Genomic DNA, 288,358 nt, shown 5'->3' on the forward strand with positions numbered 1-288,358 from the left:
CCCTGGTTGGTGATATAATAAGCGGATCCAAGATAAAAACAGTGGTGGGAACCCCATCCGGAGCATTATCCCAAAGATGTAGTTCCATTCGATGGAGTCGAACGCCTTGGTGGCGTCTAAGAAGACTGCTGCTAAGGGCAATTCAGGGGAGACGTTGTTCAAAATAGTAAAGAGAGTTCTCAAGTTATGGGAAGGGAAGTGGCCCTTCCCGGGACAAATCCGGACTGATCCAGGAGCATCAAGTTCTCTAACAACAGACTCAGTCGGGCAGCAATGAGCTTTGCCAAAATGTTGGCATCACAATTGAGAAGAGAGAGCGGTCGATAAGATCCACACAGGTGAGCTGGCTTGTCAGGTTTTAAGAGTGAAATAATGAGGACCTCTCTCATAGATGGGGGAAGGGAACCAACCTCAAAAGATTCCTCATATACCTTGCGCAGTATTGGGGCCATCAGATCTACATAGGTCTTGTAAAATTCTATCGGTATTCCATCCAGTCCAGTGGCTTTCCCAGACTGCATACCCATTATGGCATCGCAAACTTCATCTAGTTCAAACGGCGCACACAGGAATTTACGGTGCACGTCACTCAGCCAGCTTAAAGTAACATCACCAAGGTAAGCGTCCAGGTCTAATTCTTGCCCCCTAGCTGTGGTATATAGTGTAATGTTCAGTAAAATCCTCAAGTATGTTTGCTGTGTCCCAGCAGCATGCGGATATATGACGTTACAACGGGTCCTTTTACAACGCATACCATGACCACGGATCTATTACAACGCAGGTCATGTTACAACGGATCCCTTTACAACGCTATTCACTACAACGCAGGTACTATTACAACGCAATACCATTACATCGTAAGTATAATTACAGGTAAGTAAATAAAATTAATATTTAATGTAAATAATTATTAATGTATTATTAATTTAAATTATTTATTATTAAAAAAATAAAACATATATTAATACAATTAATTTTAATTTTTTAAATTGTAAATATATATTAAAAATAACCCTGTATCCCAAAACCCAAACCCAGCCCTAAAACCTAAAAATACCCCTGTACCCCAAAACCCAAACCCAGCCCTAAAACCTAATATTACCCCTGTACCCCAAAACCCAAACCCAGCCCTAAAACCTAATATTACCCCTGTACCCCAAAACCCAAAACCAGCCCTTAAACCTAAAAATACCCCTGTACCCCAAAACCCAAACCCAGCCCTAAAACCTAAAAATACCCCTGTACCCCAAAACCCAAACCCAGCCCTAAAACCTAAAAATACCCCTGTACCCCAAAACCCAAACCCAGCCCTAAAACCTAAAAATACCCCTGTACCCCAAAACCCAAACCCAGCCCTAAAACCTAAAAATACCCCTGTACCCCAAAACCCAAACCCAGCCCTAAAACCTAAAAATACCCCTGTACCCCAAAACCCATACCCAGCCCTAAAACCTAAAAATAACCCTGTACCCCAAAACCCAAACCCAGCCCTAAAACCTAAAAGTACCCCTGTACCCCAAAACCCAAACCCAGCCCTAAAACCTAAAAATACCCCTGTACCCTAAAACCTAAAAATACCCCTGTACCCCAAAACCCAAACCCAGCCCTAAAACCTAAAAATACCCCTGTACCCCAAAACCCAAACCCAGCCCTAAAACCTAAAAATACCCCTGTACCCCAAAACCCAAACCCAGCCCTAAAACCTAAAAATGCCCCTGTACCCCAAAACCCATACCCAGCCCTAAAACCTAAAAATAACCCTGTACCCCAAAACCCAAACCCAGCCCTAAAACCTAAAAGTACCCCTGTACCCCAAAACCCAAACCCAGCCCTAAAACCTAAAAATACCCCTGTACCCCAAAACCCAAACCCAGCCCTAAAACCTAAAAATACCCCTGTACCCCAAAACCCCCAAAAAGATAAACTTACCTATAATTATACTTACGATGTAATGGTATTGCGTTGTAATAGTACCTGCGTTGTAGTGAATAGCGTTGTAAAAGGATTCGTTGTAACATGACCTGCGTTGTAAAAAATCCGTGGTCATGGAATCCGTTGTAAAAAATCCGTGGTAACAGTTGTACACCTGTACCATCCGGCCTTTCCAATTCTACCACATAGTTAGAAAAACATGGTTTCCTTATTGTGTCTGCTAAAGTCTTGCCTGGTCGCTCCCCTTCCCCATACCGGCGGGCCTTCCAATGTTTGCCCCTAAATCGCATCTCTCTCTGCGCTTCCTCAGTGTATTCTGTAAGTTTGATCCTAAATTCCCGCTGTGTGTCACTGTCTGGCGTGAGCGTCAACCTGGCCTCCAGTGTCTTGAGCTCCCGCTCCAATCTGCAAAGTGTATTGACGATATCCCTGAGCACGCCCATCCCTTTGGATATGCAAAAACCCCTCAGCGTAACCTTTAATGCCTCCCAAATGATTTCAACACTCTGTACCGTTCCTTTGTTTCGTGCAAAAAAATCCAGAATCTCTTTGCGCAGTTCTTCGTGAAAAACTGTGTCTAGGAGCATACGTGTGTTGAGCCGCCAAGCACTATGCGGGGATTAAAATCTGCTGAGGAGAGCGTGAGTTTAACTGGCGCGTGATCTGAGTATGTTCTAGCTAAGTGCTGTACTGTACAAACCGCAGGCCCCAGTCCCCGGGATATAATCTAATAGTCAAGCCGCGCCCAGGAGGCGGCATGAGCTGTAAAATTTGTACCCTCCCGCGTCTGCGGGTGAGTATGTCTCCATGCATCCAGCAAGTGGTTTTCTTGAATGATTTCTTTGAGAGCAGCTCTCGCTTTTGTACAATGATGTGGAGCAGGGTGTGACCTATCCAGACTCGGAGCGTAAGTGACATTAAAGTCTCCGCCCCATATGATGGGATTCAAGCCTATTGCACCAATCGCGCCCCACAAGGAGGTGAAAAAATCTGGAGCGTCCACATTTGGCCCGTAGCAACATACCAATGTGACTGACTCTACTCCGAGACGCCCCCAAACCAAGCAATACCTCCCCTGGTCATCGGTGGATGACCCAGCCAAGTGGAAGGGCACCTGTCTCTTTACCAATATAGCAGTACCTCTGGTATAACTTGAATATGAGGAAAACATTCTGTGTGCAGCCCATCTGGATGCAAATGCAGCGGTCCTCTAAGGCGTAAGATGCGTTTCTTGCAACATTGCTATGTGTACTTGGTGTCTGTCTAGATAAGCAAATACTTGTCGCTTCTTTCTCGGTTCTCCTAGCCCCCTGACATTCCATGTGATAACATTCAAGTGTGTTTCTACTCTACCCGCCATCTGCCTACATACATAATGGCCAATCCCTGATCTGTAGCGCTACTGCACCAAGTTCCTGCGTGTACGTTTTGTATACCCTGCGCTCCATGTTTGCATCCTAATCTCACCCACAAAACCAACTTCCATTGGGTCCCTTTGCCTTCCCCTCCCTCCTACCCAGGCAATCCAAACAGGCCAACATTGTGTGCGGCGTGCTGCTTTTCGTGAGGTCAACATGATGTAAAGATCGTCCATACCAATTCGTACGGACCTTGCCATGTTCCCTGATGTGTACAGTTAATGTTGAACATTGCAAACCTACAACTCCCCGGTCCCAGCACCCCCCACCCACCACCCACTGTAGCAACCCAATCTTGCCAGTATCCCTCGCCCTCCCCTCCTACCCCCTCCCCAACAACATGTCCAACAATGTTTCTAAGGACACAGCCACTTGTGCGCCGTGTACCAGTCCAGGGGTGCACCCTCCGTGTGACAATTCTAGAGGGCTACACAAAGCCATCTCCACCTCTAGGCCCTCCTGGATGTAATTCGACAGAGCCTCTTCTCAGGGTGGAGTGGGGGCCTGGATTAATATTGCTTCTCACAACTGGTGCTTCTACGAGCAACATACCCAGTCATTTCAAACACCAGCACATATACTTGCCAAGCTCAATATAGTGTTCCTTTCATATCCACAATTCGGTCACTGCGGCTCATCTTCATCTCTTTCAGGGAAGGGTCTTTGGGAGTTATCCCGTCGTCCTCCCCCTTTGCGGCCACGTTTAACAGTACGTAGGAACTCCTCCACCTGGTTAGGTTTAGTGAAGAATCTTTGTTTGCCTTGATGTGTAACACGAAGCTTCGCTGGGTAGAGGAGAGCGTAGTCTATTTGTGCCGCACGTAGATTTTTCTTTACGTCAATGAATTTCCTTCGCTCTTCCTGCACTGTTGGTGTAAAATCGGGAAAAATGGAGAACGTGTTCCCATCAAAATTCAGGGACTGCTGGTGCCTGGCCGCCCGCAGGGCCACATCCCTATCTCGATAATTTAGTAGACGGGCAATTATGGGCCTAGGTGGAGCGCCAGGTGCCGGCCTAGGCCAGAGAGATCTATGTGCGCGTTCGACAATGAATTGCGGGGAGAACGCCTCTGCACCTATCATTGTCATCAACAGTTTCTCCGCATACTCCTCCATTTTACCCGTGTTGGTTGTCTCTGAAATTCCTACCACGCGTATGTTATTCCTGCGGCTGCGGGCTTCCAAATCTTCATTCTTTGCCGCAATCGCTCTCCGTATTTTATCCTTGCGCGCCAGCTGCGTTGAGTGGCTCACTGTGGTGTCATCTTTGTGGGATATGCGCCGCTCCGTTTCTCTGATACGCTACTCGTGTGCGTCAAGTCTATGAGCTATGGTGTCCATCCTAGATGACATGCGATCAACTTTGTCTATCACAGTCACAAATCCCTGTCTCATTTCCTGCAATATGTTACGAAAGCCTAAAAGGTGAAACGCGTTTGTAAAGGGGGCAGGGGGGTCTGCCAAATAAACCATCTTTGGTAGAAACGCTGACTTGGAGTGCCGTCTATTTTGTACATCCGAGTATCTTGGAAGTGTGTGGCGACAATATGTTAAGTATGTCTGAATTGTGTGACGTGGTGCCGCCATCCCCGCTTTCCTCCTCCACCAGCTCCTGGTCATGCTGCTTATGTTTAGTCGTACTTTTGGCTAAGTCAAAGCTTATTTTCGGCTGCCTGGTGTCAGGTTTCCCCATTGTAACTTTAAGTACCTGCTGCCCTGGGGGCCTGCAAAGGTTTCGCGTCCCAGCTGTGCTTCACCTCTTATTGTCAAGCCTGTCGTGGCACTAACGTATCTTATTGAGCTTTGTCTCCGAGTTCGGTTGGCCTTGTCATATCCCAATCTCGCCTGTACTTATTCCCACTGGACCATAGGGTTTCCAGTATTGCGACATACTACAGGCAGCTCCGCAATCCAATTAAACTTATTCTTACGTCGTGCCTGTCATCAGCGTCGCAACTGCCCTGCGCACCAGCTCAGTCACCTCTGTGATCTGTTCTCAGTTCTGCTTGCCTATGAGAGCAAGGAAGGGCGGGAGAGGGCAGCGCTCCTCTTGTCGCCTCCAAAGTAGTCGTGCAATATCTTCCGGACCATGCACCTCTGCCAGAGCAGCAGCACTTGTTGCTTTCACTTCAGCAGCAATGTCTATAGCTTATTCACTGTGCCATCCTGCAATGTATCAATCCTCTCGGGTTCATTGCTACCCATTGCTTGCATAAATGTACCTCTGCCATGCGCCAGCAGTCTCACACGCAGCTCACCTGATCCAGTGTATTTTTCTGTGCTTTACTCGCGTCCTCAGTGGAGCGAGGGGGGAGGGGCGCCTCAGGGGCCTTGAATAATAATGTCTCCTCCTCGTGGTGCAGTATCTCGCCGTTCCCAGTTGCTATCGCCAAAGCGCAAACACCTGGCTCTCAACTATCACTGCATGCTTCATGCGTTCAGCAGAGCGTCTCTGTGCCAGCGCGATGTTTCACTCATTTGCCCGCAGCATCCGCCATCTTGGGCACATCTCCGATCGCTCCGTAGTGGATCCCCGGGTGACCTTACTTGTTGTTAGGGGCAGCTCGTCCAGTGCGCCACACCTCCGCTGTTCTCCTCGTCGACACCACCACCCACGAAGGTAGGAAAGCGGTGTTGCGCCCCCAAGCTGCTTGCCCGTCTCTTCCGCCTTTTGCTGAATGCTGCGTACTACGGCCTGCTGCAGCTCAGCAATCCCCGACCTGGCCTGCCGCGTCTCGCTGCTTCGCCTCTCCACCGCGTTGTGGGCCAGGACTCAGGCAAATCTTTCAACAGCTGGTGTCGTCTTTCACTTCTTCCGTTTTGCCCCAAACTTTCACCGAGTGTGCAGTGTGGTCCGGGCTTCTACTCTGCGAAGTTCCTGACACTCAGCACTGCAGTTATGAAGGATAATTATAGGATATAAAATCCAGACAGCAGGAGCCTCACATTAGTGCGGCCATACTGCGTGTGCGCCCTCTAGCTCCCCCCTTTACAAATTTGTTTCACAAATATATTTTTGTAATATATTTTAATTTGATTAAACATTGTTATGTTTTTTGCACATTTATAATCGTCTTCTTGTAATTTTATATGCTGAAGGTGAGTACATCAACAAAATACACATTCTAATATATAATAAATATTATATTTTTAGTTTTGTGATAATATAACATTTAATGTATATTTAAAAATGTTTGTACATTTTTTCTGTATTTATTTTTCAATAGATAAAAATATATATTACATTTTTTGAGATTTTTAAAATAATTTCTCCATTGTTGTCTATGGGGAGGTAGCCTTTTTTCATTTTTATTACCCAGCCATTTTTTCTCTCAATTTGTTCACTTTTGTGTCTATCTGTTAAGTTTTTAGGTCATTTTGGAAGACGGAACCTCGCGGTTGTGAGCTGTGTTTCGTCAGATAAGGTAAGTTTGATTTAATTTACTTTTAAGGTAGTTTTAGGGTGGGGAGAGGTAGCAGTGTAGTTATACTTGTTAAGGTGTTAAATGTTAGTTTTATGTGTAGTTTGGTGTTGTTTTGGTAGTTTAGTGTTTGCTGTTTTAAAAAATATATATTTTTAGGAATTTTCATATTTTAATATATAGTTACTTATTCAAAATGTGCTAATTGTCTACGTCTTTGTTATTATACATACGTTATCATAATTTGCTTATTTATGTAAGTTGTAACCTAGTGCACAATGTAAGGAATGAATCATATTATATTATAATAAGGCTCCCTTTTTTCCATATTTACTGTTGTTTAGAGATATAGACGGAAAACAATATGTTACCTGTCTGTATTTTTTTTTAAAGGAAAAATACAGAAAATTGTGCTTCTTGTGAGTGACTCTTCATTCTGTCCTTCATGAATTTCAGCCCAATAGCTGAGTAGATAGACGGCATAGTGAAGCAATCATTTGCAATGCACTAGGTCTCGCATTTGTGAGAGTTTGAGCTATTGACACTGTAAATCATAATCCCTTTATCTATGCGCCCCCGAAACCTGCAAGCAGCCATTGCCCACAAGAAGCAAGGCCGGCAACAACTATGCCTCTTTTACTTCTAGCCGTGCTTCTCGCAAGCAAAGACTACAAGTACGAAGTGCGTGTTTACGCACCGCTTGCATGTTTTCAAAACACACAAAGGGCATTATCATTTACTTTTTTTTAAAATTTGTTTATTAAACAGCTTGTATAATACCCAATTGGGGACCAGGGCAGATATCCAGAAGCACAGATGGTACAAGCATTTTCCATAAAAGAAGAACAACTTCCCTCAGAAAGTACCCAATTCCCTCCTCCCCCTTCCCCCCACAGCACTGTAGACAACACTGTGACCCCAAGGCAGCATAACATCACATGAGGGCATTTCATAACAGTTGATCAGTCCCAGGATTAAATACAGCAAGAGCATCAAGTTACAACATCTATTGCAAATCAGGGTTGCCCAGGATATACACAGAAAGCGGAGCCCAGAAATCTTTAGGTCGTGAAGTCTGAGGCAGTTCCTCGACGTATATCCCAAGTTGTTCTCTACATTAGAGTAAATCCCAGAACAATTTTTTCAATGTTGGGGTAGTTTTAGAACCCAGCATTGTGGCACCACCCTCTTGGCCAGTAAGGTCGAGACAGCCACCAGTTGGCGGTTGCAGGGTATAAGACCCTTTACCCACCCCAAGAGGCAGAAATCAGGAGCACACTGCACAGGTTCAGCGACCACTTTCGTAAGCATATTCATGACCTTAATCCAGAAGTTGTATATTCCCGCACAATTCCATGCGAGATGCATAAAATCAGCATCCCCCTGCCTACAGCGAACACAGCAAGCACTCTCTTGCAGACCATAACGTGCAGTTGAATCGAGGTATAGTATAACTGATGCAAGTATTTAAAATGGATGATGCAGAGGTTAGAATTTGTGGTTAATCGGCATGTCAGGATACAGCAGAACCTCCACACATCCAGCGACAACGAGTTCCCTAGTATCTTCACCCATTTGTTGTAGGAAGGGAGTCGAGCTGTTCTCTTTCCCTAAGGGTCACATTCTACAATCTTGTGATCAGGCCCTTGCGTTCGTTCCTGCTAACACCGCCTGCAAGTGTTTGCTGTTTTTTACGTAGTTTTGAAGAGTTGTAGTGTGTTCTATAGTGTTAGTTATGTGATGTTTAATTATGTTGCATTTAATGTTGTAATTAATGTGTTTGGGTTTGTGTATGTTATTGTGGGAGGGTTTTTTTTATTTTTTTTTGCAGGTTTCCCGTTTCTTTAAGGGATGGTGCTGAAGATGCGTTTTTTTCTGTTGAGGAAAATGTATTTTGGTTCTTTGAAATAAATTACTTTTTTACATTTCCTTTTATTTTTCAAAGTTTGTTGGAGCGTTTTTTTAAAAGCAAATGTCTGTGTTTTTGAGGATTTCATTATTGAGAGGATTGCGTCACAGGAGCCTTTTTCACAGTTGTATTTTTGCATTTTATTTTGGGCTTTCCTTTTCAGTGGATTCGTGTTTCGATTTATCTACTATGGATTTGTTCGTTTTTGAGAACCATCTACTGCAACACAACTGTAAGTAATTTTTTGTTATTATGGGTGGGAAATTACTTTGGTAACATTTGGTTTGCTTGTTTCTTTTAAAAATGATATTGTCATATATTTTTATGTACGTTTAACATTTTTAAATGACAATTATAATTATTAATTTAAAAAAAGAGTAGAAATATGTTGTTTAAATGTTTTGTAATTTTTAAATGCTGCGTGGTGTTTGCTATTGTTTTTTTAATTTAAGGTATAGATTTGGCTATTGTCTCTAGGTATTCCAGTCCTTTGGTGTTTGGGCAGAGTTGAGTTTTGTGTTGTAGGTATTCGTACATTGTTTTGTTTGCTTACTAAGTTTAGGACCTATTTTAGTGAGGGATTGTTCTAACCTTAGTTCTTGATAATTCAATTTTTTATGGCTTCTATTAGTTTGGGTAAAGTTGGTTGTCCTCTGTCTATTGTGGCTTGGAAGGCATTATGCCATCATTCCAATGCATTATTTGTTGTAGCCTTTTGTGCAAGGGTGGGATCATAGACGTTACACCGGGGGATTTGGAACTTTGGTTGTCTTCGTGCCCTGACCTATGTAGTCTTCCTAACCAGGTGTCTTCAAAGTAGTCAATGAAGGGTGTTAGTTAGGTTTGTTAGCTTGGTAGAAAGGACTTTCAATAAGTATATTATAGTGGTTGGCTATTTCTGTTGTTGGTACATAGGTCAGGACTATTAGTTTTTTATTTTTAAAGGCAAAGTTGCTGTTTGTGGCATAATCCATATTCAGGGTAGATTTTTTGCAGATGTCTCCAGATTCTTTGGTTGAAATGATAATAGCAACCTTGTACTGTAGTATAAGGATATATTTTTAAAATTGACTGAATCTTTGCTTGTTTGAAATCTCTTATTATTTGTTATGGGGAGTAGTTTTATATCTGTTGTTTTATCATTGTAAGGTGTTCTATGTAGGTAGTATTTTGTTTATTGGGTAGTAGTGTATATTTAAAGGGGATATTGGTTTCTTCATATTCTCCATGGATGGTACAGAGTTGGTGAAAGGGCTTAGGGCAAACTTTGAATGTCCCATCCATCATACATGTTTCACATTGTTTTAACTTCTGAATGTTGACGGCAAAGATGATAATTCTTTTTTCATGACTGTTATTGTCATAAAGAATTAATTTTTCATCTTTGTGCGTAACTGTGTATTCTTGTAAAATTTCAAATTCTGCAAAAGTTTGGGGGGTGGGTGGTGTTTGAGCAGTTGATCTTTTAGTTCCAGCTATTAGGTGTTTTAGAGTGGGGATGCATGGTTTTTGTCCTATTACATGTTCAGGAACTCTAGTTAATATCCTTTTTAATATTTGGGTACTGGTTTATTGGGAGTTGGTGCTTGCTTCTTTGATAGTTTCTAAAGCATCTCTACCCTCAATTTCTGTGACATTTTCCCTGACATTAATAACATTTGTTTCTACTGCTGTTGCTCTCCCATAGCAAGAATTGGAGTAGTATTTACTACATTTCCAATGGATTTTATTTCCTTTTATTTTCTCTTGTGTGTAAGTATAGCCTTTTGTGAGGAGATTAACTTTTCCCCTTCCGTCATTTTCTTTGTATATCTGTGAATATATTTATATATATGTATTTATTAATTATTAAGTATTGAAGAGTAAACATGTTTATATAATTATTTCATTTCAAAATATACTTACAGATATGTTGTTTTGCTTTTCTTGTTGGATACTTTTTCGATGTTCGTGGTTTATTTACTGGTTTCTTTTTTTCTGTTTGTTAAAAAAGAAAATGTTATTTTTATTGAAGTGTTACATTTAGTTTGTTTATTTCATTTATTTAGTCTCTATTTTTATTTAGTTGTAAAAAAAATACTGACTATTTTTAGTTGATGTAGTTTATTTTATTGATGTTGTTTTGTTGAAGTTTGTAGAAGCTGTTAAAATAAAAATATTTGTTAGTTCTGTTTTGCTTTTTTAATTCATATTTTAGTTTTCATCATTTAGTCATAGTCAAGAATCTTTATTCGGTGATTAAAAAACACCATAAAAGCACACATACATATACATAAATAAAAAAGCATTAAATATTAGTCAAGATCCTTGTACATAGATGATACAGTAAAAATACCAACATACAGGGCCATAAATTAAAACAGAGAGTCCCAAGTCTTTCATTCCTCTCTCCTCGTCATCCTTAGTCGAACCGCAACCTTGATAAAATTCATAACACAACATAAGGTTAGCGGGTCAGAGGCTTTCTGCAAATAGACTAAGGCATCCCTGGCATGTTCCAATTGGGCTTTTTTTAAGATGTTTACTAGGAATCTACGCCTGGGCATGGAAAAATAGGGGCAAAGCAAGATAAAATGAAGGGAATCCTGCGGAGACCGGTTGTCGCAGCCGCAGGGTCCCTTCTGCTCAATTGACGTGGTGAAACCTGCTGGAGAAGCCAACATGAAAGGAAGTAAATTCAGTCTAAAACGACACATAAGAAATCTGTCCTGTGTGTTATGCACAAGATACAGATAGGGCTCCATGCCCTCCACACTCTTCACCAAATTATGAGCCCTCACAGACTTTTTCTCTCCTTCAGCCTCAGCACGGCATAGGGTTTTCCGCTCTAGGAAAATTTCCCCTACTTGTTTCTTGTGCTGTGCTGAGATGGTTGTGGGGTTCCTGAAGAGGTTTCCGAACCCTAGATCCTCAAGAGTGTTTCTCACATATTTAAGCCAGGGGATGAGCACGCAGTGAGTCCTACCCAAGCAGTCCAATAAAATTTCTCTACTTAAGTGCGCATCTGGGTTTACCCAGATTTTTAGCCACGCCACAATTGGCCTGAGTTTTAACAAGTCAACCAGGTATGGCCTCCCTAGCTCCCTATGAACTATGTATCCAGCAGTACTGGGTGGTGCCCTCAGGATAGATTTCAAGTGTCTGTTTTCTTCCTGTTCAATTCTAGCAGTGTTCACAAAGCCCCAAACTTCAGCCCCGTAGCTTACTTTAGAGCATGTTATGGAGCCGTACAGGTTCATCACCTGTTCCGGACTCAATCTGCCCAGCCTCCTGCCATAACCGGCTATTGCCCCATTAGAGGCAATCATTTTATTACAGCGTTCTGCCACCAAGGAGTTAAATTGCAGAGCACCATCAAAGGTTACTCCAAGATAGGAGAACGTTTTAACCTCCTCTAAACAATGGGTGCCTATTGTGTAAGAGAATTTAGAGGAAGGTTTTTTGCCTGCCAGGAGCACGTATGACTTGCCTAAGTTGACAGATAGGTCCAAGTCACTCATGAACTTGACGAACCCATCTATCAGAATTTGTAGGCTTCGGGGTGTGCGCGCAAGCAAGACCGCGTCGTCTGCATAAAGCAGGACAGGGATATGCCGCGTCCCGACCCTTGGGGAATCTGCTTTTAAGCCCAAAAGAAACTGCTCCAAATTATTAATGTAGAGGGAGAACAAAAAAGGGGCAAGAATACAACCTTGTCTGACTCCACTTTTACACGGAAATGAGTCGGACAATCCACCCTCCCTGTTAAATCTCACTTTAGCCGTGGTATCGCTATGCAGCTCTCTTAATATGGTGATTAAACCACTCTCGATCCCCAAGCCTTCCATCATGTCCCACAACTTCCCCCTGTTGACGTGGTCGAATGCTGCTGCCAGGTCCATGAATCCCATATAAATGGGTTCATCGCTGGCCAGAGTGTATTTGGCAGTCAGCATATATAGGTTCAGGCATTGATCGCTAGTGGACCTCCCTGACCTGAACCCATATTGAGTGTCCGAGAAGATGTTATTCTCTTCGGTCCACTCGGACAATCTGTTCAGAATTGCCCTTCCCAGAAGTTTAGCCGAGACGTCAATCAGGGAAATAGGCCGATAACACCTAGGGTCGTCCTTGTTGCCCTTTTTAAAGATTGGCACAATGATCGCTTTGGACCATGATGGAGGGAGACCGCAGGAGGTAGCAGTATTTAAGACCCTAGTCATCAGGGGGGCCCATAGATCTATATTACTAAGAAAAAGGTCAGGGGGAATTCCATCCGGACCCGGGGCTTTGTTCTTAGTTAGACTCTCCATCCCTGCCACGATCTCCTTAAGAGTAAATACTACCGGGGGAGCCTGACTTGGGGTTGCTGATGACTCTACAAGGATGCCCGGTTCGTGATTATACAAACTCCTAAAGTGGGTAACCCACTGCTCCGGTAGGATATTAGCCCCTATTTCCGGAGAATCATTTTCTAGAAAGGTCGATTTGTTAATGATTCTCCAGAACCCCGCTAGGTCCCTTCTTTCCCCTGCCTCTCTCAGATCTGCCCAAGCTTCTGCCTGCAGGGTGAGTTTCCTCCTTTTGGTCTCTTTTTTATATTTCTCTCTGCATGCCCTAATTTTTTGTGGATCCCGTGGTTTTGACTTAAGAGAGCATTTCAGTTCCCTCAGTGCCTTAGAGCAATCTTTATCAAACCACCGGGGATTGACCAGATTACGTGTGGGCACATTGGACCTTAGTAGTCCGTCTATCAGATTTGCAATATGGTCGAACGCTTCTAGTAATCTTGGGCCCTGGACTTCCAGATCCAAACAGTCATTTATGGCCTGCAAACCCTTATTGCTCAAGTTTTTATAAAACTTTACCCCATCTATTCTAGACCATTTCAGTCTCCTGCCTTGATCGGTGACCTTCTCCCCAATTAAACGATGGACATTGGATCCAAAACCCGCCCTATATACAAGCATTAAGACAAGCGGGTTATGGTCACTGAAGCTGTTCCAGTCTATCCCTACACTAATTACTTTGTTAACCAGGGATCTCGAGACCAGAATATAATCTATAATAGATGAGCAGCCCCTGCCCTTAAAAGTTGGTGGGAGTGTGCCGTCCGACTGTGGGTCTATCATGTTGATGGTATGCTCTAGGTCGTACTTAAGCCGAAGCAACCCAAGAGCCGACCCAGTAGGCGAGTGAGAAAAATGAGGCCCCCTTCTCAATTGGGCATTGCGCCCAATCTGTATTTGCTTTAATCAGTGCCGGGCAGAGGTGACAATTAAAGTCCCCCACCACAAGCAGCCCGTGACATGGGCCCTTGTTCTGGGATATGATTTCTTGTCCTAGCCTTTGATCAAGTTCAGTTAAAACCGGGGTATGATTATTTGCTATCTCGGTGTTATACAGGTTAAAAACAGAGAATCGTAACCCCTTTCCATGGAACCGAACTGCCTGGATCCCGTGTGAGGACCAGTCTGGGAAGGACCAGGTGCCTGGGAGGTCTAAATCTACATAGAGGGACAAACTGCCCATTGCTCTCCCAGAACTGGATTTTCGGGCGGGAACAAAAAAGCACTTGTACCCCTGCAGATGGTAATTATTCTCCACAGCCCATGTCTCCTGTACACATATGATATTAAATTTTCTAATGTAGTCAACCCATTCCTTATTGTTAAATTTGCCCGCTATGCCAGCTACGTTCCATGAGATAAATCTCACACCCTCTCCACTCCATTCAGCGCCTCCCTGGGCCCTTGGTCTTATTTCCTGCATTGACCTTTGCATTGCCTGCCCATGTCCCCCTCCTATACTATTTTTAGCTATTACCTTAGGTTCAACACACATTAGATCCCCCACACTAATCGCCGAGGTATGCTGCGCCTTAAAACTTTGCTCCTCCAATGTTTCTACCAGAGCGCCCTTTTCTGTACAACCCTGGGGGGCATTATCTGTTTGTCAATCGACCCCCTCTAGGCCATTCAGGCAATTGAACCGGTTGTAGGTATAAAAGGGTTGTTCAGGTCGGCCGGATATCGGTCTGGGGTATAAGGCCTGGTGTCTCCCCCTCCTGCCAACCCTCTCCCAGCTGTCATGAGTTTGGGGCTGCTGAAATGGGACTGGGGTAATGGGAAAAAAGAACGACACATGGAGGGTTTGGATGGTGGATTCCCTAGATCTATTTTTCCCCTGACATATATAGGACACCGTACCTGTATCCCTGAAACTCACCAGTATACAGTCCCCTTTAATGGATTTTTGTGTTCCCCCCACCCATGGTACCCTTCTTACCATTATAATTTCATTATTGAGATGTGTCGGGAGGGGTCTGTTTATGTTTAACCACTTGATTACCCTACTTTTCAGGGCACAAAAATCCTCCGTTTCACCTTCCTCAAGTGGGGGGACACCCGCCATGACTACAGTAAAAGCGTTAGTCTCTGGGGGTAAATTAGGTCTACGTGGTCTTAGGGTGAGCTTCATTAAAGGGGTCGGGATGGTATTGTCTACCGGCTGTGCCGGAGGTACAGGTCCTGGCGGAGGGTTGGGCATATTGGCATTAAGGGTTATGGATGTTGCAGGCTTCGGCCTTAAGGGTTATTGTGAGGGTGCCACATTCCCGGCTTGTGGAGGGACTGGATTGACAACACTATTTGCCGTCTGTTGAGGGACTGCGGCAGGTAGAGTAGAATCTGGTTGCCTTCCCTGTCGACCAGCTGGAGTTTTCAGACTACCTAGTGTGGCCCCCAGGATGGTTAGTCTGATCTCAATCTTTTTAATACTCTCGCTGATCGGTAATAACAGAGACCGTAGCAAAAATTCTAAGTTTCCAAGCGGGACAACAGACAAGGGGATATTGGCAGTACCAGCTCCTGTATCTTTTATCGTAACAGGAGATGAATCCTTATGAGCAATGGGTTTAGGATGTAAATCATCCAATGGTTTTTCTACTACCGTGGGGGTTTTTAGGGACTTCCCAAACTCCGAATGGGGAACCTTGGGTTTACTCCTTCCTTGAACTCCCTTAGATTTCCTCCTGCGTTTATTGGGAGGGGGTCCAAAAGCTACTTGAGTGTTAATTGGCTTAGATTTAGCTTTCCTAGTTTTGGGGGCTGGGGGGGGGTTGGGACACTAAATCAATGGTCACCCTAGTGGGGCTAGGACTAATGGCTGGAGCTATACTCGTGACTGCACCTGATGAAATATTAGTGCAATCCCTCAGCAGAAGTGGGACATCATCAATTCGGGACAACTCCTCCCTGGGTGTAATAAGTTGGTCTCCGAGGGGGGTATTTTTCATGTTGTCTATTGAGCGTCTCCGTTCTGCCCTTAACCTGGACAGGTTACACTCTTTATCCCCCTCCCCTACTGCCCGGGAGAAATAATTCTCTAGGGTCCTATTTTTAACTCCACCCGGCTTTAATGGGGTACTCTCCCTTGCTGGGGACGGCATGGTGTTCGTAATGGGTTATACTAAGCAGGGGGTTCTTAACAAATAGTTGAGACCAGAGGTCGAATGCACAAACCAAGAGGGTAGGCCCAGCCCGGCCTCCCTCGGCCCCTGACGGCCACAGACGGTCCCACCCTTGTCCCGGGCTTCTCCTGGCGCCCTCCCGCGCGGCGGAAGAGGCTGCACCTGATATGGGGGGAGGGTGTTTAGGGGGCGTGGCCAGCAGGGAGAGCGTCCAGGTGCAGGAAATGATGGCAGCACAGGGACTCCTGGGCAATGGAGTCCCTGATCCTCACCTGGCGCTCGCAGCCCTGCTCCCCGAGATTCAGGCAGCTCCCCTGTCAGCAAGCAGCAACGGTGCGCCCAAGCACACGGGCGAAGCGGGACCCGCGGAGCGGGTACCGCGAGGTATAGCAGCAGAACAAACAATCCAACAGAAAGGACCTCGCAGGACAGAGCTCGCGCTCACAGGTCAGTCAATGTCTCCCAAAGAGCTAGGGGCGAGCAGGCTCTTTTCAGCGGTGTTTAGGGGGCGTGGCCAGCAGGGAGAGCGTCCAGGTGCAGGAAATGATGGCAGCACAGGGACTCCTGGGCAATGGAGTCCCTGATCCTCACCTGGCGCTCGCAGCCCTGCTCCCCGAGATTCAGGCAGCTCCCCTGTCAGCAAGCAGCAACGGTGCGCCCAAGCACACGGGCGAAGCGGGACCCGCGGAGCGGGTACCGCGAGGTATAGCAGCAGAACAAACAATCCAACAGAAAGGACCTCGCAGGACAGAGCTCGCGCTCACAGGTCAGTCAATGTTTTCATCATTTAACTCTGGTTGTTGGGATATATACTTTGGTTTATATTTTTCGTTAATGTTGATTTTGTAGTTGTTTTGGAAGTAAATTGTTGTTTTGAATTTTGTAGGTGGAGTTTTAGTGAAGTTTAGTCTGTGTAGTTAATTTGTTTATATAGTTTTTTATTTTAAGCTAATATAATTTATTTTAAAAGTGTTATTCTTACCTTTAATGAGAGTTTTTCTGATTAGTTGTTTGTGCAGATCTTTTTTGATCTGCTTTCTGTCTCGCAAACTTTTGTGGTTCTGTGTTGTCAGTTTCACTGTAAATTTTGTGTTAATTAATTAATTGCTTTTATAGTGTTATTAAAAAATTTTGACAGCTATAATTTAATTTGTTTAATGTTAATTATGTTTATTTAATGTTTATTTTTATTTTGTTTAGTAATATAATTAAAACGTATGTGTTAAAAAAATTTTATATATTTTTATATATGTAATATATCTGTTTGCTTATTATTGATTGTGCTTTTTATGTTGGGTTTATTTATAGTATAATTCTTTATTGATTGGTTAAAAAACCATTTACAATTTACGACATGGCAAAGATTAATAAAAATTACTGTGATAAAAGCTTTAAAACAATTAATTTGAAATAGTTTAAAATTCGAGGACCAATAAGATCTGATAATGTTCTGATACAGTACATAAATTCAGGTTTCTTATGGTTTCTGTTTTGGAGGTTGTAACTCTTTAACTCGACCGCTCTGCTATGCTGGGAAGACATTTAGGTTGGAGAGTGGCTTCGAGGAGTTTTAACGCTTTATGGACAAATTTCGCAAACCCAATGTTTAACTTGGTGTGGTCGGGGTCAAGAGCGGCCATTATTGCTTGACGGCAAGATCGAACTCCCAACATAATACATTGGCCTCGCAGCAGTGACTGTCTGGCTGTGAGCAGTGCAGGGCATGCGCAGACAATATGTTCCATATATTCTGAATGGTAGCCACACAATCTGCATTCCGTGCTACTACACGCCCGCCGCCATTCCGGGAGGTTCCTCCAAGAGGGCCATTCTCCCATCCTCAGGGCTAGAAACGTACGTTTCCAATAAAGTGCACATGTACTTGACAAGTAGAGCGGCTGAACACCCATTTTGAAATTGCCAATTACAGCCCAGGCGTGCCTCCTTTTTGAGAATATCGCCCTGTCCGAGTGAAAGGACCACAATCTAACGGATTTGTTGATGGTGGACTTAAGCACCGAAAAAGATGGGTTAATGTCCCAGAGGTCTTTTGCGCCTAATAACTGTAGGCTGTAACCCAGGAGTTGCCGATGCTTGTGGCTTGTCTGTTAATGCTGAATTTCCTGTTTATTTATTTGTTTTAGATTTTTAAGTGTATTTGTTTGTTTGTTTGTTTTATAAATGTTGTGATTTTTTAATGTTTGTTTTTTTGTTTGATATATGTTATTTGCTTATATTATTGAAAATAGTTAATTTTTATGTTTGAATGTTATTTTTGGTATAGTTTATATGTATTTTATCGATGTTGTCAATATTATGCATATCAATGTTTTTATTGTGTTATGTTATTTCAATTTTATCGATATTTTTGTGTTTTTTGTTGTCAATATTTTTGTCATCTAATTTTTTTTAAACAATAGTTTGTTATCAGTTTTCGTGTCATTTTAGTTTTGTGTATTGGTTGTCGAAATTATTGTATACGATATTAGTGACAATTTTGTAGCTCGATATTAAAGGAGTCGATGTTGTGTCAGTGATCTGTCAGTCATATTACATAACCGCTGGAGTCAAGCTATCATGGCTGAAGATGGCATCCATCAACTGTTGTTTTTGCATTTGTCATATTTCATGGGCCATAGAATTCATTCACAGCTGCAGTGAGCCACTAATGGGAATTGGAATTGTACAGCAAGCCACAATATATGCTTGAAGGAGTCCACCCAGGAGTGACTGAGGAGCAGCCCTAGGATTCAAAAGACAACACACATACATGGGTCTCTAGGCACCAACATGAGTAGTGCTAGCAGACGCCTTTGATGTGGGTGTTGGTAAGAAACCGAGAGAAAAGGCAACAATCAGTGTTTCTGTTGACAGAATTCATTTAGGTTACAGAACAAAATATTAAGTATAGCACAGAGAAATTTGAAGCATTTAGTGAATAGGCCAGGAATTCAGGTAATAGTCATTCACTGGCACTAGATGTCACAAACAAAGAAGACACTTAACTTTTTTTCCATTTTCCCGGACGCCCTTGGAGGAGAGTTTATAGCATGAAGGGGATAAAATGGAAGGATCATGAGTCACTAGAATCAGCCTGAAGAGAGAGGGGCAGGAAAGAGAGGAAGGAACAAAGACAATGCAAGTGGGCAAATGGGGAACACAATGAAAAGCTATAAAATGTTATTTAAATAGGCTAACAAACTTTTTCAGCTATACACTGAACATAGCCCACCGCTAAATGGAAAAAATGCAGCAGAGAATTAAATAGTGCAGATGGAGTTGCAAACATTTGTTAAGTCAAACAGCTGCAAAGTGAAGGGAGATTTCTGAGCACAAATTACTGGAGGCAGGTGCTTTAGAGTAGGACAAATGCTGTCAGGATCACAAGATCACATCCCTACAAGTTGACCTTGAGGCACTGGGCGACAGGTTAGGGTCACCAGATATCCCAGATTTTCCTGGACCGTTCCACTTTTATACTGCCTGACCTGGTAACCCAATTTGTTTGCCAGCAAAATACATATGACTGGTTTTGGGGGGAGATTCAGCTGACTGCGAGCACTAGTAGTACAATAATTATCTTTATTGTATATAGCTTAAAAATGTTGTCCATTACTAACTACAACTGTATATAAAAGCCTAAATGCCAATATTCTATTGTTAAAAATCTAAGCTAAATACATTATTAAAGAGTAAAAACATAGAAACAAGGATTTCCAAAGCCTCAGATGTCAAGGTCAGCCAGATAAATTTAAAATACTACATAATATAGCCTACAGGTCCATTATTTTCCAAGCTTCCCAGTTATACAAAGGTACTGCTCAATAGATCAGTTGAAGGTCAGTTCTATAGCACAAGGGTAAGGCCAATTTATTCTAGGCAATATTAAAAGACCTGAAAAAGGTAGCAGCCATCTTTTGCAAAAAGGAAGGGTTTTGAGGCAGAAAGTCCTAAAATGTAATATGATATCTTTGCTGTCTGGGCCACAATCACAAAGCCCAGTGTGGTATTTGGTTGGTTAACATTTAGACAGGTATTCCTAAGTAGATAAAGTGGTAAGATTACATTTTACTTAAAGTGCCTGATTTCTTGTTGAATATGATCCAGATACGATTCACAACTTATCTGTGTTTTGTAGGACAATTCATTTGATGGCAAACATCTTCGATTCATGGGTGCTAAAATATGCTTGTGTTTTAGGTCCATTACAATTTTAATTGTAGCTACAGAGTACAGATGTGCTGATGTGGGATCCTTCTAAAACTCCTCAGACCATCTCCTTTAAATTATTTTTAACGTGCTGAAAACCAAGGCAAATTACAGGCCCCCAGGAAGGACACTTTACAATGACTTACTGAAGGTTCCGGCATGAGTGTTTTTATGTAGTCACAGCCAATACAATGACGGAGAGAGGGTACATGAATATTATTATACAGGCATATTCATCATACAAACCCCGTCCCTGGTCGTATGGATCTTTGTTAGTAGACAAGAAGAGAAACTTAGGAGCTAGCATTTAAATGGGTAACAATAAACATCTGTTATTCAGCACCAAAATGCCTCTGGGTGAACGTGTGCATTTCAAATACATATGTTATGTTAAATACATTTAAATATACTGTGATAACATTAGGCTCCGAAAGGAATTACATGGAAAATTTAAAAAAATCCAAAAAGGATTTATTAACTAGATTTGATTAAAGCAATAACAGTAATTCATTAATAATTCTAAGACAAGCCATCTTTAGTTACATATTTAAATAGTCCAAGTGTCCATATTTCAGGGCAAGGAGGAATAGAACATCAGTGAGTGTTACATAAAGAATACAACAAATCCAAAAAGCATGTTCCATAAAGGAAATCCCTAATCTAAATTAGCTAGTATGGTTTGAGAAAAAGGACATTTGGATTAGGAAAATAAGGTAAGGTGTCAGCTTCAAAAGACCAGACAGATGTTTCTGAACGAGAGACTAAGAATGCATAGGCATAAAGCCTTTGCACTCAGGCTGTGAAGATCAGCAGAGGTGAAAAGGATATTCTCAGTTTGAAATCAGCAAGCATCTCACCTAACAAGTCCTAGCAACATACACAATTATAATTTGACAAAACGTTATTTGCAATATTTCAGTTTGTTCGCACTTTCATGAACCAATCAGTTCTCCAGACTCTCGGAGAAGGTAGACTCCCCGCTTTCTGATGTCTAAACAATAACCCATGCATGGCTATGTTTTTGAATTGTTACACCTGGCAGACTGTAGGTTGCAGTCAGCTCTTCCCATGAATCATTCTCCCACACTGGCATCTTCTTCTCTTTGATGAGACCTTTACTTTCTGTTGTAAAATACATCAAAAATCACTATTCACTTGCTAGCGTAATGAAATCTGAAAAACTCACCATCTGCAGTGGGAAGGAAAAAAAACATAACATGCAAAACAAAGGAATGTAAAAATGTGCAGGCCTTTCAGCCTTTCACCTGTAAATTCTACACTCAAGATTACCCTGCTGAATCCTTCAGCTTATCTCTTTACTTTTGTCAGGTATGTATGTACAGCAATCCTGTACTTTCAACATCTTACGGATCAACATCAAAAGCTAGTCGATCTTGCAACACCATAGACCTAAGAGCCACTAATTCCGTATCTAACAAAGCACCAGATGGGCTAGTTTATCCACTACTGTAAAAAGCATACGAATCTCATCATTCAGGGCTTATTCTACTGAAGGAATAAAGGCACTAAAAATATCTCCCACAAAATGTGAGTCATCATTAGTACTACTCTTAGATTTATGAGGTGTTTTTTTCTCTCAAAAGCCTCTAAACTATTTATATGATACATTTTCGGGAACAATATGTAGTGTAGTTCCTATTTTCCCAATAGGCCCTGCGCATTGGAATAACATAAACAGTAGTATGGACGTAGAAGTGCGGATCTTCCAGGTCTCCACTGACTATGCTAAACTTAATTGGGTTTGTTACCAACTAGCTCAGAGGTCACTGGAATCTTTCTTGACTGAATAGGAAGTGATCAGCTTCCCTGGTACAGACAAGAAGGGATTCAGTTTTCCAACAACCACATAAACATGACAACTTTGCTCCTTAGAATAAGAGTCAATCTCTAGAGTCGTGTGAAACAATAGACAGTTATTTTACTCAGTCAGTTTTGTGCAGATTACTTTCACCAAAGTGCAGAGAATAGAGAGACGGGCGTTTTCAATAAAAAGGTATTATTTATTGAACAGTCTTTCTTCTCATACAAGAGAAATGAATTGCCACAATTGCAAGACTAGTTATTATAAAAAGTGCGTACAGTAAAATGAGGATTGCAAAATAATACTGTAAAAGCATTGATATGGTTTCTTAGCCATACAATGGTTTAAAATGAATAAAACATATATACATTCATATATACATTAGGCTAACATACTCAACTGGTGCTTCTAACTACGCCTACCCCAGTGTACCTGACCTAAGCCTAATACTTGGGAGGGAGTAAGTAAGTAGCTTTAGTTAAGTTGGTTTTGCCAAGGTTTGCTTCAAGAATTCTCTCTCAGGGTTTAGTCCACACCATACCTCTGGAATAGAATGTTGGAGGTCTTGTATCTCCTTCAAGAACTCGATATCCCAGTCACTCGCAAGAGTAGGCTGGAAACGCCAATGCTGTATTTTCTCGGCAAGAGAAAAGACAGCGTCTCTCTCAGCGCATCGAGGAAGAGGAGGAGGGGCAGCGTCCGTGGGCAGCTTGTATGTGCTGGGCTCTGCAGGGGACAGCTGTTCTGCTCCTATGTTCACCACACCATCGCTATCATCGATGTCGTTGAGGCAGCGATAGCATCAGCTTCAGCTTAAGGCAACGTTGGTAATATTTATACCTGAAAGGTGCCTTGTTTGACGTAAGTTTTTGGACATAAGATGTCAATAAAGATGTCACTAGGAAGTGATCGTCTCTCAGTGCTCATTAGAGTTCTATTACTAATCAAAACATAGCAAGCGGGGCTTTCCCTGGTTGCTGAGTTTTTATCTTGTTGAAGAACTCGGAGTGTAATCTAGGAATCTTAGATAGTGGCTTCTGCTGTGTCATTTGCTCTAATGAGCTGCAGAGGAAGCGATTCTGAAATGTGGCTCTGATCGTGTGAGGCCAGAGACGAGTTTCTGAAATATCACACTTGAACGTTTATGCCATTATAGGGGAATAAATGGATTATAGCCGTATAGGGGCATAAGGTCACAGTATTGATCGGGGTCCTAGATTAGAACGCGACACCCACTCCACAAATTTATGTCCATCAAATTACTAAAAACTATAGCAAAAGATGCATGTGTAACATTACCCACCCCAAAATACATATATGCATTTGAAATGGCGTATTTGAAATACGTGGTAATTTTGGTACTGTACGTCTTTAAGCATAGAAATCATTCAAAATTATAGCATATGTAATCAGTGAACGATTTTGCGAAAAATTACACATGAAATATCTCTTAATACAGAAAAGAAGGGCGAGATAATTTCATCACATATAAATGCATTTGCTGTAACATGTGTTAGAGGCTGATGAAGAGTTATTATGTCTCTAGAAGTACCTAAAAATAGAAGCTTCTGTTCTTTATGAATAGGTCTACTTTAAGCAAAGAATTTCGTGCCAGAAAAAGGTAAATATTTTTTTTAAGTGTTCAATTAAAAAAAAAAATTCTTGTTGAACGGGGGAATAGAGTTCCAACGCTTTTCAGCAGTTTTTGTTGATCAAAACTGAAGGCCGAATTCAGAGTTCATGGGAACGCTGTGTGTCGGAATGCTTTTCTAAAATTATTGTTTCTGTTCAGGGGAGAACATCATATCAGACAGGCTCTCAAAAAATTGGTCTACAAAATCAGGTGACAGTTCAACCAAGTTCGATAACGCTGTAACTTGGCAGGTGTGAGAATGATTGCTATCATCAAAGTCTGGATCAGCAATGCTCACAGAAGGTCGTACCTGGGTGATGTTGCTTTTATTTTTCGCTCCACTGTCACCACCTAGTCGTAGCACAGGAGTCTCAACGAATGCCGTCATCAGGATTGGTAGCCGCTGGGGACAATACAATGCGTGAGCCGTTATAGGACTTAGCAAAGTATCGATATCCATTGGTACTGCTGATGGAAGTGCAAGACAGATGTCCAACACGCACTCATCTCTGCATAGCATACATTGAAGCACAGGTAAGATACAGGTCTGCCATATAGGTCTGAATGAAAGAAACCAGGTCATGTTCAGATCTCTCAGCCTGGCCAATCCAAGGACTCTAGTTATTCTGTCCTGGTAGCGCACTGCTAGGATTGTTTCTTCCATCCTTGTTGGAGTCATGTCTGAGTTTTGGCTTGCCATATCGGAGCAGGAGGGTCAAAAATAAAATGCCTGCTACGAGTCCCAAAATCAGGGGTATGCCGCCAAAGACTGAATGGACAAAATTAGCAATGATTCCCAGAATTGCTTGAAATGGTGTTAGCAGTCCCGTAAAAATTGTCTTAAATATGCCTGGGATGCCTGTTGCACTAAACATGTTAAGGAGTTGGCTAAGCATTTCTGTGAAATGCACGGGGCAATTTGTTGATAAAAGGTCATGTATCTCCGTAGTCGTCCTTGCAACTAGGAGATCGTATGTCTCTTTTGATGACGTGATGGGCACTGTTTTCTGTAAAAGCACAGACTTCATTCTGCTTAAAGTATCAATTTGTATAGAAGAGAAATTCAAACGAGGCCATATGGGAGTCTCAGTGTCTCCAGGGCCGTTTGGAAACAACGCTTGCATACAGCATTTGACCATGGAAGTAACGCTTACGAGATATGCTTTCCCTGGCAAAAGGCCACAACAGCTGCGATCCGTTCTTAGTATGTAACTCCCATTCGAGAGCTGCTTAAAGAAAGGCTCTAGCTGTGTTGCAGGTGTGACATTCTTGTGGCATGAAAGGTTGTTTGAGTTACCTTCACAGGCTCCGTGTAAATTAATACCCTGGCACAAAAGTATACCGCTTAGTGAATATTAGCAGTTTTCACCACTAAGAAATACATTTTTGTTGCTGTCACTGTAGCATGTGTGTGTGTATGGTAATTTCCATGCTGACTTAACGTATCCTTTACCCAATCGTTCATACTGGCCAGTAGGTATGTATTCAAGGCAATTTTTAAATCGGAAAGTTGTTATCGGAATTGTGATAATCCCGTGTATTATCCATTCAATGACAGGACTTTCTGACATTGTCAAAGGTAATCTCTCAAGTTTTTCGATGCTCAGGATTGTATAGTGTGCTCCTTTCTGTGCCAAGCTGATTTGTTTATCAGTAAGGTTAAAGATGGAAAACAATGACGTTGTATTGATTAAACGCCAAGGCACATAGCCTGAACGAAGATTTTGCAGCGTCCAGCCTAACTGTACAATAGAACGCAATTGTGACTGGCCATGCTGTAACATTAGCAAGTCCTTGTCTATTATATCTATTGCAGATGATACAATATTGTCCAACGAATATATTCTGGAGGACAGAGTCATTAACCCATTGTCCACTACAGAAAGTGATATTTCCAAATTAATACGATCAATTTCTCGTATTTTTTCAGCTGTTTTAATTTGTGTGACTTTCCAAGCCTCGTTGTATGCCGCATAGATGCTGGCCGCTATGAAACGCTTTTGACGCTGTTTGCATGGTCCCAGAATGAAATCGCGCAAATCAGCACCATCTTTAAGTAAAGATAAGTGTTGCTTAATTTCAGTCAGTGTGAATGATTCTAGCCATTCAAGGCACAGCTTCCTATACTGTATGTTGTTACTATCCCTGGATGTTGTCTCTGGGAGTATCTAGGGTCTTGTCTGGTCATTGTTAACCCCTGTGTTTTATTCAGGAATCTATCTTGACAGTTATTTGTGTCAGTAGGCCAGATTAACCAATTTTTCCAATCAGGATGTGTTCTGTTTAAATGTAAAATTTTAGATACATCTATCTCAATATCTGTTGTTGCATTATCAGGTATTGGCTTTGGAATAGACGGTTTGTTAAGTTCTTTAATCTCAGCTAGGCCAAGACAGGATGTTTTTTGAATTGTTTCATTTAAGAACATTATTTGCTCTGGGATCATGCAGGCTCGAAATAATGCTTCTAGGCCTTGTACCTGCCAATCTTTTGTACCCCAGATTGTTTTTGTTTCAATGTTATTTTTCCAATAATCAAAACCAAATGTCATCATTTTTCCATAAAATGCTTCTGAATATATCAATTTAGTATTTGTCAGCATAGTTTTCAATCCTGTTTATAATAAAACGTTTCTGCATCACTGGTGTTAAACCCTGAGAAGTTCTTGAATTTCTCATAGAATGTTTTAGAACTGCTTTTAGGTGGTGTAGCACAATGTTCCCATTGGTTATACTTAAAAACATTTCTAGGCTGTGCAGATTTATGCAAGTAATGATCACCATAGTGTGTGTAGCAGAACATCTGTTCATAACTAGACGAACCTTGTAAATAATCATGTTCTGTGAATCTTGCTGACATTACTAAATCAGAAATCAAATTATTAATACTTTCAAAGTCCCAATCATCAGAGAATGTACTAGGTTTTACAAAGTCACTTAATGAAACCTTGAATTGATGAGGATATTTCAGGATTTCGACCGGATCATATATTTCATAGTCAGTTTTGTCCCATACTACCCCGCCGGGTATTGGAATGGCTGTGACATTTACTGTTGACAGTTCTCTTTTCTTCACTTGGGATGATCTGTGTGGTTTGAGGACTAAGTTGATGTTCTGACTTGCTGTGTCCATTGAACTGTATTTTCCCTCAATGAATGGAAAGGGGCGACCATTCGGTCCCCCCGAACGTATGGCTGAGTACCACGAGCCCCCCGGGAAGCCATTTTTGGGCGGGAGGCGAGCCTCGGCTGGTATGCCCGAAGCGGCGTAGCCGGGGCGCGTTTTTTCCCGCCCTAGAGTGGGCTGGCCTAGACACTGACGCGGCCGGCCACGCCCTAGGGGCAGGCAGGGGCGGGTTTACGCCCGCCCTGAAGACGGATAAAAGGAGCAACAAGCCAAGAACGCATCCTCTTGTTCCTGTGCTCTGAAGCTGCACCCCCTCGCTGCACGTGAGCTCGAGACGGAACGAAGAGCCAATTTTGAGTGTGGTAATCTTTCTTGTTTGTCTTACAGATACTCTGTTGGGGAATGCCTAAGAAAGTTGGAAAGCGAATGACTACCGACCAGATGCTGCGTGTTCTTATGAAGGAGGTGACCGACCTAAAGAAGCGAATGGCGGAGAAAGACGGGGAAGAGGGACCGAAACGTCCGTTGGCTGGAGCAGCTCCGGGAGGAAAAGGCAAGAGGCCCAGAAGGGGAGCAGCTGGAGGGGACATCCCGGTTCCCTGTACCCCACTCGAAGAGCCAACTCCGGTGCCGGCGGAGGGGAATCCGATTCCCGTGGTGGTCACCCCCGTGTCCGGGGAGGATATGCCGCCCGAGCTGGCAGCACAATTAGCAGCGTGGTTGGGTAAAAATAACGAGGGCGCCACGGCTGACGACGCACGGGTTTTGATGAGGCAACTGCGTGAAACAAGGGAGGCGGCGAAGGCAGCATCGCCAGTTATCACGCCGGCTGCGGCAGGAGGAAAGCCACCTGGGATAGGCTCAGCCGCGGATACAGCTTCCGGTTCAGGTAAGCGGCCATTGCCGATTGCGAGGGATGAGTCTGCCCCGTCACGAAGGGAAAAGTTGGGTCAACATGTCCCTCTAGCTATTAAGGAGAAGATATGGGCAGATGAGTATGTAAACATCTTCTCGTTGCTTACCGATCATTATGAGATGGAGCATGTTAAGAGCCAAAAGGAGCTCATGCATCCGAGTGTTTGGCGCGCAAAGATGGCCGCCTTCAAGGTAAATGAAAACATTGGCAATTGGGGCAAGGCGTGGGGGAATTTTACATCCATCCTGGGCGAACGTAGGCCCGAATTGCTGTCTGAATTGCCGATTTATCAGTCACGGATCATGGGGTATTCTGTGTCATATGGGGGCAATCAGTGGTTCTGTTACGATAATATTTTCAGAAAAGCGAAAGAACATGATAAAAACTTAACTTGGGATTGTTACGATTCTGTGTCATGGTCGAAAATGGAGGATACTGGTATGTTGAATTTGCCATTGGTAGGGAGCAGTGTGGGGGAGTCCTCCCGCCAATATGCTGGGACGCCCTTTCGATCAGGTGCGAGTAACGACTACCATTCCAGGCCGAACGGCACCACAGGTAAAAGGGGGATTTGTTGGAACTTTAACAGGGGTAAATGTACGAGGCCCCAGGGGTCATGCAAATTTAGGCACGAATGTAGTGGGTGTGGGCAAGCGTCCCATCCTGAGTCCATGTGCAGAGCCAAAACGGGTGATAACGGGGGTAGAGGAGGCGCCAAACAGGTCTGAAATAGTCCGAGGGGCGCCTTTACCTACTCCGATTGATACCATGGCAATGATTCCTTGGCTCAGCGAATACCCGGATCACGCTTCCGCTGGGGTGTTGCGGAACGGGTTTTCATATGGTTTCCGCATCCCAGTGGGGGAGTTTCAGGGTTTAGCGAAATGTAAAAACCAAATATCAGTCTTGCAGCACACGACCGTGGTACAAGAGAAGATTGGGAAAGAGGTGGCTCGAGGTCGAGTCGCCGGTCCGTTTAACGTGCCACCGGTTGCTAACTTTGTTTGTTCCCCTTTAGGGGTGGTCCCCAAGAAGGACCCGGGTGAGTTTCGGCTGATACATAATTTGTCAGCCCCACGTGGTCTTTCCGTAAACGATGCGATAGACCCGGAAGTGTGTTCAGTGCGGTATGCATCTTTCGATGAGGCCGTAGCCATATTGAATCGCCTAGGGCCCGGTGCGCTGATGGCGAAATCTGATATCGAGTCAGCGTTCCGGTTGCTCCCGGTACATCCAGACGATCAGCGTCTTCTTGGTTTCATGTTTCAGGGACACTATTACATGGATAGATGTATGCCAATGGGGTGCTCTATATCTTGTACCTATTTTGAGCAGTTCAGTTGTTTCCTGCAATGGGTCTTCACAAGGAAGACGGGGTTTCAACAGGTTATGCATTATCTCGATGACTTTTTGTTTCTAGGGGCAGCCGGGGATCCGGAATGTGGTCAGGCTTTGAATGAATTTTGTGTCTTAATGAATCATTTTGGTGTGCCATTGGCACCAGGTAAGACTGTGGGTCCTTCGACTTGCCTCGAGTTTCTGGGGATCGAGCTCGACTCGGAGGAGGGTTGTTTTCGTTTACCAAGAGAAAAAGTGCTAAGGTTCAGGGCATCCCTGGAAACGTGTATTAGTCAGTCTAAGGTTAAGCTGCAGCAATTACAACAATTGGTGGGACAGCTGAATTTTGCCCTGAGAGTAATACCGATGGCCCGCCCCTTTTCCCGCTCGATCGCTCAGGCCATGGTCGGCCTGAAGGAGGGTCACCATCGCACGAGGCTCTCGGCCGAGGTTCGCCAGGACATGCGCATTTGGTTGGCATTTCTGGCGGATTTCAATGGTCGAGTTGTCTGGAACAAACCGGCGGTGTCCTCCGAGGAGCTGGGGCTGTGGACAGATTCGGCAGGGAGCATTGGTTTTGGTGCCATATTTGGCACACAATGGTCGGCTCAAAAATGGCCGTCATGGTGGCATGAGGGTGGGCTGACGAGTAACATTGCTTTTCTTGAACTGTTCCCCATTCTGGTGGCCCTGAAAACTTGGCCTGAGGGGTTTAGAGATCACTCTGTGGTATTCTGGTCTGATAACATGACCGTGGTTGAGTGTATCAATAGCCAGGCGGCACAATGCAAATGGATCTTGAGGCTACTCAAAGAAATTGTCTTGTTGTGTATGCAATTGAATGTCCTATTTAAGGCAAGACATGTGCCGGGGGTGATGAACCAAGCGGCTGATGCGCTTTCTCGTTTCCGTATGCAGGCCTTCTGGGGTTTTCTGCCCACAGCGGACCCGGTGGCGGCACCCTTTCCCGAAGCTCTCTGGTCTCTCGGTGCCCCGAACTACGAAACCTCGTGGGAGAGAGTTTAGCACCCAGGACAAGGAAGGCATATGAAGGGGCGTTCCGTTCCTATTTGGCCTTTTTGGGGACTGCTGGAGGGGAGCTTTGGGGCCAGGAGGAGTGGGTAGTAAATTTCCTGCTGTCTTTACATCAGGCAGGCAAATCTGTGGCTACGGCCCAGAGGCATCGGGCAGCCATTTCCTTTGTGGCGAGGGCTTATGGGATCCAGGACCCGACAGCGTCTTTCGTTGTACAAAAAGCGCTACGTGGGTGGCAACGCCTTGAGGGTCGCAGAGTAGATGAAAGGCGCCCGATAGGTCTGGATAGGCTGGCCCTGTTATTATCTGTACTCCCTTCAACGTGTTCATCCCAGTATGAAACAGTGTTATTCCGAGCCGCTTTTGCGCTGGCATTCCATGGGGCTATGCGGGTAAGCGAACTAGTGGCGAGGAACAAGCGGGATGGGGCGGGGGGACTGTGCCGAGAGCACGTTCAGGTCAGAGGGGAGACAATGTCCATCTCCTTTGTCAGGTCCAAGACCGACCAGGGTGCGATGGGGGACTGCATACTCATACAAAGGATTCCCGGGTCCTCCATGTGCCCGGTAAGTTGCGTAGAGGAATATTTAGCGCAAAGGGTGGCATCATGGGGGGGGGACCTTGTTGAGACACGCTGACACCACCCCACTGACGAGGTTTCAGTTTCAGCGGGTGCTTGCGATGTCAATTTCCGCTGCGGGCTTGAACCCCGGCGAGTTTGGGACCCATTCCTTTCGGATAGGGGCTGCTACAGAGGCTACAGCCAGGGGTCTGAATGTCGAACAAGTTAAACGTGTGGGGCGTTGGTCCTCGAACTGTTATAAAAGGTATGTGCGGTTGCACATGTTGTGAAGCTGTAATGATGTACTCACGCTTCTTGTTTTTGTTTGGTTTTCAGTTGCGCAAGCCTACGAGGCGGGGCGGACTGTGCGGTCGACCCAACACCGGGTCAGCGGTCAGACATCACCGGCTGTGAAAAAGGAGGTGTGGGTCGTGGGCCACTCATACGTGAGGCGGGCCGCGGACGTATTCAAAGCAGGTTACATGATTCACGTGGCTGGGGAATACGGGTACAGTGTGTCCTTCTACGGAAAGGGCGGGCTCTGTATTGACCAGTTTCAATCATTTTTTGAGGGTTTATTAGGGCGGACGAGGTCACCGCCGGCTATAGTCATAGTACATCTTGGGGGCAACGATTTGGTGTCCACTGGTAGACGACTACTTCTTGAGGCTATGCTTTCCACTGTAAGTTGGTTAGCGAGAAGAGTTCCAGGGTGCACAATCGCATGGTCCCATATGATCCCGCGAAAAGTGTGGCGGGGGGCTCTTTCAGTTTCTGCTCTGAATCATTCAGTAAGGAAGATTAATAATAAAGTGAGTCGATTGTTCCGTTCAAGTACACTGCATTCTATTTCGCATGGTTGTATTAAAGGGGACAGTATGTATTTGGGTGATGGTGTTCATTTGTCCCGGGTGGGGAACGAGTTACTCATAGGAGACCTGATAGCTTGGCTGGGGACTTTAAGACATGACCTTTAGGTAGGAGTGTGTGGGGGGTCCGGATAGCCGGTCAACTATCCGGCCTGTGGCGGTAAGGTCATGATCGGTGAGCACTAATTGGAAGATCCCTATGAGTGGGCGTCACCCATTACGGATGGGAGCGCTCGAGGGAGGTGGCCATTGGCCCCTCAACGGGTAGGCGGTCCCTTCTAAGGATGGGACGCCGAAAGGAAAGGAAAGGCGGTCAAGGCCCCTTCCTGGGTAGGAGGGGCTACAGCCCCCTCCTGGGGAATTTCCCGGGGCCAGGATATCTGCGACGGCAGATGTGGTAAGTTGTGTGGGGTTTGGGAGGGGGTCTACGCTACCTTCTAGATACCTCACACGAGTCCTCGGACGACTTTTAAGTGGCGTCGAGTTTATTGGGGCCCCCGTCAAGTCAAGGGAAATTGGTAGTTGCACTTGAGGTACACCTCTGTGCGGTCGCCCCTCACAAGTGAGGGGGATATTTCTGGTTTAGGGATCTTGACACCGGTTACGACCTTGCCGTTGGCCCTTAAACGTTAGGATGTACAATTTCAAAATTTCAAGTTAATGTTTTGTAGGATGTTAGTTCGGCTAGGAGAACCTTTGTATTAGAGAATATGTTAAGGTTAGCCAAACATCGCAATGTGGTAATGAAATTGTACATAATATGAAACTGTTATTTTAATGTTTTAATTTTGTTTCATATTTTAATAAATACGGCCGGGAGGGTCACTCCCTCCCGTCTTCCAAAAGTTCAGAACTGTTTCCGGTTTCCCATCCCTGGGGAGTGTGTTGAGAGGGGGTGGCGGGTATCTCGGCCATATGGAAAGGGGTGACCATTCGGTCCCCCCGAACGTATGGCTGAGTACCACGAGCCCCCCGGGAAGCCATTTTTGGGCGGGAGGCGAGCCTCGGCTGGTATGCCCGAAGCGGCGTAGCCGGGGCGCGTTTTTTCCCGCCCTAGAGTGGGCTGGCCTAGACACTGACGCGGCCGGCCACGCCCTAGGGGCAGGCAGGGGCGGGTTTACGCCCGCCCTGAAGACGGATAAAAGGAGCAACAAGCCAAGAACGCATCCTCTTGTTCCTGTGCTCTGAAGCTGCACCCCCTCGCTGCACGTGAGCTCGAGACGGAACGAAGAGCCAATTTTGACCCACCCACCATCCCCAAAGGACAGCCAGTTGTTTTGAATAAAGTTTTGATGTGGTAATTCTATTTCTTGCAGGTTGTGGTGATTGTCGTGTTATTTTGAGTATGCAATAAAGAATGGTCAGCTACAGTATGTTTTTCAAATAAAGTAATTCTGCACTAGTATTGATCAGTAATCATACGTGAAATGGTTTATGGTTGTTTTGTAATTGAGTGATTTTAGTTAAATTGTCGTATTTTTTGGTCGGGCGGTAAGGTCATGATCGGTGAGCACTAATTGGTAGATCCCTATGAGTGGGCGTCACCCATTACGGATGGGAGCGCTCGAGGGAGGTGGCCATTGGCCCCTCAACGGGTAGGCGGTCCCTTCTAAGGATGGGACGCCGAAAGGAAAGGAAAGGCGGTCAAGGCCCCTTCCTGGGTAGGAGGGGCTACAGCCCCCTCCTGGGGAATTTCCCGGGGCCAGGATATCTGCGACGGCAGATGTGGTAAGTTGTGTGGGGTTTGGGAGGGGGTCTACGCTACCTTCTAGATACCTCACACGAGTCCTCGGACGACCTTTAAGTGGCGTCGAGTTTATTGGGGCCCCCGTCAAGTCAAGGGAAATTGGTAGTTGCACTTGAGGTACACCTCTGTGCGGTCGCCCCTCACAAGTGAGGGGGATATTTCTGGTTTAGGGATCTTGACACCGGTTACGACCTTGCCGTTGGCCCTTAAACGTTAGGATGTACAATTTCAAAATTTCAAGTTAATGTTTTGTAGGATGTTAGTTCGGCTAGGAGAACCTTTGTATTAGAGAATATGTTAAGGTTAGCCAAACATCGCAATGTGGTAATGAAATTGTACATAATATGAAACTGTTATTTTAATGTTTTAATTTTGTTTCATATTTTAATAAATACGGCCGGGAGGGTCACTCCCTCCCGTCTTCCAAAAGTTCAGAACTGTTTCCGGTTTCCCATCCTTGGGGAGTGTGTTGAGAGGGGGTGGCGGGTATCTCGGCCATATTTTCCCAAACAAAGTACCATGATGAGCCAAAGCAAGAGGAAAAATATACCTAGACCAAACCAAAACTCTAACCATGGAGAAATAAGGTAAATTTCCTTGAGTTGATGAAAGAGTTCTGTTGCTTTTTCTTTAAAAGTCTTTTTTATTTCTGGCATCACTTCGGAGTTGCTTTGATCCTCAGAAAAGTTATCGAAGTTGATGAAGTAGCCAGAGGCAGTTCTGTAAATTGTTGGGATTGTTCTTTCAATTTGTCTTTCGGTAGCACATTCTGATGCCACATCATTGTAGACTGGTGTTTCTTGATGAACTGTTTCAATCTGTGTTTCAAGAGGCACGAGTTCCATGGCATTATTGCGTAGTCCCTCTCTGTGCACTGCAGGCTGATCGAATGTGATTAGTCTTTCAGTTTGAACCTCTTGGATTGTTGCAAGTTTGGGTATTCTGTTGTTTCTTGGGAGTCCACTGGGCCTACTGTTGATTATAGGCCACATGCTTGTGGTTTTACCAGGTCGATTGATACAACTCTGTTCTCCTTTTTACCAGCAAGGGGCGGTAGTACTACTGATCTTGTTCCTTTGATTGCTAAGACAGGTACTGCTTTTCTGTAAGAAGGCCCAAATTCCTTCTTCACCGCTATTTTTTCTCTGACTAGATCCCCAATCTTTGGAATCCAGACAGGCCTTGCTGGGGCTGGTGGTGCCTCGTCAGTGGTAGCTGGCTGTTGCTTTAACTTTATGTTGCTTAAGGATTTTCTTGTTTCATTCAAGTCCTGTAAAACAGCCAAACGATCTTTGATGTCAAAGTCTGTTTTCTTTACTTCTACCACTGATACCTGACTATCTAAGTCCTGAATTCGTATTCTAGTTCCGAACAATAGTTCGCATGGGCTGAAACCTTTTAGAGAATTTCTTGGCAAGTTGTTTAGGCTTAACTGGACACTTATTAAATGTTTGACCCACCCAGCACCTGAACCTAATACCTTCGCTGTTATAGATTGCTTTATGTCCGGGTTTTTTCTTTCTACCACACTGTTCCCTTCGGGGTGTGACGGACAAGAATACCGCAAGCCAACGCCCATGCTGGCCATGGCCTCCTTATAAGCTCGAGAGCTGAAAGCAGGACCCTGGTCAGAATGGAACATGGCAATTGCGTATGTGCCGATAAAGACTCGCAGATCTGTGTAGCCCAGTTCAAGAAAAATCTCAAAACCCATCTGTTTAGGAGTGTGACATAAGTTGATTCTTGTTTGTTCTCCTTTGCTCTTTCCCATCGCGCCAGGATACTCCCAAGTTACAAAAAGATTTATACATACATACATCTTTTATAACCGTTCTGGCGTCAGCCGAGCGCTAGGGCCACATCCATATGAATCTCGTACAGGAGTCCACTGCGACCATGATATATTTATAGTTGCCGTCCCTCTGTAGGGGACCACAGTGGTCCAGGTAAACACATGCAAATGGTTTATCTGAGATGAGAAGGGATGTCTGCGCTGGTCGTTTTACTGTTGATACTTTCATTCTTTGGCATATTTTGCATTCTAATACATACTTCTTAGTTTGTATTCTTATGCGAGGCCACCAGTATCTCTGTTTTAATAGTGATATTGTTGCGGAAACGCCAGCGTGTGCAGAAGCAAGCCCTTCGTGTGCCGCTTTGATTAGTCCTAACCTGTGTTCCATGTTTGGAATTACTCTATCCCCCACTCCAGGGATTCGAGCAAAAGGAACATTATTCGTAGCTGTTAAATATAAGTACTTTTCTGGAAAGCCTTTTGGGAGTGTTTTCTTATCATCTTTTACTGACGCACTGACAGCTTGTAAAATGTTGCTGTCTATTTTTGTTTGTGACCGAGTAATCGCAGCTACGGAAGCCGTTTGCACAGCTGCCTTCGTGGCTTCATCAGCCAATGAATTCGCTGCAACATGAACGCCATCACGTTGATGACTCAGAGTGTGTATCACGTGAGTCTTTTGTGGTTCTTTCTGTAAAAGAACTACTTGTTCCCAAAGCATTTTATGCTTGATTGTGCCACCTTTCGCATCTTTGTAACCATTTTCCACCCAATTCTGCAAGTATTCATTATAAGATTGTATGCAATAATAAGAATCGCACACTATTAGTGTGGGGAATTCGCGATCGGTATTTTCTAGCGCCATCTTAAATGCTACTAATTCAGCTCGTTGAGCTGAGCAATCTCCTAGAGATTGTGTTTTAGTGACCATTGGTCTAAATTTTCCTTTGTGCCAACGACCTTTAACAATCGCGCACGCAGCACTGTAAGCTTGTTTGCCCCCAACTGCGGGTTGTGCTGATCCGTCAGTATATATAATACTTCCGTACTCTTCTAGAGGCAGTATTTCAATTGGCAGAGGACATTCATATTCATATTGTAAAAATTCCTGTGTCTTTAAGTTAGGATCAAATTCGTAAACTACAACTGTTGCAGCAAGAGAATTAACCCACTGGATCCATCTCGGATGCAAAGCCTTAGCATTAGGAATGCTTACTTTAGTTACTGCTTCTAAAGCAGGTATAGGTGTAACGATTATTATTCGTTTACCTTGTGCTAGGGCCCTTTCTTTTGCTACAGCAGTCTGAATCGCAGTTAGAATTTTCTCAGTTGAACTGAATTTTATTTCAGCCTTTGTGTACAAATGTGATTTGTAAGCTATTGGTACCTTTTCTCCCTCATTAGAAGTCAGGTACATGAATCCGCATCTTCCTGGGATGACTCGGATTACAAGATGGAGTGTGTTGTCATGTGTGTCTAATTTTGTTTTTGCTAACATGTCTGTTTGCAGTGATCTCAAAATTTCTGTGTGTTTTTGAGACCAATTGATTGGTTTAAAATCAGGTTTAATTAATTTGTAGAGAAGTTTGACCCTCTCAGCATAATTTAGAATGTAAGTTCTACCGAAATTCCGTAAGCCTAGAATCGATTGTAAGTTCTTCAGCGTTTTTGGTGCTTGGAGTACAGCGCACTTCTCTAAGAAGTTGTCCGCTAGGCTTTTTCCTTCACTTGACAATTCGTATCCTAAAAATAATACTGTCAGATGGGCAACTTTAGACTTTTTAAAGTTGAATTTGTAACCCTCTGCTGCGAACCCAAGTATAATGGTGTTCACTCTTTTCAAGTGAGTCTCCAAGTCGTCGTCTGTGAGATAGATATCATCTACGTAAGATAATGCCTCATCATCATATATTTGTAGTAACTCTGTTACTCTGGCTGAGAATAGTCCTGGGCTGTTCTTGAATCCCTGTGGGAGCCTACAGAAATTTTCTGAGACCCCATTACTGAGAAAGCGGTCAAGTATCTGCTTTCTGATGCAATATTTTGACAAAAGAAACCATTAGATATGTCTAATGTTGTTTTATATTTTTTCCTAACTATGTTATTCATTACTGCAGCACTATGCAAATTTTGTAATGCAAAAGTTTTGCAACATGCGTTAAGGTGTCTGCAGTCCAAAACTAGATGATATGAATTGTCTGGTTTAGAGACAGGAAACAAAGGATTGTTCATTTGAGAGGTGCATGTTTCAATCACCCCCTGGTATTCAAGTTGATCTAAAATCTCCCTGACTTGTTTTTTAGCTTCTTGCTTAATGGGATACTGCCTTTGTGCAGTTGGTTGACTTTTTAACTGGATTTTGTGAGGAGGAGAGTCCTCATCCCATCCTACATGATTTTTATATAATGCTGGTGCCTGGGCTACTGCCCATTTCCTTGCAGAAGTATATTTTTTGTGAATCGGAATGTGATTCGAGAAGGCAGGCATAATCATTTCTTCGCCACGAGGGCACTCCCTGACAAACTCTGGGGGCCAATCTTTTTCAGCTAACAGAATGTCATAGCCTTTTGAGAGTTTATCCCAAAATAGACCCCTTATTTTCCTAGTCTTATCACCCTCTATACGCAGTGTTATTTCGTATATCTTATGGGGCTCGCTAACTCTGGTGTCGGCAGTTTCTACTTGAATGTATTCATTCGTGTCCACTGTCTCCAGATGACTCATCAGGATCTTGCGAGCTATGCTGATTTCTGCTGCACTGTCTAGCATTGTCTGTGCCCACTCCCCGTTTTTCAACTGTGTCCTCAGTATTCTCGGCATGTTTGATTACTCTAATACTGGCTACCTTCTTTTTTGGAAATTGAGATTTTTTACTTTGAGCAGGTTCCTTGTCTTTGGACTTGGTGTGCTCTCCTGGGTCTGACCGTCCTCTTCTTTCCAATTTCTGCGAAAAAGATCGAGAGGGACGTGTATCAATACTTTGATATCTATCAGGCTTCTTCAAATTATCCCTATTTCTAAGGATGTATCTTTTCTCAGAGGGCTCCCTCTGGGGAGACTGGTGTTCTCGAGTCGGAGTTCTTTCCCTCCGTCGAGGAGACCTTCCTCTGGACTGGAAAACTTTTTCTTTGGGAGTGGATTGTTTATTTCCATCGCAGTTCTTTTTAGGAGTGTTTGAATTATTTTTAGTAAATAATTTTACTAACTCTCTATATGCCTTTGTTAATTCTCTTATTCTAACTAAGAGTTCTTCACTTGACATTTTATCAATGTCAGGATGTGGTGTGTAGCTGGCTAGAACCGGCCACGTTGCTCCTGGTGTACCTAGTGGACCGAGCCTGGTAATATGATCATTGTGTTTTAGGGCGCCTTTAAACCAGAGCAGGTGCTCTTGGAATTTTAATGGAATTTCAATCTCCTCGAAAGGAGCGTACTCTTCCGGTGGATCCCCTATTTTGTAATAGTGGGACTCGTGTGTTGCAGCGTTTGCCGCTGGAAATTTTATCCATGAATAGAATACCTCTGTCTGCCGATATTCGTGTGCCTCTATCACGAAGACGACTGTGCCACCTTGTGTGGTCAGTCCATTTTCTATAAGTTTTGACGTTATAGATTTTCTTAAATGTGCCGGGATGATTATTGCACCCGGTTCAGTAGTCCCGTCGGGACCCTGCTGAGTCGCATCTACTGCGGCTGCAGCGGTTCCGTTTTCTCCTGGCATTGTATAAATGCAAGGTTTGCAGAGCCGGTCTCCAAGGAGACAAAGATTAGGTGCACAATATTTTGGAACACTGTATCCTTCAACGTTGAATAAACCAGAGCTTTAAATAGGAATCTCTTCCTACTAAGTTCGGGGGATTTTAACCTTTCACCCACTCCAGACGTCTATTGGAGTATTTACGGGAGAAAGGGGTCTGTGTGAAAAATGCACGACTGAGTTACTCTAACGTCTTGCGTTAGTTTTATCGCCTTACCAAACATTGGGCACCATGTAGTGTAGTTCCTATTTTCCCAATAGGCCCTGCGCATTGGAATAACATAAACAGTAGTATGGGCGTAGAAGTGCGGATCTTCCAGGTCTCCACTGACTATGCTAAACTTAATTGGGTTTGTTACCAACTAGCTCAGAGGTCACTGGAAACTTTCTTGACTGAATAGGAAGTGATCAGCTTCCCTGGTACAGACAAGAAGGGATTCAGTTTTCCAACAACCGCATAAACATGACAACTTTGCTCCTTTAGAATAAGAGTCAATCTCTAGAGTCGTGTGAAACAATAGACAGTTATTTTACTCAGTCAGTTTTGTGCAGATTACTTTCACCAAAGTGCAGAGAATAGAGGGACGGGCGTTTTCAATAAAAAGGTATTATTTATTGAACAGTCTTTCTTCTCATACAAGAGAAATGAATTGCCACAATTGCAAGACTAGTTATTATAAAAAGTGCGTTCAGTAAAATGAGGATTGCGAAATAATACTGTAAAAGCATTGATATGGTTTCTTAGCCATACAATGGTTTAAAATGAATAAAACATATATACATTCATTTATACATTAGGCTAACGTACTCAACTGGTGCTTCTAACTACGCCTACCCCAGTGTACCTGACCTAAGCCTAATACTTGGGAGGGAGTAAGTAAGTAGCTTTAGTTCAGTTGGTTTTGCCAAGGTTTGCTTCAAGAATTTTCTCTAAGGGTTTAGTCAACACCATACCTCTGGAATAGAATGTTGAAGGTCCTGTATCTCCTTCCAGGACTCGATATCCCAGTCACTCGCAAGAGTAGGCTGGAAACGCCGGAGCTGGATTTTCTTGGCAAGAGAAAAGACAGCGTCTCTCTCAGCGCGTCGAGCAAGAGGAGGAGGGGCAGCGTCCGTGGGCAGCTTGTATCTGCTGGGCTCTGCAGGGGACAGCTGTTCTGCTCCTATGTTCACCACACCATCGCTATCATCAATGTCATTGAGGCAGCGATAGCATCAGCTTCAGCTTAAGGCAACGTTGATAATATTTATACCTGAAAGGTGCCTTGTTTGACGTAAGTTTTGGGACATAAGACCTCAATAAAGATGTCACTAGGAAGTGATCGTCTCTCAGTGCTCATTAGAGTTCTATTACTAATCAAAACATAGCAAGCGGGGCTTTCCCAGGTTGCTGAGTTTTTATCTTGTTGAAGAACTCGGAGTGTAATCTAGGAATCTTAGATAGTGGCTTCTGCTGTGTCATTTGCTCTAATGAGCTGCAGAGGAAGCGATTCTGAAATGTGGCTCTGATCGTGTGAGGCCAGAGACGAGTTTCTGAAATATCACACTTGAACGTTTATGCCATAATAGGGGAATAAATGGATTATAGCTGTATAGGGGCATAAGGTCACAGTATTGATCGGGGTCCTAGTTTCGAACGCGACAAATAAAGCAAGACAACAGGTAACCACCTAGTCAGCCGGCAGTTGAAAATATGCATCCTCTCTGCATACAAAATATACTCCAGGAATAACATGTTGTTCTTCACTAAGAATTTTAACTGGCCCTCTAAATATTTCAAATGTGTACTCACATCCACTTAATCCCGTGTGCCAAGTTCTAGAGTATGTTCTTTTGTAAATGCACAACTTTCCTTCCAATCATCTGTTTAATTTCAATTGAGGATACACTCTCTTTTCTATGAATTCATCTTCCTCCTTTTTCCGCACATTCTTTAAAACATCTTCCCTTTCTGTTGTTCTATAAAACACGTGAGATCTTCTTTCTTCTAAAGTCAAAATGAATTTCTTTGCTACTAGATTCAGGGAACATGTCAAATTGTTTTAATATGCCCTAACAGTGTCAATGCTAGTAGAGGACCTAAAGAAATTCCAGGCTGTCTCCATCTCCTGAGCTTGTGGGTGGGAGTTCATTCTCCTATGAAGATGAACTTCAGAAAGGATAAGCCAAAGACTTTTCCATATTTACTCTGTCAATCTCGCACAATCTCTCTACAGATTCCTGCTGAGAAATATTCCATACCTCATTGTTTATTCCATAGAAGAAGATCTTTTGAGGTTTCTGGGACCCAGTAAAAAAATCCCTGAGATCAAGGTCATCAGAAAGAAGGTTCAAGTGTTGTTTCACTTTAGAAAGTGTTGAGGTCTTTAGCCAATCTAGGCATAACTTCCCAACACTATATGATGTCACCACCCCTGGGTGCTCTGTTTGTATATAATGTAGGTCAGGCCTGTTGATCTTAAACCCTCCTGAGTTACCTAGGAATCTAGACTTACATTCATTTGTGTCTAGCGCCCAAACCAACCAAGCCTGCTGATCGGACTCTGATGTATTGTGGAGCATGACATCAAATTTATCTTCACTGTACTTTGTGTATTGTTGCCAATGTTCAAAGCGTGCAAATGTGGGAATGCAAGGTATGTTCAAATCTTTTGTCTTAGCTAAACCAAGACATGAAGTCTGTTGCACTATTGTATTTAGAAACATACTTTGATGTGGTATGAGTCATGCTCTAAATAAGGCCTCTTGTCCCTGAATCTGCCAATCTCTTGTTCCCCAGACGGATTTTGTGTCTATTGTGTTTTTCCAAAAGTCAAAACCTTGTATAGACAGTTGGGAAATAAAGGAAGCAGAGTAAATCAGCTTGGTGTTTGTGAGCATATTCTTTTTTGTAGGTGTATGTGCAAGCCTATAGTATAATAATAAGAGGCCAGGTCTGATGTGTCAAAACCCATTGATGTCAAATGGAGTTTCAGCTGCCACTGTGCTGACACTATCAAGTTCTGGTACCCACATTCTCACCCCAAACAGGAGCTCATAGGGTGTATGAATCCCCAGGGATTTCCTTGCCATGTTATTAAGTGCCCTCTGGAACCCGTATAGGTGATTGACCCAACTGCCACCCGAGCCTAGTACCCTAGCTGTTAAGGATTGCTTTAAGTCCCGGTTTTTCCTCTCAGTGACCGAATTTCCCTTGGGATAGTAGGGGGGAGGAGTACCGCATGGCCACACCCAAACGTCCCATGGCTTCTTTATAAGCTCGAGAGCTAAATGCAGGGCCCTGGTTTGGATGTAGTGTGCCAATTACATATGTTCCTCTTAAAGACTCACAAATCCTTTATAACAGTTTGGGTGTCAGCCGAGCGCAGGGGCAAACCCATAGGAATCTAGAGCAGGAATCCACTGCCACCAAAATGAACTTGAAAGCCCTATCAGAGTGTAAGGAGCAGCAGTGATTCAAATAGATATATGCAAGAGGTTTGTCTGAGATCAATAAAGGTGTATGCGGTGGATGTGCTACGGTGGACCCTTTCATCTGCTGACAGATGTCGCATTTGAAGACAAAGTCCTTGATCTGTTTAGTGAGACCTGGCCACCAGTAGCACTGCTTTAGTAATGAAACTGCAGCAGTGATCCCTGCACGAGCTGAACCCAGATCCTCATGTACAGCTAATATCAATCCCAATCTGTGATCAGTGTTTGGTATTACTCTATCCCCCATTCCTGGTATCTGAGCATTCAGAATATTTTGTGCATCTAACTTGTAGGAGTACTTGAGTGGAAAGCCTTTCGGCTGTGCTGAGCTGTTGCGCGTTAATTCAAACAACAGTGGTCCCGTACGTATTCAAATGTAGAACCAATAAATATAGACGGAATCAATTCTATATTTTAGAATGACATGTCCAGCCGGACAGAGGTAATTCGAGTTTTACTCAATACACAATTTTTCTGAATACCATAAAGATACCTTCCACAAAAGCACCGTGTGGTACACAAGCCTGTGCCCAACACTTAGCGGGGTGTTTACAGTTGGTGGAAAGTTAGACAGGTTTTTAAGGCAAAACAAGCGTTGTTCTGTTCAAATACTGATTATACAGAAAATGACAAACAGCACCATTACAACAGTTTAGTAATCAAAATTGTGTATAGGGTGCTTAAGCAAGTCGACGGCGTTTCGGTCCCCCTAAACAATAACGGGGACCATCATCAGGACAAAACATATATTGCCTTTTATCGCTATAACCTCAAAATGCCTGAAAGGAAAAGAAGGAAAAATACATACTTTAAAAACAGAGCACTAATTATTTAGCAAAAGTGACTCTCTGTGCAGTGCGCATTCAGACGTTACCGTGGTGGAGGTGTTTGCAAGGTTTCCACGAGAGGCCAGTGAAGAGGTGGAATTAACTCGGTTGAGTAAGGATTCAATTACACGAAGCCGGAGAGAGCCAAGGCTAGTGGGCGTTCTGAGTTTTGACAACGGGTGTGATGAAGTTTTCGGTACACGAGCTAATACTCGAAGTGGGTTTGGTGATAGCTAGTGCCTAATGCGACGGTTCACATTCAAGGTGGCGATAGGTGGGATGGATTGAATATCGTGCCTATATCGCGAATGGTCGTGGAGTTCGTGAACTCAGTAAGCTTACCGAGGTGACATAAGAATAGTATCTAGTCGTCTTGGAGAGCGAGGTTGCCCGGACCAGCAATTCTATATTGAAAAGTAATTTAAAAGTTACCAGGAGGTTAACATATAAGTGCTACCTAAGCTGCCAGACCCATGGCAGTGTGTGATTCTTACCTAATTAGAATATGGGTTGCCGCGTTACTCAATCGTAACCGGGCGACGCCAGAGTAAGCCTGTGGAAATAAGGACGGATTTAGGAACCTTGGGATTCGGTGTTCCGATAAGGAAAACACCTAATACTTCTAGCTTACTCACCGATATGGACGATCTTGGAATTCTTCACTGGCGTGCTAGTGCAATCAACCCAGGAAGTTTAAAAAGGGGCAGGTGTGCAGTGATTGGCCAAGACAAGTGAGGCTTGAGACATAGAAATAAACGAGGGGTGCATTTTGTGGCGGCCATTTTGAGTGAGTCATATTTACAGTGAAGTTGCATGCAAAGTGACAATTTACCACAGCATTCAACATTGCATTTCACGTAGTATGATTTAAAAAACAGTACAATTCCAAGGGTATTTTTAGAATGAAAGTGGATGCTTGGCTTTTTTCAGAGTCTCTCATACATCACTTTGGTGGAATCAGGTTAGTGCAGTCCATTCATCCTGCAAATTCAAACCAGAGTTCAAACTGTCTGTTTTCAGAATCCATTTTAATTCTTCTCTGTTAAGCATACGAGTCAGGTCGCCTCCTCTGGGTGGTATGATGATTTGTGTAATCACTGTCCATCGGATTTCATTTTCAGTATGCCCTTTCTCCAAAAAATGTTCCACCAAAGGAGAGTTCAATGTTTTGCACCTAATGCGGCTGCAATGTTGGGATATTCGCAGCTTGATTTTTTGTTTTGTCTGGCCAACAGATATAAGATTGCAGGGACAAAAGATTGCATAGATGAGGTTGCAACTATTACAATTGGTAAAGGTGCGCAATTCGTTTTTTACATTTTTAAATACAAATTCTTTTCCATCAATTGAAAAGTCACACACCACACATGAACCACATTTGCTGGTCCGGGCAACCTCGCTCTCCAAGACGACTAGATACTATTCTTATGTCACCTCGGTAAGCTTACTGAGTTCACGAACTCCACGACCATTTGTGATATAGGCACGGTATTCAATCCATCCCACCTATCGCCGCCTTGAATGTGCACCATCGCATTAGGCACTAGCTATCACCAAACCCACTTCGAGTATTAGCTCGTGTACCGAAAACTTCATCACACCCGTTGTCAAAACTCAGAACGCCCACTAGCCTTGGCTCACTCCGGTTTCGTGTAATTGAATCCTTACTCAACCAAGTTAATTCCACCTCTTCACTGGCCTCTCGTGGAAACCTTGCAAACACCTCCACCACGGTAACGTCTGAATGCGCACTGCACAGAGAGTCACTTTTGCTAAATAATTAGTGCTCTGTTTTTAAAGTATGTATTTTTCCTTCTTTTCCTCTCAGGCATTTTGAGGTTTTAGCGATAAAAGGCAATATATGTTTTGTCCTGATGATGGTCCCCGTTATTGTTTAGGGGGACCGAAACGCCGTCGACTTGCTTAAGCACCCTATACACAATTTTGATTACTAAACTGTTGTAATGGTGCTGTTTGTCATTTTCTGTATAATCAGTATTTGAACAGAACAACGCTTGTTTTGCCTTAAAAACCTGTCTAACTTTCCACCAACTGTAAACACCCCGCTAAGTGTTGGGCACAGGCTTGTGTACCACACGGTGCTTTTGTGGAAGGTATCTTTATGGTATTCAGAAAAATTGTTTAGTGAGTAAAACTCGAATGACCTCTGTCCGGCTGGACATGTCATTCTAAAATATAGAATTGATTGCGTCTATATTTATTGGTTCTACATTTGAATACGTACGGGACCACTGTTGTTTGAATGAATATGTTCCCCGAGGTCCCCTGCTGACTAAATTGGGGCCCCTTGTTGTTTTCAATATGTTGCGCGTGGCATTGACAGCTATTATAGTTGTTCCATCTATCCTCGTACTAGAACAAGTGATTGCAGCAACGGCAACAGTACCAACTGTTGCCTTGGCGGCTTCCCCTGCACTTGAATTCCCTTCAACTTGAATGCCAAAACGCTGAAGACTCAATGTATGAATAACACAACCTCGTGGCAGGCCTTCTTTCAGCTTCACCACTTGTTACCTAAGCATCTTGTGCTTGATTGTACAATCTTTGGAATATCAGAACTTATTTTGGCCCCAATAGTGAAGGTATTAATTGTAAGACTGGACACAGTAAAATGAATCACACACAATAAGTGTGGGGAATTTTCGATCCATATGTTGTAGTGCCAGTATCAGAGTTTTTTGTTCTGCCAGCTGTGCTGTACAGTCCCCTAGGGACTGTGTGTGTGTTTTTTCAGGTAGAAACGTTTCATCCTGTATGCGCCCTTTTAAAATTATGCATGCTGCAGAATATTGCTGTTTAGATCCTACAACAGGTTGAGCAGATCCATCGGTATAAATAATACATTCATACAGATCCGGAGGTTATTCTTGTTCGTAGTGCAGGAATGCTAGTGTTTGTAATGTAGCTTCAAATCTGTAATCTACATCTGTAGCAGTGAGCGAATTAGTCAAGTGAATCCATCTTTGAGGTATAACCTTAGCATTCAGGATGCTTTCTTTAGTAATGGCCTCTAGGGTTGGTACTGAGGTAACGGAAATTATGCGTTTTCCCTGAGACAGGGATCTCTCTCTCTTTACAGCTGTCTATACAGCTATGAGAATTTTCTCAGTGGGTTCAAAACACATTTCAGCATTTGTGTATAGATGTGATATGTATGCTATAGGTATCATATCACCTTCAATGAAAGTTATATAGGTGTACGTGGTTAGTACAGCGACTACACAGATCACTGGGTTAGTTGTATTGGCATGTGTGTGTAAATGCTTGGAGCAATGCACATTTTTCTAAAAAATGTGTCACCAGTCGTTTGCCTTCACTTGATAACTCGTATCCCAGAAACAGGACACTGAGGTGGGCTAGTTTTGATTTCTTGAAATTGAATGTGTAGCCCGATAAAGAAAACCCAACTATTATGTTTTGCACTCTAGCCAAATGTTCCGTTAATCAGTTGTTCGTCAGATGAATATCTTCTACATAGGACACTGCCTCCTCAGCAATACTTTGAAGTAACTCTGTTATTCTGGCTGAGAATAGCCCAGGGCTAGTGCTATACCCTTGTGGCAGGCAACAAAATTGCCCTTGAGACCCTAGCACTGAAAATGCGGTCATCTACTTCCAGACGCTAAATTCTGGCAAAAAATAACATTCGAGATGTCTGGTGTTGTTTTGTATTTCTTACGTACAATGTTATTCATCAGTGCTGCACTGTGTGCATTCCGTACTGCAAATATATGTGGAGATGCATTTAAATGTCTGTAATTTAAGACTAAACAATATGAATTGTAGGGTTTCATTATGGGAAACAAAGGATTATTTATAGATGAGGTGCAATTTTCTATTACATCCTGGTATACTCAAGGTGATCTAAGATCTCTCTGACTTGTTTATCTGCTTCATGTTTAATTGGGTACTGTCTCTGCGGTTGAGGAATCGTTTATAATGGGATCTAGTGATGAGGAGACTCATCATCCCACCCGACACGATTGTAGTATAAAGCAGGCGCTAAAGCTGACACCCACTCCTGCTGTATACATTTTTAACTGATTCTGCTATGAGGTCGGAGAAAACAGGTTAAATTACTTCTTCCCCCATTGGGAAATCTATTATGAACTCAGGTGGCCAATCCTTTTTAGCCAAAAGAATGTTGTAACCATGTGTCAGATCCTCCCAAAAGAGACCCTTCCCTTGTCTTTGTATGTCCCCTTTTATCCTACGTATTATTTTGTGTAAACAATGTGGGACACTTACTCTCCCATCAGGTGTTTTCACCGTAATATACTCACTTAGCGCTACTACTTCAAGAAAATCCGTCAGGTTCTGGAGAGCTATTGTGCTTTTGTTGCGCTGTTCAGCATCATCACTGCCCATTCCCCGTTCAGAAGCAATGTCCTCAGCAGCCTGGGCATTTCTGATCTTAATCCGTGCTACTTTTTTATTTTTTAATTGAGGTTTCGTTGATTTTTGTTTATCTTCTTGTTTGATGATGTAGTCTGAAGTGCGATGTAACTTACTTTTGGGCTTGATTCGCTCTTCTGGTCTTTGGTCTGACTGTCCTCTTTCCGAGCGTTTCTCAGATTGATCCTGAAAGGAACGAGAAGAACGTGTATCAGTATCCTGATATCTGTCAGGATGTCTAATGTTATCACGGTTTCTGAAATTGGATTTCTTTTCAGTGCGCTCATGTTGAGGAGACCAACTCTGTGATTGTTGTTTATTTTGTTTATTATTATTTTGTTTATTATCCAATTTCTTTTTGGAAGAATCAGGTGCCTTCAGTCCATCGTTGAATTGACGAACGCCGTGACCTGTACCTGGAGCCCGGGATTCTGATTGCTTCTACCAGCCATTCTTACCTGCTATTCACTCCGGGGACCCGTGGACTCTCTTCACCTTCTTTGCCCGGCCGGGCCCTACCATAGGAGCGTGACCTGATTCTCGTGAGATTCTATGAACGTATACATTCTGACCTGAGGCCTCACACTCGATTCTGAACTGAAGTCTCTTATCCTGACTCGAACAGGAAGCTGCTGTGTTCGCTTCTGTTTTGGACCTTGAGTTCTTACATATTTTTTCAGCTATTTGAATTAGTTTCTCTGTTTCCTCCTGGATGAAGCTGTTTTACTTGAGCTACTGGCCCTCTATCCTGCCTGGATAGTTGCACAGCCATACATGCAGCTCGCTATTCCTGGGGCTCGCTTTAGGTGTCTGCCTTCTCCGATTAACACTTTGATGGAACAGCTATAAACAGAATATATTTGATTTGGGATCCGTGCCACCAACGGAATATTTGTGTATATAATTTGTTGCTGCTTTGCCTTGTTTCTCCCACGTTTGTTGCTGAGTAACAGAGATTTATATTTTTTGTGCCCTGAGGAAGGTGATGGCTACTAGTTGGCCCAGCACCGAAACGTGCATCGGTACCGTGCAAGACAGAGATCATTGGGCAAGAATTTCCTGTTAATACTTATGCACTATTGCCCACTCTACTATTCATTTGTTGGTCTCTGCCTTTCTCCTTTTGTATTGGGTGGTACATATTTATGGTGTCACTGTTGTATGTGAGTAGGTTTGAATGTGTGTAACTAGATGGATGAGAGCATTTGTGTATGTGGTTGGAGCCTGTTTTAAATACGGATACCTCTGTTTGTGAGGATGTAATATTTTCATTGTTTGTAATCGTGGCATTGGCTCTTAAATGGCCTAAAAAGAATTATAACATTCCTTTGGTCTACTGAAAAGTTTTGCAGCACATAATATATTGGTTTTGTGCATGTCTATTTTTGTTTTGTTGATGCATCCTTCAACAAATTAAATTGATTATATTTATTGTACTTCTAATAAAATAAACTTTTCTGTATCATATATTTTTGTGTATCCATATTTTTGTCACATTCTCCCTGTATTTGCACCTAGTTTGGTTCTTGCTATCATTTGTGAGACGTGTTTATGTCCCAACATTATCATTTGGCGGGCGACACCCTTCTCCCTCGCCTGCGAGGGTGGATTCTCTATTTTGCTTGCTTAGAGTTATCCTTTTCAGAATTTCCCTTAACCACTGGTTTCCCAGGTCTGGCTCCCAAATTATGTCTTCCCAGAGAAGCATATGTTTCTGTAATAATCTTAGATAACTCACTCTCCTGTTGTATAGGAGTGAATTCCCTCAGGTGCTGGCATATAGCCATCGCAGCTGCCTCCCCTTTTATGTTACTTAACATAAATGCAGAAACTTGGGCAAAATTGCTTATTAGTTTCATTCCTAAGTCCAGGGCAGGTTCTTCCCCGTACTCATTCTGTATTTGTTTCAGTACATCTGGTATTACAGCTATTGAAGGGTTACCGTGAGTTCTTGTGTAAATGTCAGCAAAGACTGTGCCCCAAGTGGCACAAACTTCTATCGGGGGAGCCATCCCCATTGGCAAGCTAATTGTTGGAATTCTGTGTTTTTCCTATAGGCCAGTATGGGGAAAACCCGCTTCAAGCTGTGCTGTCTTTTGTGTTATCCAGAACAGTACTTGTGTCATGTCTTGTATTTTGATAAAGCAAGAGGGATTGGGTTTGTTTTTCTCCCTTCTTACCTTTCTGCATCTTTGGCATTCTGCCATTTGTTTTCGTTTTTTTTTATTTGGCCTTGAGAGCATTTGGTCACGCTGTGGTGGATTCAGAGAGCGGTCGGTATTTAATCACCGCCCACCTTCCACTCTTCACTTGGGTTCTTTTTCGGTGTTTCCCCCCCTGAAGGACTACGCCTACCGTACTTCCTGGATTTCACGCTGTTCCCTGTTGCTTCGGCCCTTCGTGGGACACGCTTGGTGGAGCCCTTAGATCACACTCCTACTTCGTGGGAAGTAGTTATTTTGTTCTGGTTGGAATCTCTTCTGCATTACATTGGACTTGTTGGCCATATCCTTCATTGGAAGGTAACGGAGCTTGGGATTTCCTGTCTCTCGTTTTCTGGAGTTCCGGGACATGTTGTGTCCTAGTTTCTTTGTTGTGCAGTATTTGGTGCTTTTCACGAAGCATTGTTATGATATCTTTTTTGTAAGGGATCCCTTTTTCTTAGGTTAGGAGGTGAGGGTTTTTTGCCAGTTTTGGTTTTTTCCCCCCTCTAAGGAGCCTCGTAGGAGTGGGTAAAAAAAGGAGGTGGACTTAAAGAAGACCAGTCTAGGATCTACACTATTGGAAATGATTTTGTGGTGTTTTCTTTTGTCTGCTGTCTTTGGACCGTTTTCTGCCTATAACGGGTAAGCCTCATGAACAACACTGCTATTGTGCCTACCTGTTTGATGCTGTGAAAAGTTCTTCAATTTTCATTATTTATGTTAATGGTTCCATTATTTTCTCTTTCCCTTAGCCTCCAGTGCCTACCATGGGTCCCAGCATTATCTAGTGAGGGAAACACAGAATCAGTCATCCACATCTCCTTTCTCTTTTCCCTTGTTCACCCACCTTCTCCCCCTGCACTCTTCTACTTGTGCCTCCTCAATTATTGGACATGAGTGGATAGTGTACTGGGAGAGGAACAGGACATTTTTCGTTCCTGCATTACCTGTTTCACAGGTGAGTGGTGGCGGAACAACTTGCTACCGACTGGTGGGAACCTTTTCCATGATGGCATTCAGTGTTTGAGGGCTAATACCTGTAGTAGCCAATTGAGGTTGTACAGCCTGCACAGGCCTCACAGGTTTAACTAGAAGTGTTCGCTTTATGAATTGTGAAAGATTTCTGTAAATTTGTACTAAACCTTTGTATAGGTTGCACATTTCTGCTGCTTGTAACCTGTGAATGTCGGGGTGAGGTGTATACGAAGCTAAAAGTGGCAAGGTCACTCTTTCTTTACTGAGCGGACCGAGTCTCACGTTTTCTATGGTGTGGGGGAGGGTGCCTTTAAGCCAATTTATATGCTCTTGGAAAGTTAACTGGTCTTCTATGTCCATGTATGGAAAGTATTCATCCAGAGTCTCATCTTCAATGTAAGTGTGAAATAATTTTGTGCGTACATCGGCAGCTGGGAATGTAACCCAAGAATAAAATACCTCTGTCCTGAATGCTTTATGTGCCTCAACTACGAAGCATTTGTTGCCGGGAGGCTATGTTGTAATAATTTCATAGAAACTGCCTGTTTGCAATTTTCTGAAATATTTAGAGTAGCTGCTTGTATCTCAACGTTCTATCCATGTTCAGACATTGTAAAAATTGTGAACGTTTTTTTATGAAAATAAATTTATTTAGTTTGTTTGTACAATATGGGAAAATTCCTTAATCCTTCAAGCTTGATAAAACCTACAGCAAATACATCGGACATACCTACTCAGCTGAGACTGCTCCCTTTTCCCACTACAGATGTCTCGAGTTGGACACCCTTCCTGGAATGTCAGACTGGTGCGTAGAGATTCCTCTGCAGCGGAAGTGCCTTCTCTATCAAACTATCGGAATACCTATTATTTATAATAAAAAGTAGCCTTTGTGATGTGCAGGGTAGATTAGGGATGTTATGAATATTTAGATAGCGCTGTCACCTCATGGATGAAGATAGGACAACTTTTGTACCTAGTGTGTAGAGAGGCCTAGTACATGATGTTCAAGGCATTGTGATTAAGCATGGGCAAATTTTGCGAATCTGGCGTTCGCGAATTTGCGTATTTGCGAACTCGCAATCCGCAAAATCCACGAATTCTCGCGAATTTGCGGATTTTTTTTGTGTTCACAAGGGTTTCTGCTAGTTCGCGAGGGTTTTGTACCAATTCGCAATTGCGAACTTACTTGTCGGCTCGCAACGGTCGCAACTTTGTTGTTTCTACGTCTGGTTCATCATCACAGGTTCACAGCACCCTCTGTTTCACCACTGCCACCCTCTGTTACACCACTGCCACCCTCTGGTACATCACTGCCACCCTCTGAATTATCACTGTAGATTATGGGGGGGAAAAGCAAGCACACTTGCCATGCTTCAACTGACATGAATTAATTTGGGGTTGATTAATGTGTCACTGAATTTAAACTTCCTGTCTGGCACCTGCTTCCTTATCTGTAATTTGCTTTCTGTTGCAGTGTAATTTTTTTCCCCAGGACCTTTGTGGCCTATTTGTAGCTATTCTATGAGCCTGCTGTGAGGGTCAGAGCAGGGTCATAGAATAGTTGCAAGTAGGCAACTGAACTCTGGAGGGGCCCCTCAGGAAGCACTACAGGGAATGGTTACTAATGATGAGTTTGAACTTTTGCACCTGCTGAGTGCTTTCAGTTTTGCAAAACTCGTTTTTCTGCAGAACAGCAACTGTAATGCCCCAAACAAACGTAGGCAACTGAACTCTGGAGGGGCCCCTCAAGAAGCACTACAGGGAATGGTTACTAATGATGAGTGAACTTTTGCACCTGCTGAGTGCTTTCAGTTTTGCAAAACTCATTTTTCTGCAGAACAGCTAGTGTAATGCCCCAAACAAACTTACTTGTGAAAGTTGATTTCTAATCCAAAAGTGATCCAAAGAAAGTCAAAAAGGCCTCAACTCCAAAAAAGTGCAGGCAAATGTCAACCTGAGGAGTTATTCTGATAAAAATCATCCTTTTCAGAAGGTTTATGCTGCTTGCTGGTGGATTTCTTGTGCAGAATTGCAAATTTTGTATTTTCGCGAGTGCGAGATTGTTGCTGCCCGCCGCATCTACATGTTCGCAATTGTGAACTCTCGCGATGCGTTGCCAAACTCCCGCGGGATCCCGCAGCAAGATCCAAAATGGCGCAGCACTCGCAAAATATCGAGAAAAACAACTCGGCAAATGCTGAATGACGGTAAGTGAACGCCGCACGCCGCAATATTGTATCACCAAGCAAAAAAATCCGCTGCGTGCGAATTTGCGGATTTTCGGTAAATTTGCGAGAGTTCGCGGATTGCGAATTTACCGAAAATCCACAAAATCCGCGAGCGGAACGGATTTTCCACCCATGCTTAATTGTGATAATGTTGTGCGAAGCTGGATGTGTAAACAAAGTAGTTACAGAGAAACTAATCCAACATTGTCCGGGATGCAAGTGTGCAAAAGTTCATTGCTAAAATTGTATTTTCTAGACCAATGTAAGGAATGAGTTGCTTCGCTACATGGGTTTAACCCGGGAATATAACAGCCCAAAGCATATCAAGCTCTGGTATGACCAAAAGGCAGTGATGTCATGATAGATGTAATATGTGAGGTCATAAGCAATGCATTGCCGGGGTGCGAGTCATAGTTAGCTCAGGTAACTATAGCTGCTGAATTTCTCTGGTTTTGTATGAGTGAAATGTCAGCATAACTATAATGTCCCTGTAACCTTTATTTTTTGCGTGAATTTCTAAGGTTTTTTAAATTATATTTACTAACTGTAACCCATAACCTTTGCTTTTTTCAGTGAATTTCTAAGGTTTAAAAATTATTTTTTTTCATAACTGTAAACTGTAACCCTTGATAGTGGGTTTTTGAGCACCTGTGTGGGTCTGTGGGTCAGAATAGGTATTTGAAAGGGTGCATGAGCCTCTGAGTGGGTATGTGAGTGGGTATGTGAGTGGGAATGTGAGTTTCTTAGTGGGTGCATGAGTCTGTGAGTGGGTGCATGGCTATGGGAGTGGGTGTGTGAGTGGGTGCATGACTCTGTTTGAGTGGCCCTGTGAGTGGATGTGTCAGGCTTTTCCCCTATTTCACCAATTTCTTTTTTTCTGCCTCGTGTGTTTGATCTGCCATGCCAGTGTGTTTTAAGGCTTTTCCTGATTCCATCAGTTTTCCTCTTCAAAAGTTATGAAGCTTTCTGCAGTCTGCCATCTCCAAATTCCTCTGTAAATAATCTGAAGCCACAAGTGGAAGGTGAAGGCTGCAGACCTTATCGCTGAGTCAGGAAAATTAACTATTTGTCGCCTGCGAAACCAGCTATTGATAGATGCTTCATTGATCATACAATCACGGGTCGTCCATTATGAAAAGCCCTCTTGCTGGACAGGCAGCTGTGGAGCAATGGTGTTGGGAATGTCCATCTCAGCACCATTGCACTCTACACCACTTTATTCTATGCTAATGCACTCTATACCGCACTACTCTACTGTGCATCACTGCACTCTTTGCCACTGCACTCTACACCACTCTGTGCCACTCCATTCTTTGCCACTCTACTCTGCAACACCGCTTTCTATGCCACTACACTCTACTCCAATGCATTATATTCTGTACCACTCCACTCTACTCTGAAACAATCTACTCTACGCCACTGCACTTGGCGCCATTGCACTCAGCACCACTCCACTCCATGCCACTCCACTCTAATTTACTGCACTACATGCCAATGCACTTTACACCACTTTACTCAAAACCAATACATTCTACGCTACTATAGTCTACTCCTCTTTACGCCACTGCATTCTATACCATTGTACCCTACACCACTGCACTCTACACCACTCTACGCCTCTCTATGCCACCAAACTTCATGCCAATGCACTCTACGCCACTCTACTATACACCAGTGCACCCTGACAGACCCTGAACTCTCTGCCACTGAGCTCTATGCCACTACACTCTATCCCACTGTATTCAATTCTGCTCCACTGTACTCTATGCCGCTCTACTGTAAACCACTGCACTCCAAACCAATGCACTAAACACCACTTTACTCAAAACCAATGTACTCTATGCCAATTACTCTGCACCGCTGCACTCTATGCCACTATACTCTGCTCTGCAACACACCACACTATGCCACTGCATGCTAAGCCACTGCACAGTAAGCCACTCTTTTCTACTCTGTACCCCTGTACTCTACACCATTGCTCTATACACCACTCTACTCTGCGCCACACTACTCTGCAAGACTTTACTCTCTGCCACTGAACACACCTCCCTGTAACACTGCTCTCTACGCCACTGCACACTACACCACTCTACACGATTGCACTCTGTCACTGCACTCAACACCACTCTATTCTACTCTGCACCGCTGTACTCAACACCACTGCTCTCTGCACCACTCTACTCTGTGCCACTCTACTCTATTCCACTGCACTCCATGCCTCTGTACTCTACAACAATCTACTCTGCAAGACTGCACTCTCTGCCACAAAAATTAGTGCCACTCTACTCTGCACCACTGCACTTTACACTAAGTAGTCTGCACCTCTGCACTCTACACCACTCTACTCTACTCTACAACACTGTACACCACTGCCCGCTGCACCACTCTATCCTACTCTGCACCACTGTACTCTACGCCACTGCTCTCTGAACCACTCTACTCTGCGGCACACTACTTTGTGCCACTCTACTCTATGCCACTCTACACCACCTTACCCCGCTAGATTGCACTCTTCATCACTGAACACAACACTCTTCACTTCTGCTACACTGCACTTTAAGCCACTGCATGCTACACCACTGCATGCTATGCCACTTTATACCATTGAGATCAGTCACTGCACTCTACACCACTTTATTCTACTTTGTTCAACTGTACTCTATGCCAGTACTCTCTGCGCCACTCTACTCTGTGCCACTCCACTCTATGTGTCACATAATTTTATGCCAATGCACTGTACAACACTCTCCTCTGCAAGACTGTACTTTCTGCCACTGAACACGCCACTCTACTCTGCACCACTGCACTCTGTGCCACTCTATACCACTGCGCCCTGCAGAACTGCACTATACACCACTTTATTCTACTCTGCACCACTGTACTCTGTACCCCTCTATTCTCTACAACTGCACTCTATGTCACTGCACTCTAATCTGCACAGTAAACTCTATGCCACTCTACTTCACTCTACACCAATGCACTATACACCACTACCCTCTGCATCACTCCACACAATTCTGCTGCAATCCACTGCACTCTAAACCACTCTACTCTATACCAATTCACTCTACCCCACAGTACTCTACTATGCACCACTGCACTCTTTGCTGCTGCACGCTACACCACGCCACTCCATTCTTTGCGCATTTACTCTGCAACACTGCACTCTATGCTGCTGCACTCCATTCGGTACCACTCCACACCTGTGCACTCTAAGCCATTCTACTCTGTCACTCTAATCTACTCTACGCCACTCTACTCTACACCACTGAACTCTACCGTGCACCACTCCACTCTACTTTGAAACAATCTACTCTATGCAACTGCATTCTATGCCACAGAACTGTACTCTTCCCCACTCAATGCCTCTCTACTCTGCACCACTGCACTCTGCATCACTGCAAGCTACGCCACTCTACACCATTGCTCTCTACATCACTGCACACCACTGCTCTCTGCACCATTCTACGCTATGCTCTTGGACTCTACACCTCTGCACTCTACCCTACACCACTGCTCCCTGAACCATGGCACTTTACGCCACTTCACTTTACTTTGAAACAATCTCTCTACCCCCCTACACTCTACTCTACACCACTCTACTCTATGCCACTCTACACCACTTTACTCAAAAACAATGCACACACTCTATGCCACTGCACTCTACGCCAATCTAATCTGCACCACTGTACTTTATGCCACTTCACTCTAGGCCACACTACGACAATACACTCTACAATACTCCACTCTATTGCAATCTTCTCCATTAAACTCTACTCCACTCTATGCCACTCTTCAACACTACTACACTCAGCAACACTTTACGCAACTCGCTCTATGCCACTCCATGCCACTTTACTCCACACTATTCTACAACACTACTCCACTCCACTGTATGCCATTCCACACCATGAAACCCTATGCTACTCCACTCTACTCTACAACACTCTATTTCACTCTGTGCAATTCCACTCTCCTACATTACTCTACTCTATGACAATCTATTCTGCTCCACACCACTCTACTCTATGCAACACCCTCTATGCCACTCCACTCTGCTCTACACCACTCCATAATACTCCGTGCCACTCCAATCTATGACACTCTTCACCACTCAACTCTACTCCACTCTACAGTCTCAATTCCATTCCACAACACTCCTTGATACACCACTCAATGCCACTCAACTCTACGCCAGGAAACACCACTCCATAACACTCCACTCTACTCCACTTTACGCCACTCTCTTTTACACCACTAACTTTTAGCCATGCTGAACAGCAGTCACACTGGTGTACAATATGACTAAAACATATTGGCAAAGCCATATTCTCTTGCATTGGCAAAACCTATTGGCTTTGTTAATGCTTGTTGTAGAATGCCATTCAGTTTGGTCTCCAGATCTGCTGCATGCCAGTGCATAACGCAGCATATTTTGAAGGGCCTTCCAAATGTCCCAGGTGTTCAAGATGATGTTCTAGCATATGGCAAATCAGCTCCAAAAACTAGCACCATGCCATAACAGGTGTTAGAATGGCGAACCTAGGAGAAATACTTTTATTTCTCCTCGTTTTTGCTTTTTCCATGTGTGTTGCATTCTACTGCACATATAGAAAGAGCAAAACGCCATTAATGATTGTTTAGGTGCAGGAAGGTGTCCCTTCCTGCATATAAACAATCATTAAATAATAACAATTTGCTACTTCTATGTGTGCTGCATTCTGAGGTATTCGGTTTTGAATGAACAATTCAGTTGAGCCAGAGCGGGGATGCGCCATTTAATGAGCTGAGGAGTCGACGACGTTTCAATCCTTGTGATTTAGGATCATCTTCAGGACGGGGTTGCGTGAGGAGACCGTGCTGTACAGGGAAGGAAAGAGGGGGGTCTAGAGGGGGAGGAACGGAAAGGGGATTGAGGCGGCATGGCAGGGAATAGTGCGTGGGGCAAGCGCAAGTAGGAGGGACGGCGGTGGGGCGGTGGCCAGCGGGAGCGTATGGCAGGGCTGTGGAGGGGATCCTAAGGCTCCACTGTCTTGGTGCCAGAGGACCAAGAACCTGCCGGAGAATCAAGGAAGGCGGTGGAGTGGATCACAGGGCTGTGTTGACCTGATACCCATGTACCCCAAGGGTGACAGAGCGAACGTCCGGATTGAAAGGGGCGAGTCTGGTGCGTGGGGGCACAGCTGGTGAGGGGGGTCAGGGACAAGGACGCAGCACTACACTCAAAGGGAGCTAAGCCAAGGACTCGAGGAGGCGCAAGGCTATGTTAACATACTGCTGGTAGAACAGTGATATGTAGTACAACATGGCACGGGAGCAGCTTGGAATGGGCGGCTCTGCTGTGCAGGAGCCAGGCTGGTGAAGGAGGTCGGGGACAAGGGGCACAATGCTGTATAGGAAGGGGGCCACACAAATGAACCAGGGCGGTGGAGGGTAAAGAGCGAGGGCACGCAGTGGGGCCAAATATAGTGTGAGGGGTAGTGGGGGGAGGGAAACTAAGGTGGTAGCGCGGAGGAGCAGCCGAGCGAGAGTACAGCATGGGAGCTGCGATACATAGTGCAAAATACATGAAGTGGAGAGCGCAACACTGGGGACAAGGAGTCCAGAGGTCCCGTGGTGGAGGCGGCGGAGGGCGGAGCCTCAGATCCGGTGAATTCTGCGTGGAGGGGGAAAAGGTGGCATCGGTCAACTAACCAGGGTGAGGGGCGCTGGCGAAAGGTGCGTGGCTCAGAGGACCATTACCTGGGGAGAACGTTAGAAGTTTACAACCAATGAAGGAGAGTCCGGGCCGGAGGAGTAGTCCCAGAGGGGGTCTAAGTCACGATTGAATCGGCCCTGGCGGAAGAAATAAAGAGCAGGTTGCAGCGGTGAAGATTATGGTATCCCGGGGGACGTGGAAAGCGTGGTGAGGTGAAACTCCTACCTGCGGCTGAGTGAAGCAGCCGGGGTTGGCTAGTCTTCGTCACCAGCGTGTGCGGGAAGCCGTTCGAGAATGAAGCCGGGGGATGGAGCAGCGCATAGGAGATATGGGCGTGGGGAGGGCCGCTGGGGGCATGGCGGGTGTGACGTATCGGGGCGGGCGGAGAGAGGGGCCCGGAGGCAGCGTCAGGAGGCAAAACCCACGCATGTGTGTGAGAGTGACCATGGAAACCATGAAGCTACCGACATCCTGATTGCTGTGGAGCTAAACAGTAGCTTAATGAGAACGTCAATACATACATGAAAAACATGAAAAAACGGGCAATTGAAAGGAAGTCTGGTGAATGAAAAATTACAATAAAAAACATTTTGGAAAACAGATTCGATAAGTCCCCAGAGCAATTAGAAACACTCAAACACAGAGCAATTAGACATTATGACAACATGCTGATTAGGACAATCTGAAGATGTAAACAGGCATGTAATAGAAGGGGTACAATGAGAGGGCCAATAGATGGCTCGAAGGGTGGCACAGTTTAGGGGTTAGGAGCAGAAAAGGCATGTAGTATCGACAGATATCAATTGCCATCTAATAGAGAGGGCTATCATGTTGTGGAGGGTGGAACGGCCTGCAACGACCCATGAATGGAGAAATGGGAGCACAGTCAGAAAACAGAAGCCATGTATGTAGGGGTGTTAGACCGATATGGTGCTGTTCCACTCATCGATGGTGTTGAGGCCCTGGTTCACCGAATTACATAGAGTCATCCATTTACACTCAGCCCAGTTGAGCAGGGTTTTCATGTCTCCTCCTCTGACAGGAAGTGTGGGTTTATCTATCACTTGCCAAGTGATGTCCGTGTCGCTGTGATTCCGTTCCAGGAAATGGCTAACCTATGGAGCAGTGAGGACTTTGCAGTTGATGCGAATTTTGAGTTGGATAATACATTGCTTGACCATTTGAGTAGTCTGTCCAACGTAGATCATATCACAGGGGCAACGGATGACATAGATCACATTTGGAGACCTGCAATTGGTGTGGCTCTTTAGTTTATAGGTTCTGTTGTTGCATTTGAAGTCCTTGGCACAACTCGCCACAACCTGCTCCCATCATTGGATGGTCTTGGGCATCGACACAGCTATAGAACACAGTCGCAAGGAACTCGAGGAAATAGCTGAACTGGAGAAATTAATTCTTGCTGACTCCTCTATCACGGATGCCAAAAGTCTCTTGGATAAAATTGCCACAACAATCTCAACATTTAACACCTTTGAATTAAACAAGAAGATCACGAAAATCCAGAAGGATATTAAATACTACAAGGTAGAACAGACGTACCCCTACCTTAGCGAAGACTTCTATAATACCCCATACATTCCACCAAGAGCACGAAATTGAGGACATTACCGTAACAACCAAAGAATCACGTTTTCAGACTCCTCCAACACCTCGGTTGAAGACTCGGATAAAGGTGAGGGTTCCAGCACATCAGTTGGCACTAACAGACCCCAACCATTGTTACCACCCGTTTTTTCAGGCCCAGGCCGCGGATGCAGCCATCCTCAGACAAGACCAACAAGAAATCGACAATACCAACCTCAATTTGCAGGCGAACGTCAGACCCGCAACCGCTTCTACCAGTGGGGCCCACCACAATGAACACCACGGAGAACCTACCAACCCCACCCACATCCCAAAACACCCTGGATGCTGAAGACCAGGCCATACCCATATTCAATCTCTCTGATCATATACTCACTCATGATGAAACCGCACTTCTCGTCCGTGGATTACGTTTTGTTCCTACTGAACGCACCAACTTCCTAGAACTTCAATCAAATCTGCTTAGGTTTTTTAGACGAATAAGACTCAAACAATTCTTCTCTGACAAACCGGAACCCAGCGAGCCGATGCTACTCTGGTTCCATCGGCCTTCTACATTCAATCCCTCGTCTTGCTCCATGCCTCCTGAAATCTTAGCCTTCGAACGGCTAGTGCTGCGAGACGTCGCAGACCTTAAATCAGAATTTCAATACATACCCTACAATCTACCCCTTGTAGAAAAACAAGCATTACTCACCTTAAAAAAATAACCAGGAAATCATTATCAAACCCCCGGACAAAGGCGGTGGAATTGTAGTCATGGGCTTCCACAAATATGACCAGGAAATCAAACAACAACTCTTGAACCCCACTCATTATCGCCCACTCTCCAAAGAATTAAAATACAACACGTCACCACTGAAGCAAGATTTCTGAATATCATCTCCCAAAAAGAGCACGACTTCCTGAACAATCAGCACCCCAGAACGCCAGTCCTGTACAAACTCCCGAAAATCCATAAAGACAACACCAATCCACCTGGCCACCCAATTGTATCTGGCTGTGGCTCCATCCTAGAGCCCCTGGGCAAATACATCGACGCAGTCATCAAAGAATTCCTCCCCATCACCGATACCTTCATCCGCGATACCATGGATTTAATCAACACCATTGAAGACAGACCATTCAATATAGATACCAACCTGATGGCTGGTTTGGAAATAGAATCAGTGTACACCAATGTCCCGCATGACGAAGACCTCGCAGTTATCAAAACACTTCTGGAAACAGACCGCAACCTACCCCGGGTTCCAACAGAATTCATAATGAACCTCCTGCGAATCATCCTCGAGAACAATTACTTCTTGTATCGCGATACCTTCTACCTACAGGTCAAGGGAGTCTCCATGGGGGCTTGCTTTGCCCCAAATTTTGCGATTCTATTTGTTCATCATATGGAGAAATCACATACTCTCACCACAATCAATCCCTTTTTCAATAATATCATTCTTTTGCGTCGTTATATCGACGAGCTTCTCCCCCTCTGGAATGGCACGATTGACACTCTGAACGCCTTCATGGACTGGCTCAACAACTCACAAAATGAAATGAAATTAAATGAAGGGGTTTTGTAGAGAGCGGCTGCTGCCCGAGGGCGTCCAAGCGCTAAGTAGAGGTAAAAGAACTCTGAGGGACGGGGGGAGAGATCCAGGTGGGGAGCTAATTTCTGAAGAGGAATGTTTTTAGCTCTTTATGGAAGGACGAGAGAATAGGGTTGGACCTTAGTTAGAAGGGAAGGGAGTTCCATAATTTAGCAGCGTTGAGCATGAAGGTCCTGCCTCCTGCTCTGGACCTTTTGACTCTGGGAACTGCAGCAAGGAATGCATTCGTAGATCGAAGTGATTTACCGGGGCAATAGGGGGTAAGAGGTGTGGGGTTAATCTCAGGGCTAGCTCTATGGAAGGCTTGATGCGATATGCACATAGTTTTGAATTTTATTCTATCCCTGACAGGGAGCCAGTGGAGTGACCTAATCCCTGATTTAGCTGATTCTCTGCGAGGGATCTGGAGTAGCGTGCGAGCTGCACAGTTCTGCGTGCGCTGGAGTTTCTGCAGCACGTATTCAGGGGCTCCCAAGTAGAGAGCGTTGTTAAAGTCGAGTCAGGCCTGGATGAGGCCCTGAATAACAACCTGCTTAGCTTCCAAGGGCAGAATCGGCAGGATCTTTCTCAGCATTCGGATAATCCCGAAGCAGGTTGCTGCTGTTTTAGTTGCCTGAGTATTAAAGGTAAGGGTTTTGTCCAGCCAGACTCCCAGACTTTTATTGTCCTCCTTCGGGGATGGAGGTGGGCCCAAACTGGAGGGCCATAGCTGGTCGATGGGGGTGGGAGTAGTGGGGCCGAGGAGCATTATCTCGGTCTTGTCGCCGTTTAGTTTTAATGAGGAAGCTGTCATCCATCTTCTAACATCCTCCATGCAGGCTGCCAGGTTGGATTGGGGGAGCCCGCTGTTCTTCTGTGCCAGAGAGACCACCAGCTGCGTGTCGTCCGCATACGAGATGATCTTGATACCGTATTGTCGGACGACCTCAGCCAGCGGCCTCATGTACACATTGAACAGCGTGGGGCTCAGGGAGGAACCTTGGGGTACCCCGTAGTTTAGAGGTCTGCTAGTGGAGCAGGAGTCACCATCGAAGACCTGAAAGGTCCTTCCGCTCAGAAAGGAACCCAACCAGTCAAGAGCGTCTTCTGAGACTCCCAGATCGACTAGTCGAGACAGCAGGGTTTTATGGCACACCGTATCGAACGCGGCGCTTAGATCGAGGAGGACTACTGCCACTGACCCCCCTCGATCCAAGATCCTCCTGGATTCTTCCGTCACGGCTAGAAGAGCCGTTTCTGTGCCGTGTTTAGGACGGAATCCTGTTTGGGTGGAGTCCAGTAGAAGATTCTCCTCAAGGAAATTAGTGAGGTGGAGATTAATGTGCTTCTCCAGAATGTTGCTTGCCCAAGGCAACAGGGAGATTGGACGGTAGTTGTTAGGGTCCGTGGGATTGAGATTGGGTTTCTTAAGTAATGCTCTCACCATTGCCTGTTTCCAGGAGGGGGGAACCACTCCTGTTTGCATGGAGCTATTGAGTAGGTCCATGAGGGTGGGGAGGATGACTTGGTTGGCCATGTTTATCATCTGAGGGGGCGCTGGGTCGAGGGGAGAGCCTGATTTTACCTGATGTGCAAGGGATTTGAGTGGTTCCAGGTCTAGTGGTGGGAATTCATTCAAGGAAACTCGCGGAGGGTGTTCTCTAGCGCTTGGAGGTGGTGGTATGACAGTGATAGTCTCTGGGCTGGGGGCTGCGAAGGATAAATATATTTTATTGATTTTTTGAAAGAAAAATTCAGCCAGCTCGTTGCATCGAGCTATAGGATTGTTGGTTGGGGCTGTGGGAGGGGAGATTTTAGAAAGGCTTTTGACTACTTGGTATATTTCTCTTGGCTTAGATCGAGCTGCCATAATTTTCTCTCTGTAGTAATTAGTTTGAGCTAAGTTTATTTCAAGTTTGTATGCCCTAATAGCTTCCCTATACCTGTTTTTTTCGGTGATGGCGTATCCTAGGCGCCGCTTCCTTTCCAGCTTTCTACATTGTCATTTTAGCTCCCTGAGCTTCTCCTAGTACCAGGGGGCAGTTTCTCGTGATCTTTTAGCCTGGTTTTCCTGGAGGGGAGGATGGAGTCGATGGTGTCCTCGATCCATTTATTAAATGTCCTGCTATCGGGTACAGGGCTCTTGGAAAGAGCGGGTTTGGAAGTGGAAAGGAGGCTCGACCACTGCTCTATCGGGAGTCTCAACCAGTTCCTCATCTTTTGTGAAGTGGGGGAGGGGGGAATGACTTTGCAGGTGGACCAGTTAAGGGGAACCAGAAAGTGATCAGTACATGGGAGGTAAGTAATAGTGCCAACCGTGAGGTTGGGGCAATTGCTAAAAACTGGGTCGAGCAGGTGACCTTTGTTATGAGTGGGGGACCTGATTAATTGTTCTAGTCGAATCGCGGCTAAGTTAGAAACTAGATCGTTAGCGGTGCTGTCAGTGCTGTTGTCAAAGTGAATATTAAAGTCACCCAGCAGCGTGAAGTTGGAAGAAGACATAGCAGATTCGGCCGCTAGCGAGGGTAGTGAGGAGTGGAAGTGATTCAGTGGGCCTGGGGGGCGGTATACAAGTGCCCCTGTTAGACTGTCGTTAGGAGTGAGTTTGAGGCAGAAAGACATGCTTTCGCAGTCTGGGATTGGATCCAGGGTACAATGGCACTGGTATATAGATTTATGGATAATGGCAAGGCCTCCTCCTTTTCCACGTGCGCGGTCCCTACGAGCAATTTGGTAGCCCGGTGGCAGGGCTTGAATCACATCTGGGTCACAGTCTGGGGTTAACCAAGTTTCGGTTAGGAAGATGGCGTCAGGAGACCGCTCATCTAAAAGCAGGAAGATTTCTGCGCTATGTTTTGGCAGAGACCTGCAATTTAGGAGCAGTAGGGTGTAGTTTTGCTGGGCCGGTCTGAGCCGGGCGGTTTGGAGGTTGGTGTTGCAGTGTTGACAATAGGTGGGGAGGTTCAGGGGATGGTGTTGGTGAAGGCAGCTGTCTTCCGTGGGGGTTTAAGCGTAAGGAGGGCAGCATCACTATATTGAGTCCTAAGAGGGGGGCCAGGGGGAGTGGCCCCTGTCCCCGGCCGGACGCGGACGGGCGCAGACGGGCTTGCCTTTGACATGCCTTCGGCGCGCTGGCGGCGCGCCCGCTGCGCGTCCGGGGTAAGCACATTGTTTTAAATGAGGGGAAGGGGGCGTGGCCTGTGGGATTGACGAAAATGGCGGCACAACAACTCCGACCCGCGGCAGCGTTTACATCGGCTGCGCGGGGAATACAGGTACAGGTGGGGGGGAGTGCTCAGGGGGGAATTGCCAGCATATAACACAGTTTTTAGTAAAAGCAGTTTTTAAAATCACACAAGCGTGCTCCCGGCTGTTCGCCTCAAATTCACAAGTGACTGCAAAAACAATGATCTTCCTTTCCTTGCTGTCACCATTCACGCCGAAGATGGCAAACTAGGCACCTGCCTCTACCGCAAACCTACAGAACGAAATACTCTACTCCAATATGGCAGTTATCACCCCCGTGGTCTAAGAGATGGTCTCCCATACGGCCAATTCTTACGCATCAGAAGAAACTGCAAATGGCGTAAAGACTATTTTCATGAAACTACCATCCTCATGAATAAACGAATCAGTAGAGGTTATCCCAAACGCCTCGTAACAAGAGCACAAAAGAGGGCATGGTATTGCCACCTGGATAATCTCCTCACATCCCAACCTAAAAAACCCATGACTAGGATACCATTTGTCTTCAAATTCAGCCCGTGCAGCAACCAAATTTCCCAAATTATCAAAAGGAACTGGGCAGTGTTACGGCCTCACAAACCCTTCCAAGACCCCCCACTCTTCTCCTACCAACGGGGTGATAACCTAGCTTCCCACCTTGTCCACGCCATCACATGGCACGAGAAACCAGCAGATAGACACACCATCACCTCAGCATGGGGATTGGGTCCCATCTTAGGACACTAAAAATGCCAGAACTGCAGTGTATGCGACCTTTCAGTAAATACCAAGGACTAATGCAACAACAGAACCTATAAACTGAAGAGCCACACCAATTACAGGTCTCAAAATGTGATCTATGTCATCTGTTGCCCCTGCGATCTGATCTACGTTGGACAGACTACTCAAATGGTCAAACAACGTATTATCCAACACAAAAGTCGCATCAACTGCAAAGTCCTCACTGCTCCATTGGTTAGCCATTTCCTGGAACAAAATCACAGCGACACTGACATCACTTGGCAAGTGATAGATAAATCCACACTTCCTATCAGAGGAGGAGACATGAAAACCCTGCTCAACAGGGTAGAGTGTAAATGGATGACTCTATGTAATTCGGTGAACCAGGGGCTTAACACCATCGAAGAGTGGAACAGCACCATATCGGTCTAACACACGTACATACATGACTTCTGTTTTCTGACTGTGCTCCCATTCCTCCATTCATGGGTCGTTGCAGGCCGTTCCACCCTCCACGACATGATATCCCTCTGTATTAGATGCCAATTGATATCTGTCGATACTACATGCCTTTTCTGCTCCTAACCCCTAAACTGTGCCACCCTTCGAGCCATCTATTGACCCTCTCCATGTACCCCTTCTGTTACATGCCTGTTTACATCTTCAGATTGTCCTTATCAGCATGTTGTCATCATGTCTAATTGCTCTGTGTTTGAGTGTTTCTAATTGCTCTGCGTACGTATCGAATCCGTTTTCCAAAATGTTTTTTATTGTAATTTTTAATTCACCAGACTTCCTTTCAATTGCCTGTTTTTTCATGTTTTTCATGTATGTATTGATGTTCTCATTCAGCTACTGTTTAGCTCCACAGCAATCAGGATGTCGGTAGCTTCATGGTTTCCATGGTCACTCTCACACACATGCGCAGATTTTGCCTCCTGACGCTGCCTCCCAGCCCCTCTCTCCGCACGCCCCGACACGTCACACCCGCCACGCCCCCAGCGGCCCTCCCCACGCCCATATCTCCTATGCGCTGCTCCAGCCCCCGGCTTAATTCTCGAACTGCTTCCCGCACACGCTGGTGGCGAGGACTAGTCAACCCCCGCTGCTTCACTCAGCCGCAGGTAGGAGTTCCACCTTGCATCGCTTTCCACATCCCTCGGGATACCATAATCTTCACCGCTGCAACCTGCTCTTTATTTCTTCTGCCAGGGCCGATTCAATCGTGACTTAGACCCCCTCCGGGACTACTCCTCCACCCCAGACGCTCCTTCATTGGTTGTAAACTTCTAACGTTCTCTGCAGGTAATGGTCCTCTGAGCCACGAGCCCTTCGCCAGCGCCCCTATCCCTGGTTAGCTGACCAATACCACCTTTTCCCCCTCCACGCAGAATTCACCGGATCCGAGGCTCCGCCCTCTGCCGCCTCCACCACGGGACCTCCGGACTCCTTGTCCCCCATGTTGCGCTCTCCACTTCAGCTCCCATGCTGTACTCTCGCTCGACTGCCCCTCCGCGCTACCACCTTAGTTTCCCGCCCCCGCACTACCCCTCACACTATATTTGGCCCCACTACGCGCCCTCGCTCTTTACCCTCCGCCGCCCTGGTTCATTCGTGTGGCCCCCTTCCTATACAGTGTTGTGCCCCTTGTCCCCGACCTCCTTCACCAGCCTGGCTCCCGCACAGGAGACCCGCCCATTCCAAGCTGCTCCCGCGCCATGTTTCACTACATATCACTGCTCTACCAGCTGTATGTTAACATAGCCTTGCGGCTCCTCGAGTCCTTGGCTTAGCTCCCTTTGAGTGTAGCACTGCATCCTTGTCCCCGACCCCACTCACCAGCTGTGCCCCCACGCGCCAGACTCGCCCCTTTCAGATCGGTCACGCGCTCTGTCACTACTGGGGTACATGGGTATCAGGTCAGCCCAGCCCTGTGATCCACTGCACCGCCTTCCTTGATTCTCCAGTAGGTTCTTGGTCCTCTGGCACCTAGACAGTGGAGCCTTAGGATGCCCTCCACAGCCCTGCCACACACTCCTGCTGGCCACCGCCGTCCCTCCTACTTGCGCTTGCCCCACGCACTATTCCCTGCCAATTCCCCTCTTCCCCCTTTCCGTTCCTCCCCCTCTGGACCCCCCTCTTTCCTTCCCCTTCCAGCACCGGTCTCCTCACGCAACCCCGTCTTGAAGATGATCCTGAATCACAAGGATCAAAACGTCGTCGACTCCTCAGCTCATTAAATTGCGCATCCCCGCTCTGGCTCAACTGAATTGTTCATTCAAAACAGAATACCTCTGTATTGTTATATGAGCCTTGCCGTCGTCTTGATTCACTGTATATATTTGCACACTTGCACTTCACGCGCCGTTCCAGCTGATCACAATTGTCACTTGTGTCGCTATCAGTATGTCACCGTCAAATACCATGCACCAAGTCCAATTTGGGTTTGCCATTTAATTTGTACAGTGCTCCTTTTCCTTTTTCTTTTCAATTATATGATGCTTAACGCACATTCCTAAACCAATTTGAGTCTTCTTATTTCCGTTCATGTAATGCTTTCTGTATACCAATTTAATTGTCTAAAGAATAATACCAGTTGGGTCCTTGTTTATATTTGACACATTTCCTACCCTGACCTTAACCTGGTATAAGGATCATGCTCCTGTAGCTATTTACAACAACGCTTTGGCACTAGGCAGGTAATTTTAGAGCAACGCTAGGGAAAACACAGGGGTGCGTTGTATTGTTGTAAATACGGTACATCCCTGCGTTTTAGAAATGTCAGAGCAGGGCGCGGACAAATTTGGCGCAGCACTGCGCTCCAACAGTTCTTTGTAAATATGCCCCAGTGTGTGTTGTGTTGAAGAAGAGGGCACAGTTTAATGGAGTCCTGAGTGTTGTAATGTTTTTTCTGGGAAACATTAACATCTGTAGGCACACCATTATGTCCATGTATGCCAGTGCATGGGGACCAAGAAACTGTGTTGCCTCAAATAGTAGATGGGAAGTAGTGTGCAGTGGCACTTGGTTTAAGCTGCTTTGAGACGATCTAAGCGTAAATACTCTATTACTGTAAGGATAAATAATAAACACTTAACTTAACTTTGCCTTTTTGTTCCAAAAGGAGCAGACCGCACCATTCCTCATTGGCTTTTGGGTCTATAATGATATAACTTTAAAGTGGAGTACAATATAGGTTCTTGTAAATTTGTTGCTGTTTATCCAGGATGAAACTTGAGGATTGTGATGAAGAGGATGATCAGTTGGTGGAATAGACTTGTCTCAGTAAGTCACATCTAGTTAGACAGAAACATTCACCAATATGTCTGCCCCCAGCCTCCATTTATGCCACTTAGATCATACTCCTTCCCAACATTAGGTAGCAACCAGCTGGAGATGGTCACCCAGGACCCTAGCTTGGTAGGTTAGCCCACAAAATGCCAGGCAGTGTTCAGTAGTCTGTTTTTGTGGAGTTGTGGATGTTTAATGTATTGTGATGTAGGATTATTTTTAACAGGTGAGTCTTTAATGGTTTCCCACATTGGAGAAGCATTGGGGTGGTCCTTATGAATACGAGGATGTTGTTTCAGATCCTGGGTGCATACCTGGAAAGGTTTTTCTCTTATTTACAGTTCGTAGTCTGCATTCTGATAGTGTCCTTGCTGAAATGTGCTAAGAACCACCTGAAATGGTGAGGTTGTATACAAGGTAAGTGGGGATGCTGGTTGTGATAGCTTTGTAAATGATGCAGCTGGTTTTGATGATGGTGCGGGCCTGCAAGGGGAGTCAATGGAGTTTTATCACAATAGGGTGATATGTCTTCAGGCCCTGGATGGGATGTCTGCAGCATGTGGGGTGCCCTTAAATGGTACCAGTGTGGACTCCGGGATACCATGGAGCAGCGCATTTCCACCATCTAGATGCAGGAGGGCAAGGGCTTGAACAACAGCTCTAAAGTCACTTTGTGGAAGAAAGATTCACTTTCTTTTTTAGAGTGCAAGTACCAGGTTATCTTTGTTGTTATGTAATGTATTTCTTTGAGGGTTGGTGTCCATGGTGGATGCAGGTTACTTGTATTCAGGGAACGTTTGGGTTTGTAACAATCAAGGTTCATGTCATTAAGCCAGGTTTGTAATGTTTTTTGCTTGTTTTTTTTAGAAAATAACTGGAATTCTGACATGATTGGGTGGGGCTTCGGGTAGGCGTGGGACATTTTGTGCAGGAAGTTTTTGAGGCATTGGATGTCTGAAGTAGAGGAGACTTTTAAGTGGGTTGAGTATGTCGGCAAGATTTGTGGCCGGCATGAGAGATGAAGCAAGCTTGGGATTCTTGATGTTCCATTTTTCAGTGGTGTGGGGAATAGATGGGTCTGGAAGAGGGAGGGTTGATGTAGACTATGATTGTCTTGAAAAACATTCTGGTACTATGGATTTGGTGGGACACCAGATATGTTACTTCCTGTGCAGATAAATGCTGGGAAATGCAGTAATGTCACTTCCTGTGTGGATGGATTTATTTATTTATAAAGCGCCGGAATCGACCCCCGAAGGGGTAGCTCTGCACTCCTGGATGGGCATCAGGTGAAAAAGCTGCGTGATAAGAATCCAAAGCAAAAAAAGAAAGGTCTTGAGCTGTTTCCTAATATGAAGATAATCAGTACACTGTCTTAACAGCAAAGGGAGCTTATTCCAATGGTAACGACCGAGATAAAAAAGGGCCTTCCCGCCTTGTCTGGCTCTTTTGATTTTGGGTACCTCTAATTAGGATTTGGATCCTGAGCGGAGAGGCCTCCGAGGGGCATACGGAATGAATTTGTCAACAAGGTAGGCAGGACCGGACTTAGACAGGGCCTTGAATATTGTACAGCAGACTTTGAACTGCACTCGCTCCCATATGTGGAGCCAGTGAAGCTGCTAAAACAAGGGCCGGGAAGTGGTTCTTAAGGGAGCATTGAGAATCAGGCGAGCCGCCCTGTTTTGAACCACCTGTACTGTATCAAGGGCGGCCTCATTTGCAGAGACCAACAAACCATTACAATAATCCAGGCAACTTAAAATAAGTGCCTGGATCAGTGTTTTCTGGGTGGAGTCCGGGAGCAAGAGAAGAATGCGGCACAACAGACCCAGCACATGAAAACAGGAGCCAGCTGTCTGAGCAGTGTGCTTCTTCATGGTAAGAGCCTGTTCTAGGCGAACACCTAGGTTTTTAACGCAGTATTTCAGAACAGGAGGAGTACCCAAGTCTGTTGGCCACCAGTTGGGGGTCCACAGTAGTTGGGCCTCACTAAAAAGCATGATCTCCGTATTTCCTACATTGCACTGTACAAAATTGCTCCTCATCCATTGCGAAATACTTCTCATTCCTGAAGAGAAGGTAGCCTGAACTTCAGAGGTAAACTTTGCAAAAGGAAAGAGCAGCTGAGTATCATTGGCATAGGAGATGGGGGTAAACCCACAACTACTTAACAGAATGGCCAAGGGGGCCACATAGATATTAAACAGCGTTGGGCTCAAACAAGAGCCCTGTGGCACTCTTTTGGTCAGTTCCGTTACTGCAGAACGATAAGGGCCCAGATTGATCGTCTGCGACCGAGCGGATAGAAAACTCTTCAACCATTGATGGGCCTCATCTCCAAGGCCTATCTCCTCCAATCTCCTGAGCAATACTTGACGGGAAATTGTGTCGAATGCGGCAGATAAGTCCAACAGCACCAGAATCGTGGAGTGGCCTCTATCTAGGGTCATCCTAATGTTGTCGGTGACCGCTAGTAGGGCAGATTCTGTGCTGTACTTAGGCCGAAAACCTGAATGAGAAGGATCAAGGCTACCGGTCTATTCGACATGCTTGGAGAGATGAGTGTTTATATGTTTCTCCAGTATCTTGCTCAGGAAAGGAAGGAGAGAGATAGGACGAAGATTAGAGAGCTCAGTCAATGGAGCATTGGTGTTCTTGCGGATAGGCATGACCTGTGGAACACAGCCCTCTCTCAGGGAAAGATTGAGAAGGTAGGCAATGGAGGGTGACAGGTGACAAGCAAGGGAAGCCGTGATCTTTGCCGGGATGTTGTCTAGAGGTGACCCTGAATTTGACGGTACGTATTAGTAATTCTACCTCTTCCTGCATGACTGGGGGAAAACTGCTCAGCAATTGAGTGGCTGTTTGCAGAGATGTATTGGGAGGCATGATGGTTGCAAGCTGCCTTCCCGACACATCTATTTTATCGTAGATGAGCTCCATTTTTTGTGTGAAGATGGTCCCAATGTCATCACACAGTTTTTGTGTAGGAGCCTCTAGATTTTCACATTTTTTGGGGTTTATACTGGACTGTAGGACACGGTATAGCACTTTAGGATCATTTTGGGCCTGATCTAATTGAAGTGCTATATAGGCTTTTCGAGCTGCTCTAATTTTCCCATGATAATCGGCCTGCGAAGCATAGAACCTGTCTCTGTCTTCCTTATCATGAGTGAGACGCCACCTCTTTTCGTGTTTCCTGCAAATTAGTTTTTGGGCACAAAGGAGAGGGGAATACCACGCATTCTGAGTGCGCTTAGTAATACTGGGCATGGATTTCAGAGGCGCTAGCTGATCAATAGCACTGGAAACTGCCAGATTATACCTGGCGAGAGCCTCCTCTATGTTTTCTGATTCTGAGAACGGAGGTTCTACAAAGGAAGCTTGGAAGCCCTCCAAGGTAACTCGCTTCCATTGCCTCCGAAAGTAATGCATAACAGGATTAGTGTTAGCTGTCTTCCTAGGGACCTGGATGGGAAATTCAACTGACGCATGGTCAGTCCACAATAAAGGCTGCGGGGGTGCACAGGAGACATTGGGAGAGTTAGAGAAAACAATGTCCAAGGTATGACCAGATTAATGCGTTGGTCCATCATTACGCTTAGTGAGACCTAGTGTAGCAAGATCCATCAACAGAGTCGCAGCATCCGCATTGGAAGCACTCTCACTGTGTATATTAAAGTCACCCAGCAGCAAAAAATTGTTGCTCGCGATCACATGAGGAGCGATTAGCTTGGTCAATTGAAGAGAAAATCTGGTTAAAGGACCAGGGGGTCGATAAACAAGAACCCCCTTCCAGCTTAAATGGGATGAAAGATCTATACGAAACACCATAACTTCCATTATAGAGTCACTGCGTTGTTCGAGCATGGTGACCTTAATGCTGTCTCTATATACTATGGCAATTCCAACCCCATTTTGTTTTGTCTGTCGGACAAGCCTGTAACCTTCAGGCAATGTGAAGGTGATGGAAGGAACAGAGTGGGGCTTCAACCAAGTTTCGGTCAAAAATCCAAAGTCGGGCTGCCCTGAAGAGAGGAGATCCCAAACTTCGGCTGAATGCTTGGGAAGAGACCTTACATTACATAGTAAACTACTCCACACTCACTTGGGGGTAAAAGGCCTCTTGCCTCTATTAGTTGTAGGAAGTCCAGTGGTAGAACACTCCGACACTTCAAATTGGGGAGCATAGAACTGAGAGCTAGCATGGGCATGGGTGGTAAATGCCTTTCCACTAAAAGAGCCCTGGTACCGGCAGGTGGAACATGAAAACGGGCCCTCAAAAGTGGGCCAGGAGTCAGACCGGGCAGCAAGGCAAGGATTGGGTCTCATCCCTAAAATCTCCTTAGCGGTGTATTCTAATCTCCGTGGTGGATCAGGGTCTAAAGTAAAAAGACCAGGGTTCCTGGCTCCTGGCGACTCCCAGGCCCGGACGGGCACAGACGAGCTTGCCATAGGCGCGCCCACTGCGCACGTCCACTGCGCTGTGCGGAGAACATCCGGTTTTATAGAGAGGGCTGGCTACTAGAGCGTCAACCTCCCTCAATGCCGGAAATGAGCTCTGCCTCCCTCCACTCAAACGAGCTAGCCTCGCGGTAGACTGGAGAGTGGTGCTGTTAATCAGAAGTGCGGGTAAGAGTACAATTTTACTTTAAAAATAATGGCCAGAATAATGCAGCATAAATAAAACCAAACATTACCAAGTAGCAGTAGCAGTATCTTTCGCCATTATCAGTTCTGGGCAATTAAGTGTTTTTGCTTCACTTCTTTTAAGGATGGCTTTGGCTGGAAGCCAGTGATGTGACTACCTGTGCAGATGGTTGATGGCAAATAAAGCCCTCTTACCTGGCTTCTTTTTTTTTTACAAAACATGGTTTTGGTGGGAAACCAATGATGGCACTCTACAACTACCCTAGTCAACTCAAAGCTTTCTCCTTTTGTTCGTCAAGCACTGTGCTGCATCCTGCAAAATGCATTGAAGCCCATCCTTCATAGCTAAACCCTTCAAAGTTGGGGCTCCACACACTAGAGGATTTCACACCTGGGTAGTCCAGATGGACTAAACATTTAAAGAGACCACTTCCTTGGTTCTTATAGCGACAAACTTTTTTTGTTTTGGCTTTGGAACCCATTTGAACAGTCTAAACCTATTAAATTTCAAACACAAACTTTTGCTTCAATTCCAAGTGAAAGGCTAGGATTTAAAATGAAACTATGAAATAAATGTATTCGGTACATTGCTCTCATGACTTCAATGAAGTAAGATTTTCCAATAGTGAAGCCCATATTATTCGACATACAAAAACAAAATATTGTACCTTTACTGAAGAAATGTACTCAAACCTGCTCACAAAATCTCAAATGAGAAAAAAAAGTGAATTAGATTTAAATTTAGATAAGCACTTTGGAAAAGGAAAGGATGGCCTCAGATACTTCCATGGGATATCCTTAGGAAACGCACACCTCTGATTTATCACACTGCCCTCTGGATGTCCTCTGTTTCACAAAGTGACCTTTTTTGTTCTACGAATATTGACTTCAAATGTAAGCCACATTCCTACTTCATTAACAAGAGTTCATGTTTTATTTGGTGGCTAGCTCACACATTGTGGTTCTTATTGATGGATTGATAATATGCATCTTTTACTTGAAATTCTTTTGTGCTCTGGTATTCCTTCTGCCACGAAATTAAAGACTGTGGGCCTCATTTACAATATTTTGACGCACTGCAGCACAGCAAGCCTTCCTACTGCTCTGCATCAAAATAAAAGGACAGGAATGCGCCATATCTACAAGATATGGCGCATTCTCGTCCTTCTCCTCCGCACTGGCGCACAAATAGTGGCTGTGCGACAGCGCAGACACCCTTGCGTCATTTTGCAAGGGTGCAAGCCCTGAGGTGCTGATTGTTTTTGTGCAGGAAGGCACACCTTCTGGCACAAAAACAATCATATAAGGCATTTTCCGCTTTCTATGCGGGCTGCAGAATGCAGTTCGCATAGAAAGAGGAAACAACGAGGAGAAATAAATGGATTTCTTCTCGTTGCGCCTCCTAGGTTCTGACTCATTCCCAAGTTTACAAAATGTTGTAAATCTGGGAATGCGTTATGTTCCATGGATGTTGCGTGCGAACACCCCAAGCAACACTCATGGAACGCCTCTTTCACACAGAGTCATGTGTGAAAGGGGAACATATTTACAAGGCCATGAAAAGTCATGCAGGGTGACTTTATAAGGCCTTGTAAATATGGGAAAGCCCATTGCGCCGTCGGTGGTCAATAATAGTGACGCACCAGCGGTGAAATGGGCTTGTAAATAAGCCCCTTCGGTCCTCATTTACAATATTTTGACGCATGACAGCTCAGCAAGTCTTCCTGCTGCACTGTTGTGCGTCAAAGTAAAAGGGCAGGAATGTGTCGTATCTACAAGATACAGCACATTCCTGAACTTTTCTCCTGCGACACCTCACAAACAGCATCATAGACAACCTTGCGTCATTTTGCAAGAGTGCCTGCGCTATCTATGTGTGCTGCAGAATGCCTCTGGAGGCATAGGATTATGACACATTCCCAGGTTTACAAAATGTTGTAAATCTTGGAATGCGCCAAGTTCCATGGATGTTGCGTGGGAACATCCACAGCAACACCCATGGAACGACCCTTTCGCGCAGAGTTATGCATAAAAGAGAAACATATTTACAAGGCCGTGAAAAGTCATGCAGTGTGACTTTATATGGCCCTGTAAATATGGGGAAGCCCATTGCACTACCGATGCAATGGGCTTGTAAATAGGCCACTAAATGTGCTCAATGTGAGGATTCCTCCTCACATAGCGCCACAATCCTTCAGTGACTTTTCTCAGCACCTGATGCATACACCTGGTGCTGGTGGGACAGCCCTATCTGCTCACTGCAGCCTTTTGAAAAGGAGGTGGGGGCACAAAAACAAAGCAGGGGGTTGAAAGGCTCACTTGCTGGAAGAACACCACAAATGACAGGCTCCTCTAGAGGGTAAGCACTGCAAATGGTTTTGAATGCAAGAGGCATTTGGGATAGATGCTTTGGTTCAGCTCCTGTCAGGGTAGCCACCAAGGTATGTATGATTTTGCAACCAGTTGATATCATAACAACAAACTCAGCACATCATGGTCTCAGAAAAAACTAATACAACTGCTTGGTCAGACTGGGGGTAACTGAGCGGTCCAACAGAAGAAATCATCTAAACAACCTATGCTGAATTTTTTGTTCCAAAATATGCTGCTGATAGAGCGCAAATTGCTCTGGCGATTGTAGGGGTGCATCATAATCATGGATAGCCCGCACCCGCATATAATCTTTTATTGTGTTAACATTTGTGTTATTCGAATGTGTACTGAAATAACGTGTAAAGTGAAGTGATAGACATAGTCTTATACCATAGAGAAATTGAAGAATTCTACATGTGATTAATGAACATTATAATTGATATGCTTATGTAACACATTGATTTAAACATGCTCAATATCAATAATTATGTATACATCTGCTTTATGACTTTATGTGCGGCTTCTTATGTTGGCCGAATTCTGTAGGCCTAACATGTATTTCTCCCTGAGCGATCTCTAGTTGGGTTTGTAAGTAGAATTCATGCATATGCAGAATTTGTTCTTTCTCACGTTTTCTGTTGCAGGTGGAGAAACACATTTTATGTTAGTTAGAATAATGTCTTTGTTTTAGGAGTTCGGCTTAAGGAGTAGAAGATACATTGAACGGCAATGCTGATAAGGTGGGATGGTGTTCTTTCTCACCGAGAGAGCCTGGGATTCAAGGTCGAGTCAAGGCCTGGGAGCATTGTTGCTGCATGGAAAGTTACCTATGAGGAGGTGACTTGCGTGGATGGGGTGATACCACACTGCCTCTTGGGAGTTGCTTTTGATTCTTGTATTGAAGTTAGAGACCGAGTCCGGGGACTTCTGCCATGCCTTGAGAGAGAGAGCATCTTAGAACAAACTCTGTATCTTCATGCTACTTAACACATTCAAGTGAATGGTCTACTTAGGAAGCCTTCACATGCTGACACCTTTTTCAATCCGTCCTCTGGGGAATGTTAGGTAGGGATGTCACGTTAGTGGTAGTGTAGGGATAGAATAATGATCTTTACCTACAAACCTCCAACGAGGGGTACTCTGGATGTTGGGGCAATTATATTTTGTATCCTGATTCTCGAATTGATCATCCCATGTGTGCAACATCGTCTTAACTTTAACCGTACGTTTGACTTTGTATTAGTTCCAATGCTTTGTATGTCCAGCTGTTCTTGACTTTGTAATAAACTAAAGTGTTTTGGGAGTCTGTGATTCAACAAAGTCATGGTTAATTGGAACGGTAATGTGTAATTGGCTAACAATAATTTTCTCCCCTCCACACTTCCAAGCAGACAAAAAGAGTCATCGGCCAGAGGTTCCAGAGTAAGTCTAGAATGCTGAACCCGGCACCTTCACTCCCAAAGTGATATCAAAATGCTGTCTTTAAACTCGTACAATCTATAGGTGGAGGCTTTCTCATATATTTAAATGCATTAATCAGTAGGAGGTGCATCTTACATTTCAAATTTTATTTAATCTGAAACATGGCAGAAGTGCAGATGAGATGCAGATGGGGTGCTATAATTTCCAACATGCTACGTAAGGTATAAGGTCCTAGGATGTTGCTGCATTTTAAGAGAATCCTGGAAAACCAGCTAGTGCCAAAGGTTGTGGACAATCTGGGCATGTACTGCAATGAGCTCACGACTCTCAAGAATATTTGTAGGGCCCATCAGGTGAGGCTTCTCTGAAGGTGTGACCTCCATCCCATCCCCAGGTTAGCTCATTTCTTACAATTGCATCCCTTTACTCATTAGACATTCTGATTGTCAACCAGCTTTATCAGGAAATCTAGTCTGAAAATGCAGGGTATGTTTAAGCTATTTAGTCATTTTTTGTTATTTTTGTATTTTTTATATATTTCTAACATATCTCGTGGACAATGTATGCCTCTGATTAATAGTATTGAACACACAAGATGATGAGCGGAATGCTTGCAAATAGTGCAAACCACTGGCAATCACTCTGAGAAGCATTACAAGCCATTGTTTTCTGCCACTGTGCCACTCTAGACAGAGGCTAGCGTTATGCAGATCAGTACGGAGCCTGTACATCTTGGGAACAGTACATCCTGAAGCGACAAATGAGCCCACATCTATCCAGAAAGAAGCACAAGCATGCCAGCCCAGTTTCCAACCTGATTAGGTCTCGTCAGTGAGTATAGCATGGATCCTGTGGCACAGCGAGCAAAGGACCCACATCCTAGTATACCCTTAGCCACTTATGGCGTGACATCACAGATACAAAATGTGGTGGGAGGAATGTTTTCAAATAGTCTAAATCTAGTTCTTTGTTTGAGGCAATTGAACAGTAACATCACAAGCTCAACTGCTGACACCATATGCAATAATTATATGTAGGAGACATGCATCGTAAAACAGTAATATCCAGTTATAAGAATAACAAATCCTGTTCAAATACTGAGGGTAAGCAGGTTTTGACAGACATTATTACAGAAAAGTGTACCATATAAACATTACATCACAAATATGGAACCCAGCTATGTTCAGAAGGGTGACCCTCCACTGGAGAAAACGAAAGTTTTCTTGTGAAACCTTCACCCACCACGGTAACCCCTTGGTAGCATGCTTCATCTTCGGGTCCACCACGTTCCGCTGCGGGACGAGGCATGCTGCAACCTACTAACTACGCTGGAGCACTTTTTCTGACTCTATAAAGATAAAAAAGATGTTGAAAAAGTAAAAGGGGGGGGGGGTTGTGTGTTGGGTGAAGTGAAAGAAATACCTGGCTAGTGGGTATGGCCTATTTAATCTAACCCCTAGTTGGTATGCTTAAAAAGGGGAAAGTAGGAGAGGAGGAATTTAGGGCCAGATGTAGGTAAATCTCATTTACCGATTCTTAAATACCGAATTTTACCGATTCGGTATTCATGAATCGGTAAATGAGATGTAGGTAAAAAATCGGTATTTTTTACCGATTCGGTAAAATTCGGAATCGGACTTTCGGAATTTACCGAATCAGTATTTACCGAATCGGTATTTCCCATTCATTCCTATGGGCCCATACCGAATCGGAAAGCAAGCAAAAGTGAAACTTAAGAAAACAGCCAATCAGGTGCTACCACCCTCCCCGTCCCTATCAGGAAGTGGCTACCCAGGCAGCTGCAACTAATTAGAAGGTTCTGGAGAGGCAGTCTGAGCTGAGAAGAGTCACAGAGCAGCAGAGAGAGTTTTTTTGAAACTTTACCAACTGAAAAATGGCAAGCAGCAGTGAAAGCCAGAAGGCAGAAAGAAAGAGGAAAATAAAGTTCAGCAGCATGGAGCTGCAGGTACTTGTGGAGGAGGTAGTGAGGGTGCACAACAAACTTTTTGGCAGGCACTCCCTCACTATTCCAGAGTCTGCCAAAAGAAAAATCTGGCTGGCAATTGCTGAAAAAGTGAATGCAGTGGGAGTCGCAACCAGGAATACTGAGGATCTCAAAAAAAGATTCTATGACCTCAGGAGCTTCACAAAGAAAAAAATGGCTGATATCCACTAGCAGGCAGGCCTAACTGGTGGATGCAGGAACACAGCGCCCCCCCTGACTGATCTGGAGGAGTTGGTGGCCTCAACCATTGAGGCAGACAGCATCTGCGGACTGAGAGATGTGGACAGCTCAGCCAGAGCTGCAACAAAAAAAGGTAAGACGCATGCGCTGCATAACACCCCATACCAACCTACTTCCCTATACCCTTTGTGGACAAGCAAACCCCAGTCCAGTACTGCTATCACTATACAGGAGCAATGCATTATGGGAAATGTAGTTAGCAAATGTAAGACCATGTGCAACAGCGCAGACATCAGCAAGTTAGTGAACTGAATGCAGATAAAAGAAAGTGAAATGTGTAAAGCATTTATTATAGTGACTGTGACACAGTAGCACTTAGTTGATATATGCTTATTTATACCTAGGGGCCAAGTCAGGCAGTCGACCCACTGACACAGAAGGGACTGCACCAGCGAGGGAGGCGAGTGAGGAAGCAGGTCCAAGCCAAGTGCAAGCCTCGCAGGAGGAAGGTGACACGGCTGGCATCTCCCATGAAGATGACACTGTACAGACCCCAGAGTTGCTGCACTCCCCACAGCTTTCCCAATCCCCTTCCTTGGTATTCTCACCAGAAACCTCCCCATCACTGCTCCAGTCCACCCCTGCAAGCCCACCAGCCAGGAGTCGTGTCGTGGCCCCACTACCATTAATGGGGACAGCAGAGGGTGAGGGTGAGGCTCAAGTCACCGTAGATGTGAGTTCAGCAGCACTGCAGTCCACAAATGAGACAGTCACTGCTCGCAGAAGAAAATGCAGACCCAGCAGTGCAGGTGGACGAGGTGGGGGCACTGTGTTCCGTGGGCTGGAGGGGAGCATGGTGCGCATTCAAAGGATGCAGGGCAAATCCATCCAAGCTTGCCAACGCCAATTCCTAGCCCTGAATGTGCAAATAGTAGACATGGGGATGGGCATGAGATACATTGTGGAGTCAAATAAAGAGGTTGCAAAAACAAATACGTACATTGCAGCAGGGATGCAACAGATGAGCAACTCAATTACGCAGCTATGCACCAAACTTGAAAGTCTGTCACACACAAGGCGCAGGGATGCCCGTGCCCACAATACGGCCATCAATAGCTTGGCCACTGCCACATCCCTGCTATGCAGGAGGGGCATACATATGCAGGAGGCTTTGACACAGAATACAGCTGAGGTCACCAGGGGCATGGCCAGAATGACGAGTGCACTAGAGGCAATGCTGATTTCCCAAGCAGCACAGAATCCTGCCCTGGACGTGGCAGAGGCTGAAGACACTAGTAGCCGGAGCAGCATGGCAAGCACTATTGTGGAGACACAGAGGAGTACCAGGCGCCAAGCTGAGGCTGCAGGGCACGCTGAACGAAGCGAACAACACCCTAGTGGCTCAGGGAAGCGTGGGCGCAAGTGACATTACCGGTCGTGGGTGGAGTAACCCGGGACATACAGTCCCCACGTGTATGATGTTTATTTTGTTGCACTTAAGTGCTTGAACGTTGTGGCACCATTAAAATACGTTGGTCCCATACACAACCTGTCTGTGTCTCATTACTTACTCAGAAATAGTTGCGTGTAATCTCCTCACGTCTGTATCTGCCATCACTTGGTGTTGACACTCCAGCAGGTTGTGTTTCAGGTACAGCAATCTCGTTGTCATGATCCTCAAAGTCTGACAACTCCACCTCAGTGCCCTTCTTCACAGCAAGGTTGTGCAACATAGCACAGGCATCAATGATTTTGCAGCAGGTCATGGGGGTATACTGCCGGGCACCTCCACTCTTGTGCAGGCACCTGAACCTGCTCTTTCAAATACCAAAGGTACGCTCCACAATATTTCTTGTGCTCTTGTGTGCCCTGTTATATCTCCTTTGGCTGGGTGTTGAGGGGTTGAGGTAGGGGGTGAGGATGAAGGAGCGGAGGGCATTTGCACTGTCCCCTAAAAGGGAATGGAAATACATTACTCACATGCATACATGTACTTCTTACTGCAATAGGTGTTAATGGGGTCGCACACTGTCTTACCTAGGAGGTATCCTTCACCAAATTCCCCTGCTGTCAGCCGTGCATAGATACCGCTGTTTTGAAATATGAAGGAGTCATGGGTACTCCCAGGAAATTTTGCCACAAGGTCAGTGATGACGCACTTGGCATTGCAGATCACCTGCACATTGATGGTGTGGGTGGACTTACGATTCCTATATATGTATTCGGTGGCAGCAGGCAAATAGGAATGTGGGCGCCATCAATGCAGCCAATGATATTGGGGAAATGCGCCATCAGGTAAAAGTCAGTTTTTGTTTGGAGCAGTTCAGCATCGGTTGCAGGGAAAGATATATAATGGTCCATCCTCTGTAACATGGCGTCAAGGAATTTGTGGAAAAAGCGTGACAGGCTGCTCTGGGTCACCCGACCTACCGCAGCAACCACACTCTGGTAGCTCCCAGACGCAAGCAGGTGTAGGCTGCACAGCACCTGCACATGGGGTGGAATAGCGTGTGCCCTTGGGGTAGTGTGCTCCAACAGTGGTTGGAGGTCCCTGATGAGGTCCAAGATGGTGTCTGGCTCCAACCTGTACCTCTGGAGAATCTCTGCCTCTGTGAGCATGAACAAGGTGATCCTCTGAGGGGGCGAAAGAAGGCCAGTGCCACAGGCTGTGTAGAAAGCCATTGTTGCTCCAATGTACAGTGTATTCTCTTCTCTTTATGAGGGGGCACAAGAAGGCCAGTGCCACAGGCTGTGTAGAAAGCCATTGTTGCTCCAATGTACAGTGTATTCTCTTCTCTCTGTCCCTTGTGCAGGTGTTTTCAAGTGGGGATGTAACAGTCTAGAAGTCAGGCACCCCTCATTAATCCCAGGGTGGCACATCATCACTACTTCCCTGGTCCAAACTTGCTGCGGGAAACATCATTTACAACGAAGTCTTTTCCACGCATGACGTGATCAACGATCCACTTACCCCGCAAACGTCTCTTCAACGCGGGTGCCTTCCACGACCGTCTTTACCACGCAAGTGGTATTCCTTTTGATCGTCCTGCTTGTAAGTTCTGCGTGGCCTTTGGGGGTTGGGGGGGTCTCCCCCCCCCATAAAAAATAAAAAATAAAACGAGCAGGCTACATACATTAAAAAAACGCACTACAGTGTCATTTAAAAGTAAAAGAAAAGAGCCGCACCAAAGACGTGGCTTGTACGTCATAATTGTAGTCCTTTTTTAGTTTTGGTAGACGTGTTTTGACGCATATTTCCATGGTGGATGGAAGTAAGAGCTGCTGAACGTAACGTTTTTTAAATGCGATGTTAGAACTTGCGTTCTATAAAGCTGCGTGGTAAAGCCACTTGCGAAGTAAAATTTGCGTGGTAATGCCATGCGGAGTATTTGTATTCGTGGTAAAGTTATATATTCACTTGCTGCACTGCATTCAAGGACATTGAAACATGGCAACTTCAGGTTGTCGATGGAAACAGTTTCCCTGAGAGCCTCAGTTCTGCTCCTAAATTACACTGCTGCCTGACTCCTTACCACCAAAACGTAAAAGGCAATACTTTTCGTGTGTTTGGCTGCAGAGGTCTGTCTCTCCTCCTTTATTTCTGGGGACCTGGCAGTGTGGCAAGCTAATTAACAAATGCAAATTTCACTCCCTGGGTCAAACACTGTTAATGACTTTACTGTGTGAAGAGGCCATTGCTCCTCTTGCTGGACAGCAGAGTAATTAACTTGACCCTTTGAGAAGGACAAGTGCCTGGAATATGATTATGAGCAGAAACAGGGAAATATGACAACTCTTAAGTGCCATAAGGAGTGTAAATAATGTGTCAGGGACTATAAATCCACACTTTGGGTGAATTTGTACCCTTAGATTGATACCTCGTTGGACCCTGTAGGCTTAATTTAGGCGAATCGGTACTTTAATGTAGATTTCTCCTATAATGTGTAATACAGTTTAAGCATTACAAACCTAAACCATGAATTTCCACTCACTTTAGAAGGCCTACCCCAGGTCAGTATCAATCCTTGAATGGTCCCTTCTGCAACAAGCTACCTGTGCTCAGACCTCAGGCTGTGAAAGACGTTCGACTCACACATGCTCATATGTTCATGTGTAACCAGCCCAGAGACGTTTACCCTAGCTGCACATCTGCCTTATTTTAAAAGGCAGACACTGGCAGTTAACCCTCATGGTTAACACTCTCAGTCCATTTACCATTAATTTACAGTGAGTGAGATTCAGGCGGTGAGATTTGCTCACAGTAAAAGTCCAAAAACTTTGTATTCAAATGCAAAAAGTCCAGAGAGATTAAATGGGCTAAACACAATTGCTACAGCTTCTTTCAACCACATTAGAAGGCATTCTCATTTGTGATCAGCAACTCCATGTCTCCCAGCTGTTTCTCCCTATTATATTGCAATTGCATTTATAAAGCACTTACCTCCCTTGACAAAGTGCTGAAGCACTTTATGATGAGTGGCATGTTACTCCAGAATTCAAGGTTAGTGGTTAATCCTGTGGTTATTGGAATTAGTTTTATGTTCTGAAGGTAAACCAATTAATACATTTATCAAGTTTCTTTGTGGTAGATTAATAGGAGATAGCGGTCATCATTAGTGGGAGCTATATGAGGTCTTGAAAATAGATGAATTAAAAAAATTCAATTATATATTAAGGTGTGACTTAACAGTACGATACATTTAGAGAGAGGAGGCATGCAGAATGTAAACAAGCATTGGAAATGCAATAGGTCTCGCATTAGGAAAGTTTGTTTTTGAAAATAGCTAAATTAATAGCTTTGTCATTTACAATGCCAATAGTTATAACTTTCGCAAATGTAACACCTATAGTATTTGTAATGCACATGTTTTGTATTTACGTGACTTAGATGTATTGATATTACAAATAACAATGGCTTTTCATTTTTTTAAATAATTAATAATCCTTAAGCAAACCCATCCACCTACATACGCTGGCGGCGCCTCCCTCCAGCGGAGCGTGCCTGTCTAGCAGCAGTGAACACAAAACATACCTCGGGCTACAATCCGGATCATTTTCACTGGCCACAAAGGGAGGAACAGGTTTAACTCTAGACTCGTGAAAAAAAGGAAGGAGTTTTCGGACTTGAGTGACAAATGCCCTTTGAGCAGACAAGCTGTGTGACAGATCTGGAAACGGACCAATGAGGTGCCGACATAAACAATGCGCGGCTCTGATGCTCTTCACTACACGCATCTCTAGACAGCGCTTCAAGCTATAAGACGCAGCCTGCCACCAGCATCGGACCCAGGGCACTGTTAGTGAGACTTCAAGGTGCTTCTTTCTCGCAGGTAAATCACCTCAGTTAAGATGTACCCAAGTGTTTCTTAAATGTTGATGAGACAAACTAAAGAAAGGCTTTCATCTCCCGCCGTACCCCCACGCTTACACACAAAGATTAGCAGGAAAAAAAAATAAGGAGACACTGCCTGGCGGCCATGAAACTGAAAGCACGGCCGGCTGGAGGTGCCGACACAAACAATGAGCGGCTCTGATGCTCTTCACTACACGCATCTGTAGACAGCGCTTCAAGCTATAAGACACAGCCTGCCACCAGCATCGGACCCAGGGCACTGTTAGTGAGACTTCAAGGCGCTTCTTTCTGGCAGGTAAATCACCTCAGTTAAGATGTGCCCAAGTGTTTCTTGAATGTTGATGAGACAAACTAAAGAAAGGCTTTCATCTCCGGCCGCTCCCCCACGCTTACACACAAAGATTAGCAGAACAAGACGGAGGGCATTGCTGTGGGGAGGGGGGAGGAGAAATGTGACACGGCCGCAGCAGGGGGTGGAGCGGGGAGAGCGGCGATGAGGGAGAGACACGGCCTGGCGGCCGTGAATAGTGTGAAGCAGCAGGGGCCTTTGAAGTGAAGCTAAGCTTCACTTCAAAGGTGTGGGAGGAGTGTGGCGGAGGCAGAGCGCACGCTGGGGGAAGCCTGTGGCGCGGAGCAGGAAGAGCTGCTGGGGAACAGATGGCTGGCGATTTGATGCTGTGGACGCGCATTTTAGGTCAATGCGCTTGCGCATTGACCTAAAAGCGCACGGGCACAGCATCAAATCGCCAGTCTAGTTAAACCTCTGTTTAAGCCCCTATAGTCTCGCTCCGCTCAATGTGCATGCGCATTGAGAGGCGAGACCTAAAAATGGGTCACTTGGAAGAAAGAAAGGACAAAAAACAAATGAAAGTTGAAGATTAAGGTCAGTTTTTCATGCAGGGTTTTAGGAATATGGTGGTTAGAGGCTTTTTGAGATACCGTGCAATCTGAGTAGGTAAAACTGTAGAAAGAAACATGACATACTACTGTATGTTCAGGGCAGATTGTTTCAACATGTGAGCCTGAGAGTGCAGGTCATTTAAGCAGTAGGAAACCGAGTCGTCTGTGTGCCAGGCTGAGGGCAGACAATTTCAATACAGTCTAAGGTATCCCAAGCTTGGTAAAGGGTCAATATATTGCACAAGGGGAGGTGACGCAGACTCTTTCATTAGGAAAAGTCTCACTTAATGATCTTGCCTTAGTATTTTAACATCATTGTAATTAAAGTTAATTTCATTCACTATAACAACTTGTCTCAAGAGAAGCTGCTATCCCTTTATTTGGAGAACAATTTCTTATTGTCACATACCAGCCCCTTTAACAGAGATTCTATTGGAAGCAAGCAGCGAAAGGTTTTATGCCGGAATCCCAGCTGCTTCACTGCTTCTCTTGGGCTTTGAGGTCTGATGAAGTTGGCTGAAAGGGATGTGTATTTGGGGACCACATACCAAGATGCCATTCACCTTGGGAGTCTGGATCACCTTCACTAGACATCTGACCCAGTGTCAGCCAGTGCTCAATTTGTATTTAAAAAAAAGTGCCAGGGCCCTCGTCAAGGGGCAACTTGAGCTCACCCCATTCATTGCCCCTGCAAGCGCAGCCAATGATATTACAGGCACACCTACTAACCATAACACTACTACAAGTGTGAAAATTCAGACTTTTCCAGGCCACCAATTATAATGGCGGGTATTAGCCCTTTTCAATATATCTCGGGGCAGATTTATGTCGGACTTGCGCCACGTTTAAGCCGCCGTTGCGTCACGCACCGGCGGCGTAAACGTGGTGCATCCCTGCGACCCATTTACATCGTGACGCACCTAGGCAGATGCGTCACGTTGTAAAGCCCTGCGCCACACGTGGGCGTTCCGACGCAGGGTGGGCGTTCCGGGGCAGGTGCGCCTCGCAAAAGTGCCTGCGTGAAATCTACAAGATTTCACACAGGCACTTTTAGGTCAATGCTGCGTTAAAACCCTGCGCCTGCTTGAATTGAACAGATAGGGCCCCCCAGAGCATTGCTGGAGCTGCGTCGCGCTTGCGACGCAACTCCAGCAATGCGCCACCTTTACGGCACAGATGCTGTTTTTGCCCCATGGTGTGCCGCATTGTAAATGCGGCGCACCATGGGTGGTGGAGCTGCGGCGCACAATAACTGGTGCATCCCTGGGGATGCGCCAGTTATTGTAAATCTGCCCCTTCGAATTTATAAACAAACGTAATTGTGCTCATCTCTAAATATGATAAAAGGGGCCCCCATGAAGTAGACTACTATAGGTGCTGGTGCTGAAAGCTAAGTGCCCGTGCCAAGCACTGGAAACCACAGGCTCACATTAAGCACTGGACTGTCTGCCAGGTGAAGATCGCTTTTTAAAAGGCTGTTGAAGCAATGTAGCATCTGATGCATGTTTGGTCTGTATTGTCCTCCTTATTTCTCCCAAATCAAAGAATATTGGACTGCACGTAGCCACAGTAAGAGTATATTAATATGAAACGTTAAAAAACGTGCTCATAAACGGCATTTTAACCAGATGTTGGTCTTTTAAATAAACACACTCGTTCGTAGGATGTTTATAACAGAAAAGTAACAATAGGTCGTTGGGAACGTGGGATTTGTGTCTCAGCGATGGAAGCGATCCCCAGGAGTTTATGAAATGTCAGAAGACAGATGTGGGAAGGAAGTTCTCTTACAAACACTTCCCTTCACCTCGCATTGCCGGATAATAAATAGCTTCATCGCACTGCCGATGATACTGTCCACAAATGTCCCATCTGCCGGTTCGTATCCTTTGCTAGGACCCAGGGTGGAGAGGATACTCGCATAGCCAGGCCTCGCCCAACACGGACTGTGGTGACACAACACAAGACAACTGTTTCTGCAAGTGGAGTGGAACTGTGCAGCGTCGGTGTGATTTGCATCAGACCGTAGAAACTAATTTAAACTCAAAGGGGTTGAGTTAGAGAAGGGCTGTAAATAGAAAAGTCTCCGATTTCAAGAAGAAATGCTAAATTCAGCAGTGGAGACTCTGCTAGTGGAATTTCCATCACCATAGGTGTAAGGTAACGTAGCTACGATGGAGGATTTTCCACTGGAAGATGGTATTTCCCATCATCACTCAACTGGAAATCAGATTCAGACCGCGCTGAACCAGAGCTAAGGACTCAATGAGTTAAAGGCAGAAGCGCTGTTTTTTGGCATCTTTAAATAATGAATAAAGAGACACAGCAAGTTTTCTTCGTTTATATGCGGAGTAATTAGCAGCAGCCTTTTGTTTCAGTTTCGACCATATCGCAATGTGGTATTACCGCATGGCAGTAATGCAGGCACGCTGCACTACTCAAAATCAGCAGTACAGGATGAGAGAGCAATCACCAGAATAAAGCACTTTTATTGTAATTCACCCAATTGCCTAAATGCGGGACATAATAACTATAGATTAGCATGGGAATACCTTTTATAACGAGATATCCATATTTGCACTGACTGAGCGATGGGAAAGGTCGATTTTTTATTTTGATGGAAACAAAGCTATTTTTTTCCCGGTGGGAAATCATGTGCTTAAAAAGCGGGAAGATACTGCTACCCACTACCTACATTTCTAAAGCTACTGAGCTATTAGTAATACTTAGAGAAAGGTATCAATGAAATACGACCACTGGAAGGGACTGTCTGACTTAAAGGATAAACTACCTTTTATTCTTCAATCCACTGTACTTCAAGTCATTTCAAAAGGATTTATAGTTTCAAGTACATGAGGACACATATACCCCTCCTTCTTCCAATGCACTAGTCAAAGCAAGAGTTCAGTTCTTTGAAGATTTTAGCAGGCATAAACAGTAAACAGATCCAAAAAATGATAGAAACCTAGAGAAAGAGTAAGTTTCATTTCCTATTCCACTTTGTCTTTTGTGCCATAGATGAATTAAAATTGCGAAGTACTGGTTTATCCCCAAGATAAACAACTGCATGTCATTGCAATTGCGGCCCTCCTGTAGCAGGGTATGGGTTTTATTGTGGTGAATTTGTAACTGGAGGCATTGTCAAAATCCTCTTTGTTACCAAACACAGCAGGGTCAGCTTGTCCCAGTAAAGATGAGCAAATCAAGACACCAGAGATAAATACTATAATCATGGATATGGAAGCAGGTGGGATATCCCTGGCCATCAGAATAGTCTCAATGAATGGTTCAGTATAAGTTACAAAAGGAATTGTAGAGGGCACGTCCTTGTGCAACTTGGGTAGTTGATCAAAACATCTCTTAACTATTGCCCCTGTATACAACATTTTAATTCAGCTCCGAAAGTGATTTTTAAAACCTGTCCTCACCTTACCATCCCAAAGAAACGACCATGCCACCCTATTGTACACTTTTTTTGGTGTCGAGCAGGACCAATCCCACTCTGTGGTGGGTGTTCTTCACACAATCAAGCTGCTCCATGGCAGTGTTAACATTGTTGGTAGTGCTACGTTTGACACAAAACCATGTTGTGCTCTTATTTCATGTCTAATTATTTTACCGGTTTGCGGAGAATTTTTGGTTTAGATTTTGATGTCACTGTTTAGTAAGGAAATCAGGTCATCATTGCCTGGCATAGCTCAAGCAAGAATATGAGCTTGGCGCCACAGAGAGAGAGTAGGGTGCCGCATAATATAGATGCGAACAGCTCTAGCAGAAATGGCCCTACCATAAGGGAAGTGGCTTCATAAACCTGTGCTAGAAAATATCATTCCTTTGATGCTTTCTCGTGTGGAATTGCTTGAACCACTTGCAATACATCCCTTAAAGTAAATGATGATTCCAAAGCATCTGTCTCTACGACAGACAAGTGGTCACACCAAATCCTATCTATGTAGCTTCTGACAACCTGTCATTATTGGTAAAGGTACATGGAGCGTACAGTGCATGAATATCATTAGTAGGCGTACATGGGAGAGAATCTCTTGGTGTAGTTGGATGGGAATAACTGGAGGATCTCATATGAAACACCACTTAGGACTGCTCTATGCTGACCTCCTTCCACTGTCTCTGGTAGTGCGGGGCAGCTGCTGTGACCACTCTAGCTAAATGGTAAACACAGGCCACATACACATAGTTTTCTAAGAGGAAAGGTTTAAAGACACCTCTGTTGAGCAATATTGGGGAAATCTCACCTGCCTGGAGTTGTTTCCTCCAGTTTTACTCATACTAGAAAAGTAAATGTGAATACGCATAGTGGAGAATCAGATCATCGGCTTGCCCTTGTCTTCTGGCAGCCATCAATATCATTCCCCAGTTGTAAGGGAAATGTTTTGCAGACTCAATACACAAACAAAAGGTACATTTTTTGTGCTTGGGAATTCTTTCGAGCAAATTCTTAGTTACGTTTGAAGGACTTTATTAGAAAACATTTAGCTGTTACATTATGTCTCCACTACTCAAGGGAAAGAAATTGATGATGGAGCATGGTTAAGTCACCCTAATCCTTAATCGATTAACTCTAGTCAGGTGAAAATGCTATTTGAAGGTGAGCGTTGTATCAAACACACATCGAAACGTAGTAGCCCAGCAAGTAGCCATTAACAGATTACATTAATCGTGTATTGAATATGGCACTGTGCCTCAAGATCAGCTCTCACAAGGGAGTCTACTACTCCAGGGAAGAGAAGTTTAAGATTACCCATAGAAACACACACACACACACACATATATATATATGCATACACTGCCACGTCTCCCCAAGAAAGAAAGAAAAACTCTGGAACCATGGCAGCATGTCAGTAATAAATCTATATTTTACTCCAAGAATGATTTGTATCACTTCTATCTTCGATGTTCCAGATTTGTGAATCGCGTTTCTTCTCTACATTTAAGTGGCGCTGTCATTGACAGCAGAGTGAAATGCAATTGACACTTCACATGGTACATTAATAAATCCAAAACCTTCTGGTCTTCAAAACATGTAAAGAAAATCCAGGAACTGAGGCAAAACGAACTACTAATCCAGTTAGTATTCAAACTTAAAAACCTCACGGTTATAGCAAGTAAAGACAAAATTATCCATTGTGATATCGAATCAAAAAATACATCTCTTTTGAGCACCCAGACACTGCACAACCACGTTTAACTCTTCATAGAGACATTTTTCACATGAATCAACGAATAAGCAGAGCTTGTAGGCATGGAAATTCGAACTGGGAAATGCATTTTTTTTAGGACCAATGATTCCAAGAAAATACCCACAACAATGACAAAAATTAGCCATTCAGTCTAAAGGCAGCACCAGTTTACATCTGGCTTTGTCTGCCAAAGTCAAGCATCACACTCAAAATCAGACAACAGTCACATCCCCCCTCTCTGTGGTTTATCATAGGCATGCTTTTGAGAGACGTCAAGTTCTAAGGTGACCGATGTTCGGAACAAGAACGTCTTTGCATGCTTTCACTTTTTGAAAATGTTTCCCAGCTCCTGCCACTAGAGTTTCACAAACAAGTTATACGTTCTGATTAACTCAACATTGAATTATTGTATTGGTCTTTACATCAGTGCCCTTAAGAAAATGATTGCAAACTTACAACGTATCCCGATATTGTGGTTAGCATGATCTTTGCCCTCTGTCAGCAGGCACATGTTACTCTTTACACTGGTTGCCAGAAAAGAGAATTTCATTCAAAACATGAAGCGGTAATTCAGTCTGGACCTACTCATCTTCAGAGTACATTTTGGAAATCCACTCCTAACCCATCTCTTCACTTCGATGATTATTTCGGATTGATGCTTCCTCGTACCAGGAAAGCTTGCTGTGACAGACATGCCTTTCTTCTACCAGCAACAAGGCATTGGGACACCCTTCCCCAAATTGTTGAGGGTATAGATGATCCATTTTTTTAAATAGAAAATCTTTTAATAAACATCCTATTTGATTAATCGTTAGGTACTTATTTGACCTTCAGTTTTGATCTACTCGTTAGTGCCAGGATGCCCTTCCAACCAACAGTTGCACTCTACAAACATTACATAACGTAACATAACACATATTACATTTTACTGGGGACTCTCAAATCATGTCACATCATCAAACTGACAAGCATTTAACAGAGTGAAAAACAAGCATGTTGTTGAACTCCTCTGAGATTTCTGGGTTAGCATTTGCATACCCACCATTTCTGCATCTGTTATTGACACTGATAATGCATCATTCAATGCAAGTCTGCTCTGGGGCTCAAACTAAGTGCTGTTGTGAACGGATTATTAAGGGAACTGCTTCTTTTGTACTGCATGGTTAGTATAGAATTTATAAACACCATCCACCAATCACAACTTGCGTGACAAACCACTGATGTGGAGAGTAAACATCCTCTACCCTGAAACAGCATACACATCTTTTGCTATATAGTTCAGTTTTTTAGGTGGTTTTTAACATTGAAGGACTGCGAAGAGCAGTTATTGCTCCTTGAAGTTTCATTCACTCTTGTTACCTTCCTGCCAACGAGCTGAGACAAACTCAAGTGATGCTTTAATATCAAGCACAACAGACTGCCTATATTTTATAGAATATCTTTCCAGCTATGCTATCTATGGGAAAACATTGGGGACATGTAGGTGACGCACACACTTTGACCGTTTCCATTACTTGAAAAAATCTACGATAAATTCTGGCTCTTGAATGCAAAGATATGTTCTACCACTGCAAATGAAACGAAAATTCTATCAAAGATTCAAAGTCTCTTAAAATCATTGAACAGTCTTTCTTTTTCTGAGAGCCATGCCCAGGAGGGGACAAACAGAACATTTCTCAGTCTTCTGGACGTTTAGCATCATGCCTTGGGTAGGAAGAGGCTTCTTTCGGTTTAGCTGCCAGTTGACATCTTGTGAAATATCTCAAAGCATGGGACTCTTAATCAAGGCACTTGGGAATAAAGCAACTTGACTGCATGCAGTGTCTACATTAACCAAGTCATAGATAAGTCCGACACCTGAAGAACTCCAATGGACATGTACGCTTTGGGCTAGATGCGAACATCTAGATCCTTGCAAAGCGCGTAGCTGTGCATTGTTCACCCTTGCTCCAAGCACTCACTATTGGATGAGGTGTTTGGGAAAAGTCAACAGCTAGCATGGTCTACAGAATCATCAACGCTGCCTAATAACGAAGCGGGAAGGCCGAACTAGGCACCGTGCCTTTCTCTACATGTCTGATGTGGCAGGAGTGGCACAGAAGGTGATCATCTATGGGATAACACCTGTGACCTTCTTCGTCGTTCAGTTCCATACTGCAATCCTAGAACATGAAAGGAAAGGTTAAAGTTACCAAAATAGCAGTTAACTAGCATAACAATATTTATATTAGGATTCTGAATAAAATCAAACATAGAAACGGATGCAGATAATATACTGGATTGACAAATACATAATTTGTTTGGACCAACATATGTAGATAACAAGGAGCAAGTTATACATTCCAGTTTCTCCAACCTATTAGTGTAAAGTGTGTGATCGAAACAAGGACAGATATCAGACACTATCTCATCTTTATAGACAGATCAGTTAATTAAATTCATCATATAAAAAGCAATACAATTATTAAGAATATCTACAAGTTAATCGATCAGCAAAGTCTTAAAAACTCTAAAAGTACTCCATATTAAGGTCCCAATTATACAAATAAGAACAGCTATTAAACAGTGCAATGGTTGCTCTTTGCCATCTTTTTAGTTCCGTCCAGCACGCGGCGTGCAAAATGTTTGAAACAGTAAACACTATATGCATTCTGGTATCAGTTTTGTATATTGATTTTTGAAATATCTTTTTATTGGTTTTCGCACAGTGCAGTGTACATGGGTACAATACGGTCATAGAAACGTCTGACAAACACCAAAAAGAACAGTCAAGTGTCGGAACAATACAGGCCAACTGCAAGGGTGAGTGTCCGACTGATTTGCAATATCTTCAGAATGTATGATCTAAAAAGTACACACGCATACAAAAGTCAAATGTAGGAATCCGGAATATAAAGTACATTAAGATAACAATACACACACAAAATGTATCGATCTAGTGTGGTGAATGTCCATTCTTATGCATATCACAAACATTGAATATGGGGAAACTAGAGCATGAGAAGAAAATCCAATAGGCTTTAGAGTCTATATAGTCTGCATTCTGGAGGACTAAAAACTAGATGTCTTACTCTGCTTTATCCCTGTTGATGAGAGATAAGAGAGAGTGAAAATGTTAGGAAATAAAGGCACCCTATATGTTTTCAAATTTGTGTACCTGACCCGTGAGCCTGTAAATCATACATTCACAAGAAGCTGTTCCTGCCAAAGCTGTCAACCATTCTTCCACCGTCGAAGCTGTGTTCTACTTCGAATGCCTTAATATATACACTTTGGCCTTTGCCAATGACGAGTCAAGCCAACTCTTCTGATGGTTGGTGATACTGTTGATGTGCATGTAAGACTACAAGTTCCAGAGATGGGTGCAGCCTTAGGTCAGTGGCTCCTTGGAAGATTGATCAGATTGAATCCCAAAAGGGCATCACAATTGGGCAGTCCCACAAGATTTGCACTGTATCCCCTTTGGCACGACCACATCACCAGCACTGCACAGTAGTGGACAAGCATGCTCTGTGTAACTTAAAGCGAGACCAGTGTCAGTCATTTAAGATTTTAAACTAATTGAACCTGAATCTTGCCCCCTCATACTTTTGTCATGTAAAAATATGATATCACGTCAGATTCCTCGAACGAGGTGGTAGGTGTGGGGACCAACTCTGAAACAAGAAGACTAGAGTGGTTTTCGAGTAAAGGGCATCAAATCATGGTTTCATAGAGGCTACATATCAGTTTTTTGTAGCACCTCGCCCTCCACTGGATCAGGTAGGTATGTAGTGCAGAATCGCCCAAGGGGTCTGGGTAGCCTCCCAGTTTTCAAAGTAAACTGTGCTTCATGTGTTGGTATTGTAGAAATGTGTCGACTAACTGAAGTTCTATTGTACTGGCCTAAATAATCCCCTTCCTTCCCCCCCCCCTCTTTTCCTTCACTCCCCTGTATATAAAGTCACTTTTTTCATGTCACAATTACACATGTCACAACGCACTTGAAATCAAATTCACAAAGTCTGATGCGTCGAACTGTAAATGTAAATTGATTCTTCATTTGACATCCTGTGATTTAATCAAGGGTACCTATGAATGCAAATAATTCATAAAGAACTTTACATTTACCCTATTTTGGTTTGGATTTGCAATATTGTTTTGTGTAGAATGTTTGAAGCAATCAACGACTGTTGAAAACCTTGCGAGAGCATTTTCTGTTATTATTAATTTAATTTCTCTGAAGCAATCAGGTTACAAACCAGACAGAACCATTGTTTTGATAATCAGTACTACCCAGGTTCTGAGGGATGCTGGGTTACCCCGTAGCAATTTATTCATATGTGTACAACAACAAATCTCACTTAAATCTAGGATGAATCTTAATACTTATGAGTAAGGTGAATCTTTAAGTATGGATCCTGGATAATCTCTGGGAAGAGGCAGGACAGTGGCCCTTCTGGAAAGGGGCAATCACAAAAACATTACGTTGCTCACAAATCTTCCATTTCAATTTGATCATTGAGTCGTCCCCCCCCCCCCACTCCCACCAAAGCTAAAGTGCACAGATCGAGCATGGAAACACTCCATATTTGACGTAATGTTTTTTTAAAGTCTTGGTTCACCCGGAAAACTATTGACACCCAGAGTAAATTTAAATAAATTCACATGTGGTAATGCATATGTACTGCAGTTTGTCTGCTGCAGTAAACACAATACGAGTGTTAAGTATGTGCTCTTCCATGAACTAACACAATGATATACATAAAATACCACAAAAAAATATAAGCACCTCAGCTGTGGCACGCTAAAATAATGTCAATGACATAACATTTCAAATAAAAATAAAAGTGGTAGGTTTCTATGATTCTCCTTAGCTAATAGGATTATGTTTAGATTATGCACAATTCTACCATTTTATTTTCACAATGATGTACATTCTGTACTATTACAGAATTCCAGATTTAACAAAATTTTTAAGCCTACTTTGGGTGATACTTGTAAATTCCTAAATATGTGAAAATCTATGTTAATGGTAGATGTACATTTATATTATAACTACTATATTTCAAGATTGTTTTGAGAATCAGACCCTCATTGCTCAGAATAGCCCAGAAGTGTCCAATGTGTATATCATCATGTTAAACAAGAGATGGATGACATTGGTCGTGCACCAGGAAACATTTTTTATTAGATCAAGAGTCATATGTTCCAACACAACGCAATATTATCAAATCATTTGGAAATACGTGTTTATTATGCATTGTGTTCCTTACCTCACAATGATAACACTCCACATGGTAGTCCTTGTCCATAGACACGACCCTAATGGTTTCATCCGATCCCTGTAAGCATTTGAAAAAGCATAAATATAATAAAGTTAGTAGCAGGGAAATACGTAAATCCTTTCAAATTCCCCTTCTATAATTTAAGCATTTCAACTAGTTGAATGATGGTGAATGATGAAAGAAGAACTTTTTTCAACCACTAGATTACCACTAATTGCCATCAAGTAATGAGTTCCATCTCATACTTTAAAAAACTTATTTGCCTACCACCTAATTAAAGAGTATTGGTCCAACCACTGCATTCTTGGAAATAATTTTGAGTCTAATTAATACGTTTTCTAGAACTAGGTAGCTCTTTGAAATCCAGTGCGATAAGATAAAATGGCAATACGTTTTCCTACACTGTGTATTTGTAATCTATTTTCAGCTGCCCTATGTCATAACTTGGGGGAAACAGTCAAAATAATGTCCTTATCTGAATACACATTGGAAACCACTTTGGAAACAAAACAAATTGAATACTAACTACCCAACTTGCTTTGCTAGTCAAAATGACAGAAAAAAAGACAAATTGTCTGAAAAGTAAAAAATGTTAAAGCTACTTTCCCCATTGAAAAGATAAGGCTTCATTGTGTATGTACAAATTAATTTGAAATCTCTTCCCAATACGATGTTTCTAATAGGAATCTCTACTACTTCAGCATTTTATAAATCCTTAAATCCAAGCAATTTCCTACCAGTCCACCGGGAGTAGAGACTAAGTGAATCTCAAGTGCATCCATAGAATCACAGAATGGAAAAAGCATTAGAACTGTAAACACCCGCTACAGAGAGACTACCCAGGTCAATGGAGCACAGGTGTATGCAGCTTTCAATACATCCCAAGCAATGATAATGCTTAATGTGACAGGAATTAAAGTGGATGCATTTGTGCCATTGCCTAGGTGTGAATGTCTGAAGTGTAAGTCTAAGAGGCATGCAGTCACTAAATGGAGAGGAAAGAAAGAGGTCGGGGAAAGGTAATATTTAAAAGAAGGTCGACCTACTTTTAAATATCACCTTTTGAGCTTGTTTGGACAATTGTATCAATTTCTAGCCATTCATTATTTTTTATCAATAAGAAGGGCACCCACATATTAAAAAACGAAGGCATCCTTTAGTTAAGTATGATTTGGTTGCTAAAATATTTTTGCCCTTGCAAGAGATTCTTCAGGGGGAAACTTTTCAAAAACATCAATACTGTCTAGATAACGGCTAAAATGTAAGTATGCCACTTTCCTAGTGGTAACTGAAGCAACTAACTATTAGTTGACCTGCAATGAACAAAGAATTCGCACTTGGGGACAATGCCAGAATGTTAAAAAAAACACACTCACTCACTCTTACTCTTCTTTGCTATCACAACACTTGCTAGAGATTGTACCTGCAGGCCAGCTATGCAGCACTGCTGTATTAGCAAACTTTCTTTACTTGTAATGCTGTCAAATTATTGACTTCCATGCCCACAGATAGGAATTAGGCACCAGTGGCACGCAAACAGTTTGAAAACACCTTTTTAAATGTAGTTTGTTTTTAGGTCACGCCTAGCGAACTTGTCTTGGCGAGACCTATAGTCGCCAGTTTCCGTGCCGAAGGGAGACAAGAGATGGCAGGTGTGGACAGGATATGTGCACGCGTGCACATCTCCTGTCCCCATGTCAACACAGCGCGTGCATGGCTGGCTTTCACTTTCTCTCCCTCCCCTCCAAAACATGAACTCGGACATTCCACGGCCAGAGCTTGAGGTATGCAGTTACCAACCTTGCCCAGTGAGTGTTCTCGAAGGCAGGGAATATGTGGGTATGTCTAGGAGAGAGCTTGTGAAACATCACACTGTTGCGTACGTTGTGTGTACGTTGCTTGAAATAGTGACTTGGGGTTGTCCGTACCAAAGACACTTCCGTATTTATTTTCATAGTTTAAAACTTATTACAATAAGGTTTGCGTCATATGGAAACTTGGTCACATTCAACCTGGAAATTAATAGTTTCAGACGCTTGTGTTACAAATCAAAAACATGCATTCCGCTTATTTCCATTTGCTAGTAAGTGCTTCGATATTTTCAAAAGTAGCTCTTGGTAGATAGTTTTTTCAAGTACCATCGGCAAAGTGTTTACTAAAATTGGCGAGCCGTGTTAGTTATGGTGTGCTCGGTGGGTTGCATACTAATACCCAGGGAACTACTAGGCTTTTTCACATTTGCGTTTGTGAACCATAGCTAACATTTAAATGTGTTTTTAGTGGCATTTGTGCGTTTTTACTGTAATGTACTCTATTTACCTATCAAGTACCCGTTTCACGCTGCACGAGTCATTCAGACATACATGGCGGGTGCTGGGCAGTGCACCCTACCAGGTCTTAATTAAACCATAGCCTTGACTACCTTACTATTGTTTTTTTATTTTGGCGCTAGTTTATAAATGCAATCTAAAGTGATCACGATTAATTTCACTGTGGCAAATTTGCTATTTTGTTCAGTTTTTACTCTCATTCCATTCCTGTGAGTGCCTCATGGCACTCTCCTGGGGTCGAGCAAATCTCAGAGTGCCTCCCCTTGGCTGTGGATTTTTTTTCCAACAGACACAATATCAAGATTTTGAGCAAAATCGTTAAATGCAAGACGATGGAAAAAAAATCACAAATTTAAATGGTCAAGTTATACAAAAGTGGTAGCTCATTCAAGTCCACCCACCACCTTTTTAAAACAGATATCTAACAAGCATTTGCAGTGCAACAGGTCTCACAATGGCGAGAGTTTGTGCTATTGGAATTGTACATGACATTGCATTTTATCTATATGTTTTAAAACCCGCAAGCGTACTTATAGTCCTTGCTTTCAAGAAGCAAGGCTAGAAGTAAAAGAGGTGCAGTTACTGCCAGCCTTGCTTCTCGTTTGTAACGACTATAAGCACAAAATGCGTTTATATGCAGCGCTTGCAGGTTTCAAAACACATAAATAAAAGGTATTATCATTTACAATGCCAATAGCTCAAACTCTTGCAAATGCGAGACCTATTGCATTGCAAATGCTTGTTCTTGAATAATGACTGTAAAATTGCCCTCTGCATAGTTGTGCGATACCTTCAAGACATATTGTTTTCATTAGTTTGCTTACCCTTATGGTATGTTTGTAAGAACATTTGAAATGATCAGAGCCAGATGAAAGCAAGGACGTTCAATAGGAATTTGTGTGATATGTTACAGAAATAAACCGGCATTGATAGCAGAAATCTGAGTCCTACCTCCGATGGAAGAATGGCCAGTCCACATGAAGCACATTTCGGAGCCAAAACCCTGCAATAGAAAAATGAGAACACGTGTTTGCCTGATGCTGTTAGAGAAGCTGAAATGAGATCCGAAGTGTGGGAATGTGTGACAGAAATGGGAAGTGTTGTAGCTCCCAATATCAGTCAGAGAAGAAAAAGAAATCTTGGTCAACAAACGGCTGTAACCTTTTGTACTTTTCTACTAACTCATTCTGTTCTGAAGCAGCACGCCTGTAACAACAGATGGGTTTCCAAACGCTACTCTCTTTTGTGAAAAAATCATGTAAGTGCCTTACTTTGTCATTATATCGATTGTTACAGTTTTTTTGGGTGTAGAATAGGTGGAGTTATTTTTCACTTGGTGTCTTGTTGAATGATCACCCTTAACATCCTTTTCAGCATCAATCGCTCCCATGTAGTTTTTTCTGTGTTTTTTATGAAGCAACCTTTTCGCATTAGTCGATGTTCCATCTATTTTTTGAGCTTCTAGGGCTATTTCCATCATTATTTGACATATTTTAACAAAATATTTTTGCCATTAAAGTGCAGCATTTTACCCTCCAAAAAGATATTAAATTGAAAGCAGCGCCATTTTTTGAAGTCATAATTTAAAAAATTCTAATGATTTTTACACACTTTACAATATGTACCAGACTGCAGGACTTACTTGTGGTAGTCCCTCACACAGTATATCTTATTGTCCGCATCCACAGTGAATGGCACCCCGTCCAGGCACTCGTTGCAGATCACACAGCGGAAGCAGCTCGGGTGGTAGGATTTTCCCAGGGCTTGCAGGATCTAACGGCAAGATGAATGGAGAAAGGAAGGAGGGTGAAATGTGAGGATGGTATTGTGCCAGTAAGTGCGAGACAATGACAGGAGAAAAAGAGAAATGAAAATAAAATTTGACAGACAACGGAGAAAATGGTCTGAAAGCAAAAAGAAGGCAATAAAGTGGAAGACTGAGATGGAGGGAAAGAATTGCAAAAGGGAGCAGAGAATGGAAAAATTGAATAACTAACAGAGTTAAAGAAAATTATGCCATGAAAGGATGCATTCCTATCATGAAACCAAGTAAAAATGTAGAGATCCGCAACTGCCAGTTAAAACTGATAAACACAAATCTAGTCACAACTGGGATACAGGCATTTACGCTCTTCCATGAACTAACGCAATGATATACATAAAATACCATTAACAAAAATATAAGCACCTCAGCTGTGGCACGCTAAAATAATGTCAATGACAACATTTCAAATAAAAATAAAAGTGGTAGGTTTCTATGATTCTGCTTAGCTAATAGGATTATGTATAGATGTTTAGATTATGCACAATTCTACCATTTTATTTTCACAATGATGTACATTCTGTACTATTACAGAATTCCAGATTTTACTTGGTTCTTTCTTTTGTGATATTCTGTAATAAAAGTCTCAAGAAAAGTTCATAGTAGTCGACAATCGCTTAACTCAGCAGAAGAGCACTTACATCTTACAACAAAACAAGGTAAAACAAATGAGACAGTAACCTGTCATCACTGTGCAAGAGCTGTCAGGAACTAACACAGAGCTTTGAAATGTAGCCCAATATACTTATGTCATTCTGGCAAAACCTTAATTAACAGGTCTGTACAGAATGGGCGGATTAGATACCAAGTATCCTAATAAAACCAGTTAATTTTACCCCACAGTTATGGTGCCCTCCAAAAATTGGAAGACTTTCTGCTCCCTCCAAACTCTAAATGACACTCTTACTTCGTTAGACTGTTCAAATCCATGTAAAATTCATAGTAAGTAGTTTATTACAGAATATGATTCTAACGTTCTCTGAAGATCCTGCTAGCCCTGATATCACAATGTAAGGCCACAACTTAAGACCCACAAACGAACCATCCAGAAGAAAGTTAAACGGGTGCAATGATCAACTTCTAGGACAGTGACCCCTGTAAAAACAACTAAAAGATCTGTGACCAGTGATGAATATACGGGGACAAAGTTTGACACAACCTGTTCTCCAGACAGATTATTTCACTGAAGTTCAGCCTTTTAAGCCCAAGCAGACAGGTTGTGAGGTGAATCCACAAGACAAGACGATGAAGAATCAAGGTAAAGTATAATCACTCAAGTTTTACCAATTTCTAAGTGATGCAGAAGAAAGTACCATTACACCAGTTTACAGTTGGGTGGCACCATAACAACTAGTGCCGTTTCCTTTGGACTTTTGCCAACACTCTGGGAATAACAGTATCAACATGGGAACCCTGGGCCAGGAACAGAGAAATCACTTGTTGGCCAGTAAGGAAAGAAGAGCACTGCCCTTTGAAGTGGAAAATTAGTTTGGTGAAGATACCTGTATGACGCCCGAATCCTGGTGGCTCACTATCCATCCCCTCCCCAGACTCCATAAACGTGTTCAATATGGCTTCCCACAACTCTGTCTTCCCCCAAATTTTCATCAGTACACACTTCTCTCATCTATCTTTTCCCCACTAGTGCCCATTCCCTCATATCATTTTGCCAGGATATATAAGTAGGGGCTCTAGGGAAATCCAGTGTATTGCACGGTGGCGCTTGCTTAGCACCAGTCCCAGAGAGGCAAATGTATATCTGAGCTTTCCTCTCATTGGACGTGGTATGTGCCCTAGCACTCAGTGGCTAAGCATATTTTCTATATTTATGGTGCTAACCTTTTGTAAAGTCATCGGCACTTCCAGCCAGAATGCTTGTATGGAACCACACTCCCAGATCATATGCACAAACATGGCCTACTGGCGTCGCACCGAACACAGGCTGCTCTGATCTATTTTGTGCAACCAATTCAGTGCGAGATATGTGTGGTGCATGAAATTAAAGTGATCAATTTATATCTCCATTATTTGCTATGTGTTGAACCAATGCACGATTTCCCCCATTCTTTCTCCTTTAAGGGACCAGCAGCTCCTCCTGGGCTCCAGCCTAATGGTGGGCTGAAGCCCACAGATAGAACACTGCACGTGTCTTCGAGACAGTGCATGCGCTATATAACCCAGACCTAAAAAGAGTATCCTTATGGTAAAAGTCAAACCTAAGTGTCAGAAAGTCCATTGGCTCCTCTTGAAAGTCTGCATTTACAAAGCCATCATGGTAAGCACCTCTGCTTATTTTGCAGATAAGCTCATCATCTCTGGTGGTGCTCAGCATGCCACATCCAGGACAACAGCAGGTAGCAGACTAAGCTGTTGTAAAAAAAAAAGCTACTTCAAAATACATTATCAGTTCACAAACCACCCACTTCTTCTATTATTTATTGACATTATACTTGCCTTTGACCATGTACAGCACTCCATTTCCTTTTGGATAGGTTTGCAGTATAGAAACACCACATACATACATCAAAGATGTGAGTTACGTGGTGTGGGAGGCAGCAAGGGAATACACTTAAATAAAAAATGTTTGAAAGTCACAGGGCAAGTAATGCGGGGTTACTGCAGTTAGGGTTACTGGAGTTTGGGAGAAGGCATATTTGAACTGGTGTGACGGCTTTTAATATACATACATTAGGAGCTGGAAGATTTAAAAGGAGAAGATGGCCGACACAATGGATGAAAAACACCCAGGCTGAGTACATTCAAATAGCTATGTCCATATATACAATTAGTAGCTTTGAAATGTGACAAAAGAACTATTACATTAATTTCGGATTAGGTTGTACTCTGTGTGGAGCTAATGAAGGAAAATTAATAGATAGTCTCATATAAATGTGATATGTTCTAGTGAGTAAAGTAACCACTGACAGCCTAACTTAGGATCAAGTGTGTGTCCTGCCTGAAGCCATTTAAGAAAATAGTGCCTTGAGGCTGTAATTAAAACCTGGGGAGTAACAACACATGTAACAGGGGATGTCCTCATGGGAGGTTACAAGAAGAGCCAAGGCGGTACTAAGGAGGGACTACTAAGCCTATTGCCAATGAAAAGCAACCATATACAAAGGACAGAGACAGGAGCCAATTACAAAGATGGGCGGATAGTGGGCGGCGCTTATATCCTGAATACAGCATGTCTCAAAGAGACAACAAAGTGCTCGCTAGGCGAGACCTAAAAAGTATTTGACTCTGAGACAAATTCCCAGATATACAGCACTGTGACATTGCACCTCATGATTGTAGAAAGCTCAGGAACATGCACCTCAGATTAAGGTGAGCTGCACGATGAGCAATGGCATAAGGCAAGCTTGTGCCTAGAAGAGGTGTCAATCCCAGCAGGGCTTTACCTGATTAAGTTATCTCCTCTTAACAGGAAAATGCTGTGAACGTTGAAGGGGTGCCAGTCTCCTACATGACTTTGGAAGGAAAGGGGAGGATTCTTATACTCCACCTGTAGCTGTAGCTGTAGGGTCATACAGAGGCACCGAGGGGAGCCTAAATGGGCAATTTATTTAATTTATTGATTAATTGTCTCAATTAACACTACTTTAACTTAAATGGTGTTACAATAGCATTACCATTGGGATCTAATTACCATTTTTGTACTATCAACTTTGTAAAAGGAGCTTATTTGCAAGCTATACATATAAAACCTGATTATTCATATACAACATTTTACAATGTCACTGTTTTACAAGTGTTTTCCAGACCTACCGAGGAGGGGAGGTAGCAGGTTAGTTGTTATTGTCAAGGCCCAACCAAGTATTCATGGAGGTAGTTCAGGATTTCGAATTGGTACAGAGTTAAGAAACTAACAATTGTAGTACCGAAGTTCACCAGTACCTAGTAGGATAGACAGGATCTGATGGAGATAAAATGGCTAATGATGATGGGCCAATGCTTTGAGATGGAAAAAAAACTGAATGGAGTGGGAAGAGCCATCAAAACACTTAACGATATATGGTAATTGGCAAGAATTTTTTTATCTCCATTGAATGACCAGATCGGGGTGAAGACTGTGAGAGCGGGAGTAGTCTTTACAGCAGCAGACACTGCAGTTGTGAGAGCTGGATGAATGGTGTTGAGAAACAGGATTTGCAATTGGATTGTATTGCCACTCTGCGTTAGGGTCTCTTTTAGCTCCTGATCATCTTAATAGTAAAACTACTTTAGATGAGTTTGTGCACGTACATGTAAATAAAGTTGTTTTAACAAAAAACAATCATGAAAGAAATATTTTTACTCCAAATGGAAAACCCATAAACATGAATGGTAATCTTTGGGTGTCATGTTATGCTTTCCAAATGAGGACTTCTTGTTCTAAACACCTGAATACTGAAAAGTGAAGATAAAGCCAAGATGACAATCTGCTTCTGAGAGAAGCACTTTTGCCCCTTATTCCTTCTAAAGTGGATGTCCACACAAGAACTGCTAATAACACAGGGGCCTGTATTTTTAAGATGTGAAAATACAACAGCTTGATAATCTCCAAACTCCGCTATTTTTATGGACACACTCCACCATCTTTAACTCTGGGAATGCATATTCAAGTAACTCGGTGCATTCATACTTCATGCGTAACTACCACATTACTTGTAACACACATTAGAATAAAACGTGAGGTCGACGTCTGTGTGTTTCATTCATAAAGCCTTACTTTTCGCATGTGTGTGGTGATCGCCTTACCATGGAAGAACGAGCAACACCCTTTGAAGTAAGTTTCAACGCTTGTTTATTCCGTACAGAGCTGCCACACTAGAAACATTGTGCAGCCACCAACAGCTACTCCTCCAACTGACTTAGAACACTCACCCAGTATTCGAAGTCTTGCATCTAGCCATTCCAATCCATGACATCATACTGCTATCATACCCACTATGTGCCATGAACACTACAGTGTATTTCTCTTGCTCAGCTATTTCCTCCTTGACTCTTTATTTCCCTTTCTCGCATGATTCTTCGCTTTTACCCCGTCTCTTTTTTCTCTCGTTTTCATAACCTTTTCAGATCTCCGTACAGCTCCTGTTGTGCTTCCTTTTCACTCATTTACTTAGACCTGCTCTTCTCCTATTCCTTAAAAGTCATTCTTTCTCAGCTGTCTCTTCATGACTTGCCCACCATATTCCTGTTTCTCTTTTCTTCAACATTATCCTTCCTTGGCTCTGGTCTTTCCCACTCTCCCTTCTCCTTTTCGACATGTCCTAGCCTTTTTCTCTTTTCCTTTCTCCATCACCATGTTGGGGGTACCAGTGGGCAGACAATCACCCTTGTACCCACCATTAACAGGGGATACCACATAGCCATTCTTTGACAGCACAGAAAGTTGTGATTGTGATATGATCATCACCATAGGACCTCCAAGTGGAAACAGTCAGTGACAAAATGATCTGCTGAGATCACAGGATCACCTGAATGGAAAGTTAGTCAACTGTGCAATCGTTCCTAGCCAACATTTCCACCTAGCATTACAATAATTCCCTTTAGCGAGGCAGTCATGTTCTGTAGTTTAGGGCAATGTCATTTATATTTGGCCCTATAATGCATGATTCAATTGTTGTATTTTATTGTTATCGCATTTGTGTAGCGTTTCAGCCCCGACAAGGCAAAGAGGCACTTTTATTGGACTGACCGCATTCTACACTGCAAAGGAGTACTCGGTAGGAAGAGTGTTGAAATGCTCTGAGGCCTCTTTGGGATGCGTTTTGTTGTTCGTGAGTGACCAGGGTAGGCCTCATATCCCGTAATGGATCATTCACTTACAAGTATTATGGTGGGAAGAAAAGTGAGAGACAGAGTGCATGCACTTTACATTAATTAGCTGTTCAATGTGAATATGCGAAAAAGAACAGCACTTTCAACCATATCTGACACCTTACTTCCCTTCAATCAGTACAAATTGGAGCCTGCTCTGTCTGTTCCAACAAGGAAACAACTTAACTAGGTTACCAAGAGGAACAACCTTTCTATTCATTGCAGAAAAGTTTGCTTGTTACACTGATTTAACAAACCGTTCTCTACTACTTACAACCATTCCATCTATTTATTATCAAACTAGCCCGATATGGATAGCTTTCACATCTAAGCTTCTGTACATGTTAAAATGTTGCATCTTTAGCCAAAAAGCAGACAGATGTTCTAGTTAAAGTTAAACAGCCACAGATTACTGAAAGGAATATTTAAGGCTCATTGAGATCCGTATTATACAGCGGTTAATTTGTAAAAGGTAACAAGTGCCAGGGCCCAGGTATTGTTCAGGATGCCACTGCAGCTTGCACGACCAACTGGGCCTGGCATAGCTGCCAAATGGCAGTATAAACTCTCCCTACTAAGCATCACACTCATACAAATGGGACAGTTTAGACAATTCAAGGCCACCCGAAGCTCTAAGAATATCCTGGACGTGCTAAAACTATTTTTCATTATTAAACTGTCGTGCTCGGCTCAAAGGTAGACAGACAGTGCCACCATGTGATGGGCTGCCATAAATAAGTGCTGGTGATAGCAATTAAATGCTGGTGCCGAGTACGGCAAACACCAGCACAAATTAAGCACTGGTTTAATGTCTTTATTTTAGCACCACATTTCTCTCAGTATCTTGAGTTCATATTTTAGCAAGTGTCACATATTTGCAATCTCCACAGATCAACTCTTTAGGAGTGAAGGAAAACTTGGTCTAGTGACGCTGTGGCTCTTCATGTTTTGTACTCACCATGTCCATGATGAGATGTCCGCACACAAGACACCGGTCTGCTGACTGCTGGAACCCGGAATACTGAAAGACAAAGGAAGACATTGATGTCAAGACTTTGAGATTTGGTTGGGGACAGTACATTTTTTATTATGCACTCTCACATGTGCAAAATACAATGGAAAGTCGCATAACAAAAGAAACCCTACTGTTTAACTTGTCTAGTAATAAAATGTTGCAAGTATTGTATGAAGCTGTCCATTACATTGACATGACATGCACAGGCTCCTGAACTCTTTCTGGAGTGAGGATGTGGGGCATCCAACAAAATCCTCTGAATGCCCCATCAGCCCCCTTTAGGGTGCATAAGGTTTTTAAGTACTATCAATATGGCAGATGAGAAATGTGCGGTTTCTTGGTATAGGCCTCTCATCCACCAAACTATAAACAAGTATTGTCAAAACAAATTGGTTTCGCTTTTATAATGTGAGTAAAAAAGCTGTTAGCTTTGCAAATGTTGTTCAGTAAAGTATTGTTTAAAAAAGTAAAAGAAAAATATTTTAAAATACTGTAGGGAAAAAACACATAATTTATGAGATCTCAGAACTACGCTGAACTTAGTATTTTGAACCTTTACAAATGTCATGTTTGATTTCAAAAACGTTTCGCTCTAGAAAACCCTGAACAGAATTTAAAAGAATAAGGAATTGTTAGAATGTAAAGGGAAATGCTTGGCAAGGCCTAATTTCGTTTTTCCACAGGATTCAGACATTTGGTCTTCTGTAGCAGTCCATGGAGCACATTTACGGGCCTCCTGGAAAAGTATCATGCTAAGTCACCTTCTGCCTGCTGAGTGAGTACAGCAGATGGCCCTTCCCCAGCACCATACGAGGCTACATGCAGTGTTTTCATGCAATATGTGGAATATAGGAGATACAAAAATAACCCTTAAAGCCTGCTCTTACTCCATACTCGAAATAAATATCTCTACTGTTGTGCTTTCACAGACACACTAGGAGGGGTGAGGAGCACCACAACACAGGGTGGGTTTGTATTTGAAGTGGGGAAGCAGCACACAATGGAGAGAGCTAGAATACACAGGCATGTGTCACAGAGTGCTGCATGAAAAAGAAAGAAGTAGTTCAATAAATGTGCGTAGACAAAGCATACAAGTTAGCCCATCAAAGGGATTATAAAGAGGCTATACTCCAGGGGAGGACTAATACAAGAAGAGGAAGGCAAGGCATCAAATAGGAAGCAAGCAAATGAGTGGCAACAAAGTTAACTAAAGGTAAGCAATGGTCTGGGCTTTAAGCCACTGTAAGTTAACATTAGGTCTTTCTTAACAAAACAGCTTGCACTGTCTGGTGTGCTCGACGTAAAAAGGCCTTAGGATTGGCTCCCACATCTTAATTATTTAGATCAGGTAGGCTTCCTTAAGAACAGACACTCTTTTGATAATGTTTGGAAGGTACGGATTAAAATTGCGTTAGCCAAACATCAGAAATGACCTGGTCCTTCATACAATAGGTTATGGCCCCAACATTATCAACATACTTTTGCCAGCTTTCTTTCTTTTTTGCTAGCTCCTATCCCAGAGAGCTGCTAATGCCCAAATATATGCCCCAATGAAAGGTACACATTCCTTATAACTTACAGGATAGCCTTGGGTAAAAAAGCTCAGTGGAATCCGATTCTGTCTTTTGTGAATCTCACCCATTTTTAAAGATGCATAAAACCCAACATGCGAAGTCTGGAAAAGATTAACATGAACAAAAGAAGCAAAGGAGAATGCAGGAAGTTCCCTAAAAGGCAATAGGCGTTGGAGGCCTATCACCAAGGAGGTCTCTCAGTTAAATTTGATAGAATCTTGGAGAAATCCTAGGGCTGTAGTTTGCTAAGGGCACACCCTCCATGTTTGCGCCACTGCGCACCATTAACTAAGAGTGCCAGGCCCAAACAACAACAGTGCACCCTATTACTGCCCCCGGGCAGCTGCAAACTCATGCCTACCCTGAGGCAGGGACATTAGTGATGGTCGATCGGCTGTTTGATGCAGCTGGTGCGTCTTTCTCAGTGATATTTCAAAACAACAAGGGGGCCTAAAGAAGTCGACCAGGGACCTTGGGAATCAATGTTTTTTTAAACAACAGTGCTCCCTAAAACAGGGATTAATTCTTAAATGAATATAGACTCAATAGTAACTATACTTTAGTGACATGTCCAGCCGGACAGAGGTCTAATTTTTACTTTGTCAATGATGTAAAACAGTTTCTTAACAAAACAATACATAAAGTGGGACACAAGCCTGTGTCCTAGTAAGGAATACACAAACAGGAGGAGAGGGAACCAACATGGGGTTCAGGCACAACTTAAAGGGTTTATTACACAAAAGAAATGCACAATGACACAACTAAGAAACAAATCGCGGATTACACCTTTACAATTTCAATGAACCATTGTTTTGACATGTATAAGGTGCTTTTAGGTGTCGACGGCGTTTCGATCCATCCGTGAGGATATCTGGATCATCATCAGGACATGGGGTACATGCCTATAATTGTGTTAGCCTGTTTTTTCTAAGGAGGGAGAACGTACAATTAGGGAAATGCACAGAGGGGTAAGAGAAAACGCTTAGTTAAACGGGCTCATAAGACTACATGCTTGGGTTGCGTTCGAGCAACGTGATGGAGTGCAGGGTAAGTGATGTGAATAAGAAGGGAGGGCAAGTTTACACCGGTGCATAGATAGAATCGGGCAACTTGTGTGCGCTTAAGCGAGCTAGCGGGTACATGTATCAAGATTAAGGTACAGCCACATGACCAGGGTGCATAGATAGAGTCGGGGGGCATGAGTTCACTTAGAAGGGCTGACCGGTTCATGCATCATTGCTGACATGGATTTCAGAGTACGGCTGCTGGAGCAGTAGGAATGGTCGTGATGTTTACAGTGATAATAAGGAGTGAGTAGCCCGTTTGGAAGAAAATTTGGAGCAAGGCCCGATAAAAATAACAGTAAACGATTCAGATTGCAAGATGATACGTTCACGTTACGATTGGCCGTGATGTTACAGTGATAATCAGAGTTGCCAGTTTGAAGGAAGCATTAGAGCAAGGCCCGATAAAACTTACAGTAAAACGATTCAGGATGCAAGAGGATGCGTTCACGTTATGATTCCATTACAATAGATTTACATATCCATGAATTACACCCTTAGTGGGTTCATTCAACAATGCATAAAATACACCCTAATTGGGTTCATACAGCAATGCGGCGAATGTGGCGCAGTGAAAAGGTGGGAGGGGTTACCATCATAAGATTACTTATGGTAGCGGGAGATAATCGGTGATATAAGGTGTATGTTACTTTCAAAAAATGACGAGACAGTGAATTATTTAATTAGGGCTCACCAGAGCAGGTACCCAGGGCTGATTTCCAAAAGGCACAAGGGCGATGGTTTGATTAGGCTGTGTTCAAGAAGCTAGATTAGGAGACTGGACACCACGAGCGCAAGGGCGAAGGATGCACGGCAGAAGGCCTGGAGTGGCTCTCATTCAAGTGAGGTAATATTCCTTTAGAATAGTGTTTGTGCTGCACACTAGCAATGATGTAGTCTAGGTCACTAAGATTTGTTTGGACAGAAGCTTTCTGGAGGCCAGAAAACAAATAAACAACCCACCTCCTCAATGTCTCAAAAAGAGTCATTCAACTGGTGCTCATACGAAAGTTACTTATAGATCTAAATAGATTATCCTTTATTAGAAAACATCAACATCTTTAAACTTACAATGTGAGAGAATAATTCAATTGATGTTTTCATTTGATTAAGCAATTAAACTCAGTTACAGTCTCATTATCTGTTGCACTGCCATTGCCACTAAAAAGCCGAATACACTCATACTACATACACACCACTTACATCCACATCTAAAGTCATCCTTCACGTCCACTGAACATGAAAACTATTTAGCAGGTAAACATGTATTAGTTTTCTATTTTGAAAATCATGGTAATATCGTCATTTTCATCATTATTTTTTTGAGTATATGTGATATAATCTTTTTCTCATTGTTTACCAAAAGTATCTTATTTTATTTGAGAATCACATAAATCCTTTAACCATTTTCCCGTTTTACATCAGTCATGACTTTATGTTGATCTATTAGTGCTTGTTATGATCAGACACATGTTTCAGTGCTAATGGGACCGGGCCATACACCTTCCTCAGGGCACACAAGAATCAATATCAAATCCAGGGGGTGGCGAAGGTGACGATAAATGTTTTACATCATGATCCGTTACTAAATAAGCTGGGAGGGCTTAAACTCGTGAGGGTCTACTGTAGTCAATTGAAGTTTCAAAATATGTAGATCGCAGTCCCATGAGGGCGTACAATGGAGTACGCACCTAGTTGCTCAAGCGTCATGGAACTCTTTTGATTGAGATCGCAATATAAAAGGGGGACATACGGTGTACTAAAGTAACTCGTTATTCTATAGGCGTCCTATTATAACAATCTGCTGATATTGTGAACCAGAATCTCACGTATGCTGTGATGTCCTCCTGAGAATGTACACCGACCGGCGTTTGAGCATGGTAAACAATTTTCTAATTTTAGGTGGGTTGTGGAAATCTTGAATAAGTGACGCAGAACCGAATAAGTGACCCGGAACCGCCTAATAAACGCCTTTCACGCTAATAGCTATCCTTGCAAGGCGAATAGCAAATGCATGTCAGGGACGTGCTTAAGTGGGTTTCAAGGGTAAAGATACAATTGTTAGCCACTGGTGACATTTCTTAGAACAGACTCAAAAATAACTGGGTTTAGATAGGCAATAGGAGTCAAAGATAAGGTGTCACTCTAAGCCGACAGCCTACCTACCCATGTACAAACGATGCCCCAAGAAAACTGGCCCAAGGATATTGCATATAGTAAACAAATCTGGAGGATCTATATTGGTCTGTGGACCAACTGGTATAAGTCACGTTAGTACTCAGTCACAGAAACAAAATAGTTAGGAGACTGGGCCTTCCAGGTATTAATACCTTCAATAGCTAGAAATGTCACTTACTTGGGCATATTTATTTTCGAGGATCTGGCCAGGTTTGAAAGGGAAACATGGTACCCCAGATTGAAAAACTCAAGAAGGAGATTTCACACTGGGCTACCGTCCCAATATCCATTATGGGAAGAGCGGCACTATTTAAATAGGTCGCTCACTTGAGGATACTGTAAGTCACCCAGAACATTCCAATAAAATACAAGCACGCTTTTTCAAACAAATAACTTTTATGGTTATATCCTTTCTTTGGAATAATGAAACTCCAGGAGTCAGCATGGCCAAATGTTGAAAGTCACCACACGACGGTGGCTTGTGCATGGCTTATCTAGATGCATATTGCCGAGCAGCCTAACTAGCAGTGATGTATATTTTCAAAACGAGGCTGTGCCCTACAAATAAAACTGAAAAATTGGCAATGGGTAAAGGGGATGTAACAAATGTCCTATGGGGGAGAGGAGGGTCATCTACTGAACACTGTATCCCCGTTGACTAAGACTGTACATAATATTAGGAAAGATGCCTTGGCGTTATGGGATGGAATAATACATTGATACAGCAGTCTTCCTTATGAGTGGGAAGTTCCTCCCACTAGTGCTGCATTTGAAGTATTCATAGACTGGAATATACTGCGGATCACAACACCGGGAGATGTCATTGTCAACACAGAACTCAAAACATTTTGAACAGTGGAAGAAGAGTTTGGACTTCTGAGTACCCAGTTCTTCATATACTTACAGTTGAGACATGCATTGTCGCCATAACTTGTTAATTTAGGTAATATAGCAGAGGTCAATCTACTGGAGGTGACAATTACAATGACACCGCTCCAAAACAAATGGACATCAATCATTTATGAAATATTGGTTATCCACATCACAGGTACCTTCCCAGAACTGGGAAAAGAGTGGGGGCAGTCTCAGCAAAATATAAAGTAATAGAATTTATGGAACTACACCTAATGTATTACACTACCCCCCCCCCCCCCCCCCCCAATATTATCCTTAATCAGAGATCAGCATTGTTAAATATTTTTGATGAGAGGAATATGAACAGATATAAGAAAGCCTTTCTGGGGCTACGACTGATTACCAAGAAGGACATTGTGCAAACCTGGAAGGCAATGGAGACCCTCAGTGTGGCCAATTGGAAATCAGGGTGTGACCACTCTTCATCTTAGAGAAACAGATCTACGAATAGCCCCAATAAACACACACGTATATGGGGGATGTGGATGGAACCCAGCAGTGACTCGTCTTTGTAAATGTGAGGCCATGTAATACGTTATATTTACTTCTGCTCGATAATGACCTCTGAATGACGATTGTAGCTGGTTGCAATGATTTATTGTTGTTGTTGTAAGGAAAATGCCAATAAAATGATGACTACAAAGAAGATACACCTGCCTTGTCACCTCTTGGTAAACGGGTTAAAGTCGGGAAAGCTAACTCCCAGCAGGAATTGCAACTGTCTCCGAGAGGTCAGACAACTAGACGCAAAGTATACATCTCTTGACCCAAACCCCGCAATATTAGTGATTCTGTTAGTTCAGAGGTGTTTAGTGCCTGCAATGTAAAAAAAACACCCATTAAGAATACACTTGATTGTGAAGTGCTACACAGAAACCTGTTAGAAAACTCGAGCCCACGATTGTGACACTGCGAAGACTCCACGTTTTCTTTTCAACAACTCCTTTCTTGTCGTGGGAGTTGGAGTTGGAGTTGGCTGTACTGCTACTGGCCACTAGGTGGCAGAGGTCCCACAAGTTGGGAAGGAAGGAGGCAGTTTAATTCTTGCTGGTATGCCCGACTGTTCACAAAGTATCTTTCTACCACTGTTTTTCTAGTCACTCGCTGACCTTTAACCTCCTGCATGAAACCCTGATGTGTCCTCTTTTTCCGCCTCATTTGAAACCATATTACTTCTAGCTCCAAGAACTCAGCAAAATCTCATCGATTTTTTTGTCGTTTTTGCCCACAAAATAACCTTTAGCAATCGCACAAATAGGCCCCTGCGCTGCTTACATTATAATGGCTCTATAATGCTGGCAGAAGTTTTTATTGTGTCCCAGGTATTCAAGATATTATCATTAAGGCTCTCTGCTTTCTTATCAAGTAAGCTCCATGTCTCCTTCATGTATTAATCAGACCCTCACCCCATCCTCTTTCCCACAACTGATGCTTATTACAAATGCATATGTGTTATGTAACATACTACCAGTCTCGGCTGGTGACATTTAAAAGTGGTGAGGTGTGAAAGTTGGGTATGACTTATGTAGCGAGCAAAGCAAGCAAGCTTAATGGACAAACGTGTGGTCCAGGGTGAGTTCTCCGCCTGAAAAAAAAATGTACAAAAAGATTGACAAATATCCCATTTGAGAGCAAATGAATTTAGTGTGAAAGCAAGGTTTATAAAGCAGTGGGAACATATAGTCGTGAAACATTAACACATAAAAAACTGCCCCATAACCTACTGCACTAATATGTTCAACAGTGACTTTATTGTGCAAATTGTACAGAGCAACAAGATCAGGCCCTTTAAAGGTTGTGCTTGCCCAGTGTCTTGCACTGCATGGAGCACAAACTTTGGAAGGAAATGCTCTAACCAGGCTTCGGGAAGCACCCACAGCTGCTGGCTGTATTCAAGTCATATAGAAATATATGCAGACAAGTCTTTAAGTGGGATGAAAAACGTGGGGGCTCTCTAAAAAAAATATTTACAATAAATGTCTGTGTTTCCCATAGTGTGCGACCTGACCAGTATTTTGGTTTCTCTCTGAGAAGTTACTGAATCCAGATATCACAACAACTGACATACACCTAAAACTTGTCAGTGTTATTGGCTTTGTCAGTTGTTGTTAGCTGTTTAAGATAAATGAGCAACAACAATGGTTTGTTATAAATAATTAACACTTGAAATGTTTAAATTCTGAAACTGTAAGACTGAATTAAATATTATAGAGGCCTGTGGAAGGAGTTTTGGGTTCAGTTATGTGCACTTTATGTTAGACTAGCAGCCCGTCCCGACGTTGTCCGGGTATGAATTGCTGCCGGCCAGTAGTATATTGTTTTGTAGGATTTCGTTTTTATTGCATTTCGTATCTGTGACAGGCCTGTGAAACGCTCAGATTCACAGTGCACTGCTGATGCACTTAAGAGTGCGCGTTCAGTAGTGTGTGAACTCGAGTTTCCATACTTTATTTTTCCTTGCAATATTATATAGCGCGAACTCGACAACATGGCATGAGCACAATTTACATTACAGAAGAACACATTCATTTGTGGTAGGCGCAGCAGGTGCCTCAACCCCATAGGACATTAACATGCAGCCTCTTAGTAACCAATTAGTTAAGCCAGAATAGATTTATTGTCATGTTTGTCCTTGTTAACTATTTCTTTGTGGCAGAGTTTTTATTAAACAAATGTATAACTTGAATGGCGCTTTTCACGACTCTGCCCTTTGTGACCACCTTGAACTACAATTTATGGGATCCCGGAGTAGTTTGTTTTCAAATTCTAGCTCTGTTTGCCACTCTTCGAAGGTTAGTAGCAGAGCTATATCAAAAATGATAAATACATAATAATACATTATCACACTCCACTATTCAGCTCAACATACCCTAAATTGGGTCTATCTCCTCCTTCTCCTCATCATATGCTCTCATGAATGTCTTGTAACTGCCCATCACACTCTTCTATATTTTCAGCCAATGATGTCCTGATGATGATCCCCTTTCTAAATATTGTTCAACTACGGAATAATACAGTTTTTTATTAAATTTCTTTGATGTGTTACTGAAGGTGGAATCTACTATATCAGTATTACACGAAAATGTGCTAGACTGTAAGAAGATGGAGGAAACTTCATATACATTTGCATGCTTAGATTGCTGTGCATGCAAAAACCTTCACCGGCAGGTCGTGCTCTCTTTGTATGACAGCTTCTTCTTCATCTCGTCCCTTTGAGTGACTCTTTCCTAACACCCTCCTCTAGTTGACCAACCGCTGTCTTCACTTGTAGGTCACACTCACCCTATTTCCCAACTTGTCACTCACTCGCCCTCTTCTGCCTCCACTTATGGCCAAAAAAAGCATCAGGCCAAGAAAGGCAGCGGCAATGGCGGCTGGCAACTACTGTGAGTGGAGGGGGGGTGGAAATGACATTAAATAAATAAAATGTAAAGTTACTTACAGTGCAGTGGTTTTTTCAGGGGAGAGGGTTGTTTATTGTGCTGTGTATGAAGGGAATCCAATAGGTAGTTAAGGACTCTGGGTATCAATTTTAAATTATAACAATGGTCCTTAAAGAAGCATTTATAACAAATAAATATAGACCAAGATAAGTGCTATATTCCACGGTATCCAGCCGGACACATAGTTTAATCAACTACATAAATGTTTCATCATTTCAGAGAGCAACCAACAATAGAGTGGGACGCAGTCCTGCATGCAGTACATGAAAACAGAAGACAAATACAAATAAACAATAAGATTTTGGGGGAGTTTGAGTGCATTCAGAACTGTCCATTTGATATCGTCCTCATTATGACCCCCCCTCCCCCCCCCCCAAGGAAAAATGTTCTACTAGTGATGCATTCGGAGTTTTACACCTCACTCTGCTCCGGTGTTGGCCAATCCGGGTCTTGATTTTCTGTGTTGTTTGGCCAATATACCACGGAGCTTACCTATTCCGAGTCGCACCACTACTTCACCAGTCCATGCACCCATGCATAGGTTATTATGTAGAGTATCGGGCCATAACTACACCGATTTCTTCAAGTGCATGGTACCTTTTAATATCAGTGTCTTTAAGCAAGCTTTATCTCATTTTCACAACAGATTTCTCTGCCTTTGTTTCCCCTTCCTTTTCCCCACAGGCAGCTTTGTTATATTCCGGCATGTAAATCAAACCGTCCTGATGATGATCCCATTATCCTTTTAAAAGGGATCGAAACGTCGTTGACCTATGGAATAGTTTCACACGTAAAAGCCATTGTGTTACATTAGTGTGAAAACTATTATGGATAGCTTGTCATGTATTCTTATTGACTCAAAGCCTCTTTTTTCTTTTGCATGAAAATCTTACTGTTTATTTGTATTTGTCTTCTATTTTCATGTACTGGATGCAGCACTGCGTCCCACTCTATTGTTGGTTGCTCTCTGAAATTATGAAACATTTATTTAATTAATTAAACTATGAGTCTGGCTGGATACTGTGGAATATAGCACTTATCTTGGTCTATATTTATTTGTTATAAATGCTTCTTTAAGGACCATTGTTATAATTTAAAGTTGATTGTGCTGTGTCCCTTTCCACTAAGTGTGAGAGAAGCCGGCTTTAGTACCGCCAATGCAGTACATGTTCTATGTCACAGACTGCTGATGTATGTGCTGTACTTGATGTAGGGGAGTTAGAGGATCCACTGCAGCTGCTCAGACTGTACATATTCTTAGCGTAAGACTACAGACAGTACAAAACGCAGCGCCACAACTGCTAATTGGGATACCTAGGTTTGCCTCTGCCCGAGATGGTCTCTGGCAACTGCATTGGCTACCGGTTATAAAATGAGCACAATTCAAGGCACTGTGCATGGTTTTTAAGGCGCTGAATGGCACTGGCCTGGAGTTTCTGACGTGAATGGTATGTTCCGGGCAGAGAGCTGCGTTCCACCGATGGAGGGCTGCTAGCCGTGCCCCAAATACAGAAGGCCAGTTGGGGAGGCAAGAGTTTCTCCTATGGTGCGGCGAAGTCCTGGAACAGTCTGCCAGTACATCTGAGGAAGGCCTCAGAGCACCTTGCCTTTAGAAAGGGGCTGAAGACTTGGCTATTCACGATTTAGACACCCCGCTTACAGTGAGTCAGTGTGTAGCGCCAGGACACTCATGGGTACCCATGGGTAGAAGTGCGCTTTATAAGCTTCGCTAAAATAACATAACATAACATGCATTTGTGCCATTATTAATGACCTTGTCTGAAGAGGAAATTGTGCTGCTGCTCAGTGTACCTGTTCTATATTCACAGGATAATTCCACTTGCACCAAGTGATACATACTCTCTGCAGCTTACCAATGCTTAAGCATACCTTTTCACTACACTAGGTATAAAATGATTGGCTTTAGCAGTGCTTGTTTCATTACTATACTCTAACCTAGGGACCTACAATCTTTTTAGGTCAAGCTGGTGTTAGCAGCGCGAAGCGCTGCATCCAGCGAAAGATCTTTTGTTATCCACTTGCTGGGAAAGTGGGACAGGGGATGGGCACGCGCAGGCGATTTCACCATGTGTGCGCGCGTGTTCACCCACGCGCCGTGCACATCTCCTGTCCCAGATTCCCAGCAAGTGGATAACACATACACACAGACACACACGCGCACACACACACACACACACACAACCCCCCCACTCACCGGGCACACGCGGGGCTTCCGTCATTGGGGGGGCAGGCACCGGCAATGTGCCTCGAGCCCCCCCTCTTTTCTCCCCAGGCTCATTGCGGCAGCGGTCCAGGCCCAGCAGCAGGCGGGGCTCTCCCTTAGCACGGGAGCCCCGCTGGGACACACGCTGGCTCCCTCCTCGTCGCTGGAGCGCGGGGTAGGCTCTCGTACGCTTCCTGTCTGTGCTGGTGGCCCGTCCTCAAGCAGGCAGTCCCGGGCAGTCCCGCCTGGCTTCCTGTGTCTCGCAGAACACTGGCCAGTGTGAGGCAGGCTACGGAGGGCGGGGACGGAGGCAGGCGGGAGGCTGTGCCACCGCCGCCGCTGGGCCTGCCTTCCCACTCGCACTCCCCTGGGGCTTCTTTATTGTACTTGTGGTGACACACGGAGGGAGACGCACAAAAGGGGTTTCTTTTCACCTCTGAAACTTCTGTCTTGTGTTGCTTGGCAGGGGCGCGTGGAGGGGGCAGGGCAGACGACAGGTGCGCGGAGGGGGACAGGCTCGCGTGCTCCACTGCCAAGTGTTCTAAAGAGCCCTGAAAGGAAGCTGGCAGGGTGGCGTCTTTTTATTACCAGACAAAAAGCAGCCAGAGAGAACAGGAAATCAACAATAGAAGACAGATGCCCTTTCACGCATTATTTTTAAAAAGTCACTTCTGTCACCTCTAATACGTTGTGCTAAGGCTATGCAAAGTAATCTCCAGATGAATGAGTAGAATTTACAAGCACTTCTTCCTGTTAATTTTGCGGAATGCATTTGAGCACAACTAACACCTGTCAATTACATCTTTATACGTACTTGGCAATTGTAAATTCAGTTTACATTTGTACTGTGACACTCCAGTATGTCATTCAGGTATAGTCTGACGCACAGAGGATTTATAAACTCATGTTTTTGTGGCCGCAAATGCATACAAAACGGCCCCAACAGCGCTGGGATGCCTGGCTTCACCTTGCAACAATGGTCAACTTTTGTGCAAGATACCACTGATTGTTTGCGTAAATTGAAGACCGTGCCTATTTCTGAAAATGAGGAGATATGGTTGTGCACGGTTGATGTTTCAGCCCTGTACACCTCAATCCCGCATACAGAAGGTATAGAAGCAGCAGAGTGGATGCTTTTGCATCATGAATACGAGGAGAGTCACAATATTTTTCTTCTTGAATTATTGCAATTCTGTTTGTACCATGGATATTTCCAGTGGCAGGACACTTTTTTTCTACAAAAGACAGGGACCTCGATGGGGTTTACTGGGGCACCTACCTATGCCAATATGTTCATGTCCAAGTTTGAAGATGAACATATACTAAAACAAGAGAAGTGGAAAGAACATCTGGCACTATACCTTAGGTATATCGACGACATACTGATAGTGTGGAAAGGCTCAGAAAATAACTTAAGAACACAACTTCAAGAGCTAAATAATTGCCATGCATGCATCAAGTTCACATACACCATCAACACAGAGCAGATTAACTATCTTGATATCATGATTACTAGAAAAGGGAATATACTCGAAACAAGTGTATTCAAGAAGGCAACAGATAGAAACAACGCCTTACACTTTGAGAGTTTTCATTCACAATCTTTAAAGAGACACCTCCCATTGTCGCAATTTATTAGGGCAAGAAGAATTTGTTCAGATGAGGTCCAAGGGATAGAAACAATAAAGAGAATGCGCACAGAATACACAGCAAGGGGGTACCCGGATACAGTTCTTGACCAAGCTGAAAACAAAGTTAGAACAATGTCCAGATCTACCATGTTAGAAAAGAGAGAAAGGAGCAAAAACAGGAGAGAAGTCTATGTATTGAAATTTTCCACAGCCTCAGAGGCAATAAAGAAATGCATCATGAAAAGATGGGAAATAATTGAGCAAGAACCTGATTTTAGACAGATATTTCCAGACAAACCTTTGTTTGCACACTCCAGATCAAGGAATATTAAAGAAATTCTGAAAAGTGGTAAGCTGGCAAAAGCGGATCTAGGTCAGAAAGGCATGATGAAGTGCCAAAATTGTGGTCATTGTGGCAATGTATTGGTAGGGAACACTTTTGCGCATCCACACACAGGTAAAAAGATCACCTTGAGACATACATCAGACTGTAATTCTAGTGGTCTAATATATGCGATCAAGTGTCCATGTGGACTTGTTTATGTTGGACGCACTGCAAGGAAGGTGAAGGTTCGGATGACCGAACATAAGAGCATGATACGCACAAAAAACTTGAAATCATGTTTGGCAGCACATTGGCATGAGAGGGGTCATACCATACCTCAATTGAAATATACCGTGCTAGAGAGATTGGTGGTTAAACCACATGTTGACACAATGAAACTGTTGGCTCAAAGAGAGACATACTGGATTAAGTCCCTTAGGACGCTGACACCTTATGGGCTAAACGATAAGATCGAAATGATTTATTTTTTGTAAATTAGTATTGCAATATGAGTGCTGTTTTTTGTAACCTAGCTGTTTTTTGCAACCTAGTAATTTTTCATGCAATTTTTTATGTATCTGTTTATATATATTATGCATTATCTATGCTCAATAAATCTCACCAACAATACTGGATTACGCACACAATAGGTATTTTTTTAGGTAGGCACAACTTTAGGCAGTGAATCTTTTGAGTTAGTTTTTGTCGAGTAAATTAATGCAAGCGCCATTTTGGATGAGGACGAGGCGACGCGTAGTCCGTTTTTTATGTTAAACACACTATGATGTCAGACGCCAAGAATCGGCATTTCTAACACGGTTCAGATTGAACAAGGAGAGTCACACGAAAGAACCCCAGAGGCACGCGTACAACTGAAGCTAGAGGTGAGATATTACGGAGGTCTTACTAGAGCAATGCTCGTGTAAAATTTAATGAAATACTAAGGAGTCCTCCTACGTTTATATTTCAGAGTAGAAATACGAGTCCACTAGAGAAAGCGCTGTAAGGATTAAGACGTGTGGTCAAAAAGGACCGAGTAAGTATTGGGTGTTTTACTTTAGGACAAGCAAACATGTAAGACCAGAGATAGCACAGTAAGGTTTTCGATGTTGTTGTTTTTCAGAATAAGGACAGTTTGGCATGTCATTTTCGTGTTGTAAATGAAGGTAAGAGTGCACGTTTGTGACACTTCTTGAATTTGGGGTCACTAGGTAGCACACATGGTTTCAGTTGGCATTTTGTTTGTTCGCACTTGCATGTAGTGATAAGTAGGTGGCGGCAGTATTGGTTGTACACCATGTTTTGGATTAACAGGTGGCAGGTGAACTTTGTTGAGCATGGTTTTTTTACTGTATAAGTAATGTAGTTACACTTTATAAGATCTTCTGGTTTCTATTCATGAAAACTAAATGCTGTATGAAATTGTAAATATTTTCTTTAATACAATTGTGATAGATCTTTATGTTATTTGTAGCGCATTCCCCTGAAGAAGGTGCATACCGAAATGCATTGGGACATGGCTTCTTAAGTTGTTTGAGGAATCCATATTTTCATTGATGAAAAAAGAAGAATAAATCTAATTTGAAGAAAGGAAATACAAAGCATTGTTTGAAGATAATTTATTTTGGTGTTTTTTCATGTTTTCAGTTCAACTTGTATAACTGTTGATACAACTTTTTGAACATTATATGTTAATTAATTGCTTTTTGCTTTAATATTGATGAAAGATGAGTAGATGAAACAAAGGATAAAACCTAACACGTAATTGTGTACATGTGAACAGTGCACCCCATACCACAGGTTTCTGTGAATTTATTGTAATTTGTACCAACTTGGCTACGGGGCTAGTCAAGATATGGGTTAGCACCATTTATAATTTGATAAAACTTAGATTAAGGAGTTGAAATAGGAGTGCTTATCACATAACATTGTTGAATATTTCACCTTGGGGGTGCCCAGGAGTGGTCATTTCACAGGGAAAAGCCAGGAAAGGTTCCACAGCGGTATGCGTACAGCGCCAAGACACCTCAGGGTATAAGTGCACTATACAAGTACAAATTCATAAAGCAATTGCTGAATATATGCCATCCTTTTAAAAAATGCAACATAAACTAACACATAGGAAACCTGAGGGAATTCTTCAGCCTCTTCCTGCACCCATCCAGTCATGGGCACGGCATCCATGGATTTTATTGTAGTTGTACGTCCACCTGACTCGTGTACTGTCTTGTAAATAGTTGTTGATCTCTTCACTAAAGTAGGGCATTTCATTAGGTTAAATTAAGCTGTCACAAAATATTGCCAAAAATGTTATGAAGGAAATAATCTACCTTCGTGTCCTGCCTGCTGCCACCGAGCCAGATTTTAGTTCGAAATTCATTCCACAGCTTTCTCAAGGTGTCACCACCATTTTACAACACTTGTGATAATCATGCCTGTATACTTCCACTCGATGTGCCCTCTGGAAGCGTATCATCAGACACTCATACATACAACATCCTGTCTGAACGAACACCGGAAGAATATGAAAACTATCGTCTGTCAGACACGCCTCACATCCTTTGTTCTAACATAAGTTCAGCATGAAGTGTCAATGCAGTTTTCCAGTAATGAAAAGCTTGCTTTGGCTCTTTGATTGAAGGGGTGTCACTTGTTTGATAACATTACAAGCACACTGCTGTACGCCGCACACTGATGCACGCCCCACACTGCTGCACACCTCACACTGCTGCATGCCTCACACTGCTGCATGCTGCACACTGCCGCACACTGATGCACGCCTCACACTGCTGCACGCATCTCACTGCTGCACGCATCACACTGCTGCACGCATCACACTGCTGCACGCATCACACTGCTGCACGCATCACACTGCTGCACGCATCAAACTGCTGCACGCATCAAACTGCTGCATTACTCACACTGCTGCACCACACACTGCTGCACGCCACACACTGCTGCACGCCACACACTGCTGCACGCCGCACACTGCTGCACGCCGCACACTGCTGCACACCGCACACTGCTGCACGCCGCACACTGCTGCAGTACTCACATTGCTGCATGCTGCACACTACCGCACAACTCACACTGCCGTACGCCTCACACTGCTGCACGCCTCACACTGCTGTACGCCTCACACTGCTGTACGCCTCACACTGCTGCACGCCTCACACTGCTGCACGCCACACACTGCTGCACGCCTCACACTGCTGCACGCCTCACACTGCTGCACGCCTCACACTGCTGAACGCCACACAACACCACCACATCACTCAGGGACACCACCATATCACTCAGGGACACCACCATATCACTCTGGGACACCACCACATCACTCTGGGACACCACCACATCACTCTGGGACACCACCACATCACTCTGGGACACCACCACATCACTCTGGGACACCACTACATCACTCTGGGACACCACTACATCACTCTGGGACACCGCTACACCACTCTGGGACACCCCTACATCACTCTGGGACACCGCTACATCACTCTGGGACACCGCTACATCACTCTGGGACACCGCTACATCACTCTGGGACACCGCTACATCACTCTGGGACACCGCTACATCACTCTGGGACACCGCTACATCACTCTGGGACACCACTACATCACTCTGGGACACCACTACATCACTCTGGGACACCACTACATCACTCTGGGACACCACTACATCACTCCGGGACACCACCACATCACTCCGGGACACCACCAAATCACTCCGAGACACCACCACATCACTCTAATACACCACCACATCACTCTAATACACCACCACATCACTCAGCCCAACCACATCATCATTCAGCACCACAACGGCATCACTCAGCAGCACAACAGCACTGTCCTTGCTTGCTACCAACACGCATTGCCATAGCCAATAGGACTCGCATTAGGAAAGTGTAAGCAATTGGCTTTGTGAATAACAATGCTATTAATTTATATATTTTCAAAGCCAACACACATTAAAAAAAATTGTCATTTACAATACCAATATCTCACACTTTCCTAATGCGAGACCTATTGCATTGCAAATGCTTGTTTGTAATAGGAACTGCTCATGCTCATGAAAATTATCCCAGCAACTAACATTGTTATGTTGTAATAGTGATCACATCAGACATGTTTACATTAGTGGCCACCATAAGCAAGATTACCAGCAGCGATCATCTCACTTCATTAGGCAGGGTCGCCATCAGTAATGCAAACATATTGTCAGTTAAAATCTCTCTATTGTGCAATACAGAAACGTCACATCTGTGATGTCACTGGCAGCAAGGAAATAATGTTAGTTATACGTCCTCCACCATGACACATAATGTATCACTGAAATATCAGCTTTAAATATACTTTGGAAATGTAGCCATTTTTGCCCAACCATCAGCTCACAAGATCATTTTTGTCTCAAGTGCACACTTAATTTTGGTGTAAATATAATAACTCGACCAAGCAAAAGCTTCTAATTTAGTAGGGCAGATTGCACCCACGTGAGCTACTTACAGGGACCTAGAGATCTACCAGTGGCTCACGTGCTACTCATTGGAGAAGGCTGCTATAACCCAAGGCACACCCCCTGCTTGATAAATCTACCCCTTTCACTATCTTCCTTTGACCTTCATATTAAATCCATTCGACATTTTCTGGCTTTTTCAATATCAGTGTCTAACACTACACCCCCATGAGCAATACTTTGTATGTTACTATTTTTAAAGTCTACAGTTCGTTTATTACTTTGTAAATTATTGTAAGGTGATATCTGCTACAGTCAAATAAAAAAATCAAACAGCAGCAAAAATATGATGCTCAGGCAAAGTCTTCGGATCAGGAATTTTCCTTTATTGTCCCTGTGAGTATAAATTGGGGTTTCGTCTCTCCTGTTCTCTGCTGGCCATGAACATAATCTGATTGTTCCACCAATGCACCAAGCAAGCGAGTGACCTTTACACCTGTGACTGCTCTTTGATGGCTATAGCTCTTTCTAGAAGAGGACATTCCATATCTCCAGCTATATCCAAGACAACCCAGGTGAACTGACGCTTATAGAAGGGCTCCAGGAAATATTACTTCTGATTAATAGTGAGAAAGTAGTCAAAAGCGGTGTCAAACATGAACCAGGTACTGAAAATGGGATGCTGACGTATGCTATACCTGACCAACTAGACCAATTGTGAAAGGCTCCCTTTGGTTTCTCAATGGTACAAAGAATCCTCTACGAAGAGAAATAAATACAAATTGGAAGATCCTTCACACTGACTCATACTCACTTGTGGGCTCAACAAGCCACCTACTTTTGTAAGCGGGTTGTTTAGCAGCAAGTCCTAGAGAGAGATCCTGGTAAAGGCAGGGTTGATAGACAAATTCTCCTCCTCAAAAACACATGCAAAGTCTGCCTCAAAAACACATGAAGGTTCATGGGGGAGGAAAGGTTTTGTGTTGCCCTGCTAAGCACGTCCACATAATCTCTATCTGTTTGTACTCTGAAAAACGATGAAGATTTTATTTTACATCCAAATTAGTAGCATCTACAACAACACAATTGCGGGCAGCATTTCAAAACAAATCTCAAGAGAGGCAACAGCTGCAGTAATCAAAAGCATTTATCACATACTAGAGAGTAGGTGGTAGCAAGCTCAATAGGTTTCACACAACATATCGATAATTGGACTCAAAAACCGCAAGATCGTTCTATACTGGTTACATTTTGTTTTCCCAAAATAAAACGTGAGATGAATGGGGACAGAATGAGACGACATCTAGTTCTTCCAGATCAAGGGCGTTGAATATCAGTCCAGGCAAGCAAATCCATGCTAGACTTTCAGGAGATAAATACTGAGGGGTTATCCTCAAACCGTGGCATGGATCTGGCTCTTATGTGCCCACACTGGCCAAATAGCTCCAAAGGGAGCCATTTTGGATATCCAAGATGTAACTCACCCAAGGGCTGTAGTAGAGAATACCACGTGTGATATGACTTTTGATTTCAACTACTTGTAGGTATATGCATCCACACATGATGTTCTCATTCTTCAAGGCCAGCAAGGTACTCTTGACCTTCTAATTCATTTTGTATATGGATCAAAGGAAGATGCTGAATAGGTTGGACTGGCTGAGAACTTGTACGAGAGGCCCTTTGGCTTACTGTGTGTTCTGCGTTTTGTTTGAATCTACACTGGATTTTGATTAAAGCAAGTCAATTGTACTTAATGCACACTCCCTACAACTCAGTCTTTCACAAGAATGTTTTTCTTTCCAACAAAGATGTCAATATATATGGGTTTGGAAGTCTCTGATAGCTTTACAGTTACAGACATGCACAACTTCTGCATACGTTCATGTGCTAGTACATAGACTGGCATTACTGACGTATTACATATACTGCAGATATTAAAAACAAGTCTCCCTAGAGCTTGCATAATAGATGTTATTATTTCCCAGGTCAAAGGTACTCATATTTACATCTGGAAGGATGAAAGTTTGAGTCAGCCCTGCTTAAATTTGAACCAGTGACTGCTAGGTTTCTCAGTTGAAACTCATAATGTTGATCTACTTTACCAGTGTTTGATTTCATGCATTCCAAAATTGCATATTCTACACATATTTGGGAACCCATTGCAAATTGATATGTTTTAATTGGGACTCAGGCAGAAAAGCATTCCAATCAAAATTATATTATATATATATATATATATCTATCAATTACCAGATCCTCGAACCACATCCGGCCAGGAAAGCCGGCGAAGCAGAAGAACAGACCACAAATAATTGGCAAGATGTTCCGTTATATTTCTTTAGCCAAGTTTGTCAAAGGGGACACGTTTCGGGCGTGAAAAGCCCTTGATTATATATATATATATATATATATATATATATATATATATACTTTTTTTAAATGTATATACATGTATATAAATACACACGCATATATACACATGTGTGTGTGTGCACGTGTCAAAGTATCTTTATTCTGCATTTTTCCCATAAAAGTATAAAAACTTAAATACACAATACAAAAAAAAATATCTTAGATTTTTTCCTATTGCAGCGTTAAAATAATCATGGTCGACGCTAACTACAGTGCGTTAGGGGGTTATCTATCCATATTGGTTTCCAAGTTATAACACACTCTTAATAAAATTCAGGACTGCATGACATATCTATCGCTGAAAGCATTTGTAGAAACTCCATAGCAGACAAATATTGTTCAAAACGGACCTGAAGTAACAGAGGTATTAAAAAGGCAGATCTGAGACTTGAGTACAGAGGACAGAAAAAGTAGAGCAGCTTGTGCTTTCTTTAGAGACATAATTGCAATTGCATGGGGTAGATCATGTTTCCATAAGCATTGAATAGGGAAGGTGACTATAAAATGTATAACATTTAATCTGAAAAGAGTTAAATAAAAATAATGGAATGGGTTCTCAAACCAACAGAAATAAAGTTCGTTATTTTTTACCATAACAATAGGAGCATACACCACCACCGTCCTCAAATTCAGCACATTGTATAGTCTTTCATTTGTGCAAACCTCTGCATAGCGGGATTTCACAATATCCTTTGCATCACCCTTAGTCAATGAGGGATGTGTAAACATTTCAGGAGGGTCTATTTTACAGAGACATGTTTTTACATGACCCAACCATGGTATCTTATCCACATTTGTTAATGATAAACAATCTAAGATACACTCTCTCACCAGATCTGCTTCTGGGTCAGCCAACATTTGATCCATAGTAGAAGGGGGGCAATTTTTACCTGGTCCCCTACAAAGGGTAAGCCCATCTCTTCATGGCAAATAAAGTTTGCGGTGTTTTTAGGAACAGACAATACCTGTGTGCAAAACTATTTTCAATACACTGCAAAGCGTATATATTTTGGTACCCCCCAACACCAGCTGAAATACATTTTATCTTAAACAGCTTGATCATCTCTGGCAATGGTTTGTGATTTAACCTCCTTGAAAAACCAAAGATAGCTTCCGTATTTCTTCCCATTTGTTTTGATTTCATTAAAGTGAACTAAAAGCAATACCCAAGTAGTTAAAATCTTTTACCCTTTTAAGTGTAGTTCCTCTCATCCTAAGAAGCTCAGTTTTTGTGTTTGAAGGCCCAGATGTGATGATCTAGGACTTTGACTGATTTATTTCTAAAGCCAGCCCCTCCATATATTCTGTAAAGTGTTCCATCCATATCTGTAAACTATTAGGTGCACGGGAAAGCAAAACCACATTGTCTGCGTATAGAAGTATAGGGAGTGACTGCTCAACCATCTTTGGTACATCCGCCCCTGCTTTTAAAAGGTAGCCGGCTATGCCATTTATATATACACCCTGAACAAACAAGCAATTGCAAAGCAATAGGTCTCGCATTTACGCGAGTTTAAGCTATTGCCATTATAAATTACAATGCCTTTTATTTATGCTTTAAAAACGAAAACAAACAAAAAGGCACTGTTATTTGCAATGTCAATTGCTGAAAATCTCATAAATTCAAGACCTATTGCATCGCAAATGCTTGTTTATCCTTGCTTTCTCCCTTCCTCACCACTTTTCCGTCTTTCTCGCCCCTACTTTCACCCTTTTGTGTTTTCTCTCTCTTACTCTGGGGGTCAAAGTCTGATGAAGAAAAATAAGAGCTGGTCCCCGATATTAGTGCGGGTGGGCTCTACGTGCAAGCACCAGTTCAAATTAAGCACTGGGCCAATGTATCTGGTGAACCCACCCCCTACCTTCATGTCACGGCCCCTCCTAATGCCGTCTTCATACGTCCCCGCCCCCTCACCCCACCCCTGGCCTGGCGGCCTCCCCCCAGCTGATGATTCGCCTAGCTCTGGGCTGCTTTTGAGACTCATAATTCAATCCTGTGACACAGAGGGCGCGAGGCGAGGGCGTAATGAAACCTCTCTCAAGACCGGCTGATAGCATTTGAAATGAACCCTTTGTCTAATTAAGGTGAACGATTGCACCAATAAAGAAGGACCATGTATGTGATCCTTTAACAAAGAGGCCGCGATAAACCTCTCAAAACAAAGTTAAAGCAACAGACAGATATGAAACGACGGGGGCAGACGGCAGGGGGCGTCATGGGACAGGGAAGTGACAGAGAAGACGATGAGGCGGGCGTGGGGTGAAGCAAAGAACAGGGCCTGTAACCGAGCAGGGATGTATCATGGAGCGAAGAAAGGCACACAGGGCAGGGAAAGTGACAGAGGAAGGGATATACCAGCTTGGAATGTCACAGGAAATGTAACTGAGCAGGAATGGATCAGGGAGTGAGGGATGAAGCAAGGAGTAGGGGGAGCAGTGGCGGAGTGAGTGTTACAAATCATTGAATGTAATTGGGATTAGGGAAAGTGATGCAGAGAAGGGGTCTAAGAGACTCAAAATGTATCAGTGAGTCAGGAATGTGAAAAGGACCACAGAATGTAAAACTCAACTGAAACAAGCACTGAAAGACAAGCGCTGCCCCGCAAGCATCTACAGCGTTTACTTTGCGGAAGCGAGCAGCGGCGGGCACGATAATTGATAACAGATGGCACCACAGCTCGCTCCCGCAAGGCAAACGCCGCACATGCACGAGGGCCCATTGGAAACAGTGCAGAACATGCACAAGTTTCCACAAAAGCCCAGAGCAATTTCAAGCGCTCCCTCCTAAGAAGCATTTGCGCGATGTGTAGGCGAGACTAAAAAGGGGCTAAGATGCAGCCCTGTCTTACCCCTCTATGTGATTCTATTGGTGAGGTTAGTTCTCCTTGCAGACCATAATGGGCAGCAATCTTTAAATCCTGGTGCAGATGTTTAAAAAGGAAAGAAGGTCTAATTCAAACCCCATCTCCTTCATTATTACAGAAGGTTTTTCCCTATTGAATAGGTCAAAGGCACTTGATAGGTCTTAAAAGGCCATATGAACTGCACCTCGCCAACCCCCACTTTTGCCTTTACGTATTTGCTAATGATAAGATGCAGATTTAGGGTATGCTCTAGGGTACCAGTGCCTGGTCTAAAACCAACCTGCACCGGGATCATAATCTTGTTCTCCTCGGCAAAGGTTTCTAAACGAGCCAAGATTACCCGACCCAGAATTTTACCAGTAGCATCAAGAAGTTCGACCTATAACAGGTCGCTGACAGTTTGTCTCATTTTTTGATAATGGGGACTAGTGTAGTGGATCTCCACGATTCCGGTATCTTAATCTCCACTTCACAGAAAATTAGTTAAAATTGGTCCCCACAAATGAATAGTTAATTTGATGAGGTCCACTGGCACCCCATTATATTCGGGAGCTATTCCAGGAGCTGAAAGGTTCAATGCCTTGACTACCTTGTCCAGTGCTATAGGCATAGTTAGAGGCACTGAGGGTAAGTCTAAAAATGGCGACACAAAATGGTTGTCCAAGAGGCATCGATCTACCTCTCTCAGGTGGAAAATTCCAGAGGAGTGATTTAGGTACTGCACTTCGGAGATCAGGGCTTCCACCTTGGGAGTGTCAGGCTCTGAGAAGAAAGGGTGATTGATGATCTCCCAAAACTTCATGCTGTTACTTAAGGCAGCTGCAACTGACAAATCTTCCCAGGCTTTTATCCTTATCTCCCTTTTTGCCTCCACTTTTTCCTTATATTCTGTTCTTGCTTTAAGCACTTCCAAGGGATAAAGTGGAACAGACGTTAATATGAGCTTTAAACATTTATGGTCTGCCGAACATGCACCATTGAACCAGCAATGTAAAGGGTGCTCAAAGGTGATTTATAGGCCATCACACCCTCTCTAATAGTCCCACATACTTGGTTAAACCACCTTAATACTGACAGACGGGTGGAATCCTCTGCCAAACAAGCTTCTATACGTTCCATATTCTCCCGTACTATTTTATAAATAAAGTTCACAGGGTCAATGTGTTCCCATCTCACCCTAATGTTTCTATTCTTATTAAACACGTGTTTGCACACTACTTCAGTAGAGTTGATCCTAGTGATTAGTTTAAGGGTACTAGAAACAGGATTAAGGTCAGTGAGGCAATTGGGAACAGTTTTCCGCTCTAGGACCTGAGGGACAACATTCACTGAGATAATCATAAAATCTATAGTGCTCCTTATTGCCTCTCCAGTAAACATACGATATTTTCATAGTGATCACCCCTTGATTCACATACAATTTGTAAATCTAATTTAGGAATAAGTGTGTTCAAAGCCTTGCTCAGTAAATAATGTTTAAAGTGGGCCTTAACCAAACCACCATCCTCTCGTGGCATGCCGCATAACTGGCTATCTTCCCCGGGAACAAAGTGTAGAGTTTAAATCCCCGACCCATACCACAGTAACTTTCTTGTTCAGATTTAGAAAGAAGGTGTCCAGAAATTCATCAAGATCCTCAATTGCTTTGGATGCCTGAGGGTTGAAAATATTATTATAAAAATGTATCAACAAAATGTCCCATTGGCCCACTAGAGATAGTTGTGATACTAAAAACTGCTGGGATGACCATCTGAGGACAACATTGACCTTATCAATTTTTACAGATACGAAAATAGCAAGCCCACCTCGTGGTATGCCTGCAGCAGAAGGTAGAGCTGGTTGAAAAAGAGTGTGAAAGCCATTAATGTAAAAGGAGATTCCTAATCCAAGGCTCTTGCACGCAAATAAGATAAAAAAAAGACACTAGATTTAACCAATCAAGGTTATCTAGCTTGCGACGAGTGCCTGCAATATTTTACGTGCAGTCCTTTGTGTTGATCTTTAGTAACTATGGGTGAGCAGGGAACAGGATTTTGAGATCCTATGCCTTGGGAACCCTTATTCAAGACCGGGAGCTCTAGTGCAAGAAGAGCACCCAAATGACTTGGATGAGGCACTTGATTACTGTCCTGTAGATACGCTCTGGCCGAAGTACCCAACCTAGGGGAGGTAATCACAAAAGACAGGTAGCCTCTTTCAAGCGCCGGCTCGTCTCTATGATCAGGACCGCTAGCAGAGTCAGAGCTCTTCCCGAAGAAAGTCAATCGTTTTGATCAAAGGAGGCAAGAACCCTGAACCTACTTCCCACCAGCACCTGCAGATCTGAGTTAAACCTAGTTCCATCATTAAAGCAACATTGGGTGAATTTTCCCTCCTATGAGGCAAGCTTAGATACCAATAGAAGAAACCCAAATGCAGGATTTTTATGGGGCTTGATTTTGACATTCCTGCTCTGGCAATTGCCAGGATTTCCCTGGCTGTCCTGGGATTTCTGACGTTTATAATAACCAAGTCTCCTGGGAATTGTCCTTCAAGCAGGCCAATATTTCCCCCCAGATGCCACACAAAGGCAGAAGACAGGCAAAAGCTGAGGGAAAACTGCTACCATACCCTCTGGGGCTCTGATGCTCTCTCCCGGCTCTTAGCCCAGGTTCCTATGCAATTCCTCTGTGACTCTCCAAGCACGTTCTCCCAGCGTGAGTGATTGTTGATTGTCCATCTGTCCTGGCCTGTAGGTGGGCACAAGCACAGCAGTTGAGGTGGCGAGGACTGACACAATGACCACTCAACTCATGTTTCGGCATACGCTTAAGGTGTACTACCTAGAAAAAGAATATATATATATATGATTTTAATTGATCTCAGGCTCTGGTAATTATGTGGCATTCCAGTCCACCCTGTCTCTCCTCACCATGCCACTCCAGACAGAGACTAACCACATCGAAATCAAGACTTGGTCTTGCTCTAATAGAAACAGTCTTGCTGAACTGCCTGCCCAGGTCCCCTGAGAGTGGAATGTGTCCTAGAGTCACTTTTTAATAGTCAAACGAATGCCTAAATGCTGACCATACTACCCCTGGCATCCGAATCATTTCATTTGGGGAACAGCAGCAAGGGTTACACGAGACAGGGGATAGGGACCACCTTGCCAGTCCAGAGCCACCAGTCTCCTCCCTTCACTGCCACAAGGACCTGGAGACCTATCTCTTCAAAGAACATTTCTTCACTGCTAGATAAAGCTCCGCACAGCACCATTCCACCAGTATGTTTAAATCCCTGCCGTAGCTACTATACCCCTGCCATTTCCTCTCTGCTTTGAAAAGTTTTGCTGCTTCCCATAATCAGTGACTCACTTCAGTATAACAGCAGGCCAGTGTTTACACTGATAAAGTATGGAAATTAACTCAATGGTGTCCATCCAATTGGTGCTGCGTGAGCAACAATGTTATTTATGGTTTTACAACAAGTTCTTATAACAGACAGAGAAAAAGAAGGAACAGCAACGATAATCGTCGTTCTTTGGCGATTTTAAAATAAGTAAATAATTTCTCAAGAGTAGTAGAATTCGGCTGTAAGTCTCCCATGCAAGGCATTTTTTTCTGTGACTTAAACATGCAAAAAATGGTCAATTCCCCGTCTGCTCAATGGGAAAGTACATATTTTTTAAATATGTTTTAATCTAATTAATTGTGACTGAATTCAAGTATAAGGCATCGTTTCCCCCTACTTGTTGAAACAGTAATTCCCAAAAAGCTTTAAGAAAATAAGGATTGGCTAAATGTGTATTAACTCATTTCCTGTAGCTGCTATTTTCCCACATATACTTATTTGCCGTGATTAAGGGAGAGCAGTTTAGCAGTCCCTGCACTTGATAGTCTGAGCTCGGTCATTCCAAGGTCATTCCCTATTGGTGCTGCTCATAGGGCTAATTCCTTTGGCGTGGATGGTATAGGATCTCGATGCAGCTGTTCATATGTTTTGGGCCCCACTCATAATTTGGTGATCTTGACTTTCCTGGTAATGTCATCATCACCAGACGATGATGCGCTGCATGCATGAAAGGTGCTCCGTACTGACCATGCTACCTGCACGCCAGACGTTTCTACACACAACTGAGCTTTTTGGCAGATTCATAATAGGAAAGCGAAGGGTTTCGCTGTTAATTCGTTGGCATATATACTTTACGGATGGTCCGAATGTATGTAAATATGTGTGCCTGTTGGAGAAGTAGTACCCTCAGAAACAAAGGGGAGACCTTTATTTTAGTATGACCTAGCACTGGTTTATGTTCATAGAGTTATTTTTTTCAATTGATTTTGTGATGATAATAATTTATCTCTCCTAGAATCGGAGATACACTTCTCAGTAGCAAGCACACATTTGTGGACAGAGACCCATACTGTAACCCCAACAATGTAAGCTACGCGTGGTAAGAATATATTCATTTTTTAAGTTCTTATGTGGGACCACAACCATCCATATTCTGCATCCGATGTATATATTTCTGTAGGGAGCTTTCAGCTATTTCCATCCAGGCCGGCACACATCTGACCACCGGTATGGGTGTGCCTGTGGTCGGCAGTGACCGTCTGGCTCATCCAGGAGACGTGTCGCCCACAGTCGACAGAATCTACACGCCTGGTCAGGGTCTGAGAGGTCCCCAGGAATGTTTATTCATGACTCTGCTAGCCTCGAACCGGTGGCACTCCAGGTGTGCAGTGCCTTACAAGACATAATGAGAAGGTACAGCTGGAGGTAAGCAACCAAGAGCTGAATCTGGAGCAGTCCTCACGATTGCAGAACTTGTGGCCATATTTGGGGCACTCGGGAGAGGCCAAAGCACTGTGCCCACTTCAGATAGGGGAAATATTTAATAGTCAAAAAGGCAGGGAGCGTTGAAAAGAAAACAGAAGGTGCCCACCAATGACTCCATGTGCCACTAAAATCCTACTTTTGGAAGGTATTTTCTTCCAAGTGGCGCAAGTGGAACCCTGGGGAAATGAACAGAGTTAACAGAAGTAAAAGGGAGCGACACTACAACGTCCTAGGCATCCTCCTCTGTTACACCCAATGTGGTAGTGAAATTTAAAGGAGTAGAGGTAGACGGACAGGAAGATTAAACAAAGTATTCCACCGTGGAGTTTATTCCACACTGTAGTTAGGAGGTGGGTAGGGGTTTTTTTGGCAAGATATCTGTACGTTTTTTTCTTAGAACAATCTGAAACAGGTTCCTGGGGATGGCCTTGACACCGTTTTTGATATACAGTCAGGTCGTTAAGGGTGACAATCAGGAAGTTGAATCTGTACAAGTTGTAAGAAAAACATTACATACCAGAAAATCTTCTTCACAAAACACCTTTCCGCTTACAAAGTAGAAAGCCTTTCCTCTGAGTTTTCGACCTGAAAAGAAAGTATGGAAAAATATTTTTTAACATGCTATATTTAAGGTCCAAAAGAAGGTATATGAGACTTACTGAATTGTACCTCAATAAATGTAATTTTAATAACCCAATATGGATATATAAATACACAAGTGGCCGCCGTGGAGGAACACATTTAAGGCTTATTTCCTTTAGGAAGTCGATAGAGATCAGGCAGGTCAAGAGATCAACTCTCTAGAAGTAATTCACAACAAGCATTGGCATAGCCAATAGGTCTCGCCTTTGGGACCTTATAAGTGTTTAACCATGCAACAGTAATGTTGGTGCACAAGGATATTGTGCTGCATAACTTAATATTTAGAAGGTCCCAAAGGCGAGACCTATTGGCTATGCCAATGCTTGTTTTCTCTCTCTCTCCAGAATCTCCCATTTTCCTGTTCTATAATGTTGGCATGTATGCCCCCTACCTCCATTTGAGGCAGTTTGTGAAACCTACTCGCCCACTCCATGCCAATATGAATTGTACAGAATGTGAATGTGACTGACATTGTATTGTCCACTCTAAACCTCAGCTACCACAATAATATATATTTTTGTATGTAATTAACCTCCTGAATATGAGCTTTTTACTCACTTTAACAGGTACATACTTGTGGTAACAAGATTTGTAAATCAATAAAGACATGTATTCAAAACACCACGTTTATGGTACGTTTTCTCTGTGCAGAAGGGATGGACACGTGTAGAATGAACAGACGGAAAAGTAGTCCTTGGCTCCCACAAGACTGCCTACCACAAGGCAGTAAGGAAAAGTGGTGCTAAGGGATCAAATTGCCAACCAAACTAACTAGTAAAACCATCAGTAAAGATAAAAAAAATTAAATATACATGCAAATTATTTACCACATCATACAACTCTCACAGTGCTTTAATACCTGCATAAAAAAAATACATATTCAGAATAACAGAATAACACTAATAATTCAAAAGCTCCAAAATCACCTTGCATACTATACCATTTTCTCTCCAAATATCAGTGAGAGGTGCCCCCCAAGGGCCTTTCTTTAATGTTGCGTCTTAACAGGGGGACATACCCCTCTTGAAATATATTTCTGGACTTCTGCCAGCTGAACTACCTCACAGCTTTGGGTAAAGAAAACACAAATGTGATGTTCGCCAAGTTTGAAACTACCCCTCTTTTATTGTTTGAGATTTTTTCTTGAGACTGTAACACAATTTGCAAATCTGCACGCGGTTTCAGCAGTAGAACGATAACATAATGTTCAGTTCCTCGTTAGAGTGCTCAAAATAAAATGTGCGCATCTTTGTAGTGGAAAAATAAATAATGCTCACTAGAGCTCTTTGCGCAGTAAAAGCCAAAGCTGCATTAGTGACATTTGTCGCAAGACATTGGCCATATGTTAAGACATTTCAAGCGTTGTCAAGTTGAAGGCTTTAAGTGATAGAAACATATCTAACTTCAAACTGGCCTTAAACGTATTGCACAGTCCGCACCAGTATCACCCGCCCAGACAAACTACAACAGAGGGAGGCCATATGTCAGTGACGTTTAGACAGCTAGGATTGAAAGGTAATGCGCCCTAATGTGAAGTCCGCGCAGGGCAACACGTATGTTGGTCCTTCAAAACACTGAGAGAACAACTAGGTTTACCAGATGTCATGCCATCTACTCGCGTACCTTGTGCTCTATTTCAGCTTGGCACTCAGAGTCAGAAACAAAGGTATATGTATGCATGTTATGGCCCAGCAAGAGTCTTGACAGAGCTAAAATGTATAGATTTTCATGTGTAGCAGTAGATTCAAACTAAATCCCCCCGAGTAACTCACATTTGCTTAGCTAACTAAGGAAATGTGGCATAGGGCGGGATTTAATTCATACAATGTAAGAACATACACCAAAACACGCATGAGAGCCATGCTGATCAAGAGTACATCTTAAAGTGACACATGGTGAATCAGCAATGCTTTTGGCAGTCAGATTGGGAACACCGAGAGCGACACTGGTACAGGTAAGCAAGACTTGTGAAGGGGCTTGCCCGCGAGCAGAAGGTGAGCCTGAGGCACAATGTGAGCATGTTACTTGCCCATAACGAGGGGGGACCCACAATGAGATTCAAAGCTGCTTTCTTAATTTATGAAAATATCCTTATTTCAGGGAAAATGCTAAGCATTCTTTGGAAAGAGTCTTTTAAATGAATGCGTTCTGAAGTATTTTAACGTATATTGATTTTTCTAATGAAAGAACACAAGTGTTTTGAATGAGTTATTGGATTTCTTCACCAGGAAAGTACAGTCATTATTTGCAGCACCCATAGATACAGTGCAGTTTGTAATTAAAATGTTGACATTTTCACACAACTGGCTTTATCTGACAAGAGGTTGCTACTTCCTTGGAAGACACTGCCAGCCTACGATCACCCGATGTGATCAGCTTTCCGTGCTCACCCCCAGGCAGCAGAGGCCCACGCCGCAGACCCTTCTCACACTGCCACCCAGGCCTTCGCAAATTGCTGCCCAGGCGCATACTTGTCCCTCATTGTTTATATAGCACTTGCTGTAACTGCGGCAGCACCTGCAACCATCACAGGGCCATTGAAGAAGGGCACCTAGGTGTTCCTGTCATTTATGGTCCTCTGCCTACACTTATTAAGCACTGTAGCAAAAAGAGTGAGGGTGATTTTTCATGCCGTTCATTTGAAGAAATAAGCAGCTGAATACTGTACTTTCTCTTGTGTGTAGTGTGTGCTCTGAGGTGCGTGCTACCTGAGCACGTTCGCGTGCTAAGTAAAGGCAGGGTGCCTGCTCGCCGTAGAGGGAACATGGGCCACATGTTCGAATTTGTAGAAAAACCTTCAACGACGCCACAGCAAAAAGTAAAATATTGGCATCTGCATCTATTACAAACATATCAACGTCAGCTAGAACTAGTTCTTGTAATAACCTCGCCTAACTCATTGTGTGGCGAGGATACTCGGACAGAGTCCTTCATATTTCCTAATTGCAAATTGAGCAAGTCTCGTGAGTATTTACCGCATGCAGAGAGGCGTCGCATGCGTTATTTACCCGCACCGAATTTTAAAGTTTTGCCTCCGAAGAATTTTTCGTCGACACCTATTTCCCCAGAGAAACATGACGAGTTTGTCCTTATGTAATTTTCTGACACCAGGACATAAGCAAAAATGCTGGATTGCTCCAATACAATCACGCGGAAGCTTTAAGAGCAAGAAGTTAACAGCCAATTGGACAGCTACGCTCAATGACCAATGGGAAGCTTCGACGCATCGGGAAGTAAGTTTCACTTCTGCAACGGGGAGACGTTCGTTATTCATGGAGCCAGAATTACAAAATGATGGTTTCAAATTAGACAAAGCAGCTCCGCATCACATGAATAATTCTGAAGGTAAGCTTGGGCAATCCTGGCGCCCCTGTAGCTGCAGAAATAATTGCACGTTCCGGTTTACGCTTCTACCGGTGAGTTTGGAGGGAGGGGGGGGGGGTGTGTGTGAGTGCGTCTGTCTGCGTCTGTCTGTGTGTGTGTGTGTGTTGTGTGTGCCTGCGTGTGTGCCTGCCTGTGCCTGCGTGTGTGCCTGCCTGTGCCTGCGTGTGCCTGCCTGCGTGTGCATGTGTTGTGAACAGCCGGCCGGGATCGGAGCGCGTGACCTGAACTAATTCCGGCCGGCTGCGTGCGCGTGACAGTCTGTTGTCTCCTATGCCTAGTCCTTGAAAGGGAAATTACTGAAATGATTACAATAGATCGCTTTGCGACAGCAGGGGCTTTCGCCCCTGCAATCGCAGGCGCGACCTAAAAAACGACGGGGTGAACATAGCAGCGAGTATAAAGTCTGTATTTTGCCTAAATTCACTCATACTAATCTAGTCAGAAACCAGAAGTACTAAGTTACTTTGACTTTTATAAAATTCTACTTTTCTGGGACTCACAAAAATTCCACAGCTACATAAGGAAATCAACGAATATCATATTTCCACATGTATACCTAACTCTAAATTTGCAAAATTCAACCCCACCCACTTGCCCCCACACAACTCATCTGTTTACAAAACGCAAATGAGCTTCAACTTTTTCATTTCTTTTTTTCTCTATGTGAAAACATGTTCCATGAGGAGGATCCTCTTCCCACACATCCACATCCAGTGTACGGTTTATTTGGTATTTCTGACACTTCTTTGAGATGCTTTCTCCAGTCGATTTTGGCAATAAGAGCACATGAACTACTGGACATTAAAGACCACCGGAAAAATGTGTGAAGGCCCACAAAGTTGTGAGCACCACCTTCACAATTGACAGCACCACACTGTAACTTCCCTATGGAAAATCTGCCACATTGGCGGATTCTGCACAACATACAAATAAGATTTCCACACTCAGAAATTTAATTTCTGAGCATAACAACCCACAAATCCAGATTCTATGAATCACGATTTCAATTTACACACTCAATGTCACTTTTTATCGTCTTAAGTCGGGCCTGTCAAGTTATTAAGTTTGATTAGGTGTGACTTTTCCATGTTTGCAGTTCATTTATGTGTGCCGTTTCCAAGTCTAATGTGTGACACCTTTCAGCAAAGCACATTCTCGTGGCTTATGTATAACACTGATCAACACTGCGTAACAGTATCAGTCTCTATCCAATGAATTATCCTGGTCCAGTGAGACATGCAAGCACAAGAAAAGGAAAAAGTACAACACATAGCCTTTTGGCAAGGTTTACGATATATAAACATTACATACAAACATGTATACATACATATAAAACAATCATATGGTTTGTGATGGTATGGACTCAGTCTATCTAAGCTAAACTCCACTCTGTTTTCGGTTCGGCACGGTGAGGCAATGACAATGGCATGGACAGCAAGTACCACCATCATTGACTGCTAGCCCAACTTTGGTTTTGCATCTTACACAAATAGTTGATTGTCTGAGCTGTATTTGTAATGCACAACAAATACAGTTAAACTCACTGAGACGTTTTAAGGCCTGGGCAAAGAGGGCAAATACCCAGTGTTCGCACTTTGAGGCCCCCCTAGGAAAGTGAAGTTTCTCACAAGTTCACTTATGTGTACATCTGTATCGTAACCTTTTGTAGTTAAGACCGGGTTCTGCTTGCACACATTGCTATGTTAGGATAAGAGTATTAGAAGTTGAAACACCATTTTGCCACTTGGCCGCTTTTGCACACAACACTACATGTATCTGTTGTAAGGTAAAACGCTTGCTTTTCTACGCATGAGAACGGTCTGTTTTCCACATCCCTAGACTTACACCGCAACCTCAGTCTGTTCACCTTGTGCAGAAGTCTTCAAGGTCAGATAACAATCTATGCTGTTGATTCAGGTTGAACGGCCCACGCTCTAGACACAACACGCACACAGCTGCAAATAGCTGAAACTCGAGTGCCTTTAATATTGCAATGCATGCATGTTTTCAGACATTTGGGGAAAACCTTTCCATCTACAGAGAGCGTTGCTGATCCTGTGATTCACCTCAGCTGATCTTGGAGGTATGGTGTTCCCCGTTTGAACCCAGAAACCTTCTATTATTATAAAACCAGCTCTTAGCCAGGGGAGGGTGGTACACAAGGTGCTATAAGACCTGTTTCCACTATCATTATAACATGATTTCTCCCTTTGTGTTTTATGGAATTGTAACAATGCTGATTGTTTTATTTCTAATCATATGCCTGCTTATGTTAGCCAAAATACTGCCTCTTAGAGCACGTAGTTAAAATAAACATTATAAACTTTTCCATGTCTCTAATTACACACTTTGTCAACTTGTATGAGAATAAAAACAAAGGAGTGTTCTTGATTCCCACTGTTCCTGAGAGTATCCTAAGTCGCTTGTTGTGGGTGGTCTAATCATTGGTAGCTTCGCTGTGGTATGGATAACGAATGAGACACTGATGCTAGTCGGATAGGGTTTCTGGGTACTGAGGTGAGCTTTTTGGTACACCACAGTTCACTGAGGTCCTGGTTTTCTGTGCATAGTTCTGTGCATGAGCAGAATCCCCGCAACACTTTAATGTATAATTTAATATTGTTTGTCAACAAAGGGTTTGAATTAGCAAAAAATAGGTTTTAAAAATTCAAAGTTGATCCAAACAGGGACCCACAAAATATTTCTTGCCTGTGGCCCCCCAAAATACTTAAGATGACACTGAGTTAAGCATTATTCAATTCCAACGAGTGTCTACAGTGTGACCATCCACATCATGCAGCTACTTCATTAGTATCAAGTCCCATACCTCCACCAGTTCTTCTACACTCGTAAACACTTTTCCAACAGCCTCTACCCACCTGCTAACTTTGAGAATCCAGCCCCAAACTATCACCATCTTCAAAGCACTGCACTTTTTCACTCGGCCAACAATATGAACAAATTGATAAGTTTGCAAACAGCCAGGGCCGGCTTTAGGGTGGTGTGACTGGTGCAGCCCAAATGTGCGCTCAGAGCGCTGTATATACAAATAACATATGGATTTTAAAGTACCAGCTGTAGATCTCCTTGTGTGTCCAGCAGTTTTCAGGCAACAATAATTAATGTTCCTGCTAAAGAGATATTGGAGTTTTGTCTAGAGACTCAACATAAAGTAACAAACAAGGATAATATGCCTGCTGCAAAGAACATGTACCATGTCACAGAGATCCTGTTGTAACTTCCAATGTTCTAATACATCACAGTGACCTATGAAACGCCATCAAAGAGCTGCATGAAAACTACATGGTATATGTTAGAACATTGTTTTTTCCTCCAGTCGTTCATTATACTAATGTTGATAAAACAGATTCGTTTGGGTCGAAATACATTCTTATTAGCAAAGCCAAACACTGTGGTGCATTTTAAATCCTGAGTTTGTGCTTCTCCAGACCAAACACTCCTAAAATATACTGCCTACTAGTACAGATGACACGTGAATCCCACACCTTGTATTCCTCATTGTCTTGTGTAATATTTCCTCTGTAGACTGATTTACATATATAGGATTCATTGTCTCTGTATAATGTGTCTCTGATGTAAAGGGCTCTGACACCCTACACTGGCATAAGTAGCACTATAAAACAAAAGAAATACATGTGAGAGAGGGACTGTGGAGATATGGAACACTGTTGGAGGGTGGTAGTGAGGGAATCTGTGGAGCCTGATGCCATGGGGAGAGGAGTGCACAAAAGGATTGTCACACCTGGCGCCATCGGTGCCTAAACCGGCCCTGCTTACAGCCCTTGGTTTATAAGTGCGTGTTCTACCCGTGAAGTAGTTCCATCTTAATATCCGTTTTATACGTACCCGAGGCGCCCAATAATGAAGGCGATAACCTGGGTGCCTCTAGGTATTTTTAGTTGTTCGGATTCCTCGCTGTCCAGTAGTACTTTATCTAAGAATTTCCGTCCCCCTTTTGCGAGGTTGAGTTTGCCCTTTGTGAAACTATCCTACCAGGGGGAGAGCAGTTGCCTATGATGAAGCATGCCATGTGATGTGGGTGAGGCCTCCTCTTCCAAAAAGATTGGTCTTTTGCTAGGGACTTCAAATCCAAAGTGGGGCATTGATTAATTAAAACCATTGTGGGTAAAACCCCTTCTGCAGCTAACTGAACCTTTGTGTGTTTTTTAAAATCTAGATTCCTGCAGCACTCCCTCCTCCTACCTCTTTGCAGCACATCCTACCTTCACGTCTTTCTCCTAGTCTTCCTATGTAGTGCTCTCTGTCTTCAGGATCCAGAATAAACTCCATTTGGATTTTTTTAGCTCTCTACCCCTCCAGAATAATCTCCAGTCAGGTTCATTTAGCTCTCCTTCTGGATGTCTGCTACCCTCCTTGCCTCCAGGATCCTTCAGTACTCCTTTTTAGAGTTATTCAGCATTCCATTAATTTAATATCCTGCATTGTTTCTTCCTCTAAGAGCTGGATTCACGAAGAGAAAGAGCAATCTCTGTCACTGCCTCAGGAGGCAAGTTTGCAGTATCCTAGTGAGGGAAAATTTGAGGGGTATACTGGTATTGACACATTTCATATCAATGACAGGCCTTCCATTGCAGAGATCATTTATGAAGGAAGGATCGATGAATGGATGGATGGATGGACAGTCACATTAAGCTTCTACCAAGCAGTAGATGGGCATCAGTGCTGTCAAACAGCTCAAGCAAGATACAAAGGGGATTTAAATGACTGAGTAATTCAATAAAGCCGTTCATGGACTTTGCTGCACTTTAAGACGGGAAACAGTTGGAACAGCGCAGCCTCAGCCACGTGTGTTCCGACACTGCAAGCGTAACAACGCTTGCCTTAACCACGCATATGCCTTAACCACGCATATGCCTTAACCGCGCATATGCCTTAACCGTGCATATGCCTTAACCCCGCATATGCCTTAACCGCGCATATACGCGGTTAAGGCATATGCACGGTCTAGTTGCTGGCTGCAGCTCGGCAGAAGAGCAGGAAGCAGAAAGATTGGGACAAGGCAGTGAGGTAAGTGGGGTTTTGGGGGCTGGGCGGTAGCTTTTAGGGGATAGGGATAGTTTTCAGGACTTGGTGGGGGTCAGGAGTTTTAGGGCTCAGGCAGAGGACATGGGTGGGGGGCAGTTTGTTTGGGTTGGGGTAGTTTTGAGGGCTGGGTGGTCGAGTAATTTTCAGAGCTGGGGGGTCAGAAGTTTCAGAGCTCGGGCGGGGGATGGGGTGGGGGTAGTTTTGTTTGCGTTGGGGTCATTTTGGGAGCTAGGGGGTCAGGTAGTTTTCCGAGCTGGGTGGGTCAAGATTTTTAGGGCTCAGGGCAGGGTACAGGAAAGGGGCAGTTTACAATCTAAGGGGGAATTTGGGCTGGGGCAGGGGCTATATTTTAGGGGGTGGGGCTGGTTTTAGGGCTCAGGGAGGGGGGCTGTGGTCGGAGTAGTTTTTAGAGGGCTGGGTTTTAGGGCTCAGGACTGGGGAAAGGAAAGGGGCAGTTTTCAGGTCCAGGATGCTGTTGGGCTGGGGCAGGGGGGAGTGGAGGTAGGTTTTAGGGGGGTGGGGGCTGGTTTTGGTGCTCAGGGAGGGGGGATGTGGTCGGAGTCATTTTTAGGGGCTGGGGGGTCGAGTATTAATGTTCAGGATAGGGTTTTGGGGACGTTTATAAGGCTGGGGCAGGTAGAATAGACCGCAGGTGGACCGACTTTTGGGGCTCAGGGCAGAGGGACAGGAGTGTCATCTTTATCACACGTCACTTTACCAATCATATCTTTACCACGAAATTGCATAGTAAAGGCAATGCATGGTAAATGCATGCGAGGTAAAGACGCGGTCCTGGTTAAGACGGTGTGGTTCAGGCATGAGTTGTTGAGGCATGCGTTGTTCCATCACACAACCCTTTAAGACTGCCTTGTTTCTGTTATCCGGATTTAACCGCCGTAAGAGTAGAAGTCAGTCTATGCCCCACAATGGCAACGTTTTTCAGCCCTAATAGAGAAATAACATGGAGATGAACTGGATAGCTAAGATGTGCAATATGTAAATCAAAACAGATAAAACTAAGAAAAAAACATCAGGGTGAGGTAGATGTCCCAAGGTGGCCCTTGAGACCCGAGAAGGACTGTGTTACACTGAACATCGTTTGTTTTGCATTTCAGTTTTCTTTCTTATGTATTAAAAAGGGATTGGCAGGGCTGCATTATATAAGGGAATGGCTTGGATGAGGTGTGGTGGTCCATAGTTCCCTAACAACTAGAGTACACAAGGCACTATCCACTGAAGAAACTTGCTGAGTCAGGCCTCAAAAATACCCTGTACATAGTAAAAAAAAAAAACAGCAGAAATCTGCACTGCTGCCCATCCTCTCTGCCTCCATATCCCCACCTTGGACTGGGTGACCCCACTGATCGGCCTTAAAATGTTAAATCTGCAGGCATTTTATGTGAAAACTCATTAGTGCATAATCCCAATCACTCCTGTAAGGATGCCTGAAATTATTACAGACAAAATGTGCCTCATTATGCACCACTTTGCACATATTTTCCTGAAAGGGCACCGCCTAGTTTCTTCCAAAAACCTGTTTTTCCTAAACTTTATTTTAATTTTATTTTTTGGTGGAAGGGGTCGTTTTTTGTCCTATTCAAACTCTGTGTTTACCCTTTGCATGTGAATTGAATTAGAAGACGTGCACTCTAAGTGCTGGCAGGTATTAGTGACACACGTGAGCCAATTTCTTTGGTTAATAGACAGGCACACTCATTTTAGCATCTTCCTAGACAGTGTCAATGTGCTACCGATATCCCAGGTCACTTCTTTCCACAATTGCTCGCTTATAAACCTTAGAAGTAGGCGACGTCTATTTTTCACACTTGCCCGAAAAGAAGAAAGGTAGACACCACTATCAACGATCATAAGCCTTAACCTCCTGCTCCAGAAGAAGTGCCACACTAACCTCCTGTGTGTAAAATCCTTGTTTGATTGTTCATCATCTTATTTCCATTCCTCCTCACACCCTGTGTTTAGAGCATCTTCGCTACAATTTCCACTTCTGTTCTTGGAGATGAGTGGCCTGTGTCAGAGAATGCTTTTGTTGGTCTCCCTAGCAATCCCTTTCATCGGCAAATATGCACTGAATGAATAAACCATTCACAGAAGAGGCGCGGGCCAATTATTAAACTACCAAAATGGAATTATGGAAGACTGTCTTCAAGTGTTTGCCCTCTCGGGTCAAAGCCAATTTAGAAATTTCAAGAACAGCTGCTATGGTGCCCAGAGAGTACATTTCGAAACAGATTCCTTTAAGCTGAGACATGGGTACCAGCGCTTAGAAATCCCCAAATTTATGTTCCTATGGTTTTACAATGGGGCATCTTCCACGTTTCCATGGCTGAGGAAGGTCAACATAAGAACAGGCACTCTTGTCTGGGAGTTATTTATTCAATGTGATTTTCAAATAATGTAGCTATATTCCTTTGAGAATACCTCTCCAGCTCTGATATCCTATATAGATTCACAGGCATACTGGAAAGAGAATAATCTCCTGCAATTCATTAGTTAAGGACTTAGTAATAATTTTACAGCAGCAGTCAAGTCGTTTTTTTTTGCATCAATAGGCCCCTAATATCGGCTTTCCCAGGGATATCATCTGGGCTACATTGAATAGCTTGCAGCATAATGAGAGTGGTAAGGATTCTCAGGAAGAACATTGGATTGTGTTGTGTTTACATTTAATTGTACACCTTTAATTGTCTCGTGCTCTTTGCACTGCATCACTGATGACACTTGGAATCCCCAGGTGTCATCGGTGATCAGTTGAGGAGGTTCATACTGCATGCAGCAGCTTTGCGGAGCTGTTGATGCTGTGCTGGCCTTCTATGCATTATACCTAATAAATTAATCTATATTCATCAAGACTACAGGATTCATTGACTTAAGTTGGCGACGACCAGGAAATCACCTCATGCGTGCAACGAATTTCACACGGTATTCAAGGAAAATACTGTTTGTTTCAAACTGAGTCATAATTTAGGAGTATTTATCGACGATTAACAAGAAGGAGGAAAATCTTGTTCAGCGATTTGGAAAAAATTGTAAGTACTATCTTTCATTATTTCAACAAGGCCAGCACACCCGTACCTTCTGTTGAAACCGGGTACCATTGGGCGCTTAGCCTTATTTGAATCTGCCCGACATTCTTGCGGGAGTCCCTGTCATCTTGGAACTTTGCTGCCTCCGGGTCGAATCAGCGTTCCACTGTCTTCTTGACGTGCCTTCGTGACGTGGTGACTTTGTGACGCAGCAACGTGTCAACCTTTAACCCAAAACGCCATCACGACTTACGTGCGGCCATTTTGAATGGTCATTGATCGCTCAGTGTCAGCCAATACGCGCATTGCATGAAGAGCGCATTTATCGGACGATACACTTAACATTGGGATTCTGTCAAGTAATTTTTAAAGGCAGTTTACGCTGTATACACTGAAGGTACAAGTCAATTATTTTCCTTTACTTCTCACGGTGACAAGCACACCCGCATAATTGGCTTGTCTATTCAGCATACTGACGGTAACAAACAAACCTCTGTTAACAAGTTGTGTCTGCTTTTGCTAGTTATCTACAGTGACTAGCACACCATTGAACTAGCTATCTAATTATTTCTACGGTGACTAGCACACCCTTGAATGACTTCTGTAACTACTGCTTGTTATTACGGTGACAAGCACACCTTCCGGTTTGTACATTGTTAGCTATCTGGAATGCATTATTAATTTGTCGTTTTTGTACAGTGACATTAACATCTTTGAATTAATGTTTTAGCACACAAATGTAGATTGTTGTATTCACACATTATCAACATCTTATTATATTCTAATTTTCTTTTTCCATTTAATCTTTAGTATTTACCATGTGTGCAGCCCAAACATTTTCTTTAACTCCACCACAATCCATTTTATCCACTAAAGGCGATCCTCCAATTAAATGGCTTGAATGGAGGGAATATTTTTTAAATTATATTGATGCCTTGGAAGATGGTGAAGATGACTTAACGCAAGTGAGGAAAAATAAAATGTTACTTCATTCTCTTGGTCCACAAGGATTGAAGGTTTAAAATTCTATAAATAAGAAAACACACTCTTCTGATGATACTAATGTATTTCATCATGAATTAGAAGATCTTGATACTTATTATTGAACTTCAGTATGTATTGCTATTGATCGTCGTAAGTTTTTTGGGCAGAAACAGGATAAGCAAGAGTCGGTGGAAGACTTCGTATCAGATTTGAAGAAGCTAGCCTTGTCATGCAGATTTGGTTTACTCGAGGAAGAACTAATTTGAGATCAGATAATAATGTATGTAAATAATGAGCATGTTCAGGAACGTCTTTGGATACATGGCGAAGCCTTATTATCTGATGTGGTTGCTTTAGTCAAGAAGGCAGAAATCACTAACAAATGTGCAAAAGCGATTTCTGTTTCTTCAAAAGAAGTTGATAAGCCCACTGTAAGCAAAGTTAGTTATAAAAATAAGGCTAAGACTGTTAATTTTCCTACAACTACTAAAGATGTTACTGGTAAGGAATTGAAATGCTATAGATATGGCAGCAAAAGTCATTTAGCTAATTTTAAGAACTGTCCAGCCAGAAAACAGAAGTATCTTCAATGTGGTCTTATTGGTCATTTTACCAAGGCGTGTAGGAGGAACATCAATAAGAAGAAAAAAGTCAATTTTCTTAGAGATGAGTATAATGACTCTTCCTCTACATCTTCAGGAGAGGATAATCCAAGTAAAAAAGTTGATTGTGTTTTAGGAGTCTCTGATTCTGTTAATTCACTGAACGTTCAATGTAAATCTAAGCCTGTGTGTGAAATATCCATGGGTGGTGTTAGGATGTTGATTGTGGCGGATTCGGGTTCTCCGTACACAATCATTGATAAGGCACAATGGGAAAAGGATTTTGTACATGTTTTATATTCCAGTTTAAGTCCTCCAGATATTTCTCATGAAAGTTTTACTGGGAAAAAAATTGATTTAGTGGGTTTTAGGGAACTTACCATTGAATTTAAAGGCAGATCTGCCATGGGCAAACTATATGTAGCCTTAGAGGGTCCACCTGTTTTAGGATGGATTGATCAAAGGAATCTAAACCTAATTCTTAATCCAAATGGGGTTGAACAGGTAATGGTCCTGGATTCTAATGAGGATTACCATCTGATATTACAAAAATAATTTCCTGAAGTGTTTTCCAAGGGAGTGGGTCAACTCAATGGGTTTGTTCATAAAATCATTCTTAAGGATGATGCTAAACCTGTAGTTCACAAGTCACGGCACATTCCTTGGGCTGTTAGAGAGGAGGTCACAAAAGAACTTAAACACCTCTTGGATGATGGCATCATTGAGGAGGTTGAATCCTCAAATTGGGTTGCACCTTTGGTCGTGGCCCATAAGGCCAACGGCAAAGTCCGTCTATGTATTAATTTGAGGTCTCTCAACGACACGTAGTAGTTGAGAGATTTCCCTTACCTAAGATTAATGAATTAATCTCGCTTACTAAAGGTATGAAATGTTTTTCTGTAATTGATTTGACGTCAGCGTACCATCAAATTGTACTGCATGAAGATAGTAAAAGTCTGACTACATTTATGACTCCCCAAGGGTGTTATCGCTTTTTACGCATGCCGTTTGGCCTTGCGTCAGCGGTTGCGGTTTTCCAAAAGCTTATGTTCAAATTATTTCATGAACTACAGGGGGTACTATTTTTTCAGGACAACATCCTCATCATGGGTGAAAATAAAGGTATGCATGATGAGAGAATTTGTTCAGTTTTACAAACCTTAAAAGAAAAGGGACTTACTGCAAAGCTGTTCAAGTGCAAATTTGGAGTTGACTCATTAGATTATTTGGGTCACGAAATTTCAGCCAAAGGTATAAAACCCAAGAATAATTTAGTGAATTCCATAAGGAATGCTCCCTCACACACAAATAAAGATGAATTAAGGTCATTTCTTGGCCTGATAGAATTTTATAGTAAATTTATTAAATGTTTTTCTGAGAAAACGTTTAATATGCGTCAATTCTTAAAAATAAATCTGCATTTATGTGGTCTGACGTATTAGAGGATTTTAAGAAATTAAAAAATGAATTGTGTGACGCCAAAGAGTTAGTAGGTTTTGACCCTTGTTTACCATGCATTGTCAAAACTGATGCCAGTCAAAAAGGGTTAGGTGCTGTTTTATCACAGACAGAATTGAATGGAAAAGAAATGGCTGTTGCATATGCATCTAGAACTCTTTCTCCTGCCGAAGAAAGATATTCGGTAATAGAAAGAGAAACGTTAGCTGTTGTATGGGGACTTGAAGATTTTAGGAGTTTTATATGGGGTTTACATGTAGAAGTCAGGTGTGATCATAAGCCCCTAGTTAAAGTACTTTCTCCGGATGATTTATTAAACGCTACCCCGAGAATAGCTAGGATGTCAGTTTGTTTGTTGGATTACAGATACTCCGTATGTTATATTCCAAGTGTGAAGAATCAAGTGGTGTATTGTTTGAGTAGGTTATCGTTACCCTTGAAATCTTCGACTGAAAATTGGGATGATTTCCAAGTGGACGGAATTGATCTTAAGAATGACAATGTCAGCTTGAGTCCACAAGAATGGGAAGAATACATGACTAAAGACATACTTATGAACAAGGTCAAGGGTTGTATTGTAGATGGATGGCCTATTAAGAAATTGTTATGTGAAGAATTGAAACAATCTTGGGATATTCGTGAGGAGCTGTCACTTAAAGATTGTAACATTCTGCGGGGTGAAAAAATCATTTCGCCTAAAGAGTTGAGAGGGAAAGTTATTCAGTTGTGTCATGAAGGGCACCTTGGTATTGTGAAAACAAAAAAATGCTTGAGAGAATTATATTGGTGGCCAGGTGTTGACACGGAGGTGGAAAGGGCAGTGAGATTGTGTTCTATTTGCCTCAATTCCGATAAATCTCAAAAACATATTATTCCTACTTTGTGTCCTGTTTCTTGTCCTGTAATGCCGTGGGTTACCTTGGGATTGGACATCATGGGCCCTATTGATAGAAATGATTGCAATATGTATATTTTAGTAGCTGTAGATTATTTCTCAAAATGGCCTGAGATTAAGGTAGTAGAAAGGGCTGATTCGGCTAATGTTCTGGAATTCATGGATGAGTTATTTCAAAGAGAGGGATTACCTAAGATTGTCATTACTGATAATGGGGTACAATTCAAGTGTCATAAGGTGGAGAAGTTTTTGAAAAGAAATGGTATAACGCATAAAGTGACTTCTATTTATCACCTAAGTGGTAATGGCGAAGTTGAGAGATTTCATAGAGTTATAAAAGATTCTATACAATTGGCGAATTTAAGAGTACAGGACTGGGCAATTGGTATTAAGAAAATGATTTAGATGTATCGCATTACCCCTACGGTCACAGGGTACAGTCCTTTTACTATTATGAAGGGACGTGTGCCATTTACTAAAGACAACCAATGTTGGATGAAACATTCTAAACTATTGGAGTGGTCCCCAGAACAGGTTAAGAATGATATTACGTTACACCAAAATGAAAATAAGGATTTTTATGATTCTAAACACAATACAAAAGTATTGATTTTTGAAGCTGGAGATCTGGTATAAGTCAAGTTACCGTTTAAAGTGAGGAACGGTCAGAATACATTTTCTTCACTGTTAGGAGTGATGGAAATTTTCAAGAACTCAGTTAAATTGTCAGATGGTAGAGTTTGGTATTTAGGTAGGGTTGTGAAATTCAATGGTAATGTAGCCAAATGGTTGGCGAGGCAAAGGGATTTCAAAGACACGCAGAGTTTTCATTGGTTAGATTGGGACAGTGGTACAAATTCTGCATTAGAAGGGAATCATCTGTTAATTTTCCTTCAGGAACGGGTCCAACAGAAAATTTGGTTGATATTGTTCCATTAGAGAATTAAATTTCATTTGATTCTAGTACTCATGGTCCTGATGAGAATAATTCTGTTTTTGAAAATGTTTCTGTCTCTTCAGATGTCATTGGCACATAATTATTTCCATTCCTGACCTTCCATCGTGTGGTGAGGACATTTCTATTTATAGTTTTGGTAGGGTTATCAAGCCACCCTCTTATCTTAATGACTATGTAACAAAAAGTTATTTTTTTTGTTTTTTTTGTTTGGGGGGAGAATGGTGTTACAATGCTTAGCAAGCAGGGATTAGTTGCAAAAATAAATTGTAGGTCAAGGATACTTGTAAATGTATTTGTAAGAATGTTTTTTTTAGTATATTCTCTCAAGTATATTTTTATTAATTGTATTTTTCTTACTATGCATGTGTTTGTAATGTTTCCAATGTTAAAGGGGGAAGATGTGTTGTGTTTACATTTTAATTGTACACATTTAATTTTCTCGTGCTCTTTGCACTGCATCACTGATGACACTTGGAATCCCCAGGTGTCATCGGTGATCAGTTGAGGAGGTTCATACTGGATGCAGCAGCTGTGCGGAGCTGTTAATGCTGTGCTGGCCTTCTATGCATTATACATAATAAATTAATCTATATTCATCAAGACTACGGGATTCATTTACCTAATAGATATATTTGGGGGGCGTGGGGAGTTTTCCATGAGCACCAGTTGCTTTACAGATCGACACATTCATTTTTTTTGTTTGGCACGGGGAGATTAAGTAATTTTCCCAGAATCACAGGATGTTGAGCGCCTTGTTGAGACTCAAACCTGGTTCCCCCCCCCCGCTTCGACATCGACCGCTCTAGCCGTTAGGCCACATCCTCCCCCTGTCTACTAATCAGTGAGACTCTTCAAAGTGGAGGACCCAAGCACGGACTGGCCTAGGTGATAATCTGGCCTGTGTAGTCAGTAATGCGAGCCAAGTGTAGGCACCTAGGGAGATGCTTTGCAGATTTCAGCATACTCGCATCATGTTGCCAGAAAGTGTCCCTGTGACGAAATTGGCTTGAGTTGGTATAGTATTTTAAGAATACACATTAGTGCAAGCCACATGACAACTTTATTAAAAATGGCAGATTTTCCTCTGACTGCTGGACCAGAAGTGGTAGCGTTTTCCTGTTTGTTAAAAGCCCCAGTGAATCGAGAGAATACAAGAATAGATTTACAGGCACTGAAGGAATTAGAAAGAAAACCAGAAGGGGTAATGTTTGATGTAAATGAGAATCTGAAAAAACTTTTAATAGGAACTCAAAACCATAGTCCTTTGACACAATTGTAATTACATTTTTGCACTCAGATCACGTAAACAATATGTTGGAAAATCTTTTCCCAAAACGATGTCTGAAATCACAAATGTACAGAGACTCAAAACCACCCTCCATCAACTTTGCAAGACTTCTACGATCATCCCAAACGAAGAAGCATGCCTTCTGTCAGAGAACTTACTAGAATTTTTTTTAAAGTGACTTTAAATGCAGAACTTCTTTTTTTTAATCTTTTCTGTAGGTGGCATTAAGAGTTCACTTTAATGCATGCAGGTTTAAGTCTAGGTCTGGTCTAATATAACAAGAAAGCGACTATTTATGTATTTAAAATATTTTATGATAAGCAAATACAGCTAGTGTAAAAACAGATGTAACACCCGCATATAATACAATATGTAAATATAATAAGAGTGAACTGTTTAAGATCGATTCAATAAAGTATACTATATAAGCAACTTGATATTTAATTTTAATTTTGCAGTAAGGAGGAAGAAGACGAAAAAAGAATATATAGCTATTGACAGTCGCAATACTAAGTCATAACACATGCTGAAGTAATTCCAAACAGCATCAAATTTAGAATGTGTGTTAGGGGCGTAACTAGGTGTCTGGTTCTCTTTGTCAAAAGATGTGGACTTGTGATTTAGATCTCTGAAATTCTATTTTCACGTTTGAGATTTGTGGTTCATAAGGATATTAAAACATATGTCTCTCTGTCTCGTTAAACTAGGAGAACTCTGTTATAGCACTATGTTTATAAAAAAGCAAATTTGCCTAGGTGTATTATTCATTACCCTCATGTTTGAGTTTACTTTTCTTGAAGAGGGTCAGCAAAAGTTTTATAATGTCTGGTGTTAGCCAAGATCTTTTTTTATTTTTGGAAAAAGTATACATATAATTTACTTGCTTTCAATTACCCCTCTTCGTCCATTAACCTGTAGTGTCATTCAAGTTGTTCCACCCACTACAGCACACAGAATAGAGTTATGGGTCAACCTACTTCAGCTACTGGCTAACTTCATTGTAAGCAATGGCATTGTCCTCTTGCCCAATGTGCAGTAATGTAGAAAAGATAGTCTCTTTTACGGACTGACTACTGGCCCCATATGTGCTATTTGATTAAACAAAACAAACAAGGCAGTTTAAGGAAATGAAAATGTGTTTGAGAGAAAAATGTACAAAAACCATTATAAAACAAAAAAACACTGTGAAAATCCAAAGTTCGGCAGCCACCCTATGGGCTTTGCCAATGCTTGTTGGCCCTTGACATAATATGAGGAAGTCCTTTAATTATAAAACTAGGAAAACAGCTAGATGAAACTGGTAATTCTGGTATTGCAGCATTTTCCCCTTGAACAATAATTAAGTACTTCATAAAGTACGTCCCACCTCCCTGCTTTAAATCCTATGTGGTTCTGCGAGCAGAATGGAAAATGTGCAACACACAAGCACTCATTTAGAGTGAATCACAAACAGGGCAGGTGCTAGGCATTGGCAGTGTGGGCGCCTATCCAGGGCCTCGCACTCAGCCCACCAGCATGGGGCCCGCACCAGTGCAACACACCACCGGGTCCTCTTGTATCCCTGCTGATCCAACTGAAAGAAAGGTGCCTCATTGCAATTGGGTCCATGGGAAGGGCCCCCCCCCGGGCCTCTCAGGGATAGTGTGGGGGAGGCCCAGGGGAGGGAGACACTTCCGCTAGTCCCAATTGCAAGGAGACACATTTTGCAGGTTTGTTTTGCATAGGCCTCCTGCCCATTCAGAGACACTGTGGGACGCCTATTGTCCGGCATGTTAGCGCCCTCACAGTTTTAACTTTCCGACCACAAGCAATTCTCACACCTTCAGCTTGATAGGAGCTGTAAAAGAGGTGCTTGTAGGTGGCTGAGAGGAGGACCTGTGGCCCAGGAGGAGTCTGCACAAAGCAGCTTCCGGAGCCCTGAATGTATCACTTATGTAAATTAGTAGGGCCTCGCACATTCCCTTTTGACCCAGGGCCCCACAAAAATCCCAGAACCGGCCCTGATCATAAAGGTCAATATGTGGTGAAGTCCAATGTGTGCACATACTGGATCACCACCCAGCCGCCAAAAGTTGTTAGACATGAATATCCGCAATAATTGGTGGAAAGAGCTCGCAGATAACTGTACAGAATCACATGACTATTCAGTGGGCGATGTCTCATTTACCACCACTGAATCAGGAGACAAAGTTCACTACAATCAGTGACAGAAACACAGGGTTGCTCTTCTTGATAAAACATTGATACATGAGAAGCGTCAAGTGCTCTCCGGTGATGGGGCTATAGGGATTTTATACCAGCAGTCCAGCTTACTGCAGGCTGGAGTCATCAGTTGACTTTGGAATGACTCCAGGAAGATCTTTCGTTTTGACTTGGGTTTTAGTGTTCAGTGCTGTTGTGTAAAGGAAAATAGTTCGAAGAACACCGGTTAATAACCCAAAACGCCCTACAGTTAGTTCTGAGGCTACACTCTTGAAATGCTCTTATAAAGAGTGTCTACTCAGCCGTAAAACGTCAGGGAAGGGAAACACTTTGGAGACGATGAACACATGAGGAAAAGGTAAAAATGCATTCGCAAAGCAAATATTTTGGACTTTTGTACCGTGATTTTTTTCAACAAATCATTACTAACTTACATCTTGGGTACAACAGCAACAACTCAAGCTACACACACACGCTACAGTAAAGGTGAACACAAACAATGGTTCCATGGGGTCCACTGTTCACAAATCTACACACCTTTAGGAAACTCTCAGCAATAGGTGTAGTAGTATAAGAATAAATGCAAAACAAAGGCCACCAAAGTTATAATATCCAATAGTATTATTCAAAGCATCATCATACTGTATGTAAATAAGTTTTAGAATAAACTGTGTGGGCATGGAGAACCCCGCAAATTTGACACCTTGAAATCTATCTCCACCGAACGTCCAAAATTCTATGACTCAGAGATGGGGTTAAACCTCAATTTCATGAAGCAATGTGTCCCCGAGGTAAGGCAACTCCGTGCACAACAAAAATATCAGGAAACAGTCAATTAAGTGAAAGGGCCCACTCAATAACGGAGTTCTAGATAAGAAGACGAACCAATGCCAGGAAGGCTGTCAGCAAAAAGGGCATTATGGTGAAGTACAAAATCAAATATTGTTTTAAGGCCTAAGTAGGCAGCAAAATCAAGAGAGAAACGGACAGCATTCCTAGCAGCATCAAAATCTTCAGGCTCACCCCCCAATTCAAGAATTTTTATACATTATTTTGGTGTATGAAATTAGCAAAACTGCAGATTTATCGTAGTATGATCAAATATGTTGCTGGTGGAGCGTTAAACTAGACACATCGACAACAGCAAGCTATTATGAATGAATAGGGCACAGTGAGCTAGCGGAAAGACCTTGAACTAATAGTTGCAGTTTTGTGTCTGAGCTGGGGAAGATTAATCAAGAACAGCAAGTATAATGACAATGGGAAAATCAAATATGATTCTGCTTGTCTGCATTTTGCAAAAATAACAAACAGTGAAATGCGCAGGGAAGACAAAGGTGACATCTATTTTGGGAAACATGATAGCTAGGCCCAAACGGAGACCTAGTTAACAAGGTTTCAGAAAACACACTTCTACACAACAATGGAAATTTGTTTTAAAAACAACAGCACTCTATCAGTGTGTACATGTGTAACTGAGTGTGAAACTACTTCTGCACATTGCTAATGAAGTACAAAACATATAAGTGGACAAAAATCCTCCACAATGGCGCACTGTGAAAAAAGTGCATACATTTTATATATTCACATATACACATGAACAAGACTGTACTCGGTGTCAAAAAGATACCAATAGTACTAGTTCAATACATCATATCAGTATATAACTGAAAGTTCATGTTCAACACCCATTCAAGGTTTTGACTGTTATGGAATAAAGATGCAGGTCTCGTCAGGGCATTAGCATCTGGCTAGAAATCTTCAGTGAAGGCCGTAGTCATAAGCACGAAACTTATCTGAATCACTAGTCCATCGTCCATCTGCATAAGAAGAGACATCCCTCTATTTCCCATCATTCACCGGCACAGGAAGTGACATCACTGAAATGTTCATCATCCAGAAGCACAGGAAGTGACATCACTGCCATTCAAGTTCCACATTACAGCCAACTTCACTTTAAGCAGCAGTCTCATCTACAGACCACTGGGACCGTGCACCAACTTCACCAACACCATCATGGATTTTGTTGCTTCACTTGCCCTCGATGCAAGCAATTACATCCTACTTGGAGACAACAATTTCCACCGACCCGAACTCAAGAGTACCCATTGAAGACCTTGGGAGACCTTGGGAGCCTGGGCTTCATCCAATAAGTAAAGGGACCTACCAAATTTCACAGCCACCTCCTGAACCCTATTTTCACCAACTTCGATAACATCCGAGTTGACAAGAACACAGCAGTCCCCTGGACAGACCATGCCTTTGTCATGTTAATCACCTCATCGTGGTCTAAAGCACATGTTCCACCGCCAGACCAGCTGGTTGAAATTGGAACACCATGAGTGGCAAAGACTAGAACACCGCTCTCAGTACCCTCTGACCCGAACACAGCAAAACCATCCCCAAAGCCATCAAGAATTTCAACAACTGGTTTAGCTCCTTGCTCCCCTCAAAAACAGCAATACAAAAAGATCCAAACCCCAGACCGGTTGGTACAAGAAGGAACTCAGGCTGATAAAACACTACTGAAAACAACTGAAGAGCAAATGGAGAAGGAGCCAGGACAATGTAAAGAGTAGACCTTTCAAAATCGCATTAAGAAGATATAACTAAATGATCCGGATCACCAAACGTGGGTATTCACCTGTTACAACGCAATTTTTACAACGCACTACCACTACAACGCAGGCATTACAACGCATACCATTACAACGCATTGCGCTGGGGGGCGCTCTAGGATAAGAGGTACGTTTAATTTACTATCCAACACCTTCCCTAGGGTCCACGGGGACTGGAGTTAGAATAGTAAATTATACTTACCACTATCCAGCACCCCAAAGCGCTATGCGTTGTAACTGTATGCGTTGTAAATACCGCGTTGTAATGGTATGCGGAGTAAAAGTATGCGTTGTAACGTCATACATCCCCAAACGTGCCACTCTGGTGGACTGCATCAATGCAACACCAACAGAGGTAAATACATCTTCACCATTGGGAAAGATTTGCCCTCACCATTGGCCACCTCCAACTCAACCCCCCCTTGCAGGACCTCTCCAATCTCTCACAATTCTGTAGCAACAAAATCACCACCAAATCACAGCAACTTCAGCTTGCAATTGGACCCAACAGACCTCACCAAACACCTCCTGATCTTATCCAAAGAACCAATGCTAATCAGATGGTACCTGAAGAAACCACTGCCACCTTAAAGTGTGTCCACTCAGGGGCCCCATCAGACCCTTTTGCCCACCATGTCTACTCGAGAGGACTGCAAACCATCAGCACCATGCTCATACCCATTCTGAATGTCCCACCTCTTCCACGATCTTCCCAGTTGCTTGGAAACATGCAACTGTCCGCCCATGGCTGAAGAAACCCTCTGCAGACCCTTCAACGCTCAGCAGCTGCAGGCCATTCTCCCTGCTCCCAGCCAGATTCTTAGAAACAATCATTCACAGACGCCTCACTGAATAGTTCAGTGACCAACTCCTCGACAGCATTTAGTCTAGTTTCAGACTAACCACAGCACACAAACTGCCCTTACTGACGCCACATATGATATCCACATAACTCTCCATAGAGGAGCCTGGGTGGTTCTCATCTTCCTGGACCTCTCTGTAGCATTTGACTCAGCCTACTACCCGATCCTCATCCAACACCTACATGACACTGGAATCCAAGGACAGGCACATGTTCTCCATATAGTGCCCTGAAGAAGTCCTGCACTAGGACGAAACGCGTCTGCTGTACTGTGTGTTTTTTTCTACGTAACATGAAAATGGAATAAAGAGAAAAAAAACTGAGGAATCCTTCTTGTGTTGTCTTTTGGATATGGACTTTATAATTGTTCCTATTTGATCTATTGTTCTTGTGTGGTGCACCTGTGCTTTTGGTTCAACATGTTCTCCAATGGCTCTTCTCCTTCCTGACTGGAAGGACCCAATCAGTAAACCTGGCACAATACACCTAGGATATCCGGGACGTCATTGCATCGTTCCGCTAGGATCATCCCTGAGCCCGACCCTCAACACATGCATGATCCCTGCATCATCCACTCATCATATCAACATGCTCTCCTACGCCAACATGCAACTTATTCTGTCCCTCACAGACAAGACGCCCAGTACCCGGATCAAGTTTAATGCCTACATGACTGAAATTGCTCACTGGAGGAAGACCACTTAAAGCTAAACACCAGCAAGAATGAAATTGTGATCTTGGGGAAGAGCACATCACTGTGGGACTACACCTTGTGGCCAACAGAGCTAGGACAGAAACCCAGGACAGACATCCACCCCACCACACACACCAAGAACCTCAGGATCATTATCAACAGCAAGCTCAACATGACAGATCCAAGTCAATGCCGTCATTGCCTCATGTTTCAATACCCTGAAGATGCTGAGGAGGATTTTTAAATAGCTTTCAATCAGCACCCAGAAAACTATCATAAATGCCCTGGTCACAAGCAGGCTGGACAACGGGCACACTCTCTATGCTGGAATCAATAAAAAAACTCACAAGAAGGCTGTAGACCATTCAGAATTCGGCAGCCAGACTCACTCTCAAACTCTCTTGCCGCACTCACATTACACCACACCTGAAGAAGCTCCACTGGCTCCTCATTCAAAAATTGGCACAATAGAAACTCCTCATCCACACTTCCAATGCACTACATAATACTGGTCGAGCATACCTCAACAATCGCATTTGCTTTCACAGGGAAACAGCCATTACAACGTGGTCATAACCAAGCATGGCCATTACCACGCAACCTTGACAACGGACATGCCATGAATATGCCTTTATCAAGGGAAAATAGGCATGTTTGTGGTAAAGAATTTGTGTTGATAGACATGCAAGGTATGGCAGCCTTGCAATGGGTACTATGCGAAAACTAGAAGAGCCCGCCTTGTGCTGCTTAAGCCAAAATTCATGGCTTTTGCTGTTTTTCCTGAAGGGTGCATTTGAGTAAAATGAGCTGAAGTAGCAGCATGCAATACAATAAAAAAAACTGGAATAAATGAAATAAACCCTCAATGAAACAAACCTGTTCTCGAGGAGCGTTTTCAGGAAACAGCTTCTGCTGCGCCATTCGTTATGGAAAGCCACCGGGCATAAATTACGGTCCCTCTGCCTCCTAAAGCAGGCTAGAAACTCTGTCACTCTTCGTCAGATGGGGAGGCGTCAGGGATCAGGTAAGTATATTTATGTTTTCTCGCTCTCCACTCTAATGCCTGTTCCAAGGGAGAAGTTCTTCGCCAGATTACAGTTGACGACTTGCAAGCGGAGAGAGAGGTATAGAGGTATGGAATTCAGGGGGGGTGGGGGGTGGTGACATTTGAAAGTGGTGGGGCGCAAAGTGATTTGCATACTGCACCGTAGCGAGCGAGAGCAGCGAGCGAGCCCGAACCCCTTAAGGGGGGTTTGGGAGGATAAACCCCCCCAAGAAAATTTAGAAAAAAGAGCAGAAAAATCGTGCCTTTTCCAAGCAAATTTGAGAAAGCAGGAAGGTTAATAAAGCAATTGTGAAAGTGCAGTTATTACATTACAAACACACGCCCACACACAGACACGTTTTCACATACAGACTCACACACACACCCACACTTCAAACCACACACACACTCACACAGACACCCCCTCACACACACACACGCTCACACACACATACCTAGATAGATTCCACTCTCCAGTCACTACATGAGGTGCCAGCTCGCTACCACACATGCCTATTCTTTCGAAAAGGCAAATAAAGGATCTAGCATACACACACAGACACACACACACACACACAGACACACACACTCATGCAGATTGTGTTCCTGCAGGGAGCTTGCTGTCAGGCTGTTTGAGGCCTAAGTACTTGCAGCCAGTTTTTACAGTCCGTCTTTGTTACATCTTAGATGTACCCCAAAAGTGAGCACATCCCACCAGCAAAACCGCAAAACCATAAATATTGTAGCAAGGCCAACACTGAATTAGTGTAGTCTTACAGGCTAAGGAAAAGATGGAAGCAGTGGGGCCCACAAAAATATGGTGGCACTGTGGCAGCCATTGTGTGCTCTTTAGTCACATTAAAGTGCTGTAACATTAACATAATAGTGTTTAAGTGTATTTAGGTTCCGACAGGACAGGATGTGAGGCTGATGCCAGGCTTCCAGGAACAGGGTGAGTGTAACACAGTAACCCAGAAGGCGGCAAGGCGTAGAAAATTGCTGACATGAAAATTAAAATTAAGCTACTGCTTCTCCCTAGCCCACGCCATCTCAACCCCTTCATGGAATTCACACTGACTTCACCTCTGTACTGTATAACAGGAAACAGCCCACAAACTTTCCATTTGAATCCCTGAGGTAGCCATAGTGATTTCTTCATGTTAGCTACTCAAACGCCATTGCCTAAAACTAAATCAGTAACCCCGAATGTCCAGACGGCCTGTTCCTGGCTCATTCATACCAGTTGTGATATACCCCCAAAATTCCTGTATGTGATCGTTGAACAGGACACTTGATTTACACAACACGACAGTCTGTGACGTTATGTGTCTGCCAAGTCACACACCCACATCTCCCCTGCCTTATATTGGTTACCTATTGGTTACAAGCTGCATGTATATGGATCACGCTGTCTCTGCAACAGCTTCAGAGTTTCTCCGTGAAGTATGGCAGACGTGGAGAAAACTACCAGGACTGTTGTACATGCTGCTAAAAGTCCCAATGAATTTCACCTTAACTATTACATTCTAATCAGCAATGGTAAAGACAGCAGGGAATTGTTATAAATGAAGCTGGTCTTTATTTATTGTTTCTGTATGGAGTCTTGGATGCCTGTTTTGTGATTACCAAACCGCTGTAGCACAAATAAAGAAATACAACACAGAAACAAAAGCAGATGCTCGAAGATAGCCTCAAATTCCTCCCTCATAAACTTTACGAGCTGGATTTCATAACTCACATTATTCCGTTTCTTCGGGTGCCCATTTTCATGCAGAGTTCTTAACTATTAATTTCTGGATTCCCACAGCACCAGCACCTTTGCCAGCTCGTTATGCTATAGCCTCAATTGAACCTGACCTGATTTTACTGCTTTGGCATCGGTTCTTATTTCTAACAACTTTCCACCTATTAACTTTTAATAAGCAGTCTATTTCACTCACACCCAAAGCACCACCTATTCATAGCACATTCACTGCAGAGTGTGTACAGGTGACGTTTATCAATAATCTGAGCAGCCCAATAAAACAGGAGGAGCGTGAGCATTGCTCTCACTTACAAGCTGAGTACAGCATCCTCTGGCCCAACACAGTTGAAAGCTATAAAGAACGCTTGTGTTTCAAAGAAATGTGCAGCACCTTTGCACACCAGATGAGTCCTGATCCGGCTAAACTTGGCATATAAATGACCCAAGAGAAGCACACTTCCTTTTGGAAGAGAGCATGAACCCACTCATCCAAAATGATGGGGGCTCCCTGCAGTGTGTCATGAGGGGCCTCGAGTCTCCCAAATCTGGCTTTCGGCCAGGGCTGGAGTGTATGAGTGCAGTTGTGTACCTACAGTGGGTTCAGGGGCCTGCTCTACCCCCCTGCACTCCTGCACTCTTTCTGGAAGTCTGCACAAGTTTATCCGACACAGTAACCAGAGTACAAAACTGTGAAAGCAGCAACAAGCCCCCTAGCAATGAGCAAATAAGGCAAACCACGCCCCAATTTGCAAGGCCTAAATATTTTCTACATATATTGCTTCGAATGAGGCACACATAACAGAAACCAAAACTCTCATTAGCAGTTGCACAGCCTTCTCCTGAAAGGAACAAAAAATAACTTTGAAAAAGATACAACGAATATAAAGTCTCAGATGCTGACCTAGTCATTTGTGAAACCTCACTCAGAAAGACCAAACATGAGAAGGAGGCTGTAAACATCAGAAACAAGAAAGCTGAGCAGGCCTGTGTACAACATGGACACAATACAAGACAAGATGACAACTAATGATGAGGCATCATGGTGTCGGCTATTGCGGTGGTTTCAAAGTAAAGATACATTTGTTATGTTTTTTCATATTAAGAAGAAACGGAATTTCAGGAAGGTGTACTCGTCAGTCAAGGAGCCATAACTCCATATGTTAATTTCAATAAGCTTCCTTAAATGTTCAGTTCAGAGTGCGCCAACTGTACATAACAAAATCCAGGATGCCTAAACATCCTACAAGAATAAAGCCCGTTTTAGTTTATGCTATGAATGTGGGACAGCTGAATTTCATAGCACGCACGTATAGTCGCATAAAAATGTACGAAAACCACTTGACCAACAAAAGTTAGTCTGCATGACTCAGGGTCGGGATCGGGAATCATCTTATCAGCCAAATACTCAGAAAAATAACTTTACCTCTCCAACGCATGCCCTCAGACAAAAGGTTTATCATGCTGATGAAGTCGGACATCTGGTCTGCTGCTTGCTGCTGCCTGGGCCCACGTCGAGCCCCGGGCCTACACTAGTAGAAAGAAACTACTACTGAAAAGAAACGTCACGGCGCGCGCGCGCACGTCCCGAATGGCCAATCACTGCATGACTTCACATGCTGAAGTCACAGTGATTGGCCATATGCACTGCGGCTGAGGCACTGTGCCACCACCCACGCGCAGCATCCAAAAATGGATTGCCTACCCTTCTCGTGGTGGGACCAGCCAATCCTGGCGCTTTTGGCTAGGGGGGCACAGTGACTACTCGCCCTGGCGCCGCTTTGAAACCCCGGGGGCTGCTGCGGCCCGGCTAAGCAGCACCCCCTTCAGTCAGGTTACCAGTGTGCATGCTCAGGTTAGGTGCAAGCCAAGTTTCCTCATGCGCAGTACTGCTGCTGGCCTGCTGCAGACCAGCCAGCCCCACCCCCTGCTCACTCTCCGGATTCAATTGGGTGTGTCCCGGATTGAAGCGCTGCGGCTCGTATCGTATTATATTATATTGTGCTGCTGCTGCAGGCAAAATTCACAAAAATATTTTAGCGGTGCATCCAGGCTTAGTGGGGCTACGCCCCTACGCCCAAATGGACGCACCGCGGCTGACGGAATTGACATTTGCAGTACAGTCTTCTCAGAGAGCGGCCATGCTAAGATTTCATGAACATCCCTGGCAGCCATTCCAGAAATAATGTGCTCTGACCCGGTTTCCTGGGAATGGAAGTACGAATTTTATGTTTTTTTGGTAGAATGACTTTCCTTAGAACTAATGGCCTCAACACTAAGGTTGCATTGGGCAGCCATTAAGGTCTTGGGGAGAACCATAGGGAGGTGTAGGTAATCTAGAGAGTTATATTTTTAGATTGTTTAAAGGATTTTCCTTAGCAAGACCTTCTCATTAAAAATGTGGTTCCAGATTGGGATGTTCTTTTGGTTTTGAATGCTTTGGAAAATCACCCTTTTGAGCCATTGGAATCAGAGACTTTGCAGTTTTGACACAGAAAATTTGCTTCCTAGTAGCAATCACTTCAGCCTTAGGCTAGGGCCATCCTTCAACTATAAAGTTTAATTAACATCCAGATGTATTTTTTTGTCAGATTTTGTATCATCTCCTTTGTCATCATAAGAAGAAGCCCTTCCTGCCTTAAATTTGAAAAGAGACATTCTCATCTATTTGGAGAGTGTGTCTGCCTTCAGGAAGATGAGTGCGTTGTTTATAAATCTTGGACCAGCTAGTAGAAGATTAAACCCTACTTGTTCTCTGAACGGATGGATTAGAGCAGGAATTGCAACAACCTATGCTGAACAGGGGTTGCCTGGTCCAGGAAAAATACAAAGAAAATCAACGAGAAGCATGACGGCCTCATGGTCAGAAGTCCAGGAAGCCTCTATTTTGGAAATATGCAGAGCAACTATCAGAGCAGTTCAATGTATGTTCGTGAACCGCTACAGAATCCATTGTGAGGGCATGCGTTCTGGAGGCGTTGGGTCTAAAGTACTGTCAGCAGCAGTGGATGGTTAACTGTAGCCGATAAAATTTCAATATATGTCACAAGGTGGCATGAAACTCTTGCTCACTGTATTTTGTGACCTGAATTGCTAAGCTAGGGTTTTCTTCACAGAGAAAATGACTGGAACGTGGAAGTGGACGACAAGGTAATGTTACAATTACTTACCACTAATTTAATTACTCTAAGTATTTTCTTCATCGTGCCAGTCATTAATAAGGGGGGGTGGCAATTAAAGGCTCATTGAGTGTGATTGGTGATTACAGGATTTCCTGTAGGGAAGAGTGGCCTTATTAGCTAAGGTACTCTCATCCTTAAGAAATCGAAAATGAAACTAAAACTATATGTTGTATGTCAGATGAGATGGGCACTCTTCATAATGACCGGTGCGAGGAAGAAAGCACTCGGAGTAATGAAATTACTGGTAAGCAATTGTAACATTCCCTTGCCTCTCCATCAGAAAGGTGATTGTGTTAGCATTAAGAAAGTTTAAAATGTCTCCTATTTCTCCGGCACTTTGATACATCACACCCTGTTCTCCTGTATTCCCACTATCTGCTTAGCGTTCTGAAGCCGTCGTCCTCGGATACAAGCGCTATTATATAGTAAACAAATACATGACGTTTTTAGAATTCCTGCCACCTTCCTAATACAGACTAGTAAGTGCCCAACCCTTCCATCTTCGTTTACTTGGCAAGCAAAAATATCTGAAGTCTGACCCCGTTCACTTTTTCCTACACTTTTTCGTCTACTCCCAGCTTGAGGAGATGCAGCTTTCTACCCTAACGAGGCACAGGAGCAGAGGTTGTGCTAAATCTGAACCTGTGCCCTCATCTGCAAGGCGGCAGACGGGCTCAGGCGAGGAGGTGATTACTTTAAACCTGATACCATGATGCTAAATAAAGAAACAATTGAAACCACCAGATGCCCGGGACCAATCGGCAGAAGGCACGACAGAGCAGCACGAAGCAGGTTATTGATGGTGTGGTCAGCCTAGAATAAATAAAGCAGACCAATGACAATCAAGAAAAAATGCAGCTTCAGGAGACTTGAGGCACGGGAGTGTACATGAGCAAGTAAACAAAAAGAAAATATATATCAGCGCAAAGATGCAGCCCTCTCGCTCTCGGCCAATGTTCTTCCTTTCTTCTGTCTTTTGATAGGGAAACGTCGGGCCTTCTGCCCCCTGCTCAGGAAATCGTGTGCAAAGCACAACACACGGTAAAAGCGGAAATGGGGCTTGTGCAAGGAGAATGTAAACACACTAGTAAATGTTAGCTCTTATCCTGACACGGAAATAAAACAAGCAATTGCAATGCAATAGGTATCGCATTAGGAAAGTTTGAGCTATTGGTATTGTAAATGACACATTTTTTATTTTTATTTGTTGGTTTTGAAAATAGCGAAATTAATAGCTTTGTCATTTACAATACCAATAGTTTTAACTTTCGCAAATGTGACACCTATAGCATTTGTAATGCAATATGTGTTGTATTTACGTGACTTAGATGTATTGATATTACAAATAACAGTGGCTTTTAATTTTTTAAATAATTAATACTTAAATAAAAGTTATTGTGATTTATAATGGCAATAGCCTAAACTTTTGTAAATAACTTTTGTGAAGATTATGTTCAGTGTATTTTATTGTGACGAAAATTCAAGTATCGAAGTGAAATATTAACATCTTTTTGTGACATTTGTAATAAAGCTTGAAACATTGAGAGAACATATTTGAACCAGTTGTTGTTGAATGGTTGCACAGATTGATGTTGTGGTGGCGCTGAGTAATGTTGTGGTGGTGACGAGTGATGCTGTGGTGCCCCTGAGTGATGCTGTGGTGGAGCTGAGTGATGCTGTGGTGATGCGATAGATAGATAGAGTGAGGGCGATAGATAAAGGGAGGGCGATAGATAGAGGGAGGGCGATAGATAGAGGGAGGGCGATAGATAGAGGGAGGGCGATAGATAGAGGGAGGGCGATAGATAGAGGGAGGGCGATAGCTAAAGGGAGGGCGATAGATAAAGGGAGGGCGATAGATAAAGGGAGGGCGATAGATAAAGGGAGGGCGATAGAGGGAGGGCGATAGATAGGTAGAGTGAGGGCGATAGATAGATAGATAGATAGATAGATAGATAGATAGATAGATAGATAGAGTGAGTGCGATAGATAGGCAGATAGAGTAAGGGAGATAGATAGAGTGAGGGTGATAGATAGAGTGAGGGCGATCGATAGATAGATAGACTGCGATAGATTGATAGAGTGAGGGCGATAGATAGATAGAGTGAGAGCGATAGATAGATAGATAGATAGATTGATAGATAGAGATAGATAGATAGATAGAGTGATGGCGACAGATAGATAGAGTGAGGGCTATAGATAGATAGAATGAGGGCGATTGATAGAGGGTGATAGATAGATAGATAAATAGATAGATTGAGTGAGGGCGATAGATGGAGTGAGGGCGATAGATAGATAGATAGATAGATAGATAGATAGATAGATAGATAGATAGAGAGTGAGGGTGATAGATATAGTGAGGGCGATAGATAGATATAGTGAGGGCGATAGATAGAGTGAGGGTGATAGATCGATAGAGTGAAGGCAATAGATAGATAGAGTGAGGGCGACAGATAGATAGAGTGAGAGCGATAGATAGATAGATAGATAGATAGATAGATAGATAGATTGATAGAGATAGATAGATAGAGTGATGGCGACAGATAGATAGAGTGAGGGCTATAGATAGATAGAATGAGGGCGATTGATAGAGGGTGATAGATAGATAGATAGATAAATAGATATATAGATTGAGTGAGGGCGATAGATGGAGTGAGGGCGATAGATAGATAGATAGATAGATAGATAGATAGATAGAGTGAGGGTGATAGATATAGTGAGGGCGATAGATAGATATAGTGAGGGCGATAGATAGATATAGTGAGGGCGATAGATAGAGTGAGGGTGATAGATCGATAGAGTGAAGGCAATAGATAGATAGAGTGAGGGCGATAGATAGAGTGAGGGCGATAGATAGAGTGAGGGCGATAGATAGATAGAGGGCGATAGATAGATAGAGTGAGGGCGATAGAGTGAGGGAGATAGATAGACATTAAAAGTCTAGTATTAATCTGTCTTGTTATCAAATTCTCACAAAAATAGAAGAAGGTGCGTCTTTCAATAAACAATGCTGATATTAAAACATTGACTGAACAAATTATGGTTCTCACCTTTTTTTTTTAATGAAAAAAGGCACTTAGTGTACAGTTGAAGGTTTGTTGCATCACTCACCCCCTCTGCTTGTTTTGTTATAAAAAATATAACTACGATGTTGCATTTGAAGCAGTTTTACACAAAATTTGCACAGTAGTTATTTGTCAAAATAAAACATTGGGTGAGGCTTATAGGTCACAAGGGTCTCAAATGCGTGGGCTGTATCCACCTTTAACTGACTAGAGTGAGGGAGGGTGATAGATAGATAGATAGAGTGAGGGCGACAGATAGAGTGAGTGCGATAGATAGGCAGATAGCGTGAGGGCGATAGAGTGAGGGTGATAGATAGACAGATAGATAGAGTGAGGGAGGGCGATAGATAGATAGATAGATAGATAGAGTGAGGGCGACAGATAGATAGATAGAGTGAGGGCGATAGATAGAGTGAGGGTGATAGATAGATAGAGTGAAGGCAATAGATAGATAGAGTGAGGGCGATAGATAGAGTGTGGGCGATAGATATAGTGAGGGCAATAGATAGATATAGTGAGGGCGATAGATTGATAGAGTGAGAGCGATAGATAGATAGATAGATAGATTGATAGATAGAGATAGATAGATAGAGTGATGGCGACAGATAGATAGAGTGAGGGCTATAGATAGATAGAATGAGGGCGATTGATAGAGGGTGATAGATAGATAAATAGATACATAGATTGAGTGAGGGCGATAGATGGAGTGAGGGCGATAGATAGATAGATAGATAGATAGATAGATAGATAGATAGATAGAGCGAGGGTGATAGATATAGTGAGGGCGATAGATAGATATAGTGAGGGCGATAGATAGAGTGAGGGTGATAGATCGATAGAGTGAAGGCAATAGATAGATAGAGTGAGGGCGATAGATAGAGTGAGGGCGATAGATAGAGTGAGGGCGATAGATAGATAGAGGGCGATAGATAGAGGGCGATAGATAGAGTGAGGGCGATAGAGTGAGGGAGATAGATAGACAGATAGATAGAGTGAGGGAGGGCGATAGATAGATAGATAGATAGATAGATAGATAGATAGATAGATAGAGTGAGGGCGACAGATAGATAGATAGAGTGAGGGCAATAGATAGAGTGAGGGCGATAGATAGAGTGAGGGTGATAGATAGATAGAGTGAAGGCGATAGATAGAGTGTGGGTGATAGATATAGTGAGGGCAATAGATAGATATAGTGAGGGCGATAGATAGAGTGAGGGAGATAGATAGATAGATAGAGTGAGTGCGATAGATAGGCAGATAGAGTGAGGGCGATAGATAGACAGAGAGAGTGAGGGAAATAGATAGAGTGAGGGCGATAGATAGATAGAGTGAGGGCGATAGATAGATAGAGGGAGATAGATAGATAGATAGAGGGAGATAGATAGATAGATAGATAGATAGATAGATAGATAGATAGATAGATAGCGACAGATAGATAGAGTGAGGGCAATAGATAGAGTGAGGGCGATAGATAGAGTGAGGGCGATAGATAGAGTGAGGGAGATAGCTAGATAGATAGAGTGATGGCGATAGATACAGTGAGGGCGATAGATAGATAGATAGATAGATAGATAGATAGATAGATAGATAGATAGAGTGAGGGCGACAGATAGATAGATAGAGTGAGGTCTATAGATAGAGTGAGGGCGATAGACAGATAGAGGGAGATAGATAGATAGATAGATAGATAGATAGATAGATAGATAGAGTGAGGGCGATAGATAGAGTGAGGGCGATAGATAGAGTGAGGGCAATAGATAGATATAGTGAGGGCGATAGATAGAGTGAGGGAGATAGATAGATAGATAGATAGAGTGAGTGCAATAGATAGGCAGATAGAGTGAGGGCGATAGATAGAGTGAGGGTGATAGATAGACAGATAGATAGAGTGAGGGAGATAGATAGATAGAGGGCGATAGATAGATAGATAGATAGATAGATAGATAGATAGATAGATAGATAGATAGATAGATAGAGGGCGACAGATAGATAGATAGAGGGCGATAGATAGAGTGAGGGCGATAGAGTGAGGGAGATAGATAGACAGGTAGATAGAGTGAGGGAGGGCGATAGATAGATAGATAGATAGATAGATAGAGTGAGGGTGACAGATAGAGTGAGTGCGATAGATAGGCAGATAGCGTGAGGGCAATAGAGTGAGGGTGATAGATAGACAGATAGATAGAGTGAGGGAGGGCGATAGATAGATAGATAGAGTGAGGACGACAGATAGAGTGAGTGCGATAGATAGGCAGATAGCGTGAGGGCAATAGAGTGAGGGTGATAGATAGACAGATAGATAGAGTGAGGGAGGGCGATAGATAGATAGATAGATAGATAGAGTGAGGACGACAGATAGATAGATAGAGTGAGGGCAATAGATAGAGTGAGGGCGATAGAGTGAGGGCGATAGATAGATAGAGTGAGGGTGATAGATAGATAGAGTGAGGGCGATAGATAGAGTGTGGGCGATAGATGTAGTGAGGGCAATAGATAGATATAGTGAGGGCGATAGATAGAGTGAAGGCAATAGATAGATAGAGTGAGGGCGATAGATAGAGTGTGGGCGATAGATATAGTGAGGGCAATAGATAGATATAGTGAGGGCGATAGATAGAGTGAGGGAGATAGATACATAGATAGATAGATAGATAGATAGATAGATAGATAGATAGATAGATAGAGTGCTAGATAGATAGAGTGAGGGCGACAGATAGATAGATAGAGTGAGGTCTATAGATAGATAGAGTGAGGGCGATAGATAGATAGAGTGAAGGCAATAGATAGATAGAGTGAGGGCGATAGAGTGTGGGCGATAGATATAGTGAGGGCAATAGATAGATATAGTGAGGGCGATAGATAGAGTGAGGGAGATAGATACATAGATAGATAGATAGATAGATAGAGTAAGGGCGATAGATAGAGTGAGGGCGATAGATAGATAGAGTGAGGGCGATAGATAGATAGAGTGAAGGCAATAGATAGATAGAGTGAGGGCGATAGAGTGTGGGCGATAGATATAGTGAGGGCAATAGATAGATATAGTGAGGGCGATAGATAGAGTGAGGGAGATAGATACATAGATAGATAGATAGATAGATAGAGTGAGGGCGATAGATAGAGTGAGGGTGATAGAAAGACAGATAGAGTGAGGGAGATAGATAGAGGGCGATAGATAGAGTGAGGGCAATAGATAGATAGATAGAGTGAGGGAGGGCGACAGATAGATAGAGTGAGGGCGATAGATAGATAGATAGCTAGATAGATAGATAGATAGAGTGAGGGCGACAGATAGATAGATAGAGTGAGGTCTATAGATAGATAGTGAGGGCGATAGATAGATAGATAGATAGATAGATAGATAGATAGATAGATAGATAGATAGATAGATAGATAGAGTGAGGGCGACAGATAGATAGATAGAGTGAGGGCGATAGATAGAGTGAGGGCGATAGATAGAGTGAGGGCGATAGATAGAGTGAGGGCAATAGATAGATATAGTGAGGGCGATAGATAGAGTGAGGGAGATAGATAGATAGAGAGATGGCGATAGAGAGAGTGAGTGCAATAGATAGGCAGATAGAGTGAGGGCAATAGATAGAGTGAGGGTGATAGGTAGACAGAGTGAGGGCGATAGATAGAGTGAGGGCGACAGATAGATAGATAGAGAGAGGGTGATAGATAAATTGAGGGCGATAGATAGAGTGAGGGCGATAGATAGATAGAGTGAAGGCAATAGATAGATAGAGTGTGGGCGATAGATATAGTGAGGGCAATAGATAGATATAGTGAGGGCGATAGATAGAGTGAGGGAGATAGATACATAGATAGATACATAGATAGATAGATAGATAGATAGATAGATAGAGTGAGTGCGATAGATAGGCAGATAGATTGAGGGCGATAGATAGAGTGAGGGTGATAGATAGATAGACAGATAGATAGATAGATAGTAGATAGATAGATAGATAGATAGATAGATAGATAGATAGATAGAGATAAATAGATAGATAGAGTGAGGGCGATAGATAGAGTGAGGGCGAAAGATAGATAGAGTGAGGGCGATAGATAGAGTGTGGGCGATAGATATAGTGAGGGCAATAGATAGATACAGTGAGGGCAATAGATAGAGTGAGGGGGATAGATACATAGATAGATAGATAGATAGATAGATAGATAGATAGAGTGAGTGCGATAGACAGGCAGATAGAGTGAGGGCGATAGATAGAGTGAGGGTGATAGATAGACAGATAGATAGAGTGAGGGCGATAGATAGATAGAGTGAATGAGGGCGACAGATAGATAGATAGAGTGAGGGCGATAGATAGATAGCTAGATAGATAGATAGAGTGAGGGCGACAGATAGATAGATAGAGTGAGATCTATAGATAGATAGAGTGAGGGCGATAGATAGAGGGCGATAGATAGATAGATAGATAGATAGATAGATAGATAGATAGATAGATAGATAGATAGAGAGATAGATTGAGGGCGTTAGAGAGATAGAGTGAGGGAAATAGATAGAGTGAGGGCGATAGATAGATATAGTGAGGGCGATAGATAGATATAGTGAGGGCGATAGAAAAAGTGAGGGCGATAGATAGAGTGAGGGCAATCAATAGATAGAGTGAGGGCGATAGAGTGAGGGCGATAGAGTGAGGGCGATAGATAGATAGATAGAGTGAAGGCAATAGATAGACAGAGTGAGGGCGATAGATAGAGTGAGGGCGATAGATAGAGTGAAGGGGATAGATAGAGTGAGGGCGACAGAAAGATAGATAGAGTGAGGGCGATAGATAGAGTGAGGGCGATAGGTAGAGTGAGGGCGATAGGTAGAGTGAGGGCGATAGGTAGAGTGAGGGCGATAGATAGAGTGAGGGCAATTGATCGATAGAGTGAGGTAGATAGATAGCATGAGGGTGATAGATAGAGTGAGGGCGATAGATAGATAGAGTGAGGGCGATAGATAGATAGAGTGAGGGCTATAGATAGATAGAGTGAGGGCGATAGATAGATAGAGTGAGGGCGATAGATAGAGTGAGGATGATAGAGTGAGGGCGATAGATAGATAGATAGATAGATAGATAGATAGTAGATAGATAGTGAGGGCGATAGATAGGCAGATAGAGTGAGGGCGATAGATAGGCAGATAGAGTGAGGGCGATAGATAGGGTGATAGATAGAAGATAGAGTGAGGGCGATAGATAGAAGATAGAGTGAGGGCAATAGATAAAGTGAGGGAGATAGATAGATAGAGTGAGGGCGATAGATAGATAGAGTGAGGGCGATAGATAGATAGAGTGAGGGCGATAGATAGAGTGAGGGCGATAGAAAGAGTGAGGGCGATAGATAGAGTGAAAACTTTAGCACTCATTATCCAGGGGTTATTATGAGATGCATAGGTCCATCAGGGGTTACGAGGTAACTATGAATCTGTCTTGTTCCTACCAGAAATGTAAGCATTCTCTGGGATAATCTATTGGGGGAGGTGGGGGGCATGGTGGAGACAAGGAATGGTTAGTGGGAACCGGAGACAGAATTATTTATTTCCGCTTTTTCCACATTAATCGGGGAAGTCCCGGATTCAGGCCGTTTTCCCTGTTAATTCTACATTCTCAGGTCATTATCTCCTCAGTATTGTTGTCTTCATGGGTGCAGAATTAACACCCCCAGACTCACTAATATTGGGGACTTCGGACTATATCCCTGCACTAAATGTGTCAGGTCCGCATATCGTATTTCCATTTTAAAAAATACCTTTAATCTGGGTTCAAATTATTCAAATAATAGTTAAAGCGCTACACACAGCAAAAAGGGGTGGGGGATTTAATCGTGAAACAGTGTATTGCTATAAGAACTGAAAGTGAAAAAAATACTGTACAGCGAGAAACAATAGAAGAGATTTTACCACTTACTTGGGCATAACATTAAAATACAACGCTTGCAAACTACACTCTAACCCGACCGAAAATATCTATAAAAATAGGCGGTAATAGAAGGTTACACATTCGAGGACGAAGCTGCTAAACTCAGGAAACAAAGTTTTGATGCTAGCTGTGTGTTTCCTTTCAGATAAAATCTAGGCTAACTTCTAGATCAACAGGGCAGACAATGCCCTGAGTGTATCTGCATTTTGTGCAGCAGATGAAAATTCAGGCGGGTCTTTGGCAAACGCAAAGGAATATTCATTGACATTCTGTATGTTGATTATATTGAATATACTTTTGTGGAGTGCTAAAAGTTAAAGAAACAAGAGAGCCCCACACAGACGCTACTAAAGTACTATCAAGCTGTCGCCCATACTATTTGTGTTAATCAAAGTGAGAGCTGTGCTCTCTGATGGGCAAGGCTAATGTTGTATTCGCATAACACTAATAGAAGGAGTACAACTCACCAGAAATGTTTAGTGTCACCAATGAAGTATAAGTAAAAGTCATGTGCTGTTACATTAACTTGACCATAGCAATCTGAAGAGAACACTATTTTATCCAACTTTATTTGCTGGTACCGTTTGTTATTTTTTTCCAGGGCCATACAATTTACATTTAGCATAACCCATGGCTAGCCAAACAAGAGACGTTAAAAATAGCATATGCACTGATGGTAAGGGTTGGCATTTAAAGATTATTATTTGAATGCGGGCTAAAATAGTCATGCCTTACAGGCGCTGTGGCAGCCAAAGCACTGTAGTATGCTGTATAGTGTGTGGCTTCTTACACTGTACGAACGCTTGCATGTTGAAGGCCCGGCCATGGTCAAAGAAGCAGCGCAGACTCGCTATGCTTAAAGGTTCTGCCTTTTGTTCCCGATATCGTGCAGTGGCTGCAGTTACCGTGCGCATGGAGCAGCTGCGAGTCGTGTAGCAGTAGAGTAGAGTCAGCTTTCACGAATGGAAATTCCTCCGTTCTCAACATGTTTATTTTGGTTATAATGCTTAGAAGCTCCAAAAATGGTGTCCTTAAGCAAATCCAAAGCCCGCCTGAACTAAAAGAGGTAACACAGCCTTGAGCAAAACGAAAGCACGCATCTCAGAACAAGCTCTCGGCTGCATTGCATGGCGGGGGCAGGTATTCCTTGTGTTTAAGAGCTTGCAGAAGGAGCGGCTCCTTTAACAATCTCTCGGCATTGCGTGGCGGGGACGGGGGAGCGGATTCCTTTGAAGTCTGATGTCGAGGCTCACAGGCTGCCAAATGGTGTGCGATGTGCACGCGCCCGGCTCACATGTACTGTAAGCAATCCGCCTTTGGGTGCATTTTTGAGAGCCCTTACTTTAATCTCGCCAAAGCATCCCTAACGGGATGGCTTCAGCGAGACCTAAAGACAATGTCACCGTGCCAACACGAACCATTCACTGCATGCTGGGCCGGACCGTGGTGCTGAAGGCAGCTCCCCACTAAGTTTGTTTGTTTACTACCCCTACCTTACTCTGTTGCCCGCCTCACCCTCAAGGGGCCTACTAGGTATGCCACCGCCAATTATATCAGTTTTTCCAGCCACAGTGGCACCCGCACTAGGGTGACCAACTGACAAGCGTGCAAATTCAGGACGGTCAGTGTAGAAATTCAAGACAAAGGGTCAAAATTCATAACAAAAATTCAGGCCAGAAGGTCAAAATTCAGGACAAAAATTTGGGACAAAACATACGTTTTACAGACAAATCAGAGGAGGTGGCACAATAATATATAAGTAAGTAAATAGACAACCAACATAAATACAAGTCAAAGTAGGTTCATATAAAGTTGAGAGAATCGTGCACTCCACAGGTTTTCAGTATGTGTGCAGCTTTGCAAAGCTACATCAGGCCCTTTCTGCAATCAAGATTTGTGCTAATGTAACATACATAAAATAGTATTTTTTTTTATTTGTATGTTAAAATCTGACTTTTAAATATACAGTGAAAACACAGTTAGTTATTTTATCCTTTTTTTCTCCAGCATGGCGCCAAGACAAAAGCAGAATGCTTTGCTCTCGTCCAATGCAGGAGACGGCACATCACATGCGGTCACTACAATTGGGCCCATTGTCATTCTATAAATGCTAATCAGCTGCAGTTTCAGAATGACAATGGGCCAGTCCACAGTCTGTGCAAGGTCTGAGAGGGGCTGCTGCAGGCAGCCTCTTCAGTTTAAAAGATAAGTGCGAGAGGCCCTGAGTGAAATCGCAAACTCATGAAGCCTCTCTCAGGGAAATAGCATTCCTTACTAAAATTTCCTATTTCAATTTTAGTATGATGTCTGTAAGGTGTCCGTAATTTTGGGACACCAAATTACGGACGCCTTGTGGACATCATACTAAAATAACGGACAGTCCGTGAAATTTATGGACGGTTGGTCACCCTAACCCAGACGCTGTCCCCTATCTTCGCTTGTACACACCATCAGTGGCTGCTGTTTTCAGTGCCCCCTAGTGTCCGATCCACTCGCCGGTCCAACTGGATTCCATCTGACACCCCAGTGCAGTCCATACAGCTTCTTGGGGCTGCTGCCCCAGCTTGCTCCCTGCTTCGTTCAGGTGTTTTAACATCCCTGCCTGTGTCCTGCCTTTTGCCCCGCCCCTTCTCCGTTGTCCCCTGCTCCACAGCTCCCTCATTCTCTGTCCGTGCTATTGCGCATTGTGCTCAATGTACGACTACGATAAAGACACTCCAACATATAACAAGCATTGGTAGACCCTATAGGTCTCGCCTTTGGGACCTTATAAGTGTTTAAGCCATGCAGCGCATTTTCATGGGTGCTGTGCCACCAGGGATTGAAGAGCTGTACAATTACTACACACAGTGGGATTCAGGAATACATACTTGCCTCAGGAAATACTTATGGACCCACTCCAACACTTTTTGACGCACTGACACAAATACAAGTGCCTCAATGCAAGTCAACCGCACTATAACGTTCTGTCTGCAGCAGCATCACTACTGTATTGAACAGCCTTTGAACAAATGCAGTGATGTACTTTCCAATGGCGGAGACATCACAACCCTTTTAGAAGAGCCAGACGTTGTAGGCTTGGAGCTGCTGTCGTGAGAGATGCTGCTGTTTATGGTCACTGCGTTTGAACTAGGTGCCAAGGTTGCTGCCCCCATACTGTTCACAGGCAGCAGTGGGATGTTCCCATCTAACGATAGGGAGAGATTACCTATATATTAAGCCTGGCCTGAGAGAACATTATTGGCGAGGTTAACCCTTTTGACAGGAACACCTTACTTAAGTATATTTGGCATGGCAGCAATAAGGTTACCAACTCTGGCTTGATCAGTTGTTATGATCTGCTGGTTATTTCCTGGGACGATTTGAAACTGACCGACGCATCCTGCTACACGTTTAGCTGTGCTGGGCCTGTGGTAAACTGTAGCAAACTGTAGCTGTTGCCCATCAATAGTCTGGAACTGTGGGATCACTTGGTATTGAATGTTTGACATCATTCTTAGGAGACCAGCCAGCATTTGCCAATTCTGCAGATTGGGTGCAGCCCTAACCACAAACTGCCCTGGTACCATAGTACGGTTCTTTCAGGCAGAATCTACAGAGCCTTCTTTAGAAGTGACTTTCCCACCACTCGTGGAGATGATCTGCTGGTGCCATTGGCTGTCTGGGTGATCTGTGCATTGGACAATTCGAGCTCCTGGGAGCCCTGTTGCCCCTGTCGAATGGTTCCATTTAGTGACTCAATCCTGCTGCTCGTTGCAGCCAGCAGTGCAAAGGCAACGGCTGGGAGTCCTAAACAACCAAAAGGGAAGGTGATTAGAGCAATGACAAAGATGGGTTAAAATACCAGACAATCTACAAACATTAAAACGACCAAGAAATGAGTGAAACGATGAATCACATCAGCGCGCTACATAACTGCAGGCCGAGGTGATCTGTCCCTCAGTGGCAGCACCAGCAGTTTCACCGCAGCGAGTACACATCAGACTGTAGCAGGCGAGTCTTCCCTAGAAAATCTGGTTTCCTGGCTTAGTCTTTCCCATTTCGTCATTGGCAGCTAAGTCAACCACCTCTTTGGCAAATCCACTTTCCACTGAGTACAGGTAGTGCTAGATGAAACTAAAGGTGGGCAAGTCACTGAAAGCTCGAGCCAGATGCCTGGCTCTGGTGCAGCCTGAGGTCCCACTGGGCCCTCAAAGCAAAAATAAGCTGAGCTTCCATGTGGCTTCTGGCTGTCACCTATGCTGTAAACTAAAGAACTACGAATGAAAGAAAAAACATTTAAAACATTAGCCTCTGATGTAAATAATGAGAGAACACGAGATACCCATCCAGTGGCTGAATGTCCCAATGGGAAATCAGAAAACCTAGGATTTTTCCTGGCTTCCCTGCTTGACCGATTAGAGTTATCCAAGTAAATTATTTTATTCCTCTGTGCTTTCTTTTTCTTTATTGCATTTGAGCACTCTAGGGTATTCAAGCATTCGCGTTTGTCCACTATAAATCGACTATATTATTGCTCCTTGTAAGAATCTATGCCACATATAGGGTGCATGTAACAATGGATTTGCCTCTTAATTCACTAATGACTACGTCTAATCGGGGTGGTGTGCGGTGGGCAGAATATTTTTGAAATCATGTTTAAAAACGTTTGCTTTTAATAAGTGACTCTCAGTGCAGTCATATAATATGATCAACCAGCTGAAACACTTCTGCATGCTAAAGAAATACACTCTTTGGAATTAAAACAGCCTATCATATTTTTATATGTGACTTGTTGCACAGTTGATGTGCCACACATTTTTAGGGCTTAGCTCGTGCATGAGCTTAGAGCTCAGTCAGACACTCAGCTTGCTTCTGCTCTCCCTGTTAATTTATTTTCTGGCCTGGCAGTTAGGGCAGGTCTGTTCCATTCAGGCACAGGATCTGATTTACATATGGCTGGGTCTGAACTGGGGTGGCGAAGTGAGCTAAAGAGCGATGATGGATTCAACCCAAATCTGTGGCTGGGGGTGAATGTCTGAAAAGTTTCAGCACTCCGTCCATCATCTCTTTGTGTTTACATTGTTTGCCCTAAGTTGGCAGGGTATGCCCAGACATGTGTACCTTGCTCACTTTGCCTCTGGATTCAAGCTAGCCAGGCTGATGAGGGGTGTTAACCCAAAACCAGCTCTAGGATACTTGTTCCCGGTGCAGGGAAGACCTGGCTTGGTAGTTTGGGCTGAACTGTTCCCATGAGGCACGGGCCAAGACTGATTTGGATATTGCTGGTTCTGAACTGGGGTGGCAAAGTGAGCTAAAGAATGATGATGGATTCAACCCATCTGCAACTGGGGGTGAGTCTCTGAAACGTTTCAGCGCTCTGTCCATCATCTCTTTGTGTTTGCTTAATTTATTGGCTCACCCACCTCTAGATGAAACAGGTGTTGACAACTGCTAGTGTAGGCTGACGCAAATACATGGTATTTTACATCCAGATGTATGGATGCAGCTATTTCAAACCAGAAGTTTAAAACTGAATTAGCAGCTATTGGCACCATTAACCATTTAAGATTAAACCTCTTGGTGGAGTCACTTCCTGTAATGTCCTTTGTGAAGCCCTAACACCCGAAAAACTCTATCACAAGTTTATTGACAATTAGTTCCTATTTGGATTAACGTCCTAGTCCTAAAATAGTATTAAAGTGCCTCGGAATGTGATTAGATTTCGGTCTCACTATTGAGCAGCAAGCAAAAAACATACAGCCCATTGCTTTGGTGTTCTAAGGCTGCTAAGGATGTTTTTAAATGTTCTCCCTTTCATAGCCAGTAGACTGAGTGGCCAGATTCTCATTTTTCCTCCTAAAACTATTCAACATAGAGCTTGAGGGGTTCAATAAGGATCAGGTCAAGCCCCCTACTCACTTAATACTACACAATATATGTGACCTGACCCTAATATGTGGAGCAGATAACTTATGACCTCATGTATATATGTAGTAACTAAAACTTTATGTACTACACTGGCAATTGTCAATATCCGAAACTTGCCAACATTGGTGTACTGCTCTCTTGTGCGTAGTGTTTCCAAGATACAAATAGAACAATAAAAACATGACACTTCATTCTTTCATTCTAACAGTCATCCACACACTCTCATTCAAACAAACCAGTTATTCATTATCAATCACAACTTCAGAGCGTCATGCGATGTGAAAAAAGCACCTGAGTTACTTCCGTGAGGCACTCCATACCTTTGTACATTTTTTCTTGTGTTTTACATGTGTTGATTTTTTCACAATAGTGTAGAATGATCAGTGCCACACTACACATCAGGATGAGTACAGTAAGGGAACACAAGGCATAAGAGAGCAGGAGACCAATTTTGCATATTTCGGATATTGACAATTGCCAGTGTAGTACATAAAGTTTTAGTTACTACATATATACATGAGGTCATAAGTAATCTGCTCCACATATTAGGGTCAGGTCACATATATTGTGTAGTCTCATTTTTCCTCACCTTGACTATGGCAATGTTTTATACCTGGGTTCTCCACGGTATGCACATATAGGTTTCAGATCACACAAAATGCTGCATCAATGCTTTTGATGAATCTCCCCAATCATCAATCTGCAAAAAAGGCTCTGAAGGATCTCCACTGGCTCCCAGACGAGCTGTGGGTCGAAATTAAAGCCTTATGCATTTTGCATTGATTTCTTCATAAGAAAGACCCAGCTCTTCTGAGATCTTCTGCTACTCCTTGAAATCCGTTTCTACCCACCTACTACAGGCTTGTAAGTTCATCATAACTCGCTGGGGCGGCCGTTCCTCTTACCATCTGGCCCCAAAGCTGTGGAACTTTTTCCCCCTCCACCAGGGCCGGACTGGGAACGAAAACCGGCCAGGGCAAAGTGCTCAGCCGGCCCCCGGGGTTTGGGGGTGTGGGCCGAGCTATTTGCCAGGGCTGGTTTCAGCCGATTTTGTTACAGGAGCCGATATTGCATCTATGCTGCAAAGACAGCCAATAACAAAAAGGCCCCCTAGGGACCAAAAACCGGCCCCCAACCTGGCAGCCCACCGGGGAAACACCCCGTGCCCGCTACAGCCAGTCGGGCCCTGCCCTTGACTTGCGTCAGTTAACCTGCAAGCTTTCTTTCCATAAATCTTAAAAACATGGCTATTCAGAAACTTGTTCTGCTGGGGGTCTGGTTTAAACAATGACTGCTCTAGCACTATGAGACCTTTGGGTTGCCATGCGCTTTATAAGAAGCACAGAATAGAATAGAATAAAGTTTTCAACCGTACCAGTAAGAAAGCACAGAACAATATTTCAGGCCTCATTGAGACAGGAATGGAAGAACAAGGTGGTTCGAAACTAAATAAGCACACAAGATCACAAAATATGACATTTCAACTAAGCAAACAATTACTAGCTGTTGACAATAAGTATCCAATATATGTTGCAGGTCTTTTAACCCTTCTTAGACAAACTTCATGTATGTGTTGTTGCGTGCTTGTTTATTCATTCTTGTAATTTACACTAGTCTGGAAGAGAGGGAAGCTGGCTCTGCCTAAGAGAAGGAATAAGATTATTTGAAGGGAACAGAAGTGGCTGCACAGCCTCTTTCCTGTCTATGTCAGTTGCAGGTACTTCCCCATACCATTTATCTTTACTTGATAAGTACTGAGTGTCCCCTGGGAGTCATTTCAGGGTACTAGCCCACCACACAAAGGTTGAGCAGGAAGGAAGTTGGCTGTAACAGCATAGCTTTAGCGATTGTTGGGACCCGCCCACTCACATCGTTGACCCCGTCTGGTTCTCTAGAGGGAGAAGAGTGACTATCATGTCTTGTGCTTATGGAAGAATGCTTCGAAGTGTACTTTACTGTCAATACTAAGAAGTAGAAGCAATTATTAATTGTCTACATGGGATAAGTCAGACCTTCCTTCCCAAGTCTTGCAACATGCCTACTTTAACCAACAAAAAGGAAGCCGAGTTGAGCTACATTCATTGTTACCCTGATGCCCTCCTGATGGACAACACACAGCGCTCTTATGATCCACATCACCCAATGCTTCGCCGGCATTGTCATTGAGGCAGTTCAAATCTATCCAGGTTGCTTTTCCCATGTGATGAAATTAGTCAGCTCCTTTCGTGGGGTGATCGCGATCAGTAGCATTTGTCACAGCAGCACTGACTGATGCAAGCCTGCAGGAGCTTAGTCACATCATGGCAACAGGACCCCCCACCCCACAACATAAGCAAGCATTCCGCAAATAACACACTAGACACCAGTGTTAGATTGGGAAAAACTGCTGCAGGTTTATTACATACAACGTTATGTAGTCATAGTGAGTTATCTTACGGGCGATCCAAGGGCAGGCCGCATTCTCGCCACCTGCCCGCCTGCTGAGCCAGGCAGCACCGTGGCGAACCACCTATGTGCTGCCCCTTATGGAATGATTATACTCACGCCCCCTGCGGGGCGTAGCTAGGCACACCCCCGGTTGCCCCACAACCGCCCGAAGGACTTAAGTACCCCTCGCCCTGCCTGCCGCACCGGACGTAAATGTAAATGTAAATGTGGGTGTACTTGTAAAGCGCACTGTGACTCCAAGGAGTATCCTGGCGCTGAAGACCGCTGGGGAACCCGTCCTGGTTTTCCCTGTGAGATGGTCCCTTTCTGGGTATCTTCAAGGTGAAACCAGGCATCCCCGGCGTCTGTGGGGGGCCGTTGTAGAGATGAGGCAAGCTTAATGCCCAGAGTTGCCGAGTGTGTTCCCTGGTTAGAGTAGGCACCGAGGCGAGAATTATCGAGTCCGTTTGACCCTGGTCCATGACCCTGCCGCGTCGGGAATTGAACCCTGGTCCTGGGCCGTTCTCTGCTTACGGGTCTGCCGCCTCTAACCAGTGAGCCACACCACTGACCACAAAGCTCCTCCTACGCTCCCTTCGGGACTCCTCCTGCCCCGGGGAGGAGAGGGTGCTAGAGGGGGGCGAGGGAAGCCCACTGTGACTAGGAGGCCGCCCTCCTAATGGCCACTGCGTGGCCTCGGGCAGCCCCATTCTAAGGAGGAAAGGGGAGGGGAGAGAGGGTGGGTGGGGTTAGGGAGGATTAGAGGCGGGATAAGGAGTTCAGAGCCTTCTGCAAGAGCTGGCTTGCTTTCTCCTTCCTTTCTGCTACGTGCCAGAGATACAGTAGCACAGCATTTCCGCAGACACTCCAAAAAAAGTATGGTGGAGGGGCACTATACCGAAAACAAGTTTGAACTGGGGGAGCTGCATCAGCACATTTGATGAACCGGAGTTTCTCCCAGCCCCCCTAACAAAAGAGAAAAAAACAAATAGACTAAAATAACAATGTGTCTGCCTCCCTGGAATCAAGCATTGATCCCTCTCCTGTATCGGAATGCCCAATTGTAACAATCATAGACTGTGCAGCCTCCAGATGCACAAAAAATTAGCACCTGCATCGCAGAGGACGGGCACTAATCAAGTATAATTAGTATGTCCTTGGTCGGTCGGTGCGCCTCAGCTAGGAACAGAAGTGACATATCGGCTGCACGCACCAATCAGGAGGCATCAAAGAAAAGTGACACTGGAGTCAACCTGTGGTAAGCAGCAGGCAGATTTTAAGTCCTTTACTAAATACAGCATGTCTCGAAGTCAGAGCATGCACGCTGCCTAGGCTCGATTTAAAAAATAATCTCACCCATCCCTGCCCCTCTCTGTCATGTGCTCTGCAATAGAATAGACACTCCCAGAACACACGTGTTCTCTGCTTACCCATCCTTTGTTTATTACACTGTGTAAGATGCTGCTGATGCTGTTGGCAGGTGCTGGGTTGAGCAGATGGTTCAGCAAGGTGGTTCAGCAGAAGCTGCTATCACAACCGACACCTCAGAAGACTAAGTAAGTTCCACAAGCAAACACTAAACAATGAGCAACAATGCTTACAAACGCTTACAAGAAATTAGTTTGCCCTCATCAAAGTCAAAAATACAGGTTCAGATAGCTGGAAATGGTGGACAGACTCGCATGACAAGATAGATCCGGAATACGAGCACTGTGCACTCCAAGGTGAGGAAAGGGTGAATGTCAGGTTTTTAACCATAACTGATACATGCATATTTCGGGTGGCCCCAGTTTTTTTTGTGCTCATATGAAAAGTCGCAGGGAGTTACAGCAGCATTACATTTGTTGTCTCTCTACCTGGCACTTCCTAGCACTCGAGGGAAGACTGAAAGGAAGTGGAATGCTTTTCTGGGCTGGGTGATATCCATAAAGAAGTAGGAGTGTGCAAGCACTGAACCAACCTAAAATACTATTTGTTTATTTCAGACAACAGATACCAGGTTCCTTACTTGCTAGTACATGGATTGCACAAGAGGTAATTCCACGAGCAAGGCTTTTCATACCAATATTCCAACGTATTCACTGAGTTTATTCATCATCCTCTCAGATGCATTAGTGCACCTTTTCTAGAGAATAAAAAGCCACTTAGCAACATGTCGACAATACTAAAGTAGTCTGCAAAACACAACCAGCTAGACTGTTCCAATGTTTGCGGAATTTACAATTTGGACACGGAAAGGCACAGTGTAGTCTCTAACCGAAGGTTGTAAAGGATGTACTGATGCTGTTGCTTGGCCAACAAGGAGAAACTCAAACCCTACAGATCAGCTGATGCATCAACCCCAACCGGCTAGAATGTGTGTGGACACTGTCCCCCTAACACATCAAAACATTCCTCGCTCTCCTGCTGGTTGGACTACAGTAACAAATACTGCTTGAGTCCCCAGAAGAATTACACTGATGACAGGACGTCATTCAAAGGAAAAAGGAAATAAAGGTGATCATTGGTTAGAAATAATGTCTCAGGACCATCCCTTCCTTTCTGGTCTCCTATGGCGACAGGAGTAAAATAAGGTCCAGGCATTGGTGATAATCTACAGGACGCAACTTGGTGGTGGTCCACTTTACCAGTAACTCTAATAATCAATTCACTTATACGTACCAGTTCTAAAACACTGCAACAATGTAGAGCACATCGTATCCACTGTCAACACAGCTACATGCAGAGAAAACCTATTTTGGACATGTGCACTTCACCAAATGTAGTTTCCGTACTGATTGTACTGTTAGTAACAGCACTGTGCTGAAACCCAATCCCTGCCCCATTGACACACAGTAATTGTTGTATGCACCCATTTCCACAGATGCGGTACTGATGACCTCTCTATGCCACTGCTATCAATGCAACGCTTAGTGTGGTGATTATTGGGTAGATGTATGTATACAGTCCCTTAACACTTCCTATTAAACAAACATGGACATAATAAACAGACAACAAGACCTGCATGATACTGATCACAAAACAAAAACAACAGCAACTCATGAATAAAGTTGTATTCATCATAAAACGAGAATTGTCCTGGATCAATGGCCGTAATGACATTATGATCATTGAAGGCAATCGTATGACATAAGCCCTTATGGCATTTATGCTTTGCAGGAACACTTGGTTGGCTTTACTTAATGCATGAACACTTTCATATTCTGTAGGATGTTATTTTGCAAAACATTTTCCTCATAATAGTTCTTATCAAAATGGTTTCTCATTTCAGAGAATCTAGGTTTTCCTGAGGTGTCACTAATTTCATTTCCAACCCCAAGCATCAAGTAATGGAACTGCAGCTCTATTGCCAACTGGTTTTGTCTTCTTGGGTCCCCTCTATAGAATATCCTTCTGTAGTCAATGTCTCATGCGTCTGACTTCCCATTTATGAGTGCTTACTTACTGTCACGGGCTTCCTTCATTGACACTCAGGAGTGGCCAGGCCCTGCCATTTCGCCGCATTTTGTTTTCTCCGATCTCCTCAAGGAGTTTCATACATGGCAACATTTTAGAACAGGAAAGTGGGAGGTTATGAAAAAATAAACCGGGGAATGTATTTTCCCTATTGACTAATATTGAAGATGAGGCCATTTTCGGCGGGAAACAGCTAAAATAAAGCCATTTTTACTTTCAAAATTGTGAGTTTCCTTCCTGGATCTGGTTTGTTTCCATGTGTGGAGTTTGGAAATATCAACACATTCAAAACACACAACCGCGTGTGCATCAAATAGCGCGCTCAAAAGGAGAACACCGACTCCAATCCATTTGGATAATCCTGTTCTAATTACAAACAGGATGCGCCATCAATCAGGAGTAACAGGTAGCAGGATGTTTAATGCATGCACACCGGAACTATAAAGCAGGTAATCCGCCCACACCATAGACAAACAAGGGCAAATCACCAAATGCGAGTGCAAGATTTTTCGTCAAAAGAATGAATGGAGCTAAAGCCCAAAATACCAACATGCCCGCACTGACCACAAACTTTAATGATGTTTGAGCCTCGTGACTGTAACCTCAGTTTCGACCAAAGCAGTCAAATTAACACCTTCTCTTAGCATGCTATTAACATGAGGTTTGCAGGACGCTTAACCCTTCCGATATTGTATACATCAGTGTCAATGGACGACGCCCTACTACTATTCTTTCTAGTCACAGCAGTTTCATCTCAATGATTTTTGGGACCCCAAGAAAAAGACATATTTTGGAGGCCCCCAGGTTCGGAACAACTTTGCAATTCATCACTCTTTTCTGCTACTTCAAGACTGCTTGATGGCAAACAATATTGAATTATGTGTTAAACTTTCTGAATTGGGGTCATACAAAAACAACTAAAATTTGTTTTGGGTGGCACCCAAAAAAATCATTTAGTTTATACTTTTTTTGGGAGGGAAACCATTTTTATTATTTTCTTCATCAACATCTCATTGCAGAAAATAAAACAACCTTTCTTGAAACCCATTACTGACTTCCCCAACCCAACATGAAGGCACATATCCAGCAAGTGTGTTATCTAGTTGTAACTGGGCCCCAGAATCGGAGCCCTGGGACGTGTACCCTGATCTACCATGGGCTCAGAGAGTGATACCCCCACAGTTGATCCACAGATTGTAAAATTTGCATGGACATCATCGTGCTTTGTACATCGTCCCCTCAACTTGTCCACACAAGTCCATGTTCCCCACCTAGCAGCTCAGTGGAGTCAGGGTGCCCCATGACCTGGGCGATGTTACATCATAAGAAGGTATACTTAGGCAACTTTTGATCCCCCCAATTCCCCAATGCTGCCAGCGGGGGTGAAAATCCCACCATCCACTGGTGCACCCTGCACCTAAAGGGCTGCACCTAAAGGGCTGAAAGCGCGGACTCCACCACAATGTGTGCAGTAGGGTCTTGTAGCCCTTCCCCTCAAACATGTATCCTCTCCTACTTTCCCTATGTGGTACGATCTAGTCCTGCTGTAGTACACTCAGTGGAGAATCTTAAGCTGTACCAATCCAAACTCTGCTCTAATGGCAACTTCCCAAGGGTGTCTGTGTGCTTCTCCCCAGTCTGCGTTCTCCAATGGACCCAAATCTTGCTTCTAGATTTCCCACCGGGCATGGAGAGGAGTCGCCCCATGGGCCGTAAGAATCCTATATAGTTGCAAAATAGTTTGGCTAATCAGCAGACCACTATTACCCTGAATTCTAGGGTATCTTTATACTGGGTGAGGGCCTGTCAACCTTCTAAATGTCAGAGCCTTTGATTATTAGCTGGTTCGTATTGGTCCTGTAGTTTGACGAGGGGTAGCAAACCTTCTATGCCCCAAATATCTACCAAGTTACATATGGTCAGCAAATTCCATTGCCTAGGGCAGTCTAAATGTCTCAGGTACGGGAGGATAGCCGAAACTCACATGGACGTCTCCAATGTTAGTTTCCCTTCCCATACCAACTTCTTGGTGGTCCTCCTCCACACTCTGATCACTATTGCAATGGAGGTCGGAATGGCGGGTCCTGCCCTTCACCAGTAGAAGCACTCCATATACCCTCTCTCATGGGTTCGCAGGTCAACAGTGTATGTGTGGATTCAACCACCAGCCGCCATCTTATCTCCCCGCTGCCTGGCAAGACGCAGAGCTGCGACTCAGCCACAGAATAATTATTGCCCACTTTGGGGTCCCAGTCACAGCGCCAGATGTTATCCACTTGAGCGGCGGCCAATTGCCAGCTGGGGTGCCGGGGGAATGTTGGATGACAGCAGACGTTCGCCTTCATCGGCAAGAGCTGATGGCAGTCGCACCACCTTGGTTCAGCGCTGCAGCCCCACCCCACTTGAGTTGACACTCGACATAGAGAGAAAGAAACTGTCAGAGGTAAAGGTAGGCAGAGGGAAATTGAGAGGCGGAAGTAGAGAACAAGCATTGGAAATGCAATAGGTCTCGCATCATTAGAGTTAGTGCTTTTAGAATTGTTTATGGGTTGTTCACCTTGGAGATTTGCAAGTAACGCTCTAATCTGCGACTTACTTTGAAAAGTAAACGCTCTGGGGGTCCAAACCTGAGCGGCAAGGTTGTGCTGGGAGAGAGAGAGTGGGGAGGAGAGTAGGAGGAGGAGGGGGGAGGAGAGTAGGAGGAGGAGGGGGGAGGAGAGTAGGAGGAGGAGGGGGGCCAAAAGAGACAAGACGGAGGGAAGGCAGAGAAGGGGAGGGGGGAGGAGAAATGCGACACGGCGGGCAGGGGAGGGGGCGGAGCGGGGAGAGGGTGTGAAAGCAGCAGGGGCCTGGAGTGCGGCTGAGGGCAGGCAGACTTGGTATTCAAGAGATGAAGAGCATGGTGGTGGAGGAGAGAGGCATGAGGTGGAATCGAGAGCAGGCAGGCTTGGTATCCAGCACATTTGGTATTCATTGGCGCCAGACACGAGCTTCTGAGCACCACTTAGGACCCCAGCATGCATACTGTACATATAGTGTGAAGTTGAAGATTCCATATGATGTCGAAGCTGCAGGCGCTGCAGCAGGAGTTGAGAGGCGCAGTCAGATCATGTAGACGATTTGAAGAACCCTCTGTACACAGGGGGTGCTTGCACGGGATGAAAGCCCCATGTTAGGGCTACATAGAACAGCAGTTGCAACAAATGACACTGAATATTAATGACGGTGTGACTGAATCCCCGGAAGGGAGGACGCCTCCCTAGGAGCTGTGGCAGGAAAGCAGCAGCCCCTGTCTGACCCAGTTTCACGGTGCGGACCTGTGAGAGGGCAGTCTACGGTACGGGAGGGGTGTGCCAGAGCTAAACACAGAAAACAAGGCCGCATCCACCATTCATACGCATCATGTTTAAGACTGAGAACATGTGCAGGAGACAGTGGTGCCAACGTGTGTGTTTTAGAGGAGACAGTGGTGCCAACGTGTGTGTTTTAGAGGAGACAGTGGTGCCAACGTGTGTGTTTTGTGTTTTGGAGGAGACAATGGTGCCACCACGTGTGTTTTGGAGGAGACAGTAGTGCCAACGTGAGTGTTTTGGAGGAGACAGTGGTGCCAATGCGTGTGTTTTGGAGGAGCCCGTGGTGCCAACGTGTGTGTATGTTCACTCAGTACACTATCTTGAGCTGTGATATGCCACGTGGTGGTGGCGTGTCCAACTGTGTATCATGCTAGGTTGCGGGGTGTGCCGCGTTGGAAGCTCTATGCAGAGTTGTAGTGTGCAGAGCAGAGGTGTGCACAGCGGTGCTCCGCGGGGTTGTAATACACTGGTATAAAAGGCGTTCAGATTCGACTCGAAGACACAATCTTGTAAACAGCGTCGACAAACAGTTACCGAAGGATGCCAGACAGAGCTCTAAAAGTTCAGCAACCGAGACGAACTCTGACCCACAGGGCGGGAACGGGCCATTAGTGACACCTATGGGCCTCCGCCAGAGGCGGGCGGGCCTGTAGGCTTCTGTATCAGGGAAACTGGGAAAGAAGTGAATAACCCGTTGCTAAACATTTGTTTATTTCTCCAGATGCAATTAACTGGTACAGCAGCTCTAATGATGTTGCCTAGTGTACAGCCAGCTGCAATACCTACACCCAGCAATAGAAAATAACTCTGGCTACTTGGAGCGGCGCTACCCGTCCACTAACTAGGAGTAGAAAACGCGATATAAATCTACAATACAAACATGAGAAGTGGTGCTAAGTGTAGGCGGAGCTGGGGGAGGCTGTGAGAGAGAGAGTGGGGAGGAGAGTAGGAGGAGGAGGGGGGAGGAGAGTAGGAGGAGGAGGGGGGGCCAAAAGAGACAAGACGGAGGGAAGGCAGAGAAGGGGAGGGGGAGGAGAAATGCGACACGGCGGGCAGGGGAGGGGGCGGAGCGGGGAGAGGGTGTGAAAGCAGCAGGGGCCTGGAGTGCGGCTGAGGGAACGGAAGAAATGCGACACGGCAGGCAGGGGAGGGGGCGGAGCGGGGGTGTGGGAGGAGTGCGCCTGAGGGAATGCAAGGCAGGCGGCTAGGGGCATGTGCACGCGCTTTCAAGCTCAATGCGCATGCGCATTGAGCTTGAATTTCACGGGCACTGCAAGGAATCGCCACGATTCCTTGCAAGTTGGTTAAAGAGTGTTTAAGCCCCCATAGTCTCGCAAGCTCGATGCGCATGCGCATCGACAGGCGAGACCTAAAAGTGCTCAATTTTAAATGTATGTCATGTGCGTGCTTGTGAGTGGATGTGTGAGCATGCGTGTGAGTGCAGGGGGGTGAAATTAATTGGCAAGTAGTTTGTGAAAATGAGTTGGACTGAGTCTATGTGAATCAGAATGAAAGAGTGACTGCAAGTGAGGAAGGTGGGTGTCGGAGAATGAATGAGTAACAAGTCTGGGGAGTGTGAGTGAGACTGAGCAAATGACAGTGAGTTTATCTGTGATTGAGAATGAGTAAGAATTCGTGTGAGTGAGAAAGTATGAGTGAGTCAGAATTTGAATGAGCAAGAGTGCAAACGAGTGAGAATTAGTGAATGTGAGAGAGTGCGCGAGATTGATTGGACAGAGCGAAACAAGGAGAAACACGAGAGACGGCCAGCGGCCGTCAAAGTGAAAGTACGGCCAGCTGAGGGTATTGCTGTGGGGAGGGGGGATGAGAAATGCGACACGGCGGGCAGGGGAGGGGGCGGAGCGGGGAGAGCGGCATGAGGGTGTGAAGCAGCAGGGGAGGAGTGCTGCTGGCGATTGACTGGCGATTTGATGATGTGCACGCGCATTTTAGGTCAATGCGCTTGCGCATTGACCTAAAAGCCACGGGCACAGCATCAAATCGCCAGTCAATCGCCAGTCTAGGTAAAGCTTATTTAAGCCCCTATAGAGCTTGCCAGCTATGCGCATGCGCACAGCAGGCGAGCCCTAAAAAAGCAGCAGAGAGATAAATAACTCTCCCGAGGGCTCCATGGAAGGTTCTTGACCTTGTCAATTGCCCACTTTGTCCTTGCCTTAAAACGTCATCTGCTTTACAGCAGCTCCTTGTGGCATTATGTTACATGCACCTGTTTCTAATCAAGAACGATCTCACCTGAACACAGGGGTTTGGCTTAAGGCGAACTCAAACACCAACACTGTGATCAAGAGCAACACGGGAGGAGGATTACATTCCTACAGCAGATCGTTCAGAGGAGTGGCATGAGAGTAGATCGAATGTTGCCCTATAGTTTGTCGCCCAGTGTGAAGCCAGGAAACAATTCTGTAAAAGGCAGCAGAGTGCAGAAACTCAAGGCCACTATGTAGACAAATGCCCTGGAAGAGGGTCCCCGCCCCCGGGCCTGCAGGCAATGAAGAATCCCAGTTTGTTTTGGTCTCAAATGGCAATAAAACACTTCCACACATTCCGTAGTCGCGGAGGCCACGCACAGGACTTTTCTTTTAAGCCTGGCACAATGCATGCTTCCAGTAAGTCACCACAAGGAAGAGCTGACGCCTGAGGCTTTGAAACGCACACACTCGGCTAAAATAAGGCACGACTGCGGCCAGAGTAGATAGGCAGAGTGCTTTCATCCACCTAGGGCCCGATTTACAAACACGTTTTATGACTATGATTTATGTCTCAGTGTGGGAGCATATTTACTACTTTTTGGAATTCACAAATATTCCCAGAAGTTCCCCTGGAAAGCTGCGTCAGACGCATTTCTAGGAATGTCATGTGACTTTTTTTAACCCCTGTACAGAGTTCTTCACAGAAGAGAAGTGCGAATAAGAAGAATGGATCCCTCAGTACAAATACAAATATTTTCTTTTTTTTTAATTTATTTTTTTCTCTCCGGGTAAAACTTTTCTCCTTTTGGATATGAAAGCCTTTCGCTCCATCTCACCAAATGTGGGGGTGATCCGTTTCCCTGAGGAGTTACTCCAGCCCTGTCTTAGAATACATTTCTAGCCGTTTCTAAGGTGGAAAGGGTTCAGATGGCATTTTAACAAATCCCAAAAACATATGCTGATCTGCGTTCCTCAACTTCCACAATGTAAACAATTCTTTGGAATGTCAACTCAAAATTTCATGGTACAGTGGTGGGAATACTGGTCAAAAATGGCAATTCCATGGCAGGCATTTCTGTGCTTGCAACTTGCAGAAGGGCCCTAGCCTATACACCAATTAACCACCTGGATTCAATTTATTAGGGTTATATTTTAGTGCTGCATGCAGCCGATAGCCAACTCTGCGTGCTTTGTCAGGGCGAGATAGATAACGTATTAGACAAGCAGGAATGCCCCATTAGGGATCACGAGTATCTTCTGCGTCAACGTGAATGGGAGTAGTTCCATCCTGCCTATGTGGTATAACCCTTATGGGTATGCTGAGAAGTCCAAAAATACTTGACGTGGCAGAAACCACATAGGATCATTCTCTGCCCAACAAGTAGTTGGCAACAGGACAGTCTTAAGTTCAAAAGGACAGACGATTACACCCAATGGGTGCAGAATGGCCAGAAGATGACTCGCATGAGATAGACCAAGTGAGGAGACACTCAAGGCCGTTCCTCTCTTAGTCTAAAGTAGATTGAAAGAGGTGAGTCTTTAATTCGGACAATCAAGTTCAAGTTTAAGGTGAGTGGGAGGAGCATTCCAAAGAGCAGAACCTTAGAAATAAAGGAATCTTCTGTCAAAAGTACTGCTTCTGGTTGAGAGGATAAGAGCAGATTCAAGGTAGATGACTGCTTGCACCTGACGATGGTAGGGTTTCAAATCCTAGATTTTATGAGTGCAACGCTACAATTCAGTCTCTTCTCTAGACGAAGATAGTATAGGGGCTTCAGGGCAGTGGCGTTGCAAGGTCAGGTGGTACTAGGTGCAGAAAGTTTCTCGTCACCCCCCCAGCTTGACAAAATGACAAAAATATGTGTTTAAAACACATATGTTTGCCACTTTGTTACCCCCCTCAGTGATGACACCCGCGGCGGCCCACACCCACCGCACCCGCCTTCCTACGCCACTGCTTCAAGGCAGACAGGAGAGGTCGTAGTGTCTGAATAGGAGTATCAGTTGGAGTTAGGAAACATCTTCTGCAACAGCTCCGAGCCAAAGAGTCTGCACTCTTCCAAGTGCAACTAAAGAAAGCACAAATGCAAATTTCAGGTCCAGCTTCAAGAAGGCAGGATATTTAGAGCAGGTGAACATAGCAGAAGACAAACTTGGTGGTTGCATATATGTGATGTGGGGAGCGAAGTAGAATTCATGGTGAAAGAGAACTCCTAGGTTTGGAATCTGCCATACTGATTATGGCCAGACCCAACATAATTTGCACAGGTGTTAGTGGATACTATGGTCCCTCAGGGAGGCTCTTTGTCATGTGACTATTGAGGCAGAGCCTACAAGGTATGTCTGGAAAATTAAGCTGCTTGGAGGCGTTGCCGTCTTTACTTGGGCCCAACTTTCGATTTACCCCCCTTGAAAAGCCTTTTTGACAGGGCGCTTCCAGACTCACACTTGTTAGTGCACCCTAGCACCAGCACTTCTGTGGTCCCGCAAAAGGCTTCCAAATCTCCTGCTACCATGGCCAGCACCTTGACTGCCTCGCAATTTTGAACTCTTAAGTGACCTGGGACCTGGAAGTGAGCCCCACAAGTTTTCTTGTGGCTAATGGTCCTTATTCCAAGCCCCATGGCCTACTGTAGCATCTTGCTGGGACACTACTCTTACCTCTATCATCAGTCCACAACATTGTCCGTTTCTCCATCTTCATCCAACTACCTCATGCAGCTAGTTAATGTAATTACAATAGTGTCCGCTATCCTTCCTGGCCTGTTAGGGGTCCCCTAGTGTTGATATTGCCTCGTTTCAAAAGATGTCACACTCCTGAATATAGGTTGTATTTTTTTCCCTGATGGGTCGGTGTTGTTGTACTATACCTCATGAAAGTGGTTCTTACATATGTGTACACATGAGCGGAGCAGGGGCATAACAAACCCCCCATGGTGTGGGTGGGTGCCCAGGGTTTCTTGTTTTGAAGCGGGCCACTTACCCTCTAAGCCCTGCCATTGCATGCCTTGCAGAATGCGGGCAAGGGCATGGAATAAGAAACAGAAACACTCTGGAAAGACACTCTGCCTTCCCCAGCAGGCCCCTGCAGAATAAGTAACCGTTCACGGGTCCTCCCATTGAGCCCAAGACCATGGAATGTCTGTGCGATGTGGGAGACGCGGGGCCTCATCACACTCTGCAGGGGGGGGGGGCTCATTTTGCGTAACACCACTGGAACACAGTCTCTGTCTTCTTTATGTCTTCCTATCTCATTTCTTCCATGACTTAACTTTTAAATAGTCTCCTTTATACGTAAACTGTGCTCACTTTATGGAAAAGGAAGCTGTGTAACTCCACTGAATAAGACCACACTCTTTAATTGTTTTGCATTAGTATTGTGATGATTCTTGATGCATTCTTTTTCTAGTGACATAGGACCTATCACTGCTCTACAACGGTTTCTGTCCTGTTGAGGATCGCGTGACTTATGGAGCGTTGAAATGTCATTGGTACTTTTACGCGCAAATACACTTTGAATGAACCATATCTCATACAGATCATAAGAGATTTTTATTTGGACTTTATTTCATAAACGTGCTCTGCCGATTCTCTTTTTCTCTTTGTATATATTCTGCTCTCTGCACCGCCTGCCACAATGCTAAAAAAGCATTGTTGCATTTGCATAAACAAAGCGGCAGGCACCACGCGGTGCCTGCCGCTTTGTTTATGCAAATGCTGAGGGTACCACAGGTACCCCGCGTGTGCACCCCCCACCTCTCCTTCACTCTGGGGGCCCGCAGGGGGCCCCCAGAGTGAAGACCGCATGCCTTTCCGTGGCGGCATCGCCGCCGCGGAATGGCACCTACAGACGCCCATCATAATATGGCTGGCGGTGTCTGATAGACACCGCCACCATATTATTCCTTTTCCGCCAGGCTGGCGGTGGCTACCGCCAGCCCGGCGGGGGCAATCCGCCCGACATCATAATGAGCCCCTTTGTTCTTGGGATAGATTTGTTCGAACCATCATGAATTACAAAATCATTATTACAAATCAAACTTAGTTTGACGCAGTAGCTTAACATTTTGAGGCTTCTTCAGTGCATTTCTGAATCCGTAGATGTCGTCAAAGTCCCGTAAGGGCCAAAACTGAAATGTGAGATCTGTGAAAAATCTGCACCGTTCTTGTTAAACTATGTGTAAGAGCTGAGGTCCAATAACAAGCTTGGAAAACGAGGAAGGAAACAAACCTGTGAATACAATCTACACCTTAAAGAAACAGCTCGAACAATGTAAAGTTAGTAATGAACTAAAACCTAAGGGAGAAGCATGACACTCGCACCTACTTGAGAGTCTCAGGGTGACAGGAGTACAGTCAAACAAATGCATTAAAAGTGGTTGAAGGCGAGGCATTTGATTGGGGATTGGCTGGTCAAGATGCGGCAAAGAGACAGGTTAATGATTCCTGATTCAGGATTGGGAAGTCAGAGTCGTGATATGGCTCTTTATGGGGTAGAAGAGTCCTATTTATGTCTTTTTTAATATTATCTGTATTAGCTAAATGATCAATATGTAATTTAAACGCACGCAGTGTAAACAACAGAACCCAACCAGACTCCAGTCTATGTCAGCATCTTCATAGTCAGGGTGATCGGAAAACACTGTGAGGCCTTTCTAATACCTAAAAGCATGCTACATTGACACGACTAATATAACAAAATGATAACAATGTTGTAACCTGTGTCTGGGTCATCTGTGTGGAAGGGGGATGAAATAAGAAAGTTGTATAACCTAGGTCAAGGAAGCAGGAACTGCAGGGCGAAGCGAGGCCTAACAGTGGATGTTCCTGAGCATATTATGATCGCTCTAGATAGAACTGTTATGTTTCGTAGGGTACCCCAATATAGGCTTGAGTAGTCACCTTACCCGTCACCTACACTTCCCATAACATTGTACTATATAACGGTTTTTGGTATTGACCTTTTACCTAGTTAAGCACTGCATAAATGTTGTGTGTTTTTTCCCGAAAACTAGCCTCATTCATTATGCATGAGGATTCTCAGAATCACAGCAGGATTACCATCTTCTGCATAATAACTATGCATAAGGAATAGTCATGTCGGTCATCCTTGACCGACATGACACAGCAAGGTACAGTCCCCTGAGGGTACCTTTTTGGTATATGTACACTACATCTTTGCCGGGGTAGGCAGAGGAGTAAGACTTCCATGCTGACACACTGACGCCAGACGCTGAGGTTCCTGCTCGCAGACACTCCAGAATGCAGTGGTATGACATCCCTCAAGTTAGGGTTGCATCGTAGGAGTACGCATTATTACTGCCATGTATTTATATGCTTGCGTATATTCTGTGTTGTAGCACTGTGGTAGAAATCTACCATCCATTTACTCTGTTGGTGCTTATAAACATTTATATCTGCTTCTGTCTTACTGTTGTTTCAGCACATCGATTTTACACTAGAATGACGCTGACTCAATAAATACTTGTTGAAAAACGTCCCCACCGTTTAATCTGTGTATCTCTCCGAGACAAAGAGAACACGAGTGACTGAGTGAAAAGTACTGTACTGTTTCCATGATCCCTGATGGGATAGAGAAGTCATGTTCGATAGTTTGCAGGAACTATTCTCTCTTTGGTAAGAGGAGTTTACAGTGGCATTGTGAGCTAGCTGGTATACAGGTGAACATGTGCAGTGGGGGTGTCTGAATCAGTCTGGATACTAATCCCACAGTTTATGTTGTCTCAACGCGCAGATCCTATATAGATTTATAGGAACTAGACGACAGAATATGGGCTCCTTGAAAAATCACCCAGACAATAACCTGCTACTTAAGGTACATTTGTGCATTTTAAGGAGAAAGTCATATAAAGTGAATATCAGCTGTGAACACTCCCACGCTAACATACAATATAACGCATCTGACACCATTGTAGCAGAACTGACTGCAGATGTGGCCAAGATTGGTAAATACTTGCCTACATCAAAAATTCATTGTAGCTGCATTCAACCAGCTGTTGAACGTGCGAAACAATGTTGAATAACAGTGCCTAATGCTTTTCTCTAAATAAACCTATTAGGCAGCCTGAGGATATTAGAAACTTGTACAAGTATTTCTAGTTAGGGTTGACAGTGAACATCCGCCAATGTTAATCCTATTGGGAACTTGCATCACTCATTTCCCAATAGCCAAGTTGACTGTTCTGAAAGTTTCCAAATTAACAGAACATGCTAATTTCACCTGCATTTCACCAAATTTAAAAATGTTAACCACAATCTCTTTTCCTAGTGTAGAACCCCATATGGAGATATTTCGGCCAGACCTGGCTTTACCTAACACCACTTTGCCATCTGCAAAACCCCTCACCTCATCTACCATCTGGTACAGGATCATCAGGTGATGCCTAATTCTCAACTCCACCAGGACTGTGACCATTTACTTCCCTCCTATCAACTGCGCCCACAAGCAATCCATTTGTCATCTTTTTCTTCCTGAATCTATCATCACGCTGTACCACATAACTGTGTGCACTTATTTATTTATTTATTAAATTGGTAAGGCGCAACAGCTACCCAAAAAGTGTTTCCCGGCGCACTCATCGCGACTCACCTATTACAGATCTCACCCCAAACACACACCCTAACCGCAACATCAAAATTCACCTGGGATCTGTACTTATCTTGAGAAAAACAATTACATTTTTGATATTGCGTCATCTAATCTCATAGTCGGCTCGGATCACTTTTCACAATGATTAAGCTTCAATACCCATGTACTGTGCAAGAACTTTGCCCATTGCTAACTTGCTGTTGCATTAAACCTACAGCATTTGCAATGCACACCTTCTATATTGGATTACCAGTTGTACATCAGCAGTGTACACACTCTTCCTGCTGGAGGATACAGAAATTCATCTTTTCTTTTTGCATGCGGCAAGCTGTGCCACAAACAATACATGCAACTCGGCTATGTCACTTAATGATGATCCTACAAGAGACTGAAACAAGCCTCCCCTTTCTCAAGTCCCACTATTGATATTGAGCGATATTTATATAGCGCATGGCTACCCGGAGGCCTCCCAGCGCTTAAGATAGACAGAAGAGGATGACCAGAACATGTTAAGGAAACAACAGTGTCTTAAGGGATCTGCGGAAGGAGAAATGGTTAGGTTTGGCGCGAAGATAAGGCGGAAGGGAGTTCCAGAGTTTGACAGTGTGCCGGCAATATTGAAGGCCTCCACTTCTGGTTTAATTGACTTTAGGAACGGATGCCAGGTTAAGGGATTTGGATCGGAGGATTTTGCGAGAGATTTTAGAGGAGACCATAGCAGGTGCCGGCCGTCTTCCGAGCTTGGGTTTTAAAGGATAAGTCCTGGTCCAGCCAAACACCTAGACTCTTGACCTGGGTATTGGGGGTAGGGGCCAGACCCAAGACCGTAGGCCAGATTTCTCTCATGTCAAGAGGCGACCGATTTCCCAAGACCATAATTTCACTTTTATCCCTGTTTAAGTTCAGGAAGGAGTCCCTCATCCACAGGCAAGTTCTTGAAGACAGGAGTTTAGGCCTGAGGGATTACTGTCCTTTTTGTTGAATTCAATCACCAGCTGAGTATCATTAGCATAGGTGATAATATGGACTCCGAAGGGGAGATCTGTTTCGGTAAGGGTATGGGTATATACATTAAAAAGGCAGGGCTTAATGAGGAGCCCTGGGGTACTCCGCATTGAAGTTTTTTTTTTTTTTAGAGGATACTTCGTTGTGGAACACTTGAAATAATCTCTTATCTAAAAACGACTGAAATCAGGCCAGTGCGGCACCGGAGATACCTATGTTGCTCAACCTTTGGATTAAAATGTGGTGATTAACGGTATCAATATGTTAGCAACAAGGACCCCCTGATGTGGATTGATATCCTGGGACAGGGTAAACAATATATGTGAAATAACACTCCCAGGCATACACTTAAAGAATTTACACAATAGATTAAACAAACAAACTAGTTCAGTATTAGAGAAAATACATTTTTTAATTTGATTTTTTGCTCTTTCTGAAACCTGACCCGCCGGCAGAGTATCGTGTAGCAGCTGTTCCCTCGTAGAAATCCCGGAGTAACGTGCGCGCCGCTTTAAAAGAATGAACCCGCATCATAACGCCGCCGCTGTATACTTGATAGCCTGACTACGAGGGAAAAACGGCAATACTTGTATAAAACGCTCTAGCGGAGCTGCTTGTGACCGGCGGTTAAGTATAACTTAATCACATCGCCAACGCCGGAATTACTTCTATTATAGTTTTTACACGCCAACAAGAGGAAAGATTGACACCACTTACAAACAACGTTCCCCTATACTTTGGTGTAACGTTGTGGTGCCACGCAGACAAATAGACCCCAGATGAAAAGCGCATCACAGATCTTTGAGGGGAATTGTCATCACTTTTAACCTAAATCGACCCATGTTATGAATACATCATTGGATACGCAAGAAAATTAGAAACAATAAATCAAGTTTGAAATTTGACAACACTACCCAAATTCAGCTTCAGTTCTGGCCCGGTACAAGAGTACTACTTGGAAATTTGATGGTAAAAGTCCTGATGAAGGCATAATCTATATGTCGAAACGCGTCGACCGGATGCCATCTAACCTCTCTTTTTAACTTGTTTTTGAATACACCTGTATTATTATATTCTTATTTTATCAATTTTGATCAATGCACTGATTTTTAATATCTCTCCTTTTAAATCAAATTAAAAAATGTATTTTCTCTAATACTGAACTAGTTTGTTTGTTTAATCTATTGTGTAAATTCTTTAAGTGTATGCCTGGGAGTGTTATTTCACATATAGTGATTAACGGTATCAAAAGCCGCGCTAAGATCAAGTAGCAGGACTACCGCTGTACCACCCGAATCAATTATTTTTCTGGTTTCCTCTACTACCGAGATCAGGGCCGTTTCTGTTCCCTGAAGTGGGCGGAAACCCGCCTGAGTGTGATCGAGAAGGTTGTTGGTCTCAAGAAAGGAGGAAAGAATCGTGTTGACGTATTTTTCCGTAATTTTACTTATCCCGGGCAAAAGAGAAATAGGCCGGTAGTTTCCTAAAACAGACGGGTCCAGGGAGGGTTTTTTCAGCAGGGCCTTCACCATGGCTTCCTTCCAGGCGGGGGGGGGACCATTTCTGATGCGAGTGAGGTGTTGACTAATTCTAGGATTACCGAAGGACAACATCTGCTACCTGTGTGAGCCTACGCATGGGAGCGGGGTCTTTAGGAGAGCCACTTTTAACTTTGAGGTACAATTTTTCCAATTCTGGCATTTCTAAGGGCGGAAAGTAATCAAGGCTAGGCTGCCCGTTACCGGGGGGAGTGAGTAGGATATCTTTATTAAGAGGGGGAAAGGATGAAAAAATAGTGTTAATTTTTGTGACAAAGAATTCGTCGAGATTGTCACACTGGGTACCTGAAGTGTCGGAGTAGACAGGATTTGGAGGAGGTTTTGAGAGTGTTTTCACAACCTTAAAGATCTCTCGCGTCGAGTTAGATGCAGCTAGGATTTTTCCCTCGTAGTAGCTGGCCTGTACAGTTCTAATATTGGCTTTGTAGAGGCTGATATTTTTCCTTTATTTCTCTTTAGAATCTGGGGAGAAATTTTTTCTCCATGCTCTCAGTTTTTTTTACAACTCTGTTTTAAGACTCGGAGAGCATCCGTATACCACGGTTTTTTAGGGTTTTTAGCCTTAATTTTCAAATCTTTTTCAGGGATAAGGGAATCCAGATAACCTGTGTTCCAGCGGTTGATATTTTCGTTGACTGTGACTATATCTGCCGAGGGTGCAGGTTTGGAGGTTTTCAAAGTAGTGGCCCATTGTTCTGATGACAGATTAGACCAGGGCCTGGCTTTTACAGGAACGGGGGCAATTTTCATAATTTTTCCTGGTGGGGACCATGTGAATGGTATGATAAAGTGATCAGACCAGGGAACCAGTATAGGGTTTTCCCCGACCAGAAAGTCTAAGTTCGAGAAAATTGCGTCCAGTGAGTGGCCCTTTATAGGAGTGCTTTTAGAGACTTAGTGAGACAGTTGGAAGACCACAAGATCTTTAATTAGTTCTGCCGCCAAGGTGTGTGAGGGGTCGTCAAAATGGAGATTAAAGTCCCCAAGTATAGAGAAGTTGGCGGATGAGCTGGCTAAATTAGCAACCGAGTCGGGAAGAGATTTGCAGAAATTCAGGGAAGGCCCGGGGGGTCTATAGATTAACATGCCTCTGAGAGTAAGTACGGGGCTAAATTCGATGGTGAATATGACATTCTCACAGTCTATGGCAGGGCTGCCCAGGATTCTGCAGGTCAGTTCGTGTTTATAAATGATAGCGATTCAGTCGCCTTTCCCTACTGGGCGATTCATCCTAGTGATGGCATAGCCCAGGGGTAAGGCTTGGATGAGGTCAGGATCAGAATTAGGGGAGAGCCATGTTTCTGTAAGAAAGATCGCCTCCGGGGCGATAGAGATTTAATAGAGATAGAATAGAGATTTCGGTGGCGTGGCATGGCAGAGATCTGCATTTTATTAAAAACATTTTAAAATTCACGTTATTAGTGATAGGGGGGTAAATTGTGTCCTAGCAGAAGGGTACAATGTGGACAAAGTGGAGGAAAGCTGTACGGTGTAATGGTATGCTTACATGATTCCATCAGGGAGGAGTTTAGGTGGAGGAGTGCCTCTGAGCTATAGCGTAGCCGCTGGATGGCACGGGGGTCCTGGCCCCGGCCTTGGCGCAGACGGGCTTTTCTTTGACGCTCCTTCGGCGCAACTGCGGCGCCCGCTGCGCGCGACTGCGGCGCGTCCGCTGCGCGACCGGGAAAGCATTGCTTTATATACACTCGATTGGGCCGGACGACTAGACCGCTAACCCTGACCCCCAAGATGGCGTTCCTGCCAACTAGCAATGTAGCCGGGTCTCCCTCCGCGCAAACTGGAACACCTGCGGCGGAACAGGAAGGAGGGGTGTGCAAGATTTATAGCGGGACAACTGGGATACGGTGAGCAATAACGAGCAATAACGAGGCTAAAATACTTAATTTTTAAAAGCTAGTGCAATTGAGACAGGTACATGTAAAACTTTTAAACACTAGAGGTCTGTGCAAAATAGCAAGTACAAAGTGCAAATCTAAAGAACTGTGGTGCCCTCAGCGCGTACCTGACTAACCAGCCTGTTGTTCCATTCAAGATACCTACCGTTGTCTTGTAGGTCAGTGGAGCCTACATGAGCCTATACTCAGCAGCCATATAAAAATTCAGCCCTCTCTGAGCAGATGGACTAATCCACTACCCCATTATCCATTTTGCTAAGAGAGGTTTCTTTACTTCTCTGCCCTGTTTTCTTTTGGCACACTCCTTGAGCTGAATTTTTTTTTTTACCTCTAAACAGGTGGTGTGTTATCTCAACTGTGCCTATCCATTTGGATTTAATTCTGTATCCTAGTATTTTAACAACAGTGGTTAATTTATGCCAAGATTGAATGTGGTGGTCGTAAGGCTTGTTTTTAGAGATCGCACCTTTCATTTTTTTAATCAACTGTCTCAGATCCAGAGCAAGAGAGAAAGGCAGAAAAGAGAGAAAGAGAAAGTTAGCAAAACTGTGACAAAGTGAGAAAAGATACAGGAAGTGTGTATTGGGTGGATTACCGAGGCTTTAGGTGGAACCAACAATATGTTTGGCACAGCTGACATTCAACAGCCCTAGAGGCAGGCTCACAAATAAAGATTTAAGCCTCGGCACTTACTTGTTTTTTTAAACTAATCAAGCACTGTTACACAGTAAGCCTTCATTCTTACTCCCTCCAATTCCCCCTCAGGCTAACCGAACATTTAGGCCTATTAGGATGGCGGCCACCCCCGAGGTGGAGGGACCATCCGCAGGGGCAGCAGCGGTAGCAGCGGTCCCTCCGTTGCAATTAGGATGCGACCGCCACCCTGGTGGTCACATCCCGTATCTTTAACCTTGCAGCGGGTGCTGCTTGAAGCAGCACCCGCCGCAAGTATAAAAATGCATGATTTGCATTTACATGCACAACGCGGCAGGCACCGCGTGGTGCCTGCCGCTTTGTGCATGTAAATGCAGGGGGGGTACCATAGGTACCCCCAATGTGAACCCCCCCTCCCCCTTCACCCTGGGGGCCCGCAAAGGGGTCCCAGAAACAAAGATCCACATACTTTTCCACAGCAGAAAAGCAGCCGTGGAAAAGCATGTCTCACCACACATCCTAATTTGGCTGACGGTGTCTTGCAGACACCGCCACCAAATAGTGCTCATCATCCCGTGGATCAGCGGCCGACGGACCTGCCGTCCACCGCTGTTCCCAACGGCATCCCACCGCCATCCTAATCTGGCGGTGGGTGTTTTCTGTCACCGCGGCGGTGAATCCACATCCTCCGGGCCGGCGGTGGCAGAGGATGAAAATTCACTGCCATCATAGTCGACCCCAAAGTTGTCTATCCAGACTCTTGTAAAGCCACCAGTTGTCCCTTCTATTGACCACTGTGTCTTCCCTCACTGCTTCTATAGTTGTGTCAGATGCTGTATTGGTTCTTTAGGAGTTACAATAAACCCCAAAACACATTCAGCCATGTGTTAATCCCAAAAAAACACCACCTTCATCCTGCGCAAAAGGAACCCTGCTCCCTGAAGGCCACGCAGCTTACATGGATCATCTACCACGACTGCCTGTCAGCACCAATTCCCCAATTCCGCTTGACTACAGAAGTCTCTCCTTTGAAGCAAATGCTCCTAAAAGGGCTGTATTTAATCACTCCTTTCCTATTTTCTAAGATATCTTTCGGACAATGAACCCTACATCTGTAATTCACCTCTTCCATTCTTTTGACATTTTCATCCCATGACGCTCACTCCATGAGTGACAAAAGCAAACTTATCAAGCCAGGAATTACGCTTTAGTTAGATGACGATACATCTTGTCATTGCACGCTTGTGTACAGGAAGCATGCCTGTAAATCTTAATACAGATGTCGATTTTTAGGCATTTTCCAATGCATTTTATTAACTTTAACAAAAAAAGTAAAACCCTAAGGAAATGATAAATGACATCTAAATTCCATGCATTGACGTGCTATTTTGTAAGTCGTGTCTGCGGGGTTTGCTGCTAAGGTGCGCCAAATGGGCAAGTAGTACAGATCATTTCGTTATCTTTCAACATTAGCCTGCCAAACCTATAAAATGTGGCAACCGCTTGTCAGTTCTATCATGTAATAATGAGTCACGAGTACACTGTTGCAGATCTTAAGGTGGTGTGTTCTTCTGCCAGATCATCTTGCAATTAAAAAGGGCACAATGGCATTACTGTTCCAAGCAACCGAACAGAGATGCATCATTGTATGAGGCCCTAATACCACCCACAGCCGAATGCAGACTTTAAAGCCCTCCAAACCCCCCCCCCCCTCCCCAACCACGCGCACACAGAGCAATGTTAGATAAGGGAATGAGGTAGAAGGTCAGGAGGTTTATACTTCAAATACATTGCATAATAAAGCTATTTCAGAGCGTCAAGAGGCTGCAGGAATTCTGAGAACATCCAGTGAGCTGTGCAGCAGGTCAACATACAAGATCAGCGACAAAAATAGAGACAAGAAAAACAGCCATGTGATATTTAAGGAACTGAAAGATGCCGCGGTCAGGAAACAACACTGGAAAACCTAACTGGCCCCCCACATTGTTGGCATTGCCACTAAACAGCTGAAAACTTGCAATGCCAGACACCTGCTTAAATAGCAAAAACTCAAGCTGGTGACAACTTGTAAATGCTTCGCATGGATAGGAAGGATCATTTTCTTCCACCTCCTTTCATCTTTTGTGTGTGACATCAGTGCATTGGCAGCCATACTGGGTATTCATAAACTGTGGTTCGAAAGTGAAGGTTGATTGCTTTGTATACCGCGCCACCCACTTAGCACAATTTGCAGCCAGGCAGTCAGTGGCATACGGCAAAGATAAGGGGCTCCTCTGCAGAATGTGAAGAGGGACCCCTGAGTCTGCCATATCTCACAAATATTTATTGGCCATCGGCATGACATTCATATGTGCAGACTTCTGTTCTGTGCTTACTTGGCTTGTAGAGGATTTCATAGGACAGATGATGTCTATATAAATAAGACTTTGCCCAGCAAAGTTGCCAGTAGGTAGTTATAGTTAGGGCCTTGTTTCCATGGGAAAAGCGTTTTTTGATTTGCCTATATCTTTAGTGCCATTTGACAAAAATTCACATTTCCCTCAAAAAGTGTCCTACTGTTATTAGTTGTGCATGGAAAGTTTCAAGATGATCTGTCAAGTGGGGGGCTGAGAAAAGGGGGGGTACAACAAAAAGTGTTTCCGATGTTAATTCCTATAGGGATTTTGAACATGATACAGCCTGAACAGCTGGACAGAATTACACCAAATTTGGCAGAAAGCAGGATCTTGGTTCAGAAAGAGGGCTTTTTAGGTCGAGCCTAGGCAGCCCCCATGTGCTGTCTTCTAGCCATGCTGTTTCTACTCTACGGGCTTTCAGCACGTCATCCATTTTCATTAGTTCCTTGGAGTTCCTTTTTAAATGTCTTTCTTTTGAGTGATAAATCGGTGCCATTTGTCCCTCCCTTTGGTATTTTTGTAATTCCCATGGTCACTGGCCCTTTCACGTCTTCTTTCTCCTGTGTGCATTTATGTTGTTTTCGACAGACTATTTTGTTTTTAGTTTGCCTTGCCTTTGGATTGCGGATTGTTGGGTTTTAGGGGTGGTCAAACAACTGTGCTTAAGTCAACACGATTACCTGCTTAGCTGACTGCATTTTCATATTTAAAGAGTCCACAAAACGGGAGATACAGAACCCCCTCTTCCATGTTAACATATTTTTAATTTATGTGCTTTTGGTACATATAAAATGACAATATAGCGAACTCCACCCCAAGATATCGGAGCTCACCAGTGAGGTCCAGAGTTTGTCACCTCAGGCCATGCTTGTTAGTTGACGTCGCAGTCTGTGAATGCCATCCTGGTTATCTTAAAGTGGTGTCATTTCCATCCACTAGATGACAGCACTGCGGTTCTGCGAACTGTCTGATGTTCCGCCTTAGGCTTGCAGCATTAAAGTTCATTTACAGAACTAACCTACAACAAGTGAGCGCCAGCAAAAGGTGACAAAAACTATGTCTGATGTCTGACGCTATATCAACTAAGTCACTTCAGGCTCCTCAGAGTGAACAGAGAAATGAAAGAGATGGCAGCAGAGTGAGCTGCTGAACCGGGCTGGGATGTGGCGGTGATTCTGCTGCTTTTTGTCTCGTACGCCGCGCCTGATTAAAAGGATCTGAATCCGCTGCTTAGCTACATAATTGAGAGGTGGGAAACATAACACGACGAATCTTAAGCTAGTTAGTGACTCCCATGACACAGATGACCACCTCTTCCAGTGTTTCAGACCGGAAAACCTTGCTCAGCATTCAGAAAGAGGTAGTAGGCATTGTAACATCAGAAAAGATATCAGTAGCTTCAAATTGATTACAACAATGTCCGCTCTAATCACTGTATTCCTACCAGGTTATACAAACCATCATAATCCTGAGTCAACCATTGGCTAAATTAAGTAGAGTGTGTGCACATTGGCCACATAATTGTCTAAACAGCACTTAAAATAAGAGTGAACTCCTCATGGAAGCAACATCTAGTGATCTATATGTCTTTTGTATATTTTGTCAACTGTTTGTATAGTTCATTTTATCATTGAACTGATTTGCTTTTGTAATATGGGCACCGTCTTCGCATATTTCTGGAATTTAAACTTCTTGTGTGATTTTCATTCTCTATAGTTAACAGAAATTTTAACGGGGTTAGTAATGGTGTGTGTCAATGGGAAAGTAAAATATGCTATTACCTACGAGCTTTGTGGAGGTATTAGTTGCACAGATGTATGCAGCAGAACTTTACTTTTTTCCGTTCAGTGTCGTCATTGGTTGTGGTGACCTGCCTATATACATTCTTTTATAGCGAGCATAGCCAAAACAGGTAAGTAGGTGTGATGCGGTGTGGTGCTTGTGATGGAGCGTTATGCAACATGCTTACATATTAATTTATTTGATGGCTTTTTTTGACAGCATATTAATTATGTCTCCCATCATTGATTTACCACAAAATGTGAGGTCTATAATGGCAAATGTAAAGGAATGGATAATGTGCTGCATGGCTAAACACTTAGATGGTCCCAAAGGCGAAACCTCTTGGCTATGCCAATGCTTCTTTAATCATGACATCCTTTTTATATGTATTGGGCTATCCATTGATTAGTTGCGTTTGGTGGCAAATGTTAAGCATTAATGGTCTAGTTGAATAAAGATAAATGTGTGTTATAGCCATGAATAGTGTTTCCTTCAAATTTGCCATTTTTAGTTGAGTTGTATAGTTGTTTGTCCTTTATCTGGCCAGTGTATACTGTTTACTAGACAGGTATACAGGACTATAGTTCAGATCCAATATTGCATGTGTGTAAGTTTGTTATGCTTCTGTCTAGCGTTTTTGGTCTGGTAAAGGCAAATCATAGGTGTAACTGGAAAGGTTTTGCTTACTGAGTACGGTTGGGTAGAAAGTACTGCTGAGTCCAAAATTGGCAGGTCAAGGGGTGAGATACAGCACTTCACTATAAACAAGCATTTGCAATAAAATAGGTCTCACATTTACGCGAGTTTAAGCTATTGGCATTGTAAATGACAATGCTTTTTATTTAAGTTTTAAAAACGAAAACAAAAATAAAAGGCTTTGTTATTTGTAATGTGAATAGCTCAAACTTGCGTAAATGCGAGACCTATTGCATTGCAAATGCTTGTTTAGGACTTGTGCCCTGTGAAAAACAGTATTGGCTTACGCTTGAACCTAAAAGGTTTAGTAGAAGGCCTTGGCTTACACTAGACATAAAACAAACCAAATACTTCTATATTAAAATTAAAAGCTCAACACCCGAATGTGCGGCACTCTCCCCGCGGCAAAGTTAGTGGGAGGTTCAGAATCGGCGCAGTCGCGATTTGAAATGGTGAGGGATGATTTCAGGAAAAGAGAACAGGAAATGAAGGGACTGCACAAGAGGGCAGGGAAGGGGGAGAGAGGGAATCAGGAAGCAGAGGCAGAGAATGAACAGATGGGAGGGAGAGGTAGAAGAGATTTGTGGAGTCGAGAACCTGGATGAGAGGGGGGATGTGGTACAGAGAAGAGAGAGAGGAGAGGCAGAGAAAAGTGTGGACAGAGAGGGAGGGAAGAGTGTGGAAAAGAGAGTGAGGGAAGAGTGTGGAAAAGAGGCAGAGAAGAGTGTGAAAAGAAGACACAGAAGAGTGTGCATAGAGAGGGAGGGAAGAGTGTTGAAAGAAGAGGCAGGCAGGGGGAGACGAGAAGGGAAGAAGTGGAGGAAGGCAATTTGAGTGTAATGGCAAGGGAGAAGCACGATGAGGGAGCCCAAGACTGAAACAAGGGTGAAAAAGCATGGAGCGGGAGACAGAGTACAGGAAGAAAGAGAGCGCAGATAGGGAGTCCGAAAGTGCAGCAGAGAAGAGAAGCACGGAGAGGGAGCCCGAGAGTGCAGCAGGGGCGAGAAGCATGGAGAGGGAGCCCAGAGTGCAGCAAGGGGGGAGAAGCACAGAGACAAAGCCCGACAGTGCAGCAAGGGAGAGAGGAACGGAGAAGGAGCCTGAGAGTGCAGCAGGGGAGAGAGGCATGGAGCGGGAGCCCGAGAGTGCAGCATGGGCGAGAAGCATGGAGAGGGAGCCCAGAGTGCAGCAAGGGGGGGAGAAGCGCAGAGAGGAAGCTCGAGATTGCAGCAGGGGACAGAAGAACAGAGAGGGAGCCTGAGAGTGCAGCAGGAAAGAGAAGCACAGAGAGGAAGACAGAAAGAAGAAAGGGAAGAGAAGCACAGAGAGGGAGCCCGAAAGTGCCGCTAGGAAGAGAGGGAGTCTGAAAGTGTCGTTAGGAAGAGAGGCACAGAGAGGGAGCCTGAGAGTACTGTTAGGGAGAGAGGCACAGAGAGGGAGAATCAGAGTGCTGTTAGGGGGAGAGGCACGGAGAGGGAGCCCGAGAGTGCTGTTAGGGAGAGAGGCATGGAGATGAAGCCCGAGAGTGCTGTTAGGGAGAGAGGCATGGAAAGGGACCACTGGGGCTGTGTGTTCCTGGGGCAGAATGTGTGTAGCTATCAATCCGCATGCATGCATACAGTGTCAAGGATGCACTTGTGTGTGTGCATGAATGGGAAAGGTGTGACAGTGTGCATAAAGTTTACATTAGGCTGCCTTTTCCAGTGGAACCGGCACGGGGAAGGCTATTAAGAGATTAGGGAAAGCAGCCTTCCATTTCTACTTATTTTGTGAATAAAATAATATTTTTGTAGGCACCAGGAGTCTCTTTAAAGAGCTAATGTGCTGTAGGGTGTCTGCGGAGCCGATGAATGCACAGCAGCCCAACACTGCCACAGAAAGTGTCCTTGGAACTTGAATGGTGGCGTAAGTATTGTGAATATCTGGAACAAAGCTGCAGTTGGGTTTAGGTACTGTGGTATTTTATTGACTTATTATTTATCGTGTTCTAAAAGGAGCACCAACGTTATGGCGGTACAATGACCAGACGTCCCGGATTTTCCGGGACAGTCACCGTTTTTCACAATGGAATATACAAAGTAGCCATTTGGTGACTGAAATAATTAGGCTTCTTAGCAGGTACGTGTGAGTGACCCTAATAATACCCTACTCAACCTTTGGGCTGAAGCGCGAGCAAAGTGCCATTGTAGTCCCTTGACTATGTCGAGGGCAGATGTCGATAGTAGATTAAGTTCAGCTTTCTTGTTGACGCACATGCTGTGGTACGAGTTGGGGGTGCGGTACTGAGGCAACGACTAACCCGCCTAGAGGTAACTCCAGTGTGTGTTTTTTTTACCCTCTGCAGCTGGAAGCTGCTCGCATGTTACTTAACACAGTAATAAACAAACTCTTCATATTTTTTAAAGTATACAATACGATTTGAGATTGAACTCTAATGCTGACAGTTATGAGAAGCATGCCAGAGGATGCGAACTGTTGTATTTTAAGGCCGATTGAATTATTGTGAATATTGTTAATATTCTTTCATCTCTTCGTGTTCTCTGGTGATGAAAGGTGATGCGATGGAGAATGACGGTTTTTATGGGATGTTCAGGAGACGGCAAACACATTGTTGGTTATGCTTTGCTGAGGTCTTTATGCCAATAAAGTGCGACTTCTAAAAAACGGATTATGCTATATTCACGTTTCCCTTTGCGCGCGCCTCACCCTGAAGGTTTAAAAAAAAAACAAGCGCTAAAAAACAAGCACGGCCCAGCGGCCACGAAAGTTAACTGTTAATTGAGAGGGAGAGCAGGAGGTGAGCCTGCGAGTGGTGCGCACGCACGCGCACCTGGAAGAGCAACGGCTAAAGGTCCTGAGAGGAAAGCCAGGTGGCGCCTGTGCGCATTACTGTGCGCGTAACAGCACGATCTAGGCCACACAAGAAGCTGTGGTCGGCTTTTTAAAGCCCACTAACTAGAAGTTTTGCCAGAGCAACGCATGCGCTGGCTCAGGCGAGACCTACAAAACTACAGCAATGCTCTTTTATACGGCCCTCTGTAAGGTCAATAACCAAGCACCTCAGTACTATTTAGTCATGAGTATCGTCCTTCGCAGTTTTGTCAGGAAGAAAATGCTAACAGGTCCACACTGCACTGGACGTTATAAGCAGCAGCTTCATAGCAGGAGGGGCTAAATGAACAATCAAACTTACCTAATGACAAGTGGAAATCCCTGGCTTTAGGCTTCCAAATAAATGCTTGCTACAGCCAAGACCTGAATTGATGGCCTCTCTAGGAAAACTGTTCTTCCCGTGTACACATCTTGGCCGCTCCCTCACCAGCAGACTAGATGCCATCCCCAACCCCTTACAGCATACAGATAAAGCACCTGGGAATTTCCACTGCCAGACATGCTGTGTTTATGCATCAGTACGCAAACTGCATAAAACTGTCCCTGCACATATCTTTCATAAAGGATCTGTCTTCCAACAACACTATCTGCATAAACCTGCAAGCTGACTGCTCCCCATCATTTCAGAAACTGACTGTCTTTTTCCCGCTCCATGACCTGCCAAACTTAACAATACCACATTAAAGAAAAACCTCTTTGAATGAAGTAAAACCCAACTTTAAATCAGAAGCTGACTGACATCGTCTTAGAAATATGCTACGAAAAACCTCATTTCAGACTTTCAATCCAGGAAATTCAAATGCTAGCAAACCACTCTGACTTAAGAAAAATATAAAACTATGCTATAATTCGGCTTTGCCTCTCTTGGATGCAGAATTTTGTCACTAGCAAAACCTCAAAGATTTCTCCCATAATGTACACAGTAATATTCCTTATTAATATACAAAGGGCACATTTGGTGCTCGTATGCCTCAACCAACTACCACTCAACACCAAATGTCAATCCTAACCTGCAGACAGCACACAGAAACACAGTTCTCCATCTCAACACCTTGACTCTGAAATAGCTACCTCACCAATATCAAAAAAAGAACCACATTTATGTCAGTCAGTTACACTTCTCAAAACAAGGCTTCAATTCAGTGGCGGCTGGAATGTCCCGAGAGTGGTGAGGCAGGATGCATTAATAAAAAAAATATATATATATATATATATATATTTAATTTTTTTGGGAAAATATATATATATATTTTTTCCAACTTGTGCTGCTGCCTTAGGGTAAATATCTTTAAATTATAATAAACAAAAAAACTAGTATTGTATCAATTGTAAGTCAGTCATTCTTACCAGACTAGTGATTGCACAATTCAATTATTTAAAACACAATATTTGTTATGAACCAGTAGAATTAAAGCAGGTATAAAGGAGAAGGAAAGCAGGGGTGAAGTCCCAGGTGCTGCAGTTCGCTAAAGAAGTGTCTTAGAAGCATTCAATTAAAGCTGGACTAATATCTTATCAAGGGTAGCAGCAACTGGGTTACCAGTGCTGGGGGAGATGAGGTGACCCCAAGTGTGACAGTAACATTGCTGATAAAATGAATACCTGATGCCATGAATATCACAATTGAAAACAAGAGTAACCATAACCAGGGTGCTTCAGAGACAACATTTCAAATTGTGATGCCTTGGAATCACACGGCAAGGTTATGCATTTTAAGATCCTCTAAGAGGACATGAGCTGGAAAATGAACATTGTAAATATGGTATTGCGCCAAAAATTGGGTGCAGCCTATAGTACAGGAATTCTGGTACTCTTCTTCATGACAGAACCCTGCGTGTACAGCCTGATTTCTCTGAGAATATCTAAATGAATAACTTAAACAAGATGAGTTTCAGTATCATAGAGGCAAGCGGAATTCATTTTAAATATTGCAAATCTGTAGCAAAGTTGAGATTTACAGAAAATGATCCACAGTAGGTTGAAGACTGTACAAGGCTTTTGAAAGAGGGTGCTTGTTCTTACTAGCAGTAAATTCTATGTTGCAAAAGAAAGAAACCTTATATAAAATATATGCATTTCAAAATGGTATTTGATGTTGTCAACAAGGGGGTGCCGAATCAGATCGAGGTACTGAAAAATGCACATTTAGTACTGTCACAAGTCTTTGTGTTTGATATTCATCCTTTAACGGGTTTGATAAAAAAGAGGGGATACATTAATTGATTGAAGATGAGAGATGGGTAAGATAAGTGCTACAAGTATGTGTCCAATCTCTTACCATAACATGGACATTACAAAGAGGCCACACTGTTATTTGTGGATGCCACAGAATTAAAACGTTGTATAGAACCAGTCTTCAATCCATGACTGCCAGGCAGGAACGTTTCTGTTAAAGATTCTCATAGCAAGTAACCTAAAAAATCTAACATTAAGATCCCTGGTCAAACGATCTACTAACCTCATTCACCAGGGATCAGTGACTGAAAGCAGAAAAAGAACATTTAACTACAATTCTATGTTTTGGACACCTACTTCAAGAAAGTGAATCATGTTAAGAGAAGGACATGTTGTGTCCTGAAGTAATGTCAAACTCGAGATGGAAGTTCAATCCACTCAGCAGGTACAACTGCCCAGAATGCTAAGACTCTAACAGCAGAATGTTATGCAGCCAAGTTGTGGGGTTATTGACTGAGTGGAATATTACTCCCTCTTCCGCCAAGTGAAATTATGGAACAGAACTTTGTCACCACTGCCAGGGAAGTTAACTGCAACATACAGAATCTGAGATAAATGCGATTCTTCACAGGGTTACATACATACACAAAGCACAGTGCATAATACATAATACACCGCATCTTGGATTTGTCGAAAGCACTACACAACAAAGTCTACTGAAATCATTTCGTAAGCATCATTGCATACGTATCAAAATGGTCTGAGAGTGCAGAATGAACATGACACGCCAATATAATGTTACAATTATTCTGTATTGTGTCCTCAAATTAATATAATGGCAAATAAAAATGTGTGGCAGCTGTACCTATGTGCGCTTCACATGAGTGATCACTTTTTTTCTTAACATAATTACTGTTTAAGTGGTCAGAAGTTAGAAATAAAGTACAAGTTAAATGATATAAACGCCCAAACTAAACAGGAAACTCTCACATACAGATTAAGAATCCAAAAATATGGATTGAAGGACGTCTATGGTGAACCAGCTAAGCTAAGTCATTAGACAGCCCAGAAGTCTAATGGTGTATATATAATGGTGTATATATTATTTTAATTATCAAGAGTGCAACCAGATTACAGCCATAATATGGACTTCTTAGAGTAAAAGACGGCATCACAATCACTCTATTATTAGCTGGAAGTACTGGCACCTTTATGCCAGGGCTAGTTAAAATAACACCCCATAAAGTTGCATAGGCTGTTCATTAGTACGTGGTAGTGGGGAGGTAACACTTGCAACTTTCACCCCCTGCCTACCCGATACTCAGTGGTGGCAACTGGATTCAAGCCTGATTCGCCATGGCTGGTCAGCTAATCGAAACACTGAAGTACCCAGCAGCTGCTGCCATTACTGCTAAACCACTCTTGGGTCCTTGCTCACAGCCTCACTTGTGCCACTTCAAAAATTCCAAAGCTCTTGATAAACACACAGCAAACACACCGTAACTGCTTTTAATCCCTACCGGATCATTTCATTAGAGTTAGAAGACAGTCAATATGGGGAAAAGGTACAGCAGCCATAATGTAATGGCTCACTTAAGCCACTGTATGGCACGGGCCACACCAATATGTCAAATGCAAAAACGCCAGCCTTCCTAAATTCCTGCTCAGAAGGGTCTGGTGTCAGGATTACCTTGAGGAGCCCTAATGGCAACCAGGAAACATTGATCGCCAACTTTCACACGCCCTCCTTCGCTGGGAAACCAGTAGGGAAGCTTCCTAGTGCTCCGTATTGCTTGTCAGCTGATTTCTGTTCTCTCAGGATCAAATGCCCGCCAGCTTGTATTTCACATAAATCACAATCCACATCATAAAACATGTATCTGGCATCTTTGATTCAGAGAACCTAGACATCCGTTAAAAAAAGTATCCCGATTTAGAACTAGTACTTACTGCATGCTCCACAAGTGAAACACCCATCGTGGTATAAGTTTCCCATGGCCTGGCAAGCTTGGTTTGCTCCATACACACCTTTGCTGCATTTCACACATGTCCCTAAAATGGAAAAATATAAAAGTTAGATAAGTAAACCCAGAACAGATATCACAAAGACAGCTAAATGTTTGAGAATTACTGGCAGATAACTAACAGCTAGCCATTCTTAAATTAGGGTAGACTGAAAGGACTTGATTAGTATGTCCTTTAACGTAATGAATCGTTAATAGACTTCTCCATCAACAACACAACTAAACGTCTCTCATCGTGCCAATATGATGTCTGCCATCAACACCCTTCAATAAGCCAAAGCAAAGTACAATACTAACCCCATCAATAAAGCTACCAACAGAACCAGAACACTCTTCAAAACAATCACTGCATAACCTCTTGCCTGACCCTCCTATGCAACACTGTTTTGAGAAGGGCAATGTCATCAACTGCTTCCTAAGTGAAAAAATACAAAAGAGTTGACAGCACATTAACAGCATCATCTCCTTCTTCTCTTAGCCATACAATGCCACCTCTTCTTGTAGCACTTTGCAACTGTTATGCTTTCTCTAACAGAACTTGACCACATACTCAACTCCCTCAAAACCAACCTCTATTAAAGTGATGTCTTAACCCCGTCCTGCATGAAAACTCCCCAGAGACACTATGTCATTCCTACTCACTATTGTGAAGACTTCCCTCACTGAAGAAATCTTCTGAGAAGGCCTAATTAACTCTTCTATTTACAGACGCTTGGGTACAACATATGCTTGACCTGGAGTATGTACAATTTGCCGTTGGCGGGGTTTAGCTAACCTCTTTCAGCGCTGAGACCTGTCGGTGATTATGCGCTCTACAAATCCCAGTTAACATTAATGATAGGCCATATGCCATTCCTATAGGGTTTCAGGGGCGGACATTCCCTGGTGATCTCTCTTATAGAAGATGTAATGGCTGAGGGAACACTGAAACCCTTCTCTAAAATCAAGGAGGAATTTGAACTCTTCCACACTAAATTTTATTGCTAGTTCCAACTCTGACATATTGTTACTCCATATTTAGCTCACTTGATTAAACTCCCTCACTTCAGCCTGCTGTAAGCCAAGGTGACTATGTGCCAACACCCGCCACCATTTCAAGACAAGCACTGGCAAGGCCTACTGGTCTGGCTTATAAATGGACTCTCAAGTCAGATCTAAAGATCCATGCATGTTAATAACTGCCCTCCTCCCATCTGTGCTGCCTCCAGAGAGAACCACCACAAATTATCTATTTTTCTTAAACAAATTCAGTGGCACATCTGTGCCCCTAAAAATGTCAAGCTCAGGCAGCTGGAGAATCAAAGAAAATGATTACAACCGTGAAGAGGGCCAGAATGTTTTTTGTGTGTAAGCACACCTCTTCTGCCCAATCAAAACATATACCCCTGACTCCCAGCATGCAGATGGAGCTACAGGCCCCCGCTCACTGGGTGATACTCATGTCTATCGACAGAGGCCCTGTCGAGCCAGACAAGAAAGAGATAAAAAACAACAACAAAACAGTCATTAAGCAAACAGGACTGCTTACCAAGTTAAACTGCATCAGATTCTGAAGCTGTTTGTGGCAACAAGGGTGTCTCAGCGAACTGACCCCCCCTCCCCCCTACCCCCCCACCCCTGGATATAATTGCAGGTTGGATAACATTATTAATTGGTCTGGCGTGTGATGCAACCTATTAAATCTGTGTGAACAAAAGGTGCATGTCTTTATTTTCATTAGGGTTCAAGGTGTGGGTGACCAGTTACTCATTCATCGCTATGGTGGCAAGATGGGCAAAGGCAAGGACTTGGAAGCTTGGCTTCGCCCACACACGGAGAGTATGACTGGGATCCCCTGGAATGCAATGGCATAGTTTGAACCCCAAGCTGCAGCAGAGACTTGCAGGGTGTGGATCTCAACCTCACACTTTAGTAATTCACCTGGGGGGAAATCCCCTCCCTGGGGTGCTGCACGCTGATCAAAGCAATGAAGTCTTCCATGGGAGAAATCAGCAAATTAATGGGGCACTGTGAGTTACGGTGGCCTTGGATAATCCCGTGCAGGGTAGGGCGTGGAGACATATCTGGGGATGCCACTGAACATTCCAGCAGAAGGGTAAATAGCACCAGGACAAGTTCCCCAGGCAGGGGGACTTTGGTTTTATTAGGCATGGCTTAATTAAGGAAAGCACCACAGGGTACTTTGATAGGTTATACCCTGTCAGAGGTTGGTATGGACTTGAACCTCTTGGACCTGCAAGAAGCACAGGCAACTGTGGGTTGCAGATGATTAAGGAGCCTGCCATGGTGGGGAGCCCCAGATGTGATGGTGGCCACATCCAAGGAGTTGGCAGAGTTACCGGGCGATCCTGAGGCAGTTTGGTACATTGGGGTGCCATCTCAAGGAACACAGCAGGGATGATATTTGCCTACCCCCAGAAGTCTTTATGGCAGTACCCTGGGATAGAAGTGATGCTGCCCCATTAGTGCCTCCAGTGGTTGCAAGCCTGAGCATCCGGGGGATTGCCTGGTGACTTTCTGCCCCTAAAAAGATGTGAGTTATAATCTTGGACGGTGGTCCACGGTATTTAAGGGAGAAAAATTCCCCAAATTAAATATTAGCACCAAATTGGTTGGGCCACGGTGCTGTTTAGCTCATCAGGTGGGTGGGCAGCTTAGGCTATACATAGGCTACTCATGGCTACCTGCCCTTGGATAGCCTGTAAGTTAACCCACCACATTGACATATTTCATTTCTGAAATGAGCCTGCACTAAACTGTTTTCCCACCAAACCATTTATTTATTTACATATTTGTGCATTAGGCAACTACCCAACCCCATCCACGAAAGATCACCCCTGAGCTAGGACACAAAAAAATGAAGCCTTTATTTGGAAAAAGCAAGGTTTTTAATTTCTTTCTGAACCTAGCATTATCATAAATGAGGTGAATATACAGAGGCAGAGAATACCACTGGAAAGTAGCCAAATAAGAAAATGATCTGTTCTGTTTTTCCTAATGCGTTTGGTTCTGGTAAGGACTAGATTACGGGATCTCAAGTCACAGGTGGACCTGTGAAAATCCACTCTGGCCTGTAAGATCTCAGGTCCTGTATTACGTAGGGCTTTGTGCGTTAAGCATAAGAGTTTGAAATTGGCTCTTTTTCATACAGAAAGCCAATTCAAATAAGTCAAGCAAGTTGATGCCGAGCTAAATCATCCATGTTACAGATTAGTTTGGCAGCAGGATTGCCTGTAATCTCGAGAACAGGTAGTCCGCCATGCCTACAAAGAGGACATTACCATATTGCAGTTTACTAGTTATCAGAGCCTGGACTATGTTTTATGCCACACTATCGGAATCCAAGTGAATAATCTTCTCAGAAGCTTGAGAATGCCAAAGCATTTACCACAGGTGAGCCTGATAAGTTTTTGCATGGAGAGACGATCATCGATAATGATCCCCGAATTTTTGGCCAATTTCTTGGGAGTGGGCATATCCCCTAAAGAGGCTGGCCACAAAGAGGCATCCCAAAACAAGTGTGCCCCACTAAGTAGCAGGATCTCAGTTTTATCTGCATTTAGTTTTAGACAATAACTTGTCGTTCATCCATCCTGCTACTTCAATGAGGCACTCTCATAATTTGCCTCAGGTCTCCTCAAGATGTTCCCCCAGTGATATAATCAACTGGGTGTCATCTGCATAGGAGGAGACTTCAAAACACCATTCCTTAACAATGTTTGCTAGAGGAGAAACATGAATATTAAAAAAGGTTGGGCTCAAAGTGAAGCCTTGGGGGACTCGACAGTTAAATGTGAAGGAGCGGGATCGACAGGCACCCAACTGGACTATCTGCGATCTATTCATCAAAAAAAGAACTCATCCACCTGAGTGCATTTGAGTGCAGTCTAATTTCGCGGAGTTTGTTAATCAAGCTGTGTGAGACAGTGTAGAAAATTGCAGACAGTTCAAGTAGGATGAGGGCAGTGGCATTGCCCTGAACAACTACTGGCCTGATATCGTCCAATATAGCTAACAGCATGGACTTGTGCGATCGTTGGCACAAAAGCCTCTCTGGGAAGGATCCAAAAGCGTATTCTTTTCTAGAAAAATAGTTAATTGGCTATTCAACAACCATGTGTTGTCTGATTTATTTAATTCATTGTGTGCTAAAGTAGCCATTTAGGAATGTTTGCTGGGGATGACTGCCGATATCAGCATTATACGGCTGCGCGCTGTGCACCCTCTTAAGAGGGAGGCCCCCTAGTGCCCCATTCTGACATACTCACCCTCACTCCACTTGTGGGGACCCCCAGTGGGAGTCACTCTGTTATAAAACTCTCCACGCATTGTTACTGGTGCCTGGGACCAGGGTCCAGGTGCTTATACCTGCCCCACCCGGGTGCCGGCCTCTTTGTTACCCCGCTGGACATGCTGCCACCCACCATATCCCATACCCAGCGTGCCAACGGCAGAGTTGTGCTTCCTGTGCTGAGCTTGTTAATTGTTTATTTGTGTTGCAGGCAGAGTTACAGGGCGATCCTGAGGCAGTCTGGTACATAGGTGTAGCACCTAAGGAAGCACAGCAGGGGTGCTCTCTGCCAAACCCCAGGAGTCTTTAAGGCAAGAACCTGGGATGTAAGCGATGGTGCCCCGTTAGTCCCTTCGGTGTTTGCAAGCCTGAGCAACCAGTGGTTTGCCTGGTGACGCTCCACCCCAAAAAATCCATGAGTTATAATCGTCGACTAGTGGTCCATGGTATTTGAAAACTCCCTAAATAAAGTGGTAGGACTAAATGAGCTGTCCCTCAGTGCCGTTTGGCTCACCAGGCGAGTGGGCAGCTTAGGTTACTCATCGCTGCCTGCCCTTGGATCGCTCATAAGTTAACCCACCACATTGGCATATTTCATTTCTGAAATAAACATCCATCAAACTGTTTTCCACCAAATCATGTGTTGTCCGATTTATTTCATTCCTTGTCAGCTAAAGTTGCCATTTACCAATGTTTGCTGGGGAGGACTGCTGATATCAGCACAATGGTGCTTTCAGTATTTCCACACTGGTTTATGTCCTTCACACATAGTTGTAATTGTGTAATTGCATGTATGACAGCTGGTCTAAGAGTTCTGCCAAGAAGCTACAGTTTCGTAGGACATGTAGTCAAACAACTTTATGACCCAGTAACAGGCAATGTGAGAAACTCATACTGGCGTCACTGAAAGTAAAGTAAACTTAGCCAGCCCCACGCTGATTTCCATAGCAACATGACACCTCTCTTGGACGTGGACCCATCTCATAATAAGTGCCTGGGCAGCACAGCAGGCGCGCGGGATACTGAGGCTATTTGAAGCCAAAGAGCTACGGCGCCTTGCAGCACAGAGGAGCTATAATTAGGGTGACATTAGCATTTGGGTGTCGCAATGCAGACACCAGCACTAAAATGCATCAATACAACCCTGTTGCTTGGTACTTGGCAGAGCTGCTCTTTACGTGTGCTCAAGTAATTAACTCTAGTTTTAAGCTGTGCTTACTTTTTGGTACTGTATGCCACAGATAATGAATTGCAACCAAGTGCTCTAATTAATGAGTTTAGGTGTGGTACTAGGTAGTTGATTACCAGAACAGTAAAATGAAGTCATTGGTGAACGTTTCCTAACACAGTACAACATTGTGTGCCGACCCTTTATGAGACAGAGTGAGAAGGGCGGCCTTTGTTTTTCAACTGGGATGGCACTCTTTTATCTGAAGAACCCATTGGGATGAAACCCACAATTAATTTTACATGAGTTAAGAAGAATACAACCATTGCCATAAGGAAGCCCCCGAAATACCAGCTTTAGCGGAGTTCAGAATAACTTGTATTTATTGCCCATTATTGTCTTTTATCTGTGATATGCAGGTCACAAGATAAAAGCCAAAAGTAGTAAATCTGAAATAAGAGAATAGCAAAGTTATTGGTAGGTTAAATGGGTGCCAAATGCGTTCAGAAAGAAAAAAAGAAACAATGGCATAAATATGAAAGATGCTAATAGAGTGAGAGAACAAGAAAAGGAAAGAACAATTAGATAAATTAGATAAATTGTAAAGAAGGGAAAATGGCCAAAGGGAAAGGAAGTGCATCTGAAAGAAGGCACAAACGACGTAAGGAAGGTGGAACGGAAGATAGAGAAAAGGAAAGGAAGAAAGGCTAAAAGGAAGATACAAAATAGAGGGAAAGAAAGCAAAATAAAGTAATAAGGGTGGCAGGAAGGGAAGGAAGCAACAACATTTCTTTTTTAATAGGAGGGAAAGATGGAAAGCATACAAATAGATCTGACAAACAGGAATGAGAGAGAGGTAATGGGAAGGAAGGGCAATAAAAAGAACGAAAAGAAAGATTCAAAGAAGGAAAGGAATTTTGAAAAGAAAAGAAGGGGAGAAGGAAGGGCAGGTAGATAACTAAGAAATAAAGCAAATGAACAAGAGAGAGAAAGAGTGTGTGCGTTTTGTGAGTATTTAGAAATCCCAATTGAAATCTGACATACCCTGTACAACACTCGACTGAAAGCTTGTGTACCTAACATTTTTTTTTATAATGGGATGTATAGGAGGGGGGTGTAACATCCCAAGCACCCCCCAACTAAGGCCTCCCCTCGTGGAAAAACTCTCACAGGGCTTCATAGAAATGGTTCGGATTCTTCAATTTGTTCACATATTTACTATCATGTGGTTCAACGTGGGAGTATTTTAGTTTTGTGACTACCCCCTTGAACACAACATTATTCCCAGGTTAAGTTATGGGGATCTGTCACGTTACCCTGGATGTGGCTTTAATGCACTCTTGTTTTATCGCATATTCAGGGATGAACAGGGGTGTTTGGGTCAATCTGATTTACTAAAATGCCCGCAAATCAGAGAGTGTCTAGAATAAGAGTGGCAGAAAAGGCAGCAGCAAAAGACAGCCAAATAGCTCCGCTGTGTCACGTTACATTTTAATCCAATGCATATGGTGATTCTGGCGCGAGCCACAAACGCCCTATTCACAAAAGTGCAAGAAGCCATAGCTGATCACGAATTCTGGTGGTGGGGGTTGGGTTTCAATGATATAGGCCTGATGACATTGCAATGGAAGGCTCTCGTGGCCTGGATGGACATTCTGGCACACTGATATTTTCCCAGTGGGTTGCAAGCTCGGGGCCGACTTCGGAGGAGGTAGCCCTGCCATGACCCACCCTATACCCCCTATACTAGTCGCGACTAGTCTCCTGCACTGTACAGCAGGTTCGAACATTTCAGCAAGGGATGGTTTTGGTTTCCAGTCAGGCCCTGCTCTCTTTCCTTCTGGCTGCCCACCTGGCCATGCTGTCCACTTAGTTTCATGTAGTGCCATGTTTACACGGAAGCCAAAGGCCACGAGGGCAGCACGGCAGGCAGCCGTCGGACAATAAGGCCGCGCTCCAATCGGAGCAGAACTTCTATTCACGTTCTGCGCGTGTGACGGTAAACCCGGAAATGCGCAACACGCTCCATTCAGTGAAAGAAGAGCAGGAGCGGCTCCCAGCTTCCGCTTTAGCAACCCTTTTGCCTCTCGTCTGGTATCCCGTTCAGCCTGCCAATGTTCAGCAGCGTTACCAGAGAGGGCGGAGCCGGCCAAGGCTTCTTGAAGAGTTTCCACATCATGTTAAACGTCTGTGCATGAGCCACCCAGGAGAAAATGACACGTTCTCGGGGGTCAGGGAAACTAAGTCTGCGGCAGCGCAGTCTCCCACGCACCGATCAATCTGTCCACGCGCGCCGGCGCGCAGCGGGCTGGAATGCGCAGCCGGGCTATTCCTGTCCCGGGTCGCTGTGGAGAGGCGAAAGGCAGCCAGGCCTCGCTGCGTGAAAGCACCAGGGACCGCGCCTCCTGTTTAATAACACAGCGGCGCTCCCAGAAAGCGGCAATTCAACGAGAGGGGCAGCCGAGGTTAAGTCTCAAGCGAACGTAAACGGCCTGTTAGCTGTGTGAGAACGATCGGTTCAATCACATTTCCCAAATGCCTGCATTTACACGGAGCATTCCAACAGCATCTGGTGTGGCCGCTTCAACTCCACCAGCAACCGAGGCAAAACATGCTTGAATAACCGGTGCATGCTACCAGAGCTGCTGCGCACAAACACGCCTGCCCTTCAACTTACATTTGCACCTCAAGCCAACTGTATCAAGATGGGAACTAGCGTGGCCTCATTTATCTGGTGTATGTATAGCACTAAATTCCACTTGTGGCGCATTATCATGCCATTTTGAGACCTATAATATAGGACGGCATACGCACAATTAATTAGAAAGTGCAACTGTGCATAACCAGGCATTGGAGTCCCTACATCTGCGATTCAGCATCGTGTAGTATTTCTGAATTCTAAGTGCAGGACTATATGTACTAGAATGCAAAGAAAAGTATATAGGGAACCAGAGAGTTACATTTGCATGACACAAGAGCAGCCGCTCTTTCTTTTTCATTCATTCGTTCGAGAGATTCGTAGAGGGACAGGATACATTTTACAGGTGGAAACCATATTTAAAACAGGCAATTTCATAGCTACTCACAGGTACGCAGAAAACACACAGGGTAACAAATAAATACAGCCATGGCTCCAAAACGCTAGGTGCCACATATGACACCTTCACCCAGTCGTTGGTTCTTGGCCAGTAGCATGTTGAATGCTGGCATGGGCAAACCTACACTTACAAAGGTAAATGCTAAACTACAAGGCCCAGAAAGCAAGGTCTGTTGAGGCAAAAACCCTAAACTAGCTACATGTGTCACATTTCACATGGGCCACTTGGCACCTATGCTCATCGATGATTTGATGGAATAATAAAAAAACAAAGATTTCCTCTTTACGTTGATAATTTTATTTTGTAATATAGACACATTTCCTATACAATAAATTGTTATTCGATGTGCCGGGAATGCGCTACCCAACTCTAATGATTGACATGGAGATTGCCTTTATTTGTTTACAGTATTTAGAGAGCAGTGACTTAAATACAAGTGCAACAGAGAACTTCATGTAAACTGTAACCAATACACCAAAAAGTAATTTGTGTGAGAACATGGGGCATGGAGAACAGAACAAGATATGTAACTGACTCTTCATCACATATCTGTTCTACATTTGAAGGGTTGGCCACCTCTGTCTGGTTGGCACTCATACGAGTTTAATTTTGGATTTCATTGTCATAAGAGTTTATTCTAAAATTGGTGTGCGCTAACTTCTTAAATTTGCATGGAGAACAGGCACCGAGGTAACTTCTGAACAGAGAGGTTTTTCACTTTTCAATGGAAAGGCAGCGTTGTCTGAAAACTTTAGAAGCACAAGAGAAGAGCTAAACTTTTATTCTGAAACATGATGTTTGCTGAAAAATTGTAAAGCCAGCAATTTCAGCTCCCACACCTGGGTTCCTTATTCCTATTATAGCTCTAAAATGATTATATATATATACACACACACACACACACACAAAGGGACACCATAAATCATAATTTGATATCCATTTCTCCACTGTTCTTTCAAAAGACAGAGCAAAACACAAATTCACTATTTTTTTGTGAATGATATAGCAAAACAGTAAAATTGGGTTATGGTGAAGGAGACAATATTGATGCAGTGTATAGCGAATGGTAACACGTAGCCAGATAATGAAGTGTGTTCCAATGTCTTTGACAGGATCCACACTTCGGACTCGGAGAGACCCAAAGACCAGCAGATGGTTGAGAAGGATGGCTAAGGGAAATACACCATGAAGGGTATACAACTAAATAACAGAGTTTGGGTAAGATGTAACATATGATTGAGGGAAAAAAGAGTGGGTATGGAGAATGTAAAATATGGATGAGGGTTACCCAGGGATGCTGTTTGGCATGGTTAATGGAGAAAAGAGGCATTTTCATAAGAAGATCATTAGATCCCATGCAGATGCGCAGAGTGTAATATGCTATTTATTAACATTGTTGACCATCGAGGGCGGCTGGCGAGAGGCAAAGACTTAAATGGGTCATGACACCTCTCCCTCAAGAATAGTAATAAAGAGTATTTTAAGCTTTACATATCTGCATATATTGTTTGTATATGTTGTTTCATACGTATTTTGTCAAAAAAGGTATTAAGCAAAACAAGGATGCAAGGAGTTATGCTTGTGAGGTGAGAGGAATCTCATTAAATAGCTCCCTATTAGCAGAGACGTGCAAATTCATAGTAGCATGCAATCTCTGAGGTAGGAGACCGATATTTCCCCAGGTCAGTTCCCTTTACTGTGATAATAACATGGAATTTGCCCTTTGGGACTAAATGTGTGTTTATTAGTACAGTTGTTTAAAATAACAATGTATTGGGTCACACTTATTTTCACCAGTATGGCATAAATAAATCATGAGACATGGTGGAAAAAATGTAGTTCAATAACACGTGCTCTTCAGAAAAAGCGTACTTATAAACAGTTTCAGACATTTCTCAATTATTACGAGAGTGTAAATGTGTTGGTACCGCAATACAGTGTGAAAGATTGTGAAAACTCTGATTAAAGGCCTCACAGTTGGCACCCTAATATAATTTTACAGAAGAAAACTGGTGCCATACTCAGAAGGCTCAGTTAACCCCCCCAATAAAACACACAAACCCAGCCACCCACCACTCAACACTATAGAAAATGAAAATGTCTATAGAAAATGAAGGTTTATGTTAACATCTCTTCCTCTCTCAAAAATGTTTTGGGCAAAAAAGGGATTCCTGCACTGGTTCCAAAAGAGAGAAAAAAACTCAAGCACATTGCAACGTCCGCAAAGCATAAAAGCTCGGTTCTTAGAGATTTGTTTGGGTGACGAGAACTAATAAACTCCTGCTCTTTTTCATTTTGATATCTGATGAGTATTTACGAGTCACAAATTAGGACCAGATTTTTTCCAAAGCTACCAAGAAAATGTTTATGGGACCAGAGCTAGAGCATTTGAAAATGTTTGGTGCTGGAGCCAAACAGGGAATGATCATGAACGTTGCATCTGTTTCTCTTACAGCTACTGGGGTTTCTTTTCCCAGCATTCTTTCTCCATTTACTGCGAATGCTCTAGAGCTCTGCCTGCAACCGGCAGCCAAGCAACACACAGCTGAGGTGGCAGGGACTCATGAGCACCAGAGTGGAAGAAGAGCCGCGCTGCAGGATAAGAACAGAGACACATACCCACAACACACTCCCTCCCACCAAGACCACATCTAGTGTACAGACACGCCCTAGCAAAACAGCAAGCTTATCTGCAGACCATTTAATTAAATACACCCAGTTACGCTTTACACATGTGGTTCCCCTAATGTATGCTTACTTTTGGGAACTGAATATTACAAGGAGGCATCGGATCTGAAAGTAGTTTCTATTTCAGATCTACAAAGATAAACAGGCATTAGCAAGGATAATCGGTTTGGCCATGGCAGCCTGGCTTTTGGCTTTTTCAATGCTGGATTGTTTTATTTTGCCATGATTTTATAAAGCGTTGTTGTAGAAGCACTGGCCAACATTAGGAAAAATAGAAAAAAAGAAAATCAGTTTTTTAGTCTCATAAGGCACACATTGCCAAACTAGCCCTAGCACTGAAGGGAAGTACTTTGTGTGAGAATGTGAACATTGTGAAAGAGCAGAATACTACCACCAACAGATAATTTAGCTACTGACCTACTGTCCCATGCTGTATCCTGAAGTGGGCAGAAGAAAAATGTGAATGACAACAGCAGACCAGTAAGAGTCGAAAAGCCCCTATAAATGTTATCTTTCGGTTCATATTTTACACACACAAAACCATAGAAATTCAGTAGTTATAGTAGGGGTTATCTCAAGTAACTATAACTCGTGCCTTAAGGTAACTATAACACGTGCCCCTGATGGAGTGGAAGTTTGCACCTCAGGCGACCTGCTCTACACATGAACCTCGATTATACTTGTAATAGTACTAAACAACCCTGTTCGTCATTAATATTCCCCTTTTCCAGTACACGCGGGTGTCCCAGAGATGCTTGCCTATGTGTTTACTAACAGTAACACCGCTCACATACTATAAAATGGCCGCCTCGCAGAAATTTAGTCTGCGCATGCGTCGGTCATACCCATGTGATATGACGCACTCGCAGATTTGGAGGGAGAAGACTGCTCATGCGCATTGTAGCTGACCTGCCCGCTTGTTCCAACCATGCTTCTTGCTTGCCCATGCTGCTTCGCATTTCTATCTGATTTTGCACTACTCATTAATCGCTATAGTTATTATGAAGTAAGGGGTACAGAGTAGATGATCATGGTGTACAGTGTATTCTATTTTTGCCGTGTTATTAATTTGTTTTCGCTTACTTTTCATGTACTACGCATACATGGGCCTGGGTATGGGAGTCCGACTCCATCTTGAAACTCGTTCCGACCCTGTCACGTGATGAGGGAAAACCCACACTGCGCAGAAGCAAATCTCAGCCAGCTGGCTCCTGAAGCAAGATGTGCCTGGGAACCTACCTTATTCCTGGGAGAAGATGCTGACATTCACCTTGATTTTTGATACAATGTATCTAACTACTGTATACACCCATTGTTTTTTTCCATATTCCTATGCCTGGGAACATGAGCGCAGGGGGCGGGTATTAAAAATTAATATTCATTGTGGGAACATAGAATTTAGGAGGTAAAAGTGACCTAATCACCTCTCCTGACCAATCATAAGTTGGGACCCTGTCATTTGCAACATTTGTGGGTGGTCTGGGAACCCCAGAAGGGTATAACTAGCCTAGTTAGTTAGGGAGAATTTGTCCGACTTGTCCGAGTAGCAGACCTGTCACCGACCCCACGACTCTATAGGTGATTGAGAACAGAGAGCTGCGGAGCGCTCTGTCCGAATTTTCCACAAACCTCCAAGGGGTGGAAATAGTCTTAAGTGCTGGCAAAGCACTTTGCTGGGAGATTCGAGAACCCAATCGGGGTTATTGGCGGATTCTGTGCAGTGAGGGGGTAACGCAGGCGTTGCATCCGAAGCTGTGGGGGTTGGTCGTGCCCTTTGATGAGCCCAGTCCTGACCCAAAATCCTGAGGGGTATCCTGTCCTGGTTTCCGTGAGCTGCTATCTGCTCACCTACTGGCATCCTAAATCCTTGAGGGTCCTTGTCCTCGTCCTTTCCCGAAACTGACCCGTGGCCAGGGTTAGTCTTCATTCTCGTCTTAGGTAAATATTACCTGTGGGTGTCCGTCATTCTATCCCTTTCTTCCTGCTCTTAATAAAGCCTCTATGCACATGATTTTTGCTCTGTTCTCTCCCCTGATGCATTTGTAAACTGTTTATTAGTATGTTCCAATTTTCTCCTTTCCCTTTAGGATGTATTTGAACTGTTCTTGGATTTATTAATGTGTGGTGAACAGTAGAGGTTGTAATAAGACTTTAGCTAGATAGAATAGGATTAGGGCCGAATTACATATAGGCTATAGAAACTCACTGACTGCTGTGGTTTGAACTTACCGTCCCTAGTTTAAGTCTAAACTGAATAGCATGTTCCCTGTTACCCATACCCTTTAGAAAACTCTATTTTTCCTAAATGGTGTTATCCCTCTTACATAGCTATTTTATCTTTTTGATTCTGCTTATTGATGTGTCTATCAGCATCTGTCTCATAATTTTGTCACTTTAAATTGCTATATAAAACCCTTAAAACGCCTCAGGTGTCTGTGATCATTCTGAAAGGTACATCCAATGTTGAATGAATAAATCAAGTGGTTTATCTGAAGTGTTATCACCTACCCTCAAGCTCCTGATCCATCAGGAGGAGTGAATACCTGTGGTAAGTCAGGTATTATTATAAAAGTGTCACAGGAGACACACACAGAATACTGATAGTGGCGTGTAAAATCACCCGACTTTTAAATTGTATTTTATTGAATTCGCGACATGGGCCCAAGTGCGTGATAATCTGTTAAACTCTAGGGCCGGGTGACCTGCGCGCTCTATCACCCCTGCCATGCATAGTTTTCTCATCAATAATTTTATAGCAAGTGTTGCAGATGTATTATCAATGATGTCATAGAAGATGTTATGAGTGCTGTAATATCTGGGGTAATTAGCACCGCATGGGGAGGGTGCAAGTTATAACCTTTGATTTTTCAGTGAATTTCTGAGGTTTTCTTAAAACATTAAATATTTAATTACCATATGTTTAACTAACCTCCGACATGGAGGGTGACTTGCCGCAGGGCCTGGCCTGTGGCTACCACCCTCATGTAGCCAACCCCCCATGCAGCCAACCCCCCGTATGCAGATGCAGTCACCCACCAGCATGCAGATGCAGTCACCCCCTCGCATGTAGCCAACCCCCACATGCAGATGCAGTCACCCACCCACATGCAGTCACCGGCCCGCATGCAGCCAACCCCTTCATGCAGCTAATGGTGGGGGCCAGCTGCAGGGCCTGCCAGAAGCCAGGCCTCTTGCCAACCCCCCAAAGGCAGCCAACCTGGAAAGGTGCACACAGCCCTCCTCCCGACAAATTTCAGCCCCAGGAACCCCATCCCTTGGGGATCGCCACTTTTTTTTAAGGGAGGGGGTACGTGCCCCCTCTCCCTGGACCGTATTTGTTCCCGGGACCCCATCCCACAGGCCGATTGTTAAAATTATGAGGGAGTGGGACACACAGCCCCCCTCCCCGGGCCGATTTCTGGCCATGGGGACCCCATCTTTCTGTGCCGGCCCCATTAACAAGGGTGAGGGGGGCGAATATTGCCACCAGGAACCCCATCCCACAGGGCCTAGGAATTTAGTATTTGGGTATGGGGCAAAATGGTCCCCCTCCACGGGCTGATTTCGGCCCCAGGGACCCCATATCCTAGAAGAAATCATACGATCATCAGCTAAGTACATTTCAATCTGTACCTAGTGAGTTCAATTCACATCATGACTTAATCATGCAATAATTCATTACATGCATTCTGGTGTATCAGTGGTTCGTGGCATTCAATTCAGCCCGACTGCCAATGAAAATAGAGAAATTATTTCTCATGCGTTTTTTTCTTTCTTCTTCATCGCACCAAATTTTTTTCATTGCGATATTATGATGCTTTATTCTACTGTCACCTACAAGGCTGCACACCGCAGACAGCAGAATAAAGTATCATAATATCGCAATAAAAAAAACTTGGGGCGATGAAGAAGAAAGAAAAAACATATGGCCAGTAATTTCTCTATTTTCATTGGCAGTCGGGCTGAATTGAATTCCACGAACCACTGATACACCAGAATGCATGTAATGAATTATTGCCACCCTTGTCACTTTCCCTGATCACAATAGTATTATCCTGTTTCAATTCATCAAGAGCTGCAATTTGGTCAGAGGCTAAGTTTTTCTTACTTTGAGCAATTTTTTGATACCTCATTCTGGTCAGATCTCTCACAACTCCCTTCTCAAAGACCTCAATTGCATCACATTGTACATTGGGTAAGAAAACAAACTCTACCCTGTTGCTAGACATTTTTCAGAGATGCACATGCAAAATGAACAATTGGTGCAATTGGTTGTCATTGACAGTGTGGACTTGGGAATAAGAGGAGGTAACCAAGAACTATCCCTCAGGAAACTTGAGTCCAAGTACATTGTGGATTTTGAATGTCTAACCCCAAAAGGTCTAAATGTGACGGAAGAACTGGCAATCCACTTATATGAATGAGATACTGTTATGAATTGTTATCCGTGGTTTTCTGGATTTTAAAATTTTAATATAATTCATTTTATTCACAGGATTTGAGGCATCACATGGTGGCGGCACAACATGGAACTGATGTTAATGATTGGCACTGAGGGTCTACCAAAGAGACATTGCACTATTATGATTAATTTTGTTGACTATGATGGACACAATCGTAGCATGAACGAAAAATGATAAATTGATTCTTATCTTCTTTGCCCACTGGGGCGAGTTAACTACAACAATTAAGGAACATTAATGCCCACTGGGGCGTTACTTATGTGAAAACATAAGAGCATCGCTATGGTTGATATAAACACAAGGTTGCCATGACAGCGTGACGGCCGCTGTTGTTCTGATTGGCAGCAGACAATCAGTGACGTTGAAGGATGTTGCCTTAACACGAGACAGCACTTTGCCTTATAGTATGAGTAACCTCGTGTTTGCCTTAACATTCAATTGTCTAATAATTTTGCCGTAATAGGTTGCCGATATTTTGGACAAATGCAAAATGTCAAATTATACTAATGTGGTTGTAATTCACAAACCAAAATATGGCCTGCAACTGTATATTTGTTTTAAGGATCAGAAAAATATCAATTTGGTCCAAGTAACGGCAAACAGAGTTGTCAGCATTGTGCTATTATGGACTATTGTATACTACAAGATGGCCGCCAGTTTTTTCATGTTATTCCATGTGATGTAAACATGTGCACGAGTGGGTGTTGCTTAAATTACGGCAATGCGAGCCACGAGACGAGCGTGACCAAGCCGTAATGGCGAAACGCGTCGTGGAACTTTTTTCATCTGCCGAATAAATCTTACTGAACACTGCAGCTCTGGGTGTCCCGTTTTTCATCATTAACTTTGGTGTTTTGTGAAGCGAATATATATATATATATATATATATATATATATATATATATATATATACCACAAAACCTCTTCACACAAGGAAAAGAGCGGAGGCCAAAGGGGAATTAGTTGGAGGCGCTTTATTCCAGATATACAATGGTGAGTGGCGGCAAATGCATTTCGGCGTTCTAAGAGCCTTCCTCAGTGCCCTGCACCCACTCGAGTCATGTAGAAATGTTAATCAGTCCTGCTCCGCCTTAATGTGTAATCTGGCGTCTCTGAGCTCCTCCCCTTAAGTCGTAGGCTCACCTGTTGGACATCAGGATCCATTAACCGGACTCCAACTCCCAGGGTGCATCATGTTTATGCACCTGGGTCGGTGGTGTGGGGGGCAACATGGGGTGCTGCCACATCCAGAGAAAATATGCAGGTTCCGATAATTAGACTCCCTTCTTTGCACACGCGGTCCAAAGCTCCCCCTCGGGTCCCCTCGGGCTGACACGGCCGTCTGGTGTAGACTGAGATTATGCAGGGACAGCCCTGCGCTGCATAGCGTCCAGTCAGAGGTAAAATACCTCCTGCCGCATATCTCTCCCACAACCAGTCGGCGGACACCAGTCTCTTGATACCTCAAGCAAAAAACCGCTGCAAGCAGCTCGATGCCAGAATTAGTCCGGGTCTCTTGAAGTGTCAAGGCCATCCGTTCTGCGCTCCTGGCATGCGCAGCAAATATCCACAAAACCTCTTCACACAAGGAAAAGAGCGGAGGCCAAAGGGGAATTCGTTGGAGGCGCTTTATTCCAGATATACAATGGTGAGTGGCGGCAAATGCATTTCGGCGTTCTAAGAGCCTTCCTCAGTGCCCTGCACCCACTCGAGTCATGTAGAAATGTTAATCAGTCCTGCTCCGCCTTAATGTGTAATCTGGCGTCTCTGAGCTCCTCCCCTTAAGTCGTAGGCTCACCTGTTGGACATCAGGATCCATTAACCGGACTCCAACTCCCAGGGTGCATCATGTTTATGCACCTGGGTCGGTGGTGTGGGGGGCAACATGGGGTGCTGCCACATCCAGAGAAAATATGCAGGTTCCGATAATTAGACTCCCTTCTTTGCACACGCGGTCCAAAGCTCCCCCTCGGGTCCCCTCGGGCTGACACGGCCGTCTGGTGTAGACTGAGATTATGCAGGGACAGCCCTGCGCTGCATAGCGTCCAGTCAGAGGTAAAATACCTCCTGCCGCATATCTCTCCCACAACCAGTCGGCGGACACCAGTCTCTTGATACCTCAAGCAATTGGTTGTCATTGACAGTGTGGACTTGGGAATAAGAGGAGGTAACCAAGAACTATCCCTCAGGAAACTTGAGTCCAAGTACATTGTGGATTTTGAATGTCTAACCCCAAAAGGTCTAAATGTGACGGAAGAACTGGCAATCCACTTATATGAATGAGATACTGTTATGAATTGTTATCCGTGGTTTTCTGGATTTTAAAATTTTAATATAATTCATTTTATTCACAGGATTTGAGGCATCACATGGTGGCGGCACAACATGGAACTGATGTTAATGATTGGCACTGAGGGTCTACCAAAGAGACATTGCACTATTATGATTAATTTTGTTGACTATGATGGACACAATCGTAGCATGAACGAAAAATGATAAATTGATTCTTATCTTCTTTGCCCACTGGGGCGAGTTAACTACAACAATTAAGGAACATTAATGCCCACTGGGGCGTTACTTATGTGGAAACATAAGAGCATCGCTATGGTTGATATAAACACAAGGTTGCCATGACAGCGTGACGGCCGCTGTTGTTCTGATTGGCAGCAGACAATCAGTGACGTTGAAGGATGTTGCCTTAACACGAGACGGCACTTTGCCTTATAGTATGAGTAACCTCGTGTTTGCCTTAACATTCAATTGTCTAATAATTTTGCCGTAATAGGTTGCCGATATTTTGGACAAATGCAAAATGTCAAATTATACTAATGTGGTTGTAATTCACAAACCAAAATATGGCCTGCAACTGTATATTTGTTTTAAGGATCAGAATAATATCAATTTGGTCCAAGTAACGGCAAACAGAGTTGTCAGCATTGTGCTATTATGGACTATTGTATACTACAAGATGGCCGCCAGTTTTTTCATGTTATTCCATGTGATGTAAACATGTGCACGAGTGGGTGTTGCTTAAATTACGGCAATGCGAGCCACGAGACGAGCGTGACCAAGCCGTAATGGCGAAACGCGTCGTGGAACTTTTTTCATCTGCCGAATAAATCTTACTGAACACTGCAGCTCTGGGTGTCCCGTTTTTCATCATTAACTTTGGTGTTTTGTGAAGCGAATATATATATATATATATATATATATATATATATATATATATATTTACAACATTTTACAAAAATCAAAAAGTTGGCCAACACTAAACCAAAATAGTGGGATGCCATCAGTTAGAAAACAATACATTGTTTAATCTCCATATACAGCCACTGCTATCCAGACTGTAGTGAACAGGAGTGTTTGCACACATAGTTAGGTTACTCCAAGCTTAATGTTCACATCTAAAGACATCCATTGACTCAAGAATGTCAGCGATCACAGAGGGATTTAGTGAGAGGAACCCATTCTCCGGTGGTCATTCATGATTCCAGGTCAAGAATAAAACAACTTTCAAAGTCGTGGACTTCCTTTTTTTAAATCTTTCTTTTCAGGTTTGACAGTCAAGTGGTTTGAACTGTACTATACAAAGATTACTAGCCCTATAATACATTGATGCGGAAAATTAATCTAAGATGGGGAACAAAGTGTCTTTATGATCTGGAGCCATATGTTGTCCCTAGTTACTCCTCACTGATCCAAATCATGATGAAAGTAGTTTCTAATGTAAATGTACAGGCCAAATCGGCACTGCATATCCTTGTATCTAAATAGTGCTCTTGTGTTGCGATGTAGCTAGGAAAGATCCCAGGTTGCTTTCCTTGCTTCAGAAGGTACACTATGGATCTTAGTCAGATGGTTAACCTGCACTTTTGTGTAATTTTACGTTTGTTTTGGAATTCACAAAACTGCATTTTAATAATAAGTTTACGAGTGCAGAGACTCCACAGTTGGGCAGAGAACTCCGGACATAAAAAGATAGACATGTCCTAACAGCCGCACCTTCTTCTCCTATTCTTGTGGCCAAGAAATCGCGATACTCCCTACCCACGCTATAGAAAAATACTTAAGGCCTTTAGTATCTCCTAGTGCTGCTTAAAAGGAGAAAAAACAACAACAAGCATGTAACCCTCACTTAGTTTTCAGGTATTTATGACATTAGGCAACCGAAACTGCAGGAGCTTTTATTATGAAGGTGCTGTAGAATTTCCCTGCACTAAACTACACTCAAAATATGTCAGAACAGAGTGTGGGGAAGCAGACCAAGTCTATACATTTTGCATCCAGCTGAAGGAAAAAACTGGACCAACTTCAGTAGCAAGAGGGAGAAGGATAGGACAGAAAATGCTTCAGAGTTGTTGCAACACAAACTCCATTCAATCAGCACTTTTAACACTACACAGCTATGAGGGTGCTTTCTAACCTTGAGATCACAAATTTATCAGTCTGTAGTGATACCACTATTGTGGATTTGGTAACTAATAAAGATGCTCCATACCTTCTATTAGGTGGAGAACATCATGGAAGGAGAAGGCAGCATAAATGATGATGGGGCGGGTTCGCTACTGTTAAGGCATGTTGCAGTAAAGCCCCTCTGCCCATGGCGGTGACCTGCCCCTGCCCCTGCCCGACCAGCATGTGATCAAAGTTGGTCGGGTGAAATTGTTTGGCAGAGAGTAGAGGAAGGGAGGCAATTGAAGTGGCTGACAAATTGACCCAAAGAGGTGCATTCACAGGATGGAGTAATTGTCTTCATACTACGGTGCCCTAAAAGGGGCACCCAGTTGGCCCATGAACTGTCCACCCTGCCATCCGGTGCAACATGTGGGAATGGTGTCCCTTGAAGAGCAAAAATTGTACTAAAATGCATTTAAAAAAAAAAAAATCTAGCCTGGAATCCTGACAAAGGCTGGAATTATGGAGGCATTCTTCACCACATGTAAAAAGCAGGTTGTGGCTGGAGAACTAAACCACTAAGCCTGAGCAATCCAGCAGGTTCAACAAATCCCATTACCTCATTAAAATGTGTGCATGTGGCACTAAACATATAATTGCTTCAAACAGGTCCAGCCCTGGGTCTTTAGAAGCTTTCTATAAACCTTTGCAAATTACATTCCTTCAAAGCATAGAACACTGGTCTGCCATCCTAATACTGCAGTTCATCTCGGTTTCTAATATAAATATTCATGTGTGTATTAAAAAGAGGAATCTAAGGATAGAAATAAACGGGGCAGCCCCCACTAGCATAGTGTATATAAATACTAGCCACATTTATGCACCGCTCATTTCATTGTAGTGGGCGGTGCCCTACCTTCTGTACTCAAGCGAAAGGGGCAGCCTTATCTCATCTTAGGTACTGAGATCCAACAAACTGACTGATGCAACAGTTGACAAACTAGGGACAGCAACTTACTCATACTCCTTCATATACATCATTCCCTAACTAGCACTAATCCTGCCCCTTTCACCTGCTTACCCTCACACAGAGGAACACGCCGATGACGAAAAAGCGCGGGGAACTGTACGATGTGTCCATTGCACCCTTGGATCCGTGAGGTGTCTCCTTTTAGGCAAGGGTGAACAAATGTCACTTATGTGGTACTTCTCAGACAGGGCACCAGCAGCTCCAGAAAAAGGATCAGGTGTATACATTGTGCTAGGATTTGTATACATCTTCCTGCCTTGCCTAGTCTCAGTGTATTTGGGTTAATAGCCATACATTTCGTCTACATACCTCTTTACTCATCCTTATCATCCTTAAGGATTGCAAGGAAGGGAACAAAACAGCCCCCGGCCACCCCCACACCATTGAGGGAAAATACGGCGTGGTTGTTAAAGTTAAATGGAACCTCAGTTTTCTCAAGCCCGCCAAGCAGGGGGTCGGAGACAAACAGAAAGCGTTCAGTTCAATAATACATCCCAGGTTTCTTACCCTGCGCCAGCCAACTCCTGCCTCGTCAGCAGCTTAGAGCAACACTGCCCACGGAGAGGATCTTAACCTTGACGTGACCCAGAAATGTCCTTCTTAATTACTGAGTACAATGAACACATGCCGCGTTGCACGACAGATGTCCGCATTGTGGTGAAGTTTAAGACCTAATTTCCTTTACACTTGAACACATTGAAAGGTCAGACCTCTCTGCCAAGTATGCTACCACGAGAGGGAAGCGGCCAACGTTCTTTCGGGGCTTAAATTGGAGCCAGAAACACTCATGCTGAGGCTAAGCTGCCGCGGTCGCCGGTCAAACTGATTCCTGCAGTACCTCAACCGTGTTGTGCTTGCATGGCTGCAGGGGCGGCTCTAGGTTCATGGTGGCCCTGGGCAGGGAGCGTAGGAAGGGGGCCCCGGAAGAGGTGGTCTGGGTGGGGCGGAGCGCGGAGCGCGGAGGCCAGTGAAGAGGGGGGGTCATGGTGTTTGGAAGTTGCATAGAGCCAGAGGCCACCAAATCCCTGCCAGGGGCCCCCACACAAATATGTATCCATCCTCAGAGGATTATTATATTAAGGATATATATTGATGTGGTGGCCCCTGGGATTTGGTGGCCCTGTGCAGGTGCATAGCTTGCACATGCCTAAGGCCGGCCCTGATGGCTGTTTTCCAAAACTAAGACTGATAACGCTGTGTAGTGGCATCTCTTTTTTTTTCGTTTTCGTGGCATTTCCAGTCGACACAAGTCATGTTCAGAGAACTCACACACTCGTTACTGCACCCACATATGAAGAAAGGCAACAATTCAACAACAAGGAGGAAGGCATCCACTGTACAACAGCAGAGCCTCCATCAACCAGCAGTGACAGAAGAAACATAGACTATACTTGGTCCTGTGACAACAGAGGCGAACACCGCAGAGGAAAAAACACCCACACTGCTAGAAAAGCTCTCTCATCACTGCAGTCTAAAAGCGCACCCGCCCACTTGCTGCAACCACAGACAGACCTGATGCAGCCTGCACAACCTCACAATATTGCCCAGTGGCGGCTCCTTCGCTAAGCCAGAGAAGCGTCACCCCACTGCTTTTCGCAGCGTATAAAGGAAAAATAAAATGAGAACAACTTATGTTATTATAATTTTATTTTTTCCTGCTGCAGCTTTGCGGGCGGGGCGGGCTGCTCTGCTGACAGAGTAGCAGGGGGAGGAGTGGTGGGCACTCTGTAAGTGCTCATGAATGTTTGGCCGGCCGTCTTGGGCCGACCAAACAGTCACGCGCACTTTGCTTGTACACTACCCAGGCTGCATTACAGCCTGGGTGAAGAACATGCCCAGGCTCCCAGTCCCCGTCTAAGCGCCGAACCACGGAGCTCATACCAATCAAAACACTGCATTGCAGCGTTGTGATTGGCTATGGGGAGCCTGGGTGCTTCCTGTTCTTGACAGAGCGGAGGGACGACAAGGAGAGACGCAGCGAGGAGGTTAAGTGTAATTTTCTTTTTCTTTACCCCGACACACTACCCCCAATCCGTGCGGGCCGCCACGGATATTATCAAGTGACAATGCCAGCATTGTATAAATAGCTATCCTTTCTGGAAACCTTACTTTAGGACCCAAAAACAGAAGTTAATGCTATCTAAAATCTCAATGCATTACTACCGGTAGCAAAAATAAATCACCTTATCATATCAAATAATGACAACAAAGGAATATAAATATCTGTTGCATCAAGAATAGCATGCCAACCAGTGGCAGACAAATATCAGGAGACTGTAAGGAATAACCAGGGGCAGTATTCTTATTTCCAGCATGGCAATCAGCCTCCCAAATCCATCATCTGTCTACAAAGAATTCAAACAATGCCGTTCACAATATACCGAGTTAAAAAAAAGGCCTCAAATCATTACTATTTGGACACCCTATGAATGACTCCCATTGCAGGCATTCATAAGCTTCAGTATAGTTTTCATAGCTGTAAGGATGAAAGTCTACAGCTGCTTAGTCCAGTTGAGCCATCGTGACATTTGTTGTTGGTTGTACACCGAGCCCCCCCATATTTTGGTTTCTCAGGCTGTGTTTGAATAGCCGACACCCAGGAGCCACCCTAACACCAATTCCAGAACTCTCCTTTGTGCCTCCTGGGACAGTGAATGCACAAAGGGCTCCACCACCTTTTCGTTTTGAGGACATATCACTCTGGAGGCAATGATACTCTTTGGTGATGCAGGATGACTGTATCCCAAGGGTGAGGTCTACTGGCTCCACTAGTCAACGTACAGAAACTCCCCCCAATACTTGGGGGCCCATAGAGTGCAAGGTTCCTTGATCACTGTGTGTGATTTGGTGTTTTTAATATAGAGGACGACAGCCTACCCACAGATACAACATGATTAGGCCATCCAAACTCCTTCATCTCCACCCCGTCATCTCCAGGGAAATGTAACTGAATGGCATACATATGTTTTTCACTGGAGCAATTCCATGAAGCCGCACCTAGAAAGTGTCACATAGCTCCACAGCAACACATTGCATGCTGGAAGCAGGACATGTCCAATCAACCCAACAACCCTTTAGGCTACCTGGAGGTTCTCCTGGAATCCACATTTGATCTCAGAAGTGAGAAAAGCACAGAGAAGGCAGACAAAATCAAATGGCAGGCACAATTTAAACAATGATTTTGTTTAATTGACAAGGGCATCACATCTAACTGCCCGTGCGGGGGCCCGTACGTGTACTTTGCTGGGTACCCCCTCAAGTTTCGTTATGCCACTGCTGCCAAGGATTTACAGTGTAACCCGGAGCTTACCTCAAGCACCTTAAAGAATTTCCCCTCAGCAAGGCCAGTATTAATCTGCATGGTCATTTCTTGAAGTCTCAGGCAACATGTTGTCTGTATTCTCTCGTTCTGTAGCTCTGCTTGGGTCATTCTGCCACATCAACATGGAAGCCCCCAAGCTGAAGGAGTACAGGGCTTCCTCTTGGTGACTGAAACCCCTGACCATGTGTGGATTTTGGGGGTCTTTTGGGGGACCACCCAAAAAGTGCAGGGTCACCCTATAGTCCACTGGTCAGGAATACAAACTGAGACCAACTCTGGAGCACGGAGAGAAAGGATATTTATTACAATCTAATGAGATGGAGAGAGCATCAACAACAGACACTCATAGCTGTCTGAGGAGGCATTCTGCAGAGTGTTCTTACATTACATCTTATATACCCTCTATCCTGCCCCAGGCATGTAATGGAGTTGTACCAATAATACTTTATTACATTCATAAACAATGGTCAATCTGGTGGATCAGCAGGTGAGTAGCCTTTGGGGGTATTCGCAGGACATGGACAACACATTATAATTACATAGTACACAGAGGTCAATCTGATAAGTTTGTAGGTGACACCCTGTGGACCTCTGCAGGGCGTAGCATGATTATATGTCAAACAAAGGTTAATCTGATAAGCACAGGTGGTAGTGGTAAGGGATTGGTGTCGTTACAACGCAGGCTATTACAACGCCTGCTGTTACAACGCGGTTTTTACATCGCATACCACTACAACGCATAGTGCTTTTAAGCGCTGGATAGTGATTTATTTAATTTACTATTCCAACTCCAGTCCCCGTGGATAGTAGGGAAGGTGTTGGATAGTAAATTAAATATATTCCCTATCCTAGAGCGCCCCCCAGCGGAATGCGTTGTAATGGTTTGCGTTGTAATGATTGCGTTGTAATGGTAGTGCGTTGTAATAAATGCGTTGTAAGTGATGTTTCCCAGTGGTAAGGCCCCTGCAGGGTGTAGGAAAAAAGCATGTTTATACAAATAAGTCCACAAATGGTAGTTGTTTGGACCCCTGCAGGGCACAGGCGAAAGGTATGATTACACAGCAAGCGGAGATAAATCTGATAGGCCTGTTGAAGTCCGCCTGCAGGGCGTAGAGTTCAGGGTGAGGATGATAAACATCTGGGAAACTCCCTGTCCGACTGCTGGAGCATGGGCTGGTCAGTTTGTGGCAGGCCAAAACATGAACAGGGTGTGAGTGTCCGTGCAGGAATGTGGCAGGTCAAAAGTGGAACTCCAGAGTGTTCGTTATACAGAGAGAAGGTCAGTCATGAAGGGTATAGCACAGAATGGTGGCGTGAATGGCTAGATAACAGACCTACTTTTCCACACATGTGCCATTATCTTACACAACTTACTATATACCCAAGTCCCAGGATGTTCCTGTGCCTAAAAAGGGAGACAACCCAGGTTTACTGTGTCCACCAGAGTTGACGTTTTTCTACCATGTGTACAATAAAAATAAATTCATCATAAAATAGAATTACTGCTTTCATTTATTTGCAGTTCCACAGAGGCCATTTAAACAGTTGGTAAGAGAATGTCACCTTGGTGCAAAGGGAGACTGTAGCTAGTATTTAACTTTACACCTTCGGAATTAGTTGCACAGCCTTGGTTTTTAAGGGTAAAATTAAGGCGTACATGATGGCACACATTATTTATAGCAACGTTTAGCTGGTGTTAGCTTGTTTGTGCCAGGAGAGGTAAAGTCTGACCCTGGAAATGATTGTGAAATCAGAGAGTATGATGTAAGATACCAGAACAGGTACATTTGCTGATTATGGCACATGTGCAGAATACGGTTTTTCTCTCTATTTGCTTGCTCAATAGCTACCACTGTTGAAAATACTACAAAAAAGAAGCTTGCACTAGAGAATACAGGAGAGTCGGCCTTTGGTATAAACATTCATCAAACTGTTGTTAATCATGATTTTTCACACTTTAGTGCAGAGAAGATAAGGGGTCCGTATTACAGATGGTGCCCCAGCGGCATGACAGGCGTTTGCTCCAGCTTTGCGCGCCCCATGACACTTTGGTATTATAGAAGGGGGCGCAGACGCTTGTGCGTTCCCATCACTAATACCGATAGTGCTGGCGCACTTAAAGCTCCAGAGCTATCAACAGAGGGCATTCCCTCATTTGCACAGGGGCGTGCCCTATGCAAATGAGAGGCTTTTGCCTCTGCGGCCGCGCCATATTACAGATGCGGGAGCAGGGTCAAAGAAGTCCCCAAGAGGCGCACTGACAGTGCTCTATTCAAAAAGAGGCCCACTGTCCATGCGCCTCCTGACAGAAGCCTTCTGCAGGGGGTAAATGGGGTCCCATGGACCCCCCCAGACATCCCCTTGTAGGCGGGTACAGTCACTGACTGCACCTGCCTGCATGGGGATCTCTAAACCCCTTTGAAAGTGGCTGCATCGTGTTTTCACATGAATGAGCTGCCTCCAGGGCAGCGCGAGGTCGTGGCTGCCCTGGGGGCAGCGCATACACCATAATGGGGGCATTATCGATGTTTGCGCCAGGCACACGTTTTGAAAGGTGCATCGTGCGCAAAGAGTGATAATGTGTAATACAGCCCCGGATATTTAATTAAAGTGTAGGGGAGGATATAAGTTTCGCTTTTTCCCATTTTACCTTGACAAGCCATTCTTCTTTTATTCCTCCAATGGACCTACACAGCCAGCTTTTTGGAAGTTTTTTCCTTGTATTACGGTTTTCCACATCCTTTCTTTGCCTTAAAATCTGCCATGCTCAATTCTAACTACCTTAGATAAAGTTCAGTTCCCTAAACCTTTCTGATTTCCTCACAAAAAGTAGTTCCCCCTAAATGCCAGGGACTACTGTGGAAAAGTGTTCTTTTTGAGGCTAAATATAGTTTTGCTTTTGTCCAATCAATCTTCTAGACTGGTGAGGTCCTGACAGATTCCCCAACAAATTAAGTTTTTCAGAAGCCATAAGGAAAGAAAACATTGAAAAATCCAAACATCTGCTCACCAACGCCAGACCCATTGGCTTAGCCAATGCTATTTACATTATGTTTAATCCTCTGCTCATTTCCCAGGCTGACAAAATGCAGGGATGGCTGGAGAAGGCAGAGGACTGTAAGAAACTGCTGGCTGGAATGTTGGGGTCATGTTGTTTGAGTTTTGCTTTAAGAATAACCGCTGAAATCTCTGAAACAGAGTCCTGATTTCCGATGAGAGGACGCCTTTCTATGAAGGAGTAAACTGCTGATTGCCTCCTAGGTCTCATCTCCACTACACCTCTCTTTGGCTATTTCCGCACTTAGTCATGGAAATCTCATATTGTAATGCTGCTGTGCTACCTTCAAATTCTTGACTATGATTTGAGTTTGCCGATGTACAAAACCCATAAAAATATTTAGTCAGCTTTGCTAATTCAGAAGCCCAAAAACTCAAGTCTGTGCACCCCTTTCTCCATGGCTCTCTTCTGCACATTTAATTTTAAGATTGGGGGCCAGATTTGGTAGCAGAGCACTGCCATGGGGCAGGGCTTGGCCGGCTCCAGTCTCAGGCGCAATAAAGAATGAAGTTAAACTAAGGAAGTTGGACATGCAAAATGCCCCTTACCTGGGTTTCAACTTGGTTTGGCTTGCTTGAGCTGCCCTTGTAGAAATATTCTAAGAGCGCAGAATTGACTTTTAGATCTGTTGTTAGTGAAGACCTTCTGATTGATCTAAAATTAGACATATAATTGTACTTATATGGATTTTTAGCCAGGCCTCTGAATCTATAGGTTTGTTATTGTATCACTCACGTTTTTCGTTCGTTCACTACAGCATACAGCATGGGCCAGTGGGTCAGTCCACTCGAGAGATTGGCTTACTTCACTGTGAAGGCCTGGATTCTTCCCTCTCACAAAGAGCACATCCACACACAAAGCCGTTCCCTTCAGTGCCAGGGATCTCAATGGCAATGTTTTTTTGCTGGCATTTCTTTTTCCTGTTGGTCACTGTTTTTTGTTTTTTAGACCGAAGTGGGCACTGCATTTACCACAGCAATAGCGTTTAGCAAAATCCATGAAAAAACAATTGTTACAAAGCAAAAAAGACAGACAGCTAACACTAAACACAATGGCTTTGGAAATGGTTGTTAAATGCTTGGTTGCTACTGAGACTTGTATGTGCTGTTTTGATTGTCACAGGCGCCTGAGATCAGCTTTTCCAATGCATTTATAGCCAGCGTGGGATTCAAGACAGCTGCTTGGGCTTCAATGAACATGGAGCCATGGCAAGGGAAGGCACTTTCCAGTCCAGTAGCTGAGCTATTCACATCTGTACGGAAATTCAATTAGCAAAAACAAAGCTGTAGCCCAATTTTAACTTTTCCTATTCTGTTCTATTTTAATAGAGCACAATAAATGCCCCAAAGGTTTTCCACCAGTATTATATGGGAAAGCACCATGCCATGGTCAGCAGAGTCATGCCACGTAAGTGCTTCTTACCACAACAAACAACCTCCTATTTAGAGACGAAACTCACGGAAGCCGTGACATGGATGCAGGGTAAGGTATACACATTCCTGCAGGTATTAGCAGAAGGTCGAATTGATCCCACATATTGCTTTATCTTAAGCTGCTCGGAACATAGACAAACATCACGTGTTAAACAGGCAGCGATATCAGCAGTAAGATCACCTGGCAAGAATTTTTCAAGGGCTTCTGAGAAGCATCGTGTCTGCCTCAGTGAAAGGCTTGACAGAGAAGCTTAGCCACCAGAGGTCCACCTCCTACTCTGCCAGCACACCAGAAATAACAAGTGTAAGAGAAAAATAGACACTTAGATGGCAAGGGAGGTGGATGCTGGCACTTATTCTGCAATGATTTATTGGATTACATGAACAGAATCTTCTTTTTTTTGTTTAAATCTGTTTATTGAACATATTCGTTTTATTTCTATTGTAGTGCACGTATATGTAACGAACACAACATTATCAAGGCCAGCACAGTATCAGAATGAGTGCCTGCAGACCAGAACATGCAGTTTAGTATAACATGGCCTCTACAAAAACAGCTGCAGTGTGCCTGCCAAAGCAGGTTGTTATTCAGGTAATGACAACCAGGATCAAGTCAGTGCTGTCATCCTAAAGTGAGAAAATGTGTAATGGAGTCCAGACAAAACTGAATAAAACAAGAAATATTAAACAATATAGCAAAAAGTCCCGTGCACACGTTAAGTAGAGTATATGAACATGTCATAAATAGTAATCATCCAAAAAGTATTGAAATGAAACAAGGTAGACACATCTGAGTAATTTCTTTCAAATGAAATATAATTAGCCTTCCTTTCAGGAAGGGTGATATCAAAGAAAACTACCAGGCGACAGGTGTTTCGTCATGCGGGCACAGGACCCGTGACTCTCCAGGGCTGTTAATAATCAAAAGTTCGGGGTTCGCGTAGCCGGTCATAATTCCGACCCGGCGTGAACGGGTAAACAGGAAAGTATCTAGTTGAAGTAAATCTCAAAGTACAAAGCTAAAAGGGACGGGCGAGTACAGCCGTCTTCACAGCTATCTGAGTAATAGCGCCAAAAAAACCAAGACGAACCCAGAACTTTTGATTGAGGAGGAGAACCACCTGAGGAGGGGTGGTGGGGAGGGGGCGGCTGAGCACTTTGCCAGGGCCGGTTGAGGTTCCCAGTCTGGCCCTGAAGGTATATATAAAATTATAGATGGGTAACAATGAATAATAGGAATTTTTTTCATTAACATGTCTGAGTGACATTAAATATCCAATTAGAGCGAAGCTCGAGTTGTCTATTCTGTCACTCAGAATCCTGAGGCGTAAAAAGGCTCCCATTATTCACTATTTACCAAGCGTTCATTTTATGTTATGTATGCCCCCTCCTCCCAGAATCATTCACCCCTGCTTTTAATATCCACGAATGGGCAGAGTATGAGGGAGACATACATAACATATCGTCCCTCTCAAACTGAAAAACATAACCATTGTGCTGCTACTCACAACCTTATGATTTATTACCTTGTCAACAGCCAAATCGGAAATAAAATACTTTGGTCCTGCTAGACACTCTAACATCCTCTGTGCAGGGTTGAACTGGGTCAGAAAATAAGGCAAGGCCCCACCCCCTCCAAAAAAGTGGACCCTATTAGTGAATCAGATTGCTAAGAAAGTGTCCCACATTTGAACATCGGGCAGTTTTGAACTTGTAAATACATGCTGTATAGATGTTTCGCGAGGTATGGGAGATTGCAAGCATTTTTTGTTGTTGTTGCACACAATGTTTGAGGTAATATCAGGAAAATCAGCAGCAAAAACCAGCCCACCACAACATAAAACATGCCCACAAACAGCCCAAAAACAGGCCCACACACTTGAATACACACAAAACTACTTGAGGTTATCGGAGTCACAACTGTACAACTTGCAGTTCAGACTGGCATGAAAAGGGGGGGTGGGTCATCAAAAGATTTTTGTGAGGTCATCTCATCCGTAACTTATCAAGGCATGCTTCATTATTTGACGACCTCTCACACTGGGGTAGGAGCAATGCCACTCCAGCGGACTCTACCGACCGTGGCATGCTATCATTAGCCCTAGGAGTTCTTAGACATCTACTTTCATGAAAATATCTTAGGTCCTGTTTTCATGGGGGTGGGGGGCGAGATAGAAGGGATAAAATGGGTATACTCAAAGATTTACTTTATTAGCGAGTACCACACACTGACATGTCAAACCAGGCCTTCGGACACTGCAGATTGCCCTATAGGCTAGTCTGACCCAGCCTCTGTGCCTTCCCTACCTCTCCCTGTCCGAAGACGTCCTCTCACATGAGCAGAAAGCGAGTGACACTCTGACAGCGAGAGCGGTCTTCCCCATAAGCGACACTCTGACAGCCGGAGTCATCTTACCCATCAACATGGGCCTGCGGAGACCCGCCCTGACAGGGGAGTGTGGTAGTTGGCGCAGCTACAATGCTGCTGCCTGTGTTCTCCTGTCTCCTTAGGATCTGTGGTGAGAACAATTGACAGGTGGGAGCGTCGGCTGCCATTTAGGCACTTGCTAGGTCTCTGCAGACCCAGGCGAGTAATTCTGGGGAAGGCTGTACCTCCCATGGCGATGTCACAACAACTATTGTTTCCCATTGTTTTTATATCAGAGCAGTGAACAATCGAATTTAGATCATTTATTCATGCTGATGCCATAGATAACAAATGTTTTTGCAGTGCTCAGAAAGGAAAGGCAATTCGCAGAGTAGCTAAATCTCTTTTTTTAGCTTAATTGCCTGTGCACAGAAAATGGATTTCAAGGATTGAACTCTGGAGGAAGTTCACTACCTAGTTAATAACATTTATCAGTCTTGGAATGAATGCGCGTCGGCTGCAAATGCAATTAAACCAGTACATGCATTCCACTGGGCTCCACATTTGTATTACTATCCAGGAGTTTGAGTTAATGCACCTCCTGTTTCACTACATGCTGGGCTCAGCCGCACAGTAAGCGTGATTAAGGTCACATGCGCTATGCTGCTCTTATGTACGCACGACAAGGCTGGGGGCTGCTTGAGCGGCATGTGGTGGGTTGTTGTCATGTCCCTTTCCTGCGCGAGGCCTCTTCCTGCTTCCTGTTGTGAGCTGTAAGAGGAAATCCTCCACATGTCTGTCATGCGGCTGTGTCCGGCTCGACTGACATACATTTGGTCCACGACCTCTTCAAATGACCATGGGTTTGTGTTGCTGTTTTTAAAGCTGCTTTTATAAAGGAGTTACACTTAAAAGCTTCTCTAACCACCCATTCTTGATCGAGTCTTCGCCGGGTGCCAATCCTGCCGACCTCAAAATGTACTGAATGGTGGGCAGCGCCTCGTTGTATACACCTTGAAAGTAAGGTTACCTTGAGCAAGGAGCTATCTCAGCACCAGGGGTATTGGAGTCATCAGAAACTCAGTTGTAGGTGTTGTAGGTTCCATAGAGACTTGTGCACCGCGGTACGATCTGCGCTCTTCAACGCTCACTGACCACTTGTACCTCTATGTAGTGCTGCACGACACCCACCCAGGATTGTTTTCAACAGTCTTTCTCGGTTTCAAGCCCTGCTGAAGCCTGAGGAAGATTAGGGACCGGGCACGGGTGCCACTCTGGAGTATCCAGAGACAGAGGGTTCCACCCACGATATTACCATGTAGTACAGCTGGTTTCAGGGACAAAGAACGTCACTGCAGGTACTGAAAGCACGCACTACTGTAAGAACCAGGATTAACCTTCTGTAGTTTGCACTGCTTGCCATTGCCCCTCATCCACAAGTAGGAGGCTGCTGAGGGATTATGGATGAGGCAAGGAAATAACCCTGTTAGGTTATCAGGGGCCAAAGAGTTCTGCCGCCCCCAGTACCAGGAAGAATGCCCCCTTTCGTTAGAGGAAGTATGAAGAAAAAGATTTCAGTTGCTTCTACAGTACTACAAGCAGCTAGCAGCAAAATCTATGGAGCCGCGGTACTGCTGTACGTCAACCTTATCTTTCCGAATTCATAGATTCTTTAACCACAAGTTCTCCTTCGCAGTTTCCTGCAATCAATGTATGATATTCAGCAAATATATAAAAAAAACTTGGCTTGCATATCCAAGAGTTGTTGACGATTTGTTCAACTGGAAGTTATTCAGTGAACCTAGTTTGTCTTAAATACGCTATGTGAAAAGCTGTCACTAAAGATATTATGCATCTGCAGTGCTTCCTGAACTTGGCAGATACATAAGCAACTCACTACAGCGCGAAACAAAGACAAGATTTGAAAAAAATAAACATTTCTCTATGTAGCTGAAGCCGAAAGAGGTGGTGAGGAAAAGTGGGCTGCTGGAATGTTACAACCCACTTTGACAGAGTTCATAAATTCTGTTCCACAAATAGTAAACAGATTGCCACCAAGAGTCAACCATAAAAGGTAGTTGACAGAAACTAAAACAAATGATGGGCTGCATTCACGAACACATTTATAAATCTATTCCTGTGGGTTTACACACGTTTAAACGAACTTTTCATTTTTGTTCACATTTTTACATCAGAAAATATTTAGGCGTACTTCTGTGAAGCTGGAATCGTTTCGCAGGCATAGTTATAGAATTAATTTGTGACTTTCTTGTCATGCCAACACAACTACAGTGTACATTTACGTGTGTAAATACCAAGTGCAATTGATGACTTTAAAAAAATCCCAACAGGAACATGGAGAAGTAACTTCTCCTAGTGCCCCACCATGTTTAGGGATGTTATTTTCCCATTTTAACCCAGGATCCATGCTTTCCCGGCCCTTTACAGGAGCAAATCTCTAATTGTATTTGCAAGCGTTGTAGGAATGTGCATTGCAAACGTTTGAGACTAACTGCAAACTCATATGTTTGCAGGTGTTCATGTACTTTGCAGGCACTCCTGCCTTAAATTGTCCCCTCCCTGCTGAGAGCAGATTTATTCCCATCTAAATTTACACCCTACAGGTAGGTGTGCTATTATATATGCGTTACTCAGTGTGGGAGTCTAAGTGCACGTTTGTGACTTGCAACCTGATATTTGCACGCCTGAATAACACTTGCGCAACACATCTCAACGCAGGTACACATCAGGCTTTAGGAACCTGGCCAGAGAAGTTGGGAACCGGTATATTTACCACCACAAAGTCCACTATGAACCAGTAGGGAGACTGGGGCACCATAGTAGATAGAACCTTCAATCAGCTGCCACAAGATTACAAATGATAAAAATAACTAGAAGAAAATAATAGTTTGGCGAGTCGAGATACGATTAGGGAGGTAGAGTTAGCATAACAGGCAAAGAAACTATTTCATGTATCACTAAAATTACTAGTTTAATCTTGTCAGATCCTAACATAATACTACAGCTTAAAACAGAAATCGTTGCTCGGATGCAGCTTCTAACAGACTGATACTTTGAGAACATCAAGTATTGACAGTCAGAAAACTGAACAGCAAAACAATATTTAAAATGTACTGTTGATAAAACGGATAACTTCTGCTGGCAATCACCCTGCAACCTGATGCAGTACGCGTTGCTATTGTGGGCATTCTGATAAACACAGACTCCACAATTTATGTAAATATGCCTGGCATTAAGGAGGCAATGTGCTCCTGATACCAACCAGAAATGGTCTGACCACCCAGCAATGCAAACCTAAATGCCTTTGTGCACTCGTTTCTAATCTAAAACTCATACTGATCCGCAAAACTAGCCTACGCCTATCACAAAAAGGCACATCTATATTGTTTTATTTCTTGGTCATTATAGAGGCACACGTGCAGGGATATTTTAAGGATTTTAGAGGCCCTGGGCCAAACGTATTTTTGGGGCCCCTGTTGGGTACAGTTTTGAATTCCTGGTTCAATTTCAGCTCGTTCATGCAGTATTTGGCCAGATCACTAACAGGCACATTCGTACAAATTTAAAATGTCTTTACATCAAATATTCAGGGATTGTGATGTGTGTTTTCAACATTATAGCACAGCAGTAGCTCACTGATTATACTGCAAATAATCTCTGTGACATCCTCCCATTTCTCATACGTGAGGTCCTGTTTTGACCTAAAAGAAAGTTTTTTGTATGGATGTTGCATGAAACAAACACAACATTTCTCTGCAAAATATCTGTAATGGTCTCTCATATATCGCCCACAATAAAAATTAATTAAAGGAAACTTAGTATTTAAAATAAATTGTTTAAAAATTACTACACGTCATAAGGGCAAGACTCTCTGCAGAGCATAGCTGGCTCTGTCTGGGGGCCCCCTGAAAGACTGGGGCCCTGGGCCAAAGCCCACTTTGCCCATGCCTTAAAACGTCTCTGCACACGTGCAATGAAGGCGGCATGTGCACTGAAAACATACACATACAAAGAATGCATAGTTATGTTTAGTACATAGACAAGGTTTCTGAAATGACGCAGCTGCACCTCCCCTGCACCTTACACGTAATTATGTATTTAGCGAACTTGCCATGTGACAGACCATCTGCCGCAAAATATGCAGATTTCAAGAAATCCTATATTACGTACTCTTACATGCCTTTGTGTATCAGCCTTAAAACATCTAAAATGGGAATACAATAAGAATATTGAGAGAATACTCATAGATTTAGTACAAATAGAAAGCACTGTGCCCTCTTTGCACTTTTACAAATAAGGAGTTGGATGTTGCAGGACTAACTCAAGAGTAGGTTGTACTCATGCAGTACTACTATTCCCTGTACTCATAAATACTTTTGTAAATGGGTCTCATTCCTTCAAAAATGGTGTGTGGAGGATTTAGGTAGCATGGAGCAGAGGGGAGTGCAGTGTAGTTTGGGGGTTCTGGGAGGGAAAACCTGGTGGCAGTCAAGCACAAACAAATGAGTAGGTGTCCCAGAGGTTTTACTACATCATTCTTCTGCTAGACTCTAAATCCAAAGATAAAACACACCACCCCACTACTGTCATGTTATTACACGACCCAGAGTCATTCCCCTGAATTTACTGACCCCAAATAAGTGCCAGCCATACAGATGAGACATACATAGGTCTAAGCCAGCCAGACCCCATTTCTTCAGAGTAGCTAGAAATTAGACAGGAAAGGAAGGTAGAGATAGAGAGAATGAGATAGAAAGGTGAACGAAAATGGAGAGTCTGAAATGGATGGAGCAAAAGAAAGCGAAAGAGAAGGGGCAGAGAAAAAGACAGTCGGTGTGTATTCTTATGAAATATATGATAGATATAGAAAATATGATAAACATATTATATTGTGCAACTTTAAATGAAATATGTATGTTTTCAAGTTATTAATCTGTGAAGCCAAATTAGAAAAACCTTTATGTGTACCGGAAGTAGTACTGCAGGAGTAGTCCATGCCCTTGTGAATCAGGATGAAACGTCCAACTCCCTATTAGTAAAAGAGCAAAGAGGGCACAGTGCTTTCTACCTCCACTAATCGTACACAAAATATGCCTGAATATTCTCATTTTATCCCCACTTTAGATGTCTGGGGGCAATTCACTAATGCGTCATAGTATGTGAAAGTTAACTACAGGAGTACGACTATACATACTCCAAATGTCTTTGGTAATAAGCCCCTATGTCTCTTCATGAAGACTGAAAATCATTTGCAATCAGCCCTTATGCGACCTCTTCACCACACACCGTTTTACATGGCAGTACTATCATCTGTATGAATGATTTAATAAGGTCCTTCAGCAATGCTTTATCGCTAATGTTATTTGATTTGATTCCAATTCTTTGCAAACCACTGCAATGTCCTATCTTCCCAAGGGTTCTCTGTGAGCATTAAAAGCAGATGAATACAGTCGGGTTCGGATTAACGGTCTGTGGTATGCATAACAAGAAGCATTGGCATAACCAATAGGTCTTGCATTTGGGACCTTATAAGTGTTTAGCCATGCAACAGTTGGTATTGTTGCACAAAGGATACAAGGGTGGAGTGAGTGAGCCCCAGGCAGCTTGATTCACTCACACAGGAGTGCATGCACTGCACCTGCATACTCAGCATGGTTTAAGGAAACTCGACCCACTCCCTCCCAGGCATCGAACACATATTTAATAAGAAACTCTGAGAAGAGCCTGCCTGCTGCACTGACGGCTGGTGGTTGGTGTGCCTGGTGAAAGCGTGCACTGACGGCTAGTGGTGTGTGTGCCTGGTGGAAGCGTTCACTGATGGCTGGTGGTGTGTGTGCCTGGTGGAAGCGTGCACTGATGGCTGGTGGTGTGTGTGCCTGATGGTAGCGTGCACTGACGGCTGGTGGTGTGTGTGCCTGGTGGAAGTGTGCACTGACGGCTGATGGTGTGTGTGCCTGGTGGAAACGTGCACTGTTGGCTGGTGGTGTGTGTGCCTGGTGGAAGCGTGCACTGACGGCTGGTGGTGTGTGTGCCTGGTGAAAGCGTGCTCTGACGACTGATAGTGTGTGCCTGGTGGAAGCAAGAGCATTCACAGTGATAGAAGACGCAAATGAAACTGACGAAGACAGAGGGGGAGAAGGGAGGGGAAGTGGAGCAGAGGAGCACGATTCACAGCTAGAAGACACAAATGAAGCTGAAGGCTGAGTGCTGAAAGCAAAAGAAAAAAAAAACAAGCCAAGCCACGAAAGTTAAAGTGATCAGTCGGAGGCAGAGGGGAAAGCAACTTAATGACCCGTGACAGAGGAGACAGATGGCGGCTGCGCGCGTGCATGGGCACTCAAGCTTTAGGCCAGCAAAAGCCTCTGGTAGGTAGCACTTTATTTTACCCTTTACTTTATTTTATTTTTATTTAAGAAGCTTATAAAGCGCACAGCTACCCCCAGAGGGGGTGTCCCGGCGCTAACTGATTACATGCTAAGAGAGGAATATAGCTTAAAGAGTAGTAAACAGCCAAGTTTTGAGTTTGCGTCGGAACAATGGTTCCGACTCACTGAACCTCAGATCCAAAGGGAGGCTGTTCCAGAGTTTAGCTGTAATTACTCCGAACACTCTGCCCCCACTCCTGGCGCGGCAAAATCTGGGCACCACCAAGAGACGAAGGCTGTTTGATCTCAACGTTCTGACAGATTGAGAGAGCTTGAGACTCTTTTTCAGGTAAACCGGGCCTGAACCGTTGAGAGCGGGAAATGCCAGAATCAGAGCTTTAAACTGGATGCGGCGGGAGATGGGAAGCCAGTGGAGTTTTTTCCGGTAGGATGATCCCGAGTGGCAGAAAGGAATACTTCTGATCAGTCTCGCAGCAGCGTTTTGTACAATTTGTAGCCGTTCAATAAGGTAAAGGGGGGCGCCGACATAGAGACTGTTGGCATAGTCCAAATGAGACGTGATCAGGGCATGGACGATGGTCTTGCGAGAATCCAAAGGGAGGTAAGGAAAGATATTCCTGATCATACGTAATTTGCCAAAGCAGGCCGAAAAAACCTTATTGATCTGGGATTTACAAGAGAGGGCATTATCAAATTGGAAGCCCAGGTTGCGAGCCGTCTGAACTGGGACCGGAGGGGGATTCAATACAGTTGGCCACCACAACGAACTGGGAAGTGCCGTTTTTTGGTTAAAAAATAAAACCTCAGTTTTGTCAGTGTTTAGGACTAAATGGTTAGTGGCAATCCAGGAACAAATATTGCTAAGGCAGTTACGAAAATTGGAAAAGTTGGAGTCAGAGTGATCTCTGAATGAAAACACAAGCTGAGTATCATCAGCATAAGAGATCACTCTGACCCCCCCAAGAGTCCACTACCCTAGCCAGAGGGCCTAAATAGACGTTGAAAAATAAAGGGCTTAGGGCCGAGCCCTGAGGCACTCCACACAAAAGAGGTTTACCCTCTGATTCAAAGGGCCGGAGAAATACCTTCTGCGTCCGCCCAGTAAGAAACTATCTGATCCAAGTCAGAACCGTGCCTCCAATTCCCAACTGCCGTAGACGGTCCAGAAGTATTTCGTGGGACACTGTATCAAAAGCGGCGGACAGGTTGAGGAGGACCAACATGGCCTCCTCGCCCCTGTCCACACACTCGCGAATAGTTTCTGAGACCTCTAAAAGCGCCGTCTCAGTACTATAGCCGGTTCTAAATCCCGACTGTGAATCGTGGAGCAGCTGGTCGGCTTCCAAATAGTGAGCAAGTTGCCGCTGAGCCTCCTTTTCCAGGATCTTAGCTGGCTTAGGCAGAAGGGAAATCGGGCGGTAGTTGCAAAATTGAGAGGGATCCGCATCCGTTTTTTTCAAAATAGGGACTAGTATAGCCTGTTTCCAAGCCAAGGGAAATTGACCCGAACTTAGCGAGGAATTCCAGATGGAAAGAAGAGGGCTAGCCAGAACCGGGGCGAGATTGCTCATCACCTTAGCGGGAACTGGATCCAGTGGTGACCCTGATTTACATAGGATAAGTGATTTGATGGCAGTCTCGAGAGTGAGCTCTTTAAAGGAAATAAACTTTACTAAAAGTTGAGCAAGTAGCGCATGCGCTGCTCTAGGCTCGACCTAAAAAGTACTGTTGGAAAACCTGGAGCAAAATAAGGTTTTCTTAACTTTTGGGTTATCAACACATCAAATTACCTTCTGAATAGGCGTTCTGTCTACGGAGATGTGAAAGTTCCTAAAGCACGAACTGTCTTTGGATATAGAAACACCCCATCGGCCGATTCACAAAAGTATTTCGGAATAAGGGAAGTAGCACTACTGAATTAATCTTTCATATAATCTTTCATGCCCTTGTTAATCGCCCCTGAAGTGTCCAACTCTCTACTAGTAAAAGTGCAAAGAGGGCACAGTCCTTTCTATGTGCATTATTTGTTTATGAAGTTTCCCTGAATATTCTCATTGTATCACCATTTTAAAAGTGTTGGGGCCAATGCACAAAGGCATGTTAAGAGTATGTAAAAGACTACTGCAGAGTGCATTTGTAGGCCTAGTAGCATAAGGTATCCCCCTGATACTTTGAGGGCTAAGAGGAGGGGGAAAGAAAATACAATATATAGCAAAAACCTCTGTACTAGCCTATAGGATTAACAAAAAGGTAATAACTCTAATCTCTTTGTTACTCACAGCTATAGAATCTATTCAAATACAAACCTTTCCTTTTTTCCTGTTTATTTATCAAAAGAATAATTGTTTGTATATTTTGTAGTATAATTTGTTTACAGACATTTAAAAAATTCCATTTATGGATATCATAATATTACCATAAAGAGAGATCATAGTGTTATTCAGAACATATGAAAAACAGACAATTTTGTATGTACTTGGAAAAGTTTTTCTGAATAGGCCAGGTGGCATTTTACCTCCACCAGACAGGATAATTTCATCTGGGTAATTACCCAGTGAATTGAGACACGTTACTTTGTGCCTTGGCAGCAGTCCTCAATCTAACGTGTGGCTCTGGAAAAGCCAACTCTATTGTAGTAAAGAGATCTGATGAACGCCCACTCGCTAAACACCCCCTAGATGATGATGAACCAGTCAACAAACATCTAAGACTACCGACAATCCCACCACAGTGTTTGTTGGGACACACCACCAAGGCCACAAAAAAAGGCAGAAAAACAAGCAACTAGACATGTCAATTAGTCTCATCTTTATCATGCGTAATAAGAAGCCATTCGAACTAATCCACTTGAATGGCCTGCAATCGGGAATCTTCCATCTCCCATGTGGAGTCCCTCAGGGCTCGGCCTTCTGCCTCAAATGCCAGCTAAAGGAATGTAGCAATGTACTATTATCCCAGTGCCATAAATGCTGCATTTGAATTCCTGGGCCGTATTGCAACATATAAAATGCAGAAGAGGCAAAGTCCTTAGTCAAATCCTAGCAAACAAATATGCTGCTGTGCTTTTCTGGACAAGGTGGGTGGCGTGGGGAGCAGCACACAAGGGAGCCCCAACCCTTCAGAGGGCCCCCCCAACTCTTCAGGGGACCCCATGCAACCCAAAGCCAACGAATATCTTTGAGATATGGGAAGCTTAGGGGCCCTCACCCTCTTCTGCATGGAGGGCCCATCATTTTGCGTTACGCCACTGGCAACACAGAGTGCAATAGGTGTGGTTGTGATGGGGTAGCAGAACACGAGGGAAGAGAACAATAAAGCACATGCACTCCCACAAAATGCGGAATGAAAAAAGAAAATAGTAGGTCCCTGAACGTAAGCAATGGAATGATACAAGTAATATATTTAAAAGGATGGTAAAACAAACTCAAAAAATGGAAGGAAAGCCATTGAATAAGAAGTCAGCAAATAAGAGGGACAAACAAGTCACCCAATGATAAGCCATGGATAGGCATATAGCACACTGGGTTTCGTGAAAAATGTAGTAACCTAAATGAGAGCAGTGGAAGGATACACGTTATGCAATTAAAGGATGGTAAAAAAGCAATGCTCCACGAAAGGGACAAACTCAAGAAGTGGAAGGAAAGCCGCTGAATAAGAAAGAAGCAAATGAGTGACAAGATATTCAACCAATTATAAGCAATGGACTGGCACAAACGCAGGTTTCTTGTATAGTGCAGAATATGTCTCTCAACAACAAACAGCTAAGGGTTGTCTGTAGGAGAAGACATACATATGAGAGATAAAAAGAGGATGCAGAGTAGCTGTAAACAAGGCTGAAAGTATTCTACATACTGTGCTCACATGCATGTCCTGCTGAGTGTTTGAGTTTTAGGCTACACGCTGCCGAACGAGAACAAAATCATCTTTCGTCTTAGCAGTGGTATACAGGAAGGAGTCTACGTTATCATACCACCTTGATGGAAGAGAACCCCTTCCTCATTCTTCAACTTTAAATTTTGCTCTGTATAATTCCACCATAGAAGTCTCCAACTGATTCATCAGCAACAACAACAGTTGTCAACCCACAGATCCGGTAGGGATTCAGCCATCTTGTTTGCTCTCCCACTCAAAAAATGTCCTTCCTACACATATAGGCTTCTTATACAAAAAAAATGATGAAGTACAAGACCCGAAAATTCCACTGTCACAGTCAAACTTCCTTAATTGAACCTCTCTCCCTTTTTAACCTACCTTTTCCTCCGACTCGGTCTCTCTATCCAGTGTCAACGTAACAATGTTTGGGGTTCTAGGCAAGACCTATTTCCACCGTTATGTACGACCCTGTTAAAGTTAAACACATAACTTAGCACTGCTTGGCATCACGTGGGCTTGAATTAGCAGGAAATGGATAATAAAATATCCAAATTTGTAGGCTAATAACAAGACAAATTTGCTTGCCTGGCCTCTAAAATACGTGTTGCCAGGAGCCCCCCAAACTTCTTAAGATGATACTGCTAGTGTTGTGTTGCATTTATACATAGTCCCTCCCCCCCCGAGCCCAGCAAAACTCTATTCCCTCCACAGGTTGCTCTGTAGACTACCTTTCACATTAGACTCAATTTCTAAACAACAGGAGGAAAGCTCAGAAAATCATGAAAAATGTTCAGGAATCCACTGAAAGTCAGAGAACAGGGCACCGAACACTTACAAGACTGTAATCGTTTAACTCCCATCAGTTTCGAATACCCTGAAGCCACATGTACAAGGCTGGAATGTAAAAGGGGTGCCAGAGCCCTAACTTGTTTACAATTTTCATATTATCCTTGACGCAACCAAGCCGGCAAACAAGGTGATGTTTGAGCTTCCACCATGCAATTACTGTGCATGTTTCTTAACGCAAACATTTTAAGCTGCTTTCCCGGCCCTGGGGCACGAGGGGATAATTAGCTCAAAAAAACCACAGCGTGACACTTTCATGACTCAAAAACGGCAGTAAAAACGCACCTTTTTCATTAGGGGCAAGCACCAGGTTGGCTAATTTAAATCGGTTCCACAGGCGCAAAGTTGGTATGAATTGAACTCACTCTCTTCACCGATTACTTAATATAAAAACACATTAAACCTGTTTAGCCGCAAACCTGGTCCCCTTTTCAAAAGAGAAGTGGAGCAACGTAATTTTAGCTTCACCCTTCCATGTTTGACTAGGCCACATATATGTTTACGTATTCATGTGACTTAACATTATTACTGTAATGTTGAGCACTAGTTACAGAAGGTGCACTTATTGTGTAATCTCGACATTTATAGGAGTGTGCACATTAATGTTTCCCTTACAGTAACAGATATTTGTAGTTCCCATATACACCTGCATTTGTGTGGTTTGAATAATATTGTAATTCTTATATAGTTGTGTGCTCATTTGGATAATACTCTGCATTTATTTTATAACTGGAAATGTATTCAATTGAAAAGTACTGCATATCTTTATTATATCCGTATATGTATCTGTAATCATGCATTTAAAATATGTATTGAGAGTCTGGCCACCTTAAGTTCACCAACGGCCTTAACCATTTGGATTTCTTAATGGTTAATGTTTAACATGAACACTTGCTTTCAATGCAGGGTTTTTCTCTCCTCTTCAGGTGCACTCACATTAGCTAAAGGATAAAGAAATGCACACTCTGTGAGGGTCAAAAGGAGTATATTGTGGCAAAGACAAGAAGCTTTATCGAACAAAGGGAGGACTAATGTTTGTGTGAAATAGGGAGACAGAAGGAATCCGAGGACATTCTAATGTGCGGACCAAAGGAAAGAAATCTCTAGTGTAGTTGCCAAGTTTTGTTGTTTGAAGATAGGAAATAATGAGACGTGCGACATAGGATTCTCAAAGGTTCTGTTGTAGGTATAATTGAGGATCGCACTGTAGCTTTATTGAGATTCCCTATAAACTTTAAGAGGTACAGACCTGTTTGCAACATCTCTTTTGTGTGGCTTCATGCTATATAAAATTCTTTACCTTAAGAACCTTTACAGAGGATCTGCTATGCTGACACCTTTCCGGTTTCCCTGACTTAAATAGGGTTTTCCTGATTCCTTGTTTAGAATAGGGCTTAATTGATTTTCTTAGACAACTTCATGTAAAGGGAGGAGGGTCAACACTTTCAATCTAGTCACCAGTCTCTGTTTCTCATTCTTTGTATTGCAGCCATGGAATTCCTCATGTGCTTCCTGCTATTAAGGATTCATTTTGTCAGATGGTTTGGATAGCACTTAGTGATTCTATATTTTTATACTATGTTTCTGAGACTGATTTATATCAGCCTGACTTTGAATTCGTAATAAATCCATACTTAACCCCTTCCATGCTGATGGCGGCCCCCAGCCGTCATGCATCACGGTGCTCGTGTGCTAATGAAGGCTGGGGGCCGTCATGAACTCGCCCGCTCTTAAAAACAGCCGCACAAGCGCAGAATCGCGCCCGCGCCCAAGGGGCTAATCCTATCTTTCGACTTAAAGTTATACTGTGTGGCAAAATGGGTTACACTGTAATTGTTAAATTGCAATTGATACTGACTCCTGTTATTCCTCAGGCACCAACAAACTTCCATTGCAGGGGGCACGGAGGAAGGAGACAATATTTTATGCATTGTTTGGAACAAAATGTACTTGCTCCGGTCCTTATTAAGTAAGACGCAGAAATAGTGATAAATAGTTTGCAGAATGTTTTGCACTAACACAAATGTAATATAACATGACTAGGGGTACTTGCTGGGAAAAACATTGCTTTCTACACAAGGCTACAGTGATGGGACAAGATTTTCTTGTCTTCGGGAATTAACTACAATCAGTAAGCAGTAAAGAATCACTAGTGAAGTGAGAGGGGTAAATTGATTCCAAATATCTGTTTTAACTCTTTATAAAACACAAACATGTAGCTGCTCAGAGCCAGACTCAGACTCAATAAATGGATAATTCCCTGTAACACTCTGTAAACCTAAGTGGGTGAAATTCTGCCAAACAGTTCCACATTGATTTGTGTCCTTGTTTGCTTAAATGATGCTGTAACACCACTTCAGATCCCTCTCAGGCACTGTAAGCATACATAATGCAGAATAAATACATATTAGTGGGATTCACATAGCCAAAGCTATTTCATAGTGTATAGAAGAGTGTTTTGCCAGCATACATGCTGGGTGTGGTTAGACTCCAATAACTCCCTCATGTGAGTACATTTCGAATTCACACCACTATGCATCACGGAAGGCAATTTCGTGCCATGCAGAAAAAAAACTGTCACCTTCAAGTATCACAGACAACCTAGGTGGCAACCCTGCTGGTAGAGCTCTGTGTGGTCAGTGCAGCAGGCATCTTGCAGTGTGGGGTATAGTTGAGGCGTGCAGCTAAAATAGCACTCCTGGAGGCAGGCTCTGGAGAAAGAATGCTTCATTGAGTCCTCCACCAAGGGCTTTTCAGTGGTTGCAGTCCGACAGATGCTTTTGAGTGGCTTTTAATAATCATCCGCTGGTCCACTTGAGCACTAGAGACATACTCTCTTCCATTTGAACGTCGAGCCTACAGCAGGGGTTCATCCATAGGCTCAAATGTGCGCTGCCCCTCCACCTAGGAGATGCGACACAGAGTCTGACACCTACACTGTTGTGATCTGCATCACAATTTCACAGGTACAGTGTATAGCGGAGGAGGCGTGCTCCTCCTTTGGTAATGCCTGCAGAGAACAGGGATGCAGTGAGTGCACATGTTGGGCTGGGCAAGAGCTGGAACGAGCCCAATCTGACGTGCACTTAAAAGTCCTCTGACCTGAGCCGTAGTAGAGAGTTTGGGGTACTGAGGCGGCAGGTGCCTGGTCTCAGATGGATCACTGAGTTACCCTATTCAAGCCAATCCCACCGCTGCTCTCACACACTTTAATGAAACTCTAACAGTCTTTATTTAACCTCTTCGGTGCCCAGGTCGGCCGTCCAACATCACGGTGGGCATGTGCGGAGGACTGGGGCGTCCGAAACACGCCCACTCATTAATTCGCGTAGCATCGAAGGGGTTAAAGAACAATGTCGGGATTGGATTAGCCGGGCTAAAACAAAGCAAATTCCACCACACTGAATGGACATGAAGCTCAGTGGCCGAAGGAATAACATGAGGCTTGGGACTCTGAGATCTGGCTGCTCCTCAGCATGACAATAAGAGAGCTGAGCTGAGTAAGCATCGCAGGAGGACCTGTATCAGTAGCAGAGCATAGGATGGCTGAAAATGCATAGAGCCGTTACGACTCTGAATTAGATGAATGGTAACAATGAGGAACAGGTTGCGCTGCAGATCCGCTCTGCTAGAGACAGTAATTTAGTTAAGTTTGAAATATTGTACTGTGTTTCCATTAGTTTTGAAGCATAAGTCCTGACGTGCATATGTTGACAATTGTGTGCTGTCTGTTGCCAGGACGCCTCAGTTAATATTGAAACCAATCAGATTTGTGCATCACTGCCTCATAAACAAGAAAACACGAGGCACACAATTGGAGATATTTTTATTTCCCTAATAACTTTATTAAACTCTTCAAAATAAAGTCGTATGAGGGTTTCCAACCTTTTCCAAGAGGTCTCCCAGTAAGAGCTAGTCTTGCTCAATGACATTCAATTCTCGTTCAGATGTCTGGAATTTTGACCCAAGGTTTGCATTTCAGGTTCCTTTTGTGATATTTGAAAAAAGCAGGTAATTTCAGACTTTATAGAGGTTTGAATCGTTTCTTTTGTCCTGTCCATCATTCTTATTAGTTGATGAATGACAGCAAGTCTTCTAATTTGTTTTAAGTTAGCCAGGTACAAATACCTGCAGCCTGTTACTGCATTGTTTTTGTTAGGGTAGTTCAGTGGGCTACAGTCCGTGCTGCAAGGATCATTGTTTGGTCTCCAGAATTGTAAGAATTGGGCTCACTCACCGCATGGCATTAAAGAAAGGCATTTACTCGCCAATACTTCAAAATGTCACCAGCCACCACCTTGAGCCTACTAGACAGTGCATACGTTGTCTGTTGCGAGGCACATTGTGATTTAACAAGAACACAGAAAGAAGTAGATCCTGTCTATTGCTCATCATTGGGTACTTTCCTTGTCACTCTGATTGGCCTACTTCTTATTTGTATCCCTACTCGCCAGTATTTTGTTTGATCCTCTCATGGAACATTCTCTCTTTACAATCCCTTTGATTAGCTGGAGTTGCTTCTTCCACTGCTTGCTTTTCTAACTCTGCTTTTTCCTTCCCTATGAAGCAATCCATTAGTGAGGGTGCTTTCTCTCTCTGTAACCCAACTTTGATCAGTAAAGTAAAAAAAAGCTCCTGCATAATGTTGTAGGTACGTGTATGAGTGGTGTGTGCACGCTTACAAAATTATGTGGACGGACACGTCAAAGGCTTTTGTTTTTCAAGACTAATTTGCTTTGTCAATGCTTGTTCTCAGCAGGATTCAGAGTGGAATCCCAACCCAGCTGCCTCTGCTCCCAAATCTACTGATAATTTTACATGCAACTAATTGATGGGGTCCTAAAACTTCAAAGTATTGGATTCTTGGTTTAGTTCAGCTGTGTAAAGCCCCAGTGATCATGATGAACTGCCTATGCTCATGCATAGCTCTGTAGTACCTTTGGTATGCTTCATTCACATAAGCGTGAATGTGCTACTGCAACAACTTAATTTGACATTACAGATTATACTACCTGTTCTGCATTGCTCAATGCTTGATCTTTCATGTTTCTTCTTAGGCTTTCATTATGAGAGGCCTGGTAAATTCACACCACAATACTGCACATGCCATTACTGCTGTGGCTCAGTTATTACCACACCTTTCTAGGCCATTATGAGCTTTATGTATTTTATTTATTGTGCAACATTCATCCCAAGGGATATCACGGCGCTAAGAGGAACTCAAACCTATTTTTAAAGATAGTTAATTACAAAAGGCATCAGCAGTTAAGTCCTAAGCAGCCATGTTTTCAGCTTCCTCCTAAACCTCAAATGATCGTCAGTGAGGTGAGAGGCTAAAGACGTTCATGACCTTCTTTATGCGTCTACTTTTAGCCAATGTGCGATTGCAAGACCTCAATTCTCGCGAGGAAACATTGAATTAATCTTTGTCCTGCAGGATTCTGGGGCCACGCTTGTATAAAGCTCTATGCACATCGCGCACATTTTTTAATTTGGCCCTTTGGCGCTTTAGCAGCAAATGAAGCTCCTCCAAACACTCTGATGCCGAGTTGTACCTATTTTTGTTACAAACCAGCTTTGCTGCGGCATTCTGGGTTACCTGCAGTCAAGAGAATAGGTAGTCAGGCATGCTAACATATAGGGCATTCCCATAGTCCACAGTTTGCTAGTCAATAAGGTCTGGGTAATGGTTTTTCTTCAGTTCAGTGGAATCCAAATGAAAGTCTCCTTAGTAGTTTTAGTATGGCAAAGCATTTACCACACAGTACTCTAATCTTGATCTTGCATGGTTAGTGCATGATCTACTAGGTTCCCAGATTTTTTACAACCCGTTTGGGCAATACCTCGCGACTGGGCAGGTTGCGTCTTAGAGTAGGTCTTAGAGTAGGTGTGCTCCTCCAAAAATCAGTATCTCAGACTTCTCAGCATTTAGCTTCAAACAGCGATCTGTCATCCAATTTACAGTTTCTGAGAGACAGTTAATCAGATTACTTCTCGTGTCCTCATATCTTAGCTATCAGGAGCTATGGAATAGGGAATAATTTAGGGGAATTGGTATGACTGCACTGATTTCAGCATTCTAGATTCTTCAGCTACACATTCCACCTATTTTTGACAAGCAGACGTGTGACTGGAAATCCATGCAGTGTTACTACACCTGTGTATTTCGGGTGTACTAACAGCGCACTACTTGCAATCTTGAAAACTGGAGTTTTCGATTGAAACAGGATGTCTGGACTATTTGAAATAAGGGTCCTAATATCCATCATCCATGGTATGTTTACTTGCAACAAATACTTCTTAGTAAACACGTCCAAACAAGCATTGGCAAAGCTAATAGGCCTCACCTTTGGCACCTGCTGGCGGCTTTGCCAATGCTGAAGAGCATTGATAAATAGCAATGCATTTTGCCAATGTGGTTTAGTATCCACCAAAAAAACACAAAGGCAGAATAACACGGCTGAATCATTCTGTTGGCATGCACAACCACCATGACCGTATCTATCAAATGACATGCACTGGATTGTGTACTTAACCAAAAATAAATAAATTGTTCCCTAAAAGTGAGCTGTGGAAGGACACAAGTCAGCCAGTCAGGAGCATAGAAAAGAGTCTATGTTCCAGGGAAGAAGCAAACACAAGGTGGACAAGGAAAGCCATTGAAGAATCAAGAAATAAGAATAATAATAAAGGCAACCAATGATAAGCAATGGGTGGGATGTTGTTGTTAACACCTTAGCAGCTATGGAACGTCCAGCTCCAGTGCTGAACGTTCCATTGTGCAGGTGCAGTTGAAACGTCCAACGGCCGATGGCAGCACTCCCGAGGTAGTGGTGCCGTCGGCCGTTGGAATAGGCGCAGCACTTAAGGTGCTAATATATTTTGTTATTTGGCAAATATAGCCATAAAAATGCCACAATACAGCGTACGGTTAAAATGCAGATTGTTAGTCCCTGTAAATACTTGGTAAGCCCATAACGTTTTTTTTTTCAACCAGACAGCTTGTGCTGTCAGGTAGGTCATACTAAAAAAGGTGACTTTCTTAGCAATGGTTATTTTAATCATATTATTTGCAATTATAACAGATAAACACATTTACTTACAATGTTCCATGAATATACTCTTGTGAAAGAAAATAACTACTTGTTAGGAAAGAGGTGTATTATATGGTGTGGTTGTGAGACCTCAACATGTGATATACTGACAATACCGTCATGGGTCGAGTTAGGCTTATTTGTAAAACCCTGGTTGGCTGTGGCTTCAAGCAGTGAGGCTTAGTCAAAGAAACAAGTGTAAAGCATTTAGAAGTACCAAAACCACAGAATCTAAACGTTACATCCCATGAAAGAAATCTGACAGCAAATTATAAAAATGGATCTTATTTTTATGAATTATTAGACACCAAAATAAATAAAATCTACCAGAGGGTCCCAGAGATATAGATTTTTCAGTAAAACATAAATTACTGCTTTTCACTCAAAAAGTAAACAAACATTGGCAACTACAGCGGTTAGCAGAAATTTTGGAATCTTTGTAAAAACTTTTATAAAGTTGTGTTTGGCTACTTGGGCCCGCTTTGGGTGACGAACTCCGGCAGGGAAGAAGTTAAGGGAAGGGACCTGATAAGAATTTGTTAAACAGTTACCCTGTCACCAAAGCAGTTTCAAGTCAGTTTCAGGCTCTATGGGTGAACCGCCATGAACATCAATGGAGTGGTTGTGATGCAAGGGATACAGGATTCTGAAGATGCTGTGCTGTGCTGTCGACAGTGGCTTCCTGGAGCTCCTCCTCGTTCCACAGTCCTGGTGGGGCGACTATGACCACAGGTGCCGATGTCCTCTGAAGTTCTGCATGGTCCAGCAAAAGTCAAGTTGCCAATAGACTTGTGGTGACAATTAAATTAGCAGTGCATTTTGGTGATGGCTAGCTCCCTCCTTGGACGACTAAACTGAACTCCACCGACTCTCCTTGGTCCGGCAGACTTGAGTGCAACTTTTGAGCATCAGGACTTGGTCTCCCACGCTGCAGGTTAGCAGTCAGTGGCTATCAAACAATTGTGGCTACTGACCTGCCAAGGCAAGCATCTTCAGCTTTTGTGGATGTGGAGAAGTAACAGGAGTTCAACTCTTTTGACTGGTGCTTGGGAGCGACTTTTCCTTGAGCCAGGCACCACAGGCACAGCCCTCTATTTGCTAGCCCCAGGATCAGCAGGTGCTGTCCAGTCTTTGGTGCACAATCTTTGGCAAGGTCTAAGAACAGCAGGCTAGCCATTCTTCAGGCCTCTTTCCAGTCCAGATGTGATCTGAGGTCTGGGTGCTCTCCGGGGATGTGGCGATTACAAGCCTATGGGCAACCAGGTCCCTTCTCATCTGATGAGGACGTCTTGCAATGTGTGGCAACTAGCTATCCCAAAGTGCACTATTCTGCCCACTCCGAAGATGGCAGAATCCCTCTCTCAGAGTGAGGAGCTTGGTAGCCCAATCTAGAGGTGTGGTTACCTGAGTGCTACACGCCCATGTGAAAACCGGTTTGACAACTGTTTTGCCCTCTCTGTCCCTGATGCCAACCCATTTACCAGAACAAAAGAGCAGCCTCACTCATGTATGCCCACCATTTGCCCTTCATAGTTGGCTTCCCCTTTGAAGCTCGCCTTTTGTGCTCAAACTCCGTGTTGCTTCCTGCTAGGGAGAGATAAAACATCTTCCAATGGCAGGCCTTTATTGTTTCCTTTCCTGGAAGGTGTTCACACTTCTACCCAGGAGGGCAGAAGGTTGTCTTGTGACCAGCATCTTTCAAAAAGTTGCATTTACTTAAAGGTTACATTAGAATCAACTTGGGCATCAAGTTGGGTTTAATGTAACGATTATTTTGATACCTTGAAGTACCAACTTTACTAGTCTCGTTCATGAGTTTGCACAGCTTAGTGGTCAGCATGTAACCCTCTACCTGCCAATGGGGCTGTCAGCATTTCCACAGTAAAAATGACAATTTGGGGATGTTGCTGTTAGCAAATATAAATATTCATGTCTGGCTGTTTAATATACAGCACCCTGCCTTAGGGCGCAATAAGTCGACTTTAGGGGTGAACTAAATATATTAAAAGGGGAGGTTTGGACTTTGCCATGAATGTAAACGCTAAGTCGAGTTAGCAGTTTAAAACTGCTCTACCATTCTGTGCTGGCAGGCTGGGAGACATGTTTGCCTTGCCACAGACATAGTGGCACAATAAATGCTGTAGCCCTGGGGAGTCACTTCAAATTTCAGGCCCTTGGTACCATATGCTGGGATTTATAAGTAAGTTAAGTTATGACAAGTGGGTGTGGCACAATCAAACATATAATTTTAAGAGTCAGAGCACTGGCACTGAGGTCTGGTTATCAGGCTTCAGTGCAATCAGAGTCAAAAAGCCAGCAGTATCAGTCCCCAAACTTTAGGGGTGATCATGCAAAAAGAAGCAATTCCTTACAATACTTAAAAAGGGAAGGAGGTACAAATATTAATCCTAGATATACACATTTAAATCCTAACACCTAAACTGAAAGCTAGTATATGAGCTGCAAACGAAGCAGGGACAAGACCAAGGAGCTAATTTAATGTGGTTCAGTAATCAGGTCAAAATTCCAGCACCCAAGAATTATCAATATTGTGATGCTCTGTAATTGTTAATTGTCAGATTATTCCCAATTACAACATAATGGGGAATAACATGCAGGCGTTGTGTTTCTTCATCGATTTCTACATGTTTTTCACTATTTTCTTCTAGCTTTTCACTCTGACATTTTGCTTGCATTCCACAGATGAGGTGTCTGGGTGAAAACACCTGAGCTGAGGAGTTCCTGTATACCTTGTAATCCTGGGATGACAAAGCATTTGGAATGAGGGTATCAGGTAAGTAGGGGGCAAAGAGTCCTAAGCAATACCCAGTAAGCATTTGTAGGTCGACTCTACCAGACAGCAAAGCTGTCCAAAGGCTTACTGCAAGCATAGCAAGGCCTAGAGTCCGCCCATTACTTATTGGTTGGCTTTCCTGTCACTCTCATTTACCAGCTTTTTATTCATGTCCGAACTTGTCAATTTTGTGTTTGTCCCCTTCTTTGAGCACAGCCTCTTTACTATCTCTTCCGATTGGCTGGCATCCACTGCTTGCTTTTGAAGTAATACATTTTTTTGGGTTAAGCACTCCACGAGAGTGCATGTGTTTTCCATCTGTCTCCCCTGTGTATTTCTCTTCCCCTCCAGTCTGTGTTGCTCTTTGTTGCCGGAGTGCTTCTCCCTGCACCCTGCTAGTTGAACTCAAGGGTTCCCAAAACATGTCCCATGAAGTTTCTATAGGAAAATTAGTCACAGTTGCAGCCTAAACAGCAGAACAAAATCATACCAAATTTGGCAGAAAGCTATATCTCAATACAGAAAGTGGGTTTTTTGTAACTTGATGTAACTATCTTCTGTATTTTTTGAGAAATTAAGGTTTAAAATATATGTATATATCAAGAGACAGAGCATCTTTGGATCCAACAGATCGAAATATAAGATATGATTGGCTACCACCACATCAAACAAAAATTGGCATAGCCAATAGGTCTCGCCTTTGGGACCTTATAAGTCTTCAGCTGTGCAACAGTTGATGTTGTTGCACCAAGGATATTGTGTTGCATAACGAAATACTTATAAGGTCCCAAATGCAAGACCTATTGGTCTATAGGAGGTTACTAATCCAGGGGCTCATCATCTCATGGCTGGATTTCAGCAATGCGCTGTTTCTGGGGGCCCCAGAATCAACATTAAACAAACTGCAGCAAGTGCAAAATGCTGCTGCCAGGCTCCTGACGGACCTTCCCAGGCGTCACTCAGCTCGCCCCGCGCTGAAGGCGCTGCACTGGCTCCCTGTCAGAGAGAGGGTGAGATTCAAAGCACTTTGTATGGCCCACAAAATTCTGCAGGGGAAAGGGCCACCCATCCTACGGGATATGGTTCAATCCTACAAGGCCCCTCGTGCCCTTCGCTCAGATCACCAACATCTGCTGCAAGTTGCGAGAGTAAGGAAGGCCAGGACTGGCGGCAGAAGATTTTCCATAAATGTGGCTACATTGTGGAATTCCCTTCCGCTGTACCTGCGTTCCGAAACGAGCACCTTAGGTTTTCGCAAACTTTTAAAGACCCATTTGTTCCCTGCCTAATGCCTCTGTCTCTTGCTATGGTGTGTCTCTCGGGATGCCCAAGGGTAACCAGGCACGTTATAAAACTCCTTAATAATAATAATAATAATAATATTGGCTATGCCAATGCTTGTTAATTACTGATAGGAGTTGGATCCCCAACTAAAAGGAAAAGAAATGTGTAAAAGCACTTTTTTAAAGAGAGGGGGACACAACGGGGATTGGGGTAAAGCAACACGGAGGATGAAGGTGGTGGGAAGGAACAACAGGGAGAGAGAAGGAGGGTAGGGGAAGCAACATGGAGGGTGTGAAGAGGCAATGGGGAGAAAGAGACGGCTGAGTCATCAGGAAGAGAGGCAGGGAGGAGCACTGAGGCAACAGGGAGTAAACAAGATGTAGAAGGCGAGAAGTACATGTGAGAGTCAGCTCGAAAACACATGCATTGTAAAGAAGTGCTTAACACAAAATAGAAAAGTAGAGCTTAAAAATTAAGCAGTGGAAGTGGAGGGGCCAATCAATCAAAGAGAGATGGTATAGAGGCAATGCTCCATGGGAAAGACAAACACATGATTGACAAACTGGTACATCAGTGGAAAGAAGTAAAATGAATGTGACAGGAAAGACAATCAATGGTAAATTAGGAATGAGCAAGCTCCAAGACCCTGTGTTTTTGCTAAGCTACACTATGGCTCACAACAGACAGAGCATGCACTATCTCATAGTTGCTAATTTTTCCGGGTCCATGCATGATGTGCTGTTTCAGTTCAGGTTTTTTAATTTGATTTCTGGGACTTGCAGTCCTGTTTTATAATGGAAAGAACAAGACTACGAATCCCATAATTCAAAGAAAAATATGGACTGGAACATGTCATTCACAGACCTGGGAAATTTGGCAAGGCTGTTGTCCAGTAGGCTCCACCTAAAAAGACAACTCAGGGAGAAAGATACATGCATGGGTGGCTGTCTGAGAAAGAAAACACATCTGTTAGTGTCACACTCAGGGGTAACAATGCTTTATGAAGCTCGAGTGAGAAAATCCTTGTATTGTTACACACTGTGGGTTTATCTCAGGCACTGGTGAACATAACCCTCATGCTGTCACACCGTGTGACATAGCTACCAAGTTTCCCAGGACCTTGCTTGACGAGTTAGGCCAGTCCGTTTTTTTTTCTTATAACTCTGAGACTTGTAGTCATATTTAAGCCAGCATAAAACCAGGACTACAAGTCCTAGAATTGTAAGAAAAAAATGGGACTGGCCTAACTAGCCAAGCATGGACCTGGGAAACTTAGCAGCTATGTGTGAAATAATCCCCTTATTGGAAAACATGCCTTTAAGTCAACAGTAATTACAAAATATAGTACAATGGAAACCTCCCAGTTTATCATATACTAAATCTTGTGCAGTTACATACTGGGTGAAATGAACCTCGTGTTGGAAAAGCTCATGTGGTCATGCACTGGAGTACCGATGATATGAACACACATTCAGTACTCGGAATAATGTCAGTTCAGTATTTGAAGGAAACCTATCATCATCCTTTGAACTTGAACAGTTGCCAGCCTAATTAAACTTTTTGCAAAACAAATAATATCGTTAAATGGATATATGCCTACTGCTCTCAGGGCACTGCAGTAATCAAAATTACTGTTGCTCGTACGACCCCTCACAGCCCTCCATATACTGCATGAAGTACTGAGTAATCTATGTTGCAAAATATACTGTAGAGGTAAGTGGGTCATTTAAAATCGTAAAATCACGTATTTAAATAAATATAGGGAAATATAAAAAAGCAAAGGTTTAATTAAGCTGTTCATTGCAAAAAAAGTTATTACAAGCTAAATACTGGTGTTACAGTACTCCAATTGTTGTAGATCTGACGCAGCTGCTGAATCACATTACTGAGAGACTGTGGGATTGGTTAGGGATTCCCAGTTTCCATGCAGTGGCGCTGTTGGATGAAAAGCCAAAGAAGATGTGAGGGAAGCGCTTTGAACATACACTAAGGTCCGCCCCTTTCTTTAAATTCGATGGGTGTCATGTATTTCAGAACTCAATATGGCAGGATGCTGAGATATGCATGTATGTGTACAGTCATGGTGTCTTATAGGGCTTTGGGAGGTGTGGCCGACCAGCGGGAAACCTGCCCCTCCCGGGGGGTTTTGGCCCGGGGGTAGAGGGGGGAGGGTAGCAGCGCGGCTCTGGGCACAGGGGTGTGGGGGTGAGGATTTGGCAGAGAGGGGGACAGGGGCGGAACTTGCCTGTCAAAGAGTGGGGCACGGGCCAGCGCACTCTGCAGGGCCCAGGCTCGTGGGAGGGAGGGTTGGAGCGGCTGGGGGTCGCGGGGGGATCGGAGGCACAGGGGGGGTCTGGGGCGGAGTGGTGGGGCAGGGTGTTGGTAGAACGGGGGAGGGTGGTTGGTGCGGCGGGAGCTGGAGTCGTTAGTGTGAAGCGAGGGGTAGGAGGAGGGGGCGGTTGAGGAGACGGGGGTGGGGATGGCGGGGCACTGGAGGGGGGTGGGGTGTGGTGGGACACCCCGGCACGTCAGGGGTCATTCGGTGGGAGAGGGGAGGGGTGCCAGGAGGGTGTGGGGGGACACGGGTGGCTCTGGGGGGATGTGAGGGCTTTTTAACCCTGGCATGCTGGACACCACCTATTTTTCTCGATAGGAACGCGTGGCGAGGTGCTCAGGAGAGCAGCATGAGGCTCCAACCTGCCGAGAGGATGGGGCGGCTCTGCTTTATGCGGGCGGTACCGCTCCCACGAGGGACCGGGCGATAGAGTCCTACGGAAGGCGGGGCGGTAGGTCCCTGCCAGCCCCACCCCGAAGGGTCGAAACAGCCGCCGGGGTGGAGGTCCGTCAGTGCTGATCGGGACCCCGAAATGGAGCGGGAAGAGAGGAGAAGGGAGAGTGTGGACTTGGGTGAACTGTTGTGTAACTGCAGGGAGAAGGCAGAGCTTAGTAGGCTGGAGCCCATGGAGGGCGGCCGGTGGCAAGATGTGGATCTGGAGAGGCCTCAGCTGGATTATGACAAGGACAGCAAGGAGGAAGGAGAGATTCAGGGGGGCGGGACGGGGGGGAACAGAGTAATGTTGTTCCTAGTGTTTTGCAGGGCCCAAGGAGATGCGGATCGGAGAGAGTGGCGCCCCCCCCTGCTCAACTGGTTAGGAGGCGGGATCCGGTGCATGATTATGTGGCTATTTTGAAGCTCTTACATTGTTACCTGACGACAAAGGAAGGGTCGAAGGAGGAGGAGCAAGAACTGGCGAAGCGGCCGAAGGTACCTCTGACCATATAAAACTAGTCAGCAGGGTTTTTGATATTCGCCAGCGTGTACTGTGAGAAGTACCCAGAGCGGACGGTCACGGTTTTCAAATATATGGACATGATCCGGAGGGCGCAAGTCACATATGGGGGTTACGCGTGGTCGCATTATGACGAGGAGTTCTGGGCTCTATTGGCGGCGGCCCCAGTGGCGAAGTGGGGCGAGATTGATTCGGACTTGTACCACTAGACTATGGGGGGAGCGAAGTTTGATAAGAACATCTATACGGCCAGCAGCTTGCCGCTGGCGTCTCGTCCCTTTCAGGCCCGCCCTACCCGTGGAGGGGTGGGACAAGGAGAAGCTGTCGCAAACACCGCAGTCGGAGCGTGTTGGGATTACAACAAGGGCACGTGTGGCAGACAGTATTGGCGCTTTCGGCATGAATGCTCCAAGTAAGGGAAGCGTCACCCGGTGGTACACTGCTGGGGGCGGTTCGCAGGGTCAGCAGCCCACGATTGCAGGGGCACAGCCCGTGGGCAGGGGAGGAAAAGGGGGGGTCGGGGCACTGGGGAAAGCCTCATACGCCGGTTAAGCTGTATCAGCTGGAGACCCTCCTGGCGTCTTATCCACGGACCGAAGACGCGGGTGTGTTGCGCCGGGGGTTCAGGGAGGGTTTCCGTTTGGGGTATGAGGGTTCGCGGATTGCTAGGTGGGCTGAGAATTTGAAATCGGTCAAAGCACACAAGGCGGTGCTGCGGGACAAATTGTTCAAGGGGGTGCGGGAGGGGGTGATGGCGGGCCCATTTCAAGAGGCGCCCATCCAAGTTTTGATTATTTCTCCTATCGGTGTGATGTTGAAGAAGGAGCCGGGGCAAATTCCACTGATTCAGCATCTGTCATTGCCGGAAGGGACGCCGGTGAATGATTACATATCAACAGAGCTGACCTCGGTGTCATACTCGTCCGTGGATGTGGCACGGCGGCTAGTGACGTCGGTAGGGGGGGAGCCCTCATGGCAAAATGTGACATTAAGTCAGCATTCAGGCTGCTGCCGGTGCATCCGGAAGATCACCAGTTGTTGGGGATCCAGTTTGATGGGGGCATGTTAGTGGTTAAGGCGTTGCCAGTGGGGTGTTCGATCTTGTGCGCCTTGTTTGAGCGCTTCAGTACCTTATTGCAGTGGGCTTTTTCCTGGCACAATGGTAATGAGACGGTGACGCACTACCTGGATGACTTCTTCTTGTTGGGTCCCAGTACGGTGCTGTCATTTCAGGGAATAGAGCTCGATTCCGTGGCCATGGAAGCACGCCTGCCGGAGGACAAGAAGGTGCATATGATGGCATTGGTGGACAGCATATTGAGGAAACAGAAGGTGCCTGTTCGGGAGGTCCAGGTTCTGTTGGGGCATTTGAATTTTGCATGCTGTGTTGTTCGGGCGGGCCGTACATTTTGCAGGCGGCTGGGTCTGGCGCAGTCTTGTCTAACGTTGCTCCATCATCACCTCTGATTGTCGGTAGGGACGAAGGAGGACCTGCGCATGTGGTGGGTTTTTCTGGACGCTTCAATGGTGTGCCCATAGCGCCCGCTGAGGACTGGGAATGGGGTGTAACCATCTCATTGAATGCGGCGGATGGGGTGGGCGGTTTCGGTTTGTACTGGCAGGGCCGGTGGTGTGCGGAGGAATGGCCTCCCCATTGGCAGGATGGGGACGGAGCATTGCGCTCTTGGAGCTCTTCCCACTGGTGGTGGCAGTGACGGTGTGGGCGCATGAGCTGGCGCACAAGCGGGTGATTTTCAAAGTAGACAACATGGCGGTGGTGCAGGTCGTTAACAGACAGTCCGCCAGGACCCGCAGGTGCTCAAGTTGATGAGGGTGTTTATTCTGAGATGTTTGGAACATGATATTTTGTTTCAAGCCCGGCATGTACCAGGGGTGGACAATGACATTGCAGATGCTTTGTCTCGTTCACAGTGGCAGAGGTTCCATGGGCTAGCCATGGAGGTGGAGGACCACAAGACGCCGGTGCCGTTGGGGCTGTGGTCCGTGGGAGAGACCGGGTCATGCTGGTAAGAGCGTCAGTGGCTGTTTCTACCTGGAGAGCGCACGAACAGGCATGGCGGGAATTTCTGGAAAGTGGGGCAGTGGGGCAGTGCGGCAGGACGATCGCTGGCTACGGTGCGAACAGGTGGTACAGTTTATGCTGCGGATGATGGACAGGGAGATGTTGAAGGTGAAGATTGCCGGCAGGTTGGCAGCAGTCGCCGTCTTGGGAAAGTTGTGGTGGGGTTATGCGCCGTCTGCCGGTGGACTGGGTGCGCATCTGTAGGAAGGTTGGGCGCGGGAGAAGGGTGACGGAGTGTGCGGGCGCCAGCCCATCACTGCGGGTATGCTCGTAACGTCAATACAGCTTTTGCCGTCAGTTTGCCAGAACCGAGAGGAGACCGTTCTGTTTGCCACGCTCATGTCATGGATGTATTTTGGGGCGTTTCGAGTCTCGAAGCTGGTGGGGATCGGGGGGCCAGGGGTCTCTTGGGGGGACGTGAAACTGAGGGACCGGGAGGTGGTAGTGCGGTTACAACGTTCTAAGACTGACCAACGGGGTGTGGGAAGTGGGTCGTGATGGGTCCAGTGGAGTCAGGTGCAGTATGCCCGGTGGGTTGGGGGAGGTTGTTGGCGTCTGCACGGCGAGTGGGGATGGGGGAAGTTTTTTGTTGGGACGACCGGGGCAGGGTGACGGCGGCTCAGCTGTTAGGGGTTCTGCAGCATGCCCTATGCTCCATGGGTGAGGACCAGAGGGTTTTTAGGACACACTCGTTCCGCATTGGGGCGGCGACAGACGCGGCAAGACAGGGTTAGGGAGGGAGAATCTCATGCGCTTGGGGCGTTGGAAGTCGGACTGCTACAAGACGTATATCAGGCTGAGGGGAGTGGGGATGGAAAATCACGCTTAATGGCGTCTTTTCCTGTGGCTTACATATGTATCTTTACTGGTGCAGTGGTGGATGCCGGATGAGGCTGTCCTGTCTATCTTCATTTTGGGACATTCATTCGTGAAACAGGCAGAACGTGCAGAGTGGGATAAGAACCGGAGTTTGAATCTGGGATTGGATCCAGGGATGTTTGTTTGTCAGTGGCAGGGAAAAGGGGGCATGAGGTGGCACGAGCTGTTGCCTGCATTGAATAAGGTGGTCAGGAGGGGAGTGTGTCCGGATGTGTTAGTTATCCAACTGGTGGAGAACGATTTAGTTCAGTGCAAGGGACTGGCTTTAGTGAAGCAGATGAAGAGGAATTTGTTGGAGGTACGGCGCCAGTGGTCAGGCTGCCATGTCATATGGTCAGAATTTGCCGAGGCGGACATAGAGAGGAGCGGAACGGCCGGCGGCCATAGACAGGGCGCGCAGGAAGAGTAACAGGGAGATGAGGTGTTTTTGCGAGAAGGAAGGTTTGGGTAGGATGGAGCATCTGGAACTGCGCTATGGGGCAGTGTACTTTTTTCAGGAAGACGGGGTCCACCTATCTCGGTATGGGATGGAGTTGTACATTGTGCAATTGAAGGAGGCGCTGGATAAAGTCATAGGGGTATGCCGATATCCAAAGAGACAGGATGCCTGGGGTGGGTTGAAAGCCGTCAGGACGGCTTTCGAGTGGCGTTTTTTCCTAAAAGTGCAGGGGGATTTTATGAGGTTTGGTTTACAGTTGGGGTATATCTAAGAAGTTATATAGTTAGGTAGGTAGGAAAGTTGGAAATTGCAAGTTGGTGTTTATAAGTGTTGCAGGGGGGATCCATTTTTAGGGGTGGGGGTGCGGGGTATGTTAGGAATTATATATTTAGTGAGGTTTCGTTTTGTACAGCACAGGCCAAGAGTATGTATTTGTAAGGTGCACCGGTTTCCAATAAAGCGGCCTTTTACACATCAACAAGCTGGTCTGTGGTATGTGCTGCCCCCCACCCCATTTTGGCCCAAATAACGAACTATAGCACTGTACAGAGTTTGTATGACTAAAAGGAAGCAGGAGTGGATGCAGAGCTGCTGAAATAGAAATAACAGATTTCACTGTATTGTAGCGAGCACGCTGAATGAAAAGTCCAAGCAGAGTATTGTGGATTTTAGTACTGAGTATTCTTTTAAGGCATGTTTGAAGCCCACCTTTTCTCAAATGTGAAGCAACATTTCTATTCAATAATGATTTCATATAACATCAAACACTAATTTATCAGCTTCTTAAAAGTACTGCAAACGAACACTTTCTCAGCTGCACCTCTCAGTCGTTAAAAAAACAAAATGCAGCAGCTAAACACGCGAGTGGTGCGCGCCGCGCGCGCTGCACTAATTAACAAGCAGCAGCTGTTTTCGGGAGTGGTGCGGGCGCAGTCTTTACTTTTCAAGCACTGCACTCGTGCTTGTGGCGCGCCGCTGCTTGCTCCCGCAAGGTGGATGCCGCCACAAGCACGAGCGTGTGCTTGAAAATGAGCAGAACAACGGCTAAAGGCCCTCCTATGCAGCGCATGCACATTGCGTAGGCGAGACCTGAAAAGATGTGGCAGCAGCCATTTTAAGACTCTGGGACTCAGTCTTCTGTCCTACAAAAAGAATTTAAATAAACATATAGGGGGCAGGGTGTGTTGGGAAGTCTTGGGTGGGGGGGGGGTGCGGGAAAAAACATATATATATTTTTTTTTATTGGTACCGGGGATCTGCCGCGGAACCGGGTTAGAAGGGGAAAAAAGGCATAAGTAATACAGGGGCCAGGAGTTTAGCAATATTCTTTTGGAGGAAGTTGGGAGTGTACCCCACTCCCCTGAGCTTTTAAGAAGTCCGGGAACCCCATCCCCTAGAGCCGATTTTATATCCCTGTGTCCCCAGCCTAGACCTGGACTGGCCGTAGCAGGCACTGGGTGTTTCCCCTGTGGGCCGTAGGGGTGGGGGCCAATTTTGTGCTGTGGGGGCCGGTTTTGTTACTGGGGGCTGGTTTTGCAGCAGTGCTGCAATATAAGCCCCCTGTAACAAATGCGGGAGCGGTGCTTCTCACTAGCACCTCTACATAGCGCCCCACCACGACCCCCTCGGCTCCCGGGGCCGATCAAGCAGCAATCTGCTAGGGCTGGTAGCTGTTCCCAGTCTAGCCATGCCCAGGATTCCCTCACCCGGTGCCATTTTAATATCATACAGCAACAAATTTACAAGTCTTTGGAACACCAACAGCAGGAAGAAAAGCGACAGTATGGCATTGTGGTTGATTATCATCCATCAGCTCCTCACTACAAAAGCATAATGCAAAAAACATTCCCCTATTATCTGTTTGATAAACTTTCCTAAGGTTTTTACAAAACCACTTAAGTCATTGCTTACCACAAACCTTCAAATTTATGCACTTTTTTGTGAGAGCTGAACTGTGAGAACTTTGCCACTGTTTGATAGCTAACTGAGATGGACTGACAATTCATCACAGTTAGAAATGTGTTTCACTAACAACGAGGGAGAAACATGGAAGCTGCAACGTGTTCACTTACATCGGCTACGTTTGGAAAAATCAGACTGCCAATAGTAAAATGTTATTTTGGAATTGTGTATTGTCAGCCAGTGGATGCCCAAAAAAGTGTTGGGTAGGCTTTTATGGCAGGATTAACATCTTTAATAGGCTCTTTTCAATCCAATTTCCCATCTTTCTGCCTTTGGAAAAAGAGGCTCTGTTTCTGTTACTTGCTGTGTGTGTCACTTAACAAGGTGACACAATTGTGGCCGCAATTAATGGAGGACACATTGTCTTGTTTGTTGTAGTTTCAGTGTGGTTCCGAAACTACTTCTTTCGAAGAGGTGTGGCGCAGCGGCTAGGACGACTGACTCCGGAATCTGGGGATCACGGTTCGATCCCCGGCACCGGCAGCAGATTAGCCCAGCACCATGTGAATCTGGGCAATAGCTTGCTTAATCTTCCCGACGGCCCCCAGCGCCTAGAGACCCTTACGGGTGATTGTGCGCTTTACAAATGTGGATTATATATGTAATCTCCTTTTGGATGCCACCTGTCTGGTTGTGTATTTTTACTAAATGTTATATGTGCCAGCTTACAATTCTGAGCTCTATGATATATTATATAATTTTTATTAAATACAATTTGTATGTTTTTGTTAACTTTTCCTGTATGGGCCATTTTCTATATATATGTATATTTCTAAATGTATGTATTTTCTCACTTTTATGTGTACACTGATGTGGTTGTTACTTTAATTAATTGTTTAATCATTTTTTGTATATGTAATTGTATTTTTTTAAACAATCTGAATCTTTGTTTGGATTAAATACTTAACAGGGTAACGCACAAGAAACTGCATGCTTTACCAATAACTCGTCACGCAGAAGCCATTAATTCTGTCTTAATGTAAAGTCTGTGCCTTGAATAGGACTTTCATGTGCGTCAACCCAGCCTGGTGAATAGTTGGCAAGGACCTGCAGGTTCTCATCTTTCTCTTTGGCTTGCAGCATCAAAGAAATAAAGAGCACAAACAAACTGCTGAGCAGATCTTCAGATTACAACACATTTTTGTCGACACTTAAAACGGTAGCCAAGGACTACCAGAAAAAAAAGAGCTGCTTATTTTTTAACCGAGCCATAAACACAAACTTTGTAATACAGACATGTTTCAGTGAAGCAGCGCCTGATCAGATCTACCGCTCAAAAACACACGTTGTGCACAGATTACAAATAAAAAGAGATTTGAAAATGTGATGAAACGAATAGGTGCTGTTGCAGCCCTTATCCTCGTCCTCAATATCTGACACAGAATCAAAGCTCGCACAGTCTAAAAGTGTGAAACCAGTAATATTCTTATTATCTAACTGGGTACTCTCCAAGGCGAGTTACCGCCCTGCTTACAGGAGGGTCTTCTGGCTTCATTACAAGAAAACTCAATGTAAGGAGGTTTCTCTTAACTCCAACTGAACATACACATGAAAAACGTGCCATAGGTGAATTTATCCAACATGTTCTAAAATGTATTGGCAAAGCCAATAGATCTGGAGTCGGCTGCAGCTACCAGCAATTAGTTTTTGAGAAATTAAGGTTTAACCCTTTCGCTGCGGCGGCAATTCCGCAACAGCGCTAAGGGGCGGGGGGCGCGCAGCGCTCCGACGCTGGTGACGGAACCGCTCCGTCACGCCCCTCGGGTGGGCTGTGCTTGTGACGGAGCGGTTCAGTCACGGCCCCGCCCGCTCAATAAATCGCGCCACGCAGACACGAAATCAGCACTGCGCAGGCACGGCGAGCGGGCCGTGACGGAACCGCTCCGTCACCAGCACAGCCCACCCGAGGGGCGTGACGGAGCGGTTCCGTCACCAGCGTGGGAGGGGTTAAAATGTATGTATATATAGAAACAAAGAGCATTCTTGGATCCAACAGATTGAAAGATAAGATATTATTGGCTACCACCACACCAACACAGAAGACTCTGGGACTCATCTTGTGTCCTACAAAAAGCATTTGTGGGGCATGCACTTCACAATGAAGCAGCAGGCCACACCATAGACTTTCCCCCCTCTTATTTAGCCCTGCTGCACTGCTCAGGAGATGTTGAACAGCAGAACTAAAAACCATCAACAAAGCCAATAAATCTGGAGTCTGCTGCTACTGCCAGCAACTGAGCTCTGTCAATGCTTGTTGAAATTTGTCAAAGGTTTTGTAAAATGTTATTGCTTGATGACTTGCGAGGCCGTTTCACAAATCTTCATGAAACTTTAAAAAACATGAAAAAGTCTACTTCAGATCCTTGGTACATATCTATCTACATATTTCGGAGTACTAAGATACCACTGCGGTCACAGATCTAGCTAACAAAAAAAAAACGCTTAAAACATATGAGATACTTACCCTATTGATGTGCAGTACCCAAAAAAACTAAGCATGGGCGAATTTTGCGAATTCGCAATCCGCAAATTTGCGGATTTGCGAATTCGCAATCTGCAAAATTTGCGAATTCGTGCGAATTTCCTGATTTTTTTATTTTTGCGAGTTCACGGGTGTTCGTGGGGCACTTTGCGTGTTCGCAGGTTTTTTTTTTCCTGGTTTATCACTGCCACCCTCTCTTTTTTTATGCCCATCTGCCCTCTGTACCACTCGTTTCTGTGCCCTTCTGCCCTACTCATTTTTTGTCCCCTTCTGCCCTCTGTCCCACTTTTGTGCCCTTCTGCCCTCAGTCCCACTTAAAATGGCGCCGGCAAGGTGCCAGCGCCATTCTAAAATACCTACAAATAGCTTCAACAGGAAGCACTAATAGATTAAGTAAAGCAGGTGCTCGAGTTGAAGGTCAAATTAAGTTACACAATCATTAATCACCCCAAGTTTGGGGTGATTAATGATTTTGTAACTGAATTTGAGCAGCACCTGCTTTATTTTATCTATTAGAGCTTCCTGTTGAAGCTGACTTTTGTAACTGTTTTAGAATGGCTCTGGCAGCTTGCTGGCGCCATTCTAAAAGAGTTACAAAAGTCAGCTTGAACTTTTGACCCAAAATCCGTTCCGCTCGCGGATTTTGCGGGAAATTCGTGAATCTCGCGGATTGAGAATTTACTGAAAATCCGCGAGCGGAACGGATTTTCTGCCCATGCTTAAAAAAAACATCTGCGCACTATAATTTGTAATCCTACCAAATTTTGTCAAAATCCATCTGATGGAGTTCTCACTATACAACATACAAAAGCCTAAGCAGGTCTTTAAGTGGAATAAAGAATCTGGGGGTGAGGTCTCTCAAAGAAGCGTGGCCGATGTAATTAAGGGCGTGGCTTAAAATCTTAAACTAAACATTTGTTTAGCATAGTGTGGTGCCCGACTGATATTTTGCTGCTTCTGTCATTGCATCCAGATATATAATACAACAAGTAACATTATACCTACAGCAAGCCAGGACTATTAGCTTTGTCAATGGTTGTTATATGCAACAACTATGGCTTCGTTGTACAGAATATTAAAAATGCTTCAGTTTTGAAATGATGAAACTGTGAAAGACGTATAACGTATTCGAAGTTACATCAAAGGCAGTGAAGAGTGGTACTGCTGCAGAGGTAAGATTGTTTTTTTCACCCTGAGTGAGAGCAAAAATGGAGAGCCCGATAGGAACTCGTCTCAGCTCCTGCTTTTTAGAACTGCTGGTGCTGAGCACTGGCAGGACCTGGCCCACTTAAAGCTCAGAGCCTAGGTAAACTGCACTAGATTTTACAACTGTTTTGTGATCCTTCTTTCTTCTTTTCATCCCCTTGACGAAACGCCATAAATCATTCAGGACTCCAAGAATGAAACTGGGGCAGTAGGCTCGCAAAGTTTTGCGGACATTCGTCTAACTATAGAGTGGCGGTCTTCAGTAGGTAGTTATAGTTAGGACCTAGTTTTTATAGGAAAAGTGTTTTTTGTTTTGCTAATAACTTTTGCGCAATTTGACGAATCTGCACGAAGTTTTTAAAACTAGTTTGCCACTCATTTCAGCTGCAGTCTATAAAGTTTTGCCGTGAACCGTCACAAGGGGGCCGCGAAAAAGGGGGATCCCAAAACGCTTTTTTCCCATGCAATTTCCCATTGGGATTTTAGACACAACTTCAGCCCGAACCGCTGAATGAAATTTCACTAAATTTGGCAGAAAGCTAGATTATGGTCCAGAAAGATCTCTTTTTGTTATTTTGTTAAAACGGTTCAGTAGTTTTTGTAGTTATTAAAGAAGATTTATGTATATTTAGAGACGCAGAGGGTCATCGTATTCGACAGATCTCCAGGTGAGATCTGATTGGCTGCCACCACTTTAATCAGGAAGTGGTGGCAGCCATCTTGGTAATCAGAGTCGGCCGAGACCCAAGAAAAATCATAAAAGAATACAAAGGGGCAGGGTAGGAAAACCTGACCCATAGGCCTGGTGGTGGGATCCCACGGGGACGCCACCGGGAGCCCAAAATTTTATTTTGGAAATGTTTCCGCAAATTTGCAGAGGATTCATAGGGGAAAAAAACGTGCGGTTTCCGACACTTATTTTTACTAGACCCCTCGGGTGTACCAGGGCCCGGGGGGAATTAATAATTATATAATAGGGGAAGGGAGGACAAACAGCCCCCTCCCTGGGCCTTTTTCAGCCACGAGGACCCCATCCTGTGGGGCCCGCCAAAGAAGAAAACGGGGAAGGGGGCTGAGCAACCCCATCCCATGGCCACATTTAGCCCCAGGGGCCCCATCCCCTGGCTGTGCATTTAATGGTGAGGGGGCAGCATGGCCCCTTTCCTGAAGCCAGTAATGTCCCTCGGGACCCCATCCCCAGGGCCGGCACCAGGGCAGGAGGTGTCCACCACCGGGACAAAGCGGTTTTCTGTGTTTGCTCTGGCTTGGCAGGAGCAATTTCCAATCTCCCGCCAAGTGAGAGCAAAGCTAAGCCTGCTCCCAGCGGAAGGGAGTTGCATTTTTAGGATGGGGTCCCCGGGAAAGATACTGGCCTGGTCAGGGGGACTGCGTGCCCCCATCTCCCTGTATAATATGGCAGGGCCCTGGGAGATGGGGTCTCTGAGGCCAGAAATTGGCCCCTGGAGGGGGGCTTTGAGCTCCCTCCCCATTTTACATTAAGGATAGGCATGAGTGGATGGCTTCCACCGGGGTCGAAATTGGCCCAGGGAGGAGGACTGCATGCCGCCCTCCTCCATAAATCCAACAGTGGGTCCTGGGGTAGGCGGTTCCTGATGGGCCAAAAACAGCAGGGGAGGGAGGCACATACCTCACTCACCTAAGAAAATGCAGCCGGCCCTGGGGGGTGGTGTCCCCTGGGGTTGAAATTTGCCTGGGGGGTTTGTGTGTCCTCCCCCCCCCTCGGTTGGCTGCCTATAGGAGGTTGGCCACAGGGCCAGGCCTGAGGGCAAATCCCAGCCGTGCATGCCTAAAGGCCTTGCATTGCGTGTGGTTAGTTGCATGTGGAGGGTTGGCTGCTGGCCATGTCCTGCGGCCAACCGCCGGCCGTGCGTGGTGTCGGCTGCATGAGAGGGATTGGGCGAGGACCTGGTCCTGTGGCCAACCACCCACTGCGCCTAGCCTAAGGCTGTGTGTGCGGGTGGCTAAACGTATGGTAATGAAATATTACTTTATGATTTTCACTAAAATAAAAGGTTACAGGAATGTTATAGTTAGGAAATACCATTAAAAAAAACATAGAAATTCACTGAAAAAAAAACAAAGGTTACAGGGACGTTATAGTTAGGTTCAGTTTTTACACACACAAAACCAAAGAAATGTGCCATGCACTGCAAAGTATCCTACATCAGTCATGCAATCTTCTATGACATCATTGATAAGATCACTGTAACATTTCCAATAAAATTATTTACAGTGCATGGCAGGGGAGCGAGTTGTAGATACCTTAGGACACAAAACCATAGAAATTCAGCAGTTATAGTTCTACTTATCTCAACAAACTAAAACTTGAAACCTATGGTAACTATAACTCACGCCCTCACCATGCTCTGCTAATTATCCCACATTAGTCATGACAGCTTATATGACATCATTTATAATATCACTGTAACATTTCCATTAAAATTATTTATGATAAAACTGTGTACAGCGGCGGCAGGCGAGTTAGAGTTACTTTAGGGCACGAGTTATTGTTTCTTGAGATAAGTATAACTACAACTGCTGAATATCTATGGGGAGCTGCTCCTAAGGACTTAATTAACCACTTTGCATCACGGCTGGAGCCACAGGGGTTTGCCAGCCTCCCACACCTGTAGCGCATTGGGGGAAGCACTTTATATCCTTAATGCCGATCCCGTAGCATGGGAAGCTAATCCTTAGGATGTCATTCACCACTCTGCATCGCAGCCAGGAGCTGGTTTGCCGGCCTCCCGCACCTGTAGCGCATTGGGGGAGGCACTTTAAATCTTTGAGGCTGGTCCCACAGTGAGGGACGAGCACGGTTCGTTCCCGGGCAAGTGACCGGGCCAAGAGTGGGCCCGTCTGTGCCCTTCCGCTGCCGGACGAGAATGGCTGGACCATCCCTCTTTCACTCAGGCTTCTGTGGAACTATAGCAGTAAGTCCTGAAGGATTGTTACATAGGAGTTGGTCTTTGAAGCTCTGAAACTCCCTCATACACATTAACCATGGTGAAACGGAAAATACAAGGATGGGTCAGCAGAAAGGCCATCTCATGGGTGTCAATAAACCCCCTCTAAGTAGAACTACCTATCATGAGTTATGGGGACTTTAAATTCAGAAATTGGCCTAGAGGAAGTAAAAACAGATGCATTTAGGCAGCATTTCTTGTCATTAGCCACCGTCGAGTTGTTATCAGCGCAGGCAGATTGTGATAGCTCCCCACCTTTGGCCGGTGAACCTGGGGCCGGTAACTAAAAGATAGACAGGGCCTTGAGTAAGACCATATTTACGGACACTGGAGTAACTGTGGATACCCAGGAGAATGGGAGTAATCTTTATATATTAGGCCAGCAGGGAAATATACGTGAGGGGATGGAGGTTAATTTAAACTCCTGAACAGCACATATAGTCCCTGGCTTTCATTTAGATTCATTAGGACTACAAAAAAAAAAGGCGTACTTAGTAAACGGACTCTAACTAAGACGATGCTGCTGTGCCAATCATCGATAATAGGGGACTCTGATGGACTGGCACCACCTAATGAAGGAAAACAAGCATTTGCAATGCAATAGGTCTCGCATTAGGAAAGTTTGAGCTATTGGTATTGTAAATGACAAATTTTATATTTGTGTTGGTTTTGAAAATAGCGAAATTAATAGCTTTGTCATTTACAATGCCAATAGTTTTAACTATCGCAAATGTATGACCTATAGCATTTATAAAGCCCTTGTCCCCGAATGCCTTTTGGTCCTGGTGTTTCTTCATAACCCGGGGAGGTGAAAGGCTTAATTCATGTAGCTGGGATACGGTCTTGCAGACCCCCCTGCTTTGCACCAGTTTTACAGGTTGGCACCTCAGACAAAGGTGTTAAATGTCCAATTCGACCCTCGAACTGAGACATTACTTATGTCATCGCCAGGCGTTTCTGGCTGGCCTTTTACGGGCTCACGTGTCAGCAGCTTTTCTGTTCTATTCAGCGCACACTCTCCAGAACTGCTTTCCTCAACTCCCTTGCGACTCCGAAATCCGCATTCTGCTACTTTCAATGTGAAGCGTGTTGGGAAGTGAATTGTGTCACCAAATGTGATTTTGAGGTGCCTGCGACTGTTCGGGAACCTTATACTGGCCAACTGTGTGCTCTGAAGTTACTGTAGAACATAATTGAGTGAATTTAACAAGGAACATGGAAGCGATTTCACAGGAAATGTTGTGACGTTGAGAACGGTTGGTTTGTAATGAGTGTATCTTTGCAAGGGGCTTCGACTACTATAATGGGGTCCCAAGGAGCGCATAATAATCGCAGTAGAGTTTTAAGAAAGTCTTAGAATTGTGTTGGAGGGGATCTGACTCAGCGTGTCAACATTTGGGAATTAGACTTCTTCAGCAAGTAAGTGCCTTGAATGCCTTCCTCATATAAGGGAGTGCTCGTATTAAAAAAACAAGTGTGTGAAGCACTACTAGGCTGCAACCTAGGTCAGACTGGGGCAGAAAATAGGCCCGGACTCCCAGTTAGAAGTGGCACCCATTAATGAAGTAGACTGTTAAAACAAGAACATCGCCAAAAGAAAAAAAAAGCGGCAAGGAAAGGATCCCTTTGAAGTGGCCGTGAAAGTGAAAGCTATTAGGGGGAGGAGAATTGAGGCCAGCGCACGCTGGGGAAGCCTGTGGGAGGGAGGCTGATGGCTTTGATGTGGGGAAATGCACGTGCTTGTGTTCACGTGAACTGTTTGAAATCCGCCCGATGGTTTGAGAACTTTTTTGCCTCCTATAATTCTCGACTATCCATTCCTTGCGGAATGGGATAGGCGAGGCCTAAAAAAGGAATGCATTACCCCCAGTTTAGTGGCTCAACTAGATACGCTCCTAAAGATTCAATATAATGACTTATTCACCAGATTAGAATCATTGGTGAGATCCTTTAGAGCGGACCTAACAGCATAAATCGAAGCAGGATGTAAAGAAGTGGTAGCATCATCAGGAAAAAGCAGACCCGAGGTATACCTAGCTGGTTGTAGCGCCATAAACAACCTCTACGCTTGGTCGCTTCCCTGTCCTGTCAGCCCCGGGTCCGGTACCAAATCTTCCACTTGTGTTGACAGCTACTCTTCACTCTTTGGGAAGTCAGAATAACATTATCTCAACTACAGGGAGAACAGTCAGTGGACTATAGGATAGAGAAGCCTCCTCTGAAGGGGCAGGAAACTCGACAAATATATCTGAGGCCAGATCCAAGCAAGATCTCCCATATTGGACACATCTTCACTTACCACCGGAATCAACACCCTACGTGATTATTCTTGACATTATTCCGACCCTAGCTATGGTGAAGAAAGAAACTGAGGCGGGCATAAAACATGACATTATGCTCTGGTTAAGGACTAATGTGTTGTGGGTGAATGATCTCTCATATGATATACTAACAATAAGAAGAGTGTCAGGAGCAGGTTATAGCTTGCCACCACAACCAACTTAGTCCTGCTGTATTGAGTATATGATTTGCCAATAAGTGCAATACAAGGACTCTTTTTAGTGGAAGCACACAACTTTGGCCCTATCAAAATCCTCTACTCAGTGAAGCCACATGTGGGCATAGCCTAAGCCCCTCTCTCAGTAGTACTATCCACACAGCTCTTTGTTTGTTGTTTGCAAGTGGTCCGGCAACAGCTGAGCTCTGAAGGCAGCCCTAAAAATGCATTTAGATTACTGTACCTTTGATCATACCAAACTGTTCTCAAACACAGAACTGCACTTTAAAATTGCAAGCTAATGATGGACTATCAAGGGGATCTGTGTTGGTGCCAGAGAAAAAACGAATACTATAAGTCATCTATTTTTCTAAGGCAATTTAACAGTGTCGTGTGGGGGCCCCTTAAAGTTCAAGCTCCATTCTATTTTAAGTCTGATAATTAATGCGTGTCCGTTAGGGTGACCAACCGTTCGTAAATTTCACGGGTCATCCATACTTTGGACCTCACGTCCGTTGAACGTAAGGATCCTTTTTACGGATGCCTTTTGTCCGTAATTTTGGGCATTGCAGGGAACAGCACTGTTCCCTGCATGAAGCCTCAGCTCCCTGATGGGGCCACCTCGCACTACTCCTCGGATCACAAGAGCATCAGCACCGCGCCCATTGTCATTCTGTCTATGGCTGATTGCCACATACACAATGACAATGGGCCAGTCTGAAGTGTTACTGCATGCGGTGGACCTCCTCCTGCCTCGGT

The 288,358-nt window shown here is 43.9% G+C and overlaps 1 protein-coding gene across 1 annotated transcript; it reads right to left on the reverse strand.

The window, feature by feature from the left end:
• Positions 1 to 90,941: 90,941 nt before the first annotated feature.
• On the reverse strand, positions 90,942 to 216,193 carry LOC147665007 (LIM domain-containing protein 1-like). Its single transcript, XM_086949824.1, has 7 exons — positions 216,086 to 216,193; positions 135,954 to 136,021; positions 107,468 to 107,530; positions 100,525 to 100,655; positions 99,834 to 99,885; positions 96,541 to 96,609; positions 90,942 to 93,447 (listed from the first exon to the last, which is right to left on the reverse strand). Exons 1-7 carry the CDS (start codon positions 216,129 to 216,131, stop codon positions 93,310 to 93,312), a joined length of 567 nt encoding a protein of 188 aa, XP_086805950.1. The 5' UTR covers positions 216,132 to 216,193; the 3' UTR covers positions 90,942 to 93,309.
• Between the last annotated feature and the right edge of the window lie 72,165 nt (positions 216,194 to 288,358).

Source organism: Lissotriton vulgaris, unplaced genomic scaffold, assembly GCF_964263255.1.
Source record: "Lissotriton vulgaris unplaced genomic scaffold, aLisVul1.2 SCAFFOLD_731, whole genome shotgun sequence".
Taxonomy (NCBI): domain Eukaryota; kingdom Metazoa; phylum Chordata; class Amphibia; order Caudata; family Salamandridae; genus Lissotriton; species Lissotriton vulgaris.

What these genes read in the sequence shown, in the direction of transcription:
- LOC147665007 (XM_086949824.1), bottom strand. Translation starts at nt 216,131, where the DNA reads ATGGGAAACTTATACCACGATGGGTGTTTCACTTGTGGAGCATGCA. An exon ending in GACATCTCATCATGGACATG is followed by an intron (nt 100,656 to 107,467) that starts GTGAGTACAAAA and finishes TCTTGCCGTTAG; the next exon opens with ATCCTGCAAGCCCTGGGAAA. An exon ending in TGGAGTGTTATCATTGTGAG is followed by an intron (nt 93,448 to 96,540) that starts GTAAGGAACACA and finishes TTCATGTTCTAG; the next exon opens with GATTGCAGTATGGAACTGAA.